The 241,795-nt window shown below is 42.5% G+C and overlaps 18 protein-coding genes across 32 annotated transcripts; 9 read left to right on the forward strand and 9 right to left on the reverse strand.

The window, feature by feature from the left end:
- Window positions 1-11,104: 11,104 nt before the first annotated feature.
- On the reverse strand, window positions 11,105-21,267 carry mideasa (mitotic deacetylase associated SANT domain protein a). 4 transcript variants are annotated; one of them, XM_034579660.1, is made up of 14 exons: window positions 20,614-21,142; window positions 18,757-20,208; window positions 18,451-18,720; window positions 16,984-17,211; window positions 15,688-16,030; window positions 15,533-15,599; window positions 15,282-15,424; window positions 14,731-14,834; window positions 14,471-14,546; window positions 14,186-14,274; window positions 13,556-13,699; window positions 13,345-13,473; window positions 12,946-13,112; window positions 11,105-12,088 (listed from the first exon to the last, which is right to left on the reverse strand). In XM_034579660.1, exons 2-14 carry the CDS (start codon window positions 19,948-19,950, stop codon window positions 11,833-11,835), a joined length of 3,210 nt encoding a protein of 1,069 aa, XP_034435551.1. In that variant the 5' UTR covers window positions 19,951-20,208; window positions 20,614-21,142; the 3' UTR covers window positions 11,105-11,832. The 4 variants fall into 4 exon arrangements, with proteins under 4 accessions (XP_034435551.1, XP_034435550.1, XP_034435547.1 ...); XM_034579659.1 differs by having other exon boundaries at window positions 18,445-18,720; XM_034579656.1 differs by having other exon boundaries at window positions 16,993-17,211; window positions 18,445-20,208.
- Window positions 21,268-22,719: 1,452 nt separating this feature from the next.
- ttbk2b (tau tubulin kinase 2b) lies at window positions 22,720-30,251 on the forward strand. 2 transcript variants are annotated; one of them, XM_034579661.1, is made up of 15 exons: window positions 22,720-23,015; window positions 23,598-23,720; window positions 23,830-23,977; window positions 24,829-24,902; window positions 24,996-25,136; window positions 25,221-25,325; window positions 25,692-25,757; window positions 25,846-25,938; window positions 26,036-26,161; window positions 26,261-26,418; window positions 26,626-26,815; window positions 27,035-27,249; window positions 27,335-27,755; window positions 28,014-28,714; window positions 29,071-30,251. In XM_034579661.1, exons 2-15 carry the CDS (start codon window positions 23,652-23,654, stop codon window positions 29,417-29,419), a joined length of 2,856 nt encoding a protein of 951 aa, XP_034435552.1. In that variant the 5' UTR covers window positions 22,720-23,015; window positions 23,598-23,651; the 3' UTR covers window positions 29,420-30,251. The 2 variants fall into 2 exon arrangements, with proteins under 2 accessions (XP_034435552.1, XP_034435554.1); XM_034579663.1 differs by having other exon boundaries at window positions 22,722-23,015; window positions 29,074-30,251.
- A 1,241-nt stretch (window positions 30,252-31,492) lies between these two features.
- On the reverse strand, window positions 31,493-51,961 carry churc1 (churchill domain containing 1). The gene is made up of 5 exons (XM_034579262.1): window positions 51,944-51,961; window positions 33,707-33,784; window positions 32,688-32,823; window positions 32,262-32,332; window positions 31,493-31,838 (listed from the first exon to the last, which is right to left on the reverse strand). The coding sequence occupies exons 2-5, from the start codon at window positions 33,743-33,745 to the stop codon at window positions 31,746-31,748; spliced, it is 339 nt and encodes a 112-aa protein (XP_034435153.1). The 5' UTR covers window positions 33,746-33,784; window positions 51,944-51,961; the 3' UTR covers window positions 31,493-31,745.
- Window positions 33,933-42,635, forward strand: znf106b (zinc finger protein 106b). Of its 2 annotated transcripts, XM_034579251.1 has the most exons (23): window positions 33,933-34,056; window positions 34,126-34,135; window positions 34,325-34,464; window positions 34,545-34,606; window positions 34,947-35,150; window positions 35,706-36,911; window positions 37,351-37,681; window positions 37,782-37,842; window positions 38,123-38,277; window positions 38,400-38,460; window positions 38,549-38,896; window positions 39,086-39,293; window positions 39,396-39,442; window positions 39,525-39,658; window positions 39,853-39,990; window positions 40,183-40,299; window positions 40,517-40,708; window positions 41,128-41,190; window positions 41,291-41,410; window positions 41,693-41,764; window positions 41,861-41,932; window positions 42,107-42,253; window positions 42,338-42,635. In XM_034579251.1, the coding sequence occupies exons 3-23, from the start codon at window positions 34,327-34,329 to the stop codon at window positions 42,392-42,394; spliced, it is 3,933 nt and encodes a 1,310-aa protein (XP_034435142.1). In that variant the 5' UTR covers window positions 33,933-34,056; window positions 34,126-34,135; window positions 34,325-34,326; the 3' UTR covers window positions 42,395-42,635. The 2 variants fall into 2 exon arrangements, with proteins under 2 accessions (XP_034435142.1, XP_034435143.1); XM_034579252.1 differs by lacking the exon at window positions 34,947-35,150.
- On the reverse strand, window positions 42,671-54,350 carry capn3b (calpain 3b). Of its 3 annotated transcripts, XM_034579253.1 has the most exons (23): window positions 53,824-54,350; window positions 50,728-50,797; window positions 50,351-50,469; window positions 50,072-50,205; window positions 49,409-49,577; window positions 48,914-48,997; window positions 48,733-48,824; window positions 48,515-48,592; window positions 48,061-48,221; window positions 47,792-47,961; window positions 47,697-47,708; window positions 47,023-47,231; window positions 46,823-46,859; window positions 46,546-46,569; window positions 46,231-46,317; window positions 45,246-45,323; window positions 45,094-45,151; window positions 44,943-45,010; window positions 44,601-44,669; window positions 44,436-44,514; window positions 44,164-44,280; window positions 43,871-43,929; window positions 42,671-43,728 (listed from the first exon to the last, which is right to left on the reverse strand). In XM_034579253.1, the coding sequence occupies exons 1-23, from the start codon at window positions 54,139-54,141 to the stop codon at window positions 43,702-43,704; spliced, it is 2,319 nt and encodes a 772-aa protein (XP_034435144.1). In that variant the 5' UTR covers window positions 54,142-54,350; the 3' UTR covers window positions 42,671-43,701. The 3 variants fall into 3 exon arrangements, with proteins under 3 accessions (XP_034435144.1, XP_034435145.1, XP_034435146.1); XM_034579254.1 differs by lacking the exon at window positions 46,546-46,569; XM_034579255.1 differs by lacking the exons at window positions 48,061-48,221; window positions 48,515-48,592; window positions 48,733-48,824; ... (4 more) ...; window positions 50,728-50,797; window positions 53,824-54,350 and having other exon boundaries at window positions 47,660-47,708; window positions 47,792-47,868.
- On the reverse strand, window positions 45,676-74,534 carry si:dkey-12h9.6 (macoilin). Of its 3 annotated transcripts, XR_004613214.1 has the most exons (13): window positions 74,309-74,534; window positions 72,452-72,593; window positions 72,178-72,304; window positions 71,914-72,037; window positions 71,367-71,545; window positions 70,081-70,543; window positions 69,833-69,991; window positions 69,067-69,237; window positions 68,098-68,224; window positions 66,806-67,010; window positions 64,460-65,715; window positions 56,349-56,353; window positions 45,676-45,686 (listed from the first exon to the last, which is right to left on the reverse strand). XR_004613214.1 is itself a non-coding variant. In XM_034579257.1 (11 exons), exons 1-11 carry the CDS (start codon window positions 74,383-74,385, stop codon window positions 65,525-65,527), a joined length of 1,935 nt encoding a protein of 644 aa, XP_034435148.1. In that variant the 5' UTR covers window positions 74,386-74,534; the 3' UTR covers window positions 64,391-65,524. The 3 variants fall into 3 exon arrangements, 2 of the variants coding, with proteins under 2 accessions (XP_034435148.1, XP_034435147.1); XM_034579257.1 differs by lacking the exons at window positions 45,676-45,686; window positions 56,349-56,353 and having other exon boundaries at window positions 64,391-65,715; window positions 66,806-66,980; XM_034579256.1 differs by lacking the exons at window positions 45,676-45,686; window positions 56,349-56,353 and having other exon boundaries at window positions 64,391-65,715.
- nrbp1 (nuclear receptor binding protein 1) lies at window positions 55,567-62,565 on the forward strand. Of its 2 annotated transcripts, none has more exons than XM_034579258.1 (18): window positions 55,567-56,256; window positions 56,483-56,755; window positions 56,925-57,047; window positions 58,111-58,212; window positions 58,316-58,405; window positions 58,501-58,541; window positions 58,753-58,847; window positions 58,997-59,080; window positions 59,180-59,238; window positions 59,374-59,472; window positions 59,559-59,691; window positions 60,003-60,093; window positions 60,189-60,239; window positions 60,510-60,645; window positions 61,051-61,104; window positions 61,195-61,258; window positions 61,496-61,551; window positions 61,677-62,565. In XM_034579258.1, exons 2-18 carry the CDS (start codon window positions 56,522-56,524, stop codon window positions 61,770-61,772), a joined length of 1,608 nt encoding a protein of 535 aa, XP_034435149.1. In that variant the 5' UTR covers window positions 55,567-56,256; window positions 56,483-56,521; the 3' UTR covers window positions 61,773-62,565. The 2 variants fall into 2 exon arrangements, with proteins under 2 accessions (XP_034435149.1, XP_034435151.1); XM_034579260.1 differs by having other exon boundaries at window positions 55,733-56,256; window positions 56,447-56,755.
- A 1,569-nt stretch (window positions 74,535-76,103) lies between the features above and the next one.
- Window positions 76,104-79,422, forward strand: LOC117757994 (cysteine-rich venom protein-like). The gene is made up of 8 exons (XM_034579261.1): window positions 76,104-76,213; window positions 76,341-76,344; window positions 76,457-76,557; window positions 76,795-76,885; window positions 77,511-77,653; window positions 77,744-77,838; window positions 78,178-78,260; window positions 79,224-79,422. The coding sequence occupies exons 1-8, from the start codon at window positions 76,130-76,132 to the stop codon at window positions 79,349-79,351; spliced, it is 729 nt and encodes a 242-aa protein (XP_034435152.1). The 5' UTR covers window positions 76,104-76,129; the 3' UTR covers window positions 79,352-79,422.
- A 14,412-nt stretch (window positions 79,423-93,834) lies between these two features.
- rhag (Rh associated glycoprotein) lies at window positions 93,835-101,655 on the forward strand. Its single transcript, XM_034580532.1, has 10 exons — window positions 93,835-94,095; window positions 97,879-98,062; window positions 98,222-98,372; window positions 98,637-98,784; window positions 98,967-99,133; window positions 99,314-99,451; window positions 99,878-99,999; window positions 100,140-100,213; window positions 100,362-100,435; window positions 101,335-101,655. Exons 1-10 carry the CDS (start codon window positions 93,918-93,920, stop codon window positions 101,407-101,409), a joined length of 1,311 nt encoding a protein of 436 aa, XP_034436423.1. The 5' UTR covers window positions 93,835-93,917; the 3' UTR covers window positions 101,410-101,655.
- Window positions 101,656-103,519: 1,864 nt separating this feature from the next.
- On the forward strand, window positions 103,520-106,634 carry si:ch211-22i13.2 (uncharacterized protein LOC553945 homolog). Of its 2 annotated transcripts, none has more exons than XM_034580538.1 (7): window positions 103,520-103,657; window positions 104,225-104,303; window positions 104,738-104,890; window positions 105,062-105,123; window positions 105,219-105,311; window positions 105,830-105,919; window positions 106,015-106,634. In XM_034580538.1, exons 1-7 carry the CDS (start codon window positions 103,655-103,657, stop codon window positions 106,063-106,065), a joined length of 531 nt encoding a protein of 176 aa, XP_034436429.1. In that variant the 5' UTR covers window positions 103,520-103,654; the 3' UTR covers window positions 106,066-106,634. The 2 variants fall into 2 exon arrangements, with proteins under 2 accessions (XP_034436429.1, XP_034436430.1); XM_034580539.1 differs by having other exon boundaries at window positions 105,222-105,311.
- Window positions 106,635-106,761: 127 nt separating this feature from the next.
- Window positions 106,762-112,730, reverse strand: rd3 (retinal degeneration 3, GUCY2D regulator). 3 transcript variants are annotated; one of them, XM_034580537.1, is made up of 3 exons: window positions 112,517-112,730; window positions 109,938-110,239; window positions 106,762-108,463 (listed from the first exon to the last, which is right to left on the reverse strand). In XM_034580537.1, exons 2-3 carry the CDS (start codon window positions 110,225-110,227, stop codon window positions 108,106-108,108), a joined length of 648 nt encoding a protein of 215 aa, XP_034436428.1. In that variant the 5' UTR covers window positions 110,228-110,239; window positions 112,517-112,730; the 3' UTR covers window positions 106,762-108,105. The 3 variants fall into 3 exon arrangements, with proteins under 3 accessions (XP_034436428.1, XP_034436427.1, XP_034436425.1); XM_034580536.1 differs by having other exon boundaries at window positions 109,938-110,285; XM_034580534.1 differs by having other exon boundaries at window positions 109,938-110,251; window positions 112,517-112,729.
- Window positions 112,731-127,296: 14,566 nt separating this feature from the next.
- slc30a1a (solute carrier family 30 member 1a) lies at window positions 127,297-132,403 on the reverse strand. Its single transcript, XM_034580529.1, has 2 exons — window positions 131,390-132,403; window positions 127,297-129,916 (listed from the first exon to the last, which is right to left on the reverse strand). Exons 1-2 carry the CDS (start codon window positions 131,955-131,957, stop codon window positions 129,051-129,053), a joined length of 1,434 nt encoding a protein of 477 aa, XP_034436420.1. The 5' UTR covers window positions 131,958-132,403; the 3' UTR covers window positions 127,297-129,050.
- Window positions 132,404-132,949: 546 nt separating this feature from the next.
- Window positions 132,950-153,838, reverse strand: nek2 (NIMA-related kinase 2). 2 transcript variants are annotated; one of them, XM_034580531.1, is made up of 11 exons: window positions 153,827-153,838; window positions 141,906-141,913; window positions 137,265-137,401; window positions 136,133-136,350; window positions 135,787-136,027; window positions 135,616-135,698; window positions 135,398-135,524; window positions 135,088-135,322; window positions 134,390-134,444; window positions 134,192-134,268; window positions 133,311-133,958 (listed from the first exon to the last, which is right to left on the reverse strand). In XM_034580531.1, the coding sequence occupies exons 3-11, from the start codon at window positions 137,358-137,360 to the stop codon at window positions 133,753-133,755; spliced, it is 1,338 nt and encodes a 445-aa protein (XP_034436422.1). In that variant the 5' UTR covers window positions 137,361-137,401; window positions 141,906-141,913; window positions 153,827-153,838; the 3' UTR covers window positions 133,311-133,752. The 2 variants fall into 2 exon arrangements, with proteins under 2 accessions (XP_034436421.1, XP_034436422.1); XM_034580530.1 differs by lacking the exons at window positions 141,906-141,913; window positions 153,827-153,838 and having other exon boundaries at window positions 132,950-133,958; window positions 137,265-137,536.
- Window positions 144,188-179,611, reverse strand: lpgat1 (lysophosphatidylglycerol acyltransferase 1). Its single transcript, XM_034580533.1, has 8 exons — window positions 178,976-179,611; window positions 178,020-178,272; window positions 169,473-169,591; window positions 166,936-167,031; window positions 163,619-163,898; window positions 158,123-158,249; window positions 146,780-146,886; window positions 144,188-145,415 (listed from the first exon to the last, which is right to left on the reverse strand). The coding sequence occupies exons 2-8, from the start codon at window positions 178,255-178,257 to the stop codon at window positions 145,264-145,266; spliced, it is 1,119 nt and encodes a 372-aa protein (XP_034436424.1). The 5' UTR covers window positions 178,258-178,272; window positions 178,976-179,611; the 3' UTR covers window positions 144,188-145,263.
- Window positions 179,612-181,179: 1,568 nt separating this feature from the next.
- ints7 (integrator complex subunit 7) lies at window positions 181,180-188,602 on the reverse strand. Its single transcript, XM_034580257.1, has 20 exons — window positions 188,406-188,602; window positions 188,173-188,302; window positions 187,644-187,790; window positions 187,338-187,475; window positions 187,202-187,248; window positions 186,835-187,034; window positions 186,621-186,743; window positions 186,413-186,530; window positions 185,782-185,916; window positions 185,563-185,660; window positions 185,177-185,416; window positions 184,890-185,027; window positions 184,579-184,785; window positions 184,124-184,318; window positions 183,938-184,041; window positions 183,774-183,842; window positions 183,255-183,387; window positions 182,779-182,877; window positions 181,897-182,082; window positions 181,180-181,720 (listed from the first exon to the last, which is right to left on the reverse strand). The coding sequence occupies exons 1-20, from the start codon at window positions 188,497-188,499 to the stop codon at window positions 181,397-181,399; spliced, it is 2,925 nt and encodes a 974-aa protein (XP_034436148.1). The 5' UTR covers window positions 188,500-188,602; the 3' UTR covers window positions 181,180-181,396.
- A 691-nt stretch (window positions 188,603-189,293) lies between these two features.
- Window positions 189,294-196,152, forward strand: dtl (denticleless E3 ubiquitin protein ligase homolog (Drosophila)). The gene is made up of 15 exons (XM_034579696.1): window positions 189,294-189,568; window positions 190,526-190,663; window positions 190,753-190,845; window positions 190,930-190,991; window positions 191,192-191,312; window positions 191,627-191,692; window positions 191,827-191,942; window positions 192,049-192,122; window positions 192,217-192,323; window positions 192,414-192,518; window positions 193,164-193,276; window positions 193,364-193,453; window positions 193,611-193,734; window positions 193,967-194,607; window positions 195,359-196,152. Exons 1-15 carry the CDS (start codon window positions 189,517-189,519, stop codon window positions 195,422-195,424), a joined length of 1,968 nt encoding a protein of 655 aa, XP_034435587.1. The 5' UTR covers window positions 189,294-189,516; the 3' UTR covers window positions 195,425-196,152.
- A 1,650-nt stretch (window positions 196,153-197,802) lies between these two features.
- Window positions 197,803-229,471, forward strand: ppp2r5a (protein phosphatase 2, regulatory subunit B', alpha isoform). Its single transcript, XM_034579698.1, has 13 exons — window positions 197,803-198,940; window positions 212,110-212,306; window positions 218,286-218,387; window positions 218,500-218,592; window positions 221,876-222,006; window positions 224,314-224,373; window positions 225,043-225,151; window positions 225,967-226,020; window positions 226,179-226,229; window positions 226,305-226,424; window positions 226,652-226,779; window positions 226,858-226,959; window positions 227,130-229,471. Exons 1-13 carry the CDS (start codon window positions 198,793-198,795, stop codon window positions 227,386-227,388), a joined length of 1,554 nt encoding a protein of 517 aa, XP_034435589.1. The 5' UTR covers window positions 197,803-198,792; the 3' UTR covers window positions 227,389-229,471.
- Window positions 229,472-231,013: 1,542 nt separating this feature from the next.
- On the forward strand, window positions 231,014-236,988 carry opn8c (opsin 8, group member c). Its single transcript, XM_034580423.1, has 4 exons — window positions 231,014-231,347; window positions 234,167-234,460; window positions 234,733-235,064; window positions 236,272-236,988. Exons 1-4 carry the CDS (start codon window positions 231,260-231,262, stop codon window positions 236,764-236,766), a joined length of 1,209 nt encoding a protein of 402 aa, XP_034436314.1. The 5' UTR covers window positions 231,014-231,259; the 3' UTR covers window positions 236,767-236,988.
- Window positions 236,989-241,795: the final 4,807 nt, after the last annotated feature.

A 241,795-nucleotide genomic window follows, 5' to 3' on the forward strand; every position in this document is an offset into this window, starting at 1 on the left:
TGTAGCTGCACCGCTACAGCAAGCGAAGCACATTTACTATAAAGAGTGCAGACAGAGATTGGCCCTCTGTGTTTTTATCGGAAGCAATTGTGAATCTGTGGAAATGATCCTTGAAATCAGATTACAAATCAGAGAAATAAGACAGCATGAAATAAATTGTAAAGTGATTACTTCTAGGGCTAAAGATGATTATCTTTATAAATAATGGCTGATTAATTCTAAAACATCAGAACACTTGATGTCTTAGTTTCCCAGATTACAGAGTCCAAAACCCACAGACATTCAATTTACTGTCCTAAGTTCACAAGAAGCAGAAAATTGTTACAAGTGAGAATCTGTCATCAGAAAGTATTTGAATAAAAGCAAAGAAAAAAGCATTTTTGCGTGAAAACAACACCTAAACTTTTTATTTTTTAATTTTAACAGAGAAACTTGATTCACAAAATGGTAACCTTTAATTTTCCATCAGGAGGAAACCATGTATCTCAAATGAAAGGTCAACATTAAGTCCCAATAAAGCAGCAGACGAGTAGTAGACCTATAAAATATAAAATAATAAGTCAAGTTTATTTATAAAGTACATTTAAAACAACCAGAATTAATTTAAATTAAACTAAATTAAATTAAATCAAATAAAAACAAATATAGTAAAATAAAAGCCGTTTAAAACCACTTAAAGGCCCCGAAAGGACACTGTGGAGCCTCTGGAGTCAGTTGGTCGGTGGATCTGAGAGAAGTGGGAGTGGAGGAGGAAGCAGAAAGAGCCACAGCACAGATTAAAAGATAAAGAGCCCAAAGAAGTAAACGGTTACTTGGAGTGATTAGCTTCGGACTGTCGATGTAATAAGTTTATCAGAACTAGGCCGAGCTCGGGGGCAAAACCAAATTAGCAATTTGCGAATCGCCAATCACAGAACTGCTGCAACAAACCAAGCCCCAACTGATGATGCTTCCGACAAGAGCATCTGGAAAACAAGCAAAAAAGAAAAGAAAAAAGAAAAGTCGCACTTTAACGTAAGATGCATGATTTTCATTAATGATAAAAAGCCTCCATCCAATCTGAACGTGTTGTTTTTCTGTGTTTTCTTTACCTCAGCTGCAGGTTACGTTTGCTCCTGTCCGTGCAGTGTAATGCGTGTGCTCTGTAATTGTGTCCACTCAGCCCTTCACTGCATCAATAAAATGCCTTTAATTAAAAAACCAATGAGCTCCACTGGATTCTGCTTTAGCTGTAGTTTATTCAGTTTAATGCATGATGGGATGAAATCTGTTTCTGATCCACCGATTGATTCATTCGGATCTTGTGCATTTGTTTTCAGGGCAGGAGCGTCAACGAGTGAGAGAGTTTTCAGCAGTTATACAGGGAATTAGTCAAATAGACAGAACATCTGTTTCATAAAGTTAATATGGATGATGTTCGTATTATGATCGCTGCTCTAAATTATCGCAGAAATGGAAAAGATTAGACACGTTAAATTGTAAAGTTTTAGGGAGGTTTGCTTCAATATCTATGAAGAAGAGATGAAAATAGAAAGGTGTAAAAATTCAGTGGTAAAAAAGGGATAGTGCATCTCAAACGCCCCCTGTTGGCTGGCTGCTGTATAGATAATAAACTGTGCCTCCCCCGCGTTAGTGAACGGGACATGGAGCACACGAAATAGTCAAAGTGCAAGTTAAATACAATTTGCCCAAAGATGGTTTCTGTCATTTCGGTGCAGACTCTGGCTCCGATTGCCCGAAGATGGCGGCGTTTATGTCCTGGATATTTTGGCTTCGTTTCTGGATAGTGGGAGGAAGTGGAGACGCGTCGTCCATCTTTATTTACAGTCTGTGTAAATAAAACCAATGAGTGTGTCGGTGGCTGATGGATGTGGCTCAACGAAGACAATCAGCAAATCCCTCTCCAACAACGAGGAAGTGAATGAGCTTGACTTTAACTTTAACGGTGACAAAGTGCCACGTAGTGTTGCACCTCCCACGTAATCACAGTGACGATGGTGAATGGAGGAAACGCCATCTTCAAGAAAAGTTTGGTCCTGGGTCGTAAGTTTTCTTCCTCTCCCCGTCCCCGTTTGTTCTTCCTGTTTTTCAAACCGACTCTCAAACTCTCAGGTTTAGTGTCAGTTACAAGCAGCGTCGCCTTCGCGTCGTCCATGTGACATTAAAATGGAAATCGACCCAGTGAGCCGTGAGACCCAGCGCACTTAACGAAAGCTCTGAAGTCATCAGTCAGTGAGTAATTGGCCGCTTCATTGCTAAGCATTATTGTGCCCCAGCGATTGCTTTGATTAGCCCGGGATGACCTTTCGTTTAATTGATCTGTGGATTTTATTTCTCGCCGGTTGACTTATGCTGCTATGAATCTTTTTCGATGAGGTGAGAGTGCACGTATCTACCGCATTGCACTTTCAATTTGCTCTTTCCTAAGTGTGCTCATTTGTGTGCACTGGTTTCTGTGGGTTCTTATAACACGTGATACCTGAAAACAGCAGTGTCATTTAAAATAAAGCACATCCTGCTCTGTTGCTCTGGTCTGATGATCCATAAAATTATTTTTGGGGATCTGGCCAAAGTGATTAATCAGTTAAGCTGAGGTATCCTGGCTTTTTTTCTTTAAGGATATGGGCCTGGATGTGAAAGAAGCTCCCCCACTGTTGTCAGCGAGATATTGATTCACATTCGCCTGATTAATTTATAGTTTCTAATGTAATTTTTACCATAGACTTCAGCAAAGTCTCTTAACGGGAGGAAATTCTGTTGAAAGAGCTTGTTTCAAATCACGATGAGCAGCAGAAGTGGCACAGAACCATTAAAGCCCCTTTTACTACATGAAGAATGTCTGCAGAATCGGGTCTGGACTTCTCCAGAGTTTGACTTTCACGCATGAACGACACAGCGGGAGATTTGTTATCCGCCAAATTTTCATTTTTAACTTGTAAAGCAACTAAAGTCACCGAGTTTTGAAAGATGAAAATTAAAGTTTATCATTATTATTATTGTTATAACTTGAATTCTACTTTTCCCCTAAGTTGTGTTTTTTTTGTGTGTGTGTTGTATAGTTGAGGTTAGCACCAGGAATTGACTGTATTCGTTGTGATGCATTATGAAAATAAAACCTCAGCAAAGTCTAAAGCAGACACACAGACGATCCTGTTTCCCCTGATCTCATGTGGTTATTGCAGGGAAGTTGTTTTTTTGCTTCATCATCATCCAGTGAATTATATCCCATTAATAAGCACGATCAACACAGCTGAAGACGGTGTTAGGGCCGTGCTGAATATTCTGCACTTCATCCTCATGACATGTTTCCAGAATCCATACAAACACCAAATCTGTGCAGCTGCAGAGAACGAGCCCTGTTGTTTATGTCGGGGTGCAGATAGCGACGTTATTGAAGTTGTCAGTTCAATTTAAATAAGAGCCCTAACAAGAGTCTCTCGGCATAATGGACAGCGACAGCGTGTTTACCTGAGTATGTAAACAGAGCGAGCGAGCTCGGGCAGAGCAATTGACTCTTCTAATAACACGCCGGCTGCGAGAGGCTGAAATAACGGCCTTGTGTTTGGTCATTAGGAGATAATAAGTCTGATTGAGATCGTGCTGAGGCTCCGCTGGAAATTATGCTATTGATCGGAGGCACAATAAAGTGAAGCCACAAGTGGATTTGTCTGGTGTCGCACTCCTCTGCATACAAACGTGAGAAAACAGCAACAAGGGCTATAAGAAGGATGTTGGGCTGTCAATCAAAATGTTATCGCTTATTAAAGGTGGAAAATACATTTACTATTAAATCATGTATTTTACTTTTTTATTATGTTGAAGTAATTGTATCAATACTGTTGAATTTTACTGTTGTCATAAATCTAACAGTACCTGTTTTCTTATTGCTCTGTATTCATATTTGTATGGTGTTGTATTGTGTTGTATTGTGTTGTATTGTGTTGTACTGTGTTGTATTGGTTCATATTGTATAGTTTTGTATCGTATCCTTTCATATTGTATCGTTATTTATCATTTTACATCGTATCGTGTTGTATCGTATCATTTCATATCATATCTAATTTCATATCGTCTCATTTCATTTATCATTTCGTATCATATCATCTTGTATCGTATCGTATCATATACATATCACATCATTTCATATCGTCTCATATCATTTTGTAGTGTATCGTTTCATATAGCAACACAAGATAAGACATGATTCCGCTGCTAACCCAGCATTTAACTGCCAGTCAATGTTTCACGTTAATGAAATCTCCTTCATTGTTACTGTTGCTCTTTAATTGTCTAATGATGTTTGCTAAGTGTCGCTCTGTGGCTGGTTTCATGGACACGTGGTTTGTGAATGTGCAGTGCTGTGAAACCGAATTCCCCCTTTTCTGGACAATTAAACTCACTAACTCACAAGTGTATCATTTTAATGTACTCTGGTCACAACAAGGATATAAACCTACAGAGAAACTGAAAATATTTTACTGTACGACAATTAAAACTCTGTTGCCTGATGGATTGTTTTGTAGAAATACGCCTGTAGGTTCATTTAAAGGACTTCACTATAAGTTTCAACCCATTAATTTTAAATTGTATATGTCAGAGATTATAAAAGCAAACTTTGCTTCTATAAATCAGTCCAGGAACAAATAACCTTCTAAGACACTTGAAAAGTAAGTAACCAATCCCAGTATTCATTAATTCTTAAGTCAATATTACATTATTGTTGCCTATTAAAGTTTGTTACAAGCAAATCTGTCATTAAAATAAAATCTGCCTCAGCTCAGTTTAAGGAAGCTTAATCAATATATAATCGCTCCAGACTGTTAGGACGGAAAAGAAACAAGTTCAAGATTTACTTGCTGGAAGCGCAGGAAAATAAAGTCAGGCACTATTGTCGGATCCACAGCAAGAATATAAATACTCTACATAAAATAGATTTAGACGAACGTGTGTAAACTCAGTCGTATTTTGTCTTCCGCAGCTCTGGAGGAGATTTATTGAGTCTGAGAAAAATAACCCTAATTATGTCGTCAGCTTTGTCTCCGTTAAGGCTGGAACAATACAAGACTATTACAAACATTACTGACTGGAGGGCTGAAAGACACTGAAGGTCCAATGAAAAGATGCCATTGTTTGCATGATGGGAAATTGATTGCATGTTGTTGACCAAACAAAGGTTTCACTTTATTGTCCATCCAATCAGCAGCATCGTTTTCCCTGGGGCCTGTTGGGCCTTGCTGGAGGTTTGCGCTTTAATGAGCTATTCTACTTACTTAACAATGTAACACTGAAACTTTCCTTGTATTCTAATGAGTAACGGTGAAGATGCCAAGGTCAGATTTAGGAAAACCCCTCTGTGAAGCAGCAGTGGTTCCTCCTCGAAGCAGCAGCGGCGTGCAGCTCTCAGAACAGCTTGTTTGCTAATGGAGCTCTGGCTGCGAGCCTGGATCGATCACAGAGCCTTAATGCTGAAGAATTCCCGATTTCAACAAATCAGAACCCAAACTCTGGTTTACAGCAGAGGCTGATGTCGGCTGACGCTCTGCTCCATCACGCCAGGATGTACAAGGCCTATACTCAATCATGGTGGTGGCGGAGGGGGGGGAACAGGAGAGACCGACGGGGGGGCAGGCGGACGCAGGACGAACACAGAAGGCAGTGAATCACGCAGATAAATCAGAGCATCCGGGCCACTACATCACCCCCCCTCCGAGAGCAGAAGGCTGGATGTTGATGACTTTGTGATGGATGACGGATTCAGCATCCATCAGACCTGCACATGGATCACAGCGAGGTGGGACAGAACATTGGCCGAGCTAAACTGTCAGCTCAGGGGTTTGAGTGAAACATCCCCGAGGCACGGAGAAAAGAAAATGCTTACGTGGTTTATGTAAATCATCTGTGAGCTCAGTGGGGCGTCGGTTCGTTTCGGGTTATTTATCATATACAAATATCTTTAAAATCACCTCAGAGGGATGTAACTGTAGAGTTGTTTTATTAAAAATACATTATAACCTGATTTACAAGTAGACGACGGAGGCAGTGGAGGATAACCCCCCCCCCCCCGAAACGCTGCTAAACCTACACTTTTATGTGCTGACTGCTCTTGTCAAGATAAATAACCTTTGACGTCCAAATAAATCTTTGAAAATTAATATTAAACAGAGGCTGTAACAGAACGCAGACGAGGAAAGGGTCTGTTGAACGAAACAAATGAATGCTTTTCAGTTTGGTCGGTGGTAAGAACACGTCATTGGCAAATGTTAAAAGCTTTACATAATTTATTAAGGATATTGAATAACAGGACTAAAGATGCCGGTTTACTCCGTCATCCCCATCGACTGTTTAAAGATGGACAACATCCTGTGATCAAGTGTCTCGATCACCCCCTGGTGGCTGGCTGCAGTACAGGTCGTAACGCCCGCCTCCTCTATGTTAGTGGATGGGACATGGAGTTCACGTCAAATTTACTTTTCTCAAATGTGATTTCTTTCATTTGAGGTAGTTCTTATCACACACACGATGCATGCTCGTGGTTCTGTTATAAACTTGTCAGTTAAAACAGGAAACAGGAAGAAATGTCATGATTGACAGCTGAGACTGACCTGCAATTGGTCGAGCATGTGTCTCAACAAGACTTCGTTACCACGGCATCATCCCCCGATCGCGACTGCACCAACTCTGGCTCCAAAGGCTCAAGATGGCAGCGTTCATATCCATGAAAGTTTGGCTTCATATCTGCATAGTGAGAGAAAGCGAAAATGCGTCGGCTACGGTCAGAACTATTTGTCGGGGGATCAAATATCTTTGGAAATACCTGAGCAAAAAAAGTGGTTTTCTTTCAGTGTAGTGGGAGGAAGCAGAAACACGTCTTATACATAAACATCCAGCGTAGGTGTGAATGTGAGTATGAATTCTTTGTATGTTGGCCCTGCGATATGCCGGCAACTTATCCAAGGTGCACCCTGCCTATCGCCCAATGTCAGATGGGATTGGCTCCAGCTCCCCCGGACCCCTCAGAGGACAAGCGGTATAGATAACGGATGGATGGATGATAAGATAAGCATCATATCAGATGCAGCCCCCCAGGTGAGGGGGATGAGGGAATGAGAATTTAATGTAGCTGGAACTCTGAGACAAATTTAAACAGAGGGATTTATGGTTCATCGCTGCAGCAGCAACGTTAGTGAAGCTGGACCCATCAGCCCCGTCCTCCCCCCACACTAGAGTCACTCATTGTTTATCAAAGCAGACACCCTCCTTTGTTGTGACTCTGCAGAACAAGCATTTTGGGAGGCCACCTTTCTGAAATTAGAAATTACCCATGAGTGAAAGAGGTGTGCAGCTGAGGCTCTGCCAAACACACTCCCACACTGTGAGTGCTCCCAGTTCAGTCGTCCTCTCCTAAGTCCTGCCAATCGTCCCATAGGAGAACAAGAGCTTCTGGCTCATCCTCACAGAGTCACTGCTTTAACGAAGGCAGCCTCCACACAAGGGCAATATTTCCTGCTACGCTTTAATAAAACAGCCTTGTTTCATTCGAAATGGTCAAAAGAACCAGAAAAACACATTGCATCGAGTAGTGACCCTGTGATACAGTTTTTAAGATTATTAAAATTGAACAGTGTTTGCTTTTAGCTGCTGGAAACAGTTCATTAATGTTTGCCATATCAGGAAGCCTCCTAAAATGTCAGATGATCATAAGTTCAGTCTGTTGTCTTTTACATGTACAGAACTTTCTGTCATGCATCACGTAGAGCCTTCAAACTTTTATTTGATTTTCTTTTTATCATCCAAACAAGCCACACGACTGCAGGGATGACCCATGAGCTTCAGCCTGTTTTCAAAGCATCAAACTAAACTTACCTGAAAAGTGATAACTTGAACATACATCAGTGTGATAAGAGCTACTTAAAATTTGTATTTAGACTATTTAGTTCAGTCCATGTCCCATCCACTAACATGGAGGAGGCTGGGTTTAATGAACTATACTGCAGCAACTGGACAACGATCGAGACGCTTTGGCTTCACCTTTGAGGAGCAGTCATGTCGTGCATCTTTATTTACAGTCTCCGATTTCACACCATACAACAAGATACATTGATCCTACTGAACAACACATCAGAACCTTTTCCTTTAAAATCTGTGTTTCTCTCGTCTTTGTCGTGGCTCACGATCTGGGTCAGGACAGTATCTACTGACATGAGCGACGTATCCACCTTGGCAAGACAGTAAATAAGCATATTGCCTCATATATTGATCTATTCCTTTAAGCTGTTGGACATCGATATCAGCCGTCAGCAAGGACTTGATGGACAAAATGTCATCTTGTTATAGCTGAAACCCGAACCTCCTCACTCAGAGCCGGATGCACCACCTCACAGTCATCTTCTATGTTCCATTAAAACAAGACACATAAATCAGACGTTACCAGACTCAATCACAACCACCTTGTGTTTCTGGGGCCTCCCAGTCCCGCTGCACTGGGGGCAACTGATCCATAGTGGAGGGAAAGGGATTTCCATAAACGTGCGGTGGAGCTGCTGACTGCAGCCGAAAACGCTGACAGATGGTTTTTAATTCCATTAAGTGAGCTCCTGTGTGAGGATAGAGTCGCAGCTGATGTACGGCACAGCGAGCGGCTCCTTTATGCCCTCAGCACTGCACCTGACTGTAACATGGTGGAGAGCTGTGGATAAAGATGACAGACAGATAACCAATCAAAGCGAGAGGTGTCGCCGGTCGCGGGGGTCAGCCGGGCAGATTCCACCCCTCAAGGCCATTGACCACAGATTGGAATTGAGCTGAGAGGGTTGTCAGTTATATGGCGTCATAGTCGTTAAACCAAGTGATTCTGGTTCGGCACCAAGGACGGCGTGATGTAAGCAATGCTGGAGCGATTACGTGTGTTATATATGGCAGAATGTCTTCAGAGGAAGTTAAAGAGAGGCTGACGCTTTATTTCATTTTTATTTTACGGAAGGATTTCAGGTTTAAAGGCTGCAAATGTGCCCGATTGGAAGATTTTTAGCCGATGTAAATTAATCGAGACCACAGGCACATCCCCGTTCATCACTACTACTTATACTCCTGCAATACTTTGTATGTTGTTTTTGTGGTTAGTGTACAAGAAATGAATGTACCCATTCGTTCCAACAGACAATTATATCAATGTTTTTCCATTTTCTAAAGCCTTTATAAAGGATTTAGGGACAAATACTTTTTATCTTATCTTATTTGCTCTTGTCTATTGTATCGTATCGTAATGTATGGTATGGTATGGTATAATTTTCTTATCGTATTGTGTTTCCTTATTTAAATGTAACTTCAAAACTCAATGATTTATTATCTCCATTCTCTCATTTATTTCCACCCTGTGACCTAAGTTTCTTTCTGTGTATTTACTGCTAGAATGACATTGACCTGCAGCCTCACGGGTCACATCCAGAAAATGATCAAAGTTTTACATCTGAATGGCCGATCATAAATAATCTTGATGCACTTTTCAGGTTTAACCTCAGCCGTGCTGGAGAGGAACCATCGATCTCCTCATTTGTCTTCCAGACATTCAGTGACATTGATCCAGGGTTTTGCCTTTTGTCTCCATCACTCTGCACCGGTCTTCTTTGTAATGTCTTCATTTTCTGCTCCCTCTCGCTAACCTGTTTTACTGTGTCCACCGCAGAGCTGGCTTTTCAGAGGGGACCACATTACCAGGCCCAGTGCTCAGGGAAGACATTTGATCCTCGCTGTAAAACTCACAAAACGCTTCGTCATAAGCGAAACGGACCCGCTGAGGACAATACACCACACTGTGTGCTTCAATGAATTTCAGATACATTGTGTGGACATGTCAGTTGTTGATGAGCAGCCAAACTTATAAACCGACAATCAAACAGGGAATGTTTGTTGAATTAAATTGAAAATTTAGTTGAATTTATATATAAATCAATAGGTGGGGTATCAAAGAACTTTTGTTAAGACATTCATGGTCCCCAGAGGTTGAATCCTACTGATGATGGTGACCCCTGACTATTTGGTTTATGAACCACTACCTGCAAAGCCAATGACATTCACATCAACCTCAGCTTGTTTAACTAAATTATACCTCCTGTCCGTCAGCATGTTAGTGAGACGTTTAGTGTTTAACTCAAAGGACTGCGGTCACTAAATACAGCCTCACGACACAGCTACTGACGCCAGCAATGTAGAACATACAACTAAGAATACTAACTGTGTATATGGTTGCATGGTTACTGTGAGAGTACATCTAATACTATCCTAATCCTAAGGTAATTATTCCTTAAGCCCCTTCATAATATAATAAACTTTATTTGTGAAGCACTTTTCTTATCAAAGTGACAAAGTGCTTCACGAGAGGATAAAACAATAACATAAAATAAAATAAAAACACTTTTTTTCTCAGAGATGCGTAACCTGTGATTGAATCCACATCACAAGGTAAAGTCAGTGGATTTCCTTCTGTCCTCGTCTTGGCTCAAGAAGCATCTTGTGCACACATCACATCAGCAGCAGCAGCAGCAGGAGGAGGAGCAGGAGGAGTAAATGAGAGCTGTCAGAGACCGACTTGTCAGAGACCGACTTGTCAGTGACGAGTGGGAGACAGAAACAGGGCCACGTCGTCCTCCGTGATCTCGGGGGTAATTCGCCTCTGCATCTCATCTCCTGAGGGCAACAAGCCACACTTCTCTCTGCTGAGCACATCTCTAAATGGCTGAGTTATGTCACCATTGATCAACGCCACAGTTCACCACACTGTGTCAGAAGATGAGTTCTGTGGCCCTTAATCTGGAGACGACAGGCGTGTAGGGGCCTGTGTTGCATATTAAATCAGACCTATGAGGAGAGGTATTTATTTCCCCTGCTTAGTGGATACAGACGAGGCTGTGTAAAGCAGGATTTTATCACTGAAAAGGGTAAAATGATAAATGGATTTTGATACAATCCATTAACAAATTCAACCAAGTGAATCTAAAACCATCTCGACAAGAATTCCATCTTTTCCACAAACAACCATCACACTGACCCTCTCCCGCCCCCTGCTGGCTCAACAATGTCTCGCAATGTGGGGGAAAAAAAGAGACACTTTCACAACAGTAGTGATTTTAATAAACTTTTCAATTCACAAGTCATATTGCAGATGACATGATTAGTTTTTATATTACCAAAGATCATTGAAAAAGGCATCATTATAAATACATGGCGACATCTCATATATACTTTTTTTTTGTACAGAATCATTTCAAAAAGGTCCCTTAGTTGTGAAAGTAAGTGTACAACAAACCTGAGACCTGATGGGAATCTGAAGAACTATACTTTCCAAAGAGAAAAGATTTTTAAATATGGGATCTAATTATATTTAAAAGGGTCGTTGCTATAAAGTGAAACATGTATTTTTTTTGATCTTGTCGTTTTATTGCTAAAGAGACACCCTGATTATCTGATGAAGTCCTCTCAATGAAAAAGTTACAATATTTTGACGTATATTCAATTAAATAATTGATATAAAAAAGGCAATGTTGGCAAAAAAAGCAGAAGCGTACAGTATAAGTGCATTTACAAAAAATAAACTTTCTCTGAATATTTAAAAGATACAAATGCGAAGGGTTGGAGTGTGACCGCCTGGTTTAACGGTGTAAAGCTGAATAATGGTCAAAGAGATGACGGAGTGAGAAGATGAACAGGAAGACGTGAGAAGCTCTTGCTCTCCATGGCTGTGTAGTTTTATTTTTTTTATTCCTCCCTTTTCTGATTCAATTGCCCTCTTTCCCCTCCATTTACCAATCAATCAATCTCCTCATTGAGTTTTATTCCTTAGCGCCAATCTTCATCGTTGTCATCCTCTCCTTCAGATGACTCTTCGTGGCTGCTGACCTGCTCGGTCAATCCATTCCCATTTCCCCCCTGATTAGCCGTCGACGCTGCTGCCGCCGCCGCCGCCACCTTCCTGGCTCGAGCTTCAGCCGCCGCCTGCTCCTCTTCCTCTTTAAGACGCAGCGCCGCCGCCTTCTTCTCCTGCTCGGCGTGACTCTTCATGTGGGCGCTTCGACTCTTCACCTTATTAAACACCCTGGAATACGACGAGAAAATGATGCAACGTTACACACAATAGCAGGTGTGTACATTTAATAAATTGATCAAAGTCGTTCTTTAAAACTTGTGAAACTCTTCAGCCCTATTATGTGCTTTTCCCAGCATGCACCTGGCCTCCAACCAGTTCCCTAACCAATCATGAGAAGATTTTGTGACTAAACTGTTTAATATTTGCTACATCAGCGTGGCCTGAGTCATTAAAGCAAACAAGTCTTCAAGTTCTTTGCACTTACTCCAATAAAACTGCAGCTCGAGTAATATTGAATTCATGAGGACAATAATTAAGAGTTAAAAACTGTCTGTCTGCTCAAAACTGCTCTAAATACAACAGAGTTGGAAAAGAAAATGTAGACAGTCTGTGCGTAAACCTGAGATTATATGCAGCATATGTAAATAAGTGAATTCATGGGAAAGTGTTTCCCATGAAAGTGTTTTGGCACGAAAAATCTAAATATTCAGTATCAAATAAATAAGTCTTACTAATTTATAGTTTTTAATCATGAAAACTGTGAAATAATGAAATAAATATGCTTGATAAATAATAAACTATTGTCAGCATTATTTCACCCTGCAGTTTATTGCAGGTTTTATTAGTCTGTCAATCAGTGCCCATTATTTCACAATTTAATGACCTTATCCCTTCATTATCTGCATTTCTTCACATGACTGATTAATTCACAACATCCTACTTTATCTGTTATCTTGTTATTGACCCACATGAACAACAATCAATCAATCAACACACTGAGTAGACACTGCAGCTGCAACTCTCACGAACATTATTGAGACTTAGTGCTGATCACAGCCTGAGTCATGAATAAAAACAACGTTTACCTGCCACACTTCTTGCACGGAAACACTGCGTCCGGATCCTGCGGCGGCTTTGCCGGCGCTCTGGGCTTCTTTGCCGCAGGGTCGGCCCGAGGCCTGGGATGTGCTGCCGGGCGATGAGCCTCCTTATTCACAGCGTCTGGCTCTTTGATCACCAGCATTGTTCCCGCCTGGAGCACCAGACAAGTATAAAGAAGTTTTGTAGTTTCTATATCAAAGTTTCAGTGGAAGTTCTTCTCCTGGTGTTGATTAAACCACTGAAAACGCATCTCTGCTCCAAAAAAATTACATATTTAGATGTTTTACTCCATTAAAAAAAATCCCTTTGATTCTCTCTAACATTTTATTGACCAAACGTCAATAATCACTATTTACAGACCTAACATGCAGTGAAATACTTACATAGTCATGAGCCTGTAGTGACTGAGCGACCCTCGCCTGATGGTCTCTCTCAGTAATCTGGTCATAAGATGCATCCTTCTTGTCGTCCCCACCCGTCTCTCCATGAGCCAGTTTCGACTGCTGTGAGCCCTGTGATGAAGACGTTCTTTTAAAAATAATATGTAACCAGTACGTGGTGCGTTACATTTGAGCCACGTTAACTCCACTCTACCTTGATGTCCACCACGGCCTCTGCCTGTTTCTCCCCTGGCGAGTCTGGAGGCCCGAAGGTTAAAATACTATTGCGACCGATCTTCACCTGCTTCTTGTACGTGTAGTAGAACTCTACACACTGAGCCACAGTCTTGGTCTGCACCTTTAAACCAGCGCAACAAAACACACACACACAGATTAATGTTAGTATTCTGATGATCCATGCATATGTCGTGGTATCGATACTGAAGTAAAGACCACATCTCCCACAAATCAACTTACTTCCTGAATCAAAGAGGATGTGGCAAGGCTACTTGAATCTTCTTCTTGTTTGCACTTTTTTTTTTTAGACGTTTTAGCTCAGTTTGTGTTGAAAGAGGAGCTGGCAGCTTCCTGTTTGTAATCTTGCATATTTTCCAACACTCACTCTGCTGTTGCATGCTATAAAATGCAGTCAATGTCCGGTAATGAGTAATTTCTAATGATGTTTGTGTTTGTTTTAAGTAATTATACTAACGGCTCAAAATGAGTGTCGTAGCATTTACTGACACAACACAGGGCAGATTTAATTAAAAGTCAAATGTATTTTTAGATTTATTCGGGTTGATTTGTGCTTGTTTACGCTGCAGGGCGAAATTAACGAGCATACCAGTTTCTGCACCAGAAAGAAGTCCTTCCTGTAGGCAGAGATGCCCTTATTGAAGTAGCGCTTCTCTTCTGCCGTCCAGCTGTCAGAGCCTGCGAGTTCATTCAGAGGCAGTAAAATTTTATGTGTTCTTACAGGAATGAGGGGACATTTAGAGAGGAATTTAAAAAAATCATAAGGAACAAGAGAGGAAGAGGAAGACATAAAGGTAATGTGGGAATCTGTTAAGAGTAGATAAAAGTGATTTAGATTTAAAAGACTTGATTTTCCTGTGGAGTTAAAACTCGCCTGAGTAGTGATAACCAGCCAGGGTATGGCCTCTGGGAAAAACAGGGTCCTGAAGCATCAAACGTCCCAATGTTTCCTGCAAATCAGCATCAGGGAGGGAATCAATAAAACCACATCTAACTGTAAAAAATAACAAAGACATTTACACAGATTGATCAAATTCGGCTGCTGTCGTTCGTATTCATTTATTTCATTTTTATCGTTGTCATTGCAAACTGAATTTCTTCAAGTCGACCGAGACTGTGAGTCACTATACTTACAAGAAAATCCCCTCCACATTCATGTAAACAGTGTAAAACCAGCTCCTGATTGGTTCCTCCACCTGTGAGCACACTGGAACAGGCCATGTTCATCAAATCAACCACTGGGAAGAAAAGAAAAGAGGCGTGTAGTGAGAAAACAGCTCAGGAAGAATCCATAACATTAAAGGCTCACTGTGCTTAACGTTAGATACGTATAAGGAAACAGACGGAGCCTTCTGTCCGTACTCTGCGTTCATCTCGTGTGTATTGGTGCACGTGCTCTGAAATCATGGGGGGGGCAGTGAGACGAGCAAAAGACATGAGGAAGAACTTTCAGCTATGGTGAAACTTTGCCAGGAGACTTGAGAGTTGGTAAGAAACTACAAAAGTCTATATGATGTTACAAACAATCCCTTTTGCCTGTTTTTAGGAGGCACATTGTCACAACCCCCTTCAAAGCCAACATGTGTGTTGTTCTCAGAATCTCTTGACCCGGTGCTGCCCTCTGGTGGATGTTTTTTTATCTCTTTAAATGAGTCTCAACAGTCAGGATGACATGAGATACTCACTGCTCTCCTCGTCGCCATGTTTCAGGCTAGAGTTCTCCACAGGGACCCAAACCAAGTCGGCCTTGAGCTGGTCAAACTGGGAGGAAAGTTGATCCTGCAGATCTGGAATATCTGCCTGGTAATGCTGTCCGATGTTGATACGCCTGGATAATAAAAAATAAAAAGCAGATTTATGTAGATCAGAGCTACATTTTTGGGACAAATATTGAAAGACCTCAGAAGCCTGTGTAGATGTTGGAGGTTGAACTCACGGTTCGAGGCTAACTGGTGTGACATCAGTGATCATGGGCAGGACAGGGGGAGTAATTTCTGAACTTGCTGAAAAATGCAAATAAAAAAAACTTTTACACATTATCTGATAAAGTCTCTAGTGGATTTTACGAAAGGGTCAACAACCAAGACTTACCGGAGCGCAACAGGCTGCGCGTCGCAGACTTGGGCGTTGGCGGCAGAGGCAGGATCTGGTTGCTTACGGCGATGCTGGTCATCAAGGTGGAGAAGTAGAGTCCCGAGCCCTCGCGCACAGGAGAGAGGATGGGTGGAGGCGTGTAGGGGGGCAGTATGAGGGGGTGGTCCGGCATACGGACCGGGGAGCGCAGGTTGCTCTGGTAGGAGGAGATGCTGGAGTAGATGGATGGAGCGATGAAGGTGGATGGTTTGGGAGGAGGGATGATGAGAGGCTCTGGGCGAGGGCGACGCTTGAATTTGGATTTTCCCTCCCCATCCAGCCCTGGATCGTTCTCACCATCCTGGATAGAAGATGGAACATGTTACTTTAACTTGTTGATAACAGAGTCGGCATGAGTCCATGGACCCAACCTGCCTCATGTTGACAGTTCAGGATGGAGGTGGAGGGGTAATAGTGTGGAGGATGTTTTCTTGGCTCTTAATAACGACCAATATTCTTCTAAACAATAAATATTGTTGCTGATCATGTGCACCACGTCACCAGATGAGAACTTAGTAGAACACCATTAGGATGTGGTGGAAGAGATTAAAAGAAAGAAGATGTGCAAAGACAGCGGTTTGAAGAACTGAGGCTGTGAAGCGAGGCCCTGCTCAGCAAAAGCCTGGTGTTCCTCATAAAGTGCTCGATGCATGGGACTGTCTTTGCTGAGCAGATATCACTGAGCTGTCACTGGTCTTTACCTCAACCACCATACAGCAGAAAACACACGATCACGTTTGTCCTCGGATGTTTTCCTTTCCGTGACGGTATTGGATAGAACCGTGTCAAACTGTTGAATCAAGCTCCGTTTTGAACGTACACACCCACTTTATAACAGAGCTAATCCACACCCTTAATGGCTGCTTCAGGTTTCAGCACCTTCTAATTCTACTAGAATGTCACTCGGTAGAGCGCATACCTCTGCCAAGGCCCAACCGGCACCTTAAATTCAATCAAGCTGCACCAGATTTCACACACTCCTCGATATGAGTCACTATATGAGTCAGTGCCGGGCTTTTTTTTTTTAATCAAGATCCCAAAAAGTCCTGAATCTGCCCCGTTAATCGAATCCGCTCCAAAAGTTAGTGGGTTCTTCCTTGGCCCTTGTCCCACCCTCCCACCACGTTTCAATAACTTCACTTGTAGCCTCGAGTCCCTACGGTAATAAAGTTGGTCACACTGATTTCAAACTGAGCACAAACAATAAACCAACTACGTGTGACAATCAAAGCAAAGCAGATCTCGTCTCCTCACCGAACTAACCTGGCCAAGACTCTCAGTCATGGAGTTCCTGAGCGATCGCCGGCGAGCCACGATGACGGAGGGTAAGCGGTCGGACAGTGCCGCGGTCGGACGCTCACCCTGGCCGAGTCGGCCCTGAGCCCAGCCGCCCTGAAGATCCATCTGACTCCTGTGCACCGGCACAGACACGGGGATGACCAGGGGCACCATGGTGGCCTGTCTGCCTGAGGAACCATCTTCCTGTGGAGGCAGGAACAAGAAAGAAAGAAAGAGGCAGGTGATGAGAGAGAGGGAGAGAGAGCATTACAGGATATTTGGGAGAAAAAGAAAAGGGGATGAGATGTGAAAAGAGGAAGAGAGGGCTCTACACCTGAAGGCTCATCACCTACAACGTTCATCTTCACCCTCATCAAAGTTGTTGCTCATTAACTTTCTGTCGTTGAACTAATCAATCAATCAATTGTTACAGCTCTAAACTGCAAGGGTCAGATTCTAAAGCAGACTTCACTCTATTGTAATATTGATTCTCACTCGCACAGTTCAAAAAGCCTGAATTCTGCAGCACTCTGTCAGAAGTCACACCTTTTTCTGTAACGTACACGAACCTTGTCGTTTTATTTCCTTCAACTTTCTTTTCTGAAATGCACATGTGCAGCGATCCTAAAATCTATTATTGGCAAAGAGAGATATAAATCAGTTTTATGATTTACTCTCCGGGCAAAGTAACCAGAGTGAGGACATGTGAATCTCATCTGCTTCACCAGAGAAGAGCTGTTTGCCAACAGCACAACAGTGCAGGGTTTGTGAGCAGCGATATTAAACCTGTTCGGGGTGTGTTGGGGAGTTGCAGTCGTGCAGGTTGACAGCTCGGCCCCTCCCTGGCTCTGCTGAATGACTGGGAAACAGCCTGCAGGAATGTGGAGGTGTGCAGACATGCAGCTCCTCTGATTGTACATCCAGCGTTCGCCTTCTGCACTAAAACCTACAACGAGCCTGGTTAACCCCCTGAGGACAGAGCGCTGAGAAAATGGAACTAGCTTATTGTTTACTGCGTTTAACTGAGCTGCAAAAAGAGAAAATAAAGACGCCGGTTCCAGTGGGTGCGCCACTGGAACTCAAAATGTAAACAATCTAAATCCTAAGTAACAGGGTTAAAAGGTATCGCCTTCCTCACAGCGATAAAATGAGAACAATCCTCAAAATCCAGAAAGCAGGATGTTCAATAATAGCAGTTTTTCAGGTTGCACCAGTATTTGTTGCGCGACAATATACTGTCAAAGAATGACTGTGTACACAGCTACAGGGAATCGAGTAAACAGACCCAATAAGAGGATTTTGTAAACCACGGGGGAAGTTCTGCATAGAAACAGGGTTCTTCCTCTTTGTGCAGCTAACTGAAGCAAACACTTAATTGCCTAAATTACCATGAATAAAAAAGGAAATACAGTGCCAGTGAGTGATTGTTTGTTTAACCTTGACGATTTTTTGCCTTTCCGATGCCGTCTGTGCAAGAGTCTCCAGGTTGATCTCCTTAGACGCCCTCCTCCTCCGGCGGGTGATCTGGATGACGCCTCCTGTGGCCACCTGGCTCTCCCCTCCTCTCTTTTCGCACGCCACTCCGTTCTGGGACGCTGAAGGTTCTTTGGAGCCCTGAGACCAGATGTTCGTCAAAGGGGGACCCAGTGGGGACTGTCCTTCTCTGGAAAGGCGACGCGAGCGCCGTGGGGCCGCCGGCTGTGAGTCTGAGGCCTCTGCAGGATCTGAGGCCTCTGCAGGATCTGAGGCCTCTGCAGGATCTGAGGGGTCCTTTTCGGGACCCGGTTCAGGTACGGCTGATGTGTCACAGGTTTGAGTCTGTGGCTCCACTGAGCGGACGTCCTCCTTTTTAGATGCAACTTCAGGTGGACAGGGTTCAGGAGACTCATAACCTGCAAAGTTTTGGGTCTGTGGCTGTTTTGGTTGCACCTGCAGTTGTGTTGTTGCATCTTGCTGTGGCACAATATGCTGCTGCAGCTGCTGCTGCTGTTGCATTTGCTGCATTTGCTGCTGTCGCCCCTGAAGCTGATGCTGCTGATGATACTGCTGCATGTGCTGCAGTTGTTGCTGTTGCTGTTGCATTTGATGCTGTTGGATTTGGTGTTGCTGTTGTTGCTGCAGATGTTGCTGCTGCTGCATCTGAAGGTGATGCTGTTGCTGCAACTGCTGCTGCTGCTGTTGCTGCTGCTGCTGGTGATGATGATGCATTTTTTGCTGCTGCATCTGGTGAAGCAGTTGTTGTTGTTGAGTTTTCTGTTGCTCTCCGTAGGCCAGGCTCGGCATGGCCTTGTTCCCTGGAAAAACTGAGTAATAGCCAGATGAGAACTGCTGCTTGCTGGGTCGAAATGTCGACTGGAAGGGCTGCAGCATGGCCCCCTGCAAAGCGTGAGGCGGCACGTGGGGCTGACCCTGGAGCTCCGCACCTTTGTGGCCATGTTGATATGCTTGCAGCTGCGCCTGTTGCATCGCAGCCACGGCGTGCTGCTCCCACTCGAGCCCCCTCCCCTGAGCTGGTGCCTGGTTGGCATCTCTATAAACCTCGGCGGGTCCGGGCACTTGATTCTCTCCAACCACTGGCAGGGTTACACCTTCGTGGACTCCTTTGTGGAACGCCATCTGGCCCCTGACGTTCACCCCACCCATGTAGGGAGCAAAGTTCTGCCCCCAGGCAGCCACGGGGGGTTCCTGAGACCAGCCGGGGGCCTGAACGGATTCCTGGTGTATCCACTTTACTGGCGCAGCCTGCTGATAGTGCGGTAAACTTGGGGGCCCTTTCTCGGGGTTATAAACAGCAGAGCTGCTCGCAGAGTCACTGTGGCTCGACTCTAGAGTAGGAGGTCCCATACCATAGTAAACCTCCCCTGAATGCTGCACCGACTCCTTCATGGCTGCAGCCCGATGCTTGCCACTCTTGTCCGTGTTGACTTGAGGCGGGAGACTCATACTAATGTTCTAATGAACGAAAATGTCACCGCTCTCCGTCTTTAATTGGGTGTGCAAATCTGAAGTTATCGCCTCTGTAGTGTGTTTTCTCGGCCTGCGGTCGAGAAATGCTTTGTTTAGTTGTGTACACAGAGGTATTTGGAAGGAAATATAAATCCCAGAGGAAAGTGCAGGGTGGGGAACATGCAACCGTCCTTCTTGCAGAATCAAATCTGAGGTTTGTTGTCCGTTCTTCTCATCCTCTCCAGGCTGCCAGACCTTATGAGAGAAAGGAGGGGTTAGACACTTTCTTCCTCTGAGCACAAGCACAAAGTTTGCAGTCTACTTTCAGCAAAGAGGAAACCGAGGCCTACACAAGCAAATAGCCACGATAGAAAAGTGAAGAGTGGATCTGTAAAAGTGATCAGAAGCAGAGGAGGGAGAATAAAGAATATATATATATATATAAAGACATTTAGGTCCATGTGCATGCAAAGGGAGAGTTATAAACTGAAGTTATTAAGCAGCCAAAAGGCAACAAGGAGGCGCTTGCGGTTCAGCTGCCATTTGGCATAACAAGAAATACAGGAAACGAAGGGGCTCGTGCAGTCACCCGGGCGATGGCCACTGATGTTTTATAAAAAAGAATAAACAAGGAGCTCGACATGAACACAGTGTGTGTACCTCATCAATGGTGCACGGAGCTCCAGCCCCATGGAGCTGCTTTGGTTCCGATCAAAGTCGACTGCGTGCAGCCCCGCGGAGGGATCGTGCGCAGCGAGTGTCATAACTCTGACAACTTTCCCTCGAGTTTCTCTGCGCACAAATATGGCGAACAGGCGGGTTTAGATTCGAGAATAGGAGGAAAGAGCTGCTGCGAAGTCCGCGCACGCAGGAGAGACGCGTAAACGGCTACGACGTTGCGCGGCTTGTGCGTAAAACCGTGCAGCTCCGGGAAAACATGTCCACAACTTTTCCGCGAGCGAACCGCACATGAGACGTGGGTGGTGCGGAAACCCTGCCCCGCAACGTACCGCACAGGCGTTTCCGCTGATTTCAACACTGCACGGCCGAGCCCCCGCAGGCGGCTCCACGGGCTCCGCTAGTTTCCGTCCATCCGCAGCGTGAGAAAAAAAAAGTGCGCAAACAAACACCCAGAGGAAAAGTTATGCGTCCCCCAAAACGCGCCGCCTCACCCCGAAAAAACAGCGCAACTCACATCCTGTTGTCCAATCCCATGGTCTGACCACTCCCATCGCCGTGTCCGTGTACGTTTGTTTTCGCTGTCATGGCTGCCCCGGAAAAGCGGAGTCTGGCCTCGTCACACGGAAACAGTGTCCACACAGGGCCGGAGCCACGACTTCAGAGCTTCAGAGCTCCATCAGCCCCCTCGGCCCCCCCCCCCTGCGTTACATTACCCAAGACTTTCAAACTTTATTAAATGTTCTATATTTGTCCTTGTTTAATTATATCACACTGATGGCATAAAGTAGTTTATTCAGATATGTAAAGTCATATGATACAGTTTGTCTACATTACTTTTACTTTATTAATTTGTATCAGACTAAATGTAAAATTATTGTATTTGCACATTTTCATCTATGACATCTTTAGTAGTTTAAGGAAGTTTATTAAAAAAAAACTTTCAACTACTTAATATATATATTCTCCCATTGACTATCAACTACCATAACCTTTTCTCATGATGGATATTTTTCCCTGTGATATATATGATCAAGGTAGGTCAAGGTATGTGCTCATACTTGATTGGTTGGATTTGATTCTGAAACCAGATACAAACAAGGAAGTGTTCCTTTAAAATTGACTGAATCGATTGTATAAGTGTCAATATAGAAATGTATTTTGATATAACTTTCTGTTTTTGATGTAGCTTTTCTATTTAACACATCATTTACATCAATTACTGATATCTCTGATTCAAAATTACAAATCAGAGGCTGAGGTGCAGCCTCTGATATGACAGCAGATGTCTTTCCTAAGTAAGAACTTGTGGTCAAGAAAGAACCTCAATTCTTAGTTTTAATAAGTGTAAATTATTTATTATTATTTATTACTTAAAAAATAAGATGTGATTCGTGTACTTGGCCTGTGGTGGATGAGGGGACTGCAGCACCCCCATGCTTTCTTAAAACGTTCTATTAAAAAAATGTAGCATTTATTTGATTTCATGTTCCAGAGTAACACTTAAAGAGCGGCATAGCTGTAGGCCTACAAGGTTAGAAGAACAAAAATACAATTTGGGGGTTTATTTGACAACATTCAGTGTATTTTCATTGTAGCCTATGTGAAGCACAATTATGATTAATTATGATTATGATAAGTTACTGAAGTCTGCTACTCGTCAGTGGTGACGGAACTTCACAAAGCTTTGAACTCCAGCCAGGTTCATCACTTATTTGGGTCCCCCTGAAAATATTTCCACGTTTCTGTATTTGCAGGTGTTGCGAATTTTTGCAGCGCATGTGTCGTCAAATCGATGAAGTCGTTTTCTTAATTTTCACGTGTCTTTCTTCTATTTGCGTGTGTTTTCTGAATTTGCAGTGCACTGAGTTCTCTCAGCCACTGCATTATACAGACTTTCTCTCAGCGTCCCCACCAGACTGGGCGTGGGGGGGTGCAGCAGCAGAGGCCTTTGCTACGCCCCTGCTGCGTTATCGATCAACAGGGATGATCGAGATGAGCATCGATCAAAGACACGAGGATATTGATGATGCGACACACGTATGACCCACACACACACACACATATATATACACATGTGCTTTGAGCAGGTCGGTCAGGGCCGTGACGTCACCGCCCGTTGCTGGACTTTGCGGGACTTTCCCCCTGCTGTGACGTCACCGCCAGCAGTCAGCACACACACACACACACACACACATACTGGGGCATCGCTCCGCATCCGTCAGCGGGGGCTAACGGGGGCTAACGGGGGCTAACGGGGGCTAATCTGCAGCTAACGTTCAGCGATGGTCCGTCACCTCACCCGCCGCCAGTGACCGAGCTGCCCCGGGGAGCATGGGCGCAGTCTGGATCACACCCGCGGACTGCGACCACACCGAAGCGAGGTGAGGAGGGTGGAGGGGGGGTGTCGCCGCCGCTGCTGCCGCTGCTGCCTCGTAAACATGCTAGGTAGCTTGTTTACAGGACCACCTCCGGAGCCGAGCGCGGCCACACAGATGAGATTAGCCTCGCGGGGACTAACGCTCTCAAACCGCCGGTTATTATCCAGTTATGACCCGCGAGAGCCGCTGCGCTAGTGCCCGTGCTGCCATGGCTCCCGCGGGGGCAAAACACAACACAAAGCCTAGCTAGCTGCTGTGTTGTGCACTGACCACCAGCTAGCATCGGTTAGCATCTCTCGTCGGAGGTGTGGCTAACCTTTAAATGCTACCCCCCTCCTCCTCCCCCCCACACACATGTTTCTGTGTAATCTGTCATTACACAGAAACAATCAATGGTTCCTCTTTTCATCAGCTGCTGTGTTTACTTGACCACCAGCTAGCATTGGTTAGCATCTCCTCTGAGGTGTGGCTAACCTTTAAATGCTACCCCCCCCCCCCCCAATGAATGCCCCCTGTTTTAATGAGCTGCAGTGCAACAGAAATGGAGAAAGTGTGAATGTAAATCTGCCTCCCCCTTGATTTCAGCGAGGGGCTTGATCCACTGATGCCAGGAGCAGGCTGCAGGTGAGAGCTCTCAGGATGAGTGGGGCTGCAGAGCACGCTGACATCCTGTCAGTGGCAGACGTGGTCAGAGACAGATGGAAAGTGGTGAGTGGCTTTTTCAAAAACACTCGTAGTTAAATCACAGCTTTCCTCTAAATCTGAGCTTTTGTGGGGCCAATTTCAACAACAATGGACGATCTCTTCTCCCCACCAGGCGAGGAAGATAGGTGGAGGGGGGTTCGGGGAGATCTACGAGGTGTTGGATCAGCTGAGCCAGGCCACGGTCGCCTTGAAGGTGGAGTCGGCTCAGCAGCCCAAACAGGTGCTGAAGATGGAGGTGGCCGTGCTGAAGAAGCTGCAGGGTGAGTGGTGCCTGTCGACTTCCACGTCCTGACTCACTTGGTTCAGTTACACTCCTCCAAAAAGGCATTAGAGAGGAGGCATTCATATGTTTGCCTGCCCTCCATGAGTAGTGTCTGATTACAAGGTGTTACTGTGTCTGTCAGCAGACGTTATACATCTGTACACTAAAAGCAGGATTGCTGTGTCAGTGGATTCTGCTGCAGGAGGCTCCTCAGTCCTTTTTGTTACGGTATCCGTCAGCACCATTAGTGCAAGCTGCCGTAGCTATAGGAAGCTCATCAACTCAGAATGAGCAAGTGAAATCAAATATTTAAGATAATTTATACCTGAACTTCCCACCACTTATCTGGCTAATTATCCTTGTTCCTAAATTATTGTTGTATGCAGCTGTGAATTACCTATAAAGACGTGACATTAATGCAAATAAATATAAAGAAATTAATGTTCTTAATGAGTAATTGCAGGTTTTATTGTCTGTAAGTTAATTTTTGGGACACTGCAGAAACTCTGAATAAAATACTCGCCATTTACTGCTGAACAGGAGCTTTCATGTTTCATTTCCTGTAATAAGATGCAAGTAGTGGTCGTCTACTAATGCTAAAATGTCCAATCAGCGGTTTTATTATTTCTCATAATGACAATTTATTACAGTTAATTATATTAATTATAACCAGGATATGACATTTGTATAAATATATCTATCCTTAATATTTGTGTCTGTAACAGTCACAATTGTAGGTGCAGAGAATGTGCATTTATGGGGAGTAGAGGCTTCACAAGGCCAGTAGAAGTAGTGATCAACTTATCTACTTATTATATGTTGACATGTATATATACATTTCTTTGACAGGCAAAGACCACGTGTGTCGCTTCGTTGGCTGTGGCAGAAATGATCGCTTCAACTATGTGGTGATGGAACTTCAGGTACGATTTTTCACGGGGAAATGCTGGTTGAGTATTTCATTTACGTCTGATACCGTATGACCCATCATGCAACACTTGATTTCCTGTGTAAAGGGGAGGAACCTGGCAGATCTACGCAGGACCATGAGCCGCGGCACCTTCTCTGTCTCCACCACCTTGAGACTCGGCAGGCAGATTCTAGAGGCCATCGAGAGCATCCATTCTGTCGGCTTCCTGCACCGTGACATTAAACCAGTGAGTAGACCTGAAACATTTGGTGGTTTGAGAATGTGTTGCCGTTGTGCGTTCGCTGACTTGTTTGTGTTTATCGCTGTCCAGTCTAACTTTGCTATGGGAAGACTAGCCAGTACCTGCAGATGCTGCTACATGCTTGACTTTGGTTTGGCCCGTCAGTTCACCAACTCCAGCCAGGAAGTCCGTCCAGTAAGTACCGCGTGCCAGCTTCCTGAAAGCATTGTTTTATCGTCTTCCATTACGTATCCTCAGAAAATGTGACATCAATATTTATGTAGCTTAAATGGAAAGGTAGCTTAAATATTTATGAAAGTTTGCTCTTAGTTCACAAGGAAGTCATACAGGGGATAGGGTGTATTTAAATTAAAAGTAAAAGGCATTCAAATTTACATTTCACACTATATTCAAATTACACATATCCAGTGAGTGCCACGTGACCCTGATGTGACATAAATATGCAAACATCCCAAAATAATGAAACGCATGAAACTCCCCATCAGTCAGGATTGTTGTTTGTGTTTCACTCTCTCTTTTCTATTCTACCTCATCTTTCAGCCTCGTCCTGTGGCAGGATTTCGAGGAACTGTGCGATATGCATCAATCAATGCTCATAAGAATAAGGTGAGTACAGACCAAAGACACACTCTCACAGCAGTCTGGGTTTTCATTCAATTCGAATTTACTAACCCTCGTGTGTCCGAATCTGCAGGAAATGGGTCGGCATGACGACCTGTGGTCCCTCTTCTACATGCTGGTTGAATTCATGGTCGGTCAGCTTCCATGGAGGAAAATCAAAGACAAAGTATGTGCCTCTATGATGCTATATGCTCTGTAGATTTTTATTTACAGAATGTGTGCGTGTATAAACTGAATTTTTTTTATTTCCCCTCTGCTCTCAGGAACAAGTAGGAAATCTTAAAGAGACGTACGACCACCGACTCATGCTTAAGCACCTTCCCTCAGAGTTCACTGCTTTCCTGGATCATATCTTGACCTTGGACTATTTCACTAAGCCCGACTATCAAGTAAGCAAATTCTTGTAGGTGTTATGTTGCACACACTGTTTATTCCTCTCCAGCCGTCAAATGCTGAGCCCTGTGGTTGTCTGTTTTTGTCTGCGACAGCTTCTGATGTCAATTTTTGACAACGCTATGAAGAGCCACAACGTGCTGGAGAATGACCCGTACGACTGGGAGAAATGTGATTCGGGGGATATGCTGTCCATCACTGGCACAGCAACCACCGCTCAGCAGCTCACTCGTCTAACACCAGCGTACATGGGGTACTTGCAGCTAAAGAAAACTATTCACTATATCGTGTTTCAATTGCATTATATTTATTAACTTCACATACTGCAGGGCGTGTTTTTTAATATATATCTTCAGCTTTTTTTTAGAACAGAAATCTGCACAGTCAGAGATCCCAGAGAAATCACTGCTCGATATTGTGCTGTGAAAACCAGCAGGGTGACCTTCTCTCTCCTCCACAGCATGGCCAATGCCTCAGTGCTGCCAGGCGAGCTGCAGCGGGAGAACACAGAGGATGTCCTACTAGGGGAACGCCTCAGTGATGCTGACAACTGTCCCCCCATCCCCACACCGACCACCCCTGGTGCAGACGTGTGGGAAGAGATGGACCGGAACCTAAACCATAAACATGCCCAGCAGATCATCAGGAAGGTCAGAGCAATGTACTTTACTTTAACATTAGGTAGAATGTTCCTACCCTGAGAGTGATCACTATATAAATCTAAATTCAAGGCTCTGTTCACCTTGCATAGGGATATGATAATAGCTAAGATCCCATTCATCTCTGTCCTTGACTACAAATGTACTAGCAGCTTATCCACTGTCACCTACTGTTTTAGTAGTTTTTGTGCCTTTATGCATTTTCCTCAGGTGGTGAGTGAGGACGAACACAGTCAGAACCAAGGGAACCAGAGTCCCAACACCGGTTCTGTACAGAGTTCTCCTCGACGGGTACGATCGGAAACCATGTTCCTGGAACGAGCGGCACCGCTTCTACGGCGGATAAGACACAGTCAGAGCTTGGCGTTCGAAAAGAGGCTCGCACCCGAACCCAAGCCTACGATTGAACGCTTCCTCGAGGCCTAGTTAGTACTCGAGACACATCGAATTACAACAATATAGACAAAACAGACAGAATCTCACAGTAATGCCTATAATGTATTCTTTCAGCCTCGGCAAGCAGCGATCGTCCCTTTCTCAAGTTGGAGAGAAATCTATCCCTGAGCAGCCACACAGGCAGCAGACGCCCGAGGAACACTCTGGCACAGGGACCCCCGACCCAGAGGAGGGCGCAGCGAGCAGTGGCTTTGTGGCCGTGAACCTCAGTCCTGTGCCCCAGGAGGGAGACTCTCAGGAGTGGGTGATGCTGGAGCTGGAGCAAGGCAGCGGAAGCAGACCTTCAGCAGAAGCGCCGCATGAGGACAAGTCCGCCGAGACTAAGAACCAGGATGGCCAGTCCGCTGCAGTGCCGACCAGCCCCGTCCTGTCTCAGATGGCCATGCCTGGCACATGGCTACTGGGCCACAGGAGGCTGCCAGGCATGCTGGGACAAATGCCTTCAGTCATCATGGGAAGACCTCAGATGGACCAGGTAGGACTGATGAAGCGTTTTGTTTTACAATTACCTGAGAGCAAATAAAATAATATTTTTGACATATCATTCGACACAATCTGAACAGTGAAGCAATTGACCTCATTACAGGGTCTGGATATCTCTTCTGTAATATTCAATAGATTTTCTGTCACACTTCAGAAAACCTTTGTGTAAAGCTCTTTATATCCCTGTTAGAGGTAATATCACATTATTATTTCTTCAGCAACCCTTAAACAATCATCAAACTCTTCTCAGTCCTCCAGCTGTGGGCCCCAGTCGCCTGTACACGAGAGGAGGGATGCAATACCGATGGAGGCTCCATCCAGTAAATCTGACAGACTCCCAGAGGAAATTTTAAAGGATGGAGGGAGGTTGGAGTTAGCTCCAGTGCCAAGCCCAGCCAAAGGCCCCGCAGCTCATCTGACCAATGACAGAGACCCAGAGAGTGACTCTGGTCTGCCCGATCGCTCCTCAGAGCCCAATCAGCAGCCCCAAGCTGACACTATAGGGGGCGCTATGGAGAGCACCGTCACAGTCTCCTCCTCGCCACCCCCAGCTTTGCTCAGGCAAAGAGACTCCCCCTTGTCGCCAAAACTGAGCCGGATCCCGGTACGAGACCCCAGTGCCCCCCTGGACTCTGCGAGCAGGGACCTCAACATGGAGAGGCGTCATCGCTGGAGCAGCCCAGTCCCCGGCTCCCCCACCCACTCCCCCTCTCCATCTCTGTCCTGCGACAACCTGCCCTGCGCTCTGCTCAGAGACAGGCTCTGGTCAGAGCGAGGCTCGAGGTCCGACTGCGGAGGAGAAGACCCCCTCTCTCTGTCCTCCTCATCAGGGAGTAAAAGTAAGATCCCACGGCCGGTGAGCGCCAACTTCATACCCGAGCTGCTCACAAGCAGATTCCTGCCTCGGCCGCCTCCTGGAAAACCACCCATCCGTCCGTGTACGGACAACAGGTAAGAGCTGTGCTCTGTCAAAGGGCTTTTAAGATAATACAGATCTTTGAGCAGAAGTTGATAAGAGGACTTTTGTTTTTCTATTTGATTGAGGATAAATCTGGCGACTTGCAGCATGGAAACGTCCAACCCTACCAGTTAAAATATTCAATTATAGAGAAGTATTTAAATAATCTAAATACACTGAATGGCCACTGCTAAAAACCAGACATAGAATCAAAGTGGAGTTTGATTTGAGCGATGTTTTGTGGATAATCATTTTAGTTTATTCACAGAAATCAAGATTTGTAGAAGAGCTAGGAGGTTGAATCATTTCACAGCCTTATAATCAAAGTGCCTTGTGCTCTTGTCTCCAGAAGGCGGAGGCTAAGAGTGCGCGCCAGCAGCACCAGTGACGCAGACTTCCTCGCCAGCCTGACCCAGCTGATGCAGGACCGCAGCGGGATGCTCTTCAGCCCTCCTCCACGCCCTCGCAGCTCCTCCTCCTCCCTGCAGCGCTCGCTAAGCTCCTCCCCCTCCCGCCAGGAACTCCGCGAGGGCGTAGCACTGCAGGGGCGCAGCCGCTCTCCCTCCAGCTTGTCCGGATCACCACCTCCTCGGCACCTGCAAGACGGGTCCAGCGGGCAGCCTCAGTGGGGCCTCAGCGCCAGGGGGGGAAGGCGCCTGATCCTCGAGAGCAAAGGTTCTGGGAAAGTGAATCGATGACTGTGTTGACTCAAAAAGACTGATCACGAATCGTGCAGCTGTAGCGATAGGCTGTGTCACATCCAGTCACTGAGAGCATGTGTAAATACAGTATTTACTCAAGAGGAATGTACTGTATGTAATGTAAAATGTATGATAAATTGTATTTATTTATTTATTCATCTATTGGTAGTGTCTCTTAAAATACTTGACGATGTTGCTTGATACCCGCAGATGAAAGAAAAAGTTGAAGAAAAGCTTGAGATTGCCAACTCTTACCTCTCATCTCACTCCTCCTCTCTGAACACTCCTTATAGGCCTAATATGAGACCAAAAACATGTTTAATACTCGAGGGATGTAAAAATTACGCTAACTGTAGATATGTACCATTAGAAACACTCATAGAAACTGTATACTCACGGCAAGAACACTAATAGTAAAGTAAGACAAGATCAGCGTTCATGAAGATGATCAGGGCATGCAGTCCCATATCGACCTCACTCCTGTTATAATATGTAACAATGAATTTGCTCATTCTGGCATATCACAGTGTTGTAGTGTGCTTTTACTTTGCTAGAAAATGTTTGTCATGCAGAAGACATTGGAATTATAGAATGTAAATGTAAGTGCACACATACTTAAGTATTGTAAAAGTGCATGAGCATCATGGCAAATGATTTTTTTTTTTTTAATTCATTTGTACAATCGGTTAAATCATCTGTATTTTTATTGAACCGCTTCAGATCAAAATGCAAAGTTTTAATGTAGACCAGCAACAGCAATGTGCATTTTAATTTCCCACGGACACGACAAGAGACAAAAGCTGATTAAAAAAGGAACATTTTCATCATGTCTGGTGATTGTTGCATTTTATTTTTTATCCCAATTTTAAAAAAGGGACATTGAAAACATTCTAGATCTCAAAAAGTATCATTTCCTACTTTCACATGTAGACTTTATTAGGATTTAAGTTTTACTTCACCTAAATGTACTTCCTGTTTCTTCACTCAGCCAAAGTAGAATCTAGATGTGCAGATATGTTTTGGTCTCTTTGGAGATTTCTGCCACAACTGAGTGGAATTTGGTTTGTGGCCCTCAGCACTGGAAACCAATGTTTTTAAACTGCAGCAGGAGCATACATTTCCAGAAACAACTACTCTAGATGACCCATGTTTATTTCTGTGTTATCTCTAGAATGAGTCTGCAGGAGAGGAAAAAAAATAGTCCCAAACTAAAACACAGACGAGGCAACTTTTAGCTCAGCGACACGCCCCAAGAGCAGTGGAGAGAGAGACTGCTGAAGAGCTGGTGACTGACTCGTGGGAGGGGGGAGGGGGCTGCAGGGGTTGGGGAGGGTCCCAGATGACAACCGCCATGAAACCAGAGTGAAATGAAGACTCCTCCACCGGTTGTGGTCACTGAGGTTTAAAATGTGAAGGGAGACAATGACTAACCAGCAGTTTAGCAGCAGTAAATGGCATAAAGAGCTCTTCTGGACACTGAAGCTCAAGAGGGATAAACCCTGAATCACTTAGGAGCTTTGACTCTAATGAAAACTGGAGTAACTGAATGAATACTAGTTGAGATGTCTAGTATGGCAGATACAGGTTGGTTAAGTACTTCGACTGCTGTACAGGAAAGAGAAACTACGACAAATGACCAGATGTCGACACAACAACCAGCAACTCAGCACAAATACTCTCACAAACCAGTCTCTCAGTCGTATCACACAATGAAATGTGGAAATGCATAGTAAATGTTTTTGAGACTTCTCATTTGAAAGTAGAGACCAAACATTTATTCTTGACCTTGAGGTGAGATTGTTTTTGTCAGTTGTCGTTTCCACAGTCGAGAACGAGCTTGAAATTAAAAGATTTGGGCTCAAACACTGTAGCTCAACATAATCAAAACACTGTGAGCCGGAATCCTTTGGGACAAGCTCTTTGCCAAAATAAATACAAGCACACGATTATACTTTTGCTTAAAAAAATCCTGAAATGTTAACGAACAAATTTTGACTTTACATTATTTCATCATTCTGACTTTGTGACATCAGATATTTTGAGTTAGGAAGAAGTAAGATACAAAGGGTCTTGATGGCTGAATAAAAAGTTTATTTACAATTTATAATCACTTAACATACAGAATATTTGTTTGTCATAAAAAGCTGTATTTCCTGTTCTAACGCTATAAGAATACAGCAGTTTCTAAATATTATGTAACGAACATGCATTAAACTTTGAATGGCATGATAAAATACTTGGAGCCCTGAAGCAAGGAGCCGGCAGCGATTCCACGTCGGTGTGAGTGGATCTAAAAAGGGAGCGACGAGCTGCAGGTTTGGTTCTAGAAGAGCGGAGCGGACTGTCGGGGGTCATCTGGCAACACACTGATGGAGTCCTCTGCCTTTCCACACAGCATGCACAGCATAGTGTACTCCTGCACAACACAAAACACACTTTATATACTGAGGAAAGGATTCGACATTAGACACGTTTACATTGACACAAATATTATAATATTAGCAGGATTAAGAGTCTGAATAAGACACTGCCATAGAAACAGATTTATCTGATTACCTTAAGAAGCAATTATCAAATCAAGACATGTGAAGTATTCGGATCTTAGTCTCATGTAGATGTGTATATTGTTACATGTCAACAGGAACACGAATGGAATATTCTATGAGCAACTAATGTAAACATCATAATCGAAATAATGTCAGAATATTAGCATCCATGTAAACATAGCAACTGAAAACAACTAGCCATGAATTCTGTTGTATTAGGTTCAATGTCAGGTCTGAAAATAAGAATCTAACACTACTGAGTTATGGTGAATAAACCAGACAACATGACTCACCTGATATTCATCAACGACAGAGAAAGTATATTCGTGTCGGGCGATGACGTGGTCGCAGTTTTTACAAACATCTGGAAGCACAAATGAACACAAGTCAAACATATGTGAAAGATGCTGTGATGGTGGAAACATGATTATCAAACTGGTGAGTTATTATGTTGCACTTCTCCTTTCAAAACTGCTGCTGTGACAACCTCTGCTTCTCTTTAATGAATTTCCACAAGATTTTGGAAGCTGGCTGCAGGGATTTGCTCTGCTTTGAGTTTGTCTGGCAGCCAGTGGCACAGATAGATGGAAATATCTACATATCAGCAAATTCTAGACGTGAATGTCTCACAGTCAGTCAAGAAAGTCAAAATATAAATAGGATGGCGTCCACAACAGGACAATTTGATTCATAACAGGCCTTAAAGAAAAGAGACTAACGGTCATATGTGACGATCTCCTCTCCGTCCTCATCCTCTGTGGCTTTATTACTGATCAGCACAAAGTCCCTCTGGTGGCAGCTGGCACAGCACAGGTAGTTCATCAGGTAGGAGCCATTCTCCAGACAGGTGTTCCCCTGAGCAGGAAATCATACGCACTTTAGTTTGAAGCAAAAGTAACAGACACACGCCTGTTTCAACAGTTTCAACACACAATCATGAAAGTTGGATTTGCTGCAGAACGGCTGTGTCATTTGAGCTGGGTGTTCCTAATAAACTGCCAACAAGTGGATCAACTTCCATAGAAATTATTAGAGCTCAAATGAGCCCTTTCTCAGACAAATCAGTATTGATATGAAAAAGTTTATTCTACAGAATAAAACAATGCAGACAATATTTATTTTCATGTTTACGTACAATTATTAAACAATTATAAATTCTAAAGTTAAACTGTAATTTAGATATCGATATAGATAGATAGATCTATCTATATAGATATCTATCTCTCTCTCTCTCTCTCTCTCTCTCTCTCTCTATCTATCTATCCTCTCTCTCTCTCTATCCATCCATCCATCTATCCTCTCTATCTCTCCTCTATCTATCTATCTATCCATCCATGTACCCTCTCTCTCTCTCTCTCTCTCTCTGTCTCTCTATCATCCATCCATGTACCCTCTCTCTCTCTCTCTCTCTCTCTCTCTCTATCAATCATCTATCTATCTAACTATCCCCTCTATCGCTCTATCCATCCATACCCTCTCTCTCTTTCTATCTATCTCTCCTCCCCCTCTATCCTCTTTCTCTTTCTATCTATCATCTCTCTCTTAATCTATCTATCTAGATTAACAGAGGGACAAATCAATACACGATCTGTAGAAGAGGAGAGCAGGAAATACACCACAAGTCAAATGTTCGCCTGAACTTAAAACCTATTTAGCTCGTGTAGTTGATCCAAGGCATCATGGCCGTTACAGCATCACAGTCTCCGGAGGTTGGTTAAGTTACCAAAGTAGAACTCACCCTGTCCGGGTATTCTTTGTGCACGCAGCCGTTACACATCTTCAATTTCACTTTATTTCCAACGTAAATAAACGAAAAACAGCAGCGGAGAAAGCGTAAACCTCTACTTCCGCACTGACGCGCCCTGCTGGTTATTAGATCTGCAAAACATCCGCACCGCTAAATCCTCACGTCATATGCTATGTAGATCTGCGGGAAAAAAACCGGCGCTGCCGTCAAACGCTCCGTGGACGTAAAATAAACATGGCGGCTGAATGGGCAGCGGGTCCTGTCGTCATGTGAAATTTACCTGATGGTCAAACGTCACGTGTTCACAACTTGAACCTTTGAAGTTTTCAAGTGCAATTTGTCAAGAGAATCACCCAGAATGCCCCTCGGTTAGCTCAGCTGCTAACTGCTACATCTGAGTCCAGTTCTCATTGAGTTCAGGTGAGTTGTGGAAACGTTGTGCTGCTGTTTCTTTTAAACTTTAGACTCAATGTTTACTGTGTTTTCTTGTTTATAAAGTAAAAGACAACAGTAGAATACATTACAGCTGCTCTGTTTACTCCCTGTGCTGCAGGCTGTTGTGCTAAAGCTCCTTTGTTTACATGTGTCTGTCTGTTGCTTGCTCCACAGAGATGTCAGTGGTTCCAACCCCTCAAGGGGCTGTGGGTAAAAAGCCCGTGAAGAAAAAGGGCAAGAAGAAACCACAGCAGCAGCAGCAGAGCGAGAGGCTCACCCAGTGTATCCTGTGTCGAAAGTCCTTTTCAAGACGTGTGAGTGACTTTACCAAGATGTTTACATGTGGAGCAGCACATGGATCCTTCTCACCTGCTCTTTATTCTCTCTGACACAGGAAGCACACGAGCACATGCACGGGATGCTGCACCACAGGGAGCTGGAGTCAGCGCTGGGCAGGTGAGTCCAGTCCGTCAAATGAAAACATCTTAATCCGTTAAATTGATGATATATAACAGTATTTAGTAGAATGGTTGCCTCTGTCAAAGCTGATCTCTTTCTCTCGCACTGACACACAAACACCTCGGACACAAACTGGATGAAAACAACATAATTTGGTCTTTGTGAACAAAAATTTGATCCGTTAAATTCTGTGGTATTGTTCTGAAAACTCGGGTGTAATATCAGCTGTAGTATTTGTTTTGATCCAAAACCTTTCCCCACAATCTTAAAAGCCGAGATTTTGACATCTACTTATATCTGACAAATGTTTTCTGATTTTATGTCCTTCGATGAACAGGGATGTGTTTCACGAATGCCAGGCGTGTAAGGTGTACGCGATGGGTTTGTACGACTACACCCAGCACATCTCCACTCCGCTACACAGAGCCAAGTTGCAGGGCTTGATGTCTAGAAACACAAAGCCTCTTCCTCTGGTTAAGACTCTGAGCCAGGAAGCCATCTCCCGGATCCGAGAGAGAAATAAGACACTGAAGAAAGAGGAGTAAGAATTTCACCTATATGTCATTATGATATTGTATGTTTCATTTGAATGAGTGTTTTGGCCCTTGGATGGGTCTCTGGGTATCTGGAGACAGTATCACGACAATCACAAAGATTTTAGGGAGTCAGTGTCAAAGAGAAAATTAAATGTTCAATGATTTGGAATGGTGGCATCAACCAATAACCTGGTGTGTCGAGATAAAAATAAACTAGCTGTATGGAAGAATGTACAGGGTTCTCACAAAGCCATCAACCTTCCTCTTCATACCTATAAACAAGCAGCAAATTGAGACAATGCAGCACAGCAGACAGGCAGCACGGGGAATACAGGAGCTGGAATTCCACAAGCACAGTCTTTTATTGAGGACACAGAATTGTGATAGGCCAGTCTGGGGGAGAGGGGAGTAATGAGCAGCATGACCAGTCACAGGTGGAGACCAATCATGGTGATTCAACCACGAGAGGAGGAGGAAAAAAACAGGAGCAAAGAAAATACACAACAAACACACTGCTCCTGCGAGGCACATAACAATGACTATGACTCTCTCCATCACAGGAAGAAACAAAAGGGAAAGAAGAAAAAGAAACAGAAGCAGATAGCGGCTCAGAAGCGTGTGGAGAAGGTACAGGGATCCACCAAGAGAAGCGCTGTGGCATCCAACATGGTGAAGATGCAAAGACCCAAACAAGTGAACCAAAGGACACAGCAACAGATGCAGCGAACCCTCCAGAAAGGTAGAAGCAATGTTGTTGTCCAAAACAAGGAGAACAAAGTGTCGAGTGTGCAAAGACCTCTTCGCAGAAGTGAAACGACTCCGCAGAATCAAAGTGGAAGACTGGCGGGTTCTTCGGGACAACCTGCTGGTAGAACTTGGCATCACGATCATGTCAGAGAACAGTTCCCACAGCCGGGTTCCCACACGAGTTCCCACACGAGTTCATACACGAGTTCCCACATGAGGTACAGTGACAACTTTTCTGTCTACAACCAGCGTGTCAATGTGGAGCACTCACAAACATGGAGATCTGTTAACAGACCACACAACACCTATGACGGGGCCAGGACTGACATGTCGGAGCAAGTTACATGGCCTGACAACAGCCACTATGATGACTATTACAGCAGGCAGTATAGTGGAGCCACCATGTTTGATCACAACCAGAATGAGCGGACTAGATCTTCTCAACCAGGACAAGAAAGTTCACATCGATCCTCTAGTCCTGCTTCAGCGAACAGATCCTCCGGTGCAGCTCCGCTCAGGGATGCCGACGTCAGTACGATGTTGAGGCAAGTCAGAAGAACGCTGGGTGTGAGGGAGCCATGCAGAGCAGATCGTGAAGCCAGGAGTCAGAACAGTGAGGCAAGTGACCGGGTGGCTGATCGCAGCACCACCCAACAGACTGGAGCCGCAAAAGGGCAACCTTCAGGTGCTGCAAGTACATCTGTGCAATATCCACAGGTCAACATCTTTGTACCTGCAGCACCTTCTGGTGTTCGTCCTTCCAATGTTACTCCTGCCACACCAAAACAGACCACTGTCAAAGTAACACAAGAAATGACTGGATGCGCAGGCAACGGCGAATCCTCTGAGCAAAGCAACCACAGGGTTCGAATCGCCCACGAACCAAGAAGAAGTCAGACGGGGAAGGAGGCTGGACGAAAATCGCTCAACTCATCAGGGGCCAAGAACAAGCTGAGCTGGAGTGAGATGTACAACAAGAGGAAACGAGAGAGGCAGGTCAGCATCACAAGAACGCCCAGGTGAGCAAAACACGTGTAAACAGCTTTTATTTTGTGTGTGTGTGTGTGTGTGTGTGTGTGTGTGTGTGTGTGTGTGTGTGTGTGTGTGTGTGTGTGTGTGTGTGTGTGTGTGTGTGTGTGTGTGTGTGTGTGTGTGTGTGTGTGTGTGTGTGTGTGTGTGTGTGTGTGTGTGTGTCTTTTAGTATTTTAGTATTTAATCTTCATCATTTGATCTCTTTCTACCTGCCTTTGGTGTTTCCGCTTTATAAATTTGAGATTTCCGATGGTGTTACCTCAGTTCCTGTTAGGTTTGTCTTGCTCTGTTGTTTTTATTGATTTGATTTAATTTTGATTATTTGACTCTGATTCTGAGAGGCTTGTTGCGTTACATTGTTTTTATGATAAGTGCTATACAAATCAAGTCTGTTTTACTTATATGTGTCATTATGTGTGTTTACAGGTTAAGAATTGAGTTGTCGAACCCTCCACCTGAACACAGAAGCTCAACACAACCACCGGACACTGACCTGCCTCTGTCCGAAGGCTTCCACTGGGAGTCGATCCCAGTCAGTCCTTCACCAACACACTTGACTTTGCCGCCGCCGCCCCAGGACACGACAGAGATCGACTCCCACAGGGACGAACAGTCAGGGTCTTTGCTGCAGGAGCCTGGCACATCAGATCAGGGTGCGAGCAGTCACACAGTAACAGCAGCCCCCGGCCAAGCAGAGCCAAGCGTGAATCTTGAGAATGGAGGTTTGGGTAGTGCCAACAAGAGGAAGCACACCAAGGTGAGTAGAATATTGTTCCAGAACAAAGTTTCCCACCAAATTCTTATTTCTTAAATTCTTAAATTCTTGTTGTAATTAAGTTGTCTGTTTTTTTTTACAGGATGATGACATTTCTGAAAAGGAGTCAAATGGAAAAAAGAAAAGAACAAATTCAAACAAAGGTAATTCTGACATTTTGTCTACTGTAGCTGTGCGTTATAACGTGTAATCATAACCTAGATTTAAAGATTTATGGCGTTTTCAGTCATTTCCACTTCACAGTAGAAGAATCTAAATTGTATTCACATCACATGTTGTTGCAAGGCTATGAGAATACTGCAAAAATGAAAACGACTGCACAAGCACAAATGTATTAAGATGGACTTCAGACATTTATCATGTGAAACTCAGTAATGTTTGTGAATATTTCCCAACGTCGTCCATCCTGTTGTTCACTTTTAGATCAGGGTCAGATGGACCAGCTGCTGGCCGTGTCCCTGAGGGAGGACGAGCTGAGCCACTCGCTGCAGGATTTGGACATTTCTCTGATCCAGGCTCGAAACGCGCTGCAGACGGCCTACACAGAGGTCCAGAGAATTCTGTTACTGAGACAGCAGGTAACTGCTCTAGTGAAGGAAATATTACAAATGAAGAACATGTCAAATCATACATTTTGTATCTTTTCCTTTTTAGATGTCCATTCAAAGATTTGCATTAAATGCTTTGTTTCCTGTTTTAGTTTTCTGCTGAGGTCAACACTCTGAGAGCCAAACGCATTGAGATCCTGCAGGGGATGCAAGGTACTGATTAATCCAACATAGAAATTGTGCTCAAAATGGTTTTAGCAAGCGACAAATGGTTTCTTATTCTTTTCAGAGGGCTTCTCAGGAGCGTCTAACATAACCACCACCTCATCAGCAGGCGCCGCTGCTCCCCCGCAACCACGACACTCGCCCCTCTCTTCCTCTAGTGCCTTCCTGGCTTCCTCCAGCCAGCAACCGTCTGCCACGACCTCAGTGTCTCCCATCTCCCATCCTCGTCCAACTCCCACGTCAGTAAAGGAAGAAGCCACAGCTGCACAGGCCGGCCAGTTTGTCTCCTCCAGCACCGACGCACCTCATGTACCTCTGAACCAACCTGTGCCTTCATTGCCCTCTGAGCTTCTCCCCCCACTGCTGCTCGGACCCTCACACTCGGCTTCTCCCACGACCTCTGCTGCTGCTGCTGCCTCGACGTCAGTGAACACACGTCTGCAGCAAGGGCAAGAGTCGAGGGAGGCGTCAAAGGACTGTGTTAGGACGACAAAGTTACCAAAGGAAGCAGCGTGGATGATTCTGAGTGATTCTGAGGAAGAGACGAGAGGAAATCTTGGCAGGGAAGCGGCAGATAAGCCTTTACCTGAAATAGATCGAGACGCATCCGCTGCAGCACTATTCAATGATGATGGGAACGAGAGCGACGACTCCGTGAAAATGATGGAGCCCTCCGACCCGGTGGTTATCAACATTGATGAATCGGACGAGGACTTACCCGAGGCTGTCTTGGATGTTTCAGCTCATCCAGAGCAGCAGGTTTCAAGTGTGGAGTTGAGTTGTGCCAGCACACAGACGTTTCAGCAAAAGGAGGTTGACAGGTGAGATTCAATATCAGGCTGATGTCGGAGCTATGGACATTATAGGGATCTGCAGTTTCAGTTACGTGAAATGTGATCAACCATTTTCTCTTGACCCTTCAGAAAAATTCCGATTTCTTTGCCAGTGAAAGCTGCCCAATCTCCTGCAGGTGACTAGTATCCCTCCTTTTTAATAAATGCACCAAGTGAAGATTAAAAGGTGTTAAATCAATAAAATCCTTCATGTTTCAGAGTCTGTTGAGGACGAGGAGCCGTCCCTGGGAGAGTTTCTGAGTCACGCCGGCCCCGTGCACGGCATGCAAGTCCACGAGGGCCTGTTGTACACATGTTCAGGGGACAACACAGCACGAGCCTACAGTCTGACGGTGCGTTGTCGAGGCATGTCACACTGACACATGCCTCTTTAAACTGTCCAACACAAAGCAGCTGAGTCCTAATACTGTCAAATCAAATGTATTTCCATGTGTCCTGTAAAAACATTTAAGTTCTCATACACCTTGAAATCGGCTGGTATCAAGTCTCCTCATGAAACGTCCGCCCCGCTTCTCTGTGAATCCAGACCAGGGAGAGTAAAGCCGTGTTTGAGGGTCACACAAACAAAGTCAACTGTCTGCTGGTGTCATCGCTCCCCAGCTGCCGGGCGGCTCGTCTCTACACCGGATCAAGTGACCAGACCATCCGCTGCTACAGCGTAAAGGTGCAGAACATCTGACCCAGTCTTTATTACACTGTGACTCATTCCAGTGGTTGATGTTACCTGAGCTGTAGTCTCTCTAAGGAGTTACTGCTTTATTTTTAAATTGCTGAATTATTTATGGGTTTTTAACCATCGTACTTAAAACTGTACATCCTTGTCTTTTCTGATTATCCCCCCCCCCATCACCTTTAGTCAAAGAAGTGTCTGCAGAGAACCTGTTTAGCAGACAGAGTGTTGTGTTTGCACATAGCCTGGAACATTTTGTACGCTGGACTCGCCAATGGATCAGTCGTTAGCTACGATTTAAAGGTGAGTGACTTGGGTTGATTTGACATGGGAGAAATTGGAGTATTTGAGTGATCAACCTAAAAATATTTGATTGGTTTAAACTGAAGCTCCTACAGTACATATATAATACAGATTCTACACAAAGTGCTTAAACTATGAACCTCAAGACAAATGTCCTGATTGAAACCCAATGAAAGTTATTTCCTCTCATGTTTTCTTCAACTTCATCTCTCATTAGACCCTGAAGCAGCTCGATGTGTTTGAATGCCACGGCCCTCGAGGGGTGAGCTGTATGGGCACGTCGCAGGAGGGCGCCCGCCGGGTGCTGCTGGTCGGCTCCTACGACAGCACCGTCAGCATACGGGACGCCAAGAGCGGCCTGCTGCTGCGCTCGCTGGATGGTCACACCAAGACGGTTCTCTGTATGAAGGTGAGGGGATGAAACTGACATTTAATCATGCAACTTAAATCACTTTTGTCCACATAAGAAAAATTTGAAATCTTTCTTGGAAATGTGTCTTAAATTTCAATTACATGTTAAGTGATGTCATTTTATTCCACATATTCATGAGATTCCGTAGTTAAGAAGAAAACTTCTGATCTTTTTTTGTAATGTCACCGTCAAAATTCATATTTGAACATTTGCAGCAGATTCTCAAACTTTAAAGTTAAACCTGCATGTGATGTTTATATATTCTTTTTTTCTTTTTTAAGCATGAACAAACTGCTGTATTTTACATATTTAAAAAGTGTTTACTCTATTTCTTGTTGATGATCATGTGATCAGTAGATTGACAAAGACCTGATTACTTCAGGAGAAATGAGTTAGACTCACGTTGTTGTTTTCAGGTGGTGAACGACCTGGTCTTCAGCGGCTCCAGTGACACGTCCGTTCACGCCCACAACATCCATGTAAGTGGGTTATTTGATGCACGAGAATCCCTGTGCCTGTCCTGATTCATTCTTTATATCATACTCTTGTGCTTTCAATATAATCTTTGTTCTCTTGTAGACGGGGGAGTTGCTTCGTATCTACAAGGGTCACGGTCACGCCGTCACGTCAATCGTCATCTTGGGGAAGGTGATGGTGACGGCCTGTCTGGATCAGCTGGTCCGAGTTTATGAGCTTCAGGTATTCACGACTCAGGAAACCCATTAATTACTGATGTGAATGATTTGTGTATTTTAATTTCTTCGAGTTTTGAGAAGAAGACGAACTTTCATTCAGTCCCTAATGCTTTAGTATCCAATGAGGAATACCTGAAACAATCTAACTATAATTAGTTTTTATAGTTAATTTAGTTTTTTTTCTTGAATTAAGATCGATTCTTTATCTTCAATTTGACTTTCTGAAGCAATTAGTATTTTACGTTTTATATATGAACTATATTAGTGTGTGTTTTCTTTCTCCTAGTCCCATGACTGCCTGCAGGTGTACGGGGTTCACAGTGACATGGTGATGTGCATGACCATTCATAAGAGTGTGGTAAGTGCAGAAGAGGGATTCATTTTTTACAAACAATGCTCATTTTCACAGTGTGGCTTGATTTTGTTGTATTTACGTGGTTTTGTTCCCACTCAGATTTACACAGGCTGTTACGATGGCAGCGTTCAAGCTGTGAAGCTCAACTTGCTGAACAACTACCGCTGCTGGGTAAAGATCCAGCTTCGTTTTTGCGAATTTCAACGAAAAAAGTTGATGATTTTAGTCAAGGGGCAAGATTATTTAATAGATTTTGTCCTTCTAGAAGAAAAATCATCATACTTTTTGAGGACATTTAATGATTTATGGGATTTGTGTCTCTTTCTACTCGTGTCTCTTGTCCAGTGGCAGAACTGCTCTCTTATTTTCGGCATGGCGGAGCACCTTGTGCAGCATCTTGTTGGCGATCACAGCAAACCCAGTCTGCAGATGGTCAAATGTCGCTGGAGAGGCTGTGAGAAGTTCTTCTCCACGCAACAGGCAGTTCGACAGGTACTGAGCTCGTTGCTTTGTTCTAAATGTTGTTCAAACCATATTTGAACACGGAGTCGTGAAAACTGCTTGTGCTTCTTGCAGAAGCTGCCTGATCACATGCGGAACCATGTGGAAAACGACAGTAAGACACAACCTTGACCGGAGCCAAGGTGAAGTGGAGTGTCATCCATTAATACAGATCTCATGTTGTTTCAGGATTTCTTTTGTTGTTTCTTTTCATTTTTTCAGCGACTCAGCCACTAAAGGTCTGAGCTCCACTTGATCCCCTGAAGCTGTTGCATGAAGAGACCGAGATGTTCAGGGTCAAACTGAACTCATTCGGTCTTTGATTTAACAGCAAGTAAACTTTATTTGTTGAGCCAAATAATTCATTACCCTTTTTTTGGGATCAACATGTTTTTATTTTGTTGTCACTGTGAATACATGACCTGCGGGTTTAGACACCATAGAATGTACAGCACTTAATACGCCTCTTCAGAACTGGCATATGCAAAGCAACTATGCAGCACTGATATAAACACCTCAGTATGTTTGTGAAGCAGCTCATCTTGTAAATTGAAGTTAAAGCCGTCTTGTTTTGCTTTACATTGACGAGTGGCTCTAAAGTGGAGGTTGTGGGTTTTTGTTTGTCTTGAGTATTTGAGGTAGAGGAGAAAGCATGAAAGCTGAACATGGATAAAAATTTGCACAGATGAAATCTCAGCCCTCATCCGTCGGCTCACTTGATAATTCCCTCGTCCTGATCTATTCTTTCGATTTTTTTTTGGAAGTGTCGGGGCTTTCTCTCTTATTTACTCCAGATTTTAAAATCTAAAAGGCTGATATTCAACAACCTGTACTTAACATTTAAAGTTATTTCAGGTTTTTCATCATTAACATTTCATCTCTTTGTTTTCTAACCCTGACTGTTTCCTTCAATTCTTCCTCAGACTCTTGTGAGAACTTGGATCAATAATCATAATTAATTAAATCCTGGTGTGGTGACTTGAGGTTTGGTTATTAAAACATTTTGCACTAAATGTGGAAACATTTACATTTACACATTTCTGAGAGAATTCCTTTGGAGGAAACCCTCTTGTCCTCCAAGTGACTTTATACAACACATCCTCTTTCTCAGTGATGGAAGAAAGAAGTGACAGTTGTTATGAGTTGATCGATTTATAGTTTGACTTGAACGAGGCTGTATTCATGTTATGGTATGTATTTCACTTGTAATAAAATCCATACTGTAAGTGTACAGCAATAAAAACACAAATAGCATTCACAGTCCTCGCCTCCTGTATATTTAAAAACAAAATACATTGAGTAACTCTGAAGATTTGTGGATAAGACATCAAGACTTTGTTGTAACTGTGCAAAAATACACTTAGTCCAATTAGGCTTAAGGAAAAGAGAATTAAGTCAAAGTTTGTGTCTGCAGCAACATCCGGGGCCGAGAGGGTGATTTAAGAATACATGGTGAGCTGGAGCCACTGCAAAGAGAGGAGAACAAGAATAAAGGGTTTCATTACAAATTTAAATTATGTCGTACGCAGTTAAATATAAACATGGACTAAAACTAACAATACATCAGGATTTCCTGCTTTAGAGCGAAATGCTGAAAATGAGCCACACCTCCAGGACGTTGAGTTTAATTATTCCATCTCCGTCTTTGTCAAAGGCATTAAAAGCTCCTGCAAGAGACAAGAGATCAACAAGTCTTCATCACTGTATTTTTATAAATACACATTGAACTCATGTGGTTGAGCTGAGCTGCAGTTGGTCGTGCAAAGGTGATTGCACGACCAACTGTCAAATATAGTGTCAAATATTTTTAGTTTTTCAACACTGGTTTAGCAAGAAAAGCTCTTGTGTACAAGAAAATTACCAGAATATGAATCTCGTAGTAAAATGATATTAATACTTACTGAACATTCCCTCTAGCCTCACAAAGCAGCAGATGTAACTGTCAAAGTCGATGTTGAGGTGTTCATCGGCGTAACGCATCGCTATGATGTCATAAAGCTGTTTGTTGAGGTGAAACCCTTCACATAGAAAGAAACAGAAATTCAAGATTGAATAATACAAATAAAGTTTCCTCATAATTAATCAGTGGTTCTGGAAAAAACATGAATGAAAATCTAAAGTAAACACAGAAAGATTCTTTAAGTGGTCGATTCTGTTGTGTTGTGTTTCTCACCTGCGTCATTCACAGTGTTCCTCATCTCAAAACTACTGATGGAGCAAGTTTTGTCTTTATCATAACGCTTGAAGATCATCTGCGAACACACAGACACCGACGATCAGAAGAAGACCTGGAGGGTTTTTGTAGAATTAAAGATACAGGCGGCTGAAAACACTCTACCTGCCACTTCTTGATCTTTTTCCACAAGTGCTTGAACTCCTGCAGGTTCAGTTTTCCGGTCCCATCGGTCTGAGACGTTCAGTTATGAAAAAACGAAGATGTGGCATCGCTCGTTGACCCCTTTTAGAAAGTGTATGTTGGATTTCTGTGCTGTGATTTAGTTTTTAGGGGAGAATTGGTGGTCTAACCTCAGTTATTTGATAAATGTCAGCAGCTCCACTGGGCAACTAGAGATTACAAGAGGGATTCAAACCAACAACCTGTTGAAGCCGTCTTCAGGCAGCACAAGGCTTCTCTGCTGTTACCCATACACACACACACTTGAACCAGCTGACAGGATACATCCATCAAGGCGATCATACTCCGACACGTCTCGAGGCTGAAACCTTCTTTGGTCTTGATTTCACCATCTGTGGAAAAGGAGAACTCGGTATGAGGGATTGCAACATGGCACAAACTGTGAGGATCGTCCTGATCTTCTCAGCTCACTCACGTTTGGAGAGAACGTTCTTCATGATGGTCTGGAGTTCGTTGGCACAGATCTGCATGTCCTGACGGAGGAAAGGGAGGAATGCGATTCAATCTCCGCTCAAATAAAACTCATCGTGTTCACACTGTGTTGTCCTCAGTCTCGCTGGTACTCACCTCACCAGAAATCTGTTGGTAAATGGCCCTGAACTGTTTTTCCTCTTCAGTCTCCTCCTCAGGTTCTAAAAGCTTTCGCTGAAGAACAGATCAGAGATGAATTTATCATTTCTTTCTGGTGCTAATAACTCTATTTACGAGTTTGTGAAATCTGAACCAGTTAGTCGCCTATTTTTTTAATAAAAAAAAAGTTGTGTTAAGTCAACATAGATTTTAAAACTGAATTTTTATGCCTTTTATAAGGATTATTGTTTGTTTGGACATCATCAGCTTTTAGCAAGCATTTGGCCCCTGTCTAATTTATGTGATGCAACTAACTAAATTCTACATTCGAGCATCAAAACACATTCACCTATTAAAACTTAGAAAAAAGCCAGAAAATGGCTTCAGCTCAAACTGCGTTCTGGCCTTGTAGGTTAGAGTTGTAAGAAATTGTATCATCTGCATAGAGGAGGACTTTTGAAAGCAAATGAGCAGGATGTTGTCGACTTTGGTCAAAAATACTGGTTTATTCCACCTGCTTGTTCATAAATTCATATTGTACAAATCATAATCAATTTGATCTCAGCGGTGTCAGTCATCTCCAACAATTCTTTGTGTTCTGAAAGGATCTTTGGACCATTTGGTTTAAGAAATGTTTCATGGCCTCATTTTGTTCCATCACTTTATTTACAATCTGTGGTTTTAATTGAATACCATTGGCTGCATTTCCACACAGTACCAGAAGAGGGCAGTATACAGACTGTGGCCTCGTGGGAAAACAGGTGCAGCTGAGCCACTTGAGATAATTTGGCTTCAAACGCGATTATTTTATTCCCAGTGAGGTTATATGACCTGGTCGAGATTGCATTACAGAGCCATCAGTCAGGAACCTACGACAGGGCAAAGGTCACACTGAGCTATTTGTAGTGTGGCTGCACTGTTTTTGTTTTAAATATAAAAAAAACTATCTATTCACACTCTGTTCCCACAACAAGGAGATTACCTTTGGTTTCTTCTTCTTTTCCCCTCGAATGCCGTCATGCTCAATCTCTTTGTTGGCTCGCGCTCTGTCCGACACAAATACAATAGGCTGGCGTGTGGGTCACGGCCCCGTTGGCAAGAGGAGTGAAGGGTTATAAAGGACAAACAGGACAGAAAAGACCAAGTTACTTTATAGTTATTCCACTAGTTGTAATCTGTATATTCAATGATGGGACAAACTCTAACTGATAACGTTGCACAAAGCTGACGTGTGATGGAGAGAAGCAGCGGTGAGAAGCAGATTTTAAAAGAAAATCCACAGACATGCACGCGTTACCTTTTCCCTCTTTCTCTTGTCTTGCTGATGGCCGATAAGACAAGGAAGGACAGAAAGATGAGATGAGAGGAAATGGAGGAAAACACTTGAATACTGAGGTGTGTTAGTGACTCATGTGGGGAAAACAATGAGTAAACATACAGTGTGCACTGAGACAAGACAAGAGATTTAAATAGAGTTGATGGAATATGAAGGAAACGCAAACAGGATTACGATGCGTCAAATTCAGACGGCGTGAACATTTCAACCTCACTCCTTCTTTAATCATGTTGCAAACCTGGATTTTTCCGGACTCGATGGTGTTCTCCGCCTCCCTGTGAGGGGAAACAGACACGTTAGGATTCTGACTATGCTCCGATAATGACCTTCATTCAAAGGCTTTGATATATTTTGCAGTTTTACTGTCAACAACCCCCCAAAAAAAACATCAGCTGCAGCACCAAACATGTGCAGCGGCCCCCCCTCAGCGATCCTTACTCGGACGTGCTCTGCTTCTCGGAGAAGACCCTGAGGAGGAACTCGCCCTCTTGATGGGCTTCAAAGGTCGTGGGGAGGATGGCGTACTCTCCTGGCGGCAGGCGGAAACGCTCCGTTACCTCTCGCAGGTTGATGTAGGTCTTGCATTTGGCCTTGGAGGCTGTGTACAGGAAGAAGTCCTTCTGCAGATGCTGATTCTGTCCACACATCTGGGGATGGGAAAGAGAAAAGCAGTGAAAGTGTGGAAATGGTGAGAGAAGAAATCTGCATGTTTTTGTAATAAAGTAAAAGGAAATTGGTTTCACTGTCATTTAAGCAAAAATGCCCCAAATTTGCTAGTTCTGGTTTCTCAAATATGATAATGTTTTGCATGTCTTTTGTTTCTATCGTTATTAAGTAAATATCTTTGACTTTGAGTTGTTAGTCCAACAAAACAAAACAATTCTACTATTTTCTAACACTTTGTAGGCTAAACAATTTAAAGATCGATTAAAAATGAGAATAAATTGTAGGCTTGAGTTGTAAGAATTACCTGGAGGTTTTAGTAAAGTTTGACCAATGATATTACTACATATACTCCTAAAGTGAACACACACAAGTTTCTGGCGATACGGGTCAATACAGAGAAACCACTGACTTCATCACAATAACGTCCTTCTCCGTGATGCGCATACCTCCTTTGGCACCTACAGAGACACAGAGGAAGTTCAGAGTTTAACTCCAGTGAATGCACATTGGCATTGAAAGCTGAGGTGTTTGAGATCACTACCTCGTAGATGGAAAACCCGATGGTGAGGAATTTGGCCCCTTGATGGCGCTGCATCCGTCGACCTTTCTGCATCAGAGCCACGACCAGAGTGCAGGCCACCGTTCCATCCTCTGGGTCGTCGTCCTCCTCATAAAGCTGCAGCCGATACTGAGGGTTTGTCCAAAATGTGTCTGGAAAACACAGAGAGTAAATAAAAGAGAAAACACGAGCAAGATGACACTCAAAGAGTTTGATATGGGCTTTTAAAGGCTTTAAAGGCTGAGGCCCACCTGGGAAGTTCCTGCAGCCGCCAGCAGAGCTGCCTCTCACCCAGCGGCCCTCATTGACCGACACAGTCCAGGTGTTTCTTTCGTCCCCCTGCAGCGCGTCGGGCGTCAGGTTACACATCTCCAGCTTCGTGAAGTTCCTCTTGAAATCATCGAAAGACATCCTGGATGGGAACGTGAGGGAGGAAGCTTGTGACAGAAAAACTTTCTAGAAGAGGGATCCGTCCTTCACTGTTCTTCCTGAGGGGGTTTTCCATCTTTTTACATGTTACCATGACAACGGTATGTTAGAATTAAAAAGTACAGCAGATGGTGGTTGATTTTAGATGGATCCCTGTGAACTGTGTTAAATAAATAGAACCTTCCACTTGTTGGTGATGGCGACATGAATTCCATGGTTCAATAAAGTGCTGAGGCCACAATTACATAAAATTAATGTCACAGTGGTTTCACTCACCAGAACTCACTCGCTTCCACAGTCTGTTTCTTTAGGTTCTCCTTGTCCGCGATGGAAATGGTCGACCACTCTTTGGAACTATGGAAAAATATTACCACATTAATTAAACCATGTTAGTAAGAAATAAAACTCGCACTAATGAAGTTATGTATAGTAAAAGATCTGGTCTAGCAAACATTTTATAACATAATATTAGAAGCCTTTTATTAGACTCTCACTCTGCACTCCACGGTCCCTTCCACAGCACCCAGCCCCAGGGGTTGCGCAGGCGAATCAGGCGTATTTTGGTGTCCTTTGCTACTTCATCACACTAGAACGACACCTCATCAGCGTTACTGGAAAATACACGACATAAAAATACCACATCTGCATTTACAGAAAGTGAAGGTTTATCTCTACCTCCTCCAGGCCGATGATGGAGTAGGCGTGGCCTTTGACCAGCCCGTGATCAGTCCGAGTCTCCATTTCACTGGCTGAGACGACCTGAGGGACACAACATATGTTACAGACTGAATTATCTTTTCACAACATCATTTTAATCTATCTTTGAATCTATTCTGTTACCGATCGTCAAAACGTTAAAGGGGGATGAAATGACAGAAATCATACTCTATCTTCTCTTATTGTGAGAAAAATTGTTGAAACAGTCTGATTAACATGGGGAAATAAAATTGTCCTGTTGATCTTTACATCCTCTTGTTCACAGCTGATGTTGAAATTGATATCAGATTTTATGTTGGGATTTAAACCAAGAACCTTCTTGCATTAAGGGAACAGTGCAAACCACTGCACCACCATGCCACCCCCTCACTTTATCATGTCAATTGTTGTGTTTCTTTCTTGTTTTGTGTCTTTTCTGTGTTTTTTTCGTTGACCCTCTCCTCCACCACTCACATCTATGGAGCAGCCCATCAGCGAGCCTCGCTCCAGCGCCTTCTTCATGATGTTGTACAGATCTTTAGACGCCGCGGACAACTCAAAGAACTCGGTAAGGCCACCTGTGAAATCCTCCATGGCTTCCAATGTGTTCCCCCCCTTTAGTGCCTCGTAAGAGCTGTGCAACCTGAGAGAGGGAGAGAGAGAGAGAGAGAGAGAGAGAGAGAGAGAGAGAAGGCTTGAATTTGTTATGGTGTCTGCAGCCAATATGAGAAACATAGGTACAGTGTGTGTGTGTGGGTGTGTGTGTGTGTGAAAGATATAAACCTCATATAAAACAAGTTTCACTTTAAACTCAAGAGGGGTAATGAGGTCAGAGGTCATTGGTTTCAAGTGTAAATCATCTTGTTTGTCAGATTATCTCAAATTAAGACTTTAAATTCAAGTGAAATGATGATAATTCTAACATACCGTTGTCATGGTAACATGTAAATGATGAATTTAGTTAGAGAGAAGTAAAAGTTAGGAACCAGAGTCAAACCTTTTGCAGTGGATGGGGGGATGGGGGGGAAATCTGACCCAAACTGAACATCAACACATGGGAGGTAAAGATGTGTCTTGCTGCACGCCACCACTTTGCAAGAGGGGGGGGGGGGGGAGACATTAATAGACCCTGCTTACTTTGCATAGGCCTTTTCCAACAGCGCGCTCCAGAACTCGTTCTTTCTGAAAGATTTGGTGAACACCAGCTGGTTGTTGCAGGTGGGGATGCGGTCGTCCACGACCACGTCGATCCATTCGCCATAACGCCAGAACTGAAAACAGGACAAACAGAACAGGAGTGAAATGTAAATAAATTCAACTTAAAAGTTCACATAAATTTGGGCTTTTCTTGTTTGTATCCCCTCAACGTTTACTTACTTACTAACCTAATCAAATAAAATCTGTTCATGTAAAAACCTGGAAGTGGAAGATGCCGGCGTAGTTGTCAGTGAAGCTCTGGTCCGGAGGGATCACTCTGTACAGCAGCTTCTCGTTCAGCGTCAGGCAGGCGATGGCAGCGAGCAGCCAGCAGTCACCTGTCACAGCAGATTCATGAAAACACAAGATAATGTTCTTCATTATTAAAAACTGTTCTTCTGTAGGTGTAAGCAATAAAGGGTTGCCATGGAGGCAAATGGAAAATCTGGGAAAGGAGAGAGAGTAAGAAATCTTTTTTTATATTAAAAATTACTACATTTCCAGATGTGTTCTTATCCTTTCTACCTCTAGTTCCTAATAATGTGTTTGATGTCTAAAAACCATTTATCTGAAAGCAGGAACTGTTGAAACATTACCCAATTCTCCCTGACAGATGTCCGTCCTGTTGGCTCCGTCCACGATGAACTCAGGCTTGTCACAAATTTCCTGTCATTAAAAAAAAAAAGTTTTATTTCCGAGCATGTTGTGAAATATCAAATCTTTTTCTTTTCGGTATGAAATGATAGATTTAATAGCTGGGGGAAAAAATGCAGCCCCACAGAAAAATATTTTGCTTTAACAAAATTTTCAAACACCATGATCAAGTCCATGGTTGAAAAATAACCAGTATGAAGTTCTGTTTAATTATTTGCCCTCCTCCCTTCATTGGATAATAATAATTAGACTGCTAAATTAAAGTTTAGAGTAGGTAGATTTGAGATTTTAGTTAAAACTAGGTACATTTGTTTGATATTTTAAAACGATGCCTTTTAAGTCAAATGTAAAAAAACAAAAACAAACCCATCTCTGACAATAGAGTCACAAAATGTCAACGTCACAACAATTTAAAACCTGCATATACAACTCTGCACTCGACATGATTTACAACGCGAGGACTTGACCCTGAAACCGGAGACGAGTTGGAGAATGTTTCCTGACTGTGTTGGACCTGGGACCACGTATCGCCCTCTGCTTTCGCTGCATATCTATGAGGAGGCAGCTGTTAAAGGTCGACCGGTCACGACTCTTTGGTCGTCTGAACAAGTGACAACGCTGCGGCGAAGCCCTCGACTCGTAACAACATATCTGTCGTGAAGGCACCGGTGACAGCTTCAGTGGGAACCATGGAGCTCAACCCGCTGGCGTGTTATCGGACTGTCATCATGGAGACGTTTGTTTATGAGAGGGAGTTCATGTTGGAAGATTACAAGAGCTTTTATATAAGTGATTTACAACTTGTGGATTTGATTCATAAACTTGTATGTTAAGATGGATGGAATGACCACTCCCCCAAAGTGAAGCCAAAGCATCTCAATCTCCACTAGTGTATAGGTCATAAACTCTGCTCCCTCCATGTTAGTGGATGGGACATGGACCAAAGTAAAGAATCAAAGCACATGTCAAATCATTTTTTTCTCAAAGATGGTTTCAAAGTGTCGTCCATCTTTATTGACAGTCTATGGTCCACATAATCCGAAGGGGTTCACAAGATAATTAAAGGAATAAAAATGAAAAAGTATATTTCTGTTACACAGATTGTGCTTATGTTTATGACATGTTTCTATTTGTCTGCCTTTCTCTTCTGAAATCCTTTAAATTAAACAGGCAGAGGAGAAACAAACAGTAGATCAAGGCCAAACGTGTGAAGAGTGGCTACAGGACAAAAAGATTTATACCACTGTCCTTTAAAACCTTTTGAAATCCATCCAACGAAATATGCGATTGTCAAAGAAAAATCTAATGTTGCAGGAAAACTCTTAATATCCTGAAGCTGCAGTTTTCAGGCGTCAGAAAACAGGATGGTGAGAATAAAGATATGAGTGATCAGGTCTCATACAGAGTTTATTTAGAGGGTTCACAGCAGGGACTCGAGTCCCTTAATCACATGAGTGACCATAACTAAGGCCGTTAAAATGCAGCCTCATGTTCCGTATTTAGAGTGGGCACCACCGCTGACCCCCTGATGGGATTCATGTATCACTGGTCTCATCTGAATGTCTCAAGCTGCATTTGTCATCGGCCATTAAGTGGCCACCACACTTTCACTTTGTGCTCCACTGGATTTCAACAAAGCTGAAACTAATAAAATGTCTGTGTTCAATTTGTCACGTGTGTTTAATGGTGGCCGATAAAATTAATTTATAAATAACAACAAACATTTTACCTATTTTATTTTCATGTAATTGTAAAAAAGGGTCAATAAATAATGTGGGAATGAAAAGTCATTCTATAAGCATCAATACTTAATCTTCATAACAGCATCATAAACAGAGAGTGATTGATTATCATGTTTATGCTTAAATTGAAAGTAACTAAGTACATTTACTCAATTACTGCACAATAGTTTACTTGAGTATTTCCATTTAATGCGACCTATAGGACTGCTTTGACATTTTGGAACTGATCATACTCTACATATTAAGCTATGAGCCAGTTAGCTTAGCTTAGCATTAAGACAGGAAACAGTGTGAAACAGCTAGCCTTGGTCACTACTGAGGTAACTGAATCTGCCCACCAGCAGCTCATAGCCTCATTAATCAACACATCATATTGTGTTAATCTGTGGAAAGGCTGCATCCTCTTGTTCTAAAGATTTGTGCTAAACCAGGATAAGCTGAACTAACATAGGTTTTTGCTGGCATTAGTTCAAATGTATCAGAGAAATATGATCAGTCCAGTGAAACCAGTAAAATAACAAATTAATCCTTTAATTATGAACTAATTCATTGTTACAACTGCATATACCATCTATATATATAGTAATTTAAATAGACCTTTTGCTTAAAGTGTGATTGAAAATAAGTGGCATTGCTACTCACAGGTTACATGTTTATGCATCAATAATATTAATCCAAGCATATACATGATAACATAGCTTACACACACCAGTGTAGATATATCACCAACTTTTGATATACTTATACTTATATCTAACTTTGGCTGTAACAGAGTTGTTTTACATTGTGGCATTGTAAGTGTAGTGTCATGTGTTTGTGTTTGCATTTCCGTGTATTGCTGTTTACACTACGTCAGTGTGTTGCCAGGCACTGTGAGTCAAGGGATGCAAAGTTTGTCTCTTCGTGCCAAACAAAGCTAAATGTCTGCTGACAACTTTCAGAGCTGCAGATCAGAACCATTTCATGTCAAACCAAACCCAAGTCCTTGTAAATCAGTATCAAAACCCTGAAGTCAACACTGAGTTGCCAATAAGCTTCCCAGCATTGAAAGCGAGTGTCCTCCTGTCAGCTGTCGGTGATTGTAGAAGGTGATAACCCAGAGCTATGCACCCGCGAGTAATCCAGTCACAACCACTCAGCCATATCAGCGTGTCATCCCACCCATGTGCTGCACAGGAAGCGGTGACATACACATGGAACTTAGAGGAGAGCTTTTTTGTAAACGTGGATGAGCCACTTTTGCCTTGAGTGTGACTTGGTGCCTAAAGGACACGATGACGACAGACTGGAACTCACCGAGGGACGTTTCCACTCTATCTTCATGGAAGGTTTGCGACTGTAGAAGAGCGAGGAGTCGTTTGCAGGGAACAGGGGGTCCTCAAACAACACCTTCTTCTTCAGGTATTTGTCCCGCAGCTCCAAGAATGTCTTGAGACGCTTGGCATCCTTCACGGCCTCATTTCTGCTCAGGATGGCAGAGTAGATGGAGTTTGCCCCAACAGGAGGGTAATCGGCTTTGTCATCAGGCCCGTGTGATGCCTCAGTTTCATGAAGCACCTTCACCTGTGTGTCTTCCACCAGAGGAACTTTCCCTTCATGTGTCTTGTCCTCCATCTTATCTCAGCGTCCACCTCAGCCTGGTTCAGATCTTAAAGTGGAGAACTTCCCTATTTGCAGAAATCGACTTGCAAAACAGCCCAAAGAAACTTCCTGTGTCCTCCTTGACTCTCCGGTGAACACTTTTGGTTCCTTTTTTAAAAAGTCCAGTCACTGCTCATGGACAGTCACCAACTAACAGCTTCTCACAGCAACACTCACACAGTCAGTGTTCTCTCCCTGCATCTAAATATAGGCCTCTTTAAAGGAGGGGAGGAGGAGAGAGAGAGACCCTGACCCGGTCTCAATATTTTCAGATCACAGTGTCGTGCAGTTCTCCCGTCTGAAATCTATTCCACAAATTTAATAGTGCAGAACGTACTGGTTATTACCTGGCGTGACATTTGTAGCGTGATAAATCCTGACAAAGGAAGACTGTGAAAGAAGTGGGTGGTGTAGTCATTATGGAATTACATTAAAAGCCAGAGAAAATAAAACTTTTGTGCTTCTAATTAGCTACAAATCTGACTTATTATATCAGTTTAACAGGGATATTTTAATGCACCTGCAAAATGTGTATTATTGAGAACACAGAGTTAATTTTGTCAGTAATATGAATGTTTATTTGAGCATTTATGAAGAGAAGCTTAGATTCTATGATTATATACATTTTGTACATATTCAGTTTCCATGTACTATCCCTTTAAGACTAAATGTCTTTATTGTTTATTGTAAAAAACACAAAAATATATAAAAGATTTAGTATTCTCCACCTCAGAATTACACAATATAGAGAAAGGGGATGAAACAGCAGCTTTGATGAAATGTGGAGTCTGTGTTTAAAATCTCTCCTCCACCCTTGGATTGAACATTTGTATAAAATCAGCTACATTGACACCTAGTGGTAAAACACAGTCATGTTCAGAGGTTCGGACAGGATGAGGGAACAGACCCCGCTTCTTCATTCAGCTCTCAGTTGGTCCAGGCCTCTGTCAATCTGCGGCCATGTCAAATTAGATGAGGGAGGCGGCTGAGGGGCAGGGTTGCCAGGTTTGAAGAAATAAAACTGCATTCTTATTTCTCTTTTAATCAGGGTGAATGGGATGATGAAGCTGTGGTTGACAACAAACTACACGGAAGCCAACCTCTGCCACTCGGCTGTCAATCATGACGTTTTGCCCCATTTTTTAATAACATCAAATAACGAATTAAAACCAAACACACCAGGAAGGTCAATGTGCTTTGGCTTCACTTTTGGGGAGTAATCTTGTTTAATCCATCTTTATATACATTCTCTGGTGAGAAGGTCAATGCCACGTTCCAATATATTTTGGAAATCGGAATGACGTCACACCTGAATAACTTTAGCTGTGACGTCATTTAAAAACTCCAAACTGACGTCACAATTGACCCGGCATTTTGGCCACGCCTTGAGGCAACAATGCTCTCACTGATGATGTAATAAAATGCTGTGAGAACATGTATAAATAATTTGGATGAATACATCGATCACATCAGTGGGATTTAAAAACAAGATGTCACAGTGATTTGGCGGAAAAGGGGGGGGATGAGACAAACCGTATCTGGCAACCCTCCATCGTCATCATCCGTGGCTAAATGCTAAGCTAGCTGCAGTCAGTCCGCCGTCCTGTCCGTGTTCGTGAGGTCACCGAGATAATTCACGTCACTTTGTTTGTGCGTCGGGTTCCTGCCCGGTGTTGTGTTGTTATTTACCAGGAAACATGTCTGCGGTGTTGTTGTTTTGTGGACTTTACTCACATTAGCGGAGTCTTGAGGAGCAGCAGCGGCAGCAGAGGTGAGGGGCGTCCGGCTGCTATACCCCAGACACTGCCCCCCTGACAGCGGGCTAGCTAGCTAGCTAGTTAGCAGGTTGAGAGGCGGTTCTCAGTGAATAAACCCACTGGGACTTGTTAGCTTCATTAGCTAAATGGTTTCCGCTGTTGTCCCCGGTTGTTGAGTCAGTAGCCAGGGAGCTAGCTAGCTGCGACTCGGCCGTGAAACCGAGAAGACCTTCGGCCACTGGAGCTAAACAACCCGCTGTGGTTCGTGTGTGTCACCGGTGGGAGCTTGTTAAACTGGAGCTGGCCTCGTCACATCTCCCATCTTCTACACGTATGTACAACTACATGTGATTCTCCCACTCGTGTGTGTGTGTGATGCGGTTTATAACGGCCTCTCGCTCAGAGCTGCACCAGCTAACTAACTTCTCCTGCACCTGTGCTAGCTAGCTGCAGCTAACGAGTGCATTCTCCCGTTCAGCTGGTTTAAAGATGGGAGGTTTTTTTTTGCATTTCATCCACAGTGACGCTCATGTTGTGTTTGTGTGTGAACCGAGCAGCAGCCTCCCGGTGCCTGACAACCCAGAGGAGGAGAGAGGATGTCTGAGGGAGACAGCAAGCAGGGCCCGGACACTGCACAGGAGGGGAAGCCGGAGACGGTGGGGGCAGGAGCCGCCGCGGGTCAAGTGGTGTCATCGGTGTCTCCCCCCGTGTCCATGGTGACGCAGCCTCCGGCCACCGCGGCCACGGAGGACGAGGAGGAGGAGAGCGAGGATGAGTCGGAGATTTTGGAGGAGAGCCCGTGTGGACGCTGGCAGAAACGCAGAGAAGAGGTAGGAGGATAAAACACAACATGGACAAAAGTATTGGGACACACCTCAACTCCAAGTAGAATGGGATGTTCTAAAAGCCTTTTGTCCATATAGTGTATGTCTGAGCAACAGTCAGCTTGACTTTAATGAAGATGTCACTGATGCATTGTTGTTGTTTTCCTCCCTGAAGGTGAATCAGCGTAACGTCCCTGGCATCGATAATGCTTACTTGGCCATGGACACGGAGGAAGGAGTTGAGGTGGTGTGGAATGAGGTCATGTTCTCCGAGAGGAAGAATTTCAAACTACAAGAGGTGGGTGCAGAGTTGAGCTGATGCAGAAATGTGTTACTATATATTTGATCATTATGTCAGGATGATGTCAGCATGAGGCAGGTTTCTAAACACTGTGTTTTACATTGTTAATCACACATTAAGTTGTTTTCACTGGTGTGACCTTACTAACAATGTGGACGTCTGCCCGTTTTCATTTCCCCTTTGGCTTTAAGCTCCTTGGGCAAGTGGTCGGACTTGTTGCTGCCAGCAGCGTAGCAAAGTACACACGGTACCCAAATAGCTGTGGAAACAACTTTCAGAAATGTGAAGGGGGAAATCTAAGCAGAATTGTGTTTTTTAAGACTTTTTGGGCATTTAAGGCATTTAACTCGATGGTTTTTCTTCATAGAAGTCCATAGACTAATGATTAGGACGCACACCACATAACCACAATGCTCAGGGGTTGACTCCCAGCCAGGGGAGCTTTACATCAAACCACTCTGTCCTAAATGTCACTTAACAGTGAAAAGCCAAAGAAAGAGCATGTAAGTCGGTGCAACTACTTGTTATGTTCTCAGGCAAAGTGTTTAACCCTGTATTGAGCTGGTCACTGATCATTATCACATATAGTCAAGTAGTAGAATAATCTAAACTTTTCCACTTAAAATGTGTAGTGTATGTGTGGCTCAGGAGCTAGAGCGGGTCTCCCACTAATCAAAGGTTCGAGGTAGTTCGATTCCTGTCGCATCCAGGCTTCATGCCAAAGACACTGCTCCAAACTGCTGACAGCTTAACTTGCAGCATGTGAATAGGATGCATGACAGATAAAGTGCTAGATATAGAAGTGTTGAGTATGTGTGAATGTCAACTAAACTGTAAAGCTACTGGTCATCAAGACTGCTGCTGCTGCTGCAAAAAAAGTACAGAATTGTTTTAAGTAACATTCAAGGGTTCACTCAGTTGCAATCCTGCAGGAAGATATTCTCAGTTTTGTTGACCTTAACTGACAAACGTGACAATACAAAGTAAGACACAGCAGTCACTATCAAAGAGCCACCGTTGGAAATGTATTCATGTGTCAATTCCTCTTTTTCTTTTACAGGAAAAGGTTAAAGCGGTATTTGACAATTTAATTCAGCTCGAGCACTTGAACATCGTGAAGTTCCACAAGTATTGGGCGGATGTTAAAGAGAACAGAGCCAGGGTAAGAAATCCTCTGAAAAATCTCACTTTCATCCAATCTGATCAAGAAGAATACAAAGAACTTTTGTGCTCATACATTTCCACTGCTTTGTTTTTGTGTGCAGGTGATTTTCATCACAGAATACATGTCCTCAGGAAGTCTCAAACAGTTTTTAAAGAAGACAAAGAAAAACCACAAGACCATGAATGAAAAGGTTTGAAATCTCGAGTCACTAACAGCTGATTGAAAAATCCGTTTTGCCTGGTTTCTATTTTCTACATGAAACTTAATCTGTTTCTTCTCCGACAGGCCTGGAAGCGCTGGTGCACACAGATACTGTCGGCTCTCAGGTAAGCCTGCGAGACGGGTTCCCTTCTATGAAGTAATCCACAGTGGCAAGATTTGATGTAATGCAACTGGAGATAATCAGCTCTGTTACTAAGCAACATCCAGTTTCAGAAATCAATTCTGGATAATGTGAACGAGGCCAACATTTCAAAAGCCACCAACCGCCACAGTTTCGGTGGCACTTTAATTAACCATATTACCCTCTGTCTCCAGCTACCTGCACTTATGTGAACCCCCCATCATTCATGGCAACCTGACCTGTGACACCATCTTCATTCAGCACAATGGCCTCATCAAGATCGGCTCAGGTAAATGGCCAATCACTGAAGCCAGTGATTAACGCCCATCATCGGTCATTCCTTTTCTTGTTGTCTATGCTTCTGTGGCCTTTTATTACCAGAGTCAGCCTGAAATCTAGTATTGGTGTTGTTAAGTCTTTTTTTCCCCACTATTTCAGTTGCTCCAGACACCATCAACAATCATGTGAAAACCTGTCGGGAAGAGCAGAAGAGCCTTCACTTCTTTGCTCCAGAGTATGGAGGTAAAAAACCCTCCAGTGTGTTATGTGTCTCAGATACAGCTCCGGTGTGTGGGGGTGTTTCTGTTATATTGATCAGCTTTTATTTCTCTCTACTTCCAGCTGTTGCCAATGTTACCACAGCCGTGGATATCTATTCCTTTGGAATGTGCGCCTTAGAGGTGAGAGGAAATCTTCTCTTAGCTGTTATTTGTTCTTTTTATTACATCTGGCACAGTAGTGGTTGCTGTTGAGTTCAGTTTTGTGTTGGTATTTCTGAATCATTTCTAATCTACACCTTTCTTCACTAACGTCAGATGGCTGTGTTGGAAATCCAGAGTAATGGAGATTCGTCTTATGTGTCCCAAGAAGCCATAAACAGTGCCATTCAGTTCTTAGAGGACCCACTGCAGCGGGTGAGCAGAGCAAAGGATTTCAAGCTTCTATGGCTGTTTGGGTGAGAGATTGACAAACTGAAGTTTGTTTTCTTGTGCTCATTCAGGAATTCATCCAGAAATGTCTGGAGGTGGATCCCAATAAACGGCCCACAGCTAAGGAGCTGTTGTTTCACCAGGCCTTGTTTGAGGTGCCCTTACTCAAGCTTCTGGCTGCGCACTGCATCGTCAGCCACCAGCGTGAGTAGAGAAGTACACACTCACATCTATAGAATGTTTTATTGGTATGGATACTGGTATTTGGTATTAAATAGAGATGTTGTTAAAATCCAAGGTACATTAGCAGTTACTTGTGATAAGTCCCCCCTCACAGCATTGACTGAACCTTTTAGTGTTTGTTAGTTAGTTCCAATCTTAAGTGAACAGTTCAAGAAGCTTAGAGCAAAGTGTCAGACAGGACATGCAGGTCCAAATGTAATATGTTGCATTGAGTGTGTTTGTAAATAAAATGTGTGAATGTTCTTCTAATTGAAGTGTCTGTATATCCGTAGATATGATTCCAGAAAATGCTTTAGAGGAGATGACAAAGAACATGGATCCTAACCTGGTGATAGTTGAAGTCAAGGACGGAGTTCAGATGAAGTGAGTCATCAGCTGTTGAAGGATGGAAACAAATCTGAAAGAAAGGAATATTTTTTTTTCAGGTCTTCACTTTAACATATGGTCTTCTGTTTCAGACTCTCTCAGTTTCCTGCCCTGGAGCTCGACAAGTTTCTTGAAGACGTACGGTAAGAAAACAGATTTGCTTTTGATTTACCTGTGATTTGAAGATTCTGACTTAAATACACAGACCTGCTCTCAAAATTAGGTGGAGACAGTAAAATTAGACTTGCTTAGTTTATACTGAAGCAACTTCTTTATCACAGATGAAAGTACATGGAAATGTGACTCGTCTTATCGTTCATGCTCAGTATAGCCTTCAATGTGCAGGTTACAAAAAGGAAGTCTTTCAAAATGTCCCTCGTTGAAACTGCTGGTCTCTCTCTTTGGTGCATCAGGAATGGGATCTATCCTTTGACTGCGTTCGGGGTCCCGTGTCCACAGCAGCCTCAGCAGGAGACGGTGAAGTCCCCCATAGTTCCCCCGTCAGTCAAATCCCCGACTCCTGAACCTGCAGAGCTCGAGACCAGGAAGGTAAGAACTGACGTGTGGGAGTGAGATTAAATTACAACACAACAGAAAATCATAAACATCATAAATTGATTGTGTTTTATCATTCACCTTTTATAACACTTTATATATAAGACTTATTTGAAATGTATTTTGTCTAAATCCTGGCGATAAAAGATAAAGTTGACAATAGACAGAAGAAAAGAGCAGATGACAAATGGAAAGAAGCAGTGGAATTAAAACTACATCAACACTGAAGAACTGTTCTCAACCGATAGTTTCTTCATTAAAACTCTGAACATAACATGTAGAATAAATCACAGAGAATATTCCTACCACTAAGTGCACTGCTTCAATTTTAACTTTTGTCTTTTGAACATTTTACTGAAAGCTTTTTCTCAGTCCAGATTCTGTTTGCTCACATGACAGGTTCTTCAGATGCAATGTAACATTGAGCCGGTGGATGAAGGAGCCAAGCATCATGTAAGTCATGATTCTGCCTCTGATTAATAATCTCTCACCTTTTTAAGTTTGCTTTATGTTTCTAAATGACTTCCTTTGTTCTCTTCTCAGTTGACCCTGCTGTTGAAACTCGAGGATAAATTGAACAGGCACTTGAGCTGTGATTTGTTACCAAGTGAGTATTCCTGGAACATCACACTAGAGTTAACAAGACTTGTCATGCACAGTTATTTGCAGTTTTCACATTGAACAAACAAGGACACGCTACTGTTTTGACAATTTGACAGTTTCATCAAAACCAAAGACTCCTGTTTACATTTAGTTTCAAGTTTCTCACTTTTGTGATCATGTATTTAACAAATTATTTAAAATATCAGTTTTCAGTCTTCCTTCTCTTTGTGTTTCTGTCCAGATGAGAACGTGCAGGAACTGGCTGTGGAGCTTGTTCAGCTGGGATTCATCAGTGAGGTAAGTTCCTCACTGTGACTCCTCTGGGAACTCAACACTCTTCTATTAGTACAACCACAACATCCTGGCTTCAGGGTTTAACAGATAAACATTTTTTTTTTTACCCCACCGTGTCTCCATTTCAGGGCGATCAGCCGCGACTTGCATCAGTTCTTGAAGAGGCCTTCTCCAGGTTCTACAGCCGGAACGGTTCCCTCAATCCAGTGACGGTGTCCTCGTAGCGGAGGACTCCCCAGGCCTTCTCTCAGCCCTCCTCGTCCTCTACAGCAGGACTAGCTCTTAGCTTCACCTCTGAGTTGCAGCAAAAGCTTTTTGCGAGGACAGATGGAGGAAGCCTTGGTCTGACTTGCAGATCCTGCAGCCTGTCCTTGTATCTTCTGGTGGGAAAAGTTGCCACTAAGTGGTTGATGGCTTTCCATCTTATTTTTTTCTCCCACCCAATACAGCCATCTGCTTCTCTTTTAAAAGAGAAAATCCTTGTTGCAACTTAAGGAAAATGCAAATGTTTTCACTTTTTTGCTCATTTCTCTCCGTAGAGTTAAGCAAAGTAAAACTAGACAACAGCAGTATTTTCCTTAAGTCAGTGTTAAAAATGTATTTTAAAATTTTTACGTCAAATTCTTTAATAGTTGTCTGTATAAAAAATCTTTTGTCCCGGCATACTGAAGTGTAAGTAGTATGGTGTTGTTAGGTTAAGTCTGATTGTCTGATCCTTTTTAAACTTTGTCCTGAGCAGCGACTGAAGCGACGTTCTACCTTGTATCGGTTTTTGAAGACTCTCGAATGCATCAAGCTCGAAACGCAACGTCAATTTAACTTATAAATTTCTGTAATTATGTCAGCGTCTCGCCTTCTCTCTGCCGTGACCACCTGCTGTTAGGCTCTGTAGATACTGTGAGTGTGGGACTCCCTGGCATGCTTGTAACCATCTTGTACACTGTATGCTGGACTCTGCTCTGTTTCTGCTACACATTTACCCTCTTTTTTCACCTCCTGAAATAAAAAATGACTCTATCAGCACTTAAGGCCTTTGTTTGGTGTCGTCTTGTTTTTGTTCGTGTCATGTTGTCGAGGGGAATGTTACTCAAACATGGAACCACACATTCAGCTTTATAGTGAAATGGCAAATTTGATTGTTAAGGGAAGTAAGAAGATGAGAGATTTATGTTTTCTGGTGTTTCCTGTATGTTTAACTGCTTTCTGCTGTTGATAGCAAACATTGATACCTGGTGTAAATGAGGCCTTAACATGGAGCAGGTTCTCGTGTACGCAGACGATACTGTGTTTTACATGTATGCTTCTAAAGTCAAATATGTTTAATGTTGGATTTTCAGTTAGAATTTGAGGGACAAATGAAATCTCAGTAACCTATTGACTATTTAGAAGAAGTTAATTAAAAGAAAAAATAGTTTCTATGATGTGAAATAAAAATAATTCTTTTTTTAATTATTAGAGTATCACCTCTTTCACCTTCATCTTAAAAAGTTTTGAAATGCAAGAATCTGAGGAAGAAACATTTCTCTTCAATTGAACCGACAAGTGATAAGCAAAGATTTCAGCTTTTAAAAATGTCACAGGAAAATTTGACTTTAAAAACTCTTAATATTAGATAACAAAATTCTTAATTAGTCCCACAACAGGGAAACGGTCCGTTTTTGCATTTAGACAAAAATTGTCCTGCATATTCTATAAATCCAAACTTAAAAAGTATGCTTTGGTGTATTTTTATCTTCAAGAGTGGAAACTGAAGTAACTGAGTTCATTCCAGTTAAATAATGTACACACACACACAAATGAGAGAAAATCCACTTGTTTAAATTATTTATACAAAAGCCCATCCTGGTGTATCAGAGGGAGGGATCTCCACCCTCAGAGCATCACCGACAATTATTTGTTCAAAATGTTAAGAAACTAGCCCTTGTACAAGTAGATCCATGTACATACTCAGAGTCACAATGTGTGCTCGAATAACAGCTGAATAAAACACGTTTCATGCTGACAAACACGTTGCCGTACAAAATTACAGCAGTTTTAATAAAAGTACAGCGAGACTAAAAATATTTTTCCATATAAAACGCCCTAGAAACGCACACTCTAAAGAAAAAGCTACCAAAATGGCGACATCCAGTTCATGAGTGTTTTTCAGCGGCGATTTTTCAATTCTGTACATTGTGAGTAAAAAAAACAAATGAAATTAAAATTAAAAAAAACTACAAAAACAGTACATAGCACTTCAATTCAAACACATTACTCTTTCACATTAAATCTGTGTTTTACTTCCCAGTTTGAAAGTAGCGTATATAGGCACAGTAATTAAATTCATGAACCACGTTTGGTCGACACCGTTCCTTCTTATATCACAACTCCGCTTTGACTCTAATCTCGGCCGATGGCGTCACTCTTGAACACATTCTCTCTCTCTCTCTTTTCTCCGTTTGCGAGACAGAAAGCTGCCGAACATCAATGCTTAGTTTTCAGCTGTCAGTGGAAACAAGCTGAGCTCCTGTTCCTCCTGCATCTCCTCAACGTGATCAGCTCAATCACAGACAATTTAACATGGCGTCATTGTTCAGGGGAAACGCTCAGATGTCGCTCTAGAAATTTCAAACAAAGACGGCGTAGAATAGAAATATGCCAACTCTGAGGGGTCGCTTAAAATAAACAACAGATTTTAAATTGTTAATTCAATGAACCGATGACTTTCGTCTGGATTTCAATCCAAATGATCAAAGTCCTCGGGCCCTGACAATAATTGTTGCATATTTGCTCTGTTAAAATTTAGAATATGTTGATGTTGGACAATAATAGTAGTTTATGCTTTCAAAGAATGTATGGAGAAGGTTTTAAATACAACTGAAGTCCATAAACAGAATTAGGTTCAGGACATAATTCAATGGTAATAGAGAACTATTATCATACTACTTTAAGTAAATGTTAAGTTCAAAGTTTTTAAAGCTAAGTGGACCAACATCTGTTGAAGCTTGAAATCCAAAACACTTCAGAATGTATATTTTTTTTATATAATAAGGCTTTTTCCACATGAGATATTTTCAAATATGAAAAAGCAGAGGTGTAAATGATACGAATAAAAATGGCTTATTTCTATTTAGCTGCTTCAGTGTAAGTTTCCTGGTTCACGGTCATTGTTCACTAGGAATATAAAAAGGCCAATTCAATAATATTGTCCTCAAAAACACCAAAAATCATTCGATTTAGATTTTATCAGCATCACTGCCGATCAAGATACATCTGTAATAACTATTAAAACAAAGATGATTGTATTTCTTTCAATCTTACAACCGTGTGTAAGAATAATACTTGTTTATTTTTACTTTTAATGTCAGGAACAGATTTGTCTTTTTAAAGCTGCAGTCGGTAACTTGTTAGTGCGTCTGTAACGTAAAGGAATTACCGTACTTACAAAATTTGAACTTAAATAATCGGAATTCGTAAGTAAAGAATGAATTCATACTTACGGATGTGAGATCATTTCAGATCCTAGAGGAGAGCGGCAGATCGACCGGGTCCAGTTTTATTTGGACTAAACATTTGCGGCCGCTTCATCTACTCTTTTGTCAGTTGTGTAAAAACCCAGCACCAGTTTCCCCACAAACCTTCAGTGTGTGAACTGGTCGAGATGTTTGTGCTTTTCTCTGTTTGCATCCCAGTTTGATGGTTGACACTGTCATGGCGGCGTCTTCACATAAAACTCGTGCCTACGGCAGCTCTGCATATCAGATATCTTCGTTTTCAGCTCGTGATGTGCGAGAGGAGACGTGAAATATACAGAATGAAGTAGCACCGTCAGTGCAGCTAAAGGCATTCGACATGTGGAGGCTCCTTCTGGTTCCACTCATGGCTGGAAGTAGACGACTGTGTGTTGTCATTTAGCTCTGTGATAAAAAATCCATTCAAACCCCTCCCCCGCCAGTTTTTTAGGATGGCGAGGAGGTCCGGGGATCTGGCGTTCCCTTCATTTCTTCAGACACTGGTACATCAGCGCTCGTGGGTTCAGCATGTAGCGCTCGGAGTTGAGCAGCTTGGTGAGATACTGTGGCACCTGAGGCCGAGGAGCCATGTAGGAGACACCGGGGCTGACGGCCATCACCTCCGCAATCTTCTGCTTCATCTCGCTTATCTCCCGATTCTGCTTCATCACTTTATCTGTAGAGCAGATAAACATATTTTTTATTCTACAAAATAGAAACTTATAACATTCCTATTGGTTTCTGCCACAACCTGCTCGACGACTGAAAATCAAAACGTGAAATCTATGATTGAGGACAGTAGAAATAGAAATCAGATATTCATATATTTGAAACTAGAGTGCATTCAGTTAAATATATAGAAATTTGCTTATTTCTCTTCAGATTCATATCGACAAAAATTATGTTTTCACGCCTAAATCTTGTCTCGCGATGACATTTGTACAAGAAATAAAATGTGCAAAATTTCCAGTGATTCAAACAACTGACCACTGAGGTGTGGACCTTTAAATGTAGAATATAACCAAGTGGGAATCCACCTTGATGGTTTGAGAGCTGCCATTTTGGAGCCTCTAGTTTGGCATTTTGTCCGGCGCCATCTTGGTTGTTTTAAAACCCAGAAATAACCATATTTGGAGGAGAGGGGGGGTGGAGCCTGACTGAGAGGACTCTGCACGCCCACCTACACCTGAGAGCTGCTAGCTGTCAATCACACAGTAACCACGCCCAGATGTATACAGTGTTTTATGGTCTATTTGACTCTACATGGGATCATAATTTATTTCTGCTGTATTGAAGAAGACTTTAAACTGTGATTGAGACCATAACCTCTGTATGAAAATAATAACGTCGAATAATGACGTTATACATCAAGATAGAAGTGCACTTCCGCATAGGCTTCAATTTCTGGACCTGGAGTCTTGATTTTTATAAACACGTCTGAGAGTATTACATGAAATATTTTTGTTTAAATACATTTTACCTTGTTTGGGAAAATGCTTGAATGGAAAAACACTTAAATTACTTCATAGTTCAGGAGTGGAGCCAAAATGCAAAGTGCTTTAATACCACTTGTGGGAGCTTTGAGACCCAGATTCCCATCCAGAACTCAACTATTGTTCTTTGTCCCCTGCTTCAGATTTAATTCTAATCTGATACCATTTTTAGATTTCCTCAGACACAGACACGTCCTCCCAGTTAGAAGACTTAAGGTTTTAAAACTTATGTTGCACACAGAGAGAAGACTGATATGATATATGAGTGTGAACCTTGAGCGATCTCCAGCTGTCTGCGGGCGTCTCCCAGTGCGGAGAACAGGTCCAGCTTGATGCGAGTCTCTGCGCTCAGGTTGTACTCCAGATGCTGAGCTTTCTCCTGCATGGCCGACAGCGTGGACAGCAGCATGTCCGTCTCCTTCTCCACACAGCGGTACTTTCCCAACGCCTGAGTCCAAGAACACACCCACAGTGAGGACAAGTGCAAAACATGAACACATGCATTTTGTTTGACTTCCTGCGGTGACCACCTGAGGGAGTCAGCACTTTGGTTTCCCAAGTGTTTTTAAAGCATGTTTATAATTTCAAGTCAGTTTTTCTTGAGTTCTTTTGGAAATGGAGTAAGTTTTGTTCACTTAAGGAACCAAAGCACCACAGAGAAACAATGATGAGCGAGCCAGTCACCAAACATGAAAGCTGCACGGTGATATTCTGACGGATGATTCCTTCTGCGTTAACATTAACTTTTAAAGTTTTATTTTGAAGGGGTTGACCTGCACTCACAAGCAGTGCAATGTTTGTATGAAAGACCTGGCGTCTGTTTCAGCATGCGTCATGTATGAGTGCGCCACTGAAAATCAAACCACACAATACAACAATGACCAAACCTGATGAAAATAACCATGTGATGACAAAGTGCAGTGATACGACTGAGTATTTGGACCAAATGAGAGAAATCAAATCTGAGATCTAGAGAATAAAGTCGGAATATGATATATATATACGATTTTGGATCCTTAATATTATTACTTTATTTACAACTTTATTCTGGCAATATTATAAAATATTTTCTCATTACAGTACAACTTTATCCTTGTAATATTTAGACTTTTTCTATTAAATTAGGACTTTAATCTTGTAATATTTTTTCTTTTTCTCATTAAAATACGACTTTATTCTTCCAATATTAAACGTTTTTCTTGAAACATTCAGACTTTTTCCTCAATGGCGACTATATTCTCATATTTCGACTCCATATTCTCCAAATCTCAGAATTATTTTTTTTCTTCAACGTGGCCCTGATACTCCATAGTACGATACGTTGACTGCAGGCCAAAATAAAATTTTAAAAAACACTCAAACTTCCCATCATCATCAAAACCACGGATGTTTCTAATAAACTGCACAAACACAAAGTATTAGAAACATAACAAAATAATCATGAACAACAACTAAAAAACGGCAAAACTACTACATGACCAAACTGAACACAACCAAGTACTGGACCACTGGAGACTCACAGACAAACTCACAAGTTCATTCTGAAATAGAGGGAAAAAAAATACCTCAACATCACTCTCTAGATCTACCACCCGATTCTCTTTCACTTGATACTCCAGCTGCAGTTGTTTGTACTCTGTCTCTAGATCTTTAACCCTTTTCCTTAACATTTGGGTTTCACAGTGCTCCTGCCTGGTGTAGGAGACGGAGAGAATAACAGTTTGGAAGCGGTGAGAGAGGGGATTCATTCGAAGTCAAGACCAGATCACACAGAAAGAAACATGGCATTTCATCAACATAATATCATTAATGAAAATATGCTTATTTGCTCTTTTTGGGCTGCGAGTTAGACGGGAAGATTGACTGTAAATAAAGATGGACGTCATGACAGCTCCCACAAGGGAAGCCAAGTCATCTTGATCACCCCCTGGTGGATGGCTGCAGTATAGGGTCATAAACCCCACCTCCTCCATGTTAGCAGATGGGACATGGGTCAGACTAAAAAGTCACAATACACGTTAAGAAAATTTTTTAGGTAACTATTATAACACTGATCGTTTTTATGGTAAGTTTGTTTTTAATAGGTTATCCGATGCTTTAAAAACGTGGCGAGATGTCATGATTGACAGATGACACTGACACGCGATAGGTCGGCGGTTGTGCAATGGGAGGAAGTGCAGACACGCAGACACAGCTAGCCTTGCTCTTTAAGGTTTCCCAGTCTGCCTTCCAACACCTTTAAAGCTCACTGTGACTCTGGATAAAACCAGGCTAACCGTTCCCCTCTGTTTCCAGTCATTATGCTAAGCTAAGCTACCCCAGTAACCCTGCAGTAACTAACAGTAACTAGTAACTGCAGCTAAACTAACCCAGCTAATGTCTAACCCTGAGCAAGAGAGCAAATAAGCATAGTTAGGATTTTTCTTCCAATTTCTCCCCATATACTAACAGCAGAGTTTAATTGTACTCAGCTGTAAACAAATGCAGATCCAGCTTCTGAGGCAGTGAACCTCGACACTGACGATGGGATTTACCTGTTTGTGAAGCTCCGTGCTGAGCTGGCGGCCTCCTCCAGTTTCTGAGCCTGAAGTTCAGCCAACTGCTTCTCAGCAAAGAGTCGGGCCTCCGTCTCCGCTCGGGTCTTCTTCTCCAGCATCACACCGCTCTGTTTGTCCCGCTGCTTGGTTTTAGTCAGACACAGAATCCTGCAGGAAAGAAAACACGTTAACTTCACTTATGATAAGGTCAGAAATGAGACCAGAGAATAAAGGAATAAGCAGGTTAAAGGGATACCAGGATTTGTTTAAAGAAAGGTGTTTAGAGAACTGTTGTAATTGGACTAAATTATGAAGTCAGTACATTTTTCAGTAGTTTTAAAGTTGTAAAGACCATTATTAGTTTTTTGATGAACCTTTGTAACATATAGAAACATATATCTTTAAAAATTAAGAAAATAAAAGCTTGCATTCTTTTTTGTGCTGAGAAAACACACAAAAAAAGTTGGTGACACAATTAATGTACAGTATTCAGAATAGTGTGATCAAAACTCTAATACATGTTCATCACAATGCAGCAAAACATTCAGATCAAAATATTCCAAAGTATATCATCAGATCTCAGTAAAATTATTATTTAATTAAAAAGAACTTTAAGCCACAATCAACCTGAATATGAAATGGCTGTAGGGGGTTTTAATTGGATAAGAAAAATCTCCATTTCTCAGCCCCTGTGTTAGTTTTGCTTGTGGTGTGTAAAGCCGCCCACAGACAGAGACCCTTCCCCTGAGTCTTCATCACTCACTTGCTCTGCAGCAGGATGTTGGACTGTCGGAGCAGAGACACCTCAGGTCTCAGGCTCCTCTCGCTGTTGGTTAAGTTGCACATGTGACTCCTCAGCTCCTGCTCGCTCTGCCTGCTCGCCTGCAGCTCCCCCCTCAGCTTCCTCAGCTCCTGCTCCAGCCTGAAATCCAGAGAGAGACACAGGAGCATTGATTTCACCACCACATGACTCATCTCACACCGAGCTGAGGTGGATCGTCCCTGACTTACTTGTTCGTCTGCTCAGCGTGGTGATTCTGAGTCGCTGTCTTGTCCGTCACGTCCCGGTTGGGGCTGACCGTTTTGGAGCTGGACCTCTGTTTCTTCTCGGTCCTCGCTGCAGGTGGAGACGGCGTGTTCGTGCTGCTTCGAGTTTTCGGCGAGGAGCTTTTGGCCGCCCGCGTGGCTTTGCTTCCCTGCTCCTCCTGAGGTAGATGTTCCGGGGTGGCAGAGGATTCTGGTCCTCCCGCACCACCGTGCAGCAGTTCTCTGGACTCACCGGCGGCACCGTGTTTGGACGACGATTGCCGCCGGTGCAACTCAGCTGACTTCACCTCCTGCACTCCCTTCTCCGTCGCTCTCTCCTCGCTGCGGATCTGGAGGCAGTCCACAGTGTGAGCCTCGTCCTGGGCCACGACAGCACCGTTCTGACACTGATACTGACTCGACTCGGGCTTTATCTTCCATTTCGAGTCTGCAAACACAGGAACAAGTAAAGGTTAATGCCATCACTGTATTGCATATGTAGTCACAGGCATTTACTTCTGTTCTTCAAAAGTTTTTCAATCAGTTTTTTGTTTTCTGTTTCACTACAGTAATCATGTTCTCTTAGCATTAAAGACCTGACCTGATCTAAGCTGAATTCTGCACCAGGGATATAAAAATGTAAAACAGAGACCAGCAGAGAAAGTTCATCTTCATCATTTGGGTGTTTTAGAAATTTAGCTGCAGACAAAGATTCCTCGACGGTGAAGCTGTAGCTGAGCGGGATGGACTCACCTGTGCTCCTTCCTCTGACTCACCTCCCGTTTATAAGAACAACAAAGTGCATAAAAATGATAAAAGCAGCAGCAAACTGTCCACTTACATTCAATTAAGCTGCACCAAATTACGCACTCATAGATATCGGTTCCCTGAAGGTGCCTAGTTTTTTTTCCCATCAAGATCCATGAATGATTCTCTGGGAATTGTTACATAATATCAAACACATCTATGTCAGAGCAAGACCGGAGAAAAACCATAACCTCCTTGATAAAGGTAATTATTGATCCAGACACCCAGTTTCTGCTCATTTGTAATAAACACTGCAGAACAGAGATGTTACTTTGAGCGTTGATCACACGAGAAAAACCAGCGCCACCTACAGAAACCTCTGATCTCTCACCGCTGGAATCTTGTTTGACAAACAACCTCCAGGAGGTGTAGCACAAAAACACAAAACTTTATATAGAAGCTAAGCTGGGGACGAACAGAGCAACAATGAGTGTGTAGTTGTGAGGGTTGGTAGTTGAACTCACTGCTGCTGCCGTCGGCGCTTGTCTTGGGGAAAACCTGCAGGCCTGGGGGGAGCGAGTGCTGCAGGAGGTGCATGTGGAAGTCGTTCTCGCTCTGAACAGCTCTCTGTATGCGCAGCTTGAAGATGTTGGTGAAGTAGCAGGTGGCATCAAACCCCAGATATACCACAGGATATCCAATACTGCACGTGCACACAGAGGGGAGACACTTAGTATACGTGTGCTTGGTTGTAAAGATATAAACATCTTGGCTGACAGATTTGTATTATTAATGCCTACTCTATTAATAAATGCATGCATATTTAAATCTTTTAAATCCTACTCGGCTGGCGTTTGGCTTGTGGCATAAAAGTGAATTTGCTCCCGTAATCTGTGGCACACAAACACGGAGGCTGGTTCTTGACAGCACACGTGGGGATTCAGAGAAGTTTAATACTAATGCTGCTTTTTTTATTAATGACAGCTCAGTTCATTTCACGCAAGATTCCTCAATCTGGAGACTTAATTTCGCTTCTGCTGGCGGAGGAGTAATCAAAACAGGCAAACGTACCAGTGTGCAGCGAAAAGATGAGACAGGTTGGCGTGAGAGGTTTTAAGGTCTTTGAGTCGGAGCGAAGCCTCTGTGTACACGAGTATAATCCACAGGGACACCGTGGATATGCAGATGCCCTTCTCTGAAAAGAAATAAAATAATAATCAGACGTGAAGGGATGGGAAAAAAACTCATAAAACTGATTTATTCAAATAAAAAAAACTGCATGTTCATGACAAAACAACATGTTCTGTCACAAAACAAAAGAATCCACTGACTCACCTGTGTGCCATATGTAATTGAACAACACGTAGGTGCTGGCCACAAAGAACAGCCAGTGCAAAGGAACAAAAATCAAACAAAAGATGTCAAGAGTGAAGGCAGCGCAGACGAAAACAACACAGATAACCTGCAAACACAGAAAAACACCCAATTTGAGTCAAATGCACTGGATTCATTCTGTGGAATTAACATCATCCTCATCACTGCACACAGTCTGGAATGACACTGCAGGGGGGGGGGGGGGGGATGCGTGAGGGGGCGGGGGGCGTCTCACCAGGCCGTGGCAGTGGAACGTGGTGTATACGCTCCCGAAGAACAGCCAGCATGGCCACAGGTACTCCAGTCTGAATTCAAGGATGAAATCGGCCAGCAGCACCACAGTCCACATCACCATAAACTTCAGGAAGGTGTACGCACTGGAGGAGCAATACAAAAATCACATGAAAATGGCTTTTAAATGTCAAACATCAACACGTCGGTGACACTAACGAGCAGTCCAGCCCCTGATTCTAGTAAATATAGATGTGGAAATACGCCTCTTTGGCCGAGACATTAAACACACACACACACACACACACACACACACGCGTGAGCTAATAAAACGCTTGGGATCGGATACGAGACGTGAAGCCTGTAATTGAGCAGCTGCATCTTAAAAGTGCAGAACATCCTCTCAAGCAGAGGCGCACGGAGAACAATGAGCGCTCCCGCATTCATTTTCTCAGGCGACCACGAGCCAAACAGGAGCTGTGGTTTCCTCCTTTGTTCTGCCCGTCCATAGGCTGCTATCACATCACCCCCTTCTTTGTTTGGTAACCATGGCAATATTTCATCTGGAGGAGAGAGGGAGCTCCACAGCATCCCATTACACGTCCACATCATCAAATCTGCCTTTTAATAACACACGTAGAGGAGGGTGTGTGGTTAAACATCTCCTTGTGGGTTTTTTCACCACAACATGGAAGTTATTTCTCAATTATCTTGTATCCGATGGAATTATCTGACCTGGAAGAATCATGTGGGCAAGAGAAAGCAACACAGCAGCTTAAATCCCGCTTACATTTTCAAATTGGCTTTATAATGTCACTAAAAGAGATTATCTTAATTCACATCATTGCTATTGTGAATAAAATAGCCTCATCAAAAAGGAAATACTTCATCTTTTAATAGTGAAAGCAAAGATAAATTCTTAACATGAGCACAGATTGGACGTTTAGTGTCACTAAAGGAGTGTATTGTAATTTATCCCGCTAGTAATTTCAATATATATATGAAAAGGTGCAAGTTATTCCACATCGGAAAGGATCAGTTCATCTTAATCATAAAGGGAGAACCACAGCATCTCAAATCTTCCTTTATAGTATTACTAAATGAGTGTATTTTAATTTATCTCTGTGGTATCCTGACTAGTAATGTAAAATAAAAAGTAATTCCACAAAGAAAATGTACTATTTCCTATTAAAGACAACATGAGGCAGGAGAAGAGCATCGTAAATTCCCGGATCCATGGATTATGTTTTTTAATTTAAAATGTAAAATAATCACAATAGCTCCCCAAACGTGCAAAGTAAAAAATTGTGCAACAACGCAAGTTTTTTAAAGTCAAATATCTTGAACATATTTTCTTACAAATTTAAGTAAAATATAAAAAATAAATAAAACATTGCTTATTTTTCAGAAAAGTTCATTCCAAATAAAAATAGCTTTGATTAGTTATAATTCTCATTATTATTATGATTTGCTTTCCATCTTTCTTATGTGAAACAATGCCTCATAAAACAAGTGGTTTCTTCCTCCTGCATCTTTCTTTTAAATCTAAAACAGCTGTTTATATTTTGGCCTTGTCTAAAAACACAAGTATTAATATACATCTGGTACACATGCAGATATTTGTACACACAGCAGCAGACTGTAGGGAACAACAGGCCACGTTCCCTTCCACAGCTGCTGATCCGTGTGAGAGAGTGTGTGTGTGTGTGTGTGTAAACAAAGCAGGATGAAGTCACCACATGATGAAGAGAAGCTGGTGGATTTAACAACGCCTCGCAGACACAGACAGACAGGGGGTGATGAGGCAGACAGGTGACAGCGATGACATCTCACACAAAGACCACAGCGGCCGCACATCTACCTCTCAGACAGACGCTCCGTGATCTTCAGCTTCTTCATCTTCCGCAGCCTGCTCGCGTCCACAAAGCGTTTCTTCATATTATTATTATTATTATTATTATTATTATTATTATGGCTGCTTCCTCTTCCTCCCGCCTCTTCCTCTTCCTCTGCTGCTCCGCGCTGTGTCTCGCCGACAACAAAAGACAGATCAGAGCGAGAGACTACATCCAAATACCAGAGAGAGAGAGAGAGAGAGAGAGAGAGAGAGAGAGAGAGAGAGATGCGTCTTTGTGGGAGAGGATGTTCAGTTCAACCTGTGATGATGATGAAGATGAGGATGAAGAAGATGATGATGATGATGATGTCTGGGAACAAATAGAGGCGACCAGCGGCTCGGCGCATGCGCAGTAGAGGGTGCACCTACCAGTGCTGGACGCAGGAGGGGAGCAGATCAACACACTGAACACACTCACTATAATAATAAAAACAATATTATAATAATAATGATAATTATACAAACTGCTTTACATACCCATTGTAAAAATATATATGTTGACATGTAATGAATTTAAAAATAAAAGTACATTAATATTAGAGGTACAGTCGTCTGTGGTAGAAAATGTTTTCAGACACCCGAATTAATCTATGATTGAATCAATGTTTATTTATCTATTTATTTATCTTTGTGTCACGCCCACCCGACCCTCATGTGTTTCAATGGTAAAGCTGCAGTCATCACACATAGTGACTTATTATTTTACTTCATTACTAAAGTATGAATGTATGAATGTCAGATTTTGGACGGATCGTGAGAAAGTCGTTGAAAAGCCACATTTTGGTTGTTTTGGGTCAATATTTTGTCAGTTTGTGTTTGTTGAAGGTCTTTTTATGTTCATTTATGTTTAATCAGTGTGTTTTTGTGTTAGTTTTATGACTTATGTGGTTGTTTTATGTATCTTTGTGTTATTTTTGCTTTTCTTTATTCCACTTGGTCCTTTTTTTGTACTTTACTCATCTTGCATTTCTTTAATATTAACAAATACAATATGTGTTGCATGTCTTTGTAGTAGTTTTAAATCTTAAACAAACAATTTTAACAGTCACAGTAATCGACCCTTGCAAGGCATGTCGTGATATTAAATCTCACTTCATATATATATGAAATGTAAACCTGTCTAAATTTTCACATATATTGTACAATTCAACCAGTAAACAACTTTTTTATGTTTTCTTGAACTTGAATATGTCAACTTGTGTCGAGTATTTCATGAAGCAGCAGAAAACCTTCACTTACATTGAGACTTGACATTGTGGCTCCTCTGAATGACGATGGCTCGATACCACAGGTTTTACAGTCCGTCATACATTACTGTATATGTGATGTTTATGTATTTGATTGTTTTATATTAAACTCTATATGCTCAGTGTATCACCTGATTGATAAACAAAACAAACAAACCTGCTCTTTATCAAAACGACTTCCGCCATCTGTCAAGGACGCAGCGCTCCGCGTGTTAGCTTAACTTTTTAATGTTATTTATACTTGATATTATCGAGGTTTACCTTAGATACCGCGTTCTTTCTTGATAAGACACACCCACTGGCCATAACCTTGCTCCCACGGGGAGAATATGGCATGCTTAATGCACCCTTATCACAGATGTACAGTGTAAACACAACGGCGGCCTTCCACCGATTTCTCACCGCTGCCACGTTGACTACACGCTATCTTCATATGCCCTTGAGCCTGCATTTGGATCTCACACATCTCCGCCGTCCTGAGTATATATATCACACCTGTGGCCCTCGGAGGTAGACAGTCTCGGACTGAACAGCGAGTATGAACGCCTTCAACTTCCTGTGCGCCTTGGGCCTCTTGGCTGCTCTGCAGGTGACCTGGGCAGAGGATGTGGAGACTTTGGCAGTAAGTGAAAAATAATCAGGCAGTTTGATTGTGGAGCAAACAGAAGAGTAACATTCTTGTTTTGTCATTTTACAAATATACTGTACGTTTTCTCTTTTCTCTCTCATCTCTGAAACCCCACCTGCAGGAGGGTGAGTGTAACTGTTACTCCTGCATCCGTCCTTCAGTAAGATTCAGCTTCATCATTCAGAATCATATTTGGTTTGTTCCTGAATGTTCTCTCTGTCTTTTTTTCCTATGCAGGCACAGTCCTGGTGTCCTCCTCAGACCAGAGTGACATCGTGAACAAGCATAATGCCCTGAGGAGAAGTGTTCAGCCCACTGCCAGCAACATGCTGAAAATGGTAAAAAGAAAACGTGCATTAATATGATATTATGATTTCAAAAGCAGAGTATTATTGATGCAACGTATTATTGCTTGATCTAATATTCTACATGCCCCCCCCCCCCCCCCCTGCTGTGAGGAATAAACAGAATTTACACACAAGCCCTCACACGTATGCAGATTAAATGGCGTCTGATGTATTGTGGTGGTCTACATGTGCTGATCTAACGGCCGCTCTCCCCTCGGCTCCCCGCAGAGCTGGAGCAGCCAGGCTGCAGCCAACGCTCAGAAATGGGCCAACGGCTGCTCCATGAATCACAGCCCTCCCAGCTCCAGGAAGATCAGCAGTAAGTTCTGTCTGTTTTAAACTACCTGACAGGAAAACACTGTCGCTGCATGTGCACAGAGATGGGAAGAAAACATGTTATTTACTGAAATCAGTATTTTTTTCTTTCTGGTTTGGAGAAAATGTCAGAAACCTCATTGCAAACTGCAACTTTAATAATAAACATTAATACTAGAGCCCGACCTATATGGATAATTTGGGTCTGATACTGATATTAGGGAGTAAAAACATTTCCGATAGATATATTCTACAAAACTAAAATCCATTGCTAAATGTCTTTATCAAACCTATATGACAAAGAAATGTAATTGAGGCTGAATATTCAACAGTTGAGTCATACACTTTATTATAAATAAATAAAAACAAATGCAAACAAACATACAGAACTTGAAAATAAACATCTTTTCTGTGTAGTTTATTCTTTAAAATAAAAGTTATATGGCTTGATCTTAATTAAATCCTCTGAACATGATCCTTGGTAGGTAGATTTAATGGTTGAGACATATTGTGTTGGATTAATTTAGATTTAGAGGTGTAGTTAATAAAGTGTCCTTTATTATATGATCACGGATCGAACACAGAATTTTGTGTTTAAGACGACTAAACGTGTAACTCTGTGACTGCAGCTAGTGGCTGTGGAGAGAACCTGTACATGTCCAGCTACCAGAGCACGTGGAGCGACGCCATCCAGTCCTGGTACGACGAGGTGAAGGACTGGCGCTACGGAGTGGGAGCACTCAACGGAGGAATGATCGGACATTACACACAGGTGCAGTCATATACAGTTTGTATAGATATATACACACAATCTGTAAGTGTTTCTCCTTTGTGACCTTGTGTATTTTGTGTCTCTGCTCAGGTTGTGTGGTACAGGTCCAACCAGGTCGGCTGTGCTGTGGCCTACTGCCCCAACTCTGCATACAAGTACTTCTATGTGTGCCAGTACTGCCCACCGTAAGTACATAATACTTCACAAGATATCTGTACGTCTAAAAACATCTATTTTCTTTTTCTAATAAAAGTGCCATGTTTTTTTAGCCTTGGTAAAATTGAAAACATCATTAAAGGCAAATAATAAAGTGGATGCAGCAGCAGAGCGGTAATACATGAAGTAATGAGGAGAACATTTGCAGTTTGGATCCAATTTCCTTCACCACTTTGCTCGCTTGTCATTCGGCAGTGATTTAAAAGTGCTCTGCCTCCTCCGAGCACGTCCGTGACATATTTGGGCTGATATCCACTGAGTCTTTACGCTGTGATGTTGAATATTTGATGGTCTGCCCTACATTACAGGGGAAACTACCAGTACGCTCGCCCCTACAAATCAGGACCCTCCTGCGGTGACTGCCCCAACGCCTGCGACAACAAACTGTGCAGTAAGTGGCGAGCGCGGAGGATATGATCCCCTCATGGAGAGGTCGTGCCTGTCAAGCACACACGTTGATTAGTTCATCAACGAACCTGAGAGGCTGAGCTGGAGAGAAATGAGCTCATTACTATCACGCACAAAATGTTAAAGATGACAAAGTAAAGATGGTGGTTTTTGATAAAGAGAGAAACACATTAACTACAAACTAATACAATAAATATCTTTACTATCATCCGTAGAATGACAAAATCAATAATTTTAATTAAATGTATTAATAGAGCACATTTCAATAGGCGCTTTAAGAATAAGGAAAACACAGAATATCATAAACACAATCTAAATAGCTCAAAAGGAAAAGATAAGTCATTCAAAATACTAACATGCTTTAAGTTGAGGAGTCAAACCTCATTGTGTGGAGTCGGCAAAGTTTCTGAAAGCACAGAGACAAAGAAAAGACTTAAAGATCAATATCTTTTAAATATTCGGGATCATAGCATCTGGGATCTTCATCAGCAGCTGGAAGCTTGTTAGCCTAACTTTCTTTTTGAGATAGAGGAATCATGGAGCTACTCAGTATCAACCACCTCCTGCTTCCTCCCTCGTCTTTTTTTTATTTTTTTTTTTTATATTCCAAGTAATTAGCAAGTAAGCTGAGTAGTTTCTGGACGCGCACACTGAGATTTAAGATCATTTCTGCCTCTAAAATATCTCTGAATCCACAATTCAAAGCTCTCGAGTAGATTTTTTTACTCATGCATATGTGTATGTTTCAGCTATTGGTGGGTTTTACTGTATAATAGAATCAAGTAGTTCCATAAAAGATATCTTATAGTGTGGGTAGGAGAGTGCTTTTTGGCCACATGCGGAGGACAACAAGAGTGAAGCATGGGAGGTAAAGCGAGTCGTCTGTGAACCACAGGGTCAGAGGTTCGATCCCCGACTAACCTTCTCTTTTCCCCTTGTCCTCCAGCCAACCCCTGTCCCTACGCTGATCAGTACAGTAACTGCCCGGACCTGAAGCAGCAGTGGGGCTGCAGCAACAAGGACGTGGCCTCTTGGTGCGCCGCCTCCTGCAAGTGCACCTCGCAAATCATTTAAATGACACATGTCCCCCCCCCCCCCCCCCCCCCCCGTGGGCTTCGACTCATCAGTCAATAAAGATATGCATCTTCAACGCTTGTGTTTTTTGTGTCCTCAACTTAATCACCCCCCCAAAAAAAGGGCTTCCCGTTGATTTCACACTGGAAGCGCTTTGACCTGTTCGGCAAACAGCGGAGATTAAGGAGGATATTTAATTTGGCACAACACCTCTCTGGACAAACAATAGCGTGCACCGCGGGGGAAGGAGGGGCTGCACGAGAGGTGCAAACGCACAAAAGAGGAAGGAGAACACAGGTTCCGGCAGAGGTGGAGAGGGAAAGTTGGATTCTACAAAGATTTCCCAAAGCTGAGCCAAGAAACAGTTGGAGACCACACCTGCTGGCAGAGGCTAATAATACAGACGTCAAACCAGTCTGGCTTTGTGGAATAAATCCAATAATCAAAACAGACTGAATCCTTAAATATCCTGTGATACTTTTGCATTGTGCAGCAACATATATATACAATCATTAATACAGCTGAAGTTAGTTGTAGAGGCAGCGGGGGACGTGATGTTCTCTAATCTGAGCTGCCAGGATTCCACAGGAAGCTGGAAAAGGTAACTTCCTGTTAGATAAGATTTTTTTTAATTAAAACACACTATGTACAATTGAATCATTATAATTGTGATAATCATAATCATGCAGGTTGTTGCTTAGGAACAACAACATAAGGCTTTTGATGATAGTTGTTGAAGTTGTCGTTCTTCCCTCCATCACGTTAACTTGCAGCTTTAGAGCAGAAGCGACGCTCCGTCATGAGGCTGAGAGCGTGCGCCTCTCCTCAGGGGTCAACCACACACGTCCTGGCTGCACAGCGGGCTCCTGGTTCAAATAGGGCCGTGTTTGTGTGCGTTAGACTCTCGCCGGCCACATTTGAGAAGCACAGATGGATCTGCAGGCTCGGCTGGTTGGAATTCAACCAGGTTTTTTCCTCTCTCTCTCTCTCACGAGCCAGTCGCTGGTTTCCACTCTGCGCTGACAGCAGAGGTTGTTTTCATTTTGGCTCATAAAAAAACATTAGCAGGCAATAGTTAACCTATTGCCACTTTGTCACACGCACGGCTATTGTGTTGGAATTAGCTCCCTTTCCATGTGATAACAAATGTCTCTCGACAAACACGTGGGCCGCGTTTCTGTAATCTTGTCCGAGTGCCAGTGGCAGCCTCTCGGCGGCGTGTAGGAGTCATTCAGACGTAATGGGCGTCTTGTTTCTGCTCCGTCACCGAAATCCCAGGGGGGCCAGACGAGAGCACCACCTGCAGTGAGCTGACAGGGGAGCTGGAAGGAGGGTTATTCCCCCAGCAGAGGGGGAGATAAGGGGATACATTTATTTTTTCTCTCTGCCGGCGGATCCAGCGATAGCAGAGGTCCTCTGGCTTGGCCAAGCTCGATAAGCCCCGGCCATGCCATCCTGTGGGGCTTATCAACTCCAGCAGCGAGCATCAACAGTCGAAGATGTTTATGACTTTGGCGTCAGTTTGTCTTCCTCGACAGCAGATTGTGTAATATGGGGGAAATAAGGACCATTGACATGTTGTGCACGGTTAAAGCTCTTGAGGATTTTATAGAAATTAACAACAGTGAATCTTGAAGTGGTGAAATTTGAAGTTTTTGCTAGAGAAGATTGTCTCGCTTCATCTAAATGCTCATAAAATCTGATAGGAAACGTTAAGAGCTTATTACAGCTCCTGCAGGCGGCTCTCCGCTTGTGTTGTGACAGAGAAAATAATCAAATGCGGTGGAGACATTTACCTCATTAGTTCTTTTAAATGAAATCACATTGAGAGAGGAGAGCGAGGAAAGTGTGAGAAGATAAAAAGAGAAACAGGGAGGGGAGGAGGAGAGGAAGAGGGAGGGAAAGACGCTGGCAGAATCACATTAAGACATTTTCATAGCAAAGGAAAGAAATGCAGGAGGACACAGAGATCAGATACATCCGTCTGTCCAGACTGAAGACAGTTCATTTAATCTGAGTCGTTATCTCCCCCCCATCCCATCCCTCTGGATTAGAAACAGGAAGCTGAAAGAAAAAAGAAAACCACTTACTTCATTTACAACTGAGAGAAAAAGATCTTCGGGTTCAGTTCAGCAAACTGCTCTTGATTCACTGTGTTCAATTTTAAAACCCTGATGAAAAATGTGTAAAAGTCACAGTTGTGTTTGTTGTAAATTGCCTTGAACACCAGATATGAGGGTTTTAAAAATGAGGAGTTGTTTCAGTGTCACTAATGATTGTTCAAACCATCAAGTGCGGTTCCAACGTCTGGGGACGCCAGGTCCGCGGTCCAATGGCAAAACAGCACATTCCCCACAGATTACATGTGTTGCTTGAGCTCCGACCTCACCAACAGTCCCCTTATATTCTGTGTATAAGGGGTAACGGTTGATTTCCTACTGATGCTACATTATCTCAGCTGCACACATGTGGTAGTTACAGGTTTCGAGCCCTTTTTGTTACCGTACAGTGGCTGACAAAAACCTAACCCCTCATGAAACCACGTTTAAATCCACTAGATCCAGATTTTTATTTGGATCTGCACCAAATTGCACACACTGATAAATATCAGTAATTTATCTAGGCCTGCTCCAAAATGTAATGGGTAGTGCCAAACCAGCAAACATAACCTCCTTGGTGGAAGTTAAAAAAACGTGAGAGGTTCAGATTAGACCTGTTTGCCCCTCAGGGCCTTTAAGTGGTCTGACGACGCAGACCCTGGATCAGTCCTACAGGCCTCATGCAGCCGCTCCACACTGCACTGAAGTGTCACCTGTGCAGAGTGATCTCCTGCCCAGAAACAGCCGTGGAGGCCTCTAATGAAAGAAGAGCATTGTAGCAGTGCCGCAGCTTCCTTCCTCTCGCTGAGTGCTTTTAGATGCAGCACGAACAAAACCTGCTAACAGGCTCCTCTGAGCAGCTCTCGAGCTTTCATCCTCTGAACCCAGGGCCCCTGAAAACAGATGTGCCGCAGCCCTGACAGATCACTTTCATTGATAAAGGCCTGAAGGAAGGAGGGCTGTAGCCATGGCAAACACTTTATTTCTAATCTGTATGTGGTAGCTGCCTCTATAGTAACCACATACTTCCCTATATTGTCCCGTGGAGCTCGACCAGTGTGTGGACTGGGTCACAGTGTGGAGGTTTTCTTCCCCCCCAGGGCTTCCTAAAGTGGCTGTGAGTGCGACTGCGGTTGTAGTTATATGATGGCAGCAAGTTCAACCATTGGTCACAAGTCTGAGTTCTCCCAGCAGACCCCGGCTTAGCTAAATAAAACAGGCCTGCTTCACGTCAGCCATTAGCAGTCGGGTGTTGTTCTTTCTCCGAGCCGCTGCCTGTTCGATGGCCATTCTCACTCAATGGTCCGGCAGCAAACGCACATTAAACAAACATTTGGAGAAGGGGTCCCAAGCCTGCGGCGGCGGAAATGGTTAAGGTGGGTGTATCCCAAACACAATGTATGGCAAAACACTCGCTCACACACAAACCACAACTGTGAAGGAAATAAAATCAGCAGCGAGAATGGACTCGAGAAATAATCAGCAGTTTCAAACAAATTATTTTTTAGCTATTTTCTTGTGTTTTGGTTCAATCAAGCCTTTATATGTACATTTACACTTATTGTAGATTTGGAATGAAAACAAAACCAAAAGGGTTATACTTTACCACTTAAAACTTTGAATAAGACTTCTTTAAGGTTTTATTAAGTTATAATTACTGGCTTTATTTACGTATAAAATATCATTAAACTCTTTGAAACCATTAAAAACAACACATATTGGATGTGTGTCCAAAACATGCAGTTCTTTTTAAATTTTTATTTAAAATATGTCTTTGTTGGTGTGGTTTTCACTTTGTTTTTGATATTTTTTTTTAATCTTAAGTACAGTCTCTTCATTATTGGCATAATGTGGCATGAAAAATGCTTTTAGCTTGTGTTTATCCTTCTTATTGGGACATAATTTAGTCCTATTATCCTATTATTATTATCATTAGGACGTATGATGGAAAACTGAACTTGTAAGTGCAGAGAAAGAGGAAAAGGTAAAGCTGTTTTTTTTTTACAAGCAGATGTGTATCCACAGAAAACTAAACTGATTATAAAAATGTCCAAACAAGACGGTCTGCTCAAAGATAAATAGCAAACACAGAGCATGACTGGACGCCTTCAAACACTGAAACCTCCGAGGGTTTGCAGGGTTGGATGTTTAACTGCTCCTGGTGGTTTTTAATACACAGTGACAGGTCGCGTGTGGGCCATATCCAAAAGGCAAAATGTGGAAGACCTAACTTTTGTCCTCCATTGTGGATTTCGAGGTGTGTATATGATCATTCTCCTGTTATAGAAGAGATCCACTTTTCCTCTTCAGCCTTTTTTTCTTACATATAGTTTGATGTTTGCTTCCAGAATCTACTTGTGTTTTATCGAATCCATTCACCCCCCCCCCCCCCCCCATGAAAGAAATGTTTCCCGCTGCAGATCCAGTCTCGTGTTTAACAGCTGGAGATGTGTTCTGTCATGAAACCCTGCACCACTTTCTCTTTTCTTACTGCAGCCAAAACTTTTTTCAGGCTTCTTTTGATCTTCCGTGAAGGTCATATTTGTGCAGGTGTGGCTGAGCGGTGCACCCCCCACCAGGGTCTGCTGAATCGTTCTGAGGGTCTTTTATAGTCAAACAAAAGGGTTTTATTTGCCTCTAAATCCAAAATGCAGTCCACTCTGAAAGTTTTCTTTGCTTCCTAGACCTCAAGTTGACGTCCATCATTCTTGTTAACTGCTTTAACGGCGTTACTGAGGTAAGAGCTACCTGCGAACACTTTGCTAACTTATAGCCTCCTGCTTTAGCTCCTGGTCACCTGATTGAATTCTGCCTGAGAGCGATGCAGCTGCTTGGAGGTGCCCATTGTTCCTGAAACAATTATAAATGGCATCAATCCCTATGTGCATTTCGATGTCAACTTTTAGATTTCCTGAAATATATTTCTGTTCTGCCTGGGAAGAATTCATGAAAGACATACGCTTCTACGTGCATTATGACACGAGGGACAAATATTGCATGAGAGCAGTGCATTACTCTCCGCAGAGTGCTGCTCTCACCGTAGTTCCTATTTTACCCCCTCTTGGCCTTAATAAAAAATAAGCCCCGAGGGTCTTTACATCTGCTTATCGCTGCTGCCACAGTAATTTGACACAGACGTTTTTTCGCCGGGCCTGACATTCACACAGAAGGCCGGTAGAACATTCCTTTTTCTCATCCTGGTAAATCTGTTCGCCATTAGCCGGTGTCGGACAGACGCAGGAACCGAATCCATACGCTTCACTCAGGAATGGCTTGGTCATGCAGGGGTCAATCGCTCAGGGTTCATTATGTCAGCGGCAACCAATGCATTCCTAGATATATACGTGACGTGAGAAAAGATAGTTCGGAAGGTCGGGTCCTCCTGGAGAGAAGTGGGCGGCGCAAACTCCTTGTAAATCTTTCACCACGTCTGTAGGTAAAGATTTTAGTAACCACCGGTCTGTTTTAAACTGATTCACTGAATCAGTTTGCACCAGGGAACTTTCCAGCAGAGGAGAATATGGCGCTGCCCTGGTTATGTTTGCACGGTGTCTCTCTTTAACGTCGGTCTTTTAACAGTCGGCCATGTTTGAATCTGTCGTATGAATTAAGTTAGCATTAACTGAGAAGCTCAATTGGCTGTTGCATACGTGTTTTCACAAGGACGGACAGACTTTTAGTGTTTTTAATATTTCTTTGCTGTTTCCAAAAGATGACTCCCTCTGTGTGTCTAAGTCATTTTGTCCTGTTCATCAAGGTCCCATCGATTCACACACTCGACCAATCACGAGTCAGTCTCAGCTGTCAATCACTATGTTCGACCCCGTTTCCATAGCATCAAAAAATGAAAGCATCACTTACAAACTTACACGTGAACATCAGAGTGATAAGAACGACGTAAAAGAACATGAAAACATCTTAGAGGAAAATACATTTCAAGAGTAATTTAACTTCTTTGTCTGGTCTATGTCCCAGACATTAACATTTAGGAGGAGGGGCTTATGACCTATAGATCCAGACGCTTTGGCTTCACTCTTCGGAAGTTGTCACGTTGTCCAACTTTATATACGGTTGTGTTGACTTCTACTGTTGGCCAAATTGGGACAATAGAGATCATTCAGACCCTCCCTCCATCCCTCCATCCAATAAAATGTTCAACTATTCAAACACAAAGTTACTGGAGCGTGACAATCTGCAATAAAACGCTGGCTGGGACTGGACGTGAAGTAAGAGGTGTGGAATCATCCAACATGAATATAATTCGTCACAAAAGGAGGCCCCTGTTGATGAGTAGCTTTATTTACACACTGGTTTTGACACATAATAAATGTGGATGATGTGATCATATATCACAGTAATGACTCAGAATGTCTGCAATAGAATATACTGAGGTTTGTGTTTCAGTATTTCTCCCTGAACCCTTAAAGCAACAGTGCGTGCACGCACACATATACAAACGCATACCTTGAGAAAACTGGAAATATGATCACACCGCGTTGTTTGTATAAACCTGCTGCGGTTTGTTACGTTAGAAATCAACTGTGTCTTTTGGAATTTATGGTGCCGCTCTCACAGCTTTGGCTTGAGGTGCGTGTCTGTCACGAGAGGGAAAACACATGGCCTCCCATATACAGTAACCGCTCTCTATACTGTACATCTGGCCGGCTCTTATGTAATTACCATTCCTCCCATAATGACTAACATGTGAGCAAACATTTAAACAACTGTACAATCATACAAAAGACATGTTTGACAGACATTCCCTCTGAACTGCATACAAGTAAATATTGGTAAATTGCTGTGAATTAAGATTTAATGACACAGCTGGAACTTGCATGACTGTTCCCGTGGACTACAGCCACTTGTGAATACTGTAAATGTTTCAAAGAGACTCATTATATCGTAGCTCCTCCCGTTGTTTGCGTGACAAGTCCTTTTCTCCTCCCGTCTCTCCTCCACTGACATGCCTCAATCCATCAATCTCTACATCCTGTGCATTTAAAGCCCACTCCCCATGTCGTTTAGGTCAGGATGTTTTCTCTCTGTTGGTTTTCTTTTTCCTCCTTCCTTCAGTTTCCCTGTTTCGATGGGAAGTCCTGGGTTGTGGCCCAATCATTTTAGTTTTTATTAAGATGCGGTGATAACGCGGCAGGTTGATTGCCACGTGAGGAAAGGGTGCGGCGACCGCCCCTCAATTAGGCGTCATTTATAGAAGCCGGCGCTAGATAAAGCAATTACAACTTCACTGCAGGGAGGCGGCGTGTCATCAGGATGTGCTGCAGAGGAAGCCGTGGCGCTGCCTGTCGAGGGGCTTTCATCCAACAATAACACGACAGCAGCTCCTCTCAGGCCCGGGAACATTTAAACGTATAAGGATAAAGACTGCGGAGAATTAAAAAGTAAAAAATATCAGTTGTGTTATGTGTCTTTAAACGCATCTCCACACGCTCTGCTTTGCATGCAATTAGCTTGACATTTAAAAAATCGGACAGAAAAACGCGGCTTAGCTGTGACATTATAAGCAGAAGGCGAGATCAGGACCGGTCACACGTCGCCGCTGCTTGAATGCATTTTCTCGCCACTTCCCCCGACACGGGGAGAAATGTCAGAATTAATATGGTATTTCATACCTGCAGTGGCCAGGGACTGTGTTATCTTTGTAATTGAGGAAACTATGAAGTCAAGCAAAGATTTATCTGCGTGTGAATAAATAAGAGAAGTCCCACGACACTGCAAAGTAACTAAACTACCGCCAACACCAGCACCAACGCCCCCCCGTCCACCGACTCTCTGCAGCTGGCCTGTTCCAACCACTCCCTCAAATATACTGCATAGTTCCAGCATTGGCTGAAATGTCGACATAATAGAGCCAAACTTGGACAGGAATCCAGCTAAAGCCATCAAAGTCTCATGTCTGTGTTACATTAACACACATTAAACTGCACATTGCACATTCTCATTGCACTCCTGTTTTGCATTTTGCATTTACTTTATTTTATATATTTTTTTTCTATATATATCTTTTTATTTTATATTTGTTTTTTTTCATGTGTGTAGTACTTACTGTGCTTTTATGTTTTATGTTCCTTGTATGCACCTATACCAAGGCAAATTCCAGGTAGGTGTAAACCTACTTGGCAATAAATACTTCTGATTCTGATTCTGAATCCTGATTACCATACAGCAAAACTATTCTCTTCAAATCTTTACAGCGCATCTTCAATTCAAATCTACTCGAAAACTGCTGAGCTTATTTAAATGTTTCACTTTCGAGGATTTAAACTGGAGAGCGTCCAGTAACAAGAAGAAAAAAAACATCTTTAAAAAAGCAGAAATAGCTCCAGAGGGTCGGTTGCTCTACATCTTCCTGCTGTCATGGGAAAAACACATGTCAGACATTTGTCTGTATCGCGTTTTGCACATGTGGCTTCGGTCCCACAGTGTTCGCACTGTACGCACGCTCCTCTGTCTGCACTCCGCTTTGACTGATGCCCGCTGCTCATCCTATACCGTAACGCAATAGGCACAAGCTCTAAATCCTCCGCACACCTGTTAAACATTCAAGCGCTCCCAGCCCTCTTCAAACAAGCGCTGCCTATCAGCATCTGCAGAGGAGCCCAGAACCAGATGCTGGTGCAGGGAGGGCGTGAGGAGGCAGTGTCTCTCATCGAGACCTTATCTTTACTTTTATTTGGCTTCTATTTGATGCCGTAGTTTCTGTCCATCACCAGTAACTGAGGGAATCGAGCAGAATAAACCGAGCACAAATACAGAAGTGATAGCAAACCACTATGCGATGCTATATAGGGAAATAATGGTCGGCCACTTAAAAAGCACAAAAGGCCACCGCAACATAAACATCGAAGAGGGCTTGTGATTGTTCTTGATTGCTCGCAGCCAACATGGTGATTACGCATCTACGTCGTCTTCCCTCCGAGCGAGCTTATCAGGGTGGGCAATTGTTCCCCTCAGCCTGAGCCACAGGAAACGAGGGGTAGGGTACATTCAGAGGGGGGGCTGGGTGGCGGGAGTGCGGCCCTCCGGGATGGAAAGGAGGTGTCTGCGCACTATCATCCTCTGCATTCCTGTGCCTGCCCCCATGTTGCATCAGGGAGAGACACTTTGACGCAGATGAACTCACTGCACACACACATGCAAGAGTACAGTCATTTTAACAGTTTAATCGCTCATTCCTTTGTAAACAAGTGAAATTACTTCATGTGTTTCACAGATTTTCTCACTTGTTTTCCGGAGATAAAGCTAAAATAAATAAGGGATGAAAAATACAATGCATTTCCGACGACTTGCAGTTCATAAGAAAAGAGCAGATCCCTTCATCCCGCCGGGTTTTCGTTTTCACCAGCTGCCCACTGAGCAACTTATTCCTTTAACCCACCTGCTCCTGCTGTAACGTTGCATCAGGCTTTGCAGGCAGCAGTTTGCACAAGGAGATAATGACACGTGTCAAGTCACGAGTCCACGGGAATATTTACTTTTTACATTTATCTCCACGAGAGTTTCAACACCAGTCAATGAAAAACCTGCTGCAGGTTCAAGGCAACACAAATTACACTGCAGCTGGAAATGTGAGGTATGAACCTGACAAAATATGTAGAAAGATATTTCTTTGCTCATTTCATAGATGAAATGCTTCAAAGTCTTTCTTTCAGAGGGTCACGACACAGGAGCCGGTTTCACAACGGCCATGCGTGGAGTGTCTGACCCCAGAGGCCAGAGCCGATAAGTTCACACCTGTCACAGTGTCCTTCAGTTAAATACTGAACCTGTACCTGCTGTAGAGTCTGAGCTGGCTCTGACCTCCAGAGTCACATGCATACAGTATTTTTAACTCCACCGAGGAGGTTATGTTTTCCTCGTTTGTTTGATTATAAGCAAGACTGGATTGATTTCCATAAAACTTGGTGGATGGATGCAGTATATGGGTCGGGGGGGGGGGGGGACATTAAATTGTAGTGCAGCTCCAGATCGAGGGGCGGATCCAATCAACTCTTTTCAATTTTCTTTAACATCTTCCTTGATTTCTCGGAGAATAATTCATGGATCTTGATGAAAGATGTTGGGAACTGTTATCTATGAGTGTGTGAAATTTGATGCAGATTGATTGAACTTGGCTGTTGGGCCTTGTCAGAGGTATGAGCTCTACTGAAAACCCTTCTAGCTAACTATGTTTCAAAAGGATGTAAAAACTCGAAGCACATAACCCCTGCAGCTGCTGACAAGATACAGATGAGTCCAAAAAATAAAAATAAAACCACAATCTGCCGTTGTTTTTCATATCTCTAGATGAAGTATGATCTAATAAAAAGGTCTGAAGCCTTTAAACCCATTTTTCTCTCACAGATAAAGAGCTCTTTTTCATTCAGATGTAATATCTTGAACTTCCAGGTTTAGACATTCTGAACTCTAGGAACATCAAACATCAACAAACATCTCCCAACAGCTGAATAAAAGTATCTCTGCCAGCGCACCTCGAGGAATGGTCGACGTACACACGAGGAACTCCCCTCCTTCACTTATCAGGGCCTCGTAAATCAGCCTGGAGTACTCAGGATACCTCGCATGCAAAGCTGTGTGGAGCTCACGCACAGATGCAGAGAGCGGTATTTATGATGTTACATATAGCTGACCCCCACTCCAGCAAAGAACGATTGCTTTACAGTTCTGATTAATGAGCAGAGAAGAACTGGGTTTTGTCCGTCAGACCAAGCGGCCTCTGTTTCTAATCAGCCACATACTGCACATATCTCTACAGGGAGGGGTTGTTCGATCTGAGGAATGCAGCGCTGATCCCCAGAGTTACCAACAAGAGGCATATATGGAGCTTCACACGAGTGCAGACGTCATTCAGCGGGAAAAGACCACTCCTCATTAAGACATACCGCTCGTCCGTACTAGTGGTAAGAAGTTAACATGGTAGGAGTTGGGGTTTGGAATAATGATGCGCGAGGAGGTGACCTTTGCATGAGAAAGAGCTGAGAAAACACAGCCACTGCAGGGAGGGACTGCAATAAAAAAAACAGCTTCGAGGTGGTGCCAACCACACGAGACAAGGCGGGCAAAACAACAAGTGAGAAATATGGACTTTGATGGGGTCACATGGAATGAAAGCTTGGCGGTGGTTGGAATGTGCTGAATTTCCACATATTGTGTGACTTATATGAATACATTTAACTCTGCCATCATACAAACTGACCTTTGAGTGGCTCTTATGGATTTAGAGTTTCATCCCCCCAAAAAATAAATTATTAGAAAAAGATATACGAGACAATGATCCTCCTGACCTCAGCTTGACTCGTATTTGAGACCTGTCCAAGAATGTCCTGATGCAACATCTACAGTGGTCGTCCATCATGCGCCTCCTTCTCTCTTTGAACCCTCGCTCTCACCGGGTCGTCTCACCGTTACACCGAGACTTGCGGCTGTGACGGATGGACAGCGTGAGCGGAGTATCATCTGCACAGGCCGTGTAGCCGTGTACGTTGCGTAACGGCACGTGGGGCCTCCGAGACAAAGGATGGAGCACATTTAGGCCTGATGGCTTGTTTATTTTCCACAAATCTGCGCTTTACGGTGGGGCTGAGATAAATTGCTTAATGGCCTTCCTGGAATGTGAAGTTCACAGGGAGGCTAGATTCAAACTGATTTCGGCGGATGAAAGAATATTCAACTGCTTCTTCGCTTGAGTTTTGCTTTAATGTTCAAACCGAGTTCTGAGGGCGTAAACAAGCCAACACTTTTATTTCCACCAGCAACAATAGGGTTTGTTTGAGGAAACTGTCCGATTAACTTGTGTTAACTGGCAGGAACCAAACCTGCTTTTACACACTGCAGTGAAACCTTGACATCACCCAGAGGAGCTGTATGTGAGAAAACATTAGACAGACTTTGACCCCGACAGCTCCCCGATACAAAGTCTGTGTAATGTCACACTGTGTAAATAAAGCAGGTCATTGTCCGGAGGATTCACAGCGGAATAGTGGGTGTGATGGTGACGTTTCTATTATGCAACTGGTCGAACTGGAGACACTTCAAGATTTGTCAATAAGGGCCGTCGCCAAAATCATCAGGAAAATTGAAGATAAGATTCTTTTGACTTTTGAAGTGGAGTATTTACGTGGGAAAGTTAAAATCTGGAAAATGTCCACCACCAAAATGACCTGATTCTCCAGATACTCGTTCATATGAGAAAATGGCTCAAGCTAACAGGCTTGCTAGATGGCAGTTAACGGTCAGTTAGCCTGAGCTGCTAATAGGAGAATAATATTGCATTAATGTTGTGTTGGAATAGAGGAACAAGTTCACACGATCGCCCTCGAAAGTAAGAACAAGAACTCAGAAAGTCAGCAAAAGTTTTGGTACTTGTCCAGTTGTTTACCTCATGTTCGCGAAAAGCAAATGTTAGAAACTTTTCATTAATGGTATTATAAAATTACATATTTGCAACATTTAATTTGTAATATGTCATTAGCTTGTAACCAAGTGGACAAAATGAAAACCTTGAAACCAAAAAGTTGAATTTCCCCATAAGGGAACGTTCTAGAGCTATAGCATGGAGATAATTAGCTTAGCATAAGACTGGAAGCAGGGTGGTGGTCATTTTATTGCACCTTTAAAGCTGATGTTTGTTTAATCTGTGCACAACCATCCCGCAAAAACAAGGTCTAATCAAGAATCTGCAGCTGGATCCTGAAAAAGCAACGCAAGAGAAGAAATGTTGACAAAAGCAGAAATCTAAGCGCACTGGCACCTCTGGGATACCCTGCCATGAAATATGAGACTGGGAGCGTTTACTGCCACTGAACAGTCACGACAATGTAAACAGTTCTCATGCTCTCCGTCAAAACTCGGACTGATTACAGCTGCGAAGAGAAACGTTTATTCTCAGGCCTCGACATCACAAACTACAGACGTAATAATGGGTTAATCGTTGCAGATCATTTCACGTCTACACAAACATTGTACAAGGTCTCGGGAGTCACACAGCCGGAGCTTATTTATTTCTAATAAAAAACAATAAAGCCAGAGCTAAAAAAAAAGAGGAAGCTGATGTGAGGGAGTATCTGCAGCTGTCATGAATGAATGACCGTGGCAGTTGGACCACAAATCCTCCTGTGCTTTTCAAGTCGCCCCTGGCACGTCTCGTCTTGGGACACAATGGCTCCGCCCACTGAAAAAAGCCGCCACAAAATCTGCCGCATATTCCTGCAAAACTCCGCAGTGCAAAGCGACTGAGTTCTGAGTCAGCGTGTGTGGGGTAGTACGAGCACGAGTGTTTGATATCTCTCAACATTTGGAAGTAATTTCCCAAAGGGTCTGGGAAAACCCTCTCTGCTCTTAATTCCAAGACAAACAGAAAAAGTGTTGCTGGCAGCGATTAACTACTCGGCTCATTCTTAAAGCTCTCGGCCCGAACGAAGGTCTGGCCCCGAGGTGATTTAGTGCGAGGCCTCAGATCGTCGCCTCACTCAATGTGGGGGCTGCTCGCTGCATCGGAACCTGCAGGTCAATCAGAGGTGGCGTCCGCTTGCAGAGCAGAGGCACGTACAGTATGTAGTGATTCACAAGACAAACAGTTGAACGTGCACGGCCTTGAACTCTGAGGTAACCTGATGACAGCCACAGCCACTGTCTGCAGGGGTCACGGCTGGAGTCACGGATCCAGATCAGGGGGCAGATCCAGGAATCTTTAAGGGAGAAAAATCTAAAATGCTAATATCCATGAACAGGTGAGATTTTGTGCGGATCAGCCTCAGAACATTATCGTTTACTTTGGACGCAGCTTATGCATTTAAAATAAAAAGGATTAGTTGTACTTCAATAATTAGATTTTCTCAAAGTTTCCATTAACAATATTCAACTTTTTACATTTACACTACAGTTCTGTTGATAACACATTTGTATGTCATGCACAAAAACTTTAAATGCTATACTTTTACATATTGTATCTAAAATTGCAGGTGCGTCGAAAAACTACAAAGGTACAGGACTTAAATCATCTGAACTGAGAAAGAGGAACAGTGTTCAACAGAGTGGATAAAAGAGAAATGAGAAATTGTAATTGCATGATATGTTTTCTCAAGTCAGCAACAGATGTAAACAACAATTATCCCCCTGCAGAGACATGTTTTACATTATTTGACAGTGAAAAATTAGTGGGAAGAAGCAGTCATTAACTTTTTCTCCCATGTCCGCTCACTGGATGTCATTACGTCTGTGTTTTGCTTTGTCCCGTCCGACGTCCAGAGAGGAAACCCATCCCCATGAGCAACGAGCGTGAGGGGGGGTGTAACCACCCGGGCCTCAGTCTTCTGCCCTATCATTGGTCGCCATGAAACCTGCATCACTTTAAAACCAGACACCACTTTCCTCCCTCCCTTGACACAGCATAACCCCTGAAAGGCAGTGCGTGTGTGCGTGTCACACAGATAACCAGAGTTCGTGTCAGGATGCCTGCGTACGCCACCAACATGAGGCTGAAGTTCCCCATCGTGGCCTTGACTTTGGAGATTATCACCATCATACTGTTTGCAGTGTTCGCGGTCTACGACGATGGCAAAGGTCACGGGCACGACGCGCACTCCAATGGGACTGTCGAGGAGGGAAAACCCATGGATCTCTACCCCAGTAAGTCGACTGTATGTGGGGCCGCAGGCTGAGGGATGCCCTGCAGCTGGATGTCTGGTCACTGTATGGCTTTGAGTTAAAAAAATAATAATCATGTAATGGTTGCAGCATTTAATCATTGTTGCTGCTTTGAGTTAAAATTAACCTGAAAGCAGAGTTCAATTATCCTGCAAAGCTTTGTGACACCGAAGGGGCAAACTCCTGCAAAATCACATTATGTTTTAAGTTGTTTTATTTCTACTTATTTCCACATTTCCAAACTTTGCTTGTTTACTCTCGGACTTTGAAGAGCTGAGGGAACTAAACAAAAAAACCACACAACTGTCTTCATTAGAATAATGTGAATTCTGTTTACGGGCGTAATTTACCAATTACTTGCAAAACAGAAATAGAAGAATCTGGAGCCTGTTTTCCAGAGCAGGTCTGCTGAAGGCAATAAAGAGTCACGGGGGTCGAATTCTCCTCTGACACAAAGTCTATTCACACGCATGCAGCTGAGGATCCTGCAGGGAAAGTGTCAGGTCTCATACGGAGGGGTCACGTGTGATTTGGATAATGAAGAGATGAAGGTTCTGTTTGAAATGTGCGTTTCATTTAAAAGCGCCGATGTCAAGGTGTTGTTGTTGAGACAGGTTTAAACAGTGAGTGTGGAGCAGTCGACTTTGCATCTCTCCATCAGGGATTCCTGCAACATCAAGCTGCTCTTTTACTGTGTGAACGTCTACTGGGTGGGGCAGGTGTGACCTCGAGAGATTAGCTCCACAGTCAGAATTAAGGCTGAGGAGATCTTCCACTTCAGATGGGAGGTTTTTTTACACATATACATACACTGTCTGTGAAAAAATTAAATTTCAAAGTTTGTTTTAATTCCCTTTCTCACTTTCATCGTGCTGTGTATTATATCTAGTCATGTCTTAATGTATGAAAATACTGACTGAATTGTTTTTTGCATATACAGCTTGATGTTGTCTCATCAAAAACATGCAAATACTGTTTTCTTAAGTATCTGCATGATGTCCATTCCACATCACACTTGTATATTTTGTAAACAAGACCAGAATTTGCATCTAACAAGTTGTTATATAATCTCGCAGATATCTTTATGAATAAATTCTGAACTTAGGATATAGTTCAGCACAGAAACGTTCCCTCTGATGAACATGGAAACGTTCAATATCAAAGTCCTGCACGCACAGTCCGTCGTTCTGCTCAGTGAAGGCCAAACACCCAAGTGACTTAACAGTAAGCGTTTTATATTGGAAAGAGACTTTAAAAAGAGATTTATCTACACTGTAAACCTGCTGTAACGAGATGTTCAGGGACATGAGAATCTAAAAAAAAAACATCTTTATGTTAAGTTATGTTAAATCATGCTGAATGAGCCGAAGCCATGAATGCAACTGGATATGGTGAAGAAGTGTGAGGCTGGCGGTTGCGTGCAAGGAGCTCCACTATGCAGCGCACTGCCAGACGTATGTAATTATAGTTCAAAGAAGGACAAAATAAGCAGAGAAATGTGGCGAGTGTGAGTAAAAACAATCTGTCACAGCTCCGTCGTCACCGAGCAAATCACCGTCATATTTCTTTAATAAATGTCAAAGCCAGAAATAAACTCTGGTCGTCTTGCGTGATGAACATGACTCACGATTCTGACTCTTGAACAATCATTTCAATCTTAATCAGGATTAGATTTGCGTAATGAAAACATCAAAGTTGAGGAAATTTATTGCTCGACCGTTGGAGAATTTTTTATCATTTTATTGTTTTTGCACTGATTGCATCACTCCTGTAGAGGCTGAAGCGCCGTGGGTCCTGAGAGGATTCTCCGTCTCTCCTCTCGCACAAATCGTCTGAAGATTAGAGCGCGGCGTTACCTAACATCTGGGCGTGGTGCCAGTTAGTGAAGCTGCTTTCCAACTTCACCTCCTCCCCTCCATCCTCAATCTGCTCCACTAGAAGCTCCTGCTGCAGGGGAAGCAAGTGTGATTCACCGCCATCCGATATCTACACCTTGACTGCTGCACGGATCGGTGTTTAAAACGCTGATGCCCTGTTATACTGCACTGAACAAAGATACAACAGGATAGTTTAAGATGGAAGCTATCACTCATTTTGTGATTATCGTATTCTTAGGTCATTTTTGGCTTCCATTCTAAAAGACATAAGATTTGACTTTAAAACAACTGATTTGTAGTAGCCAGGCAACTATCGTGCACCTGGTATAGTATTCAGTTTTATATTGTAAATACATCATTTGACTTTTTAATGGTATTAAACAGACCATCCCCATTAAAATGTGCTTACACAGCATATATTTAACACTATTCACAAAAATAGGAGAAGATGACTTTAATCTTCCTCATTAGTGTTTCACTCTAAAGCCGCTGCACTTTAAACACAGGATCGTACTGTTGTCTGTGTGTCATGGAGATGCACACTGAGGTTTCCCTGTTTGATGTCTAGCATTTGCATTTTTACCTGTTGGCCTCATTTCTAGTGCCGGACGATAATATTCTTTTTAGATAAAGAGTTAAGACATGGGTCCTCATAATAAGTTAGTAATTAGTTTGTGGAATAATCTTATTTGTTCCAGGATAATTAGAGGAGAAGATAGTGATACCCATTCTTTAATTGTAAGGTAAATATAGAGCTACAACCAGCGGCAGGTTAGCTTAGCTTAGCATAAAAATGGAAATGGAGGGAAAACCGCTGACATAGCTCAGTCCAAATTTAGGAAACACATTAACGTAATTAGACGTGCGATTCGAGCACAAAGTTTAAGACACATACTTCCACCAAACTACCGACAGTTTGCCTTCTGTTGCCTCGTGTGAAGGAACCTCCCAAACGTCAAAGTGTTGAAACAGTGCTCGTGCTGGTCATTAACATCACCATTAGAAAAGATCCTATCACCACTCCGTATAAACATCAATGTGTAAAACAGTACATTGTGGTTTTTTTGATAAATGTGAGGACTTCTCAAAGAATCGACCTTTGTTCAACACGTCGGTGCAGCAGCAACGACCTTTTCGAAGACAAAGAGTGTGTCCTGTCTCGAGAAAAGTGGCCACCTTAAGAGAAATAATACTATTAACTGGAAATGGAACCCATTGTTTCTGCACCTTGATGCATTTTCCACGAAGTGCTCATCACATTGAGCTTAAAGGCGTCTGGAAAACATGAGCTCCACTTCCTGTCAAGACCGCGACTGTTGGAGGGAGCGCCCCAACGTGCTGCACGCACTCGTACAGCTGAGACTATAGATAATGAAATATGGGAAATATGCCAAACAAATTTCATAACGCTGCCATCTCTGTCAGTCGAACAGCTGAGACATACAGATAAGGGTTTGCCAAACGTCTGCTCCGCTGAGGCCTCACAAGTCTAAACTATCTAAATCATATGCACTTAATAGAACCAGGGCCACAAACTCGACAGAGACATCGTTTTCCCAGAAACCCATTCACAGTGCGATTTAATTGCTTTTCCAGCCGACCGGTCACAGCCGACAATACAGCTCCTGTGGAAGGAAATGACTTCTGTGAGGCCCAATAACCGCTCAATAAATCATTTAAACTCCAAAGTCAAAAGGATACCACCATGAATGGGAAATTGGCGGCAAATGGCTGATATCTAATTGAAGGCAGCATTTCATGAGAGTGATTAATCTGATTCAATCTCATGTCCGCATTTAGCCGAGGCTAAAGTGGGGCTGGCACGACAAAGCAGGGCCCTGTCGTCGAGCCGGTGGCATGAACTGACCTGTCCTCTCCGCTCCTCCAGTGTTTCAGGACGTCCACGTCATGATCTTCATCGGCTTCGGGTTCCTGATGACCTTCCTCAAGCGGTACGGCTTCAGCAGCGTGGGCGTCAACCTGCTCCTGGCCGCCTTCGGCCTGCAGTGGGGCCTCCTCATGCAGGGCATCTGGCACCTGGACGACGGCAAGATCAAAATCAACATCTTGAAGTATGACACACCTCAAATAACATGAATGAAATTAAATAAACATCACGACTCTGTGATAAAGGCTAAACTTTGATAGTCAGGGATTTTTATGTGCGTGTTCCACCTCTTCTCCTCGTTATCCTGCAACTTCCTGTTTCTCTAATGACTTGTTTCCTGCAGAATAATCAACGCAGACTTCAGCACAGCCACAGTCTTGATCTCCTTTGGAGCCGTTCTGGGTAAAACCAGCCCGGTGCAGCTCCTCATCATGACCATACTGGAGATCACCATCTTCTCCATCAATGAGCATCTGGTGGCTATGGTTCTAAAGGTGAGTGCACGACGTCACGTGCATGTGCAGATGGAGTGAAGGAGCTGAACGCTGCGTGAATCAATGCAGCTAGTGGCATTACGTAAAAACACCTAAACGGATTTCCACGGATTTATTTAATTTTCACTGTTTTCCCAAGAAATAATTCATGGATCTTGATAAAAAAAACAGATATTTCTGAGTATGAGGACTTTGGTTCAGCTTGATTAAATTCAAAGTGCCTGTTGGGCCTGATTGTATTGTTGTGGATCTTCCTTTTTGCAGGCTAATGATGTTGGAGCGTCCATGATCATCCACGCTTTCGGAGCCTACTTCGGCCTGGCAGTGGCTCGGGTGCTTTACCGACCGGGTTTGAGAAACGGACACGAGAACGACGGATCTGTTTACCACTCTGACCTGTTCGCTATGATCGGTAAGAACCAGCTAAACTTTTAACTCATTTAATCCATTTATCATGAGTTTACAGCTGTAATGTGGTTTTTTTCTGAGGACCTCACTGGTTCATCACTGCACATTTATGACTTACAGCCCCCTAGTGGACACAAATCACCATGCAGCTTTGTATTGATGTGTCTTCATCACGCTCTTCAACAGGAACCGTCTTCCTGTGGATGTTCTGGCCCAGTTTTAACTCGGCCATCGCTGAGCCCGGTTACCCTCAGCTCACCGCGGTCATCAACACGTACCTCTCACTGGCCACCTGTGTGCTCTCTGCCTACGCCATCTCCAGCCTGGTGGAGCACAAAGGAAAACTGGACATGGTCTGAAAACCTTCCACTAATATTCACAGTAACACTATATATGCTTGTTTTTTTAGTCAATGTCTTGGCTGTTTTTTACATTTTAATATCTCCCCTATTTTAGCTGCACAGCACTTTGGTCAATGTCTGTTGTTTTTAAACGTGCTTTACAGATAAATTCCTTTCTTGTCCTGACTATAGGTGCACATTCAAAATGCCACCTTGGCTGGCGGTGTTGCCGTGGGAACGTGCGCCGACATGAACATCGAGCCATTCGGGGCCATGCTGATTGGATTAGTGGCTGGCATCATCTCTACCCTTGGCTTCAAGTTCCTAACTGTGAGTAGAAAGTCAAAGCGAAGGCGAAACCAAAGGACATTAGATTAGTTTTAAAAGTTTTAAATGAGAAATTTGGGGTTCGGAAAGGTTATGTTAAAAACTATCTTGAGTTAATATATAGATTTTGGTAAAAGTATTGATAATGCTTTTTAAGAAATGGCACAAAAAGAAATTCTAGTAATAATATATAATAAATGATAATTTATGTACTTTGGGAAGCTGTGATGAGCATTTTCCACAATTTGGTGCCATTTTTTTAACATTACATATTCAATAATCGATAATCGAAATGATGAGCTGCAAACCACGCAATGTTAAACATTGTCTCTGTCATCCGTTGTCATTTTCAAAATATCAAACTGCATATTTCACCTTTTAAAAAGACTTTCACTTAGTTGCTGTGATGCCTCTTTTCCTCCTCTGCAGCCCATCCTGGCATCGAAGCTGGGCATCCAGGATACCTGCGGCGTCCACAATCTGCACGGCATGCCTGGCATCCTGGGTGGGCTGGCTGGTATCGTGGCCGTCAGTTTGGGGAAGAAGGAAGGGTAAGAGCAGTGTTATTCACAGACCACATTCCGCAATACACACACACACACACACATGTAACTGTAATGCAGCTTTTAAATAATCTTATACTCCAGCGTCAGTTTCCAGCTCTTACATTTTCCTGTTTCCTCCTCCTCAGAGGTAACGCTGCCATGCAAGCTGCTGCCTTGGCCTCATCCCTCGGGTTCGCTCTGGTTGGAGGAGCTCTCACAGGTGGGTGGAGGTGGAGATGAAATCCTAAACATGACACACGGAGGTTAAACACCTTTAGCAGCTCAATGGAAAGAGCAGAGTTCTGTGGGATTTTTCCAAAGAAAGGGGCAACACGTGATTGATCAAACAATTCATTTTCTTCCTCTAGGCTTGATAATGAAGTTGCCGATCTGGGGACAGCCTCCGGACCAGAACTGCTTCGATGACTCTATTTACTGGGAGGTAAGAAAATCCCACTCCTCATAAACATCTCCATCTAATATTAAAAGTGACAGATGTGGATGTTTTATAAGTTCCCTGTGGTTGAAGGTTAAGGGCAGAGGATGTTGCACCTTGTTAAGCATTATGAGGAAAATTGTGATTTGTGAATGTGGGCGATACAAATAAAAATATGATTGACTGATTTGGTTCACTGCATCAGAATAATTCATTAGGAGATTATCAGGTCAATTAACTTTCTGGTGTTAAAGTTTATTTTCTGTCCACAACACTTGCACTTATGTTATTTGAGTCTGTTTCATCATGCTTCAACTACTTAAAACCTTTCTTTTCTAAACTGCAAATGAGGTTAGTTATTGAATTATTATTAATATTATTATATGACGTATTAAATCATTTGGATTGTATATTGTATATGAACACTGAGGCTATTGTGGGCAGCAGAGAACCCACTCGTTCTCCATCCGTCCTGTCATTCTCTTCGTTTTTTAATATCTGACTTTTATTGAGAGCCTCCTGTGTTTCGTCTGCTGGTTTCACGGCCTCACAGTAAAAAAAAAACAGAAACAGCCTGAACAACGTCGTCAAAATCTGTTCTAAGATCGAGTGAAACAAAAAGACCAGAGTTCTTTTTGTAAGGAGAATATATTGTTCTCTTACATCAGGGCATCATTACGTTTTACCTGCTACTCCAAATTGTTTATACCTTCCGCAATCCTTCTTAAATCGTAATCTTTTTATCCACTTTTAAAAAAGTTGAGGACAATAAAAAAAGTTATTTATTCTATATATATTCTTACATATTCTTACCCCTCATTTATCTCCCCTGTATCTTGCACCTGTCTGTGAACATGCATTGCCCCCAGTGGGATTAACAAAGTTGCTTTAAATTGAATTTGCAGGTTCCCGAGGAGGAGGAGGAGAATGAGGAGAGCTTGGCTCATGCCGATCACTCGAAGAACAAAGCGGAGGCTTAAAGAACGTGCCCATCATCCACCGATCTTCAAATGAAGAAGTGAAGGATTACTAATCTGCCACGCGATGACCACAGATAACAATTTGCTTTGTTATACGAATACGATTTTCTTTTATTAGAGGATTTAATCTTCTCTTTGCCACAAACACTTCAATTTTGAAGCAGTTTTCTTCACACTTGGGCTTTTACACACATGAGTAATTTTATGCTGACGATTGATATGATTAAAATGAATCCCATTGACACTCAGAAAAAAAATATTTTGAAAACTTTGAAAAAGATACAATCTTCACAAACCTTCAGGAACTTTTTCTTACACTGAAAGTTGTGATTAATCCTCCACAGTCACAGGCCACAGCCGATAGTAGTGTCACAGCTTTTCTTTATGTCATTTTATATTATAATAAGCATGTTTTGAAATACTAGTATAGAGTGTATTTTTTTCGTCGTATGTTCTTTTATATTTTCACACACCTGGTGTAAACTATTTCTGCTGAGGCTCTCAGGTCACAGACAGGAGTCCAAACGTAGCTCTGACCCGCTGCTTCACTGTTACCTCACTGGAGCCCAGAACCTTCCCTTCGACGGGAGTCAGAGTCCGACTCTGATGTGGGCAGGGATAGTCGCATCGATAGTCTCATAACTAATTAACCTACGGGTTTCTTATCTCCGTGTTGCCTCCAGCTTTTTCTCTGTCTATCCGAGGGCAGCTGCATTTTTACTTTATTCTAACGCAGTGAAGATTGCATCCAGAGCCGTGCATTAAGCATCAGATTGTTACTTTTCTCTTTTTGCTATTTACATCGAACGTATATTTTTACATGTATGTACAGTTTAGTTAGACAGACTGACATGGTGAGTTTCATTGAGGCCCTGCAGTGTCACACAGTGGTACTGAACACAGTATTTCAGGAATAATAATAAAAGGAATAAAACATGAAGTTACAGACGAGGACGAGGTGAAGATCTCTCCTTATTTTTTTACCCATTTCCACACTAATATATTTACATTTGTATGCAACAGTTTTCAGTCTCTTATTTGTCTCTGTGGGTGAGTTACTGTTGTTTATGGTCTGTGGTGTTTGAGTGCAGGGGGACAGGGTTTCCTGTGTGCACTAAACATCAACACATATGACTGCAGGGCTGCATGAAACTGACTACAACACAAACACAGTATTAATCAATGTTTTACTCTGGCTTTATGATGAAGTGTGAGGCCCAGAACACTGAAATAGGCATCCAGATTTTTGTATTTTTATACAGCGGGCATATGCTCTTATTTGTATAATATACTAATACTGTCATAATAAATATGTTTTTGTACAATACCAGTTTGTTTGTGTTTTTTGTAAATGTCCTTTCAACAGCAATATAAACAACAATTCTTTAAGCTTGAATATTTTTGAAAGTTTTTGAAAACACAAAAGGTCTTTAGTTTGTCCACTTTGGGCTACTGTAAAAAAACATGGCGGCCTCCGTAGAATGGACCCTCTACCGATGTAAATATAAAGTATTGAAATATAAAAGGGCCAGTTCTAGGTTAAAGAAAACAACAATTTGTACAATTTAAATGAAACACACTAGGATTATTTTTTATTCAATTTCTGCCAATAGATCAATTTCACCAACATCTTACACACTGGACTTTTAACAAAGTTACAACAAGCTTCACAAGAGGACGATAATATTATATTAAAAAGTACATAAAATACATTTAACTTTGCCCAGAGATGAAAAGCTTTTTAGAAGAAGGTTTTAAGAACTTGTAAACGTTTTTCACGTGAATGAAAACAGAATTTATTTGAGTTACTGTAGAAAGTGAGGAAACGTTCAGCTTCTTCTTCCTCGGGTGATTTTCAGAAAACTTACAGTTAAAGATCAGAACTTCTTTCCTTCATCTTCTTCAGGTGATAGATTTAATAACTTCGAGTATTTTAAACTCTTCACTTACTTTTTTTTTTTTAAACTTCTGTCATCGAACAAACAAATCGACACATGCACCACGACCTGCTGTTTCCTCCCAGTCGCCGCTGGGGGCGCTGACACACCCTTTGTGCCGTTTCCGCTTCCTGGTGAAACTCGTCATCAGCCGCGGTGCATCAGGGGAAACAAAATGTCCGCTCAGAACGCGAGCTAATGCTAATTTAGGAGAAACAGCCGCGAATAAATAGACATTTTGCGATGTTTTTCCGAACAGTTGGAGTGTCAGTGCATGTGTGACATCTTGTCTGTATTCAGTTGAAACCATGGTGAGTGCACGGCCTCTTATTTCACCAGTTTTACCAGTTTATTTAATCTCTTGGAAGCGTTTCTTAGCTTTAGCTTCGCACAGCCCTGTTGCCCGAAACACCAGAGAAACGACAGATCATGGATTAAAGATTAACAACCTCAAGCGTGTATGTGGGTCTGCTCGCATCATAAGACTTTCCTGCGTGTGTGTATTTTATATTTCTGTGAGTTTCTCCAGGAGCACGTCCACAGTTATCGATACATATCCATCGATACGTGGTTATTGGTAAATGCAGCTAATGCAGTTTGATGTGAGGCAGAGAGTGAGTCACTTGCAGGGAGGGTGACTTACTGTTGTGTTAATGACGTTATCAGGTACATGTTCATGAGTCACTACCACAGAGAACACGTCTGCAGCCCTGGTGCAAACCTGACATCAGCAAATATGTGATGATCAGTTGTTTGTGTGTGTGTGTGTGTGTGTGTATATTGAAACTATTGATAAAACATAAACAAGTGTCAGTATTGGGTTGTTTTGATACTTTCTGCCCCGTCCCCTTATTTTAATCGTGTGTTTTGGTTTCCAGTCAACGAGAACCGAGTGCAGAGTGTCCAGCTCCAGCTCCAGGACAGAGGAGAGGGAAAGGAGGAGATCAACAAGCAGAGGCAGGACGACCGCAAACACAGAAACTCACCGTCGCTTCAAACGTTTGATTAGTGCAACATCCACCGTGTCGCTGTGTCTCAGCCTGTGTATGAAGCTGAAGACGCACATGTCGTCGTCAAAACATCAAATAGTTTCTACTCTCTCTCTGTAACTGTTAGGATGGATGTAGGGCTATGATTATCGTGGCCCGAAAGAATAGCAGAAACCGATAGTATTACAAAATCCATGGAAAGATTGAAATATAAGAATAATGTCATCAATGTTCTCTGTTGTTGTTGATTGTGTGTTTTATCAAACTTTTGCCACATGAACTATGCTCAAAATACAACCAAACACTATGATTTCAGTGATTTAAAGATGTTCTGAGCGATTGTAAATATCCTAATGATTTGTATCATTTATCTTTGTGCCTTTTTTGGCTTTTCTTCTCCAGGACGGGAAAAAAGGAAGCGGAAGCGCAGCCGTAGTCGATCTTCTTCGTCGTCCTCTTCAAGTTCATCTTCGTCATCTTCGTCCTCATCATCGTCGTCTTCATCGGGTTCATCACATTCGTCCAGCGGCAGTCGAAGTAGCTCGAGTAGCAGCGGTAAGTGTACAATCCAAAGTCTGTAACACAGCTACACTTAAATCTATTAAATTCTTCCTAAAATGTTTTTTACCAATGACTTCAGAATCAACTAATGTCTTGGTTACATCATTATTAATATCCGTGGTTAGATCGGACTCAATGTGTTGTTTTTTATGTTTTGGTTTTTAGACTCCCGCAGTAAATCTAGAAAGCAATCAAAGAAAAGGAAAAAGGAGAAACAACCCAAAAAAGGGGTAATTTTTTTTTTGTTGCACATTTGGCTTCAGTAATTCAGTAAGTCACTGACTGAGAAACTAAGTATTACAACTTATTTTGTTTTCTGAAGCAGAAAGGGAAGAAAGAGAAGCGTCCTAAACGTAAAAAAGACAAGAAAGCAAAAGGAGGAGAGGAAAACTCGGGACCTGTACAGATCTCCAAGGTAGGGGATCACTCAGTAACAGTCTGTTCACACTCTCACAAGGAATTATATCCACACATTGTTTCCTCGAGTATAGTCTTCTTCTAGCTTTGTATATATAATATTTAAGATGTGTTTTCCATCCAGTACGGTCACAGGTAGACATGAGTATTTATGTGTTACTGGTTTAACATCAGAATTATTAGATGCTCTCTCCACAGTCAAAGGTGAGCTACAGAATTAATATATTTATCCTTATTCTCAAGATTCCTCTGTCAAATCTTCTAGTAAGTGAGAATTATCTAATAGACGAGAACCCGATGTTCATTTAGATTTCTTCTTGTTTAGTCTCGACCCGACATTCTCTGAAACACACCAAACCACTCAACATCCTTCTTTTCTTATCTCAAAGCCATTTAATGGGATTTGGTAGGATTTAGAAGTCCAGTCCTGCTGATAGAGATGAGCATGTTGCAATGCTACACATTGAATTGAGAACATCCAGGCAATTCTTTTTCATACCTTTGTTTTTCTTTCAGTACTTGAAGGAGAGGAAAAAAGGCAAGTACAGCATGATCTCAGGGAAGAAGATCAAGATGAAGGTTAAGAAGTCAAAGAAAGACAAACAGGTAATCTGTCGAGGAAGTGACTGAAGTTGTCTTTGTATTGTTTGTGAATTTATCGTTTGTCTTGGCTCACATCTGCCTTTTCTTCTCTGTTTTAGCGGGATAAGAATCGGGCAGAACTTCTCGACTTCTTGAACTCCACTGTGTGATGCCACTGTGTGCGCCACAAGTGGTGGTCAGGCTCAGGCACGTCAGCAGAACTCAGGAAACAACGACTGAGCAGTGCAGGACAACAACAATGTCACGTTTTTTTCTGTGGAAGAGATGATGAATACAACTTGAATGAACACATGGGGGCAGCACTGAGCTGGACGGAGGGGAAGGAGCTGCTGTTCTCGCAGCGAAGTGAGACGCTGATGTCCAGACGCCCAATTCTTCAGCTTTTACTCTGGTAGTGTTTGTGACATGAGACATGAGAAAATGTTGAGCGGTGTTATCTGAAATTGTATCTGTGGCCTAATGGATCATATGAAGGTGAAAGTGGCTCATCAGCCAGGTAATAACTTTACATGTGGTTTAACATTCAGTCACTGCTTTAAAAGAGGACTCCACCAATTTAGTATTGTACTAACTTCTTCAGACTCAACAGTTTATTTCAATTATCAAACTTTTTGCTGCAAAGCAAAAGTTATTGATATTTCTTCATTGTCAAAACCTTAGCTACCCACATTGTAACTCGGCCTCTCAAAGTTTTGGATCGAGAAGATTGGATATGTTATTCAAACTAGAAATGGCGAATGTGGCCTCGCACCTCAAGCTACATGCAGAGATAATGAGTGTGACATTCTTCTGTCCGAACAGAGGAGAAAAGTAAACGACTCTAACCTGACAGGAAATCAGTTTTGTGTGTCCGAACCCAACCTGAGCGTCCGACCTTTCACTGACCCATCAGGCGGGGGGTCAGAAATCCCCGTCCAGACCAAGCTACAGAGATCCCACCACCAGATTATTCAAATTTTCAGTTTTTGCTGGTGCTGACACGGATCATATAATTTGTACGAATGTATCCGATTCCACACGACCTCCATGCATCAGTTCTCATGACCCGTAAACAGACGCTAATGTGTAAAATTGGTGAAGTTCTCCTTTAAAGAGTAAAATAATTTCTAACACTTACTTTACTACGTCAACTTTACTACGTATAGGACTGTGTATTTTTTTATTAGGAAACTCAATGTCATGTTTCCACAGTAAAACTCGGCCATGGGAACCACACTGTTATCAGTGTGAACTGATATTCTACTTTTTGATGTGTACATTCTGTTTAAAATGAGGAGAACTTACCCGTATGTTGTGTTTGATGACTGTACGACAAACTCATGACATTCATTCCCCAATTTCTGTCACTTCTGTTATGTATCAGTTATTTTATTAAACTGAAAAACAAAACACAGTCACCATTTCGCCCTCGTATCAAACCATTCGGAAGCTTTATATGAAGGATGGAGTAAACGTGTCGTGTACTGTTGAACTTTACTGTGTGATAGACAAGAATCAGCAATAAACTGCTGGAAAGATTTTGCTATGAAATGTTTGGTTTTAAAAATATCTGATATCATTTAGGGATGGTTTCTTTGTGTCTTTTCCTTTCAGACACAAATGAAGAACACTGAATGAAAGCTTTCAGTTTGTTGACCTTGGATCATGGATTATTGTGCAGAGTCCCTGTACTGCTGCTGCAGTGAGAACAGAAAGTGGAGAGAGTATGACTCAGTCTCTGAATGATGTTGGAAATGAATTATTATCTATAATTTGACTGGATGAACAACATACACAGAAATCTCATGCAAAACATTCTGTCCTCGGAGATCATTCCCCTCTCAGGCATTTCGTGTCGTCTGATTTAACACAATCATTTTCTCCTGCAACATGAAAGACTTTAAATGAGATAAACATCGGAACCAAGCTACAGTAAATATCTCTTAGTGCTCAGATGCAAAGAATCTACAAAATATGAAGAGGTGATTATCTCCTGAAACCTTGAAACGCCTTCAAGTGTTAAGTCCAGTGACAGAAGCTCTGACATCCTCCTTTCAGCAGATGAAATGCTGAGTGTTCTCATACTGAGAGAACAGGAGGATGATGGGACTCTTCCTCCGTCGCCTGATGCAAACTGGACGTTCAGCAGCAGAGGTCAGGAGGTCAGCATCTGTCCCGCCTCAAAATGTCGTCTCTTGAAGGCCCCACTGTCAAACAACCTTGTTGCTGCTGGCTCCTTTGTACCTGAAGTCGGGCATGCTCCACACCCGCTGCTCCTTCTCCCTCCCTCTCTCCACGTCCTCGGACACCGTCTTGAGGTCGCTCAGCCCGGCGCCCTCGGCCGCAGAGGAGGTCAGGCCCACCGTGCTGCCGAAGGGGTTGATCTTGATCCGGGACCTGAAGTTCACGAGGGACACGCTCATGGCACGTTTGTTGTTCCACTGGCGGGCGAGCCGCTGCGCCTCCTGCTCCTCCTTCAGGTGGTCCAGAGCCTCGAGGAGGACGGAGCGGAACAGGCCCGACACCTCCTGCACCTCGGGCTCGTTGGCCTGCATGGCCTCCCTGAACCTGCGCAGGGATAAACAAAGCAGGTTTTACTTAAAGCAGCTATAATCAATATTGGACGTAGAATGTTTGTTCTCTAAAGAGCCAGATATTTTTTGAAAAGGGGGGTTGGGCAGGTTTTCTAAGTTGTGGCCAGAAAAACCAAATAGTTTGATTACCCTCAACCCTCAACCAAGAGACATTTTCCCTCAGGACCGAGCTTTTGGTCCCTATGAGATCTACAGGAGAGGTACATATGAATATATGAATAAAGTAAAACTATATGACAGTAAACTTTGTGAAACAATCATAAGTTCCACACCCTCTGGAAACAATAAGGCAACTATAGAACCTTTGATGCACACGGGTTTCATCCTTTCCACAGCTTATATCCTGACAAATGGCAGCCCCCCCCCCCCCCACCAGTGTGAGCAGCGCCCTGCAGCCAACCTCCCATCTCCCCCTCCTCCTCCTCCTCCTCCTCCTGCTGCTAACGAGAGGCGCTGAGGAGTATCAAACCTTTAAATAGACGTCTATTCCTGAGCCTGTTGTCACTGTTGAGGGCTTCTTCTTAAATGGTGATTAACTTGTTTCTGCTGCTTAGACCACACACACACACACACACACACACACGTCAACAACCCTGAGGAGAGATGATGTTTTTATCACATCATCATATCATATAATTTTTGGGGAATTCATCTTTATTAAATGTACAAATCATGATTTCATTGTAAATTTAGAACGTAACCTCACAGCCACAGGCCCCTGCTGTCACTGTCATACTGATTAAAAAGTATTTTCTAATCTTTAATAAATGCTAAAAGAAATGAATTGACTAAATGTGCAGCAGTAGTTTGACAAGAGGCTAAAGATTTTGTTGATATTTCATGATTTAAATTGCTGGTCTATGGGATTATAACGTTTCTCAATTTAGATTTAAAAAAAAGGACTGACTGCATCTTTAGAGGCATTATTCATTAAGAGATGACAAAATGTTTAATATCGTTCTGAAGAGGATTTTCTTTATTTTATATTTTCTAATCACAGCTTTACTAACTGATTTAATTAAACACAAACATTCTTCCCTTGGTGCCTGGTGTGTGTGTGTGTGTGTGTGTGTGTGTGTGTGTGTGTGTGTGTGTGTGTGTGTGTGTGTGTGTGTGTGTGTGTGTGTGTGTGTATGTGTGTTTAGCTCCTCACCTCTCACCTGCATCAACACCTTTCCAGCTGTTTCCTCACCAAAAAACTGTCAAACTCTAACAAGTCACCTGAGACGACACCTCAGCAGCTTCCTGCTCAAACAGGCTCAGAACGACTTTAATCTAGTTTTTCTGTTTGGACAAATTTACATCTGAGAGCCTCAAACAGTTCAACTTTGTCAAGGAGCCTCAACTAGAGGCAAAACATTTATAAACCTCTGTCCTATAATCTGACTTCCTCCTTCAGTTCTCTCAATGTGTGTGTACATGTTGTTGTCACCTGAGCGTCTCCTTACTTGAGAATGACCAGGCCGCAGCAGGAGGGCGGCACCTTGGAGCAGATGTCCTCCAGGCTGAGCCTCTCGCCGGTGGTGATGCTGTAGGAGGAGCGAGGCGTGCTGGCCAGCCAGCTGTAGTCCACCCCGGTCTTGAGGCGCCGGTACTCGCTCTCCCTCTCCTTCTGCTGCCTCTCGGCCTCCTTCAGCTGCCAGCTGAACTCCAGCATCAGGGTGTCGGTGACCACGTCTGCCGGGTCCCGCCGGGGGCTCCGGTAGTAAGGCTCATTCCAGCTGAACCAGGAGGCCATGGCCTGTTCCTCCTTCACAGTCCACTGATGAGGGAGAGACAGACTGAAACGATCAGACTCACAATAAACAAGATCTCAGAATATTACTCTTCAAATTTCAGAATGGATTTCTTTGTGCACATTGCTTGTTGCACACTCCTACAGATTAGATTTCTTGCTTTTACTCAACGTAATGAGATATTACTGTGTGTGTGCCTTTGCACTTTGCAGTTACACAGTTAAACTCTCATCGTGTGTGTATTTATTTACACTTGCAAATATTTGAATAATTTGGCTTCATTTGTTTGATTCATTTATTGAGCCTTAAGGGCAGAGGAGGACACACATTGTGAAGCTCTATGAGACAAACTGTGATTTGTGAATATGGGCTATACAAATAAAATTGTATTAATTGATTTATATCACATCCTCTGACATCTGGACTTATTCCCTCAAGAGAACATCTCTGCCTTTGTCGCCTCTCTGATCTTCAGGCGTCATGTTTACCATCAATACTGAGGCTTTTGTTTGTATTGGATTTAGTGATGAAAGCACATGAAACATCAGAGAGGATGACGGTATCACGCCTCATTAATTCAAAATAAAAGGTTTTAGTTTTGAATCCACCTCTTTTATTTTGGTAAGGCAACACAAAAACACCAATGTCAGGATCATAGCAGGAGCTGTTGCTGAATCAATCAATTAATTAACCAACAATAATTTTTATCAAGAACAATTCAATTAATCATCATCATAAATCAATAAGTCATCATAAATGCTGAAAAATCTCCCAGCTTCTTAGATATGAAGATTTCTTCTTCGGGATATTGAGCTACTTTGGAGAAAGGGTCATTGTTTTACAGCTTATTTATTAAAAGTCTTCTGTACCTGGACACATGTTGTATTCTGTAAACACTTAATTATCTGTTTGTATTTAGTTTCATATCTATTCTTTGAGTCCTGGGTTCATCTGTTGTTGGCGTGTTGAGGTTTTCTGATAATGAACGTGTGCAGAGGAAAGTTTCATAAGAGAAGCACCCGGTGAGATTAGTGTCGGTCCAGCTCCTCTGCAGCCGACACTCACTAAGTCTGAGCTGATTAACGCTGCAAAATGGAGTCAGGCACAGACACACAGCTACAGAACCACAGCACATTCACTGAAGAAAGAGAGGATTGGACTTAAACTCCAAATGAAAACTTCATAATTATGACTAACTCTCTCCAAACGTGGAGAAATCCCTCTCATCCTTACAAATTCTGGATCATTAGGAGACGTGTAATAAAGACTAATGGGAAAGGAATTTAAAAGCTTCAGGAACTTGCCTGGGAATAATCAGGTTTTTAAGATTTCTTCAGTATATAAGTAATATGGTGATAGATGTAGATAAATCAAACACTGAACACTAAACAGGAACTATTAATAGATAATTCTGCGTAGTTTAATTTCCAATATGAATAGAATAAAATTGGGCCTGGATTTGCAACCCACTGCAACATACTTCCTGTTCCCAGTAGAAGTTTCTAGTTGTTTAACACGAGTGAAGATGTTTAGACGTTTTAACATTTAATGTAACCTTCTCCACAGCACCTTGAATAAAATAACCACTTAATTACACCATACATTATTAATCTCACATCTTTTATCGGCCTCGAGATAAATACAAACACCCTCTGATTATGAAATATCAACGATTCACACTTCAACCCCTTCCATGAGATTTCATAACCAGATCTGCCCCTGTAGTGATGTAAGTCCACAAGTCAGTCATTCAAAAACCTGCTTATGTTACACCTATAAAAAGGGTTTCATGTCTTTGTCATCAGATGCATTGTTTAGTGTTCCAGGAGAAATAAAAAGGGTAAAAGACATGAATAATAAATAAAGATCATAAATAAGGGCTTTTTGTCCACAAAACAAATATCTGTTCTACTTCATAGAGGCTGAGGTGTTGTCTTGTTGTGTCTGACAAATAGTCCACAACATAAAGATGTTAAATTTACTATCACGTGAGCTGACGCCCAGAAAAAGCAGCACATATTCAAACTGTAACGCTCAAAATTCTCCCTTTTGCTTTGCTGAAATAACTTTAAATTGATTCATTGACAAACTAAATATTTTGCAGATATGGAGATCGGTTGTCTGAACAAAAAATATTTCTCATGAAGGAACATATTCAGTTTTTAACTTCTTTCGTTTAAATTCCAACTTCCCTCTCTGGTCACATCTATTTGGTCCAGTCTGTTGCTGTTTACTCTGATGGCAGAACTGACAATGAACAGTGAAAGAATAAAAGAAAGGATCATTCTTACCTCCTCTTCTTCTTTTTCTTCTTTTCCTTAAGTTTGTGTCGGACTCCACGAGAAACAAAATCCCAGTGGAGCAGAATCAGAAAGGTCGTCGGGGGAGCAGAGACCAGACGAGACGCTGAATGAAAAGCAGAGAGAGAAGAGAAATGGTTTCTCTCTCTGCTCTTCTGTCCTCCGACAATCCCACTGTATTATCTCCACCTCTCTCCCTCTCTCTCTCTCTCTCTCTCTCTCTCTCTCTCTCTCTCTCTCTCTCTCTCTCTCACTCTCTCTCTCTCTCTCTCTCTCTCTCTCTCTCTCTCTCTCTCACTCTCTCTCCCCATCCCTCCTCCTCCTCCTCCTCCTCCCAGGAGCCTCTCTGGCCTGCCTTTACTTGTTGCAGGAGGAGGCTGGGGGTGCCATCTCCGACGGGAGACATTGGTTCTCAGCCCTTGATGAAGTGCTTATGCAGCTTTTTACGATTCGCCGTCGCCATAGTGACGCTCTTAAGCCTTTTTGTGCACAATGAGGCTCCATCAGCGCAGAGGGAGCTGGAGAGCGATGGAGAGGCAGATAAAGAGGGCAGGGACGGAGACAGGGGAGGGGAATCAGGAGGATGTTGGTTTTGAGGAGAGGGGTTAATGTCGTGTGGCGACAGCTTTGTCTGCAAGAGGTCAGGCGGCCTGTGTAAATTAACTTGCCACAGATAATGAGTCACTGGCCCAGAGCAGACATGAATGAATTATAGGAGGGCTGGTGAAGTGCTAATTGCAGGAAGAAAATGTTTGTCAGTGTGTGTGTGTGTGTGTGTGTGTGTGTGTGTGTGTGTGTGTGTGTGTGTGTGTGTGTGTGTGTGTGTGTGTGTGTGTGTGTGTGTTTGTGTGATGGAGACGCTGCAGAGTGAAGCAGAGTCCAGATTGAATGTGCAGTCATTGTGTAGGTGGATATCAAGGTTTGTTGGTTCATGCTGTGTGTAGGTGTGAGCAACTCGATCCTCAGACGCTTCGCTCGCTGCGCATAACCTCAAAATCCTCATCGCACCAGCCTCCTCCTCCTCTTCCTCCTCCTCCTCCTCCTCCTCCTCCTCCTCCTCCTTTTTCCTTCTCTGCCTGCGAGATAAAAAAATCTGGGTGAACTTTGAACTCAGTTTATTCGCTGCAGAAGCATCAGCAGCCAACGCAGCCAACCAAAGACCAGTGTAAATTTATCTTGTGTCATTTAATTCATCGATGAAATCTTAAAAGACCTTTTCTTTAACATTTGCTTTAAAGAAAACCTGTTTTAAAGCAGTTTTAATGTAAAGTAACAAAATCCATATTCAGTTCTGAAAACTGTTGAGGCACAAAGAGGAAATTTGAACATTATGAGGAGTAGCTGGTTCATATATCAGCTCGTGTGCCAGACGGTTCTGCTGAATGTTTTTATTAAATAGATCGAGACCTGAGATTTTGTCCCTTATCGCACTGGAAATCACCTGAAGAACGGATCTGTCTGCAGCCAGAGGAGGAGCAGCTACAGTGAACATAGTGAATCTACTATTCTTAGCATTTTATTTCATATTCTTAGGTTGAATTCTTAGTTAGAATACAGATTTATTTTTCTGTCATCCTCTACACGCAACTGCTTCTTGTAATTTCACCTTCTGATCATTCTTTACAGCAAATTAAAAATGTTTACTTGTTGTTTCTATGGAAATAATTGCTGCTCTCTAAAGAATCATCATTATTCACAAATAGATTGTCTCATTGTGAGCTTCTCTCGTGCCCTGAATTAATGGCGTTGGACTGTCAGGTTCTCAAACATCTGAATGGCAGATATATGTCTCCTTAATTAAGTTTCCCCAGTGGAAAAAGATTTATGAGCTATTCACGACGCTGTTGGCTGCACCTAATAAATCCTCTATAATGTAGATCTAATGAGAAAGTGGTATTGATCGGTCTACACAGCGTATTATATCTAAATTTACTGTCTGGCGGCTCTAAAGAGAGTCTTTATGTCGTCCCTGACCTTCCTCCTCTATAGGCTCATTCTGCAGCACAGCCGGGGTCTACACACGGCACATGAAGTACACGAGGCCACTGCTTCCTCTGGCAGGGAGTCAAACTGCACTCCAAGTGAAAAGTGGCCCCCACGCAGAGCCACTGTGACACGTTTTTAATCTGAATGAGTAAGTATCCAGACAGGGCGAGTGAGGCAGGCCTCCTCCATACCTCCGCTCGGGGGTGACAGATGGGCAGGTATAAACTCTCCCCCCTGTAATCCAGACAGATGGTGGCGCTAATCCTCTAAAGTGATCCCCCCCCCCCCACCATCAATCCCATGTTAACCTTGCTCAGCCAGCAGCCGCAGGGGCCCTGACACCCATGATGTTGTTAGGTGGAGGCTCTTTTTTGCAGGTGAGCTGTGGATGGTGGTGAGACGTGGTCGGTGGGTTCTGACGCACAACGTTTAAAGCTTTCAGACTCCTGACCTCACATCATGTGATGTGATCACACGGCTCACACAGTCTTATCACCAGGCAGGTGGAGGGTCCTGCACTGGGGCCTTTCAGAGGGTGGTCACTGCTCTTAGTCACATACAAATCCAATAAAACAAGATTTGTTTCCCGGAATTCCCCTTGATTTCATTTCACTGTGTGATGAATGTGTTGTTGCCCTTGTTCCCTCCTTCTTTATTACTTTCATCTAACACGTTTATCTTGTTGCTGCCTTAAAACAAACAAGCATTTACGGTAATAATTTAAAAAACACAATTTCTATGTAACTATTCTAATGTATATTCTTTATTTCGTCATTTATAACTTTAATTGTTGAAGGAAATACAGTTTAATTATAAGCTCTCTGCTGGTATTTTCTGTGAATTACTCTTTAATCTACCCTTTATTAATGCTGCTTATTGGCCTCTACAGCCTGATAATCATTCCTAATATACATACAATAAGTCACTGTAGATAATGATAATATAACTAGTACAGAACTCCACCAAGGTCGAACAGTCACATGCTTTTCTAGTTCGTATAGTACAAATATTAAAGAATTAAGGCATTAAATAACCTTTAAGGATTTATTTGTCATAAAACTAAGTTAAAGAAGATAGATCTGCACCTTGATCTGCAATGAGTTCTTCCGAAAATGTAATCCTTCGCACAAATAAATCATCCAACAAGTGAAAACATAAACTCATTGGCTGAGGTTAAAAAAAACAGTGTTCAAAAGGTAGTTTATAAAACAAGTTCTTATTTTATGCAGCTATTCGTCAGCATCAACAGGGGGCGACACATCCCTATATATCCAGGCTTCACTCTCTTTAGTGTCTTTTTTTGTTATGATTAAAACAAACAATAAAACAGCTCAACAACAGAGTTTGTGTAAAGTTATTTTCTTTGTCAGTAAATCTCCTTCATGTTGTTCTTACGCAGTGAAGATATTTGTGTCGTTCTCACACACGAGCTGATCCTGATAATCTGAGGTGATGAGTCACAACAGACAGTGAGTCAGCATCACGTCCAGAGGAGCCACTGACTAGTCAGAACCACTGACACAGGGTGACATCGTGTGGCTGTAACAGATCCTGGGACCTGAACACTTTCGCTTTCTGATCAGTTCAAGTTTGGAAAAATAATTAAATCAACTTCAGCCACTTTCAAATGTAAATTCAGAACCCTGCTGTTCTCATGAGCATCTGATTAATTTACTAATAGACTTATTTCCTTTATGTAATTTGGAGTTTATAGCTGTTATTCAGGTTCATCTATTCGTGTTTAATTTGATCTTATTTTAGATATATGTAGATAGATGATCTATATTGATCCCAAACTGGAATATTCCTGAACAAAGAAGACACTGCTGGAACTTGAACCCAGGACATCCTGTTTAGTAGACAGGCATAGACATTTTAAATAACCTTTATTTAAACAGGTAAATCCGTCACTTATTAAATTGTCTTTAACATAAATCCTGTGACCTGTTTCCTGCTGAAGCTGCTCCAGGGTTTATTCATCACACAGACACACCACTAGATGGTAGATTTTCTCTGTTTTAGCTGCTGAGAGGCTCTGCACAAGGAGCTGGTTCTTTCCATCCCAGTTGGTTGAGATAATAATCACCTCAGGTGGTGGGAGCTGAGCGCTGCAGGTTTGGGGTGGAGGAGCAGGTGATCCTGGGCGTGCAGGGGGAACTTTTGTTTTCAGAGCTCATGCTTCACATTCTCCAGATGAAAAGCCTGAAAAGTTCAATCAAATAAACAACACGGGCCTCACCTACTGCGTCAATATTAACACACAAACACATTCTTTACTGGGAACAGGGGGAGCAGAGGCCTCAGGAGAGAAGCTGACACACATGTGAGGAGATGAACAGATGCAGTGACGTGTGCTTCCCAGTCGACACTGGGTTTCACTCCATGTAGACGTCTGTGTGCACGTTGAAAGACAACCGGGGCCTTTGGGGTCCTCCAGTGAAGAATCAGGCAGTGAAGTGAAGACACACACTGAGCTGAATGTCGGCTTTGTTTGATCGTCAGACTGGTTCACATGGAGCACACACTCACACACACACACACACACACACACACACACACACACACACACATGTCAGGCCCCTGTGCACTCCACACTGAAATGAAGCGGGGAACAGTCACATGATGAGCCGTGCACAAAACACTGAGACTGACGAGGTCGATTTCAAGGAAGCAGTTTGGGTTTGTCTGCGTTTGCATGTTTTTCCTGTTTCCCGTCTGTAGGGCGATGACTCTTTTCTAATAAATGCTATGTTGGACGTCACAATGCTAACTGCTCCCACTCACTGCTATAACATCTTATAATCAAACAATGATATACATTGTGTGTTGTGAATATATTTTACATTTAGATTTGAGAGGATAGCAGCAGCTTGTGGCTCAGAATCTTAAATGAAATAGAATGAGAGGGAAGAAACTATAAATTCACTTGTTCTGTAGTAAACTTCTGTCCTACTGACCTTTCAGAAAAATACATTGAACCCATTTAGTGATGTTGAATTCACTTGTTTCTTTGGTGTGTCCTGCAGACGTCTGTGCTTCCTGCAGGAAGGACCCCTCCTCTGTTGCTTTCTGTCCTTTTCTCTACTTGTCAGATGATTTGGAGTTTGTTTGTTTTTGAGAGTTTGTCTTTACCTAAGTCACAGGTCCAGTGATACAGGATAATTTGTTCTGTACCAGCTGAAACACCTTCAGGGGGGAAGTTATGTGATCTGTAATATTGTCATATGTAAATAAAACAGACTTGACTTTATCATCAATCAGCTTTAGATAATATTTTAAGTTCATTTTGCCAACAATACTTTTTTGGATTATGAATGCAGGACCTTTACTTGTAATGGAGTAATTATTTTACTTCAACAATCTAAATATTTCCTCCTCCACTAATTTATGACATATTTATTTGCTTATTATCCGTCTGAACATTTCAACGCAGGAGTAAAAGTAAAGGATCTGACTTTTGGGCGAGGATTTCACAAGAAATGTGAGAATATAGTGATTAGAAGAAGGAAAGTGGGGGGGGGGGGCGATTTCCTGGAAACAAAAGAAAAGAAGGATTATCACAATAAAAATACGTCCATCAGAAGGTATTAACAGCTTAATGTCGATGTATAAAGCTCTTTCACTATTTTACTTCCTGCGGCTCTACTGCTGCAAACTAGCCTAAAAGGGAGTTCTTCATATTTCACGTACACGGCTTCTTCCTGTTCTTCTTCCAATAAACATCTAGTAAAAAAAAGCCCCCTTGCTCTAACTTTGTTATGTAATCCAGAAGCTGGGCAGTAACCAGCATGTTCTTTAACATCTGAGTGCGAGTGGAATTGTGCTGCCCTGTGGTGTGGCTGTATAGGGAAGGAAGTTCGGGGCAGATCACATGAGCCTAGTGAAAAAAAAAAAAAAAAAAAGACTCTGATTTGCTGACATCCCCTTTTTCTTTGGCCTTTGTCCAGCGTCACATTTCACCGGAACAGGACTGTGGACTCCGGTCGGTGAATGTGCAGTGGGAGCTGAATACTCTCACAGCTCATTATGGTCTGAGCCGCTTGATAAGCAGGTGTAAAGAAACAGTAACGTGATGCTCAACAACACCTGGTAATGAAGGTGAAGCATTTACAGGCTCGTATCTGGACACAGGGCCGGGTAGTAAAGGATAACAAGTGGTCCAGGATTACATGATTAGATTCCAAAAAGAAGTAACTACAATCAACCCAGATTTCATTAGAAAAAAATGGTAATATATATTCTTAGTTAACATGATCTCCTTTTGATTATGTCTTTAAATTATGGCAATTAAAAAATGATTAACCTTTTTTTCATGATAACCGGCGTTATTAGAAAAGCAAGTTTGACATAAAGCATTTCTTTGATACGCATTTCAATCTGTGGCGGGGGGGGACATCAAAGCAGTGTGGAGTCAAAATGGAAGTTTCAAGCAAGTGATTAAAAAATGTAGGATAACAAATCAATTCTTCTGGGGACGGTAAACCTGTCCGCTCACAATCAGATTGAATGAGACGTATATTGTTGTCAACGTGCCAAATGGGTTTGTTGACGCGTTTCTAGCACATGACGGATGCAAAACAATAAATTAATCTTGGAAAGACTTACTTGTGCTGTAAACAAAATAATCAATGACATCTGCAGTGATATCCTGCCTCCTGCCGCCTGAAACCTGGACACCACCTCTCACCTCAATATCCCCGACATTTCCTTGTTGTTGTGAACACGTCTGACCCTGACAAAGTCCAGGGAAATGCCCGGACAACATTTTCAGGCATTTTTAACTGGATCAAACCTGTATAACCAGCTGCCAGTGGCATCATCATCATCACTACCATCAGACATCAACGCCTCGCCAAAGAGTTCAGTGTGAATTATGTTCAATATTTCCATATGGCCCTCACAGGATGCCATAAAAACTGAGATAGGCCGAAAAACTGTATTTACAATTTTTTCAATAATTTAAACGTGTTCCTCTTTATATGTAGTAACACGTTTCTATCACGTGATGTATGTAAGTCCAGTGTTCACTGGCTCCTGTCTCTGCTGTGTAATGCTCAGCCTGTGTGTCTGCTGGGTGGTGTTTTGTACAGGTGATGTAAAGTGAGCTTATCAGAGCTTTACTGCTGAAAACAGCTGCCTGCTGCGGCAGCTCAAAGGGGGAAGAGGGAATCAAAGCAGTGACGCTGCCGCCGTGAAAAGAAAAACAAAAAGCTGAGAGATGCTGAAACACAGAGCCGAGGGGAACCAAAACTCTGTGGATGAGACTTCTTTCACGTTCTAAAATCTTAACCAGAGCAATCTTAAGCAACAACTGAAAGAACAAGAAGAGAAGTGACACACTTTATACAAAAACACATTATATAAATTTTATCCCAGTTTTCCCTGCTCACCCAACTGAGTTCAGATCAGCGAGCCAGCTTGCAGTCAGATCGTCACTTTGGCAGAGACGGCCCGAGGCCTCAATCCCCGCCTGCTTCACGGCCATATTGCGAGAGCAGATGGCTGAAAATATAATGAAATGAAAGAATAAATTCCTCCATGAAAACTGGAGTTCCCTTTCCAATGCTGGACGTTATCCCTTAAGCGCAGGAATCGCCAAATGACTGGCTAATTGAGTTAGTCCGTGTTTCAAGGCTGTGTGTCTTTGGACAACAGAGCAAACTGTCAGTTGCGTGAGAATCTCCAGTTTGTCCCAAAGACTCTGTGATAACATTATAAACCCGACAAGCATTTTGTCTCTTTGTCTTCGTCCGTCACTTCAGGGCAAAGAGCAATCAGAGGCAAAAAATGCATCTTTAGCCACTTTGCTATAGGCTCCATCAACTCTCAATCACAAGACTAGAGATTATTTTATTTATTTATTTCCTTACAGCTGCTAAAGTGGCTAAACACCAATATAAGACAACTTTATATGTTTTGTGTGGGACAAATCGTCTCTTTATTGTGTGATTTCACCAGGCAGACGTGTGTGTATACGTGTGTGAGTGTGAGAACATGAAGAACAGATCAGATGTGTGTTGTGCTGGTTATAGAAGCATCTGCACTCCCAGCAGTGAGTCTTCAGTTTTCTGTATTCCTCTTGTCAGTTACTGCGCACATCCTCGTGATAACGTGTGTGTGTGTGTGTGTGTGTGTGTGTGTGTGTGTGTGTGTGTGTGTGTGTGTGTGTGTGTGTGTGTGTGTGTGTGTTGGTGGGGGGAGGGAAGAATACAACAGCAGCGTTTGACTGTGTGATTGTTTCCAAAGACGACCATAAAAATCTGTGAGCTGGAGGAGGACGACGACATCAGGGGGACAGAGGAGCAGCAAACACCTTATAGATAGATAGATAGATAGATAGATAGATAGATAGATAGATAGATAGATAGATGGATAGATAGATAGATAGATAGATAGATAGATAGATAGATAGATAGATAGATAGATAGATAGATAGATAGATAGATAGATGGATAGATAGATAGATAGATAGATGGATAGATGGATGAATTTTGTTCATTCTAAGTTCATTAATTTAAAGTCAGGAGTATAAGCAAAAATCTGAAAAGTCAGAATTAGAAGAATTACGAGGACAAATCCTGAACTATGAGCCAAAATATAATATATACATATAAAAAAAAACATCCTGCCAATATTTAACTCTTGTCTTCTGATGACATGTGATGTAACGAGCTGCAGCGGTCCTCACGCTGAGAGGTCGAGCAGCAGATAGCGGCTGATCTGTGCATATGGAAGTTCATATAACAGGTGTAAAAAGATCGCACTTATCTTATGAAACTTAACTTATCTTAACTGTATGCAGATTACACATTCGAGGAAGGGGTACAGAGGGAGATGGAGAGATTGCGCTCGTTGCGTTGATCTCCTCTCGTTTGTTTGCACTCTGTTTATCAGCGAGGAATTCATTACTGCTGGTTGAACCCACTCAACTCCGTGATCAAAGTCTGAGAGGCTGGTGGGGGAGGCATGACGCTGCAGCACAGGCTATCAGTGAAACATTAACCCAACAGCTTCCTTCCTCCACAGTGCCTGCAGAGGAAACACATGGTTATTACTTATCACTCTCTCTCTCTTTTTATCATACAACAAGGATTCAAAACACTGCACTCATGTAAGCACGCCCTCTCCCGACTACACTCAGTTCTGAGGTATCTGGATTATTTCTATTCTGGCTACTTTTCTATTTTTAATCCTCAACATGAGAATTATCATTTTCTCTGCTCAACACGACACTTATCTGCATTTATAATTCATCTCACAGCTCTACCTTCTTTGTAAATTAATATTTCAGATTTAACGTGGCAGGAGATCATGAAATATTGATATAATCAGCTGTAGGATTATAGGATTTCTAATGATGTGATGAGATCCCCCAGTAGACACCAAGAAGAAAGTCCCTTCTCTCAGGAAACTCCTCTGGAAATCAAATAAAAAAATGATTAATCGTTGGAAATTATGAATTACTGAACATTTGATGAGGAAAACCTTTGAGTTGTGCTTGAAAGCTCCAGAAAATGCCACCAAGTTGAAGCCGAAGACCAAATCAGTCTCTTGCTTCAACTAAAGTAAATGACTAGTTGAGTTTTCTTAACCATAATATCTTTTAGAGTTATGGATTAAGGATCTATGAGGACTTCCTGCTCCACCGCTGATCATCATCATCATCATCATCATCATCATCATCATCGTCGCCGTCAGAGAGCGGGTTAACATTCCAGCCCTCCTAAGCTCTCTTTGAGACGTACAGGTTCTTTTGAGGGTACAAACCTGCCATGTGGTCAGATTAAAGCTTCTGCGAGGACTGTGGGACAGGACACAGATTACCAAGAGATTCTCTTCACTTTCACTCTGAGCAGAAATAAGTTGGACCTCCCTGTTTGTTAACAGCGTGCTCATCTGACTCCCGCCTCAGATCTCCGTCATCAGTGGGTAGAACATCGCTGCTGACCAGAAGAAGTGGGAAGGATACTTCACTTTTTGTTTTAATTGTATGATGCATGTGTGAAAGTAAGAGCAAAAACATGGACGCTCGTCCATTTCCCTTCCCACCACTTTGGTCCAGACTTAGATATTTCAACAGCTATTGGATGCATTATCTTTACATTTTCATTTGTGGTACACAGAGGATGAATTTCCGTCCTTTTTCTAATGAACCATAATCAATTTTTCTAATTTCAAAGGTATCCCAGGAACTGATATATAATGTATAATTTCTAAACCCTACTATACATAATAGAAATACATTAATAAAATGTCATTCAAATCTGAAGTCTTATCATTGGTCATTGCTCCACCCTGGTCAGTGTTGATGACTTTATCCGCTCTCAATAATGACGATACTTCTAACACATTATTTCTATTGGTTAGTGATACAGAAGTACAGAAAGTTTACAATGAACCTTTAAACACAGATGTAACAGTGAATGAATGCAACCTTTAAGAAATACAGGGAAAGATTAGAAGAAGTGGTTCTAATGGAGCAGAAAAATCCCCCCACAACCCGAATCTGGTAAAGGAAATAAGTGAGAAACCGTCAAATAGAGGAAGTAAATCCATCCAACCTGAGTCATCAGTTCATCTTTTCAGCCAGTGACTGACAAACACAAAACCATGTTGTTCTATGTCAAATGAGTGGAAAGGTCAAAGTTGCTCTTTGGTCAATGTGTCAGGGTTTCAGTTCCATATTTCTTCACTTCTTCACTGATAGAATCTACACATGTATGAAAACAACACCGGAAAGATTTACAAAGATAAAATACAAAACACACAAAATCATCTTCACAGGTGATATATTAGTGTTGAATAGAAAATCTGACATATTAGTATAACAGAAAAAAGAGAAGGGATACGTATCTTATTTACAGTTTGAATAACAGAATCTGACTTTGGGCTCATTTCACTCTCAGCTCAACACGTGCACCATCATTAACATCAGGCACTTTAGAGAATCTTCTTCTGTAAATGTTCAGTTCAGTCCAGCTCCTGAACTGATTGTATTGATTGTATTGACGTTGTATTGACGACGGCAGCAGTGACGCCCCAGTCTTTGTTCTATAGACGTGGAACACTGGACTCGTTCTCTAAACAGAGCTCAGAGGTCAACGATCGCTTTGAATGACTCTTTCACTGTCACTTTCAATCTCCCTTTTTTCTATGAACAGGACAGAGAGTCTCAAATTGCTTCCTAATCATCACATGTCTCTATTTACATACATTTTATTTTCGCGTTAAATATATATGCACCATACCTTCAAATATTCAGTTCAGTGCTGATGCTAACATTAAATAAGAGTTATGTCTAAATTACCAATTGTTTTGTAAAGAAATAAACATCATGGTGTTGTGTTTAGTTTTAGTGTTGTTTACTTCAATGAGCAAAAGGGCCCAATGATGTCGAAGATTAATTCTAAATATAGCTTACATTTTTATTTTATTTCTCAAATTCTCCAATAATCTGCTAGGTTTTATTTTTTTTAATGGGTTATTGAGCTTGAAAAAAAGAAGATTTATTTTGATCTAGAAAATACAAAAGCACTAAATCTGTAAATGCTTTGTTTTTATTGGACGGTAAAGAAACATGTGAGCTTGTGGCCAATGAAGAAACCACATCAGCGACTAGTACACGAATCATCAAAGTCAACAACAGCATCTACATCTCATTGAGTGTTTAATGCTGAAAAAGATGTCTAGCTCTTGTACACTTCAGTAAAACGGTGACACGTGAGAGGCCGACTGGGGCTACAAGGTTCATCAGGACGCTTCTTTTGCTGTATTGTGTTCTTTGTTTTGTACGACTGCAGAGTTTTAGCTTACGCATGTGGCTGCGCCTGCTGCTAACGCTGTGCTGGCAAAGGTGAATCTATTATAGCGGCAGTGTGACCTTTCACCCCCAAGTCCAGTGTCCCCCCCCCCCCCACACCCAGCCCCACGTCCTGTTCACCCAGAGACAAAGCTAGAGACAGATGGCCTGCTGCAACCTCACACACACACACAATATATACACAACTTAGCGTAACACTAACACATCAGCTGGATACAGGACTGTCAGTTATGTGATATTTTAGTGTTACGGAGCATTGTCCTGTATGAATAAACCAGAAATTACACTTTTTTTAATCGTCTTAATTAGCAATTTGTCAAGTTTGACAAGTTCATAAAGATAGTGAGTGAACTTAAAAGGGTTTATTGGCATTCTGGGAAATCTGTATATTCCCTCTCTGGTAGAGTTTGATAAGAAGCTTTATTACACTAATAAAGTTTCTGTAGGTTAATATGAAGCTACAGCCAGGAAACAGCTAGCTTAGCTCTGTCCACAGGTGATAACATCAACTTACAAGCATGTCTTAAAGGGATGGTTCACCGAAAAATTAAAATTCACTCGTTATCTCCTCACCGCTCTGCTGATGGAGGTGGGGGGGTCCACGAAACACTTTTGGAGTTTCAGGGGTAAACAGCGTTGCAGCCAAATCCAAGACAATTGAAGTAAATGGTGATAGATTCTTCAAAAAACACAAAATGCCTCCACTCTGCTCCTGTGGTCTCATCCAAGTGTCCTCAAATTTCACTCGAAACGATGTCATCTACACCATGTTTTTACTCTAAATGTCCTCTGATGTCCTCGTACCTGGAGCCATGTTCACATTCACACACACACACACACATTGCACAAGCATGTGACAACATCAGCGAGAACCCGTGAGGGCTGCAGTTGCATTGAATTTTACTTTGAATTTATCCTCATTAAAGTTGTAATAGTTTGTTATTATGTGCATTTGATGGGACATTTGCATCACCTGACAATTTTGGGGTTTTACAAGCCCAAAAGATAAACCAACATTGTATGTAACTTTATGGGTTTTATGAAATAAAGCAATATATGACCAGGATCGATTAGACTATTCTAAAAAAGGAAATGATGCACTCAGGCATGAAAGCATCATGTCATTAGACCTGCTCTTAGTTATGCTGCTATAGGTCTAGAAGGTCGGGGGACACTTGACACTCGGAGCTTCTCTTTCCAGCTTCTCCTTCCTCTTCTCAATCGTTATCACATCAAAGAAATTAATATCTCATCAATACATGTTACTGACTTGACTTCTTCCCCGGAGTCCCTTTGCCTTATCGTCCGCAGATCCAGGGCCGCAGCTGTGGCCACATCGTGGATTATGATCTGTGGATCGCATATCAGAGATCGTAATGGTGGATCCAGTATAGCGGATTCTGTATCGTGCTGGCTGATCGTGATAATAATGGCGGATCCTTTATCGTGTTGGCATCTGATAATGGTGGTGGACCACGATCGAGGTGGCAGCTGATGGTGGATCCTAATGGCGGCAGTGGACAATAACTGTGGACTATAGTGGCATCCGATCTTGATGGTGGATCATGATCTTGCTGGCTGGTGACCATAGACTATGATTGCAGCAGGACTGCTCGATACATAGTATTTCTCCTCAGATACTCGACCATTACTGACATTAATCCACCAATTCATTGACCTTCAGTTATGCTTCAAAATGTTTACCCCTATCAATGCTGCTAAAACCTTTATCTTGATGTTCTCCTTTACACTTGACCTCTATTGCACTTCTGTCCGTCCTGGGAGAGGGATCCCTCACATGTGGCTCTCTCTGAGGTTTCTACGTTCTTTACCTGTTAAAAGGGTTTTTTAGTAGTTTTTCCTTACTCTTGTTGAGGGTTAAGGGCAGAGGATGTCACACCCTGTTAAAGCCCTATCAGACAAATTGTGATTTGTGAATATGGGATAATCCATAAACATTATTAGTATGAGATGGTGTTGATGATAAATGAGGCCCAACCTGGTACATCAAATGAAGATATGAGCTGTGGTTGCCTACAGACCCATTTCACTGGTGTTGAAGCTCTCCGTCCACATAAAGAGGGACATGGGGTGAGCAGGCCCGCAGCACTGAGGAATGCTGGGTAGAGCCCCGTGCTTGTTGTCTTTGGAATGCCCCCGGGCCTCTTACATAAGTCCCCTCAGACTGGCTGCTGCTGCTGCGACAGCTTCCCGCTGACAGTCTGCAGCCTCACCAGACTTCCACTGGAGCTCAGCCGCAGACCTGAGCCAGCATCCGCGTCTTCACACCGCAGAGAGCAGCTGTGAAATGCTGTAATTATGGATTTATGTAGCTGCTGCTTGAGTCATTCACGCTTTGTACCTCAGATTTACTTCAGACCATCATGACTGTTTAGACGGTTTAGAGGTTTTGTAGCTGGACGGACGACAGGAGCCGCAGCAGATGTCCTGTTGGACTTTCACACCACATCAACACCATGATGCTATTGTGGTTTTCAGTGACACACTATTAGATTTAAACTCCCAATGCGATTGTATGAGACGGACAATTTATGAGATTGGGGCTTAAAATGAATCTTTTAAAAATTTTCTATGGACCCTTCTAGTTTCACAGGCTGGGTAAATATTCAGCTAATTACTTACTAACCTTATTTCTCTTGCTGTATTACAATGTAAAATTAACCCACTAAAAAAGTCGATTGTACTACACGACCAGACGACCATGTACCCAGCTTCTTTTAACAACTTTTTAATCTCCTTTACATTTCTATGGGTAAAGGCGATTTAATAGGCAAAGGTCACCAACCGATACGGCTTTGTTGACACATGGTTTAAAGTAATGGTTTAAAGTAATTAAAAAATACTAAACTTGAATCACAACACAAAGCAGTTGAAGTTCAACTGTAGCTCTGTCCACAGCCAACACGTTTTCACGAAACCAAGTAGGAATAATGCAAATTACATCTTTGGGTTCATAAACTGTACCAAACAGTCATATTTTTTATTTCACAATGACACATTGGACAGGTACTAATATACATATATATGTATATATATCAAAAACACATCAGCTGACATGTCATATCTAAAATAAAAAACAATTATTTTGTTTTCAATTTGCACATCTTAAAGAGTCTTAAAAGACAAAGAATAAAAGTGAACAAACATTACAAATGAAGAACACATCAAAATACATTTTCCAGCACATATTTCTATATTGCATACACATTTAATCGGGAGTGGAAATTGGAAATGCATCAATGGATTATCTTTAATGATATCTGTGTAGACGAGGGAAAATTCATACTATGTTAAAGGCCACTAATGGACTTTACTTCAGCAAAAAATAGCCTGCTCCGCTGCCCAACAGAGGGCAGACAACCAGTATGATGATTCATTCCCTACAGTAATGAATAATGTTGGAGGATACCAGCAGGTACTGGTAAGCAGCCACAGGAGCTCTGAGTGGAGCTCTAAAAAAGTCGAACACCAGGTCCCAGTTTGGTCATGCACACTTAGCAGATCGTTCTGGAAATATAAAACGCCCTCAGCGTGGATTGTGACGAGGTGCCGCACACATTCATGAGAATCTTCAAACAAAAATCAAAAGCCATCATCTGAAAGTGTCCAGTAAAGATTCACACAGAGAGTAGTGTCAAACTGATGGCATACAGTGCTCACGTATTCACAAAAGACCCGACCCTCTGGCTTGCAAGACAGCAAATTCACGATTGAACATGTAGTTACGCGACAGTGCCATTGCGAGAAGTTCAGTTACATCGCGTCTACTATACTTGATGCTATACCACAGCAGTTCTGTATCTAAAAGGCAAAGTGTTGATACGGCTTCTGTATCCAACTCATTACTCTAATTAAAACTCAGTCAAGGCCAGAGAAAAAGTCTGAAAAAACAAGATTATAAAAATGTCATATTTGTAAAACTGACTACAGCATAGATGATCAGTCAAAAACCTCAGACAGAAAATGTGCTAAAATGTTTCTATCAACCAGACTAAATATTACAAACAGCCTCTACAGAGAGAAATAGATTATTTCTAATAACTTAAATACTTAAATTATTATGCAATACAATACTCTTCCATTTGGGGCCAGAGGGTAAGAAAATCGATCTACTCAAAGCCGACGCAAAAAACAAGACGATAGGCTCTTTGCCGACAGGTCCATAGGCTAAAGGAAACCACCTAGTGATGTGTGCTCTGACTTGCATGTATTGTGTGTGCCCGTTTGGTGGAGAGGGCGTCTCTCCGATCCCGTCGGTCCTGCAGTGAGAAGCTTTGGCACAGAAACACCATGAGAAGAGGTGACGCATTACAACACGGTGTTAATGAGGAACACTCATGCAGGACTCGCTCCAGTCCTGGAGGAGATAAGGTCAGTGAACCCCGACATGCATTGCCACCACAGTACCAGGGCAACAGACAACAAGAGACGGGCCAAGTGGCTGGGAGGGAGGGGAGGGTTTGGACATGAGGGAGGAAGAGGATAAAAAGAATGAGGCTGAAATGCATAAACAGAAGGTTTTGGGAGGGTTTTACAAGGAGCGATAACAGAGAATAAAAGGTGATGGAATTTCTTTTCTGTATCAGGGCGACTCTAGAGCAAAGAGATAACCACATCCTGCAAATGACAATGACGATGAGATCTGCCCAAAGTGGTCGTTTCACAGCCTCTCCTCCATTTCTCTCTGTCCCCTCCATCTCAAAGAGATGACTCCACCTCTCTGGTGATGGTAACCTCCGGCTCTGACAGCGGGACCACCTGAAGGCTTGCAGGCAGCTCTGCGACCTCACTGATCACCTCCAAGGCAGAAGCAGCACCTGGCTTATAGTCACTGTTGGTCTTCTTGTCAGAGCCTGGGTTCTGTTTGTCGGCAGAGCCGCAGCACAGCTTGGGAGCACACTGAGTCCGACAGGAGAGCTCACAGAGGGAGTCCCGAGACTCAGAGTTGAACGTGACGAACTCTGGTTGGATGGTGGTAGCGTGGATACCCTCATTGTGAAAGAAGTCCTTGATCCGTTTGGCAACCTCCATGTAAGATGTGGGGTCATGGCACTTGATATGAGCTGTGGCGATGATGCGGCTGCCAGCCAGCTGCCAGATGTGCAGCTCGTGGATGGCGAGCACACCCTCCAGACCCAGCAGCCGCTCGTTGAGCCGGTGCATGTTGATCTGCTTGGGCACGGTCTGCAGCAGGATGAGGGCCGACTCTTTGAGAAGCGGGTAGGTAGTGTACAGCAGGATGCACACCATGATGATGCAGAGAGTGGGATCCAGGTAGAGGATCCAGCAGGGGCCGGCAGTCTTCATGGAGGCCAGTGTTTGATTGAAATGCTGGTCCGTATGGCGGACACATGGGTTGTAACACTCCGTATCATCTTCGCAGGGCTGCCACACAAATATGAATATTACAGCATTAACAACCACGATGACAGAGCCCAGGGCGTCGCCCAACACGTGTAGGAAGACACCGCGCATGTTCAGCTGCGATGAAGCGATGTGGTCCATGTCCTCAAAGTTGGGGTTGCCATTCATCTGCACATCTATGTTGTCTTTACAGCTGATTTCTGCAGATAAAAAACCAGGAGGTTAGCTAAGTTTACTGTGACGGTTAAATAATCAACTGAACTTTGACACTTAAGATACTAATGAAGCATTCAAAATGGATTCACAGGCAGCACCGGGAGTGCAACATAAACAGATATGAGAAATTAGAGAAAAACAAAACAACAACAATCACATTGTGGAGCCGAATCAGCCGTCTACGAGGATGATGTCAGCAGCACGGGTCCGTTTGAAACAACAGAGCCACAACGCAGCTTGTGATGTTATCAAGTGACCCATTCAATAGGCGAGGTACTACAGACTATTTACTAAGAAATACAATCTGTTAAGGTGTGTTTTTCTATTTGCCAATATTGTTCCAGCTTTTACTGTGGAGCCACAGCCATGTGACTGATTCTGTGCTGCAACTGCTTGGGGCTACAAACAGGAGAAACATGCCAGGGAGCCACGGAGAACTCCCAACACATGGGATCGTAAATGCTGGAAAACACACTATAATAATAATAATAATAATAATAATAATAATAATAATAATAATAATTCACATTAAGAAGATTCAGTTATCACAGAGGTAGCATACACAGCCCTGGGAGGGAGATGGCACCTGAGCAATGGCTGCTCACTTCCATCCCGGGACTCTACGGGCCATTCATCAGCCGCTAATGGTGCTGCTGGGGCTGTCGGCTCCATGGTTACACAGATGTCTGACCCAGTAACAGTGATCAGTGCATGGGGGGGGGGGGGGGGGCAGTCTCCATTTATTGGGGGGAGGGGGGGGGGTGTTAACCCTTCAGTGGGGACGGTCTCTCGTTGATTATGTATTAAACTTTTCACTCACTGACACCAGAAAGAGTTGGCTCTGTGTGTTACTATGGTAACCACATACCACAACATGACTGGGAAACACTGCGTTGTAGATATTGAATTGTCTCTGGGGTGAATTCAAACACAATGTGAGGAGTAACAAAAAAAAAAAAAAAAACAAGATCCAGGATTAAAACGATTTCACACCAACAAGTTTCAACTTGTCAGAAGCTGTTCCTCCGCTGAGTCAGACAGGATCTTCTGCGTATCTCTATTTAGAAAGTCAGCTGATCGTGGTCAGTCTTTACAAAGCCTGAAACCTGAGTCTGTTACAAAGGATAGTGTGACACAACAAATTAATGACAGCAGACAGATGTGATTTGTAGAGTAAACACTAAAAGGCCTGGACACTAAGGGTAGGGTGTCCCGGGGGATACGCAGGAGATGTCAAGTATCTGTGGACTGTTGTGCAATCTGGACAACCAACAATGGAGATAAAGTCTGGGACATTCTGTCAGAGTCTCTGTGGGACACAATGGACTTCGGGGGATTGGCCTGTGCTACACATGTGAAAGATAATTCAACACAAAGAGGGCAAACACAGCGAATTTAGATCATGATTGTAAAAACACACAGTGAAGTGAAATGAGGCTTAAAGTTTCCGTCCTTACCATTCCTCAGTGTCACGTCCCCCGGGCTGTTGTGATTTGCCACCAGGTTGTTGGTCTCCTCTCCCGAAGACCCGTTCCCAGCCTTTTGGCCACTTTTGCCCTTCTTGTTCTTGCCCCCGTGGCCGTGGCCCCCGTGGCTGTGGCCGTGGCCTCCGCCGGCGTGTCCGCGGAACAAGCAGAGCCCGAGCAGGTTGACCAGGAGCCCCGCGGCGCCGACCCCGGCCACCACCTCCGGTCTCTTGATCTCGTGGGGCTCGGTGAGGCGCTCGACCACCTCCAGCACGATGGTGAAGCACAGCGCCGTGAGGAAGACGGCGTTCACCAGAGCCCCCATCACCTCCGCCCGGATCCAGCCGAAGGTGTTCTTGTTGGTCGCGTGGGTCTTCTCGGCGAACCGCACCGCGACCAGCGCCACCACCAGCGCGATCACGTCCGACAGCATGTGGAAGGAGTCGGAGAGCATGGACAGGGACGAGGTGAACCGGCTCACCACCACCTCCACGATGAAAAACCCGAACGTCAGCGAGAGCATGCAGAGCAGCCGCACTCGGTTCGGTTCGCAAGCCATCTTCGCCCGGTGTGGAGTTCAAGTTTGATACGGTTCCTTTCTTCCGAGATCACCCGGAGCCCCAGCTAGCTAGCTATCCGGCTCGACTCCAAGCTAACGGGGGGGGGGGGGGGGGGTATGCTAGGTGGCTCCCTGAGACAATACGGTCGCTGTAAACAGGGTCTTCATTCACTGCTGCTCTCCAGCGACGGTAGCATCCCTCGTCCTGTGCCGTGGACAACCGCTGGGGAGGTGGGGGGGGGGGGATTAATCCGTGATTCGGTGTTGGTTACCGGGTCGGTTCGCCTCCGTCGTCACCAGCACATTCCAGAAACGTTTGCCGACGAGCTGGTGTTTGCAGACGGTTGAAACTTTGCACCCGAGCCGGTAAACTTTCCACACGGAACCATTGACTGTATATAAAGATGGACGTAGGGTCCGTGACGTCACACGTACCCATACATGGGCAAAGAGGAGGAGCGAGGGGGCTAAGGAGCTAGGCTACATGCTAGGCGCCCCGAGGGGTTCCTATTGGTGGAGAGGTTACGAGCAGGCATCTTGATTGGTCGGATTTTGCCAGTGGGCGGGGCAAGCGAGAGAGACAACGGCGGTTGCTACGTACGCCGACGGCAACTGAAGTCTCGCGATAACACACACATAACCGATCTGTAAATCTATTTATTATCTGTCCACTATTCTGGAAACTTAATGTGTTTTAATTCGTTTGTACATCTAACACACACCTTTTTATTGTTCTTTAATTTCCTATTTAACATATATATCTATATTTTATATTCAATTTTATTTATTAAGGGAAACAATGTCTAATAAGAGTGTCAATGTATCATAAAGTAGTATACATGTATTACTCTGCAAGTTATGGTTGACATTTAATAAGTACGTTGCCCTACTCAGAGGTTATTAATACATATCAGCCAACCAGAGTTATATCTTTAGTTGTTTTTTTTAATAATGAAAAAAAATGAAGATAACGTGGCCTGTCATTGTGTGAAACGTCTTTTCAAATGAAGTTTCCTCTCTATTTAATTTTAAACGACACCTCAATACAACAACGTCCGTTAATCTATTTTTAATCAAGAACAAATGAGTTGTGAGGTGTGATGGCAGTAATCACACTGTGTGGTAATGACGGGTAAAGACTCGGTACAGGGGGAAACTGATGACCCCTTGTGGAAACTATCAGATTTGATTAAAGTGTCAACGTGGTGTAATTGAGATGTAAATTAATTACTTTTTTTAGAGTGAATGTTTTTGATACAATTTTTTTCTTTAAATCCCAACTTCAGTTACAATAGCTTAACCTTTATATATTTTATAAATTACATCAAACTAAACTCAAATAGCTGCATTTCACTATGAACATTGAGAGTATACATCTCTTTAGGATGGACGTCTTAAGTCCTTGTGGGTAATTTATAGTTTTTAAATCAGGAAATGCAGCGTAAAACAAATGAATTCACATCTTTTTTTGCATAGTTCACATGTTCATTTCATCACAGGTTCAGTTATTGTTTTCACTTCTTAGATACTTGGTCATAACAAAAAGAAAACTTCACGTTTAAAAATATACAGCAAGAATAAAGTTAACATTTCACAATCTCTCTAGCTGCCTATAACATTAAAACATCAACACACTTCTTAAAAAACACACACACACACACACGAGAATAAACTGGCTTGAAATGTCATCACTCCTTGCATAGCAACTAAATAATCATAAATAAATCTTTATTTACATCCAGTTATCATGACTCAGAGCCTTCCATCGCACAACAAACAGAGACGTCCCATGTGGTCAGCGGAAGCCGAGGATCTGTCTGCTCTTGAACTGACAGGCCTTCTCCACTTCATGCAGCGTGAGGCCGCGCACGTTTGCCGCCTGCAGCCTCCTCAGTATCAGCTCCTGGGACGTCACGCTCCGACGGCCGTGGGGACGCTGGTTCTCTTTGCTCTCACCAGCAAAGTGGACCTTCCTCTTTCCCGGGGAGAGGCTGTCCTCATCTAGGACCAAACAGCACAGAGGGACTGATTAATAAAGATTGATTGACTATTGTCAGGCAGAGAGTTTAAAATGCAGGTTCAGTATAATCACTTCTTTATTGGTGTATACAATTTTTATTAGCACGATTTTAAAAAGTAATAAATAAACATTGAAAACAGAAGCACAAACACAAAAACTGCTCAGTTCTTGTCTCGGGTTAGTAAGTCCAGAGCTCTTCTCCTCAGTTCCATACCTATGTCTTTGCCATATAATGGTGACAGGTCCCTCTGCTGCTGGAGACGGGTATAATTCTTCAGTAAACGCTCGGCCCTGAAACGGTAAATGAGAATTAATCAATTGTACCAATATGCAGAAAGAAAGATTGGAGAAGAAAGGGTGAAATGAGGAGATTGTTTCATGAGCTGTCTGTGGCCTTCTTTAAAAGTTTTACCGTGCGATCCTCTCGTTTGACAGCTGTTCACGAACACACAGCTCCTGCTCTCTTTCTGCCATGAAACAGAAGAGAAGAGTTTTAACACTTATTTGTCACGTCAATGTTTTACCTGTTAGTTCTCTTTAAAAGAATGTGCAGCCAGGGGCTGTTGAAGTTAGTGGGGGCAGGCAAACAGTAGGTCACAGCACTTGTGTTTCAAAAGCAACATGCGTCAACCTGTTCCAGTTCCACACGTTTCTACGAGGTCAGAATGACCTACTCTTGCCCATAATTGAAGATAAGGTGAAGTAGTCGAATAGAGGATAACCCTCTACACATCACGTTATCTCTTAAACTATCAGTTATCAGTTCTATGTTGGTCTTGTTTGTAGATTTATGACAGCGAGCAAATATCAGTATCGCTGAGCAAGAAGAACACAGACATTACAAACTATGTATGACGCCAAAACAATTGCTTTTATCAAACCACATGTCAATAGCTAGCTCCAACAAGCGCTTCCTTACACAGATATCAATGCACCATTTAAACTGATTGTGCAATGATATACAGATATTTCGAAGAATCCACAGCTATTCTACTCTTCCATTGTAAACACCTCTGAATACAGAATAGGAATCAGGCTGTGAAATTTGAGTGCATCTGCTGGTCATCACAGTTTATGTGGCACGATCAGCAGTAGAGATAAAATTCTTACGCTCCATCCTCTCTTCACGTTCCTTCAAAGCCGTCTCTCTGTCCCTCAGCGCCTGTTCCTTGAGTTGGAGCTCAGCAGCAGAGGCGGGAGCTGGTTCCGCCGGCTTCGGAAGAGGTCGGTCAGGGTCCGCCGACTTCCTCCGGACCCGCGCCTCGGCCCTCCTCTGCTCCTCAGCAACCGCATCCGCCAACAGGCTGCTCTGGAGAATGGACTCCACCGAGGGCCTCATGTAGTCCTGGTGACAGAGAGGAGTCACTACTGTTTCCTATAGTACATCAACAAGATAACGGTTGTATAATTCATTTCTAACCTTTAAGTTGAGCATTTTGCTGAGTAAGCCATTCAGTTCCTCAGAGTAGCGGTACGGGATTCTCCTGAACTTTCCCTCTCGGATCCTCTCTGCCAGCTCCTTTTGGTTGTAAGCAGTGAACGGAGGCCTGAACAGGAGAAATTCGGAGTAAGTGTCAGATTTGTTATGGACCAACCAGCTGCTGGAGGAGGGAAAAAAAAAAAAGCTGGAAAACTTACGATAATGCACATAGTTCATACAGCAAACATCCCAGTGACCAAATATCTGACTTCTCGTTGTACAACAGCTGGTTTATTTGCTCCTGTAAGAAAAAGTATGAGGGATTGTCGCAGGATTAGGCTACAATCAGGAGGATTAAGAAACAAACACAGAGGGATTAAACAACTCACTGGAGACATGTAGTACGGTGTCCCAACAAATGTCTTTGCAAAACTGGTGTCATGATTCAGGATCCTGGCAAGGCCAAAGTCTCCGAGCTTCACGTTCTGTCTGATGTCGAGGAAGATGTTGGCTGGTTTCAGGTCTCGATGAAGAACGGTGGCCCGGCCGTCGCTGCGCCTGTGGCACTCCTTCAGGGCCAACGTGAGCTGCGCCATGACTCGCAGGATGAACTGCTCCTCCAGATAACGCCTGCAAAACAGTCAATAAAAAGATAAAGTAATGCAGGTTATGGAGATAGTATCAGGAAGCACGGATTTAAAGAGGATGGAATTTTATATAAATGCACATGGTCACCTTTCCTTGATGCAGCGGTCAATGAGGCTGGACAGGTCTCCGCCCTCGCAGTACTCCATGATAATATACAGCGTTGTGTTGGTGCGGTCTATGATGCGGTCGTAGTATCTCACGATGTTCGGGTGCTTGAGCTCCCGCAGGAGGTTCACCTCTGACACCAGCATCTGCTTTTCACTCTCCGCCATGGTGCCATAGTCCAGCTCCTTCCACACCAGGATCTTTAACACGAAGAAGAGTTAATTAACCACAAAGGATGAAGATTAAAATCAAAGAACCAGGACTGGGAAGCATAAGAAATAAAGATGGACGAGGCATCTCCGCTTCCTCCCACTATGCAGAAATGAAACCAAAGTAACTTGGATACGAACGCTGCCATGATGATAAGATCTACCTACAGTAAAATGACAGAAACCGCCTTTGAGAAAATGTAACCCCCTTATTTAAGTTACATTTTAGTTAAACATGATACACACTTCGTTTGGGATCCAGCTCTTCAGGTGTTGTTCCTGTGGCTCAGTGACATGGCTTCAGATATCAGAGCGACACATGAGATTTACCTGGAACAAGTTAAAATGGCTGCCTTGGCCTGTAAGTAGTAAAAGTGAGCAGGTGTGATGCCATTTTACAAATCAACACTAATCACCACTAAAGTAAAGTACGTTTTTAGTATAACAGCAACAAAGAGGAGAGTCAAGATAGAGATTTTTACAGATATTAGAAGAAAATACAAAAAAGATTGAACAAAATATAATTTATAGAGTGAAACTATAATATATGTGTGATTATGATGTGTATTCTATATGTAGTATTATTGTACAAAGTGTGAGCAGAATAAACAGTATTGCGCAGTGGACATTGAAGTGCACAGATAGAAATAATGTATAATAATTAAATAATATAATAATGTTTCACAGTGGACGGTTTAAAATCAGTGTAGTTTGTGTACCTGGGGGTAAACTGTGTGGTTTGTGTACCTGCAGGTAAACTGTGTGGTTTGTGTACCTGCAGGTAAACTGTGTAGTTTGTGTACCTGCAGGTAAACCGTGTGGTTTGTGTACCTGCAGGTAAACCGTGTGGTTTGTGTACCTGCAGGTAAACAGTGTAGTTTGTGTAGTTTGTGTAGTTCACTCACTTTTCCGTCGGCTTTCCGGGTAATTTTCTGGCACTTTCCATAAGAACCGGAGCCGATAGTGTTCAACAACTCGTAGTCGTCCACCCGGGACGGCATGTTTAAACCTCGAGTTACCAGTTAACCAGTTAACCAGGCTACTAAACCTGCTAACGTCCGGATGAACTAGTTAAACACGATCTTAAACCAGCGCTGAGTTTAACTTTAGCCTTGACGCAGATGTTATGAAGTGTTTGTTTTCCTTCTCTTCCGGCTTCGCTCGCGTGCAGCAACCGTTTCCTCTTCGTTTAAATCGGTGCCCGAATCCTCGCCGCTGATTGGCCCCGCGCTCCTGGCATCGTGACTCCTGATTGGTCGGCGGGGAGACGCGAGTTGTGAGGTTGCTAGGCGCCGGAAACCCCGCGAGAGTAGCGCGGGTGGAGGAGGCGTGTCCACAAGATGGCGCCAAAAACACATGTTCTACCCAAAGCCCAAAGTGTTTGGATGAGAAAAGAAAAGAAAAGAAAAGAAAAGAAAAGAAAAGAAGAGAAGAGAAGAGAAGAGAAGAGAAGAGAAGAGAAGAGACGAGATAAGATAAGATAAGATAATATAATATAAAATAAGATAAAATAAGATAAGATGAGATAAGATAACGATGAGACAAAATAAGATTACGCATTTCATTAAAATGTATCTATGAACATTATTCAAGGTTCCGTAAACAAACCAACAAACCAACAAATAAATCATTATTTTATGGTGCGCTCCAGTCTCCACAGTCGCCTGAACAATCTGTGTCCTTGTTTCATAAATGCTTGCACCATTTGAATCTCCTCCATGTTAACTGTTGTTTCAGGGTTTTACTGCTCATTTATAGCACCACCTGCTCATCAGGCTAATTTCACATCTCCCCTGGAAACACAGGAGAACAACAGGAGTCTGCAGGAGCTACTTGGTTTCATGAATAAAAAGTTCCTGGGACTTAAAGGTTCCAGGTGATTTGGGTTGAAATTCAAGTTATAAGTTAAATGCAAACTTATTACTTTTAACAAATATGTCTTCTTCTCTGATGCTTAAATGTCATTTAAGTGACAAGTGGAGAAGGCCCCGGTCATATTTTTTCTCAGGAACAATAAAAGCAGATGTCTAGAAGCAAAGGTGAGAAAAAACTAAAAAGCAGTTTTAAAAAGATTTTAATTTTAATTTTCTGTCTGTGACGTTTTGACATGATCCTCAGACCTCTGTTCAGCCTCCCTGTTTAATCCTCAGTTATTCGTGAATCCAGGAAAAGGTCGGTGGCTGTCATCAGAGCAGTTTCCATGGCTGCATATGTAAGAGACAGGAGGAGGCTGATGGGCGACGTGTTGATCACGGGTCTTTGGATTTGACCAGGACCACCTGAGGAGTCTCCATCTGAGAGCGGCGACACGCAGCGACCTCTCACTCTGACTCTTATTACTGGGCATCACACTCAGTAGGACTTCACTATAAACACTCTGATGAAGTTCTCAACTGTTTTAGTTGATTGGTCACTTGATAAAAAATCAATCACAAAATTGAAAATCAGTTTTAAATGCCTCGTTTGTTCTGACGTCCTCAATGTCAAGATTTGTTGATTCTTTTCATCACATAATTTAATAATTATATTATAAACTTATCATATAGTATCTTTCAACCCAGGTACAAGGTGTTAAAATATAATATACAGAAACAAATAAGTTATAGGTGAATTCAGACATCAAGTCCTGAGAAAGCACAGCTATGATAAATGTCTTTATTGTTTCAGACTATTAGTGAGAGAAATAAAAAATGTTTAAATTTAAAATGTTACTCTTCAGTTTAAATTGTTAGTTGCAGTCGTACTCAAAAATATATAAAAAAAAAGGTATTAGGTGACATTACTCTTTTCTAGATGCTCAGTTAAGGTAAAGATTTGACATCCAGATATTATTTCTCTACAGAATCAACTTTTCTCTCATCAGCTACACAAACATCATCTGTGAGGAATCACCTTATTTTCACATTATTTAAAGGATCATCTTCAAGTCTTTAAGTCTGAGCTGCATTTCATTGCCACATAAGGATCTTACATGTTAAACACAGAGATTTAATCTGGTTATAGGCCGCAGTCATATTTTGCACATGTAATCCCATTTCTGACACCATGACTCACATCTAAGAAGAGCAGTGGAGCAGCGGTATCAGATTAAGCGTTTATAATTAAAGCCTGACTTGGGGAAATCCCACATGTGACACATAGAAGATTGTTTTCCTCTTTGCAAGTTGGACGTTGACGTGTGATCCCGGAGATAAACGCAGACTCTGGGGTTTCCCGCTCAGCTAACGGGCCTCTCGGCGGGACGGGGCCGCGCTAACAGTTGTGTTCAAATCGTCCTCTCAGCCATCACTGCTGCTCTGCTGCTCTGCCAGCGCCGCACACTGACACGGCTCACACCACCGAGAGAGCGAGCAGCCGGGCCGCTCTGTCAGTCTGCCTCTGCAAAGGTCACTCCTACAAAGAGCTGGAGGAGTTTGGACATCAGCCAGAAACGGTCGGGGGGCCGAGCGGAAAACTGACAGCTAAAAACAACAGAGACAGTCGGGTGCCCGGGGGCTGAGCTGACGTCAGCCGCCCCTGTTTCAAAGGCCAGGAGTTGAGAGGGAGCGACAGGCGGGACAGACAGACAGACAGCCAGCCACGTCCCATAGTGACCTCCTCACCTCTGCTGGGGTGACTGCAGCCCTGTGGTGGGAGGGGCTACAGGGTCCCCACTGTAGCGTCACCACTGACTCCGCCTGTTTTGGGGGTGGAGCTTTAATCAAAGACACCTCTCACACGAGGTGGCATAAATGATGACGATCACACATACACACACATACACACACATGTACGCACATACCCAAAAGTGAAGCCACAGAATCTTGACTACCCCCTGGTGGCAGGCTTCAGTATAGGTTGTAAGGTTTTAATTAGCTTTTTTTAATACTACAAAAATGGGCTGAAATGTCATGATTGACAGCTGAGACTGACTCGTGATTGGCCGAATTGTGTATCTGTGGGACTTTGATACTGCGGTTGCAGCTGTCACTCTGATCATGCTCTCCTGCAAATCGCAGGAAGGCCCAACGAGACTCTGCGATGCCGGCGGCCGCTGCAGTGACATTCAACCCGGGCCTCCTCTCCACAGCTGGATGTGATAGTGCTCGCTGAGTCAAGGGACGCCGTCGTCACCGCGGCGTTCACGAGGGAGCTGGCATCAAAGCGTGACATCGAGGACCTTGGGCGGCGGGCGTGCTATGATATAGCGCATTGCAGGTGTCGGAGGAGGAGGAACACTGGGACCTCTGCAGAGGACGAAGAAGTTCCTCCGGAGACTGATTTGTCTGTGTGATGTGGGCGACACTTGGAGAGAGATTTTGAGCTTGTACGGAGGCGTAAAAGATTCCCGATGCTACACCTTCCCCCACGTGGACACCAGGCTGAGCTGCAGCCACCCTGTTGGCTCCTGACTGTTTAGCCCTTCGGTGAGCTGGTGACGCTTGGTGCATATTTAATCCCATTTCGCAGCTCACTTCCCACTGTTTTCCCCCTCGATTCCCATTGGCCGCCTGGAGCGTGTGGCTCTCCTGCAGACCTTGGCCTCCACACATCACTCCGGCTGCTGTAGAAATGGAGTTGATGGCATGCCACGCTGCCCTTTGTCTCCATCCGTCCCGAGAATCCCAAAAATGTCACGCCACACATCAACCGTGACAGCAGCCGATACACGAGGCGTTATGTGACTTGACCATCTCTCAATCTGCAGCACAGTGATAATCAGAGGGCAGAGGTGTCAGTGGAAGCTCATTGTACTCGTAGTATATGCTACTTTAGTACTTAAAGACATTATTGAATATTTAGGGAATTTATCTCCTCTTTTCATAACCTCTAACCACATCTCTCCATTTAGCTTAAAGGGATTGTTCACCCAAAAATGACAATGCCCTCATTATCTCCTCACCACTATGCCAAGGGAGGAGGGGGGGGGGGAAGTGTTTGAGTCCACAAAACACTTTTGGAGTTTCAGGGGTAAACAGCGTTGCAGCCAAATCCAAGACAATTGGAGTAAATGGTGACCGATTTGTCAATTGTAGTAAAGCAACAGAATAAAACATAAAAGGCCAACTTCATTCACACCCGAGCTCAGGAACACTTTCTTCACACAAGTCAAACTGTCGGTCTCCGTGACTGACGCAGCCGTTACCTCCAGCTGAAGTAAAGAGATCCGTGCAGTTTTCATCAGCTCACGATCAGAGCCCCGATGTCACGTGAAATCTGAGATCTGCAACACAAACCGGGGACTTTCAACAGGCCAGCGACCGACACCACAGTTAAACAACGGGCACAGAACCGAGAACAGGGTTCAGTTACCTGCAGATTGTTCTCAGCACCGAATCCTGAGTGAGGAGAGAAGGGGAGCGGTGGCTTTCACGGTTCCAGACAGGAGCTTAACCTTAAAACCAGAGGGAATCCAGGACTTTATAGAAACATCTCTGCAGGACCTATACTGGAGTCTAATCCTCACTAAAACAGTTAATATATTATATCTGTGCAATTAATTCTACTTAACCTAATAGGAGCATATTCATTTCTTTGGATCTAATTTAATCTATTCATACACTGACCCAGGCCTCTGTCTAATCCACCATCAGTTTGCAACCAGACTCTATGGATGCAGCATTAACATTTAGTATCTCAGCTGGAAAAACATAAAAACATAAATAATACATACGATTTGTTCTTTAAAAATTCACACAAAATGTCACATTTGTTGCCAATTTCCTTTTTAATTGATCAACTAAACGACTGATGGCCGCAGCTCAAAACCAATCTCGAGGCAAGAACTAGTTTGTGCGATGGAATCCATTCTTATTGATGTGTAAATCTCCATTTAGTAAAACATAGACTGGAAAGGTTTGAGCTTTCCTAGTTCATCAATAGAAACAAAACTGCCTCAGAGCAAAGACCAAAAAAAAAAGGTGAGCATAAAACTGATGACAGATTATTGTGTTTAACAAAGTTCTTCAATTTTAAAGACATTAAATTAACGTTTGACTGCAATGGTGAGCTTCAAGCATTTCTATACCTCAAATCTGGATTTTGTTCTTTGTTCGTAATGAAAACTCCTGGAGGACATATACATGTGACCCCGTGAGGGTCCTGCACCGTGATGCTACTCTGTCGGACGCAGAAACACATGAAGGAGAGGCAGCACGCGTGTTAGGATCTTTATGATGTTTTATTCCAGCACAAGTTTTTTGTGTTGTAAAATGGCTGTGTAGCTAGGAATTAAAGGAGTACAAAATGGAAAATTACAGACAGTTCTAGTATAATTTGTTTAAATCCCTATTGTGTTTATTTCCTAAAGCCACATCCAGGAAAACATTATTTCCCTGCCTTCTTTGGAAACATGGTCATAAAACAAAATAAAACAAAATAAAAAACAAAATTGAAAAAAAAGGTGAGAAAAAAAAAAAAGAAAAAGCAATGAAGCTTCATTTGAAGTCACTCTCACGATGGAGGGGAATCTGAAAGGGCCGCTGGATGAAACACATCTACAGCCTATAATTTAAAATGTTATCCACCTACCCGATCAGGTAGCCCTTATGTTGTCTCACACAGTTTCTACCAACAGTGGTGCACGGAGACAGCAGCAACTACTAGAACGCACCTTTTTCCTTCTCCTCGCATTCGTTCACTGCTGCTGCTCCTCGACACTTTTCCTCATTAAAGCAGGCTAAGCAAATTACACAGAGTTGACCTCGACACCACAACACAAGTACATTCGAGAGAGAACAGCTGCATCGTTGCGGGGCCCTGCCGGAGTTTCCCTTGTAACCGAGGAGCGATCTCGTCCTCACTGACCCAGTTTGAGCTCGACTCCTCGAAACTGTCTTTACATCAAACGTTTGTCAAGAGAGAGAGAGAGAGCGAGGAAACGGCTTCTTCTGAGGGTTTGGGGTCGACCAGGACATCAGGGGTTAGTCCTGATAGACGCGGTCTTCCACCGATTTAAAATGTACAATTGTACAAGTTTGAAACTGTGCAAACGGCCAGAACATACAGTAGCTGTAATGACTTGAAGTTCTACTTCCTGCTCAGGAGCTTGGAATTAAAAGAAAGAAAACATACAGGATAACACTGAGAAGTGAAGGGAAAATCCTTGCTCTCTTCTTCTTCTTCTTCTTTTAAAGACATTCATGACAACTGAAACAAAAATTATCTGAAATTATCGCGGAACCAAAAGAGAGAAAAACGCTGCAGTCATCTTCATCGTCTCAACATGGAAAACTCTTCCTCAGCTTCGTTATGTACAAGATTAAAACAAACCGTGACATGAAGACCAAAGTTCATGTAATTTAAAAAGAAATACAAACTTTTGACCACTTGTGGTGAAGTTGCCGCCGCGCTCTGACGTCACAGAGCGACACGACATAATTCATATATATCAAAAAATGGGGGTGGGGGGGGGGGACGACAACCACACACACTCAGTTAGGCAGGTTATGCTGTAAATTTACAGTAATGACACCTATAGTTCTGTAAGCCAAAAATGTCTATCGTAGAATGCTGAACATTTGGGTAGCTTCCTATAAAAAAAATCATATTTTTTTTTCCCCCATGTCTTTTTCCCCACCCCCAAAAACACTAAGCATATGGCTTAAATATTTGTAAAACTATTCAGTCCAACGGGGGAGTAAGAGTCTTCTCCGTCCTCGTCGGTCGGACTCGTTGAGATGATCCTGGAGACACACGTCTACTCTGCTGTGTAGCTGCACGTGGCTGCGTGTGCGCACCGGTTTCTGTCTGCCAGTGTGTGTATGTCGGAGAGCAGAGGGTGAAAAAGAGAATCCACAGAAGAGGGAGTTAGTTTATAGGTGATCAGATTGCAATTCTTGCAACCAGATTTTTTTTTTTGTTTGTTTGTTTTTCTTTTCGAGTTAGCGTTCCTCCTCCTCCCTTCACATACGAAACAGGAGAAAAAGATCCTTAAATCAAGCGCTGCATCATAGCCACCGTCTCTTTAGGCTTTCAGCAGGGCCGCCAGTGTAAACATGATCCCCCCCCCTTTTTTCTCAGTGAGCTCAGAATACTGCCTCGACAAACAGGCGGACACAGGAAAAAGAAGTCGCGACGACAAAAAGAAAAAACAAGTAACGATGGCTGTAGTTGTGGTGATATGCGGGTTTAAAGGGAAGAAAACAAACGAAAACAAAACATCCACAGCTACCGATCAGGAGCCTTTTCCTGGGGCAGGGAGCAGTCAGGGCAGTATGGATTCCTTAGTGCAATGAAGGCCAGAGGAGCGGCCGCCGGCGCAGCCTCAACGTTCATACAGCCGCTCGCTCCGGAAAGGTGTGGCCCGCCGGGTCGCCAGCGGGCTGCGAGAGACGTCCAGTGGGCTTCATCAACTCTTGCCAGGAGGAAGAATAAGGGCAGACATTACGCTTCTAAATCACATATATTCACTCACACACGCACGCGTCCATACACACTTTATACTCTGTAAAACTACCATGGCTAAAGCCTGGGAGGGGAAGAGAGAGAGAGAGAGAGAGAGTCTGGTCCAGAGCGTCTTTTGGAGGAGTCCTGAGCCTCGTTTCGTTAACTTTGAATAAAAAGTCATGTACGTGTCAGCGTCTACGTGTATGAGGACGTGTAAACATCAAAATGTGAGTTGTGACGAGTGCGAGAGATTATTCTGCGAGGCCGCAGGCGCGAGTGTGTGGCGTTAGGGTTGTGACCTGTTTCATACTGTATGGGTTTCTTTAATCTGTGTGTGTGTGTGTGTGTGTGTGTGTGTGTGTGTGTGTGTGTGTGTGTGTGTGTACTTCATATGCTTATTGTTTCCTGGTAAGTCGCTCCGCTGTTGCAAATGTACATTCATCCATCGTAGGGGGCGAGCGCGACGCTGGGCCACACACCAAACGATCCTGAGGCTTTTCCAGTTGTCCGATTAAGACTCTCAGCTCATCAGCGCACTCAAAATAAACAGCAGTAGAGGTACAGGAGGACGCTGTACCACATGTAGCCGGAGGCAAACGCAAACGACTGGATGATGCACAGCCACACGGGGTCCAGGGTCATTTGCCGGGAAACTGCCACCTTGTGTCCGTCCACAGACGGGAAGGATCCTGTTGAGAGGCGGACAAACACAAACGCATCAGTATTTTGCTCTCAGGCCGATTTCTTAGCATTTCTTCAACCGGGATGACCACGGCTTGGCTGCGGCTCAAAGAAACATCTAAGACTTTAGTTATCACGTCTATTTCTTTATGATTTGGGGGCATTTTTCTGCCTTTGTTGACAGATACAAGAGTGAAATAAGGAGACGGTGGAGGAAGACACGCAGCACTGAATTCACACTGACAATAGGAACGCTGGCTTAAGTGATTCAAGCCAGCCATTGTGTTTGGTAGAGCAACATTAGGACATACAGCCGTTTCTATGACAACAACAAGATGGAGGAGACCATGGAGAAAGCCGTGTCTTTGTCGTCTGTTTCATTATGACAATCAAAGCCTGCACTTCCCTGTTGGTCCACCTGTCAGTGTATTGATCCATTCCTCATGAGGTGAGACTCTTCATGAGACGTTGTTTACACGGCTAACTTCTTACACAAGCGTATATTTAAGTTGCGGTTGGCAGGTGATTCACTGACTCATGTGTTCAAACGATCATTGTACACTTGCTTCACTCAAAGTTGTTCTTGTGCTGGGAGAAACTCTGAGCTCCATCACAGGAACGATGACTGTTTTTAGTTCTTAGCGAAAGGACACGAAGATTAAGAAGAAAACAAAACGTGTACAGCTGCTTTTGAATAAGCTGAATCAACAGTTTTATGCTGATGTGAATGTTTATTTTGACTCTGACAAATTAAGAAGGCTAATATTAGCTAAACCACCAGAGACAACACTGAGTGACTCAGCAGGTGATGCAACAACAGGACCAGAGGAAGATTCAGTTACTGTTTTTGACCAAGTGTGGAACACAGACGATTGACAGAGGATTCAACTGTGAGCGGTTTACAGCTAAGACATGTCAGGAAAACCCCACTTTTCTGATTGTTTGTATCACAAACACGGCTAAAATATGCTCAGTGAATGCACCGTGGACGTTGACAGCCGGTTTCCTAGCAACAAGCACTGCTCTAATGTTAGTCAAACATTACCGTTGGAAACAAACGCCCAGAGGCTTGAAGCTCAAACACTGTGTCTGAATCACTCTCTATTTACTATAGAGTTCAGCACAGTTACTCTCCGGGTGTAAATCTATCCACGGCATAATGGGAAAAATGACACTGGTGCACAACTCGACAGAAAATGATGATGATAAATAAGTAATTACTCACTACTGAGTAAAACATCTATTACAGACATGAAGGGAGCAGCTGGAGTCAGTTATTTCCCCCCCAAAAAAAACATTGCTGTGTGAAAGGAAATGTGTGTTCCACAATCATTACAGTTTGACTTCAGCAAACTGACATGGCGAGACAGACCTTTGTCGTAGAAGTAGGCCAGCAACTCTTCTTTCTCCACAAACCTCTGATACAGCCAGTCAGTCAGGGCCTCTGCCTCCACAGGAACCTCCTTTATTGGGTACATCCTGAAGGAAGAGAGACAGACAGTGGAGATGAAACAGGGGGAACGAAACAGGGTAAATGAAGTCTCTCTCAGCAGAAACTGTCTGCATTGATCCGTCGAGGAAGCGGCAGTCGGAAAAAACGCGGGTTGTCAGCGGTGGTCCCCGAGCAGAGCGAGTCTATTACGGCGGCGTGTGTGTTTGCGGCGGCTTCAGCTTGTTTTGGGAGATTCATTAGCTGGCGAAGCTCGTCAGAGTGTCAAGGAGACACTGTGTAGCTCCACAAAACGGCTGTTAGAGTCAAGTCAGGAAAAAATCTGACGGAAAAAAAGGTGAATCCGTTTTGCTGTCAGAACTCCGAGGCGGCCCTGTCCTCAGGGAGCAGAGACACCATTAGACCCTGACAAGGGGAGAAGTGCTCGGGATGTTAGCATTTATTAATCAGACCCTGTCTTATGTGTGTGGGGCTGCGGTGGAACAGATAGTATCTGTACGTTCTGTTGTTCAATAGAACGGCAGCAAATAGCAAGGATACCCATCATGACAGAGCTTATAGCGACGTCTTAAAAGATTTTGTATCAACTTGTATGGATTTCTTGGGGCAGATGCCAATACCAAAACTGGGGAGTAAAAAACATCATATTGGTCGATACATATTTATTAAAAAACATTTGTTATGCAACCCGCATATCAGCAAACATAAACGCTGATTCCGATACGAGTGTGTACGGCTCATATTGGCAAACTATATCTAAATAGATATATGTGGTAAATTATGTTTGACATACACGTCGTCATGTTCCAAAATGTTGATGTCCTACAAAATTTGTGTTTCCAATTTGAATTAGTCTTTTGTTGGGAAGGACTTTCTGCTTCAGCTTTAAAGCGCTGCATAAAGAATATGTATAATTCTTATTACATATGGGGTGAGATTAATTGATGATTGCACATATGAATGTGAGCGTGCACGGGTGTATCTGTATGTTGGATCTGCGATAAGCCGATGACCAGGAAGTACCCGGCCTCTCGTCCGATGCCAGCTGGGATTGGTTCCAGCTCCGACCCTCAAAGGATAAGCGTTATAGATAGGGGGGTGGGTGGATTATTACATAATCATGGTTAAAGATAAAAAAAAATTATAATTAGAGAATACTCTGAAAACATGTTTTGTTTCTTTTGTATATTTTTATCCACTGAAGGTAATGATCTTAAGTATTGTTTAAGAAAAGTAGGACGATAAAGAAGTTTTGTATATATATATATTTTACAATCACAGTGAGAAACAGGAAGACGGCTGCGCTGGTCGACATTGTGAAAACGGCAGGAGGCTGATAAACAGGGTCCCTGCTGCAAGCAGAGGAAGTCTTGTTTGTAGCCAGGAGGGGTCTCTAGTAGGCTGCACTCCCACACAGGCAGCCACTGGTCACCTTCAAATAGAGGTTACCGTCTCCTCCCTCAGACAAAGCATTTCCTCTGCACTCAACATTTGCTCAATATTTCCCGACCGGAAACCACCAGTAAAAGTACATCTGTGCCTGTGAGGGAGGCTTCTGGAAGAGGGCAGTAATAAGTGATACCGTATTGATTGGTAAAGGGTTCGATATATATTAAAAAGCAATCTCGGGGAAGGCAACAGTTCTGCTGTCAGGATGATGTCTGTACTTTTAGTCGCTGCTTGAAAAGACAGACATGTTTCCTCCGCTATGTTGCAGGTATGAAGGGACGGTGACGACTTACAGCCTCGGTGACTGCAGCAGCTACATGAGTCAGTATTTACATGAATCACCCAAATAGGATGTCATTCAAACCAGTGATAGAAATATTCAGACATTTTAAATAAGGTTGTGAATGAGTCTTAATTTTGATTATTAGTGGCAACAAATAGATCTGAAAGAACAAGTTTAAACATAAAATCAATCAACAAATCCAATGAGAATATTTGCCGATTATCCTTGTCAGATATTATTGGTTTGATGATAACTGGGTTTCAAAATGTCCCTGGGCTCCTGGAAGAACATATGAGACTTCTTTTGATATTTTATTTACAAAATTATTTCAGCGATCCATCAAGAAAGTAATTAGCAGGATAATAAATAATGAAAATAAAAGTGTAGAGCTGCAATGATTAGTTGAGAATCAGAAAATCAATTTGCTTTGAGGCAAAAATGTGAAATATTTGATGCTTCAAACTTCTGAAATGTCAGGATTGGATTTATTTCTTTGTTTTACATAAATATAAGCAGAATATTTGGGTTTTGGACTGTTGGTTAAATAAAAGATCAAATAAGGAATATGAAGCTGTGAATTTTCTCACCTTTAACCCTTTGATAATTTGAAGATCTATGGAATAAGCCAGTGCTATCTGATTTACAGGTTTACTTGATCACTGAGCCCATACTCTCAGTTCCTGTCAGAGTGGACATCAGTGCATTAGACACTCGCTATAGTAAAAACTTGCTCTTTGAACTGAAGCAGTCTCTATGACCAAATCAGGAAAAGGCTGGGCCCCCTTGTTCCACAGCCCAGAAGAGAAGGAGCTGATGATTCAACACAGACATCCGCTTGGTTGGTATATTTGAACTGCACATCTCCTTTGGACACTTCTCCTCATTATCCAGCGGTTCACTGTGTGGGTGTTACTCTACAACAAGGTCCTGTTTAAGTAAAGCAACTTTGATGTCCCCGGTGGCCTGAAACCCACTAAAATTTGCTGCTTTCATCCGTCAAAGGTTCTAGTTAAGCTGGATTTTTCAAGATAAAACAGCTTTTTTAAAAACAGCTAGAACCCCCCCACTCGAGTGGCTCAGGCTGCCCGAAAAAACAGAGAACCAAGCTTCTGCAGCCACCTGATCGGGTGATTAGAGGTCCACGCGAGACACTCAACCAAAGCTTCTCCTACTGTGTCTGTGAATATCAGGTTTCTTTTGTGTTACTGTGCCACAGGAACCAACAACCAGCCCTGATGCATCTCTGAGGAAAGAGGAAGTTCAGACACAGGCTGAGAATAACCGACACATCCGTAACCTCTAATAATGACACAGATATTATAACATGTGGACAGAAAGCAGCAATTAGAGCAAAGGATAAATCAAGCAAGTCGCCACTACAACAAAAGAAGCAGTGTTTTCCTGTTAGCTGCTTCCTAGTTGCAGTGACAGGTCGTAATTTGCGGTCATGGATTTATTTTTAATCTGGAGAATAAAGCCATATTTCTTCCACAGCAGTGATCAGTGATGGTGTTATCATTAAATATATGACTGATAAAATATAAGATCTACTGTCACAAACCTCAGGAGTGTTTCACAGGTGATCTCAGAAAAAAGTGAACCGATAGCTCTGTAATTCTGGGTGGAGGGAAACAGGAACTGGCCGGCACCGCTTAATCGGAAGGTTTGTGCTTTTAGGGGCCCTGGGTGGAGGCAGGTGGTCACCACAGCGTTTTCCTGCAGCTGAAATATTCATGCAGCAATCAGGATGTTTGGGTGTCGACACAGGTCGCTGAGGACATGCGAGTTTGGATGAGGCAACGCTACATGCAACACGCTTACATAGGAAACAGTATCCTGGCTCGGGTGGTGTCTATTCTCTGGTTACTCTAGAGCCTCCCACAGTCCCAGCGCGCAAACTGGGGTTAGGTTGATGGGGAGACTCTAAATTGAGCATAGGTGTGAATGTGAGAGTGAATGCCTGTTTGTCTGTATGTTGGCCCTGTATATGGCTGCAACTAAAGATCATTTTCATGATCAATTTGTCAGTTGATTAATTGAGAAATCTGGACAATAATCATGAGTCAACACAATATTTAAAATGTCCTAAAATGTTTTATAGACAACATCAAATATGACAAAGAAAAGCATTAAATCCACAACTCGTACCAGAGGAAGTTCAGCATTTTTGCTTTAACAATTAAATGAATGAATGAAATTAAACATAATTCAAACAATATTTTTCTCTGTGTACAGTAAATCACAGTGTAATGAGAATAAATGATTGTAGCATGAATTACTGGCTTGATGGCGACCTTACAGATGTGACAGGTTGTTCTTCAGTTGATCGGTGACCTTGTTCCGACTCAGAGAAAACAAACAGGCAGCGACTTGCAGCAGCATCACAATGAGCGACGCCAGCGAGCCAAACAGTTGTTGGCAACGCTTCTGCCGTTACTGGGAAAAATGGAAATGTCGCTCTACAGTGTCCTTATTGTGCCGAGTGAAAATGGATGGTGGCTTGTGTGAGACAGTACAGTAGTGATGGTGTTGGTGTTGGGGAGGAACTGGTGGCGACATGTTGGCGTGGGGCCACGGCAGCGCACTCGTTTCCACCCTAACCCACTTGGCACCGACCTGCTTCTTAACCTGACACCCCGGCACAGAGACAGACAGCTGGGAGAGAGAGAGAGAGAGCGGCAGTTTCTCCAGTTGATTCCCTGCATCCGACTTTTACCAAGTCTTCACCAACTACATCCTCACTGCAACTTCTGTGACTAGTTTCTACAAAGGCAGCGCGAATCACAAGCTACTTACTGCCTCATTTGAACCATTCAGCCCCTGAGACCTTATTCTTGAGATATTGTTTTTCCTCCAAACTGGGCTGAGAGGCTAATTAAGTTTGGACTGCGGCTGAGAGAAGTCTGTCCACTCAACAAGCCTCCTTGGAGGGCAGCCAGTCATTGTTCGGGGAGTCTATACGGCCCCGAAATCTCTCTCGCCGTGAAAATCTTAAAAACCAAAAAGGCGCCCCTGGGAGGCCGGCGCCCGGGCACCAATCTCCATCTCCAGCCCGTCTTATTCTAGTTAAGATAAGGCTCATCAACCAAATCCCAAACTGCTGCCTTTAAGTTCCTTCTCTTGATTTTCCTCAGGAGTGAAAGCACCGATCAAACAGAGAGTACGTTTTTTATGTTAAAGTGACCTTCTACAATTGAACTTCTGTGGTCGACGGGGACCCTAAGTAAACCACACACACACACACACACACATCACTCTTAAGGGCTCTTCCTCACGGAGGGCTAAGAAGTGCTTATCTACAGCCGGAGAGAAGTCTAGGGATGGTCGGACTCCACTCGTTAATTGCTCCATTTAGTCTTTAATCTGCTTCCTCTCCGACTAGAGGCCGTCTGTGTTCCAGGAAATGGTTTCCAAGCAGAACGACGGACATGGCAGACTCTCCAACCGACCAATGTGAAAAAAAAAAGGCTCAGCCAGACGGAGGAGAGCTGAGAAATCCCCCGACGTGTTGATACACAAGACTACTTTCAGTTCAAATTAAACAAAAATGAGAAAGTATTCAGAGTACTTGAAGCTTCATGGCTAAAATCTTAAGGGGGAATTGCTTCTGTTTTGTGAACACGATCACGGAGTTGCTGCAACTGATGATATTCTTACATCAGTGACTTAAAAATAGCTGCACATGCTTTTGACTGGCCAAGTATTAAATACCATACCAGAGGTAGTTATCACGTTCTTGTTCCAATGAGCAGTCGGATTATCACTCGGTATTATTGGTGGTGAGGGCGAGTCCATTAAATGATTTTGTTGATATAAAATTAGAATTGACTGATAGAAGCAATGAAACATGTGAGATCTTGTCCTGGTAATGATCTGTCTTTTGAGTTATGTATGTAAACACCATATCCTGGTTTGGGAAACCTGAATAAAGGCTTTATTCTGGTTTTATAGCTGGAGCTTCTCTGAGGATCCATCCACACACACGTTTTTTTGCCGTCAAAACTCCACCGGACTTTTTGAGCACCTAAAACGGAGACGTTTGGAAACGATACAATACGCTTGTATTCAAACTTACTTTACTCAAACTACTTAATTAATTTCTATAGTACTTCATATAAAAACAATATGCAAAATCAGAGGTGTCCTCACCACTAGGGATTGGCTGTAATTGTCACAGAGCCGTCAAAGATATTGCACTTTCTAGAAATCACATAACGATTGATCATCATCATCACAAGATTACAACAGATGTAATTATGGCTGAAAATAACGTTTACTTTTCACCTAGAAAACCTGGGTTGTGTTTGAACTTTGAACATGACCATGATTTAGTCCTCTTGACTCCACATCGATTTCTGTGTGTCTACGTGGCAGCAGCGCACTTTCACCTGGTCACCGTGACCACATGCCTGTGACAGGGAGCTGCTGCTGTAATGTGAGGACACGTGAGACAGATGTCGGCGGTGGGCGGAGCCGTTTGGAGGTTATTAACAGACTGGTGTTGGAGTGTCGACCTGTTATCAGTTCAGAGGTCACAAGGAAGGGGCCATAAAAACCACTGTCACTGGGACGTATGGACGACCGATGTTAGCTCACCCTCATGGAAGTTCATTAAACAATGAAGAAGGAAAAAGTTCTGCTCGTACATGTCATCATGTCAATACAAGCAGATATTTCGTATTTGTACACGATACCTTCATTAATCACTGAAAAATGTACGGCACAAACATCTTACATATTTAATTTATATGCTTCATTATACTTCTATAATATGATATACTTTTTACTTCACCACATTTACCTGATAGGTAGTTACTAGTTAGATACAACTTTTATATCTATGATTTTACTTCTCCTTATTCAATTTCATTTGTATTTCTGATATAAGGCTTAAAGGCTCATATCTGTCAATTTTTATCAATCGGACTCTAAGCATCTGCAAAGCACTTTACATTCCACCGACCTGTATGAAGACCGACATTACACTTACATACTTCACATTGATGTATTTCTACTTTTAAAGCTGACGATCTGATTACTTCTTCCTTTGCTAATGGGCCTGAACTTCAACAACTCTTGAGGAGGATTCTCCGTGGAATGAATTCAGTGTGTGTGGGGATGATTCCTGTAACGTGTTTCTATGGTGACACGCGTACTCTGAAGATCCTTAGCTTTGAAAAAAAAAAAAGCTACAACCCTCTTCTCATTCATTATCCCCAGGCACCATCTCTAATTACCAAGGCCACTAATTATGCTCAGAGGTAAACACCAGTGTGAGGGATATCGATCCAGGTGAGCTGCTGAGGGGACCTCAATAAACACAAATTGGTTTAAGAAAAAAAAAAAGACAGGTGGAAATGTAGCGTCTGATTTACAGTAAGAACTGACGCCACAACGTTTTTTAACAAAGTATTAAGTTAAAAAAAAAAATCTGCCTCAGATTTCTTAAAAGACGACATTTACGGCTGCGAGCTCAACACTTCTGTGTGTGTGTCCCGACTCGGAGAGAAAAGCCAGGTGTGCAAACGTGCATGTGATGACCAGGCAAGACTCCGACGCCATAAATCACGCCACCTTTCAGATGATTTCCAAACAGAACACACAGAGCAGCACGGAAAAAATACAGAGGAGAATGTGCATTATAAAAGAAAAAGATTTCAACATATTTAACACCCACTACTGCCCTCGCTTGGCCTCTGTACACCCACCTAGCTCTCCCATCTGCCATTCACAGAGGGCTTATGATGCCGCAGCCTGGGAGGCTGAGATTATATGGAGAGAGGGCAGGAGACAGTGAGGGAGGAGGGTGGAGCTGAGGGGTGAGGACGGGCGGCAGGGACAGAAAGAGGGAGGTAGAGGGATTTTTTTTATAAAAAGTGTGCTCAGTGTGGATTCATCTAGAATATTACTCAATACTCAGCTGACTGTTTTGAAACTGAGGCTGAGGAGCGGCAGTAATCTACACAGTCCCATAAAATGTCAGCCGAGGAGGAGAATGGCGGTTTGTGATCAAGGGCAGATATAAAAACAGCCAGGCTGAGGCCGTCGCATCTAAGGCTCCAAGGTGACTTATCGAAGACGGATAAAATTCTTCACGTACATCTCACAACAAAGGCTGCAGATCACGACCAGCTCACATGCACCTATGCTCAAATTCCTGTGAGGGATGAAATGAATAACTAGGTCAGCAGTCTGTATTTATAATCCAAAAAATAAAAACCAGAAGAGGCAGCATCTCCAAAAAGAAACAAAAACAAACTGGCCGAGCATTTCCCTGCTCAGCTGGTGCTTTAACTGTCTCTGCTCTTCTCCTGCTTGTAGAAGAACAAAAAATAAGGTGACACCACACTAAACGGGTGAAATCGGTGATTTGCTAAGCTGAGCAGACAGTCAGAGAGCTCCCTCTCTCTCACCCGCTGCCTCCACTGCAGATTCAATATGCTGAATCACCGATAAAGGCCGACAGCTGACACTCTGCTTGATGTCATAGCCACTACACTGTCTGACAGTCCTCTATTCTGACGGTTCTCTGATAACACTATTCATTTCATGACTTTTAGTATAATTATTTTGAACTGTATTCATTCCAATATCAGTCAGGTTTGTTTTTTTACTTCACTTTGTGTCTTTTAACACTTTTAGCATGTTAATGTTTCAAATTGACTCTTTGTCAAAACAAAGATGATCCTTCCCTTTCACACATGACCACAGTGCAACACAGTTGCAAACAACAATCTGATGCAAGCCACTCAAACAAGATAGTGGGAAAGTCCCTGAACTTTCACATTGAAGTTAACACATAAGCTGCTTTCATATGCACTGGATGAAAAAATGAAAAAAGCAAACCAAAAAGAGAGCAGATATCTCCCGGTGAAAAAGCGTCACACACGTAGATGTCTACAGTTTGTGGTGATAAGATCTGACGATGGTGTCGGGCTGGTGCGAACAGACGTGATCTATGCAGCGGAGTTAAAACGTCACATCCTGTCTCTGACTTGATGCTGTTGTGAACGCGTCTGTGCAGAAAACCTCCCGCTGCGTTGTGCATGTATAAAAGGTGAATTCTGGGTAAACTCCGTAGCCAATTCTGCAGATTTTACCAGGAGGTCATGTCTGTAAGCTGTGTTTGTGTGTGTCCTGGACTGACACAGCAGAAACATGGTCACACTCGTCTAGCCACCTCTCCTATCAGCATCATATCGCTGACTCCCCCACAGTGTTCCCTTGATCAGCGGGCAGAGTAATCCTCTTGTTGACTCTGCACCTGCATCTTACTTCTCTGTGATCTCTGCCGTCGGCTCAGGGAGCAGGGAGTGTGCACACATGTAGCCGGGAACAGCTGTGCCCTCAGCTTGGTCGGGTGCCTCCCCTGCCTGTCCCCAGGATGCAGAGCTGCTGACCGAGCGAGGGAAGCTGATTGTGTCGATGGCTGATTAGAGGGTCCCCGAGGTGGGATGGGACTAGTGCATCCTCTGCTCGTCTAATTAGAGACTTAATGAGTCCTTTGCTTTAGTCCAAGCGGGCAGAGGAGCCTCTAGAGAGAGGCCCCGGCAAGCCAGGGTTCATAAATCACCTTTTACTTTCCCCTATCCCACCGTGCACGTAGAGGAGTGCACAACTACGGGAGCTGTGTCAGGAAGTTGTTGAGGGGTGCAAGGGAACATTAAGGGTCAAGACGACTTCTACTTGATGACTCCTGCCTGAGCCTGGATACATCCCTAATGATCTGCCCTGTCGAGACAATACACAGAGGACCTTGGACTGAGTCTGGTCCTGGTCCACCTTCATCATATCCTCAAGTGGCGGGAGTAGCAACAGAGGGGAAGCTGGAGGGCAGTGAGAGCAGGACAAGGGGCAGTGCCTTTACTCTGCAGCAGAGCAGAGATTTGTTTTAGCTACAGAATGTGGGATATTGATTGTAAATACGATTGTTTAGTTTGTATCCTGTCCTGAATTTTCTCTATTGTCTATGAAAGGTCCTGTTGTCAATCTACTACGGCAGCATTTCTTTTTAAAGTCAGTGATGTTGTGCAGCAATAACATCCACTTGAATTTCTTTCAACTAGTACAACAACAGCAGAACTCCAGTCATAGCGAGAAAAACACAGAATGAAAACTATACAATTAAACCAATGTTTATCCTCAACTAATGACTATTATTAAACCGCTAAAACATGTGAAGTATGAAAAATGGAAATTAGAATGTCAAAGGGCCATAGGTAACCCTGACTTCAACTCCTTTTGTACAGCACAACAAAAAATAAATATATATATATATATATCGAGTGACTAATTTAATTAAAAATAATAAACATTAATATCTTTTTAACACATCATAGCAGGGAATGAAACTCACTGAGGCCTTGTAGATGCTTAAAAATGTCATTATTTTTATGCAAAGTCAGCCCTGAAGTAAACACTCTTTTCCCTGAATTCTAATTTTTACGAGTTATGTTTTCTAAACTGCGATAAAAACCCTCATCGAAAGCTAATTCCAATCGAGGAGACAGAAAAGCAAGGCAACATGAACAGGGACTGGAATGTTCCACGCATTCAGCAGATGGTGTGTCTCATGTGAAGGTCCATTGTATGACCTCACTCTGAGGTGGGTTCTGCTGAGGTATGCAAGGTGGGTTTGGCTGCAGTGAACTTGTGTTATTCGAGGGTGGACTTGTAAATCAGTGATAAGTCAAACCTCTGGAGGTGAGTGCTTGTAAAGTGAGTCACATGTATGGTGTGATGTCTCAAAGTCTGAGCACTAAATATACGAAACATGTAACCCTATCATGGATCTGTGATGTGACGCCCCGGTAACGTGATTCCTCTCATGAGGGAGATTTCTACTTTTCTCTGGTCGGTGGAGAGGACATAGACATGGGTAGATGAATGAGAGCCTGAGTGTGACATGAGCAAAGTCACTGGTTGTGTCTGAAATCACTCACTCATTCTCCCCGAGCTCCATGTAGAGAACGTTATAGTGCACACGTGAATAAATAGAAAATATGCTTCCGACTTTGAGTTCTTTTCAATCAAGACTTTTCTGTTTGCCGCTGTCGTCTATTGAGTAGCATCGAAGGCGTTTCATTCAGACACGGCACAACATTATACATTTCTGTATCTTCTCGTCTGTCGGATGTTTTCCTTTCATTCAGCACGAGCACAATGGTGTTTATTGAACCGCTAGAGACCATCAGTAGTTCACCACTTATCATGAATTGTGGGATACGTCCACTAAATAGAAAATAAACATTCTCACTCGTCATTCGGACAGCACTATAAAGTAGTGAGTGATTTCAGACACAGCCACCGTCTTTCTCATAACTCGCCCTTTATCTGCAATCATGACCTGAATTCACCAACACAGATTTTCACTTACTTCATGATGTAATTTCCGTGTGATGTTTGTATTGCATGTCGGATGCATGATGAATTTGCGATAATGGTAATGCGTTCCCTCTCGTGCGAATAACAGAATTACAGAATCATACACGAAGCAAGAACAAACCTCAGATGTAAAAGTGAAATGTCCTTACCTGTAATGTACATGTGTGACTGTAGGAGGCCTGTAGCCAAAGATCCAGGTCTGGATGTCCATGGGTCTTGCTTTAGGGTACGCTATGGTCACATCTATTACCCACTGCAGGCCTCGACGCTTGTTACCTGTCACGGAAGAAACACAGAGAGTGAGATGGACGAGAAGACACACGGGGATAAATACCTAAAACATATCCACACGTCCAGTAGGTACAGTTTTCCTGTTTGTGTCCAACCAGACAGACTCACAGGTCAAGATCAGTCTACAGCTCGTACAGATTCAACGACATTTCAATACACGCTTTCCTCCTCCATCTTAAAGACTGAGTATGTAACCATTACGTGTCCCTGGAGATTATTATATCATAGCAGTGCAGCCAAATGAAGGCTGGTTATGTGCCAGTGACTGGTGGAAAACCAGCTGAAGCCCCAACCAGACCGAATTTGTCTGGAAGCTACGTCTGTGAGTCACAGCAAAATGGTTGTTTTCCTCTCAAAAGCTTCATGGCTTACACGGTATTTTACCGATAAATTACTATGAAAACACACATTCTGGTATTTTTTTTATTTCATTTACAATCTATAGAAGGATTAGAGGGAGAATGGGTGATGAAAGTATTGAGACAGGAAGGCAAGAGGGATTGCTGGACTGGTTTGTAGCTGCAGGCTGCAAGTGTACAATTATTTATGTTCATTATTTTGGGTCAGCTCTGCTCTCGCCTGTGCATAAACAAAAGATAATAAATGAAAAGAGGCATTAAAAGGCTAATGTTTATACTCTACTACATAAACTCAGTTATTCATTGGACTGACATGGACTCAAGCATTATCTGTGTGTTACTTGTGTAGTACGTTGATGTGCAAGATGTGCATTTAATAAAAGCTACACATTTTTCCTACATTTAATAATAATCTTCATTTATACATCAGTTTTTATCAAATAAAATGCAGCTCAAGGTGCTTTACATGAAAAATGTAGAAGCTTAAAATAAAGTACGTAAACCTCTAAAATCCTTGAAAAGGGTTAAAACAATGTTTGGATTACAATAAAAGAAAAGTTGTGGCTGAAATGAATTAGAGGCATGAACATTAAAATAAGTTTCGAGCCGTTTTTTTAAAGATGTCGACAGAAGATGTGTTTCTAATAAGTAGCGGGAGAGCATTTCAAATTATTTATTGGAGAGTCTAATTACCTCCCTGCCTTGTTAACTTCCTGGATGCACAGAGATGAAACTGATTACAATCATAACATCTGCCCGAGGGTTCTGATAGAAAACAAGCACATTAGCTAAAATGCAGAGTGAGTGTTGCTCTAAGCACAAACTTGGCAAAACAACAGCAGCAGCCTCAGTCGAGGAGGACAAATGTAAACTGAGGCTGATGTGAAGCTGTGCATCATTTGACTGCTTGACTAATGTCACAGTCCGTACAGTCTGAAAATGACTGTGTAGCGAGCACCTCCCCCACACACCGACTTCTTCATGCAAAGCAAACATGCCATGGCTACGTGATACAGTAGAGAAATGTTTTACAGCAGATCAGCCCTGAGAAATTACACTGTGTCGGGGTCAGGAAAACCAGAAATCTTGCTCACGAGACAGAACACGGACAACGTGGAGCAGCGGGGGGGGGGGGGGGGGGGGTGCAGTGAGATGGAGACGTCACAAACAATAGTGGAGAACAGACAGCTGTATGCAAACACACACACATCCTTTGATTTAGGTGCACAACAGTAACGGCGGTTAGAGCAGATCGCGGCTGACACCTTGTCAGTTTGAGTTCCTCCCTGCAAACAGTGTCACCCATAACAACCAGCAGCGTCACAATCCGGCAGACCACCAGCTATTTATAATACTTTGATTATGGAGTTTGGCAGCCATTATAGATCTATCCGGGCTGTTTATACTGTGATAGATGCCACTGTCTAATCTCTGGGTTTATTAAGCCATCGATGGCGATGTTGCAACGCTTTACTGCTGTATAGATTTTTATATAATGTTTGAATCAATGTGTTGAAGTACATTGAATTGACAGGTATTTAAAATGGACATTGGTGACATCTCCCACTACATGACAACAAACAACTCTATCACAGAGTAAAGTTATGTGTAGCCCTCTCCCTTATTTGAACCAAAATAAATAATCCTGTGTTTGCATACCTCCGGTTTAACCAGTACTTTCAACAAGGCTTTCAATGCAACGCCTGAAGAACATTTTAATGTGACCAGTTGTTTCCTCTTCAAAGCCTGAGGTCCCGTCATGCATGTGAAACTTGGCGTCCGTTTTAATATTCACTAATAGTTAAATATCAAACTTAATTCATATCAAACACAGTAAATATCGTCATTCTCAGCTTCCTACCAAGTATTTTAATGAGCAATTTCATACTTTTAGATTTTAAACAAACATCTTTCTATCTGTGTGAATTAAACAGCCGAGTTGGTAAAATCTGCTCGGTTGGTGTTTATATATATTTTTCAAAATGTGAGGAATTGCTGTCTTTATTCCCCCAACACAGATTTTCTGATCTACTTCAAACTTGGCAGATGGTTTGCTGAGGATCTAAGGAAGAGCAATGGAGAATTTGAACACACAATGCATGCAATATATATACAATTTTGAATAAACCGTTGAACAGCTCTTTGTCGCAGCCGGAGCTGAGACTAAAAATACGACTGATTTTTCCGTTCAGGGTTCTGCGTACAGAGTCCAGCTTTACCAAACTTTGAATAACCAGGTGAACCATAACCACAGGCCAAGTAAATAGCCCAGTCCAAACAGGCATGTTTACAACAGGTACAGCACTAGTCCTTACCAAATAGAGGAATATGAGGTGTTTTATAAGGATTATCGGGTATAATGACTAATCGGTTTACTTTCCGTAATTTATTTGTCTAACTCTATAAACAGGAGGCATTTACCTGTGGGTCATACGGAGCCTCACCCTACCTGACTCACAGCTGTGGACTTTGCTTACCTGCCAACTGTTTTATAACACAAACCGTATCGGCCTGAGCTGCACACTGAGTGTCTCTGCAGGCTGGGAGCTACAGTGGCAACCAGTGACCCCCGTGCTCTGTATCTGCACTGAGCAGTGCATTTAGCTCGGGTGACATTGCATGGCCGACGCACAACAGCACACACATTTACATCAAATCCTATTTTCTCCAAGTGGCCCATTTGTCTCCGAGTGAGTCAGCAAGCTCTGAGCACCTCTGCAGAGCATCATGGAGGGTCACAGGGAGACAGAGCTGTGTCTTTGAACACACACACATACACACACAGAGAGGATAATGAGGGACATAACGCTCCTCTGGCTATGTGGGTTTTTTGTCTTGCCCTAGGTTTTAATGCCATTAGCTAGACTCGAGTGGAAGGACAAGCACTACTGCAGCAACCGGCTTCCCCTTCTGATGCTGGAACAGAGGAAAGGACACAAGAATGTATAAATAAAGAACAAACTGGAACATGAACTGGAAGTGCAGCACACACACACACACACACACACACACACACACACACACACACACACACACACACACACACACACACACACACACACACACACACACACACACACACACACACACACACACACACACACACACACACACACGGGAAAGCAAAGCGTGCAATTGGATATCACAAAGACTGATGTGTCTAAAAGGTCCCTCTTCCTGCCAGAGGTTACAAACATAATCTCTGCTGTAATATGTTGACACTGAAGAAAAGGCCAAAGACTGTAACTTGGCAGGAAAAGCCAAAAAAACTGCACAAAGGGCACATAATTCAGCAAACGAATGACACTGCTCACTGTTTTTACAACAGCTAATTAAGAGAAACCCCTTCAGTCCGTCCTGCAGAGGGATAAACAGACAGCATCTTGCCATTAGTGCTGAGGCTGATGAACACAGAGCTGTGTTTGCAAACTCGACGGAGGCTGAGCTCTCTGGACCACGCTCTCAATGATGCTGGCACCAAAGTCTCAGAATTACTATTAACACGCGGCACCCTTAAAATGGATTTTGAAGCGAAGCCAGCAGAGTCCGCTGGGTAAACAGAGTACGCAGCGTGCACAGGCATCGAGATCTCAGTGCGTCTGTGTTTATGACACTGGGCTTTCTGCTGAGGAAGGTTCTGAGGAGGAGGTTATCAGGATAATTTTGCTGATTAATACCCTGAAAAGGTAGTTTTGGTCCATGATCTAGATTTAAGGGTTTATGAGCAACAATCCCATGTATTGTGGTCATGTGATTTACATATTTTGGGGTAATATACAGTTAACCTTGAGGAGCATTTTAGCATTTTATAGTTTATCTGTACAAACTGTAATTAAATGAGCAGGCATAGCCAGGGATGTATTTAAGTTTTCAGACCTTTCCCAGAAAATGAGAGAAACCAGCAGCAAGCGTGATATCAACACTTGGATCTTGCTGAACTGTTTTTAGAGACAAGGACATAAAGACTGTTGATTTAGAAACGTACACCTCACTTGGTTTTTGATGTTTGTTTTCTCTTGTTATTGTTAAAAAGTGAAAAAGATGAAATTTTCCCTCTCAGAGCTTGTTAATTGCAGAGTTATCTGCCTCCTCATTGGCTGTATTTAGGACTGGTCCCTAGTCAGACAAAACAGACTCCTGCAAATCACCACTGGGGTTTCATGGACCTTGATGCAATTTCTGGCACCTCAGTGAACGTCACCCCTTTCCTCTGCTGGCAATCTCCACCAGCAGTCCCCTTTCATTTAAAACAGGACTCCCACAGGACTGTGGGACACGGAGGTGATGGTTTAATGCTTCATGTTGGAAGCATGTTCTTTCCCTGCCCTCCAGCTGTCATAACACCACATATGATCAAGAACTGTTGAACACATCAGGGCGGGAGTTCACAAAGATGTCAAAGAATGGGGAAAAAATGGGAAATTTCTACAGAAATAATTTTCAAAGATTTCTACAGAACTCATTTTTAGAAATTATGACATTTATTTACAGATTTTTAAGAAGCTAGAAAAATATGACACCATTTAAGTAATTGTGCTGTTTCAACCTTCTCTGAATACGACAGCTCTGCTCTCAGACTCTTTCCAGACTCCATGTTTTGGTTTGTTTGATATTTTACTCATCCATTCATTTTTTATGACTAATATTTTATTGATTTCTCCTTTTATAAAAGGCAGAAATAACAAGGGGGGAAAAAAAAATCAAAGACACAAAAGCTGCATATATTCCTGGTGGAGTGGACTTCCTTGTTCTCCCTTTTTGTAAACCGGTTATTTTTCTTTCTTAAACACAGCTTTTAGTGAAATTGAAACCTGGTCTGTTTTCCATCCTTGTCACATACTTAATAATAAGCTGAGCCAAACACAGAACAGATATATAAATAAGAGCAGAACCTCTGGTCACTGACTTTAGGAGAAGTGGGGGTTTCCTCGCGGTTTCACCCTACTTTCATTTTTGAAACACTTTAAACCTTTCGAATGTTAACGTGTTAGTTACCTATCTGGTTGGCGGTCACCGTCTCGATGCCCACGCTGCCATTCTCCTGCTGGGCGGAGAGGGTTTTCAGGATAACGTGCGTGGCCCCGAGACGAGGCAACGTGACGTGGGTCAGGTGGGGGAGCGAGTGCTTCTTGGCAAATAACTGGCTGGTTTCCCGCCGCTTGCGCAGGAAGCCGCCCTCTGGGAACAGCACTATCCACTTCCTGTCGCGGCTGTGGTAATATTTGTCTAGGTGATCTTTCAGGTAGACCAGCTGCTTGTCTCTGTAGGCTTTACCCTGGAGGAACAACAGAAACATAACATTCAAACAACATAATCATCACAGGTTGTTGGTCGAGTTACGGATGTTTCAAGCTACTATTACTCTTGTAAAAAGGTAAGACAGAAAATACAGCGACTATCTTTGAGAGTGGGTGAGCATTTAATTAACAAACAGGGTTAGGGGTAGAAGCTAAATGCTAAATTCATCAACTTAATAAGCAAATGAAAAACACAAAACCTGAAGTTGGCTGCAGCAACACTGTGGTGCAGTCAGAGCAACATCACTGGCACAACCCAAACGGATGCAAAACATGACGGCCTTGACAACATTAAGAGCATTAGCATGGACAGGACCAGAAGGAGCGGGATTGATTTTTAGTTAGGTCTGGTCAAAAGCCATTTTAAATGCATTAGCAAAGCCGGGCTGGCCTCTGTGTGCGTCATGTGAGCACACGTGGGATTTATCTGCACGGCTGCTGGTAGTAAAACCGCCTGCGACACAACAAAACGTGTGATAATTTTGCCAAAACAAAAAAACTATGATGTGCTATTCTTAGCTGCAGCGACACAGTCTGATTCACACATGATAAACGTATTCATGACCCTGGAACAGTTGCTCTGGTTGGACTGAGGCTTCTGAGAGCCAAGTGTACTGAAGGAAATGTACCCAACAATATTTCTTTGCAAATCAATAGTCTTGTATTTGGAACTGGGGCTGGATTTGACACTGGGGTCAAGGGAGTAACGATAGTCTATTAGACACTGGTTGTAAATATAAGGGGTGCCAAGGTGTGGAAGTTGTCCCAGCAGGTAATGACAACACCAGTGTTACAGACTGCACAGGACATTTTAAAAGAAAAGACTCTGTGGAGTCCGTGTTAACCAAGATCTGTAATGTTATATTTTGCTGCAGGCAACCTCACTCTTCCATTAATTACCCAGACTGTAGCGGTCGACTTCTCATAATAACACATCTCTAACTTGGTGTGTAGCCCTCTGCATCGCCCTCGCTCTCTCTCTTACACACTGACCACACTTTGTCGGTGTGTCACCAAAACATCTGTGACGTTTTTAGGATCCTCCGACACCAAATCCTCAGGGGCGTTGCAACAGGGGAGGCAAAGCAGGCAGTTGTCTGGGGCCCTGATCCACAGTTACAACAATTTTGTGAGAACCTCCTAATATCCTATGATAGACTGTGAACAGGACTGTCCATCAACTCCGTGTTTGGAAACCCCCCTGATGAGGAAATGTGCAACTGGCTTTCTACCAACAGCCTTGGTTGAAGACTGCTTTGCCCGGGGCCACCAATGTCCCTTGAAACACTTCAGATCATCCTTGTCGGTCGAGTCTCCTCTCGTCATGTGATCTGATAAAGTCTCCTTTATTTAATCTGTGATGTGACTCTGCTGCTGCTCAGAACAGACACTGTCACTTTCAAACTGCAGCGCCAGACTTAAGTGTTGATAAGTAGTATTTTTTTTTATTTGAGTTTTTTCATTTGATGGACAGTACATCAAAAATAATCAAATCTGTTTTTTACGCCCATAACATAACTGTGACTGCCATCACAGTGTGCCGTGTTGTGCTGGGCATAATGAGACATGTCTGCCAGCTTCAGTGGACAGCAGATGCTTTGCAGACTGGGGCAGATGTTTGTGCCGTGTGGAAGTGTGAAGTATTCTGGGGAAGGGTTTCAGGGATGCACACACATGAATGTCAGAGGGGAATGACACAGAGGCGGAGAGGACAGAAATGACCTCTGGTGCCTAACCCTCGGCACAGTGCCTGATGCGAGTCCATGACCCCAAAAAAATGTAATTCCCTCTTGCCAACAAGTTTTTCTGCAGCTCAGAAAGTCAAACAGGAATGTGTGGGCCATTTCGTCCGACAAAAACAAAAGTGGACAAACACAAACACAGATACAACCCATCGGTCATTTAACACGATATGTTCAGACTCTTGTCCTGGTTCCAGCCAGTCCTGCCTATAGCCCCACAGAGAAAACACGACCACGGAGATAACGGATTAGCCCTTCCTGACATTTACAGCTTCAAATGTTAAAACTGATGTAATCTGTCATTCACTAGTGGGGATGAGAGATACAGATAATTCAATTTTTTGTTTTGGAACAGGAAGTGAAAGGCCTGGATTGTGAAAATGAAGGTTTCTTAACATGCACAAAAAGTCACAACCTTCTATCTGTGACATGAATATTCACACATGTGCACCTGCCGCCTTTTATGGGACTTTAGCGAACAACCCCACTGGGTAGCTAATGCTTGCTAGCAGCTGTCTGCAACTATAAGACTGACGTCACACAGCAGAAAAAAGGAGTAGATGGAGAATTAGTGTCTGTACAGTATTTAGTTGAGGGATCGGACAGTGCAGAGCTAAATGCATGACAATGAGAGCCCTCAAGTGATGCAGGTCTTTCATAACTGTGTTACTTAAAAATATGTTTAATTCATGTACATTTTCTGGAATTTAGAATTAATAGACTTGGGAATATAGAAGATACAAATTATCTTATTGTGAGCAAATCCAACCAGTTTTACGGTATCCTGTCAGCTATTTGCCAAAAATGAAGCTCAACAACCAGCATGTAATTCCAGGAATTCCCCGGCCCTGTAGGCTCCATGTGCAGGCTGCTCCGCTCCAGCTGCCCTCACAACAAAGGGTCAGTCTGACCCAGCGGGGCGGAGCAGCCCTCCCACACTACTGTCCACCACTATTATCCTACTTCAGAGGACACCATGGCTGTAAGAAGCCTGCTGACATATCTGCCGTCCAGCTGGGACAAGCAGATGGGGAGTGACTCCACGCTTGCAGAGCGCTGTAAAAACAAGCCAGCAGTACCCAGGAGTTAGATTATGCAGCCCTGAGGCTAATTAACCAGCTAAAAAAAGCAGCTCCCTGGACGTAAACATGTGTAGTGCATGTAGTAGTGCCTATAGCATGTTAAAAAAAGGTTGCTGCAACAAAAACAAACACAAATCATTGCAAAGAATTTAACCTGCTAGGACCTTCTGTGGGCGCCGTGGACATCTTACCTGTCTGATGAAGAAGTCCCCGTGGATGAAGGAAACTAGACCAAAGTTGGTGTATTTAAACACATGGTCCATCAACCACATCATCTTTTGTACCACCTGAAACAGAGAGCAGGAATACAATGAACATGTGAAACAAACCCCTTGTAATTCTACTTAAGTCCCTCATTCTCCTGTAAGCAATAGCACCGGATTTTGGCTTTGGTACCACTGCCCCCCCCCCCCCAAAAAATGATACTGCCCCCTCCAAAGCACTTGCAGCCTCATGACATGCACCGATGCAGCTTTGGCTTACTGTTCTCTCAGTGCTAAGAGGATAAACTGGGCCAGGGATGCAGTTGTTGAGGCGGATCATGTCATCATGTTTGTGCAGTGTAGCTCGGCAGCTCCAGTGCAGTGCCGGCCCCCAGCCAAAAAACAAAAACACACATCATCACAGCTGCCCACCCCCCCACCATCCAAAAAAACCCCACAGCCAATCTCCAGGATGATGTGTTCAGGGCGACAGGCTGCATGTTCTGGATCCAAATGATGGGTTCTTTAGGTGAAAGGTTTGTGTGACTCCTGATGTTCTCTTTTCAAACTCACTTCTGCTGGAAACCAAAGCTACTTCTGTGCGTGACCGGTCAACATCACCATCTAGTTAATGACACAGAGTGGTGGCCCCATGTCAACCTACACTAGTGAACAACCAGATTACTAACATCAGTAATAAAAAGGACTTGTTACATTCACCAAGGAGGTTTTGTTCTGACCCCTGTTTGTTTGCTTGTTGGTTTATTTGTTAGCAGAATTATGCAAAAAACACTTAACTGAATTCTTTAAGTTATTTGTTTCACAACTATTGTTAAAAGTTGTTAAACTGGATCCTTTCTAGTTGACATATGCAACATTGGTTTCCATCGACAGATAAATATTTGAAGTTCCTTTTTCTTTTATATATTTCTACTATAAGAACTAAGAGAATCACGTATAGGATGGTTGGAGGTATGGGCTCTACTAGGTGTCATTCGAAGTTAACGCTGTTGTGAACACAGATGTAAGCGTCGCTTTACTTTCCAATCACACTTCAAGTTGAAACTAAAGCACATATGATTCAAATGTAACCTATTCTCTCGCCTACAGCCTCATAACCAAACCAAGCTAAACTTTTCATAATGCTTATCTGCGTGAACAAAGTTGAGAATGCACATACTAGACGAGAATGAGGTACATGTACTGCATATAAAAACCTTGTGACACCTAGGACATATGCCTTCACGGACACAATCAAGTACAGTGAAAGCTTTTGCAGCTCCTCTCTCTCATCACTAATGTCATGTCTCAATATGTCTTGTATAATACAGAGGTTATTGTTAATCTAGACAACTACACTAAGCATGACACCTCTTTTCCCATGTAAACTTGTATCCTACACTAATACATACTGAGTAAGTTAGTACCCTGTATAAACAGAGGTGGGGGTGTGTGCCCTGTTGTGTGGACATGTTTCTCTTCCCTACCTGTTGACAATAACGAGTGTGAAAGAATGCAAAGCAGCCACTGGTTCAGTTTTCTGTTGTTGGCTGCCTGACAAATGGGAAACTCGCATTTTGTAATTTGAATGCAGCAAACCACAGCAAAACACCGCCTGTCTCTACTGACTCCACTGTACTGACTTGAAAAAGGCGTCATCTCGTCACTATGTCTCTCTCCTGTACTAGATAAAAACTGCCTCCTCCTTGAGGGACGATCAGAAAGTCATGCGAGTACAAAAAACATAAATTATAAATATTTTTTCATTAAAAAATAAGTGAAATAAACAGAAGAAGTTGATATACAGCTGCATAAAATTATTTTAAAAAAAAGGAACTTGTCATGCTAGTTAAAGTGAACCCTGTTCTCTGTCAACTTTGGAAATCGAATTAAAATTAACCGTTTTTAGAGAAATGTGTACAAATCTACATCAATTCAAACAGATTTCATTTACATCTGGTGTCGATGTGTCGCCAGTGTCCAACAGCAAAATGAGATTGGAGAAGAATGACAAAAGATGGTAGCCGTTCATGAAGCTGTGTTATCATGTTTGATCACTTTTACGCTGATGTGTGATTATTACGTCTGCCAAAGGAAAATATAGGATGGCTGCTCTTGAAAAGGTGACCTTATGAGCTTCAAACATCACTACGACAAATACAATCCTTTAATGGGCTTAGTGTGTGGGCTTTTCTCCCTTTTCAAGAATTCCATAATCATTTCTGCTCACTTAGTTGTTGTAAGTAGTTTTACATCACGATTGTATTGACATCGTGCCGACTGTGGTCACAATGCATCCCTGACCACATCTCCGGAGGTGGTTTGGCTGATTGAATCACAATCTGTCCTCATGGAGTCTTGTGCATTAACACCTGCACTTCCATGTAGTCAAGCTCTATATCTGAGCCCAGTCACACAAAAGGTATTTAATGGAGGTGTAACTGGGGTAATATAAACGTGCCCAGACAGCCTCTAATAACAGAACAAGAAGATAGAATTACAAATGACAGATTTCTTCTTCTTACCGTGCCCTTGTCCTGCAGGCACATCATGAGGGTGCACACGTCTCCTGTGGACTGGTGGTTGACTATGACCATCGCTTCCTCTTCTGTAATGGGCCGCACGTCGTCACCCCACTCTGTTACTGCAAGACAAAATAGAGAATGTGTTGTTTAACAAGCAGTTTAAATTGATTTTTATTAATTTCTTTTAAAAGTGCCCTGTAATGTTTCTTATTTCAAAACATAATACAAGCCACTAACATCTAAAAGCCCAAATTCCTTGTCTCAAGTTGTTCTTTAAACTACAAGTGTTGCTGAATGTTATACCTATTCAGACTTTTTTATATGACTTATCTCCATTGATTTCCCAAACTGATTCTATAACGATTCATACGGCTCCAATTTACTTTGATTTCCAATTCCAATCGATTCAATACTGATTCAACCAGGGATACTGCTGTAATCAAACCAATTTTTTCTTGTAAGGTGCATTATTGAAATACTATTGTTTACATTAAGAATTTACCGTAAGGCAAGTCGGGAGAATAAGTTCTGTCAAGGCAACAACCACTAACAAGTAAACAAGCCCAATATATTGACCACGCACACATATGTTTAGTGTATTAGAAATAACAACTTAAGTTTTTAATACATAGCAATACTACTGGTCAAATACTCCACAGAGAACCTGTAAATAGAGTGAGTGCACACCTCATCCAAGGATACACACTCCAGTCATTTTGGTCAAACTAAAACTTAAAACTAGTTGTCTCTTGTTCCTTAAACCACAAGGATCCTGGCACAGACTATAAAGCCGACTATTTGTGGGTTGCAAAAACATTTACACTTTCACACCGTTTCCAAATAAGTGTCAGTCCTCCTCCAGACATGACTTGGCTGATTCCATCCTGTAGATTTGAGGTATTATCCAGTACTGAATTAGTCAACACTTAATATGCTTATTAAATTATGGGAAAAGGAAACTGAGAAAAAGAAAAAACGCTGGCCATGTTTTGAAAAAAGAAAGGAGAAGCGAGTTTCAGGAAATGGCATCACAATTAGTTTCACTATTGACCACTGAGCAGTGCTGAAGAAACTGTCAAAAAGAAAGGTCTGTAATTTGATGGCATAATACACAGACTGTTGAATCCCTGCTTCCACTCTCACTGAACTCTCACATGTGGTTTCTGGTGCAGCCACAAGGTGTAGAAGTGCTAAATGATTTCAAAACAAATGCATAGACTGAATATCTAAGATGTACTCGCTACAATTCATATTTCTTATTATGAAGTATATCATTATTAGCCTTTATCGTACATGGTCAAAGAAATAAAATGCATTCAAACTGTAGCTATTTCCAGAGTCACACTGGTATGATTATTCAACAAGGGCTAAGTTGAACGAAAGAAAATCATCTATACTTAGTATCTGAAGTTGAACATTTGCTTCTTTTTTTAGTTAATGTATTTTTAGTAAAGGACACAGCAGCTACTTGACAAAGATTAAAGCCTGAAAAGCCTCAGGTAGAAGACGTAATCATCAGGCTTTGTGGCAACACGTTAGCATAACAGCAAGCTCGTTGGTTTGGGAGCTCCCTGGCTGAAATAATACTTTGGATAACAGCATGTTAAGTCTACATCCTGTTACAACAGGAGATCAGGCTCATTTGCATGTCTGCAACCCATTAATAATGCTTCCCTCTTCCCAGTCAAACAGCAAAAGGTGTGGATGTGCGACTGGGAACAGAACCGGGGCTTTGTTCACTGTCAAAGTGATCAAAAGAATACAAAGCTGCAAGCTGCAGTTCTTCAGGCCAAGAAGAGGCACATAACGCACATAGGTACATGGAAGTCTCATCTACCCACCGAACAGTTCCGATCAGACATGTTGTGGAGATATGACTCATCTCCTCTTCTTGTGACCGTAAAGGTGGCGTCATGCAAATGTCACAACCGAGCCGTTTAGATTAATATTATATAATAATTATTGGTCAGTCAACTGTGCCAGTCAAAGCTATAATCTTGTGTCCATGGCATAGAGAGGGACGTTTGGGTGAGTCAGGGTGAAGAAGCAGAAGCTTCAAATCACTGCTAAACTGTGGTGGATCTGCCTCGATTGTGGTTTGGTTTCTCTACAAATGTGTGCATCATTTGTGACTATGATCATGAACAATGTATGTAGATATGTATTCAATCATTTGAACAGGAAAGATTCACTTAAAGATTGGGGAATATTAAAAAACGGCCTTGCTGTGAAAAGCTAATCAGTGAACTCTTGCTACTATTAAAACGCTCTGTGTTTCTACTTGACAAATGTATTCAACCCAAAAATGACAAGTGTCTCTATCAGCACCTATGGGAGTAGATCTCCAGTGGTCTCGTTACATTGTCAGCTCTCTAAAGGCCCCTTTGACATCCTGACCAAGGTCTTTATTCTCCCTTGCAATTCAGGAGTAGATTGGGGAACTGCTGTTCCAGCTTCAAAATGTCAGATCTGGTTGTTACAGTGCTCGAGTAAACAGGGAGTTTCAACAGGGCAGGACAGATGTCGCCACTGTTGTGTTAGAAGTCAAGCCTCAGATTCTGGAACGCCAGTATGCTATCTAAAGATTACACATACCGATGATATTAAACTGGCTTTGGTTCATTGTAAACAAGCAAAGGTGGCATAGTGAGGTGTCTTCACAACAGCAATAAAGCAGGACCTCTGTATAAAAGGGGCCATTGAGAGCATGTAGTCTGCTTCACGAACCAGTCACTTGCAGCTGATTGTTGATGGGATACACACAGGAGCTGCAACAAAGGAGCAAATGCATCTGAAGTGAGATAAGGGATGACAACAACAGCCCTTCTACATCCTCCTTTGCAATGTAAATACACCTTAGCAGCTCTGCATATTAAAGCAACGTCCACACTCGTATGTTTTCATTTAAAAACTATTTTCAAATGAAAAATGTGAGGGGGGGAAGTGCAGTCTCAGGTCAGCTCCACTGCCGGGACAGGAAATGCACGCAATAACGAGACCTGCAGGGAAACCCCACTCCGTCTCTCTGGAATCCAACTGACGGAAATCCTTCGCAGCGATGGAGAGCTTCAATCCCCGGAGCTCCGTGGGGTTAGAAAAAGATGATTTCAACAAAGAGGAATGAGTTGGACAAGTCGTGGGCATGTTCAAGAAAAAAAAAAAAGAACAATGCCTCAAGAGGACGGGAATTGAGAGCCCACTTCTGGAAGAATGACACATCGGTGACACTCGGTATTCGTACCCTGAAGGCAATGCCATTTCATAAGGAGCATGCCATCATGCCGGCTGAAGTTCTCATTGTTGCGGGAGGCGAGCGTAAATGATATCACAGAGATAGGTCATCTGTCGGATAGAATACATTAGGGAAATTGTCTTTGAGAGATGACACAGTTACAGCAGCAGGACGACAGCCAAACTGCAGACACCGTGTCCAATCCGGTATCACTGGTCAGCTAAACGGTGGACCGCTGACCTTGCCTTCTTTCTCTACGCTGGAGAGGGAGAGAGACGAGGCAGGGTATCGCAGCTTCTCCCTCACAAATGAGAAAAAGAAAAGAGCACCAAAATACAATAAGACCCGTGTGGCAAAGCAGGGTTGAAAGGGGAAGTGTCCAGTGATGGTTAAACCTTATTGGCTACTGGGTCATTGCCTGAATTGGGGTATATACAGCATGTGTGTGTGTGTGGGGGGGGGGGGGTTGCATCATCGCCACTGTGGTGCTTCTGATTTTTCAACAGTAAAATGTCCCACTCTGTACATATCTTATATTTGGTCAATTATAAAAAAAAAAGTGCCTTATGCATGTTGTCTGAAAAAGACTTTCAGTGTTTCCACATGCATGGATATGAAGTAGTTAGAAGTATGGCCACTCATGAATCTGTTTTCTGTGTGTCTTTCTGACGTTTCCATCGCGGTCACGCACATCATCAATGTCGGACATTTGTCCCCACGCGTTGTTCTTCTTTACGTCCTGGTAACTCATTGTAAACAATTAAGACTAAGTACATTTTGTATAAAGTCCTGTCCTTTGATTCTGCTGGGTTCAAGATGAAGATTCCTTTGCTATGCTGCTTATCTTATGAGGACGGCCGAGGGCTAGAGCCACAGAAGCAGGCCACACCATGGACAGGCTGCCAGTCCATCACGGGGCTGATATACAGACAAACAACCAGTCACACATGCAGGGGAATTTTGAGTCTCCAGTTGACAAAACTTGTTGTTGAACTGTGGGAGGAAGTGAAACCTACATACATGTAGGTATATAACCAACAACAGCCTCACCGTGCTGCTCCTACTCACAGGGTGAATGAGGATATTTAAATAAAGTGGACTCCTTTTTTACAAGGCAGGGCTGTGATAACATGATAACAATAATGAGGCAATCTGCAAACTTTGACTGATGACATGGTATCGCACCACCCACCCCCACCTTTAAGTATACAACAAAAGTGAGGCTCCAAATAGGTGCAGCACAATCTCAACCGGGAACACCAAACATACAGCCCTTCAGAAGTGGTGAATTTATGCAATAAACTATATACAAGGACAGTGAGAGGTGGAACACGGGCACTGATGCTGTGACCAAATATATATGCAAAGATACGAGACACCAGGTTGGACATATATCTTGTGTCTTGTGTAAATGGTAACAGGTTATTTCCAGGTAGGAGAATATCCACACTGTCTCACATCTAAAATCAACGCATGTTATTCATGTTGATCGAACCCAGCCCATCGGTCTCCATGTTGGTTCAATGGAACAAATTGGGTTTCATCCTTTAATTTCTTACCGTCATTAAAAGCTAAAAGTCTATTTGACCCCGTCCATTCTTTCTAAAGGTTTGTTGAATCAATTGCATCACAACACATTAACATTAAAATATGGATCTACCACATAATGTGTTGCTCATCCACATCAATACCCCATCGTCTCCCCACGGGGAGCGAAGCATCAGCCTTCTCTTATGCAAACATGTTTCAGGGCTTCAGAACAAAAGTGATGTTAATTTCTATTCATGTTATTGCCTTCTGAACTGAACTGGAGCAGCAGGGCCATTATTCCAAGCTGGTTCACCTCCTTCACTTGAGCTACAAGGCATGACTGCATGTACTGTATCTCTAGACCCATATTATGTTTTCATACATTACACTCATTACACTTTCACTACAGTCTGCTGGGGAGACACCAAACGTATCCTAAATGAAAAGCTTTCAAAAGCAGTCAGCAGATTTCACTTTGCTACGTTCACTAGCCGGAACAAAAAAAAATAGTCGGTTTAACTAATAATTACGATTTTTTTGTGTGCAATGCCGATTAACTGTTGTTTCCGAACTCATGCCCAGATGTTGTAAAGCAGCAAGGTTGAAAATCTGACTGATAAAATCCTAAAAAACCATCGTAGTTGAATCAGTTGTATGATCTGGGAAACGAAAAATAAGGTTGAACACAGACTGTGTCAGAACATATTGGTATACAACCACAGTCAGCAAGGAAGTTAACCATGCAAAGAGAGAAGGCTGCTGGGGGCTAGCGCCGCAAACGTTCACGCCACATTCACCACACTTGTGACAACGTTCACCTCAGCGTCCTTTAATGTTGTCAAAGGTTTGGTTTTGTCCAACCAACAGCAACAATGTGTCTGATTACATTACATATTACAATGTGTGTTTGGGGAAAACCGGTTTGTGATGCACCACTACAAGCCAGCAGCAACAGTGAAGCATATTAGCAATGGCTAGTGTCAGACTGCTAATGCTGCAGACAGGAGCATCTTCAAAAGGGACTTATCCAAGTTTAGGTTTGGATAAATTAGATAATATAGCTTTATCTAATCTAAGCCCACTGAAAGCTCTGTGTACCCCGAGAAGCTAACAGCCATCAATCACTAATAAATAATACAATCAATTGTGTTTAGTCGGCATTCGGCTAATAAGATAGAACAAAACCATCTGAACCCACAACAGTTGTGTGCTAAAATGTAGATGCTAAGAGATAGTCGCCTCTGCCATGATGTTTAGACTGATAATACCAGGCTAACTTCTTCTTAAAGCGAGCTGACGACCACTGGCAGTGTAACGCAGAGACGAACCAGCTCAACCAAACTTACACAGTGCAAGAAAAGGTGTTCGGGGAGTGAGGTGGGAATGAACGAGGAGCCACTCTCTGTTTAACAAGTCAGTGTAACGTTGAAATGATTCTGCAGCAGGTTAAGTAGGTTAAGTATAAAAACGAAGCCTCAGTGAGGAGCTTAAGATTAAAGTTCGAGTTTAAGGGTCAAACTAAAAACTTTCACAGCAATTCTTCTCCAGAATTATTGTCCTTTGTACAAGTTGTCCTCATGATAAAGAATATGCAGTATGTGGCACTGATAACATGATGTACTGTATGTTATCTACAAAGCATCACTGTTCGGCCTCTACAGTGATGTGTATGTACTGTAGTTGTAAAACCAGGGAGAATCGACCCATCCTTGTCCCAGTAGCCTTGAGTTCAGGTCACAGCACATGCACCTGGTCCAGTGCTACTGCCAGCTGACCTGTCCACTAGTTTGTCTAGAGCCTGGCTGGTATGGATTTTTGGAGCTGTTGCCGATACTAGGAAGCAAAGCATTTTCGACCAGTATATATTTTTTTAAATTGTGAATAATTCTTAAGATATCGATATCGAACCCTCGTGGAAGATAAATGAACTTGAGCTTTGATATTTTAAAGTTTAACCAGCTGAGTTTGCATGTTCGTGCACAGGTATACAGGTTAACTACACTGACTGTACATGTCATGCCATCCGTCTGCTGCAGTGCGTCACACTTGGGCTTATCTCATATTCCTCTGTGTAACTCATTGTGAAATGCTTCTTTTATTATAGTCTATAGCTTCTTGTAAGTTCATTCTAAGGCTCTTATCTTTGCACTCGCACTCCCCTGTGGCACCATTCAGTCTTCGTATTCTAATATAAAATCACGTGGGAACATGACGCGCACTGAAGTGAAATTTAAATGGTTGTATAGCCTGATACCTCACTGTTCCTTAATAAACGTCTGATGAGGAACTGTGGCTGCAAAGTTACATGAATTCAGATGTGACTGCTCAGACCCAACTTTATGTGAATGAGTGTGAAGTTAATATGAAAGTTCCAGACTGTGGATTACAGCATGTGCCGCTAGTCAGCATTAAACTTAAGTCACCAAGGTGAATGTTTAATTTGGTCGTAGCTCACTTTCAACCTCTGTCACAGGTGTGTAACTCATATTCCTCGACAAAACACCAGGTGTTCTATAGGTGGAGGGCTTTGCATTATTAATCAGTGCGCCTTGTTGCTCCCCGTGTTCACCACTTAGCAATTTGTAAGCATTTACTCTCTGCTCTGTGCAACCAAACACCACCGACAGCCTGAATCACTTCAACATATTCAACCAGCCAGCTGAGGGGATTTAACAACTGCTTGTGCGATCCCGCTGCTCTTCTTATACACGTGTCAGTTTGTACGTTCTCTGTACTGTTCCAAAAAAATAATCTAGAGTACAAAACACAAAGCTAAATCATTTACTGTCTGACAGGGAACAACTGAACAGCTGCAAATCCTCACGTTAGAAAATCTGGAACAAGACAATCGTACTTTTCTCTAGAAATTCCACCAACAGTTTCTCACTTTTCCAAACAGTACAACCAATCAATTATTCATTTCAGCGTTACAAGTGATAGTCCTTGTACGTGGATGCCAAATAGTATCAGATGTGCCAAAAGTAATTTCCAAATATAAAAATAAAAAAGACTAAGTTGTGTTTCTGAAGATAATGGATTTTTCATAGAATTTAATATTGCTATTATAGACGTACGTCATCTTTCTGTGGATGTAAACGCTCTATTGAAAGAGGAGCAAAAAAGCAGCTGTGCCACTTAACAGTCAATACAAAGCTGAGTATTCTTATTCATTTTCCTTCAACCTTCTCATCTTTATGCGACCATCTGCTCTTCTGCCGTTTGTGACTGATTTCTAATCAAGGTGAGAAAATACTGGTTGTGTAGAAAATCAACATTGATGTCCATGTTTACACGGTGACCAGTGGTCATCAGCTGGGAAGAAACTAGCCCCACTGCAGTTTAGTAAGGCAAAAAAGGAGCGTGACTATTTGGAAATATATGCGTGGAAACATCCGTCAATTTACTCTTTGGTGCAGAGGGCATTAAAAAGCTAATAAACCGAGGCACTAAAATAAAAAAGCCGTTATTCGGCAAAGATAAAAAAGAAACATGCACCTACATACTTGTGTGGCCTCTTTGCTTAGTTTATACAACATGAACAAAACGTAATCATGTCATAACAGTGTTGTCGATTAGTGTTACTCACCATATACAGTCTATAACCAGGATTTTGGAGAGTTGTTCAACAACTTCCTGGCTTTAAGCAGGTTTATCTCTTCCAATTGAAACAGCCTGTCTCTCACAGGGGGTTTGAACTTCACAGCTGTAAGGGCAGTTGTGTGCCTGGTGACCCATCGGTGAGCCGCTTGCAAGAAAAGGACCATGTGCACCAAACGCTGTCTTACCTGTGTAGCCTGCGATCCAGCCCCAGGAAGACACCATGGCCAGCATCCACTTGAACATGAGTCCCTCGATGTGCCAGAACGTGGAGCGGTCCCATATTCTGAGCGGCTGGAGCAGCAGCAGGTACAGGCAGTAGGACGGGATGGCCACGCAGTTGTTGAGGACCATGAACACGAACCGGAGCGCAGCCGTGAGGAGAGCCCAGCCCAGTTTGCCGGCCTCGTCCAAGAGCTGTGCCATCCTGAAACGCACCGTCTGGAAGAGAGAGAGACAGCGGCGGGTTAGCATCTCCCCTCGGGGGGTTCCACCTCACACAGCAGGGCTCATGTGTGTTGTGTGCACGACCTCAGTGTAAACAAACCAACTTGAGGAGGACGAGGGGGGACACAGATCCGCAGGACAAACCCCAAATGTTGGAGCTATCACCCCCGGGGGGGAGTGTGTGTGTGTGTGTGTCTGCGTGTGTGTGGCTGAGGCTGAGGCTGTTTCACTGCATCTAACCGAAACACGCGTGGAGGACGGTCGCGATCTTCTGCTTTAAGATCCCGGAGATTTAACCTGAGCTGTGGCTGTGTCCCCCCCTGTCTGATAGCGGTTAGCTTGTTAGCCTAGCCGCACCGGCGATACGCGCAAAGACAGCGCCATAAAAGGACGAGTCGCACGGGACGTGGTGGAGCACAAGCTAGCGGTGGGCTGAGTTAGCAGAACCGGGGGAGGGGGGGAGCAGATGTTGGGAGAAACGTGCGAGGAGCGGTGACAACCCCCCGGGCGTTATCAACATTGTGCAACCCCCCGATAGACATGACAGTGGACGCTAATGAGCTCAAGGGCTGCTGTGTGTTTTAATGACACGATAACAAATGGATGTCTGGCGCAAAGCTCAGTGTCCTCCAGATTGTAGACAGACCCCCCCCCCCCCGTAATTGGGTTTAAAGTCCGTTATCTCGTGATTACTCACCCGCGTAATGTCACTGAAGCATCCAAGGGCGGCCGGGGATGACGGTAATTGCTGGAGGGAGCGAGATCAACCGTATCACGTGTGGCTATCCTAAACGGTTCGGTTAGCGGTTTTTCGCTAAGTCGACATGGTCCCTCTCCTCTCGATCAAACCCGGGGACAGCGCCGGAAACGTCCGTCGATGTTGCAGCAAACCCCGTACGGCGAGACCGCGGTTGCACCCATTTAGCTAACGTTATCCGGGGCTGCTGGGGGGGCGAGCACCGTTAGCTCGCTAGCTAGCTAGCAGGCAGCTCCGCTCGGACGTCGCTGGCTCCATCTCAGTCGGAGACACCGGGATAAATCCACTGATGCATCATCATCGTCGTCGTCGTGGTGGAGTTAGCAAGCTACCGAGCTCCCATTGACGGGTACGCGGGAGGGAGGCGGGTCGGGCCGGGCCTCGGATCAACGCTGCTCGTTGCACGGACGCTGCCTCGCGTTCACACCGCGTATGCACATCGGACACACGGGGGGGTAGATGCTGGTTTGTCGGCAGCGGCAGCTTCGTTATCTCCCTCCAGACCCCGACCCTCAGCGCGTCAACGTTCACCAAAGATCAACACGGTGAGGGCGGAAGCCGCTCCGCCGCGCCTTCAAAATAAAAACCGCAGCTCAAAACTCTAAATGCTTTTAAAAAGGGTTAGTTCACCCAAAAATGAAAATTCACTCATTCTCTCCTCACCACTGTGTCGATGGAGGAGTGAGGGTGAAGTGTTTGAGTCCACAAAACACTTCTGGAGACTCAGAGGTAAACAGTGTTGCAGCCAAATCATATACAATTGAAGTATATGGGGATCACTTCTTCAAACGTTTAAAAACACAACAGAAAAAAACATAAAATGCCTCCAAACTGCTCCTGTGGTGTCATGTACTTGAGTTACGTAGTTAGTTTACAACACTGGGTATTTCATGTTTAGATTCTTATATTTTTCAATACTTTATTTCCTATTATCTTGCTTCTGTATGTAGGACTTGGTCGATAATTAAGATTTCAATGATAAAACAACCTTCTGAAATAGATATTGTATTTTAATGAAGCAAAATTCAAGTGATAAACCTGAACCTCCCCTTTATAAGGTTATCCAGTTTGTCCTATTGAAGACAGTATATATTTATAGATAATTTAACATAATATATATATATTATCAATGTATATACCTTGGTTGTAGACCATTATTCCTAATTCACGATTAGTGAGCTTGTAATGCTGCATAAATATTACAGCTGACTACGATAGAATCAGAATCATACTCAATAATATCCTTAAATCTGTCAGATCTCAAGATGACAAATCCAATGCAGCTTTTGTTATTATGGCCAAATATACAAGGTGAGGAAGTCAGTCTTAATTTTAATATTTCATAGAAATATAAAATGAATTTCCTTGGTTTAATGAGATACTAAAATGACTTACTATACAGTAATCAGTTTAGCTTTTTTTTATTTTGAAAAGCCGGTGTTGAAGCATGGTATTGATCCCTCTCACTTCACCGAGGTTCACCTGGAGCTGGTCGCTCTGTGCGCAAACTCCCTGATGTCAGGTGCTGATGGTTTTAGTCTCAATGAGCAATTTACTGTTTTTCTAATGTTGTGACTCATTCTCATCACCTCACTTCACAGCAACTGGACTCACTTCCGGGTTCAAATTATTTTCAGATGACATCATCAGCTGTGTGTGTGTGTATCAGTGTGAGTTAAGCATTAATATCAATTTACTTCACTTTAAATTAGTAACAGCAACAGTTACAGAGTTTGCACCATTATAAAGTTATAAAAATGTGAGATGATGTTGAACCTCTGTGCTGTAACTGTTTTTTGAAATTAAAGATATAAGATCACGTGTCAGCATCATGATGTAAAATGTAAAATGTAAAATTGTAAATGCATCTCATGAAAATAGACTAAATTCTGACTATTTCACATTGAGAACCAGAAAAGTGAAGAATTGACATGAGATGTTTTTGGGCGCTTCAGACTCAGGTGTTCACTCAGTGACTGTGGTCTGCCTCCCCTTGGCCCTTTATGTTATTACACTTTATGGAGAAATGACGACAGTAAACCCAAGGACACCCAGCGCTTAATTGTCCTGTAGATCACGACTGCATGAAATATGATTGGATTAAAAAAATACAGAGAGGGAATTAAAAGCAACTTCGCATTTTATGGTGGCTGATTTCCACCTTCAGAGGCCAAGGACGACACAATGTGTGGACTTGTCCAAATGACTTCATTATTGTGCCCTTTACACAGTTTAGAAAGATTACACACAATAAGCAGAAGTAAAATTCACTCTGATCTTTTAATTAATCAAAAAATATTTACATGAGTTTCTGCACACAAGAACTGTTTGACAGTAAAGAAAGCATCACGGGCACGTTCACTAGAAGCGGGAGTACGCTGCCCTCTGAGGAGCAGGCTGAGCTACACTTTGCTGCTGCTGCTGCTGCTGTTGCTGCTGTTGCTGCTGCTGCTGCTGCTGCAGGTGGCGGAGCTGCTGGGAGTATGGATCCTCCAGGGATTTAACCGACACCGTTGTCTTGGGCCCCGTCTTCCACTCTGTGCCACTCTCGTCCACCACAGACGCCTCCACTGTGACGGTGTGGGTGCCCAGGATGGAGAAATTCAGCAAGAACTGGGTGCTGAAGTAGTCATTGTGCGGCTCTACCCGCTGCTCAATCTCATTGGTTTTAGTGTCAAGTGCGATCTGAAAAGGTATAAAATACATGAAACAGCCATGATTCATGAGCCAGTATAAACAACTTAAGTAGCTTGATGTGTGGAAAAATACAGATGCAAGCATTTTCTGTTTCCTAAGGTTTCCTAAAAAAAAAAGAAATTCAATCTATAATCAAATACAAAAGGCAAAAAGCTGGTATGCACCTTGTACTCCGGCCCCGTCTTGCTCTGGAGAACTGAAGTGACGTTAAGACAGACAGACTGGATCTTCCTGAAGAGTCCTGGAGTGGAACCATGCTGCACTACGCCCTCCACTTTGAGAGTCAGCTGCTGGTTGTTCTGCACTGGGATCGGTTCAGTCGGTGTGCGAGGGGATGGAGAGAGAGCAAGCTGGAAAAACAAAAACACACCCAGATTAGTCACAAGAGAGATCAAGAACATCTGCTGGATCGCAGCCATTTAAAACGGATACTGTATACTGTAGATAGCATGTATTGTCTTTGTCTGTGTCCTTGCATGTCAACCTGTCTTGACGCTGATGTCACTGAAGTGAACGTAAGGGAGAGTTTAAGGGACTTTGACAAAAGGTTGATCTATAAAATGTCAAATAAAAAAATCTGAGCAACTAGGGAGTGATTGTCACTCTTCCTTTTGTTGACATTAACAATAAAAGGAATCCTGTACATTTATGTTGTGCTGAGGATATATAAATCTAACCAAACTAAACCTAAGGTTATGGATTATGATGTCAATTGTGCTTTTATAATTTCCTATGTTTTCATTGCTGTTTGTCTGACAGTCTGTAGGATTATGTAAAAACTACTGAACCTATTTACTTGACACTTGGTGGAAGGATGGGACGTGGGCCAAGAAAGAACCCATTACATTTTGGCACAGATGCGGACAAAGACGCAGACCCAGGGATAATTTCTCAGAGAATAATTCATGGATCTAAGGGACTTTAAGGGACAGATGTATACGAGTGTGGGCAATCTGGTGCGACTTGATTAAATCTAAAGGGGATGTCTGGCTTTGGAGGAGTCGTGTGCCCTACAGAGTGCTAGTGCTAGTTAGCTGTTACCATACCTTAATGCTTGTTGACTGGAGCTTTTGGAAGAAGTACCTCTGGAAGGACAGCGGGACCTTGAGCAGAGCTATGACAGCATCACAGAGACACCCTGTGTGCTGGAAACAATACAAACAACACATTTACATTTGGCACAGTACTAAACAGTTTATTTCCATTTTTTTATTTCTTAATTTAACCTGGTAAATCTCACTGAATTAAAAAAAATGTTCAGGAGCAGCGCAATACAATATTTAATGAGATTATTATTATTATTTACAGTAGATAATGTAAAACATTAACAGGCCAAGATAACAGACACATACTTTAAAATAGTATATTGACACAGCTACATAAATATTTGAGTTTCTAACATGACAAATCCACCATTAGTTAACAGGCTATTTGTTACAAACTTCAGACGTCACAGATCTGGAGACTAACTATATGCAATCATGGTGATCACTGGGTGTTACCATTATAAAGTTATTATTACCAGGTATGACACTGGAGGGTGTTTCTTTGTGAGGCCCTCCACTTCCTCCAGCACGTGGTTGAACACCGACATCATCCGTCGCTCGTACTCACTCTCTGTCTGCACTGACCCCAGGGTGCCGTACTCCTGAAAACTAGATAATGGAGGCAGAGAGAGTTGCTCTTCAGGGGACGTGTGCTACAGCAAAGCACTTCTAGCACAAAGTATTCACATTCAATGGTACAGTGAAAACAATAAAACACTAAAATGGCACTCAGTGGAGTTCACACCTCCGCCAAGGCCGAAAAAATCCTACACAATTGTCTAGTTATTAAAGTAGAAATATAGAAGAAAAGAGGAAGTGGTTTGATGCAGTTAAAGAAAGTGAAACCCTTTTTACACAAGGAAATTATATGGGTAGAAGTTCTCTCTATAGCAGTTTCTCCTGAAATTAGTAAGTAATAGAATCATAGCTGCATTTGATTTCTTTCCAAAAGCATTACACAAATCCCAATGCCCCATTTTCCCAACAACACTCACCTGGCTGCCTGTGGGTCCAGAATCAAAGCTTCTATCACATGTGAAACAAGCAAACAGCTCTGTTGTTGTCTGAGTGGAAAGTTAAAGAGAAACAAATGACAGCAGAGGAAATGGGTCAAAAACTCAACGTGACAGTGACGTGGCCGAGGCATGTTTGAGGATACAGCTCCACATTGCGAAGCGTGGCGTAGTCTGCGTCAAACGAGGACTGGTGTAAGTCAGCATAGCGCGCTGCCAGACTTCTGAACTCGTCCATGCACACTTTCATCTGAAAACAAAACAAGTTGGAGAGTTATACACTGGGCCTGTCTAGACTGCCGAGCCGCACAGATCAGACTTCAGCGTCTTACCTGCAGTGAGATGCGGCCGCAGCGCTGCAGTTCGTTGCCTGAGGTGAGAGCGATGGTGGTGGCGATGGCTGGAGGAGGGCTGGTTTTCAGGCTGTTGCAAGTGCAGATGAGCTGCGACAGGGCTTGCAGAGTGTCAATCCGCAGCTTAATGAACTCACACTGGAATGTAAGCGGGCTCAGCGGAGTGCTGGCAGCCTGGAGGGAGGGATTAATTAGATAGATGTACATGGACACCACAGTTAAATGGTCACACGGGTCTTTTTGAAATGACCTAACAAGATAAAGTCAGGTACAAGAGGTTAGAGTTGATTCATTAACAGTTTGAGATGCGAAATAAATTAGCTACGATAGCAGGAGTTCTCAGACTGAATATCAGCTGCTCTAGACATCATGTCATGAGTGAAGGCAGATCTGCAGGAATGATTTGACAAGCAGATGTCTGGTAGGGAACTGACTGTGAGGGAGGCGATGCCCTTTTGGTAGGAGCGCAGGGCCTCGGCGATGGCGGTCATGGCTCCGCTGTAGTCGCCGTCCTCCACGTGACACAGGCACTGCTCGGCCTGCGAAAACTCCTTCAGGCTGTTCAGCCAAAAGTAGAAGTGCTCCGATGCCACACGGGTCCGCAGACTCTGGTACAGCTCGCTGGAGAACTCGTGGCAGCCCTGCGGATTAGAGATAAGGATTTTATAATCCTGTCTCAGGAGGTGGGCGGCTCCTGGTGACACCATTTATATCTCAAAAAGAGAAGAAAGAAAGATTCGTTGACCATGCGTGAGGCTTGGCGTGCGATGCGGTACACCGTCCAGCCATTAGCCACATTCTCCAGCTGTTGTTTGATGACCGTCTTCACGTCAGCTGATAAAGACGACTGGCTAGCAACAAAAATCACGGTTGCCAAGGAAACCTGCAGCAAACACAGTGAGTGGGACAAGTGTTCAAATCCAAAACTGCAGATATTACACATAAAGGCAATGGCAGAATAATTTAATTATAAAATTGAGACAGAAGTGAATGTAATGTCAACTGAGGGATTTGTGAGACTCAATCTCTCACCAGAAGCTCTTGCTGCTTGTCAGTGGAGGAGTGACTGGCCACTCTGTACAGGTCCACCAGATCTCCCAGCATGCCGTCGCCCAGCACCGGCAGGTGGGTGGCGATGGCCGCCAGAGCGTGGCACATGAGGACGCGGGAGGAGTCGCAGGATAAATGGAGCTGACCAAGCAGAAACTCCACGACCGACTGGCTGAGATGGGGTCGACTTTTCAGCATCTTGACCAATGAGGTGAGGGCCGTCTTGGGTCAACACAAAAAGCAAGTAGACCAGAATATTATTCCAAATTTTTTGTCCCAAGACGCTTGACACGTCTATTCAGTTATCCACACTCTGTAATAAGAAAATAAGTTTTAACAAGGTTTTTAAAATCTGCCCCATGTCTTACTTTGAGTGTGGCCTGGGCACTGGGGCTGCTGTCCTGACTGCACAGCATCAGAAGAGACTCCACTCCCAAAACTGTGTCCTGCTCCAACTGTACTATGTCTTAGAGAGAGATACAACCAGAGGCAGTCAATCACAAGAGCAAACATCAGAGGTGGGAGTCATTTGCATTTGCAACACCGGTTATCAGACTAATCCCAAACCATTACTTTTTGTAACTAACCTTTCTCTGGGCAGGAAATGGCGATGTTGGAAAGCACAATGACCCCGTGAGCAGCCACTGCCAGGTTGCTGTGGTAACAGCATTCTTGCGCCAGTTTAACCAGGTCACTGAGCGATGGGGGAACTGAAGAGCTACCTGAGTGTGTGAAAGGAAAACACATCAGTCCAGAGATGCTCTTCTTCTGTTATGAATATAACAACAATGACAACATATATGGCTTTGTTAAAATATGAAGATGATCAACATGATGGATCCCCAAATCATCTGGATCGCTCCAGGGCTGACCACAGTATAAGTCATAAAAACCAGCCTCCTCCATGTTAGTGGGTGGGACAAGGATCAAACTACAACGTCTCAAAGATGGTTTCTGTCATTTAAGGTAGTTCTTATCACAGTGATGTTTGTTCAAGTGTTCATGTTTCTGATGAGTTTGGTTGTTATTAGTTATTTGATGCTTTGATAGAAAAATGTGTTGAAACGTCACGATTGACTGCACTGACACACATGACATCAAAACAACAAGATGGCCTCACCAGTATCAAAGATATTTTAGCTTAATTTTTGTAAACAGGAGGAAGTGGAGACACGTCATCCATCCTTAATTACAGTCTATGGTTAAAATGAACAGTACCTGTCATGTTACTGAAGTACTGCTTGATTGCGATCGTTCCAGAGAGGGTGGAGAGAACAGACAACATTCCCAGCTTCAAGCTGTCGTAAGGGCTCGTCAGGGCGCACTCGCACAGAGTCTGGAGGTGTAAACACATTCATATTAACCACTGGCTTCAAACCAACATGAAGTTAAGGCTGTGGTGCACTTTTAACAACTGAAATTCTACCTGAGTGTTTTCTCTGATCCAAAGATGAGGAGCCTTTTTAGCCAAGAGCTTTAGATCGTTGATTGCAAGTCTCTTCACAGCTTTTCTTGGGTCATCTTTAAGGTATTGTAGGAGGAGCTGTAACTGTGTGGAATTAAAAAAGAAGATTTTAAATAAGTCAAGACAAAATATTATCACGGGTACAGTATGGTAGAGCTCCTTTCATGGTCAGTACCTGCTTAGGGATGTCAAAGAGGGAGAAGGCAGCCAGCTGGGTGAAGGTGTGCAGGGTGACGATCACCATGGGGGTGGAGGGATACGAGTTGACCAGGTGCTGTAGCAGCTCTCTGCTGCTGGACGCCAGGCTGGCATCATGGTGCATGTGCTGCAGCATCGGAATCAACTTCAGCTTCAGTTCCACTGGAGTGTCCAAACCTGGGGTGAAGGTACAGATCGAAGAGGAATGAAACGTCTGGAAACGACGACGTGAACAGAACAACAACTTTCTACCTGTTTTTAAGGGTTTTATTTGAATGCTGAATATTTGTTTGGAATATCTAAATCCAAAGCTTGTCTGCAAGTGCTTTCCCAAAAGATTTTACCTTGAATCATCTCACTGACTTTGTTGCAAATCCCAGCTGCAAAGTCTCTGAAAATTGGAAACAGCATTAAAAAACATCAAATTCATGCAATCCAAAATGTCAACTACAGTTCAGCTCAGGTAATGACTCTCCTTACTTTGACTGTGCGGAGAAGCTTGCAGAAGCAAATATGGCCGCCTCCACTTCTACATTGTCATGAGAGTCCAGACTTTGGCGAATACTGTGGTGGGCGTTCTTCCTCTCTGGGATGATGGAGGCCAAGCTACCAAGCATCCTAAACAAAAGCAGAAAGAGGGACATTGTTTTGAATCTCAGACAACTGGAGAAAGAGAGGGGACGTTGGCAAACATGTTACCACACATGTATTCTAGCGTTGTAAAGTGGTATAACACTGTGGCAGAAATCCTGTGCAAACCAGCACCATGTGCAATGTTTTCATTACCTCAGCGTGATGGCTCTGGCCACTGGGTCATTGCTGTGGATGACGGAAAACACCCTTTTAACAAATTCGTCCACGTTGAGGATCTTCTCCAAGTGTTTCTCACTCTGCTGAGTTACCTTCAGCACGCACAGGCGCAGAAAGTTGTTCCTGAAATCAGAAATAACCACCAAACATGTTTGGGCCACAGTAAAAACTGTCAAATGAATCAAACACCACAACGATTACTTACTGTTAATGAATTATAATAATCTGTTAAATCAGTTGGCAGATAATCAGTTGGCAGATAATCAGTTGGCAGATAATATAACCCGGTGTAAGCCTTTCACAAATATATCTGTATGTGTCTATGCTTGTCAAAATGAAACTTTTATTTGACAAAAATAAACAATGTTAATGTCTGTAACTTATTCAAAGAGCAAAGCTGAACAGATGTGTTTTAATCTGAAGTTCAAACTAATAACAAACTTGACTGAGGACGTAATGAACCTCTCCCTCTCTGATCCAGCATCAGTCTGTGAAGTGTCCATACCCGAGTCTGAAGATGTCTGCCAGCTTGAGGAAGGCGGAGTTGATGAGGATGGGGAACGGGTACTTCTGGAAGAGTTTGGGGAAGAGGACCACGGCCTCGCACTGCTCCCCCAGCTTCCCTGACCGCAGACCTGGGGCAGAAGCAGAGGTGTCACCGGGACAATGCACAACACAGACGGGGGAGACACAACACACAGAGCCGGGTGCTAGCCCGTTAGCATGCAGGCTAACTACCTTTGTCCAGCTCCATGAGCGCGGAGTTAGCGTCCAGCTCCTGTTCGCCATAACAGGCCTCAGATAGGAACGAGCGAGCGGTGGAAAGTGACATTGTTAATGAAGTTTATCACATTTAAATCCAAGTATGGCTGCGTCCATGGAGCTCAGTGATCAGCAGAGAGAGACACAGGTTCATGCTACAGCTATTACTCTTCCGGTCCAGGGTTTGTTTTCACAATAAAGCGCCGTTGAAGCTCAAGTCTGCGGTTATTTCCTTTAACCTCAAAGCATTTTTACATTGTCATCTTTACCTCACTGCTTTAATTTGCTGCTTTATTTATCATTTTTAGATATTATACACAAAACATATGATAAGTGTATAAAATATGATGTGCTAGAATAAATCAAACTACCCAAAAGTAAATAAAGCAGAGAAAATTATATCTATATCATTAAAATAAAACATACAGTGCCACTTACATGTTCATTTATTAGTAACAATAATCCAATGATATGATGTCACTGACATGGGTCATCCTGAGTTCCTTCACTATTATATACACATACAAGTATTTCATTTTATCACATTTATTTGCAAATACATTATTTATTTACTTAGAATTTGTTTTTAAAGGGCGCTTTTACTTTTATTGGATGGTCTAAATATTTACAAGAAGAAGAGGAGGAGGAAGAAGAAACATGGATACAACATGATTTACAGGACCAGATAAAATATAAATTCATAATAAAAGATACAGGCACAGATATAAACATGGAGAAAAGTGAAACCACTAGAAGTGAATATAGATTAATAGTTGGGTATGTCTATGGGATCATGACAAATTAACAGGGATGGTTCTTTACTTCGAAAGAGCTTCGTTACTGAGGATGTTGAACTGTACAGAGCAGCGGCACAAAGGAAGCGGATGTGCACGCGCCGGTGCAGCGGAAGCGGCTGTTTCCACCAATGGCAGAGAGCGACGCGAGTTTCGCGGGGGATTCATCTTTACCTCCACACGATCCGTTCGCGGGAAACACGACCAGCAGCCACAAGGCGGAATAAAGACGCCGGATAACTCCTCAAAACTTGAAACACTAACTTCTGATCGTCTGTTCGAGCAGCGCAGCGATGCTTTTCCGCTCGATTGTTGACAGAGGAGTTGGCAGACGAAGGCAGAACGGTGAGATTAGAAGTTTGTACTGTGTGTTACTGTGAGTTTGACTCAGCTAAAGCCACCGTTAGCTTACTTTAACATGTCATTCAATGCAGATCTGTCTGTTCTAGCATCGCATGCATTTTTCCTCATGCATGTGCCACTTTAGATTCTCGTGTTAAACTTGTGGATGAGGGTTAAAGTGAACTGTGCAGAAGACAAAAACTTTTGACCTCATGTCCTGAATATCTTGAGCTTTGATCATATAATTCAACTTGTTAATATTAGTGTTTAAATCAGCTGTTTCTCAGGTCACACTGTGAAACCTCATATCGTTGCAGCTTCAGTAGGTTGAGGTGTGGCATGATGACATAACTGACATTTGTTACAAGATGTTAGAAAATATCCAGTTTAAAAGTTCAATGTTACTTCCTGTGAAGCCTGGTTTCTTCCAACCAACTGTCCAAAAATACAGATATTATACAGATATATATTATTGGTTGATATACATATTTTTTAAGATTGGCAATAATTCCTAAGGTGTCGTTATCCAACCTTTATGACAATGACATGTAATTGAGGCTTGATATTTTACAGTTCAACCATAAACTAAATTTATAGAACTTGAATTAACATTGCATTGTTTGTACTGTAAAATAAAAAAATGCATATCTGCAAACATAAATGCTGATACCGATATCAAGTTAGAAATGACTTTAGTGATTAATTGATGATTTGAAATGGTTGCTTATTAATTCAGTTGCAGTATAGCTGAAAACTAAAACCTGATTTGTACGGTGTCTGATCAGAAAACCTCCCTTGAACAGGAGAACTTCTGCACATAAGGAATCCAGATGTGGAGATCCTTACCTGCAGAGCATGAAGTCATAATATGTACTGTAAAGATGTAATTAGACTGATAAAGCAGAACAGATGTTATAGCATCTCTGTAATACATCTGACTGAATGCATGTTTCTCTCCAGCCGTCCCTGCAGATCCTTGGCCCAGGCTCCCCCTGAGCTCTCTGCTTCAAGGCTTCAAGTGCGTCCGACATGACGAACACATCTCCTATGGAAACCTGGGGGACTCCGTGCCACCGTTTGGATTAGCTTTCTCCTCTGGTAACCCACCTGCATTTTTACCACAAGACCTGACACATCAGAGTTTTGTGGCTGTTGTCATTTAACTTGCTCTCCTAATGTTTGTTCAGCCGGGACGCAGCAGAACATCCTCGCTGCAGCCAATGAGGAAGGCATCGTGAGGATCTACAACACGGAGAGCAGAGAAAACCCGCTTCTCAAAGGTATGTGTAGAGACTTGTTTGTCCGCAGTTGTCCCATCTATCATCAGCAAATGTTCCAGGCTGATGGTATGTGAACTTTTGCAGAATGGCTGGCTCATGAGAATGCTGTCTTTGACATTGCCTGGGTACCGGGGGAGCCTCAATTGGTGAGTATGAGTCAGCAGTCGTCTGTAAATCAGGCTAAACCAGTGACATTTTACCTACTGTCATTTAAATTCTCTTTTCATACATTTATTAGGTTATTTCTTATAATTTTGTATCATTCGTTGTAATTCCTGATTTTATATTATTCTCTGTATTTGTTTTTCTTTCTGCACATATTAAACTCTTCGCGCGTCCTCCTCAGGTGACGGCTGCAGGTGATCAAATGGCCCGGCTGTGGGACGTGAAGTCAGGAGACATGTTGGGCAGCTTCAAGGGTCACCTCTGCAGCCTCAAGTCTGTTGCATTCGCACCTGAGGAGAAAGGTACATTTGAACAAACATGTCACCTGGGGGAATAAATGCTACCTGTCATCTCTTAGAATTCACAGGACAACATGGATTTGATTGTTTCTAGAGGACATAATCCAGTTTATTGAATCTAGGTATCTAGAGCTATGGTAACCTGATGATTATTGGAATTATTAGCTTTACTTTCCCCTGCTGTTGTTGCTCCAAATAATCATTCAAAATGTAGATTACATTAGGTTTTGTTTTTAAATAGAAGAAAATAAGCTTTAGTATTAACTGATGAATGGGTGGAGACTGTAAATGCATTTTCTTTGTTCTCTATTCAACAGCTGTGTTCTGCACTGGAGCCAGAGATGGAAATATTATGGTCTGGGACACGAGGTGCAGCAAGAAAGGTAGTTTGATTAGTTTGGTTTCAGTTACAAATATTTCCTTTTGATATTCAATGATATGTATATTTGGCCCCACCTGATCTTGTTTCGTAATAATAGATTATTTTGTATTTGATCACATTGCGTCCTCCCCTCAGATGGTTTCTACAGACAAGTGAAACAGATCAGTGGCGCTCACAACAAAGCAGAGACCAACGCCCCCTTGAAAATAAAGAAGAGACGTAGCAGCACTCGGGGCATGGCTCCCAGTGTGGTGAGTTTCTTTCATAACATGACCCTGTTTGTTTAAATGAAGTGGAATAGAGAGCAGCAAGGTGGAGAGGCAACGCTGATCCTCAATATTTTTTTATTTTTCGCAGGACACCCAGCAGAGTGTCACAGTGGTTTTGTTTCGGGATCAGCACACGCTCATCTCCTCTGGGGCCGTCGATGGGTAAGAAACCACTGTTCATTTAAACATGCAGAACATCGGTGTGAACATTTGTTTTGTCATGTTGAATTTTTATATTTTAATTCCACCCATCCAGAGTGATCAAGCAATGGGATCTGAGAAAGAACTACACTGCTCACCGTCAGGATCCAGCTCCACTGCAGACGTACCCGTACCCGGGTTCCTGCATGCGCATGCGGCTCGGTTAGTTTTCTGCCACACTGGATATCAAGTTTACACGGAGCTAGATGCAGTAAAACAAATAAGCTGAATATTGTTCTGTGTGTGTTGCAGGTTATTCCGGACTTGTTCTGGACTCCACAAGATCAAATGTGATGTGTAACTGCACTGATGACAATATCTACATGTTCAACCTCAGTGGAATAAAGACAAATCCAGGTAAATAACTGCTCCAGTCGTAATGTTCACCTGTGCCAAAATAGGTATTTTCCTGTTTATCACTGACATATTACCATTGCAGACCACTAGATGGGGCTGCAAGACTAATGTCCTTTCGTTTAACTAGAGCAGAATCTCTCTTATACAGAGGAAATGTAGACATTCAGAGACATGGTATGTTAATTATAGTATCTTTAAATTACAGTTTTTTTTTATGTGCTAAAGATCTTAGGGATTGGGAGGTGGCTCACTAGAACTGAATCTGCTGAACAATATTCACACCATCCAGACTAGTCAGCCATCTTGAAGCAAAACACATCTGTTTTAGATCAGTTTACCCTCATCGTGTCTTGTCTATGCTTCTGTAATCTGATTTTAACCTTTGGTTTTACTTTGAATTAAGGGTTTCCACAGGATCTTAAATCCACAATTCAATGATCTGAATCTTAGGCCTTAAATACATATGAATATTACATACTAGGTCTTAAGTGTGTTTATGTAGGTCTGTAACATTACTTCCATGCTTTTTTAAACAGAAATGTCAGCAGTTTGTATTGTTTGTGATGTCTGTGTGTGTTGTAGTTCTTGCTCATTATTATCTCATATTATTATATTATAATATCTTTGCTTGTTCTTCTTCCACAGTGGCTGTTTTCAGTGGCCACCAGAATTCCTCATTTTATATCAAGTCCACTATCAGCCCAGACGACCAGTTCTTGGCCAGTGGCTCAAGTGACAATCACACATACATCTGGAAGGTAAGGTCGTCCTCATTTCATTTTACCCTGATGATGTTTTCAGTGTTTTGTGTGGCTGACGTGTTTGTCCATTTTTATATATCTCAGATTTCTGAGCCTCAACATCCTCCCATGACCCTTCAAGGCCACAGTGAGGAAGTGACATCAGTCGTGTGGTGTCCCACAGATTTCACCAAGGTAGAGCAGCAAACTCTAATAACCACAATTACTGTCATAACCACATATGTTAGTTTAATGAATTCCAACCTGTTTCCTTTGAACAAAACCTACAAATGATTCTGAGGACAGGAAACTGGATTCTGTCTCTGTGTAATCCTCACTGCTCTGTTGGCAGATTGCTTCCTGTTCGGATGACCACACTGTCCGGATCTGGAGGCTTCACCGGGAAACAGAGGAGGTGCGGTCTGCAGTGGGAGAAGCAAACCTCGTGGGCTGGGCGCGTCGGAAATCTCCAACAAGTTAGTATTCCAACTACCATCCTTCAATCCATGTTAACGACAACTACCATGTAATCATATATACTGTATGTTGTCTTTAACTTGACAGCAAAATGTCTGGGTCATTCCTTCTCTGTGCTGCTGTCTGACTATGTAAAATATGGAAGAGCTTCTTCATAAATCTCACTGCTTTCTTCTGTCAAAGTCCTCATGGTGTCACACTAGACTAAAAAGCACATTTTCTTTTGTTAAGGGCCCTCAGTCAGAGCTGAGACGACTCCCGCCAAAACCCAGAGGACAGAGAGTCGTCCAGGCCTCGTGTCTCCCCGGCTCGCTGCCTGTGCTCCGAGTGGAGCCGCCCTGCCTCTGTCCTCCAGCACCACTTCACCTGTCCAGCCTCTGGATGGAAAGGCAGCTGCTGCTCGCCAGAGAACGCCATCCTCTATCAAACAGTGGTTATCTCCGAGCCGCGGGTCTCCCGGTCAGGTCACCCCTCCTCTCCGCAGGGTTCTGAGCCCGTGTCCCCAAAGTCTGGCGAGCAGCACCTCTCCCATCGAGCGACGGGCCAAACGGCGGCTGGAGACCATTGCGTCTGCCGGCTGTGAGGGCGCGGAACAATGCGACTGTGTTACTGAACTTTACCCTGCGCCCAAGAGAGGCCGGACCCTGGCTGGTATCTGCTGCCCTGTTCAGGAGAGCAGGTCACAAACAGACTGTCCCGCAGAGGACAAGCAAAGCTCATCGAGACAGAGTGGCAAAGAGAATTACTCTCCCAGAGGAATGGACTGGCTGTCTGTGATGGCACAAAAGATGAGGAAGGGTCAAGGAAGCCCGAGTAGTCCCAGAAGTCCCAGTGCCTCGAAGAAACAGGAAGGGAAAACACCAGCTTCACCGGTTAGTACCACATTCAGATTTCAGACGTAAATATTCTTTTAACAACCTGTACATTTTCTCAGTTTCTTTAGTCTTTCTCTCCCGTGTCTTTTTACATAAAGCTTCCTTCAAGAGTATTTTTTTCTTGTTCTTTCAGGGAGAGAGATTCATTTCACCCATTTACCAGTTGAGAATGTCAGAGTGAAGACACAAAAACATGTTATTTCTTGTAGCTTGGCACTCTTATCAACGCCTTCCTTTACTTCCAGTTACTTGGAATGTCGCCAGTCTAGAAATTCAGGCTTTAAAGTCACTGAATAAGAACCAGAATGATACTCAGTCGAGCGCATACCTCCACCATGTCTCAACAGTCCCCTTGATTTCAATCAAGACGCAGCAAATCAGTCCCCTAAATGTGGCAGATCATTTTGTTCCTATCAAGATCCATTTATTATTCCCTGGGAAAATATTGTAAATGTTAAAAATAACGCCCTATATAGTAATCTTAAAGACATTCCTGGATCCACACCAAAAATGAATGAATGCTTCCTTGACCCATACGTCACCTTTCCACCAATGTTCAAGAAAATATTTTTGGAATTCTGTGAACGGACAGCCAATCGGCAATGAAAACATAACTTCCTTGGCAGAAATACAGTCTTTATGGATGACGGTCTGTCCCTCTGTATCACTGCTAATATTTGCATGCATGTTTTTGAATAGCTTCAAAAGTGACCATTGCAGTTGAAGTTTTCTGTTTCTTCTCTTTCAGACGAACCGCTCGCCGCAAAACATGAAAAAAATCTCCACGTACTTCAGGAGACCGACTCTGGAGTGACCTGCTGGAGCCAATCACATGTTCTGTGCTTCTGTTTGAATGCAATGTTTTTATTTTTGAGTATATCTTTTATATGTGATGTGGGACCCACAGACGGTAAAGCCTCTGAGAACACATGACTTACATTAGTACATGAACCCGACTGAAACTGAACATTTGATGCAGCAGTTTTCACATCCACAGAGGCTGTTATTTTTTTTTAGGTATTTGCATTTGCCTCCTACACAAATGTTCTGGTGCTTTGCTGAGAGACTCTGGTTTGAAATCAGGTTGCATTTCCGAGTAAATCTTTCACTTTACTCAAACCTGAAAACTGTAAGAGACGATGCACCATTTAATACAAGACTCCACGTTCCATCAAGGTGTTCAGGAGGTTAACAAGGTATTAATCTTCAAGTAGAGAGTTGTCCACAGTTGTAGATATTTTAAATTCTGCTAAAAAAAGTACAATTATTTTGCTTGACAGCTTTGAGCCCTTTTATGAACTTCACTGAGTGTAAGCTGGTCGCAGATCAGCTCTGTAACAGCGTGTCATTTATATCTTCAGCTCTGGATTTTGTCACGTCAGTGTTACACATATAAAAATCTTTTGATTTTGATTTTTTACTTGAGAAAATGCTCAAGTTGTTTATATGTACAAAATAACCAATGATTGTTGCATGGTCCGTTTGTATTTAATTAACATAAACTTGCTGTGGTCTGACCTTTATTAAATTGAAGTCAGTTTCCGTGGTGTTTGTTCTGTTTTATTTGAACACTTTGACCTGTACAGTCAAAATTATTCAGTATTTCAAATAGAAGAAAACATTAGATGAAGAGTTGAATTGAAATGTCTCTGACTTTATGTCCTGTCAAGCAGCTCACAACCTCTGACTAGCATAATGAATATGTTTCTACTTATATCTGCTTAAAGTTTAAATATATATATATAAATAAATAAAACCATCCCCTGTCCCAGAACTTGAATTCTACTTGTTTTCTTCCCTGCAGTCGAGGTTAGATGAAACGTACATGATTGAATTATATCTGATATTGACCGGCTGATTGGGAGACAGTGCTTGGGTTCGCTTAGATGCAGGACAACATCCCAGAGGGACGAGCCTGCCCTCCCTGTGAGCCACCAGGGGGCCCCCAAAAACAAACCTCATTCACAGAATTAGGCTTTGCTACAGCTCTTTTATTTATGTGGTGACAAGTATAATCACATTTGTTTGATCCCAAACTTGCAACAATGAGACATTTACATTTGTAATGCAGCCTGTAGTTGTCAGGAAGGCCCCCCTCGCTCAGTGAGTGAACATTTTCAGGTTGAACTGTGAAAATGATAATGTCAATAAATGTAATTTTTACCAGATGCAGAACGTCTAGCAACAAAAGCTTCAACTGTGTGTGCCAGAATCCTGCCTGTCAGTGAGGCCTTTTTTATAGTGAAAGTAAAACGTAATACACCCAAAAGGAAGAAAATAAACCAAGGCTCTCCTTCTGTGGAAAAATACTTTATTAGAGTGGTTCATGCAGGGCAGAATTTAACATGCGCTTTGCCGCACATTGGAGTTTTTATACAGATGTATTCCCAAACAGATGCTGCCTCTTTGTCTTTTGAGATAATCCACATTCCATGTGTGTGCAACAAGGCAAACAAATAAAAACGTTTAAAAAACAGATTAAAACAAATTGACCTCATGTTTGATGTGATTCTTATACTTAAGATCAGTGGTTCCCAACGTATTGTTAGTTATTCTTGTACATTAGAAATGTTATATTTTATGCATTCATTTCTCAATACAGAGGTAAACTACAACTACAACTGGCACAGTTCTCAGATGGTGGGAACAATTATTAGTGTGACACATCACAGCCAGTGTGAAGGAGACGACCTCAGGTGAAAATGGCGGAAAACTGCTGAAAACAAGGGTTTTGCATGAATAAGAATACAGATCACGCAGATCTCTTGGCCTCTTCAGTGTGACTCGAGCAGACAAAGTTTGAAAACCACTGCTTAAGATAACACCTTCAAAAGGAGAGCCTTCAAATGGATCAGGCTTATTGAAAGGCAGGGCCCCCCAATCTTATCGTGCTCAGGGCCCCTGGGTGCAGGAGTCCGGCCCTGCTGGAGAGACGCACTTCTTTGCTCTTCCATGAGATGCACTGACGGATAATGTACTGACAGATACTACGTTTCTGTAGTAAAACATATTCGGACGCTGCGGATTTTGAAGTACTTTGTACTGCACGAACTTTCCTCTCTCCTCCAGCTGCCATTCCTCAACGTCACGCATTTGTTTTCACGCGTCACGTGTCCAGGAGCCCGCCCTCTCCCTCCCCTGCGATTGGCCGAAAAAGTTTCCAGCTCCCGATTCTCGGCGCGCGATTGGCCCGCCGCGGCTGTCAGTCTGTGACGCAGGCCTGTCAGTGCTCCTGCAGCGCACAGTGGTGTTCGGGGCAGACGGCAGCGGAGCGGAGGAGCTGGAGGTGTTTAATGGCTGAACTCTCGGCTCCACGGCTGCTAACGTGTTATATCTAAGAACCATCTTTGGTTTTTAAGACGCTGCGGGACTCACGGCGGCTGTAGCGCGGCGAGGAGACCCGCGTGTGGCCGCGGCTAAGTTGCTAACTTTTTAATGCTAAAGGAAGCTAAGCCGTTGAAGCGAGATTGAACTTCATCGATCTTCTGAAAACACCCAGCGGAAGTCGGACACGGATTAAAAAACCCTCCACGCAGCTCGAAGGCTTTTTCTTTTTACGAAGAATTACCCGAATGCCCTGGGACTATTTTCCCTCCCCTAACTTCCCCCCCTTTCTCTCGACAGCAAACTGTTGTCGTAGTGGCGTACATTAGCATTAGCTCGTTTTTTTTTAGCTAGCTGCTAGCTTGCAGCCTAGCAGCACGATACTTAGCGTTTGCCCTTTGCTTCACTGCTCGTTCGGTTAACTTTTTCCTGACAATGCCCTGCGTGCGTTTTGCAACAGGCGGACAATTTGTCAAAACGATGCAGCATCAAGGACCAGCAGTCGTTTGAAGTGTAGCGGTTTATTGTGTCGTTCGTACCGAGGAGTTTGTCGTCTGTGTTTTGAGGATCGCCCCCCGTGTTCCAGAAGACTAGCTACCCCAAATAACGCAGCTCCAGGAGGCAGTCAATCATCTTTTACCCGAGCTAACCTGCTGGATCGTACTCAATAACCTGGAATAGGAGGCGAGCTTAAAGTCGTGCAGATTGCTCCCCATTTTCCTTTTTTTTTTGTCGTCTCTGTGTGTGTGTGTGTGTGTGTGTGCGTGCGCTGATGTGAACGAAGAGGAAACCCTCTCCAGTTTGACCCAGGGGATACAATAGCTCATCTGAAGCAGCTCGTCGGTTGCATGCGTCAAAATGTCGGCCATCTCTGCATCCGAGAAGGTGGACGGGTTCACGCGAAAGTCCGTGAGGAAGGCCCAGAAGCAGAGGAAGTCCCAGGGTTCGTCTCAGTACCGCACCCAGAGCGCCCCGGTCGAGCTCTCCCCGCTGCCGCAGCTGAAAGGTACGGTCAGAGGATGAGGGGTGGGGTGGGGGGGGTCTGTGTGTTGTGTTGTGTGTGTTCCGCTGGATCATCAACAATTATGTTCAACACGTGCAAGCAATTTGTGCAAATGTTGTGCGCATTTTCCCCACACACACGCATACACATACACACACTAATGTGAACAAGTCAGCCACTGATTCCAAAGAGTTGTGGACACACCTTGAAACATTTCCCTTCTTGATTTCTTGCTTATTTTCCTCTGCGTAAAACAGGTTGGAATGATTCTAAGGGATTTACAATAAACAGACACGAATCTGTGCAAAAGAAGATTAAACTATTTTTGCATTCACTTTAAATTTGGGGCTGACACATAGAGGCACATCCATACAGAGATGTGGGAGAATGGATTAACAGGGTGTCTCTAAATCCCTCTTAACCCAATCAGACTGAGACCATTTTCCTATTCAAATAAATGGGGGAAATGGACAGACTACTGGACAGCACTATATCTCCAGGCTTGATTAAAAATGTCTCCACACAGAAGCGTCTAGAGTCACGATGTGTACAACACAACACTGCTCCCGTGACTGCTCATATTGCTGCTTGTGTGTTTATGCTGGTATAGAGGCTGTTGAAAGTGAAGACAACCTTGAGCAAGTTGAGGAAAGGCTTGGTAATCTTTTCTCTGCAGCTTGACAAGTTTATATGGTGTGATGTTGCAAACCGTTTCCAGTGCAAACATGCTGAAGTAGAACTCGAGTTCTGTGCCAGGGGCAGAATCACTAGAACATCTCATTGAGGACTCATAAAGCTGGCTTAACTCCTTCCCATTCATTCCCATTCACTAAGTCCAGCAAGTATAAGAATTTGAACTTCGAGGTTGCTGGTCACAAGCTGCTTGACCCAAGACCTGATGCTTAAGTTTACTCACAGTACCACAGTTACATACCACAACATTTTATATAACTGAAAAGTACCTGTAAGATGTATTACAACACTGCAACTGAGAAAATTAGAGCTATTAATTAAAATTTGCTTTTGTTTTCATAGTTTTGGCAGTCACGTGACCGTTCTTATGTCACTGGCATGAGTAAGCAGTAAGCCTTAGCACATTGCATTAGAGGAAAAAGAAATGCATCAAGCGAAACATGACGCTCACTGGGATAATATGGGTGACCAGTATTAAAGTTTGGAAAGTCTGTTGTCAGTCGATGCAGTATTCTGTTGTAGGCACAGGCATGTGGGGTGGAGGTAGGGTTAAGTAAGGCATGTGACCTTACCAAGGTGGATGTTCCCTACCTGTCAAGTGTAGTGTTGGTCTGTCCAAAAGGATGAAATGCCTCAGTCATTACCAGCCATGACAGTGGGGAGTGTATTGTTTTAACCACGTGACCCTGTGTGTGAACCTGCAAGAACCACGCACGGATCATGAGCTTCAAAATGGGTGTGGTCCGAGCAAGGGCGCCACAAGAATGGGGGATTGGAATAACAAGGGGCACATGTGTTTCATGAAACAATCTAATCCTCTCCATATATTTCACTTTATTTCTTTTTTAACACGACAAATCTTATTACCTGACCAGTTGCATGTCGATTGTGTTGTAGTAGCCTGCGGTTAAACGGGAAACTGCTGAGCCTCCTTACAACTGTGTGTATTTAAGTTCCATTCACAACAATGCATGCATTTCCAGTGTGTACTTAAACGTGTTTTAACAAGTTATTTCACTGATGTGCAGCAACTAGCATGCATTGTTTATGTTAAACTAGCTTAATACAGAGGAATGGAAGTATTGGATAGGAGTTTTGGTTTAATTTTGTTGACTAATCTGCAGTAAAAAGATTACTGTCCTCATCATGAATAATATTCCTTGTTTTAAATAAGTGAATGGCATTATTAAATTGAATGACTGGACTTATGTTTGATATTTGCTTATAAACTAGACAAGTCTCAACAACGTTTCAGCTGTGTTGATGTTACAGAGAAAAGCGAAGCTTAAGTAAGAAACCTGCCTGGTCAAGTATGTGGAACTTTACTACATGATGCAACTTCTCAAATGTTGAAAGCAAAATCTGTCAAACATGAGTTGTATCAACTGTGACTGTTTACACCTTTTTAAGGGAGTACGAAAGTCTAGCCTTTACATATAATTGTTATTCTTGTAAAACACAGACAGAGAGCACATTGTACAAACAAGGCACATATTTTTCCAGCAGGAATTTGAGACTGCTGGTGTGAAATAGTGAGGTACATTGATTTGTCTTTGAGAGCTTTGTATTTCTGATTATGCTTTAATCAGTGTGTATTTGTAAGTGGATGGATTGTTTGACTATAATTCAAGTATTTATATTGTTGTCGCGTATGAAAAGGCTTTTAACGAGCGTATACAACCACAATGTTTTCCATTAAATACCTAGTAGACTGTGGAGACTCACCATCATGTAATATTTCCTGCCACAATCTCGCAATGAACCATCAAGAGTTTTTCACTTCTCATAACAATTAACAGATCTTGTACGTAGTGTTTTGTGCCGTTGCTTCATTGTAGAGCCATGAGCAGCTCATTGATCAACCCTTTGTCTTTATCTATCTCACACACATTGGCAAAAAGCGTGACACGCATTGTTACCTCCTGTTAAATCAGACGCAAAGTCAATATACTAATAGTTAGAATGTCTATCTATGCTTAAGCTAAAATATGATTTGTGTTGTATGTATTGAATATTGTGAGTCTATTATTATTGCGAGTTATCTGCTGAGCCATCTATAACCCCTACATAACTCTAAGGTGCTTTACTTTTCAAAACAGTTTTGATTTAAGGTCCACTCACTTATGTATTGTAGGACTTCTGACTGTTTTTAAATCAATGCATGAACCTTTCTCATTTATCATGGCATGATAAAGGCCAAACTTTCCTTTTTATTTTGACAGCTTTAGTGCCTTTTCGTGCATGATATAAAGTGGTGTATTTTTAAAAGTCATGAATAGTAAATTTGGAGTCTCAGATTAACCTCACTGAGTCTGGGACTGCATGGATGGACTGTGGGAGGAAGCTGGAGTATACCCAAAGAAAACCCACGCAGACATGCAGAGAACATGCAAACTCCAAGCAGTATTAGAACCAAGAACCTTCTTGCTGTGAGGTGACTGTGCCTATCACTGCACCACTGTCCCTAAATTGAAATGCAGACTCTCGACCAATCTCAGCTGGGATTTGCTCCACCCCCCTGCAATCCTTGTGTATATATAATTTATGGATAAAAACAGTAGTTTCCTATTCGTGCTTACATTTGTACCTTATGTCGCGGATGTTTGCAGGAGCAGTCGCTATCATTCAAGATTGTTTAAATTCATTAATTCGCCATCTGTCGTCTGTAGCACACTCATAATTCAGATGCAGTACACGAGTCTGTACATGAATAGTCATTCTACAAGGCTACATGCACAAACATAGCTGTCAGTGTATCTTAAGGTGTAAATATGAAGCTAAAATTAATGGTGGTGTTGTGGTATCAGCTAACATTGTTTGCCTTTAAGCAAACTAATGATAAGAGTGAATAGCCTGTAGCACCTTTTATATTAGTGTAAAAATCTTTTCCAAGTTCGAGCCCATGTCTACCTGGCCCAATTATAGTGACTTACAATGTTCAGTTTGTCAGTACTGTTTCTGGTTCGTCAAGTATCATGATTAATAAGGGTAATGTCCACAGCCGGTGTGTTTCAGGTTCTGAAAGATGGCAGGCTGCAAAGATGCTCTTTCCCTCCCGCAGTGGAGAGGTTGGAGCGCTTATAGCTCCTGTTGTGTGATAGACACTGAAAAGATGAGTCACTCAGAGACCAACATCGTTGCCATGGCAGCCAGAAGCCTTGAGAGCAAGCCAGGGAAATGTTTTAGTTTCCAAATACAGACTGCTTCATTTGTGCTTGATATTTCTGTCACAGCAGTGATATTTTGAGCTGAGGTAGTAAGTACAGACACAGTGTTGGTCAATAAGTGCATTTGTTTTTATTTCCATGACTTGTTTTGACACATAAATCCAAAGTAGCTGTTCTGATGTTTATCTTTTCTCTTTTCGTCCTACTCTTTTGGTTGTAATGAAGACAATCTATCAATCTACTAATGTGCAGCTGCTTCATTCTTCCTGTCTCACAACCTCGTTTATTATATCTGTGAGTGTTTTTCACAGATTTGGCATTAAACGCTTATAAAATAGTTTTGACTCATGATGCACTCATGTTCAAAATCAATGCAGTTGAACCTGAGATATCTTTATTTTATTCCTTCTTCTTTTCTCAAAACCTTACCCCCACATTACCCGCTATACAACTTGACGGCAGACCCTTTGGTTGGAGATTGGGGTGTGTTGCGTGAGAAGTGGCTCATGTTGCTTGAAGCTGTTTGCTTCAAGTAGAGATGAGGAGCAAGCTGCAGAGGTCTGGTATGCTCACTTCATTCTCCAAACTAGAACCATTCATTAGTCTGAACCCATCCGAGAACAAAGAAAACTAACCAAACCTGACCCGAGCCCAACAGCCCGATGTTTTCCCTGATTACAGGCATGTGCACTGTAGAAAAACCAAGTTGATGGCCCAGTTAATTTGACCAAACCTGAATAGCATTCAAAATAATAATTGTGTAACTTGAAGCAATTGATCAGATTTGCTATACAATAGTACTTACAATATAATACTAGTACTACCAATACCTCGTAACAGACTTTGAGGTGTTAGACTTCCCCTTTAAACCAACCTCTTGGCTCCAGCTATGTGTATATACATGTATATATATAAAACCTGTTAAACACGAAGGTTACCATTATTTTTTTGGCTAACTACTTTTACTTAAGGATATAGTAGATAATCACTCATCCCCACCCTCATTACATGCCATATTGTTACTGTATTGTAATTTTCCGACACCAGCCCCATGTCTCCATCCCTAGAGTTAGTGATTGTTGGTTTCATTCATGATGAGTCTTTGGCCTTTTAGCCTTTTACTACCTATGCAATTATTTGTACCTGATACTGCTGAAATATATGAATTGATGGAAAGAAATTAAATAGACATTTTTCATGTGCATTTTAAGCAAAAATTTTAGTTTTAGCTGTTTGTCAGACTATTGGAATATTTTGAAGATGTCAATGTGGAAATTGTGATGACATCTTCACTGACATTTCATATTTAGTGTTGAGTTTTAGCCATTTTCTTTTTGCCAGCATCTGTTAGCAATGCCTCCTCGCTGTCTTTTCATGAAATACACATCCTCTCTTCTGGCCTATTGATTGACAAGTGCTCCCCAAACAGGCTGTTTCCATCCTGGCTGCCAACAGATGGCGAATCAATACATCATTTTGTGACGGTGTTTGTGTGCCTTTTTTTTTGGTCAGGGTCACAACTGTGGCCTCTGGCAGATCAGGATTTGCATTGACCTTTTTGTACTGAAGACGTGGGTTGTGTGATTCTGTGCTGCCGTAATAACTGCTACTGATACTAGGGCAGGGTGTTATTACACTGTACATTTTCTATCATCAAAATGATGTGTACCACAGTGTCATTTCCCCTTTATCCCTATAATTTGTTAAATATGTAATGACAACATTCATTACATATTAATTTATGTACTTCACTGTGGTTGTGCATGCAAAACTTCATACATCATGAAGCCATCACTCAAAACAATTCGAATATCAACCATGTCTTGACGCAAAAACCCAGACATGTATGTGTCGTGTCCTGTCACTGCTTCAGTTTCTCGTTATAATGGCAGCTAATTAGTGACTCAGACAACAATGGCCTCTCTGTGGTTTTTCTAAAGCTTCTTGCGTCGGAAGCAATGCACATTCTTTGGCATTTATTACAATCATTATTACCATTCAATTGTTTTCTTAAATAATCAGATCAACCTTTTCTCTATAAAACATTAACAAACTGTGAACAATGCCCATCACAATATGTAGCATAAGGACACGTGTAATCAGATTACTTTATTTTTTAAACCAACATCAGGTAGATTTTCACTGGCAATAGAGGTGAAGACAACAACTCCCATGATCACATGCTGCTCCCTGACATCATCGAATTAGGATTTTTGTTATTGTTTGATTGAGACACCCTATAGTTGCATATTGTACGTTTAACTGCCATTTTAGCCCATATGAAGAAAAAAAAGCCCATGTCATTCGTGCTTCTTCCACCGACCCTGTGGCTGTTCTCCATCGCCTTCAAATATAACAGTAGCCGCTGGCAGCGTGAAAAAAGGAATAGTGTGACTGTGCCCTTACGATTCCATTTGAGATTGGCTAGCCGGTGACAGGAAGAAAGTTCTCGACTTGTTGAAATCTACTAGCTGAGACCGAAATAGGAAAATGCCAGGCATCTGGCACACTAAGTTTTGTTCACGCTTTCTCCATGCACTGTTCTGACCTCTTGGCCAGATCATTTGACATTTGTCTCTCTCGGCAACCGTAACACATGCTCAAGTTTCGCAGGAACTCACAGAGGTAATGTGAGTAAATCAGCATGAGGAGTATATCAGTGAAGGGCTGTATTCCTGCTTCACAGTTCAACACTATAATGTCTAAAATAGAAGCAGACCCCTGAGGAGTTTGATTTCTTTCCGAGGAGTCTGTTCTCTTTCATGTTTTGCTCACCCAGAGAAAAGACATTTGGATGACTGAAGCTTACTTGTGGTTTCCATCTTTAAATGAGCATTGGATACTGTTATAAGACCCATGTCCTGACTGATGATTTTCAGTCAGGTCGATTTAATTTGTTGATTATTTTCTCGATTCATCGCTTGTCAAACCCCAGGGTGATGTATGCACATATCTGGTCTAAAACAGTTTAGGTTTAGACCAGAAATGTTCCATTCATTTGTCGTTCTGAAACGCATCTAAATGGTAGAGAGATAACTGGTGAACAACAGACAACCAGGGACATCAATTCCTACCATTTACCCCTCCGACCTATTATTCTGGAGGACGGTAGAACTTTTTTTTCACTTATTGGTTGCCGTTGAAAAAACATACGAGTAAAATTATTTATATTAACTCCCAGATGCCATCATCAACACTCATTTCTTAAAAAACTATTATACTTGGACTTTGCAGAAAGCCACTTCTAGACTGTCCTGTTTCCCAAGAAATATAAAGTGCTTGTAGTGCTCTAGACAAACATGCAAAATATAATGAATCACTATTCCCTACTGGAATGCGGCAGTCAGCACTGATTAAAAAATGTCTAATCTTTTTACACAAGAAAATGGGGTGTTTATGCAGATTTTTTAAAACAAGCGTTAACTCACTCAAAATGGCGACCGACTACTCTGCCAGTAGACAAGTTTACCATGTGGGACAGACATACTAGTTATTTCCCACAGTTACTACCTTGCAGACTGCTACAATAGGACGAGATTCAATTGTCCTAAAGGCTATACTACGTTTGCTCAGAGGTCATTTGATACTGTGTGCATTAACTTGACCTTAACCTTGATATCTTCTTTACTTCTCTGATATTTTCAATGTGTTTGCATTAAATCTGTTAACAATTCTTTCAGCAGTAATTTGGTCACTTCTGTGACATATTAGATTATTTTGCTGTGCACTCTAAATAAATGTGGACACTAGTGAAAGTTGTTAGCCAACCAGTTAAGCAGCTGCACTATGTCCTATCACCTCATGTCATGCATTAATGGACACATTTGCCCTACAGCAGGCTGCCACTCCTGTTTTTTACAACTCACCAGTCATACTCTGCACGTTGAGGCACCTTAAGTCCTTGAACTATGATTCTAGATTATTATTCATTCATTTTCTGATGCAAGGCTGCATACAGCACAAATATATTTCTTGCACAACAGGGAGGCTGTTACCTAAACCACAGTCTTTACTTTAACCTTAAACATCAGTGTTGAGTTGCAGGGTTTACTGTGATCGTGGAAAAATCCATAAAACAAGCCATCATTTAAGAATCTATTTTTCTGAGGTAGATGTGCATCAGTTAAAAACGTGTACTCGTTTGATAATTACTGCAGCCACACTTTCTTAATTCTCATCCAATGCTTGTTTTTTATTATGTAGATTGAATAGTTAAGTCTATTTTAGTAGCAGACGTTGGGCTACGGCAAATTTTTTCTTTTCATGTATGAAAAGAAAACATCAATTTGTTATTTTTCTAGACGGGTTGTATGAGCACTTTGTAAATATTACCTGAGTGTCTGAAAGTCCAACTAGACTCATAAATGCTTGTTGTTCTTCAGGACTAATCTGTCTCTGTTCAGAGGTCACCTGACCTGCATGGCTTCCCTCAGTTTGTTTTGGTCTCATTCTGCTTGGCTATAATTCTATGAATTGTTGACGGGCAGGAAAAGGGCAAGCATTAGCACTTGAGAATTCTGAGGTGTGATACAAATATGTTTGTTGTATATTTAACTGGTGTATCGGTCAAGACCAGCAGTGTTTTATCCTGGTGGTTATTTATTCCTATGCACACTGCAAATTTGTACAGATGTATCAAAGTATAAGAGGGGAAGACTTATGTAAAAATAAAGTCACACATTTTCACAGTTTGCAAAAACGATTATGAGCGACCATTTCTCTTTATCACCACATTTTGGATTGAAAAGAGATGCAAAGTGACCGTGCTGTTGCTGCAGACCAGTGCTAATCAGAATGCAAATGGAGGTCAAGCACTTCACACAACTGTTGCAACTCTTGTATATTCATTAAACCCATCAAACAATGCATGAATGACACCTTCGGTTTTTGTACCAGAACACAATTAATCCAGGGCACAACACATCAGTCACTAGGAAAATAAAACCTGGGATGTTGAAACGGAAAATGGTTGCATAACTGCAGTGATCTTTGGATGCCCATATACAGTGTTGTATTCTGTTCACAATCAACATTGTTCAACAATGATGATGCAGATATTATTTTATCTTCATGTTGGGGAGCATGTCCACTGTTGGGAAAACAACAATGTGTTGACAAATGTGTATTTTGATTTTGAATGTGCCACCCTCCATGTGTGCATCGATTCATCTTCATGCTTGACTAATGCCCCAAAAAGTCAAACATCATCAATTTCAAATTGATGGATCCTGGAAACTTGAGTGCCTCAGGCAAATGTTTTCATACTTTGGTTTGATTTTACTCTGGCATGAGCAGTGAACTCTGTGTCGGGCCTTATTTAGACCGGTTTAGTCTCCACATCATGTCCAGTAAAATGTTTGTCTGAACTCCACATAGTTTACAGAAATGTATTTTGTTTGCATTTGTGTAAGTGCATGGATATAACATGCTTATAGCTTCTCTTTGGACACATTTAATTTTTGGTCACACTTTTGGTCCATCACTTACTGCAATTTGTGCAGTTTAATGCACAATACTTCCTGTTGAACGCCTCTCACCATAGCATACTTGCAAAACTGTGATCTGGTGGCTCCTCCTGTTTGTGCACACAAAATGGTTCCCAGTTGTGATCTAGAAAAACAGGACATATCGAAGCTGAGATACTCACTCTACTTTTGTATTATATATATCTTTATGTAATAATTTTGTGGTATTATGCATTAATTAATGCATAAATTAATAAAATTATAATTATAATGTTTACAGCACAACATTGTATAGAAAAATAATTAAAAACTCAATGTTATAAAATAACTGGACACCAGAAGAGCCATGACGCTGCTTGTTACACCTTGTTTCACTGTTCTTCCTTCACTTGCTGTTTGGATAATGGTATTGAATGTGACTATAGTGTATAATTCACCTCATTTTCAAATTCATCAAATCATTCTTGCTCTGTATTGAAGCCTCATGCTTTCTACATTCATTACATCTGCCAAGCAGGTTGTGTTTTCATTGCTTTCTGTATTCATATCTAGATTACTGAACCAACTAGGTGGAGGGGTGGGGTAGGCCAAGGAAGAACATTAACTTTTTATCAATCAAAGGGGCGGATCCAGTTTTTTTTCCCCACACACTTTTACATTGTGAAATAAGGTGTTAGCCTTGGTGGGTGCCACTCTGGTTTGAGATTAAATCGTATCATATACAGTTCATGTTTTAGAGAAACTGCTCTGATTTGTTCAGGCAACACTTTGCAGTTCAATGTGCAACCATGACTGAAGATCACTTAAATCTGTCATTTCTAATTTCATTGAGAGAAGAGTTAAATGTTAACACATGAACAAGGATTCAGTAATAACAACAAAATTGTTCAGTGTCCATCCTTCCAAGCACGAGCTAGGTGCTTCACTGATCCCAACATAGCGTTTGTCTCACAATGACAAACCAATGTGGTATTCACTGATTTACATTTGGCTGAAAATGTGACGAGCACTAAATGGAACCTGGGAAACTAAAAATGACCGAAGAGCTTTTGCAAGACTTGGTTTACATGACGGCATTGGGTAACAGCTAGTTGTTGCTGAGTGGTTTTGTTGCTAAGTACAGAGGAGAGGAGTTGTTGCTGTTCCTTTTTTCGCCCTTTGGTGCGATCAATGCTTATTTACTGTGTTTGTGAGACACAAGGCTTCCTGTGTCAGTGGAGGGCTTGTCGTCTGCAAGTCATTCAAAAGGTTGGTATCATCAGGACAAACGACTATAACCCAGGTCATAGTGCTTTAGTAATTCTCTCCCTATTGTGACATTTATGCCCAAAAGACAAACGTTTAACTGTAAGACTCTTAATACCTGCAGAGATCAACATCAACACAATTTACACCATCACTGTGCAGCTCAAAGGAATAATTATATATCTTGTGTTGTTTTATCGGTTTCCCCTTTTAGCGCTGCCACTCTCTTACTCATGTCCATGTGTGGTAGTGAAATGACATGTTGTTGTATCCAGATGATAGTCCGAGTGATTCCTGAAGCTTTGTATGGCGCCGCAGTCAGAAAATGTCGTACGTGGAGATTAAATGTGTCTTATCTTCCTTCTAATGGCGGCTTCATTGTGATTCTGAGTTGAAACGCCTCATGTGGGAGTGAAGGACTCTTTTTCTCCTTCACATTTACACGACCATGTGAATCTTTGTCAGCTTGATTCATTTGAAATTACTATCAGATCTCCTATTTCTTCTCTTTGTTCGCGCACACAGCATCATCGTCCTGATGGAAATATTTTCCTTCCTTTCTAATCACTCTGAGTAGTATGTGCACTAATGCATCTGTATCTCAAAAATAGCTTCTCATTGGGAAAAGCATCTACTTGTCTGTGTATTTAACAGGCCTTTCAGTCACTGCTGTCTGGAGGATTAAGACAATTCACCATAAAGGAGTTAAATGGTTTTAACAAGAACTTAGAGATGCCTTCGGAATACATTACTTTTTATAACACTTTAGAGCAAATATCTTTTATAACCCATTAAAAAGATATTGCATGTAGAGCTTAGACTTATTAAGCTACAGCCAGGAGACGTTTAGCTTAGCATAAACACTTGAAACACAATAGCTATGCTGGCTCTGGCCAAAGAAAACAAACGCCTACCAGTACATCTTAAGTGGAGCACTACCGATTTGGATTTTTGGGGACTGGTACTGAAAAGGTGACACTTACTGTACAGCCCTGCACAAATCTGCCCCACCACTCATCCTGTCCTCTTCCTTTCTTCTTTCACTTTGGTATTCAGTCTTAACTTTCATCATTAAATCCTTGGGGACTCAATACTTTGGAAATTTGGCATTAAGGAAAAGTATTGTTTTAACAAGTCAGCTCAGACATTAGATTCACTCTGAGCAGCAGCCAGTTGTTTGACCTGTGCAGCTCAGTTGCGTAAGTACTTTGTCAGCTGTCAGCACCACTGGAGTACTTTCACAGCTAGTGAATATTTTTTAGCCATCGCTGACTGCGATGTCCTGATGCCACACCGTTTCATGAGGTAGTGCCTGTTCAGTTACATAATATTGCTCAATGAGAAACTGATCATGAATCATGACACTTCTCACCCTCACTCCTCTCGTTGTTACACACTCTAGTGGAGGGTGAGTGCACAAATTTGTTGTCGCTGTATTACTCAGAGAAGTAATTATTTTCAAGATCAATTAATTGGTTTATGGTCATTGCAATTTCACAGAGCCAAAATTCTTTGCTGGTTAAGAGACACTGTTGTGCTGCAATTAACACTTACCATCTTCTGATTAACATTCCAGGTATTTTCTTAATAAATCCATTAAAGTATATATATATTTATTTAGATGCCATCTACTTTCTACACCACTGATGTCTTCAATTTACTTTTTTTCACTAAACGACCATAATCTACCAAAATTCAATTTTTTTTTTTTTTACTAATAGTGTGTAAAAATATTCTTGTCTACATTAATGTGAGAGAATGGGACTTTGGCAATTGTAAATACAATTGTACATCATGGTCATTTGTCTTTAGTTCTGATAGACATGGAAGAGAGTAGTTACAAGCGGGTTACCAGTGTATAAACAGCTACATTGTATTAGCTTTTATGTAATTTACACTCCAAAATATGCTACATAGACATTAATTTTCATGAGGTACACCAGTGTAGCTCAATGTCAACTGGTGTTACGAATGATTTCTGTGTTTTTGTAACCTCTCCACCTCTGGGGTGTTGGTTCTTGAGGTGTTGTAAATCAGACCTGAAAGTTGGTTCCCATTAGCCACGTCTTGCTGCTACTATTACAGAGCGAGTCCTGTGTATGCAGCAGTGAGCCTCTGCTGTGTAGGAACAGAACATCAGTGTACAGTGTGTCACTGGATTTCTGGATGGCAGCCACATGCTGTATATAGCTGAGCTGGGGTCAAGTTTGACAGCTCTAATACACTCTGAACTCACTCACCGTCTAATCCATAAAAGGCTTTACAATCAAAGCCGAGAATGACTGGGCTGCCTGTGTGTCAAAATACACTGGTCTATTGTGAGGTGTACTGCAGTTTTACTAAATATGTAATATTTAGAGGTTGCTTTGTCATGTCTGTGTACTCTTAAACCTTGAGAATTGGTCTGGAAGTCAAAACCCAAAGAAATCCAGACACATGCAAATTTATAATGCACTACCTTTCATTTCACACTGTTACACTGCACAAGCAAGTCACAACTCCCAGTGGTACATTTCCAGTTGTTATTGTTTGCTTGTCTTATCTGTAATCTGTTATCATAATATTTGTTTTAAATTTATTTTCTTCTTTTGTATGATTCCAGATGCCCCCTCCACAGAGCAGCAGGAACTGTTCACCCAGAAACTCCAGCAGTGTTGCATGCTCTTCGACTTCTTCGACTCTGTGATGGATCTGAAGAGCAAGGAGATAAAGAGGGCGACACTCAACGAGCTCGTGGACTATGTTTCCACCAACAGAGGCGTGCTGGTGGAGTCCACGTACCCAGAGATCACTAATATGGTGAGGAAAATAAACTCAGCAACCACAGCAGCAGTAAATTGAGTTTCATTTCATGTGCAAGTATTAAACTGCAAAGAGGCCTCCTCTCTGTGTCACTGTAGCATCACTGTGCAAGATAACAAAATGGAGGCTGATCGTGTGCCTAGACAGGGTCATTTGTCAGGTTTTAGGTTCACTGCATTAAGTGTTTTAAAGTCATTACCAAACTTCTTCAGTACAAAATCATTATTTTTCAATTTGAGATTTAGCCCAATGTTTAACATTATTTAGGTCTTAGATCACCTCCACTAATCTAATGCTAGTATCTGTCACACAGGACGTCCTGTGGCTATTTCACAACAAAACCTGAACACTCTGCTTTTTGCTGCTTAAGTGCTTTTTCCAAACCTCTGCGGCAACATTAATATTGCAGTTCATGTTTAAACCTTAAGGTCAGAGATATTCCCTCCACACATCTATTATGCTCAGAATGCAGAAAAGATTGCTTAAGTGTCATAAAAACATTGCTTGAGTGTCATAAAATCTTAAAATGTTAATTTAGATCCAAACTAATAATAAAATCCAATATATATTCACAATCTCTAGTGTTGTCACATAATGTTTATGGCAGTGATTGTTTCCATGACGACACATGTTACTGTAAGTGATGCAAGCGATTGCAAATTATTCATACCTTTTTTAATTCATGTTGTCATCCCCCATCTATTGTATATGTGACAAAGAGTAACTTGGATTAGTTTTCAATGCATATATTATTTAGTTATATTTTCTTAATTATCTGAAGATATACTGTACATGTATCTTAGTTCGCTGCTGCAGAATTCTTAAACACTCGACTGTCTGTTTAACAAACCAACACCCTGCGGTGTGAAGTATCATTGGCCAACATAATATAGATTTGTGTTTGTGTAGTAGGTGCCCTGAGCAGCCTAGCTCCCTCCTACAGTGTAATAATGACTCATGTGTAACATTTACAGCACAGCAGTCAGTACAATAATCATTGCTGCAGCGACTCACTCCTCACTGCAGATCATCACAGTGGAGACAATCAGAACGTACGTCCACAGATGAGTCAAGGAGTCTTTAGATTACTATTTGGTATGGCAACGGTTTTAAAATGTTTTAAATCTTTACTTTATCTGTAGAAACCCATCTTTAAGACTAAGGGTTTTTCCCCATTGCTTTGGGGGCTGCACTTGTTGTTTAAATGGCTCTTGGCATAATTTAGACAAGGAGAGAAAAAGTTAATTATTTTGCAGCCTAAATTTTCATTTACTGTACATGTAGCAGTTTGCTTGTATGATTTGCCCTAATATATATATATATATTATAAGTACCATTCAGTCACATTTAGTGCTAGTACCTCAGCAAACATCACTTTTATGCAGCTGTCAGGGAGTTAAAATACAAGTTTAATGGATCAATTTGTGTCATAACTACATGTTTTATGCTGTGTGAAGTATATGTAATTACAGCAGTTCAGAAACAGGTCATTTCCAATTAAAGTTAACACTCAAAAACAGCAGCAGTACTTGGATTTAATATAATATCTTGTTCAGAAAAACTTAACTCTGGCAGTGTAAGCTGTCATGTACTGCTGCCATGGCGCAACTGCTGTTTTCATGGGGATAGAGAAGGTAAATAAGACGTTGATGGCCAACTAACAAAGCATTTGGTGCCAATGTTTAAACTGTTGCAGCGTCTGTTTAAAGCACAGTGTGTATCAGCAGTACTGTACCTTGTTGCTGTGCCAGTCTCACCTTTAAATCAAACGCACTCACCATTCGGACATAGAGTAATTTTTATTTGAACAGTCTGTCTAGATAGTTTTGGCAGCAAATGACACGAGAATGTAAATAAATACCAGCTTTCTCCCTTGTGTGATTGTAAAGTATAAAAAAAGACAATCAAAAATAGTCCACTTAAACAAAAGAAGCACAAAATTAAAGCCCTCTCTCAAACCCTGTTTTATTTATCCAGTTTTAACCTACATGCTGATTCACCGTGATTTAATGCTCATCATTTCTGAAGTCTGGAGAGTAGCAGAGTGGATTTTTCCTTAACATAAACATTGAAGCTTGTGGTAAATAATTAATGGAAGACGATGGGACGTTGTGCTCTGTCTGCAACATGGCATGATAATCTCTCCAATGTGCCGACACGGCAATAAACACTGGAGCAAATCCTTCCATGTCAGCACTCCACAAAGAATAAAAATAAAATCACACTAATGCAGTTATTCTATTAAATCTCAATAACCAGAAACAGATTTGTGCTGTAGTTAGTTTCCAGTCAAGTCATGACTACAAAGTAAATTTCCATGTGTGTGTTCTACTGAGTAAAAAACGATTTTCACACTTTTTCTTTCATGACGAGGCAGAAAATCTTATTAGATTAATGACCCGAAACTGAAATGTAGTAATGCTTGGTTCACAGCAGCTATAAGAGAGCAGCAGTAGAAGTGTATCTGAACTGTTCATAGTTATATTAAGTGATATCTCAGACTACTACATCAGCAGGTCAGCAGGTCAGCAGGTTTGTAACCTAGTGTAGTGTAAATGCATGACCCTGGCTTCTCCACATGTATAATCGTCAGTCTTTCTTTATAATCTCACTCATCTTTGTAGTCTATATGTTGGAGCGACATGGGTTGAGCCTTAGAGAAAGTCCAGGCTCCTGAATGAGGTTAGACAAACAGCAGCTGCACTTTCAGAAGGCTGGACTGATAATAGCTCTCGTGGACACTCCATGCTTGGCATCACATGATAATGAAGAGGTGAGTGTTTAAAGTACGGCCCATTATTCTGCTGCTGCGAGGCCTGCTTTGATCACTGTGGTATAAACAGCCAGGTTTCCTATCTATGTCAGAGGAGGTTTTGCCAACTCTATAATTAGTGTCACTATATATTCTAGAAAATCGCATCTTTCAGGGTTAGGGTTAGGTCAATTTAGATTGAATTCCTCCTTTGCTGTGTCAGTGAGAGCTGTAAAAAGACAGCAGGGTTGGCCAAAAAGAGAATCAATAAGCTTCAATTCCCCTTTTATGCCATATTTTTCATCCTTTTGTGCCAATCGTACTCTTCACGCTTTATCTCTATCTACCCTCCTCCTTCCTTTCTCTCGCCTCGTGTGCGTTGCTAGGTGTTGGTTGTTACTGGCGGCAAATTGACCCCACACAGATTTGCAGCCTCCTGTGTCATCATCGAGCCCACGCTGGTTTCACTTACAGCACTGTCACTTAGGAACGGCCCATTTTTGTATCCTCCTACATCATTTACACTCACTCGCGCACACAAATCACTGTTTCCTTTTTCCCCCTCAGTGAAAATTTCTCACATGCCTCCCATGTTTGTCATCCACCCACAGCATTGTTTCGTGTTTTTTCTCCAACTGTAGTTATTTTTGCGATATTGTGAATTGACTGGAGGGAATTTAAAGCATACTGAATGGTTATATGGTGAATTATGTAACCTGTTTATGCATAAACTGTGTAAATCAGTGATTTCTTACCCCAAAAAACCATAAACTGCAAACCAGCAAAAACACAGTAATATGAAACAAAGGTTATTCATCTGCCTCATTATTAGCTCCTGCACTCATCTGCATGTTCTACAGATGACATACAGCCTTGACTGTGGTTTCAGAGGTTGGACAATCTTTCCTGAGGACTGTTGGTGCTCCCTGACATCAGCAATAATCACCAATGTATTCAACAAAACTTTAACTTGTGTATGACAGGCCCTACAGTCAGCTCAATGTACCTATGCTAAGTTTGTGGGGGCTCAGATAAAAAAACATCCCAGTATTATTAATAGCGAAAGGAGATATTCATAGGGGATAAAACAATGGAGGACTTGCATTGTGGGAATATCAGAATAATGCAGTTAAAGGTTTATTAAACCCTACATTGGGCTTTATAGTATTCAGACTGGATTTCATAGCTCTGGAAACTTTCCACTGCAGCAATGACCGTGTCTTTCATCGTAACATAAGCGAGGTAAACAGTAGAAATAGGTTTTTGACGTTACTGTGTTCAAGTAATCCGTCAGAAATGTGTAGTCACCTGTGTTGGAAGAAGGGTCAGACGATCGTTCATCTGCATCACTGCTTCATCAAGGGACTGGCATAGGCCGGTCACACAGATATTGGACCCAACTGCCCGAGCAGTGTTTAGGCCCAGGTCAGACACTGTTGAAGTTATTGAAATGATAAGATGGTGGCTTTTAGATGCACTTGTGGGTTCGTGTGGTAAATGCTTATACAGCATTCATCGTGTAGTTGTCACAAAGTGCTCCTAAATGCAAACAGCCAGACTCCACGGAGTGAATCACTCTGTGAATAATAAAACAGTAAATCATGCAGGCTCCGTTTCTGTTTGGCTAATGGAGGAGATGCTCGGTGTAAGCGAGTTTGAACACTGCACATGTACTCTTGCCAGATGGAATTTTCGTCAGCTCAGAAACAGCTGCACCACCGTGTCAGACTTCTCTAAAATAACAGGAAGCTCACAAGCAGGCGGATAAGAGCTCAGCACAATAGCGTCGATGCACAGCTCATTCAGGCTTGAAGGAAATAGGCTGCAGATGATACAAATCCCTGTCCACATACTGTATGCAGGTCTTTTTGGGTAGTTTTTCTTCACTCTAGTCGAGGGTGAAGGACAGAAGATGTCTCACCTTGTTAAACCATTTGAGGGAAAAATATCTTTTTAATATACAAATAATATTGGATTGATAGACAAGACAAGCTAGCTGTCATTTATTTCAGCTAATAGCAAGCACACACTGTGATGGTGATGTGAACATCGAAACTGGAGCAGCTTTTTCATACTGCAGCAAGTTTAGCTCTTTTCAGTGAATACATCCGGGAGGGTCATCTCAGCATGGTTGTGGAATATAACACAGGTTATGCTAGAGCTTCAGCCAAAACAAGTCATGTAAAAATCTGCAGCAAATACATGGTATGGTGCCGTCAAGTCAGAAGAGATATTCTCCCCTGTGGGTTTTTATGCCATATTTTGGGCGAATGTCAAGTTTAAAATTCCCCTGCTGCCTTCCTCTCCCATTACTGTCATTTTGATTTTCCAGCTGCCAATAGGTAATTTAATGTTGTCTTTATCACTTCAGCATGAGTCTGCACTCAATCACATAATGCCAGCTTTTCCAGCGCCCCACTGCTCTGTGTGTGTCACTCAAATTTACCCGGGCTAAAAATAACAAGGTGGGACAGAGGCAGCGGTAACCTGTCTACAGCGATTGTCTTCGGTGCAGAATTTTAATCGAGGGTTGCGGCAGATGCAGAATCTGTACTGATTTTATCCAGCTCCTCTCTGTGTTTTGGGGACTTTCAAACACACTCAGTGAAATTAAACATGGTCAGAAATATTCCAGATAAGGTTTCTTTCCACTCCAGTTATCAAGCTGTGTCAAGTGTATTTGTTTTGTTCTTCTCTTGAGTTGTCGCAGAAGTTTGGGGGAATTCAGAGCAGTGTATCGAGACCATAGACTGATGACATGACTGCTCCCCGATAGTGAAACTAAAGATTCTCGATCGCCACCTTCTGGTTGGCTGCAGTATTGGTCATTAATTCCACCTCCTCCATGTTAGTGAATGGCACATGGACCAAACAAATTGACGGTGACTGTATCTGGGGTATTTTGGGGGAATTTCTGGATAGTGGGAGGAAGTAAAGATGTGTCGGTCGAGCGCAGAAGTAGTTTTTGAACGATGCTTTAAAACCTTTTTGTATTAGAGGTGAGTGTGGAGGCCCGGAAACCAAAGTAGGTTTGATGAAACTGTGTTTGGTTGGGAAAAATAGGTCATCTGTAAAACTTCATTAGCTTTCTATTCATCATGTGTCTGCATATTTAAATAAAGGATCACATCTGTGGATAACTCAGGAAAACCCGTTTCCTGACTATATGTCATCTCACGCGCTGCTGGGATGTTAACCCTTTCTTTCTGTCCTTCCCCCTCTAGATCTGCACCAACATTTTCCGGACTCTTCCCCCGAGTGAAAACCCAGATTTTGACCCAGAGGAGGATGAACCCACTCTAGAGGCTTCATGGCCTCACATACAAGTAAGAATCTGATACTTAAGTATGTCTGTACTAGATTTCAATCATTGTGTGTTGGAGCACTTACGAAGCTCATATTTCTATTTTGTTTTAAATCTCTCTCTGTGTTTTCCAGCTGGTCTACGAATTTCTGCTGCGCTTTCTAGAAAATCCAGACTTCCAGCCCAGCATTGCCAAGCGCTACATTGATCAGAAGTTTGTTCTGCAGGTGACTGACTTTCTTTAAAAACATTTTGCATGACCTCAGAGGTTTCCCTGGTAATATGTAAATCTATCAGCAGGTTTCCAAACCTAACTGGCTTTATTGCAATACATTCTACTCATACATCATTATTAGGTTTTCAAACATTTGCCGACAGAACTGACATGCGTTCTCGGCTCCGTACCCACCTACCTCAGGAATGCTTAACGTCTTGTGTGAAGCTGCAGAAAAGAGCAGCAGCTAACAGGGACCACAGAGCCCTCGAATGTTGGCTGGGCCACATCCGAGGTGCCTGCACCGACTTTCCATGATGTGAGTGCGTCTTGGGGAAGCTTTAAATAGCTGCCTGTTTACTCTTCACGAGGAGAGAAGCCAAACTGCTGCTTGGAGCTACGAGATGAGGAGTAGTTTTGGGTGGCAGTAAAGGCAGAAGGCCTGTGGTCTAGTTAACTAAAGTCACTGTAATACACACAGCGCAGGAAAGGTTCTGAGATATACACGAACATATTCACCACAAGAGTTAAAGCACAAGGGTAGCAAGGAAAAGAAGTAGAGGTTCCCCACATTTCACTGTAGGGAATCCTTGTTTTTCATATCCTGGTTTTCACACGTTTTTAGATTCTTATTTTGAACCATAACAACCTACCGAAGCAAAACCTGTTGTGACCTCTACTCATTATCAAGTATTTAGCATTTGCACTGTACACTATTTGTTAAGGCGTCTCTTTTGTTGTGTTTTTGTCTTGCTGGCCCAGTCTCTGGTAATGGGTGTGAATAGATACAAACATGGAGCAGAGCAATGTTTAGCTGTCAACTTTGATTTTATCAGCTGTGAACCTGTTCTCCAACTCTTCCACAGACTTTACTACAAACACATTCTTTAAACGTTAGCTGGGAGATGTTGTAAATTGACTAGTAGGCTAAACTGTTGGTATGTGGAAGACTCACAAGGAAGCAATGATTGAAGTAGCAAAAACAACCATCAGGGTTTCTCGGGGAACCTTAAAAAAGGTTTTATGTAGTAGTTTATAAGATGAAGTGGCAATTTGAAGGTTATTATCTACCGTGGCTAATTCACCCTATCTTTAATTATGAGGAAGTATAAGTAAACCTGGGATATGTCATACTTGACATAGATCTTAAATGTCATTCATTTATGGTCTTTAAAAGTCTTAAATATAACTTGTTGAAACCTGCAGAATCCCTGAAATATGCAGTTTAGTCGTTGGTTTATTCCTGAAAGTGGCTCTCAGCACGGCTCCTTAGAACCAAGCTCATGATCCTAATCATTAGTTAATGGCATATTTTTTTTTTTATATATAAGTGTTATACACAGCACTGCTCTGGTGCTGCTGATCCTGCTGCAGAAAACAACCTTCATCATGGGAAAACAACCATATGTGGAGCTAAGAGCAGAACGTGTGGTCAGACACATGGTCCTGGTGTATTTAGAGGTTTTTTACTCCTCAGGGAGCATTGATTAAATCATGTGGACTGTATCTGCCCGTGTGTTGGCATGAGGCATCTGTTTTTCTCAGTTTATTTAAACCCATAACCAACAGCCCTGGAAGAAGTGTTTCATTATTCTCTTATCAGTTTTTTCCTCGGTTAAATGTTACGGCCGTCTTCATGAGCAGTAACTGAAATGCTCTGGTTAGAAAATGAGATGCTCATAAAAATAAAACACTTACAGTCGATACTTTATTGCAGTGGGTATTCCCAAGCCTGACATATAGAATATGTTGGCTCAGGGGCAACTGAACCGTAAACACACTGTTTTGTATATGCATGATTTCCAAAGCAATGACCTACCCTACATCAGGTGAGTGTGAAGTGAGACTGGTGCCTCGCTTCCTCCACAAACCGTGGGTGGTAGCTTTGTCCTATATCTGTACGACAGATTTCAAAGAGGTCAGGATCACAGATTTGCTTCACACATTTACTTATATATACTTAAATTCTCAGTATATGTGTGAAAATGAAATGATCAGAGTCCTGCATGTTTCCAGCAGTGTGTTTGTCAAACCATCATGGAAAACTGATTTCTACGTAATAACATTTTCATTTCCACCAATATGTCCATGGACCAGATGTAAACAAATTATCTTTTATGTTTATCTCGCAGACAAAGATGTTGCCCGGAAATTATTATATATATTCTTTTACTCAAAGTAGAAAAGAAATCATCCCACAGGGACTTGTTCTTGGCTCAGGAGAAAAAGCTCAAATCACAGTGTGACCTATTGTGATTGAATATTGACATCACCTCCGGCTCAAACCGCATCTCTGAATTTTACCCTGGCAGCTTTTGTTTTATAACAGTCGGGTCCGTCGTCTATATCCAATTTTTTCATCATTGATTAACTTGTGAGCAGTCACATCTCATCTCGTCAGTTATGTCCATAATGAAGTAAAATTTACCAAAACAACCCCTTTTCCCAGATTCAATGTCTACAAAAAGATATATATTTATAACACCGGTAATAGGCATGTGTTGCGAGGGTAAGTAAGGAGGATCCATTTATTGTCCATCATTATCGCTTGGAGGTGATGGTAGAGAGTTGCAGCTCACCACTAGACATCTTGTTTGGGTGATGATCTGAGAAACTTTGAGTGGAGAATGGAAAAAACAAACCATTGTGTTGCCCCATTTGCCTCACATGACGAGAGCTCATTGGTTATGGTGTAAGACTGGTTACACCGTTTAACTCCCACGGCTTAAAAGGTTTAATGAAGCTGAATGAATGGGAATTGGCGCATTGCAGGAGGAGAACATGTGTGTGCGTAACAAAACACGTTTCCTGGATGTACACGGGTTTAAAAATAGACGGACAGCCCCGTCGCCGAGGTGCTGGTGGCATGTTGGTATCACACCGATCTGAGCCTGAAGATATTCCTTTTGAACTCTGTGGCAGTGACTTGGACCTCAACCATTACATGTTGCTGCAAATTGCTGTTTTATCCCAGATGTTTCATTATTGATTGTACAGGCATAAATACCATATGTTTTGTTTTTTATGAGATGCTGATGACTTGTACGACATGATTGGACAAATTAATGAATTGGTTCAGTCTTGTTTTTGTGGGATCTGTTGGGGTTGTTGTAATCCTGCTGACGGCTAAAAAAAACAAACACCAAACATTCAACATCACAACATCTGACTCCTTGGCAGCAGTAACAAACCAGTGAAAATAATATTAATTCTTCACCACTCAGTGAATATTAATTCATTTCAAACAAATCTGGACTGAGAACTTAGTGTTTGTCATTTTCTCTCTTTATTTTTAGCTCCTGGAGCTGTTTGACAGTGAGGACCCGAGGGAGAGGGACTTCCTGAAGACCATCCTTCATCGGATCTACGGAAAGTTCCTGGGGTTACGAGCCTTCATCAGAAAGCAGATCAACAATATTTTCTTGAAGTGAGTAAAATCTATAATGGTGAGGAAAGTGCAGCAGTAATGCTTATGTAACCATGATTGTATTTAGATTGAAATATATATTCCAAGAGAATTTAGAGAAACGCACAAGTTCACTGCTAAATACAGTCATATCTGTTAAGAAGGAACTTTAAGGACGCTCCAATGAAACTAAGAAAGCAAGAACTTACCCAGATAACTCTGGAACTCAACCTGTGTTTCCATCAGAGGAACCATGGTCTACATTAAGTCACTGTATGACCGCACAGGTGCCAAAAAGTCCTTTCTCCGGGTTTAAATGTTTCCAAACCATTATAAACTATAAGAGCAGAGTCTGCAGGGTGTAACATCTCTGACCAGTCGAATGCAGACATTGCAGCATGTAATAAAAAGTTGTCTGTTTTCTGACTAGTTAAAGATTGAAGAAAGAAAAGGATTTGGTAAAAAAGCTGAGAAAATGAATGGGACTGAACTCTGGATATTTTAGTCTCTTCTTTCAGTCATTACCTCCTCTCCAACATCTGGAAACATCATTAGATACACAAAGATTGTGTTGTCTTTGTGTGACAGTAGTTTTAAAAAATGTAATTCTCTGTTGGTCCAGTTTGCTTAATCTTCATAGTACTTCACGTTCGGTGGAAACACAAACATGAGACTTGGTTCCTGCTCTTGTTCTCTTTTCGTTCTATAATTTCAAATTTTTATTTTGATTATAAAAGACAGCTCTCAACCCTTTCCGATCAGTCTGACAGTTTGCATTTGAACATTCCAGGTGTAACTGTCTATTTCATAGCAGTATTCAATGAATGCAGGAAAAAAATATCTTCTAACAGCTCTATTAAGGTTTGGGATGAAATATATATTTGTTACACCAATTCATCCCACTTCTCACAAACCTAGGGAGCAGAAAAATTAGTGCAGATGGAGACATAGGATTCCAATCTGCAGCGCGTTGACTCTTTACTGCTCCTGTTGCTGCGTGACACTGGGCCTCAGATGATTGAAACAGGGGACACTTGATGTCGTTACCAACAGGCAAGGTGGTAAAACGGGTGCACCCACTTTAACCATCTGCCACTGACGATAAATATAGTGCCACAGTTGTCAGGCTCTGTCTGTACATACCACAGCCACATGGGTTAGCAAACAGAGGAGGTAAATGACATATGGATCGTTAAGTTACGTAAGAGCAGCGGCAATTTAAGTCGTTTTGTCTACGTCTAAATATGATACGTTTTCCAAGTAACCATTTGTTGCTATGGGGATGGACACAAGGGGGAAGTGAAACTCAGATGTACTGAGGCACCAGGACATGTATAGGTTTAAAAACATAGAAGGTAATGCAGGGATGCAAGTACAGCTGAGATGCTGTTTGGTCTGGTACCAGTCAGCAGCTGCAAACGAGAGAGGATGACAGGCTGATGCCCAAATATAGAGCATTACAGTAATTTAGCGGAGAGGAAATTGAGGCATTGGAGACAATCAGTAGTTCTTGGCAACTGTTCTCAACAGTGTCCATATGACTGTTAGGGCTGGGCAAGGCAATAATATAAATAATTATCGCATAAAACAAAAGTCCAATGTCGATATAATGCGTAACACATTGAGGAGATAGAACATGAAATCAATCGACCTCAGATTTGTCAAACGTTTTGCTGTTTATCAAGTGTTTGTCATTATCTGAAGAAGAGTTTAAAACCACAACCTTCATTCAGGAGCAAAAGTCAGTTTTTAGACTTAGTAATGTGACAAGTATCGACTCATTGTATCTTGATATAATTTCTGGCCATATCGCCCAGCGAAATTTTTGTATTGCTCGATCTGAGATGACAGAGATTTTGGCTTGAGCTTCACATCCTAGAAGTCAAGGAGAGAGTTATTAGTCAACAAGCTCTAATGGGAGGTAAACCTGACTGTCATCTGCATGTCATGGTTAAGAGATATTGTAGATATAGATTTTATTATTATATTTTATCGATATATAGTTTGCTTTGATTTTAGTCCCAAGTGATCACTGTTTCCTGTCTGTGCTACTTTAATGGCAGCCCACATGCAAACAGCCAGATTTCTTTGAGGGGGAAGGGGAGTGAAACAGACTAAAATTACAGAGTTGTGGGCTGCATGTGTGATAATCATGGGACACCAGTGAAATGTTCTTATCCAACTCCTACGTGGGGCTGACGATATTTAAAAACAACACAGTGGTGGCAGCGGCCTGAATCAATTGTTCCCATCAGCGAGCTCTGTTTTTAGAGTTGTGATGCCATGGTGTGTTTCATGATTTATGTCGTATGTTTGTGTCTGTCACAGGTTCATCTATGAAACCGACCACTTCAACGGAGTCGCTGAGCTGCTGGAAATCCTGGGAAGGTGAGTAACCATATGTGTTTAGGTGACTTAAAGTTGGTCATGTTGAAAATAGACAGAAAATGTATCATTTTTGATAGTTGATTATTGATCTAGTTATTTTTCAAGCGTAGTTTGTGTGGTTTGAGCTTCTTCCCTGTGAGGATTTGATATTTCTCTTTGTTATATATAAACCATTAAGTGAATATTCATTTTCATAATTATTAAAATTAATGAAATTAAGATTACAAAAATATATCTTCATAATGCTTTATAATTGTTTAGGGGTACACAGGATAGGTTGTTAGGTAAATATAATAGATACTTCCTCCAGTCACATTTGGCAATTCTGACATTTTATACTATTTTAATCATGTTTTCGTTTTTTAATCATCAGTATGAGCAGATCTGTTTTTTCTACCATAGTTTTGCTTTAGACAAAGTCCAGGGTTTAAGGTTTTAAATTGGCTTTTGCAGAAGTTGTCTTTCTGCTGATGTGGAAGACTTTTGCTCTCTCGCTGTCTCAAATAAAAGTTGCCTCAGGCCTCTTCTCTTCTACTTTGAATTCCCTTCATATTTCTTCTCCTCTTCGGAAGCTGGATATATTCACAGCTATGCTCTGCTCTCGACCTGCTGTCTTTGTCTTTTTTGCTGCTGTAATCTGACATTGTTCTGTTTTCCCTCTGTTTACAGTATCATCAACGGCTTTGCGTTGCCTCTGAAGGCAGAGCACAAACAGTTCCTGATGAAAGTGCTCATCCCGTTGCACACAGCTAAAGGACTGGCCCTTTTCCACGCACAAGTAGGAAAAACTCTCTTCGACATATCTATTATTCACTCATGACTCACATGAATGTTTGCTTCATATCCTGTGACACAATATGTTTGTTCGTTTGCTGTAGAAAAAAGATTTTAGAGAATTTATACAAACTGTCTTTAGTTGTTCTCTTAGCAGGATTTAACAGTCATGTAATCTCTGTACTACAGCACCGTCTAGTGGCTTTGAAATGTAAATGCAGCGGCTCTTTGACCTATTATTTGACAGTGTATTCTCAATGTATCACAGTGAGAAGTTATAAAATGATCGGAGTCCAGATTAAATATATTTGGACAGAAAAACGTTTTTCCCTTCAGACTCTTTTGCTGTCAATGACTCCTTCACAGTCTTTGACCCACAAACATTATATATATTTTTCGTGGTGACGCTCTCCCAGGATTCACTGCAGCGACCTTCAGCTGTGTTTGTTGTGGAGTCTCTCTGTCTTAAGTCAGGAGAGCTCCTTAGTCTAATTCAGGTGATTAATTCACCACTTCTTCACCCACCTCGAACTCTCGGGTCTATTCGGCTTTAAGTTTAGGATCCTTATCCTGGCGATTGATGAAGTGTCTCTCAGTGGTTTAGATTTATTTGACAATCAGAGCAGAGATGGCTCCTGTGAACCTCTGTCGTCCTGTTGCTTCTATCGGCAGTGAAATCATCAGTTAACGCCAGTGCCTCAGTTCCATCGGCTGCGGTTGCATCGTGTGACAGTCTTCACTGTTTTATGAAGTTATCGGGTGGATTTTCAGTGTTGTGGGTACAGACTGTACATTAATGTTTTCTTCTGTATCACTCAGCTGGCCTACTGTGTGGTGCAGTTCCTGGAGAAGGATCCCACCCTCACTGAACCGGTACTTTTTATTTAACTCATTCCTCCCACTCAAAGCTCAAAGTCTCAAGCACTAAATTAGTCAACACTGCAGATGAATTTGTAGCAGGTGCTCGTAACCACCCACTCAAACAGACTGTTTTTTTTACATTAAAGCGAAATTCTCTTCTATCTGTGCAGGTGATCCGTGGCCTGCTGAAGTTTTGGCCTAAAACCTGCAGCCAAAAAGAGGTACTCTGCATGTCTGTGTAAACACACATGGTTGATAACGTTCTGCTTCATACTCTAAACGTCTTATCGCTTTAGGTGATGTTTCTCGGTGAAATTGAGGAGATTCTGGATGTCATCGAGCCGACGCAATTCATCAAAATCCAGGAGCCGCTGTTCAAACAGATTTCTAGATGTGTGGCCAATCCACACTTTCAGGTGAGAATGAAAACAGAAACACACAGAAAATGCAGAGAGTTTGTTTCAGGCTTCAAATCATTCCACATCCATTTGACATCAAGGTCTGTAGAGGCTTTTGTCCTCTCGTCCATTCACACGCTCCTTTGTCAGCAGTGAAGCGTATTCGGCCTACGGATCATTAACCAGTTCATTCATTTCTCCATCTGTCTTACTGTTTTTGATTCTTTCTGTCTGTGTCCTCTCAGGTAGCAGAGCGAGCGCTTTACTTCTGGAATAACGAGTACATCCTCAGCCTCATCGAAGAGAACATAGACAGGGTCCTCCCCATCATGTTCGGTAGCCTCTACAGAATCTCCAAAGAGCACTGGAACCCGTATGTATTCAGGCTGATTTCACTATTATTCTCTATTATTAGTTGAACACTGTTACTGATGCCAGCGTCTCTCTGCAGGACAATCGTAGCTCTGGTCTATAACGTGCTGAAGACGTTGATGGAGATGAACTGTACTCTGTTTGATGAGCTGACGTCCTCCTATAAAGCAGATAGACAACGGTGAGTAACCGACACTTTGTGGTATTTAATTGGTATTTAAAATGGTCTTGAAATGTCTTAAACCCTTCAGAAACCCCCAATAGAGCTTTTTTTATTGCATATGTTCAACTAGAAGGGGTGCTTATAAAAGTGCTCACTAACAAAAAGTATTTAAAATGTTTTCCTCTCAGGGAGAAGAAGAAGGAGCAGGAGAGGGATGAGCTGTGGAAGAAGCTGGACGAGCTGAGACTCAGCGACAGCGCTCTGGTCCAGAACAACAGCCACGGGCTCCAGAACAACAATAACAACAACAACAACAACAATAGCAACAGTAGTAATAACGATGACACCGAGGACAAGAGCGCCGCTTCTGCTGCTGCCGTCCCCACAGACGACAAAGAGCCTGACGTCAGCGTGGCAGCCAATGAGAGCACTCCATGTGACAAATGACACCGGATGTTTTTTTATTCCGTAACGGTTTGACACCGTGTGCAGGACCGTCAGTGGAGGATTGACGGAGACGGAAAAACACAAATTACACCTCAGCAGTATATTACATCTACTTAGAGTGACTTAGAACGCCAGCATTTCTTTGGCAGAAAAAATTATATATATTTCAACCTAAGACTATTTTTGGATGTGACCGTGTGGCTACAGTATATTGTTTATTTGTCTGATCAAAGATTTATCCTTTCACATTTAGTTTCTTAACTGAAGAGGATTTTATTTGTTCTATTCATTGTATGATACACGGGGGCGGGCCGAAAAATAATTATGACTTGAATTCAATGTTTCCGATTGTGCTGCACTTAGACGAGCTGAATAGCTATTTAAAGATGTCTATTTTTTAAATGTGCTTTTCCCACTTGCTGCCAACACATGGGTGCAAAACCTTAAGGAAGAAATGAACTGCAGACTTTGGGAGTAGGTGGGGCAGTTGGGACCAGACCCATAGTTAAACAGTTAGTGTCCATTAGTGTGTAGTAAAGGGCTGTTGTCAGGAGCAGGAGACGCTAGGAGACGAATCTCTGGGGTTATGGGTGAATGAGGCCAAAGACGCGTTAAAAAAAAAAATAATCCCAGGTCTGGTTTGATAAATCGATGAATGACTCTAGTTGAGACTGCGCAGTTGAAACCGGTTCACGATTATTAGAGTAAATGTCATATTTGTTTGTGTTGCAGGTGTTGGTAAATATTTTTGTCTGAGCAAAACAGGAAGCTAATCGTTGTAACACAAGCCCGAGTCTGTGCATCGAGGTCCCACCGTTGCCGCACTCGACCAATCGTGAGTCAGGCTCGGCTGTCAATCAATATGTTTCACTCCGTTTTTATAGCATCAAATAACTAATTAAAACCAAACTTATTGGGAAAAAATCAATTGTGTGATAAGAAATACATAAAATGACAAATCATCTTTTACAAAAATAAGTATTTTGACTTTCTTGTCCCATCTGCTTACATGGAGGTCGGGTTTATGAGCTATAGTGCAGCCAGCCACTAGGGGGCGATCACGATGCTTTGGCTTCACTTTATGGGAGCTGTCATGTCATCCATCTTTATATACGGTCAATGATAAAGACAGCAAACTGTCCCAGTCAGGAAATAGTCTGGGTCATGACCCTTCTTTATGGTTTTTGTACAGATTAAATAAACAAGACTAGCTGGACCCCCTCTTCTTCATGCTAATCTAACTGTAGCTTCATTTTTCCTAAGAGGGATATTTGACCTTCATCAAACTCTCAGCAAGATAGCAAACATTTCCCCAAGCAATTGAAGTATTTGTAAATTTAAAAAAAAACTAACCTGAGACCTACAGTGCTATATTTTTCTAGAGCGTTGACGAGGCAAATCTTTTTTCTTTCCGATGCAGGATGTGCTCGAGTGTGTATTAGATGAGTGCGTATTTGTGTATATGTCAGTTTGGAGGCTACTTAAAGGGAAATGCCACTCAGTTTAATATTGTATGTACAGTGTGATGTCTCTGTGGTCTAGGAAAGTGCAGTCAGTGCTTATAGGAGCATAAATGTTAATCTCCATCAAAGCTGTTACCACCACCAAGCTTTTTCTTCTTTTTTTTTTTACAATTCACGCGACTGATTTTGTGTATCTGAGTTTCTATATCTAAACGATATCTAGAAATTCATTTTAACAGCAGAAAATCTTACAAGTAATCTTTAATCCTCTAATCATGACTTTATAACCTCGCATTCGCTTTTTACTCTCCGTGTTCTGATGTTGGAGGTGGACTAACGTGCTTATTGATGTAATCTGACTGCCACAGATCATAGGAAAGACCTCTGAGAGTTTGTTTGTTTAGTAGTTGAATGGTGTTCCCTCTGAGCCTGGGTGTGTCTGCTCTCTTAAGTTCATATTTAAGGTCCAGTCTTCTCTGATGCCTTTCTGTCAGTACAGCATTCCAGCCTCTGTGACGTTGAAAAAGAAGCCTGCGTGACGAACCTGTCTTCTGATCGCAGATCTTATTTAGGTTTCACCATCAAATAAAGTCTATTTTATCTTTGTACTCAAAACGGAACCATCAGCCTGTTCTGTTCTTTTCTTTTTTTTCCTGTGCAAATATTTGTTTACCTGCAGTTCATCATGAAGGTCACTAGGTGGTGCAAGATTATATGTTCTGCCTTTGGTCAGCACAAAGTTCCTGACCACTGCTTTATATATTATTCATAACAAATGCATTTCTTTGACCAGTAATCATTTCATTTGTGATAACAATGTTTCTTTTTCAAAATAACCCTGAGTCCAGCAGGAGAAAGAAGAAAAATAAAAACACAAAAACTGCACAAAAAAATCACATCTGTTGAAAATTAAAACATCTCATCCTGTGAGTCTAAAACTTTCAAGTTTTCATTTTACATCTGTACATTTTACAGATACACAATAAAAGGTTCTTCATTCATAATCCATCACCTTTAGAGAGAAACAATAACTGATATAGGAAGAAATAAAGTGACTCCAAACCATTTAGACTCTGATCTTGCTCCTGTGTGCAGCAGAGGTGTGGGAGACTTCTACATGTCTGTGCCCGAAGATCTATGTTTGGTTGAAAATGAAATCATGGTCAATTCACTTGGGGCACTTAGTGCAGTCAGATAAAAGCAGTAAAAGCGTCCAGCGTCTCTTGTGGGAATCGCACGTACAGTTTTGTGCCATGATTTGCAACATGTGACTCCACTTCAGGGCTGGCCAGTATCGGGTGTTTCTCTGGATCACTGAGCTCCACGACAAACACAGCACGTTTCCAGTATGTGTGACCAATATATTCACCATTATGTAATTTTGATCTATTCATGCACTCCTGTTGGACGGTTTTGTGTCTCTTCTGCTCGCTGATGAAGAATGAACAATAAAATACTCTTCTGTTTTCTACTTGTGACATAACTCAAGGCTGCAGAGCTGCTACTGAGAACAGACCTGTTTAAATAGAAAGATAATCAGATGGACAGAAAGACATTAGTAGACAGATAGACAGACAGATTAATAGATTAATAGGTAGACAGATAGGTAGACTGACCGACAGACAGATGGATAGACAGACAAGATATGACATGATTATGTGGTCTTTTTATGTTTTATTGCAGGGGTCTGGACATGCACTCAGGTTTTATTTTAAGAGCATCGTTATGCTCATGAACTGTGGCTTTCCAAAGTGGGAGCTGCAGGGCCAGTGCAAAAAAAAAAAGTGGAGTAAAGATTAAGTTGAGGTTAAATAGACCATCCGACAAACGAAAGGCAGTGCAAAATGTCCCATTTCTCAACATCCATTATCTACAGTTTATCCTTTGAGGGCCGTGGGGGCAGCTGCAGCCAATCTCAGCTGGTATTGGGTGAGAGCCGGGCTACACCAGCGTGTCACAGGGCCGACATATAGAGACAAGCAATCATTCAACCCAGGCCCGTGTCCCATCCCTCCAAAGATTTGTGAAAAACGATTTTGTTTGTGTAATCCTGTTGATAAAAGACTACAACTAACAAACCAGACAACCAAATAACCAGCCAGCCTTACAAATAAACAAACAAATAAACAAACAAACTTTTTAATTATAAAATTAAAAATCAACACAACAGGGAATTTATCAATTCAAGTATCCAGTGTTGTTTCCAGTCCTCACACAGGCTGCAGGGACACCTGTTCACCACCAGGACTCCACCTCTCCTCTGATCAGCTGGTACTCAGGGTTACCATGGCGACACTCCCGCCTCAATAAAAGAAAGTGAGCCTGCGTCCACACGCACACACACGCACGCACGCGCACACTTTTTTATCCTTTGGAGACAAGTCCACAGTTTTTAGCCGCAACAACCAATGTCTCTGAATGAAAACAGGACCGAGTTCACCTCCAAACTCTCCCCAGCTGCGGACACATGTGTGGGAGTGACCATCCTCTCTGTCGGTATGTACATCCAGCTTCACTTCCAGCTGCTCTGTGTACATCCAGCTTCTCTGTGTACATCCAGCTTCACTTCCAGCTGCTCTGTGTACATCCAGCTTCTCTGTGTACATCCAGCTTCACTTCCAGCTTCTCTGTGTACATCCAGCTTCACTTCCAGCTTCTCTGTGTACATCCAGCTTCACTTCCAGCTTCTCTGTGTACATCCAGCTTCTCTGTGTACATCCAGCTTCTCTGTGTACATCCAGCTTCACTTCCAGCTTCTCTGTGTACATCCAGCTTCACTTCCAGCTGCTCTGTGTACATCCAGCTTCTCTGTGTACATCCAGCTTCACTTCCAGCTTCTCTGTGTACATCCAGCTTCTCTGTGTACATCCAGCTTCACTTCCAGCTTCTCTGTGTACATCCAGCTTCACTTCCAGCTTCTCTGTGTACATCCAGCTTCACTTCCAGCTTCTCTGTGTACATCCAGCTTCTCTGTGTACATCCAGCTTCTCTGTGTACATCCAGCTTCACTTCCAGCTTCTCTGTGTACATCCAGCTTCACTTCCAGCTTCTCTGTGTACATCCAGCTTCACTTCCAGCTGCTCTGTGTACATCCAGCTTCTCTGTGTACATCCAGCTTCACTTCCAGCTTCTCTGTGACAAGCCACTCGTGTTCTATACTGACCAGAAACTGTGAAGATGTGATCTGTGCTGTTAAAAACTGACACTGGAGCGATTATAATGTAGAGGTGAGAACTTTTAATTGGAGGAAAAGGAAAATGGATTCACAATAATACTTCCAGCAAAGTGAAGCTTGATAGGTTGTAAAAATGTGTTTGACAACATATTTCCCCCAAAAGACCGCCTGTCGTGTTCAGTGCATTTAAAAACAATTATTTGAACTCGAATTTAAAATACAGTTTTGTTGTTTTCAATAATGAAATACAGAGGGTAAATTAATTGTGTTATTTGTTATTGCCAGTTATTTATTTTTTTACAGTTGCATAAATGCTTCATGTGTAAATGTATAAAGTCGTTCTAAGGAAATGTCAGCCAAATCTAGCTTTTAGCATAAATGTGTTCAGATGAAATTGAACTAAAGTCTGTTTGTGAAGCTTCATGGTCAAACAACCGTGATGAAGGTTTTCCATTGATTTACATGCTCTTGTTACTAATTCATCACTCAATGCGCTAATTACACTTAAGTTGGAATAATTACACCAAGGAGTGTGTATGTGTGTTTCAGTAATGCCACTTTAACTGTTGATATGTAAAGTAATTGTTCTGCCGGCTGCTGTGACACAGAGCTTAAAAAAAGCATTTCAGGTTTAAAAATAAAATGTACATATGAGGAATATTAAATTAAACTAATATCCTGTAGATTTGTGTGCACGGAGCAATTTCCGGTTATATGTTCAGGACACATTTTATCTGTTTCCCCGTCAGTTTTCTTTCATCACAGAAGAAACAAACACAATCTCATTATCTTAGTGTTTCTTTCCTTTTGATGATATTCTGGATGTTTATAGTGCCCATTAATGTGCAATTTAATAAGACATTTATATGAATATTATGAATATTTGCACACTTGGCCGAGGTGGGAGAAAAACGTCGCCTCTACAAAGGCACAATGCCACAAAGTGCAATGAAGCATGTGACTTCAAAACGTCCACTGAGGCTTCTGCTCCACGGATCCATTTGACAAGTATCTAGAGTTTCTGTTAGCGACGCATTTATATGGAGACGTGCTGTCAACCAACAAAAAACTCACAGACCCCCCCCCCCCCCCACTGCTGCACTTCATGACGAAAATGAGCAATGTAGTTTATTTTAAGCTGATCCCTCATAAATCGCAGTAGTAGTTCACCAAATGTGTAACAGTCCGCATCCATAACAAATGCTCTGTTTATTCCTGTGTGAGTAGCAGAAACATAAATAATACATAACAGCATCAGTTGGTTGATGTCAAGAGACAAAGACCAAAGACAAGAGGAAGTCAGATCATGTGACACAGGTGTTAAGCGCATATACAGGGAGGAGACGTGATGTAGATGGATACGAGACAGGATGAGATGCGGTGACCTATATCGCTGGTGATGTCCACCATAGGATCGGGGAACATTAGCCCTAATGGCTGTGCTGTTGTATGATTGAGGTGTTGTGTGGCGAGTGCGACTCGTGTGAGTGTAGTGTAAAGAGCTTCTAGCAGTCGATGCATCTTGAGAAGTGTTTTCTATAAATACCCTACATACACCATTAGATAAGATGGTCCTGTATTAGTGTCACAACAGGAAGTAAGCATCAGGTGTTAATGACAAAAGGTCACAGTTTGTTTCCCGTTTCAAAGTCTGAGCAGCTTCAACCACATGTTCAGTATTATTACCGTGAAGGTCCTGTAATCTAGACCAAGTACTTAAACAACATAAAATGTATTTATTTCTCTGTGAAATTCATCGCCATGTTTTTAACAGTAGCCCAAACTGGACAAACTGAACACCTTTTGAGTTTTTATGACAACTAAAGGCTCTTTCATGTTCGGTAGGGGAGGGTGAGGTGAGGGGTATTCAGCTGCAACATGCAACTTCACCACTAGATGTCACTAGATTCTACACACTGGACCTTTAAGAGCCATATAATCCCCGAATTGGAGGGAACCAAAACAATGCTTAAAGGAGCAGGGGTTCACCACAGGAACGGAAACATCCAAGCTAATGTGTCTTTGTGGTAGTTGATTGCTAACGTGTTCACCACATTAACGTCCATATGCTCATTTTGTGTTTTCAAGACATAATTTGTTACTTGTTTCCCTCTGGTCTTCTTTGCCCCCCCCCCTGTAGTTCTGCTCTCTGTTCTCGGCAATGGGCTGGTCCTGGTCATCTGTTACCGCAGGAGGAAGAAGATGGTGGGCTCGGAGCTGCTGTGCGTCAACCTGGCCGTGGTCGACTTCCTCTGCTGCATCTGCTTCTACCCGCTCTCTGTCATGTCCTCTTTCCACCACGCGTGGCTGGGGGGGAACGTCACGTGCGTTTACTACGGCTTCGGCTGCTTCATCTTCGGACTGTGCAGCATGTTCACCATCACCGCCATCAGCATCACGCGCTACCTGAAGACCTGCTACAGCTTGCTTTACAGTGAGCTGCGTTTTATCGAAGCGATTGCATGGCATAAAAGAAAATTTTAATAAAAATATCCTGGGAAAGACTAAAAGAATATATATGTAAATAAAACAATGCGGAAATATAATAAAAAATGACCCTATTTATTTCATTTAAATTATTATTAATTGAATTGATTTATTATTATTTAATTTATATAGAGATATTCATAATTTTTTTCCTGTGCTTCTCCTGTTGCGTTTGCTATTCCTTATAGCATATAAAATACGTTTTGTTCACCTTTACAGCCGTGCATTCGGATGGAGCTAACATCCGCATAGCGTGCTGTGCCACCTGGGTGGTGGCCACCGTGTGGTCCAGCTTGCCCCTCTTTGGCTGGGGCGAGTACGTTCCCGAGCCTTATGGACTGTCCTGCACTATCGCCTGGAGGGGTTATCACACCTCGGCAAAGGACGCCTTCTACGTCATCTGCACCTTCGCCTTCTTCACGCTGGTCCCCATGCTCCTCATCGTGGTGCCCCAGTGTCAGATCCTCTACCAGGTGTCCAGCTTCTCCTACTCGCTGTCCACCAGAGGCATCCGCAACAACCTGCGGCAGACTGAAAAACGTCTCTCTGTGGTCAGTGACGTGAGAAGAACGTCACTTATGTGCATTGTAGTTTATGTTAGTTATGCCACATGTATGAGAACCTGTGAATCAACTTGACACAGTAAAACTTGACACTCTTGACTTGATATGGGACTTGACAGCATTAACAGTATAAAGTTTTGACCTGGAATAGTGTTAAGCCGTATTAGGACATGCAGATAAAGTCCGGAGAGTTTTCCTTTCACACATGCACAACACAGTGGGAGGTTTTCTGCACAGACGTGTTCACAACAGCATCAAATCCTCTGCACTACTCAGGTGAGAGGTGGAGCAGCCGGGTGCAGCAGACAGAGGCAGGAAGTGACGTATTAACTCCGCCGCAGAGGTCATGTGATCATGTTTATAGCACCTCGACACCAGTGTCGGCTCTTATCACCATAAACTCTCTTGACATCTTCGTCTGTGTCTTCTACGTGTGTGTCGCGCTTTTTCACCGGGAGATATTTCTTTTCTTTTCTTTTTCGTCTGTTGCTTGTTAGAAGCGTCATCAACCGACTTGACTTCGGGGACTTTACTTGCTTGAGGTATGAAAGACTCGACTTGATGTGAGACCTGAAGCAAAAACATGTGACCTGGTAGAATTCTGGTATAAAAAGCAGCTTGACCTGGTTGGAGAGTTGCTTTGACAAGGCTCATGACGTAATGTGGGATCGAACTTGTCCTAAATTACTTACTTGGTTCAGACTTGCACTGATGATGGTTGTGGCTTGACTCTGACTCTTTGACAAGACTTGGCTTCCTTCATTTATCCTTCATTTGATCTGTTGCTTTGCGTGTACACGTCTGTTTCTGTGTTTTAATTATGACATATTTGCAGAATATTTTTGGTATTCGTTCTGCATCATCCGTGTGACAAATCCCTGCATTGTTCATTAAGCATTAATAAAGCTTTAAAAACCCTAAGTAAATGGCGCCTTATCACTAAGTGATGCAATGTTGTTTCTGCTTTTCTGTACTTTGACCGTGTGACCAATGCTGTCATTGTTCTTGAGACCAGTCATTATTCACATGACTTGACAGGAAAAGATTGACAACGTGATGATTGCTTCTGTTTTTCTGAAGAAAGAAGTCTCACGGGTCACTGTTGTACGTGACAACCTTTGTAACACCATGAAAAATGATTAATACGTTTTTTCCAGTCTAGTCACTTTCTGTTATCTGTTGTTTCCTCTTCCAGATGTTTTTCTGCATCAGCCTGGGTTTTGTGATCGCCTGGGCCCCGTATGCTGTTGTGTCCTTCCTCTTCATTTTCCACAAGGAGCACAGGTACATGACTCCCGGGGGCTTCGTTTTCCCGGCCCTCTTCGCCAAAAGCTCCCACGTCTACAACCCCCTCATCTACTTCTACTTCAACAAGACTTTCCAGCGGGAGCTGCGCTGTCTGCTCCTCTCAATCTACTCTAAGCTCGGGGGGAACCAAGTGGGGGTCCACATCGGTGCGGGCCACCAAGCCCCGTTCCCCATCCACATTCAGCTCCAGGAACGAGGCTGCGTCCAAAAGAGGAACTTTGGCTTGTCTCAGGACAGAACTCACAGTAAGACCAAGATCAAAGACAAAGTGGTGTACGCCAGTGGCTGTCGGCCGGTGTATGTCTGCTGGGGCTCCACATCCAAAGACCCCCCAATCACCTCGAACAATAAACCTGCCAACTGCCCACCTGTCTCTATATGACTTGTGAATATATGACTAATGAAGGTTAAATCACAGACAAGCTGGTCCTGGGTTGTGTCAAATAATCAGGCTCCATAATAATGTGGAAGGGAGCATGTCTGGGAAATTGAGCAGCTGTCTGCAGCGCGACAGCCTGTTCAACCCTCAGATCACTACAATCTCCAGAAGTAAAAGGAAGCAGCTGGTCATGTGCGAGCCGGTGTAAACAAGAAGTAGATTGTCTACTCTGTTTTAGGTGCTCGAAAAAACTAAATGTTGCAGCAGGGATGTGTTTTTAAACTAAAAACGTAGTCGTGTGGATGTAGCCACAGAAAGACAACCTCTCGCTCAGTGGATGTTTGTTTGCCAGGTGTTAATAATGGACCAGTTCCATTTAGGTGACGTGCTAGTGACGTCCAGTTTTCATTGTGCGGGATTGTTTTCACCATTTTCTGATATTTTAGAGTGAAGATGATTAATCATTGATAATAAAAGTTGTGAGTTGCATCATCATGTCAATATCTAAGTCATAATTACAACAGAGAAACTCTCACTGGGGTAAAGCTTTGATATGTTCAACTTGGGCTTTAAAGAACAGAGAAATGCTTAAAAACCAAACATTATATGTTATATGGACTTCTCAAATCTGACAAAGATAAATTGTGTAAAAGTTTAATGGACGTGGTGTTATATTGTCGATACACAGTATTTTGTTGTGAATGTTCACAGGTTGTAAACATGGACGTCTTTATCGTCTCTACCATCCGTACCACATGATGTGAACGTCGTCCGAGAAAGGTCTATTTTATCCAGGACAGTGCTTTATTAGTGATGTTGTCTATGTATTCATGCTGCCATTCAATGTTTCAGCAAATTGTGTCTTGCACTGCTTGCACAATTGTGTTATTGAAGTAATAATAAGTATAATTATGAGCAAAGGACTGGCTCAGTGTGTGAGCTTGAACTGTTTGATCTTCACATTCGTATTAGTATTCATAGTATCCTTTGAACCCTGTGCTCGTTCTGTCCTTCACGCTCTACATGTACTTCTGACCATATGCTGAAGTAGCAAACATAGATAAATATATATTATAAGTTTATATTTTCCTCAAAACACCGATGTGGTGTTAATAATAACAATGATAGTAATAATTTAGCCAATTATTCCACATTTTAACTACAAACCAATACTGACACGCACATGCTGACTGTCAAAAATCACATTACTGTAAGTTCATGTTTCTATAATGTAGAGAAATTAAACACCCTCCAAAAAAAATGTATGTAGAAAACTGTGAATGATACATCCATTTAAAAAGAGAAGAATAAAACTGCTTGACACCAGGAAATCTCCCACATCGCTCTTTTGTGCTTCTAATTTCTTGCTCCTCAGCGTGAGTCACTAAATTGCTTCATGCCTGTTAATGGACGGCTGATTAGTATTTTGGTTCTCTGTCGGTGTGTGTGTGTGTGTGTGTGTGTGTGTGTGTGTGTGTGTGTGCGCGTGTGTTTTAGAAGTGATTATCATGACAAAGAAATGCAATTAGGGCTTGTTATCTTACAGTTTAACCATAAACTTTACTATACATAACAACAAATGAAAAGAAAACACCACCAAATATATAGAACGTGAAATAAGAAAAATAAACTTGTAAACATAAATACAATATCTTTTCTGCACACAGATTTAAATATGTCTCTTAAAGACCTATAATAATCAGTCGGGCTCTAATATAAATATCCCTTGAGGACATCTGAGGACAGGTCATGTTTACACGTTAGACGGGCTGGGAGTTTCACAAAAGGTTCACAGTGATGAATACACAAAATCACTCCAGAAAATAACGATGTGCGATCCCTGTCAGCAGCTAATTTGAAGATGAAGTGGGAAATGACGTCCCTCACACATGGTCAATTTGCAGGTGTGGTAAGGCGGAGGTGCTGCCAAACGTATCCGGCCACAACTCATCCACACACACACCCGTGCACACAAAGCAAACGAGCTGATTTGAGGAACCAAACGTGACAAAGATGGTGACATTTCAATTTCACGTGGCACCAGAGGAAAGTCTGGAGAGATACGGTGTCAGACTGTCCCAATGAAAGGTCTTTAAAGATGAGCAGTGAGATGTTGAGCCAGGCTTTGTGTATGTGCTACTGATTATGTAACCTCTCGACAATAGGCTGCATTGATGAGCTGCAGAGCAACACAATGTTTTCTTCCACCGTCCGAATCCGACTTATAATTGCATTTCCCTGTGCGAACTTCCCATAGGGTTTCACAGAGACTTTACCACAGGGACATACACTCACCCAAAATGAAGTGGTTTTAAAAGCATTGACTGGTTTTCAGAGGCAGGGCTGAGCTCAGGTTGGTGGATGTAAAAGTCTGCGTCTGGAAAAGCTGTAAATAGAAGCTCATCTGTCTGTAGCAGCCAAAGGACACTGACCATAACTCACATCTCAAAAAAATGGAAGCCTGTCTCAAAAGCAGAATCCATTAAAGTAAAGACGCATGAAAATTTTTTAATTGAGGCCATTACAGTAAATGGAATACGTCTGTAGAATAAGTGTAGCCATTACTGCCACTCCGACCGACGGCCAAAACGGGGACCTACTCAGAATAGGCTCCATGCTGAGCGCTTGACTGGAAGGAAACAGCACTAAATGTCCTCCAGGACCGGGGCCAACTCAAAACACTAATAACAAAAGGCCAATAGGGCTGTTTGTTTGTTTGGATGTGCTCCTGCTGACAAGGTACAAGTGGAGTTCGCATGTTTTCGTCCAAATAGTCACGTTAAATGGAAACAAACAGTGATCGATGTACTGAATCATTAAAACCAGTGAGGGAGTTTGATATGTAGCTGTGGGCTTTTTGTTTGTTCCGGCAAAATTAGCTGAGTTACTTTATGTTAAATAATAACCAACCAACCAGCCAACAAACCAACCAACCAGCCAACCAACCAGCCATTTAACCCACCAACTAACCAACCAACCATCCATCCAACCAACCAACCAACCAACCAACCAAAAACATAACCTTGGTGGAGGTAAATGTCTACTGCTATTTCAGATGATGAGAAAAACCAAAACCTATGAGGTCATTCATGATCTGTGCAATGATTAAGATTTTAGCCGCCCCCCCTGTGGTCTGCATTCAAGTCTTTAATCATCCCTCCTTTGTGCGCTAACGTCAAGCTGTCCGTTTCAGAGCACGCTTTTCTACATGACAAGGAAGCGTTGATGTGCATTGATTTTACATCAATGACCATGTTCGCATAATCAAGAGTTGAATTGCATGTTCTACAGGCATCGCCCCCCCCCCCCCCCCGGCTGGAAGTGTGTCGGTTAGACTACAAGCGTGATTGTATGATCCACATGCACTCAGACTTGGAGAAATTAAATTCTCTGACACTTCTTATAGGGTGAAGCTGCTTGTCTATTATCCTCCTCAGCTCAGACTCACCAGATAAAGAGAGAGAGAGAGAGAGAGAGAGAGAGAGAGAGAGAGAGAGTATTGATTCTGTCGTTAGGGCTCGAGCACGGAATGGTGCGATGTTCCTTACGTTCCATCATTTGTTTTCAGGCTAAAAAAGGATTGAGAATTTCCGGAGTTTTCTTCAATCACTGTGGTTTCAGCTTTGCTGCTAATTTGCAAACATGATGTGGACAAAACAACTGGCCTCCCACCATCCGATCGTTCGGAAATTTCATGTGTTTGATAAAAAGTCCCGGCCTGAAGACTTTCACCGGCCACATTCACCAAGCTTGGTGGGAATATCTCTTGGGAACTGAAAGGTCAAACTAAAATATGGTCTGAAACCCACTTTTCTATATATCACTGTAAAAATAAAGCCTCTGATGCTTTCCACCACATACATGTGCTGATTAATTCCCACATCACAACACTCTGCTTCTTAATGAAGGAACCAAAGGTAACAGCACGACATCTGCAACGCCCCTTGACGTGCATTAAGGTGCGAGGGCCCTTCTACGCCGCTTGCAGCTTTGATTTAATTTGATTATGTAGGGCGAAGTTGCTTTTGCATCTTTGGCTGATGAATGGCACAACATTACTTAATACTCCTAATTCAAACAGACAACCCATTCCACATAACAGCTTCATCGTTAAGAATGTTTTTTGCACATCTTTTAATAACAGACACTGACAAATTGTTGGAGCGTTTTCCAGTTCGCAGAAAATTGTGTTTATAGGCTATAGGATGCCAAACTCCCTCCTCATCATGTTTGTGTCATTTCTAGGACAACGTGTTGGCTGGACAACTCCCCACAAAGAACTGTGAATGTCTGATCGTGATGAACTGAGTAGCTCCAAACACGCTACCTCTACACTACAAGTGGGCTTGAGACTCTATTCTTCCCTGAGGAGTCATACATCAAACATAGATGAGTGGAGTGTGTTCCCGCTCCTCTGCATAATAAAACAGCTGCAGCCGCTGCATTCGGCTGCCGGTGAGACGTGAGAACACAAACCTAGTGATCATCAGTATACGCATGAATGAACTGCTTGTGAAATAATGTATTCTTTTCCATTTCAAGGTGAAGAGCCGTGTGTATGTTGGTCTATTGACACACATTCAGTTCCAAACAAAAGCTTATACTCAATGAAAGGTATTTTATAATCAGATGATGTGAATGACATCATCATGAGGTCCAAACCAAATAGAGTCACAAGCTGCATCTTATTCAGATTAAACAATCATTCACCATCATGTGTTGCCTCTCTGACACTTTTCCTTTTGTTGTTGAACTCACTTGTTGCTGTCGGTTGAAGTTTGTGTGTTTAACACTGTAGTGTAATTTATAATCGCCAAAGCAAACTGCACTAGTTATTTGTGAGTAGGTCTGTGTGTGTACACCTATTCATGTGAGTATGGGGGGGCGATCTGTGAGACCCTCTTTTTCCGTACACACTGGCTGTCACAGCATCTCACCCTCGTTAGCCCAGAAATGGGGACGAGGCGGCCGGGGCCTGATGGGACGCACGGCGATCTCATTATGAGAGGAAGCAGCCCAACTGGAGCGTAAC

This window comes from Hippoglossus hippoglossus, chromosome 24, assembly GCF_009819705.1.
Source record: "Hippoglossus hippoglossus isolate fHipHip1 chromosome 24, fHipHip1.pri, whole genome shotgun sequence".
Taxonomy (NCBI): Eukaryota; Metazoa; Chordata; class Actinopteri; order Pleuronectiformes; family Pleuronectidae; genus Hippoglossus; species Hippoglossus hippoglossus.

Coding starts and splice junctions, on each gene's coding strand:
- mideasa (XM_034579656.1), bottom strand. CDS start 19,950: ATGAGTCTCCCGCCTCAAGTCAACACGGACAAGAGTGGCAAGCATCGG. Junction 15,600..15,687: donor GCGCAGCCTGTTGCGCTCCG/GTAAGTCTTGGT, acceptor TGCATTTTTCAG/CAAGTTCAGAAATTACTCCC. Junction 13,113..13,344: donor CACTACAGGCTCATGACTAT/GTAAGTATTTCA, acceptor CTGGTGCTCCAG/GCGGGAACAATGCTGGTGAT.
- ttbk2b (XM_034579661.1), top strand. CDS start 23,652: ATGAGTGGGGCTGCAGAGCACGCTGACATCCTGTCAGTGGCAGACGTG. Junction 23,978..24,828: donor CGTGCTGAAGAAGCTGCAGG/GTGAGTGGTGCC, acceptor TTTCTTTGACAG/GCAAAGACCACGTGTGTCGC. Junction 25,758..25,845: donor TCAATGCTCATAAGAATAAG/GTGAGTACAGAC, acceptor CCGAATCTGCAG/GAAATGGGTCGGCATGACGA.
- churc1 (XM_034579262.1), bottom strand. CDS start 33,745: ATGTGTAACGGCTGCGTGCACAAAGAATACCCGGACAGG. Junction 32,824..33,706: donor ACAAAGAATACCCGGACAGG/GTGAGTTCTACT, acceptor TTTCCTGCTCAG/GGGAACACCTGTCTGGAGAA. Junction 31,839..32,261: donor CTGTCGTTGATGAATATCAG/GTGAGTCATGTT, acceptor TGTGTTGTGCAG/GAGTACACTATGCTGTGCAT.
- znf106b (XM_034579251.1), top strand. CDS start 34,327: ATGTCAGTGGTTCCAACCCCTCAAGGGGCTGTGGGTAAAAAGCCCGTG. Junction 39,443..39,524: donor AGCTGCCCAATCTCCTGCAG/GTGACTAGTATC, acceptor TTCATGTTTCAG/AGTCTGTTGAGGACGAGGAG. Junction 40,709..41,127: donor AGACGGTTCTCTGTATGAAG/GTGAGGGGATGA, acceptor TGTTGTTTTCAG/GTGGTGAACGACCTGGTCTT.
- capn3b (XM_034579253.1), bottom strand. CDS start 54,141: ATGGAGGACAAGACACATGAAGGGAAAGTTCCTCTGGTGGAAGACACA. Junction 50,206..50,350: donor CCGGCATCTTCCACTTCCAG/GTTTTTACATGA, acceptor TCCTGTTTTCAG/TTCTGGCGTTATGGCGAATG. Junction 49,578..50,071: donor TTGGAAAAGGCCTATGCAAA/GTAAGCAGGGTC, acceptor TCCCTCTCTCAG/GTTGCACAGCTCTTACGAGG.
- nrbp1 (XM_034579258.1), top strand. CDS start 56,522: ATGTCTGAGGGAGACAGCAAGCAGGGCCCGGACACTGCACAGGAGGGG. Junction 58,406..58,500: donor ACAAGACCATGAATGAAAAG/GTTTGAAATCTC, acceptor CTTCTCCGACAG/GCCTGGAAGCGCTGGTGCAC. Junction 58,848..58,996: donor CCTCATCAAGATCGGCTCAG/GTAAATGGCCAA, acceptor CCACTATTTCAG/TTGCTCCAGACACCATCAAC.
- si:dkey-12h9.6 (XM_034579256.1), bottom strand. CDS start 74,385: ATGAAGAAACGCTTTGTGGACGCGAGCAGGCTGCGGAAGATGAAGAAG. Junction 68,225..69,066: donor GCACGGAGCTTCACAAACAG/GTAAATCCCATC, acceptor CTCCTACACCAG/GCAGGAGCACTGTGAAACCC. Junction 65,716..66,805: donor ACAGCTGGAGATCGCTCAAG/GTTCACACTCAT, acceptor TCTGCTCTACAG/ATAAAGTGATGAAGCAGAAT.
- LOC117757994 (XM_034579261.1), top strand. CDS start 76,130: ATGAACGCCTTCAACTTCCTGTGCGCCTTGGGCCTCTTGGCTGCTCTG. Junction 76,886..77,510: donor CAGCTCCAGGAAGATCAGCA/GTAAGTTCTGTC, acceptor CTGTGACTGCAG/CTAGTGGCTGTGGAGAGAAC. Junction 77,654..77,743: donor TGATCGGACATTACACACAG/GTGCAGTCATAT, acceptor GTCTCTGCTCAG/GTTGTGTGGTACAGGTCCAA.
- rhag (XM_034580532.1), top strand. CDS start 93,918: ATGCCTGCGTACGCCACCAACATGAGGCTGAAGTTCCCCATCGTGGCC. Junction 98,373..98,636: donor TGGTGGCTATGGTTCTAAAG/GTGAGTGCACGA, acceptor TCCTTTTTGCAG/GCTAATGATGTTGGAGCGTC. Junction 100,436..101,334: donor ATGACTCTATTTACTGGGAG/GTAAGAAAATCC, acceptor TTGAATTTGCAG/GTTCCCGAGGAGGAGGAGGA.
- si:ch211-22i13.2 (XM_034580538.1), top strand. Junction 104,891..105,061: donor AAGTAGCTCGAGTAGCAGCG/GTAAGTGTACAA, acceptor TTTGGTTTTTAG/ACTCCCGCAGTAAATCTAGA. Junction 105,920..106,014: donor AGTCAAAGAAAGACAAACAG/GTAATCTGTCGA, acceptor TCTCTGTTTTAG/CGGGATAAGAATCGGGCAGA.
- rd3 (XM_034580537.1), bottom strand. CDS start 110,227: ATGGCCTCCTGGTTCAGCTGGAATGAGCCTTACTACCGGAGCCCCCGG. Junction 108,464..109,937: donor TGCGGCCTGGTCATTCTCAA/GTAAGGAGACGC, acceptor ATCCCTGCGCAG/GTTCAGGGAGGCCATGCAGG.
- slc30a1a (XM_034580529.1), bottom strand. CDS start 131,957: ATGGCTTGCGAACCGAACCGAGTGCGGCTGCTCTGCATGCTCTCGCTG. Junction 129,917..131,389: donor GGACGTGACACTGAGGAATG/GTAAGGACGGAA, acceptor TTTTATCTGCAG/AAATCAGCTGTAAAGACAAC.
- nek2 (XM_034580530.1), bottom strand. CDS start 137,360: ATGCCGTCCCGGGTGGACGACTACGAGTTGTTGAACACTATCGGCTCC. Junction 136,351..137,264: donor CCCGGAAAGCCGACGGAAAA/GTGAGTGAACTA, acceptor TTCGTGTTAAAG/ATCCTGGTGTGGAAGGAGCT. Junction 134,269..134,389: donor TCAAACGAGAGGATCGCACG/GTAAAACTTTTA, acceptor TTACCGTTTCAG/GGCCGAGCGTTTACTGAAGA.
- lpgat1 (XM_034580533.1), bottom strand. CDS start 178,257: ATGGCACAGCTCTTGGACGAGGCCGGCAAACTGGGCTGGGCTCTCCTC. Junction 169,592..178,019: donor CTGGATCGCAGGCTACACAG/GTAAGACAGCGT, acceptor TTTGTCTTGCAG/TAACAGAGTGGGGTGACGAC. Junction 145,416..146,779: donor GGCCTACTTCTACGACAAAG/GTCTGTCTCGCC, acceptor GCCTCTCAACAG/GATCCTTCCCGTCTGTGGAC.
- ints7 (XM_034580257.1), bottom strand. CDS start 188,499: ATGTCACTTTCCACCGCTCGCTCGTTCCTATCTGAGGCCTGTTATGGC. Junction 188,303..188,405: donor GCTCATGGAGCTGGACAAAG/GTAGTTAGCCTG, acceptor CTTCTGCCCCAG/GTCTGCGGTCAGGGAAGCTG. Junction 184,319..184,578: donor AGGGCATCGCCTCCCTCACA/GTCAGTTCCCTA, acceptor CCCTCCCTCCAG/GCTGCCAGCACTCCGCTGAG.
- dtl (XM_034579696.1), top strand. CDS start 189,517: ATGCTTTTCCGCTCGATTGTTGACAGAGGAGTTGGCAGACGAAGGCAG. Junction 193,277..193,363: donor ATCACACATACATCTGGAAG/GTAAGGTCGTCC, acceptor TATATATCTCAG/ATTTCTGAGCCTCAACATCC. Junction 194,608..195,358: donor GGAAAACACCAGCTTCACCG/GTTAGTACCACA, acceptor CTTCTCTTTCAG/ACGAACCGCTCGCCGCAAAA.
- ppp2r5a (XM_034579698.1), top strand. CDS start 198,793: ATGTCGGCCATCTCTGCATCCGAGAAGGTGGACGGGTTCACGCGAAAG. Junction 218,593..221,875: donor ATCAGAAGTTTGTTCTGCAG/GTGACTGACTTT, acceptor CTTTATTTTTAG/CTCCTGGAGCTGTTTGACAG. Junction 225,152..225,966: donor TGGCCCTTTTCCACGCACAA/GTAGGAAAAACT, acceptor TGTATCACTCAG/CTGGCCTACTGTGTGGTGCA.
- opn8c (XM_034580423.1), top strand. CDS start 231,260: ATGTCTCTGAATGAAAACAGGACCGAGTTCACCTCCAAACTCTCCCCA. Junction 231,348..234,166: donor AGTGACCATCCTCTCTGTCG/GTATGTACATCC, acceptor CCCCCCCTGTAG/TTCTGCTCTCTGTTCTCGGC. Junction 234,461..234,732: donor CTGCTACAGCTTGCTTTACA/GTGAGCTGCGTT, acceptor TCACCTTTACAG/CCGTGCATTCGGATGGAGCT.